Source organism: Symphalangus syndactylus, chromosome 13 (genome assembly GCF_028878055.3).
Source record: "Symphalangus syndactylus isolate Jambi chromosome 13, NHGRI_mSymSyn1-v2.1_pri, whole genome shotgun sequence".
NCBI classification, from domain to species: domain Eukaryota; kingdom Metazoa; phylum Chordata; class Mammalia; order Primates; family Hylobatidae; genus Symphalangus; species Symphalangus syndactylus.
This window is the reverse complement of record NC_072435.2, coordinates 58,436,300-58,720,642: the sequence shown is the minus strand read 5'-3', so window position 1 is coordinate 58,720,642 and position 284,343 is coordinate 58,436,300. Positions and strand designations below refer to the sequence as shown.

The 284,343-nt window shown below is 48.1% G+C and overlaps 6 protein-coding genes, 4 long non-coding RNA genes and 1 pseudogene across 24 annotated transcripts; 8 read left to right on the top strand and 3 right to left on the bottom strand.

Annotated features, from left to right (window-relative positions):
- Positions 1–20,705: 20,705 nt before the first annotated feature.
- LOC129460230 (uncharacterized) lies at positions 20,706–29,205 on the top strand. The gene is made up of 4 exons (XM_063614914.1): positions 20,706–20,954; positions 24,314–24,519; positions 28,310–28,454; positions 28,961–29,205. Exons 1-4 carry the CDS (start codon positions 20,706–20,708, stop codon positions 29,093–29,095), a joined length of 735 nt encoding a protein of 244 aa, XP_063470984.1. The 3' UTR covers positions 29,096–29,205.
- Positions 29,206–39,768: 10,563 nt separating this feature from the next.
- On the top strand, positions 39,769–40,265 carry LOC129460965 (period circadian protein homolog 1-like; annotated as a pseudogene).
- Positions 40,266–49,045: 8,780 nt separating this feature from the next.
- On the bottom strand, positions 49,046–74,836 carry HPN (hepsin). The gene is made up of 13 exons (XM_055239611.2): positions 73,658–74,836; positions 73,007–73,059; positions 66,259–66,360; positions 66,134–66,175; positions 55,821–55,950; positions 55,627–55,749; positions 55,454–55,494; positions 55,111–55,276; positions 54,807–54,997; positions 50,273–50,368; positions 49,937–50,079; positions 49,587–49,751; positions 49,046–49,370 (listed from the first exon to the last, which is right to left on the bottom strand). Exons 1-13 carry the CDS (start codon positions 73,864–73,866, stop codon positions 49,332–49,334), a joined length of 1,500 nt encoding a protein of 499 aa, XP_055095586.1. The 5' UTR covers positions 73,867–74,836; the 3' UTR covers positions 49,046–49,331.
- Positions 74,837–75,078: 242 nt separating this feature from the next.
- SCN1B (sodium voltage-gated channel beta subunit 1) lies at positions 75,079–85,018 on the bottom strand. Of its 4 annotated transcripts, none has more exons than XM_055239614.2 (6): positions 84,626–85,018; positions 82,795–82,961; positions 81,751–81,991; positions 76,272–76,413; positions 75,824–75,895; positions 75,079–75,733 (listed from the first exon to the last, which is right to left on the bottom strand). In XM_055239614.2, exons 1-5 carry the CDS (start codon positions 84,663–84,665, stop codon positions 75,829–75,831), a joined length of 657 nt encoding a protein of 218 aa, XP_055095589.1. In that variant the 5' UTR covers positions 84,666–85,018; the 3' UTR covers positions 75,079–75,733; positions 75,824–75,828. The 4 variants fall into 4 exon arrangements, with proteins under 4 accessions (XP_055095589.1, XP_055095591.1, XP_063470186.1 ...); XM_055239616.2 differs by lacking the exon at positions 84,626–85,018 and adding an exon at positions 83,708–84,091; XM_063614116.1 differs by lacking the exons at positions 75,079–75,733; positions 75,824–75,895; positions 76,272–76,413 and adding an exon at positions 76,420–79,449 and having other exon boundaries at positions 84,626–84,802.
- A 3,990-nt stretch (positions 85,019–89,008) lies between these two features.
- Positions 89,009–197,152, bottom strand: GRAMD1A (GRAM domain containing 1A). 10 transcript variants are annotated; one of them, XM_055239596.2, is made up of 23 exons: positions 196,770–197,087; positions 194,153–194,225; positions 192,128–192,260; positions 190,382–190,480; positions 119,005–119,302; positions 106,032–106,242; positions 105,904–105,924; positions 105,376–105,460; positions 105,152–105,255; positions 104,968–105,063; positions 103,799–103,879; positions 101,972–102,084; positions 101,649–101,799; positions 100,949–101,147; positions 99,370–99,513; positions 96,080–96,198; positions 95,856–95,998; positions 93,840–93,943; positions 93,581–93,754; positions 93,407–93,494; positions 92,102–92,209; positions 91,898–92,018; positions 89,009–89,430 (listed from the first exon to the last, which is right to left on the bottom strand). In XM_055239596.2, exons 2-23 carry the CDS (start codon positions 194,159–194,161, stop codon positions 89,338–89,340), a joined length of 2,694 nt encoding a protein of 897 aa, XP_055095571.1. In that variant the 5' UTR covers positions 194,162–194,225; positions 196,770–197,087; the 3' UTR covers positions 89,009–89,337. The 10 variants fall into 10 exon arrangements, with proteins under 10 accessions (XP_055095571.1, XP_063470127.1, XP_055095573.1 ...); XM_063614057.1 differs by having other exon boundaries at positions 196,751–197,056; XM_055239598.2 differs by having other exon boundaries at positions 190,382–190,477; positions 196,770–197,017.
- LOC129460968 (uncharacterized) lies at positions 131,133–145,874 on the top strand. The gene is made up of 6 exons (XR_008650337.2): positions 131,133–131,226; positions 142,152–142,239; positions 143,235–143,427; positions 143,728–143,872; positions 144,848–145,105; positions 145,660–145,874. It is a non-coding gene; the product is annotated as an uncharacterized lncRNA (long non-coding RNA).
- Positions 154,010–161,965, top strand: ZNF792 (zinc finger protein 792). Of its 2 annotated transcripts, none has more exons than XM_055239608.2 (4): positions 154,010–154,703; positions 157,330–157,456; positions 157,968–158,090; positions 158,754–161,965. In XM_055239608.2, the coding sequence occupies exons 1-4, from the start codon at positions 154,671–154,673 to the stop codon at positions 160,367–160,369; spliced, it is 1,899 nt and encodes a 632-aa protein (XP_055095583.1). In that variant the 5' UTR covers positions 154,010–154,670; the 3' UTR covers positions 160,370–161,965. The 2 variants fall into 2 exon arrangements, with proteins under 2 accessions (XP_055095583.1, XP_055095584.1); XM_055239609.2 differs by having other exon boundaries at positions 154,022–154,703; positions 157,372–157,456.
- Positions 197,153–198,279: 1,127 nt separating the features above from the next.
- LOC129460959 (uncharacterized) lies at positions 198,280–216,681 on the top strand. The gene is made up of 3 exons (XR_008650336.2): positions 198,280–200,501; positions 208,715–208,922; positions 216,612–216,681. It is a non-coding gene; the product is annotated as an uncharacterized lncRNA (long non-coding RNA).
- A 502-nt stretch (positions 216,682–217,183) lies between these two features.
- Positions 217,184–231,214, top strand: LOC129460528 (uncharacterized). 2 transcript variants are annotated; one of them, XR_008650248.2, is made up of 6 exons: positions 217,184–217,334; positions 217,634–217,727; positions 219,299–219,417; positions 223,372–223,546; positions 229,578–229,684; positions 230,713–231,214. It is a non-coding gene; the product is annotated as an uncharacterized lncRNA (long non-coding RNA). The 2 variants fall into 2 exon arrangements; XR_010115071.1 differs by lacking the exon at positions 217,184–217,334 and adding an exon at positions 217,340–217,426.
- A 17,165-nt stretch (positions 231,215–248,379) lies between these two features.
- On the top strand, positions 248,380–253,374 carry LOC134732148 (uncharacterized). Its single transcript, XR_010115032.1, has 3 exons — positions 248,380–248,476; positions 252,626–252,679; positions 253,234–253,374. It is a non-coding gene; the product is annotated as an uncharacterized lncRNA (long non-coding RNA).
- A 15,180-nt stretch (positions 253,375–268,554) lies between these two features.
- On the top strand, positions 268,555–284,106 carry ZNF599 (zinc finger protein 599). The gene is made up of 4 exons (XM_055236820.2): positions 268,555–268,691; positions 271,951–272,077; positions 274,769–274,864; positions 281,621–284,106. The coding sequence occupies exons 1-4, from the start codon at positions 268,674–268,676 to the stop codon at positions 283,144–283,146; spliced, it is 1,767 nt and encodes a 588-aa protein (XP_055092795.1). The 5' UTR covers positions 268,555–268,673; the 3' UTR covers positions 283,147–284,106.
- The last annotated feature ends 237 nt before the right edge of the window (positions 284,107–284,343 follow it).

Here is a 284,343-nt window from a genome sequence, read left to right as displayed (position 1 = left end):
GAGGACTCTGAGACCCCAGTGTGATGAGCACACTGAGACCCTTAGGAAGGGCTGTGAGGAGCAGAGTTTGTGCAGTCACTTGCACCCTATCGGGGATTAGGTCTCCTTTGGAGTGAGTCTTCCAGGCCGATTTGACTTCAGTTATATTTTAAATGCACATAGGTAATATGTTTTATTAATATATTGTATATAATATACATAACAAACATATTTGAAAAAGTTTCTCTCGTTTTGCTTTTGGAATCATTTGGGCCTAAAGAACCTGTTAAAGCTGTGAGTGGCTGTGATTTTTCCGTATCCTGGGAATTCTTGCAAAATTAAAAAAACCAAACCTACAGATAGTTTCTGACATCACAAGGTTTTCAGGAATGCTGAATTAAAGCACAGAATCAAAGCCAGAGCATGTTATACCATCCCTGATTCAAACTTTTATTGATTTTTGTTTCAATAATTTCATTGCTCTTTATTTAAGGCTGGGAGTGTTTCTGCAGGCTCCTGGCCCTAGAGAGGACAGCCTGGAGGCACCCCCAGCCATGAGAGGGGTGCTGGTTGGGTGGGGCCGTGCCTTTGCAGGTAGAGCCTGAGCAGCCAGGCTGACCGGCTGGGAGTATGGTCACAGCGATACGCCAAGGTCCCACATCTTGGGCAAGATGGGGCTAGAGAGGCCAGTGGGCAGGGTGATGTGGCTTCCTGGGGCTTTGTGGAACAGTGTTGTGGTCTCAGTACCTGTGGGAGAAGAGTGGGCACTGGCAGGCAGCCCTGTCCTGCCACCATGGGGATGGTGTGGCTGTGGACGTATCGCTGTCCGCCTGGCTTCCAGGAGCCACGTGAGGTGACACGGTGGCCAAGAGTCCACAGGCTCCCTGACACCTGCCTCTGCGCTGCTCTGACGTCATCACTTACCCACAGAAGCTAGAAATGGAGATTTTTATGATGAAATCTCCTGATTTTTTTTTTTTTTTTTTTTTTTGAGATGGAATTTTGCTCTTGTCGCCCAGGCTGGAGAGCAGTGGCATGATCTCAGCTCACTGCAACCTCCGCCTTCCAGGTTCAAGCAATTCTCGTGCCTCAGCCTCCCGAGTAGGTGGGATTACAGGTGTGTGCCACCACACCCGGCTAATTTTTGTACATTTAGTACAGACGGGGTTTCACCACGTTGGCCAGGCTGGTCTCCAACTCGTGACCTCAAGTGATCCACCTGCCTCAGCCTCCCAAAATGCTGGGATTACAGGCACGAGCCACTGAGCCCGGCCTTCCTGATTTTTTTTTTTTAAGAGGTGAGTTCTTGCTCTGTTGCCCAAGCTGGAGTATAGTGGTCCAATCATGGCTCACTGCAGCCTCCAACTCCTGGGCTTAAATGATCCTCCCACCTCAGCCTCCCCTGTAGATGGGAATACAAATGCACACCACCATACCTGGCTAATTTTTAAATTTTTTTAGAGACAGGGGTCTCGCTATGTTGCCCAACCTGGTCTTGAACTCCTGGTCTCAAGAGACACTCCCACCTTGGCTTCCCAAAGTGCAGGGATTACAGGTGCAAGCCATTGCACCTGGCCCTGATTTTTAAATGTTGGTAACTTCGTTTTCTTAACACTTTGTAGACAGAATGAAAAATATCCAGTGGTTGGATAAGGCCCTGGGGCCACCAGTTGGAGCCCCCCATCTTACAGACAAGGCAAACTCAGAGGAGGTTCAGGGCCCCCCCCCCCAACACCTGTTGTCACTCACTCTGCTCCGGCCACCTGGGCCTCCTTGCCGTTCCTGGATCACTCCAGGCATGTTTCTGGCCAAGAGCCGTTGCAATGCCTATTCCCTTGCCTGGCTCTCTTTTCTCCCACATCTGGACAGCTCAAAGCCATGAGGCTCAAGTGGCCTTCCCCAACCACCATCGAACCTACCCCCTGATCTCTCTATGACCTTGTGACTTAGCTCTCTTCAAAGCATATTCTAGGAAACTTCTGTTTGCTTTTTTTTTTTTGTGGTGCTATCTGACTCCCCTGCTAGCATGTCAGCTCCTCTCAGGGATTTTCATCTGAATTATAGAACAGGGCCTGGTGCATAGTGGGTGGTCACGAAGTATCTGTTAATTACCAGGCTGGGCACTGTGGCTCATGCCTGTAATCCCAGTACTTTGGGAGGCTGAGGCTGGAGGATCCTTTGAGTCCAGGAGTTCAAGACCAGCCTGGGCAACATAGAGAGATCTTGTCTCTAAAAAAATAAAAGTAAAAGTACGTTTAAAACAATTATAAAAGAAAGGCTTTCTCCGCCACCACACTCCATCCACGGAGGCCTTGCAGGAGCTGAGGTGGGGGTGCTGAGGGTGGAGCTGCTGATGGGGGCAGGGGGTGTGGAGGAATGAATTTCTTGGCCAGCTTCCCCATCATGTGGGGAGTGGGGGCGGTGTGATGGGGGTGGGGAGGGCTTGGGTGGATGGCTGGGGGTCCTGGGTGTGGGCAGGAACTACAGGGAAGCAGGAAAGGGCAGGGAACACATTTGGCACTAGACATCTGGGACAGGGACTTCTGGTTCAAGTGGGAGCCCTGCAGCCCCCTCCCAGCCTGACTCAGTCCCTAAGAGAAGGAATGCAAACTGACAGTCCCAGGGCGGAACCCAACTATTGTACCTTTCCTTTAGTTTACAAAGCACTGCAAAAATTCATAATTGCGAACATTTAAACAGCAGGACATTTCAACATAACAAGCTGTGTTTCCAGCATCTCTGGAAAGGTCTGGACTAAAAGGACCCCCATTCCCACCTGGAAGCCATTGCTGAGGTGGCAGGTCTGTCTCCCTGGGGTGACCCAGGCCCTAGCTCTGCCTGGTTTGACGGAGGGAGGGAGGGAGGGAGGGAGAGAAGGAGAGGGGGGCTTGCGGTTGCTCCGGCCCAGACCTGCTCCGGTCACCTCCCATGTCAGACCTGCCTTCCACCTTCAAGGCCATGATTACAGCACAGACTCTACAGATGCAGCTTCTAGGGTGCCTCGGGGCGTGGTTTACCCAGAACTGTCCTCCCCAGACCAGGAAGAGAGGGCACATCCACCTAAAGGATTCAGGAAGAGCTCTGTCCTGTTTTGTGATCTCCCTCCAGAAAAAGGCTAAATATTTATTTATTGGTCAACCAACAACAGAGAAGCCTGAGTCTTTGGAAAACGCCTGGATAAGTAAACAGGGACAGGAAAAGATTTCTGAGACACAGAAACTCAGAAGAAAATTACATAGATATATAGAGATAAAACGAATCAGGCAAAATATTAAGAATTGAGGAAGCTATATGAAGAGTATTTGAGTGGAGTGTACGGGTTACATGACTTTCCTATAGTCGAAAATCTCAAAAGTTGGGGAAAAAATCAATTAAACAATATATTTTTTCAAGACTGTGTCTTGCTCTGTCACCCAGGCTGGAGTGCAGTGGTGAGATCTTGGCTCACTGTGCAACCTCCGCCTCCCGGGTTCAAGTAGTTCTCCTGTCTCAGCATCTGAGTAGCTGGGATTACAGGTGCCCGCCACCACACCCGGCTAATTTTTGGTAATTTTTTAGTAGAGGTGGGGTTTCACCATATTGGCCAGGCTAGTCTCGAACTCCTGACCTCAAGTGATCCGTCCGCCTGGTCCTCCCAAAGTGCTAGGATTACAAGCGTGAGCCATCACGCCCGGCCCTTAAAAATATAATATTAAAGTTAACAGAAAATAATAAATCACAAGATAAAAAACAACACCGAAAAAGTGGAAGGAAAAGGAAATTTAGAACCTGGTAAACTAACAGTTAAGGAAACAGAATTTAAATGAACTGAAGAAACTATATATTTATGTATATTACTATAGATTATATATTAAATATTTTATCTCTATATCTTTTTCCTTTTACTGTCTATATATTTTTCCTTTGCTTGTGTTCTTGTTGGCCCTCCCACAATGTCTTCCTTCTCCTTCCTCCTGGATCACTTCACCGTCCACAGCCCCTTGGGGCCCAGCTCTGCCCTTTCCTGGCTGTGGATGACTTAACCTCTCCCGGCCACCCAGCCCTGGCCCCCCGAACGGTGGGAACCCCAAGGCTCTGAGGCTGGTGCTGGGGCTGGCAGGCTCCCTCCTGGCTGCAGAGGCAGGACCATGAGTCTGCAGTTCTAAGAGCCTGGCTGGCACCCTCGGCTGCGGGGAGGCACTGACCCAGCAGCCTGCTGGCAGCTGGGGCCCATCTCCACATCCCCTTCCCCCTGCACCCTGGTATCCAAGAAGGCAGTGCCGCACTCAGCCTGCGCCAGCGCCACACCCCAGCTCGGGCCTGAGTCATTTACCTACAATTGCTGACTGTCTCTCTCTATTCTCAACCAACAATCCTGGTGCTTGTGGCTGCAGGACTTAACTGCCTGCGGGGAGTTATTCTTCCACTTGGGGAAACTGCAGCACCTGGGCTTAGTTGCTTAGCGGAAAGTCACCCAGTTAATTAAGGGGCAGTCAGGATTCCACCCCACGTCTGGCTGCACACACACCCTGTGTGATTGCGGGGGGTGCAAGGAGTACTAAAAACAACAGGGGTGGCCGGGCGTGGTAGCTCACGCCTGTAATCCTAGCACTTTGGGAGACTGAGGCATGTGGATCACGAGGTCAGGAGTTCGAGACCAGTTGGACCAAAATGGTGAAACCCCGTCTCTACTAAAAATATAAAAATTAGCCAGGCATGGTGGCAGACACCTGTAATCCCAGCTACTCTGGAGGCTGAGGCAGGAGAACAGCTTGAACCCAGGAGGCAGAGGTTGCAGTGAGCTGAGATTGCGCCACTGCACTCCAGCCTGGGCGACAGAGCAAGACTCTGTCTCAAAACAAAAACGAAAACAAAAACAAAACCAGGGGCCCAAGTAACCTTGAGGGCCCCAAGAACAGTCAGCAGGGTTTGAAGAGGGGATAAGACCCCAGAGAATATTTCCAGAACCATCTACTTCTCCCCTCCCACTGCCCTTACCCTGGCCCAGCCTTTGTCCCCTCCAGCTTGGACGTCCCAGAGCCTCCTCCCTGGCCTCCCTGCTCTGGTCCCCACCCCACCGCAGTCTGTTCCCACTTGCAGCCAAAGGGAGCCTGGAACCACCTGAGTCCCGTTAGGGCCCACCTGGCTCAGAGCCCTGTCCTGGGCGCACCTCGCTCCAGGCAAAAGCAAAGTCCTCACTAGCCCCATAAGTCCCCCACCATCTGGTCCCTGTCACCTCTCTGACCTCATCGTCTCTTCTCCCCAGCCCCTCACTCAGCTCCAGCCACACCAGCCTCCCTGTGGCTCCTCCAACGCACCAGGCCTCATCCAGCCCTTGCAGGACTCACTCACCCCTGAGATGCGCACGAGTCCCTCTCTCCTCTTCTTTCTTGGGGTTCTGCTCAAATATCACCTTCTCAAGGAGGCTTTCCTTGGCTTCTCAATTTAAAACCATCTTTTCCATCTGGAAGCCACCACCGCCCCTCCCCATCCTGTTCTGTATGTTCTTCCCTCACACGAACACACACGGCCTCCTGACAAACTATATAATTCATACTGGTGAGGCCTATTGTCTGTCTCTCCTCTGGAATCTCAGCTCCACAACGACAGAGAGATCTTGACCATTCCACCCACTGCTGTTTCCCCAGCACTGAGCCCAGGGTCTGGCACATAGTAGGTGCTCAGGAACTTTTTAATGAGTGGATGAATGAATGCTCTTTTTTTTTTTTTTGAGATGGAATTTCGCTCTTGTTGCCCAGGCTGGAGTGCAATGGCGTTATCTCAGCTCACTGCAATCTCCGCCTCCCAGGTTCAAGCAATTCTCCTGCCTCAGCCTCCCGAGTAGCTGGGATTACAGGCATGCACTACCATGCCTGGTTAATTTTGTATTTTTAGTAGAGACGGGGTTTCTCCATGTTGGTCAGGCTGGTTTCAAACTCCCTACCTCAGGTGATCTGCCAGCCTCAGCCTCCTAAAGTGCAATTTTTTTGTATTTTTAGTAGAGATGGGGTTTCTCCATGTTGGCCAGACTGGTCTCGAACTCCTGACCTCAGGTGATCCACTTGCCTCGGCCTCCCAAAGTGCTGGAATTACAGGCGTGAGCCTCCATGCCCGGACTAATGAACACCATTGTTGAGAGTTACTATATATCCCAGGCCCCACCACAGATGAATCAGGCATGCCGCCTCCCTAATTTGACCACAGCTTTGGGAGCACACAGTAGGCCCACAGATAGAAAGGGAAGGGCTCAGAGCCTGAAAGTCTGGGTTCAAATCCTAGCACAGCCACTTTCTCCTTGTGTGACATTAGGCAAGGAAGTCTCCCTTCCCGGGCCTCAGTTTTCCCATCTGTACCACTGGGATAATATCAGCAGTCCATCTGCTGGGCTGCCCTTTGGAGTCAATGGACTCGTTGTGTGGGACGCTGACAGCATGACTAATTCTGAAAGCTGGTTCCCTTCCTGGAAGGGGGTGGAGTGGGAGGGGTGTGGCTTTGTGTTTTCCAATAGCCAACAATGGGACTGTTGTAGGCAGGGGCCCTCGGGCGTAGAAAACACATCCACCCCGTGGGTTCTAAACAAAAGTTTCAGGTCTCAGAGTGGAGGTTTACCAGGGCATTTACACTCTTTGAAGATTGTTAAGAAGAAATACTGGTTTGGGGCGACATAAGGACACTGGGGTGGATTCCCATTTTGCCCTCTCTCCCTGCAAGAAGTGGCTGCCAGAGGTGGGGGGTGGGGGCAGGATCTCTCCCACCTACAACTCCTGAGGAGAGGATTAGATAGGCTTAAGAAAACCTCTGGGCGGCAGTGATTGGCTCAGTGGGGTTTAATCAAAGTGAAGCATTGGAATTTTTGTTGAGTACTTGGGGCAAGAAAAGATTTGGGTTTTGGACAATGGGGAATACACATTTAATGACTGGAAAATTGGCAGTTATTTTGCCATCACAAGAAAAGCCAGCCTGAGGACAAAGCTAATGCTATAGAGAACCACAGACCAAGAGAAATGCTGAGAAACTGAGTTAGCACCCTGATCAAACCATGCCTGATCTCCCTCTGGAATTTTCAGTTATGTTATTAATCTAAAAATCATAAAACACAGTCTGTGACTGGTTTGAGTTACTTTTTATGAGGCTTTCTGTAATCAAAACAGCCAAAGTGGTATATAGAGAACTTCTGTGGACCCAGAATCTCTACACTTTCACTAGGCTATCACATGATTTTTACTTAGTTTGAGCCAATGTATTTCTTTTGGCTTCAATAGGTTCAAGAGTCTCCAGATGCCAATGAGTGCTTACCTCGTCAGGGCAAGGCTCTCTCTGCAGACAAACCTGGGTCCCATGAACCTACATCTTTGAAATGAACACAGCGGGGCTGCTGGACTTGTTTCTCCTTCCCAAGTTCCACCTTGAAAAAGGGCAGTGAGCTGGAGGAGCCACAGGACTTGGTAAAAACAGAAGCACAAGTGCCTGGAAACTCAACACTCTTCCAGTCAAAGGAGCTGACGTGTGAGTGCATGGTTGCTTGATAAATGCCAGGGGAGAGTGGGTGGCACCCAAAGATGCCCCTGAGGGTCCCACATCTCTGCCCCAGCCCATAGGAGGACAGGGAGCAGCACACGGCATGGGTGGAAGCCTGGCAGTGGCAGAATTGCTCACAGCGCTCCCCAGCCCAGAAGGCCTCCCCAGCCGGGTAGTACCTGCCCCCTATGGATCAGCGGCACTGGATGGGGGGCACACAGTCCACGCCACTGAGCACAAAGCCTGGATCACACTGGCAGCCATCCTGGCATGGTGTCAGGCAGCTGTCAGGCAGGGCAGGCTCGGCACAAGAGCTGGGACAGGAGGAGCCGCAGAGCTCGTAATTGCTGTGGGGAGGACAGGCCAGCTCTGGAAGAAAACAGGTAGGAGTTAAATAATTGAGCAAGCATTACTATTCTGGAGCATTTCCAACCAGAAGAGGACCAAGGGAGCAGAGAGAGGGTTGTGGGGGCCAAGGGTAAGTCATAAACGCAAAGGAGGGAAGGTGGAGGCATCATCAGGATGTAGCATAATGATGATGGTGTGACCATGGTGGTGATAATGGTGGCGGCATGATCACGGTGGTGATAATGGTGGCGGCATGATCATGGTGGTGATAATGGTGGCGGCGTGATCATGGTGGTGATAATGGTGGTGGTGTGATAATGGTGGCAGCGTGATCATGGTGGTGATAATGGTGGTGGTGTGATCATGGTGGTGATAATGGTGGCGGTGTGATCATGGTGGTGATAATGGTGGTGGTGTGATCATGGTGGTGATAATGGTGGCGGCATGATCATGGTGGTGATAATGGTGGCGGCGTGATCATGGTGGTGATAATGGTGGTGGTGTGATAATGGTGGCAGCGTGATCATGGTGGTGATAATGGTGGTGGTGTGATCATGGTGGTGATAATGGTGGCGGCGTGATCATGGTGGTGATAATGGTGGCAGCGTGATCATGGTGGTGATAATGGTGGTGGCGTGATCATGGTGGTGATAATGGTGGCAGCGTGATCATGGTGGTGATAATGGTGGCGGCGTGATCATGGTGGTGATAATGGTGGCAGCGTGATCATGGTGGTGATAATGGTGGCGGCGTGATCACGGTGGTGATAATGGTGGCGGTGTGATCATGGTGGTGATAATGGTGGTGGTGTGATAATGGTGGCGGCGTGATCATGGTGGTGATAATGGTGGCGGCGTGATCATGGTGGTGATAATGGTGGTGGTGTGATCATGGTGGTGATAATGGTGGCGGCGTGATCATGGTGGTGATAATGGTGGTGGTGTGATAATGGTGGCGGCGTGATCATGGTGGTGATAATGGTGGTGGTGTGATCATGGTGGTGATAATGGTGGCGGCGTGATCATGGTGGTGATAATGGTGGTGGTGTGATAATGGTGGCGGTGTGATCATGGTGGTGATAATGGTGGCGGTGTGATCATGGTGGTGATAATGGTGGTGGTGTGATCATGGTGGTGATAATGGTGGTGGTTGTGGTGGTGATAGTAATGATGATGATGGTGGTAGTGCTGGTGATGTTGTTGGTGATGTGATGGTGTTGATGGTGATGATAATGATAGTGGTGATGGTGACAGTGATAATAGTGATGGTGGCGGTGGTGATAGTAATGGTGATGATGGTGGTAGTGCTGGTGATGTTGTTGGTGATGTGATGGTGTTGATGGTGATGATAATGATAGTGGTGATGGTGACAGTGATAATAGTGATGGTGGTGGTGGTGATGACGATAGTTGTGGTTGTGGTAACAATGATGGTGGTGGTAGTGATAATGGTGATGGTGATTATAGTAGTGATGGTGATGGTGAAGCTGCTGGTGATGGTTATGATGGTGATGATGATGTTGATGGTGGTAATGGTGGTGGTGGTGTTGATGATGGTGGTGGTGATGATGATGGTGATGCTGGTGATGGTGATGATGGTAGTGGTGATGATGGTTGTGGTTGTGCTAACAATGATGGTGGTGATGGTGATGATGATGTTGATGGTGGTGATGGTAGCGGTGATGATGGTGTGGTTGTGGTAGCAATGATGATGATGGTGGTGATGATGGCAATGATAGTGATGTTGGTGATGTTGGTGGTGATGGTGATGATGGTAGTGATGTGATGGCTGTCACTGTGGTAATGATGATGGTGGTGATGGTAGTGGTGATGATGGCTGTGGCTGTGGTAACAATGATGATGGTGATGGTGGTGATGGTTGTGGTTGTGGTAACAATGATGGTGGTGGTGGTGATGATGGTAATGCTGGTGGTGATGGTGGTGGTGATGTGGTGATGATGGTTGTGGCAACAATGATGGTGGTGGTGGTGATGGTGATGCTGGTGGTGGTGGTGATGGTGATGGTAATGACGACAGTGACAGTGGTGATGACAAAGGTGATGAAGATAGTGATGGAGAAACAACCCTGGTCATGCTGGGTCATGCTCAGGTTAGTTTGTTACTTCAGCATAACCCAGACCATCCTGACTGATGCAATAGCATTCAGTGTCATCTGTCATTGTTACTGCAGAGTTTTAAGCAGGTAGGTTCTTTGGGGGGACAGTTAGCCAGCAAGGCATGCAGTGGCTCACTTTGGGTGGGGTTGACCTAGGAGGACATCCTGGAAGTGGTATTGGGCCAGCTGGGGAGATCAGTGAGAAAGACCCTCCCTGGGAATACCCACTCACTGCAGGCCATGAGGTGTCTCCAGGGCTGCATGGGAAGGCTGCGCTGCTGGCATTCCTGGGTGTAGCTCCCCAGTACGGCACACAGAGTCTCTCTTGAGCCCCCCGTGGCACCGAGGTCATAGATGCAGTTCTCCACATGGACCCAGGGATCCTCGTCATTACTGCAGGCCCTATAGGGCCCATCTTGGGTGCCCAGCAAGCCACAGAAGGCCTGGTATAGGGCTGCCTTGTCTGGTGGGCACAGAGGGGCTGGGCCCCCGTTAAGCTGTTGGCATCAGAGAGCCACATGCTATCAGAGCCGCTGAAGTCATCCTGGGTATCCATGCTGAAGTCCCCGCCCAGGCCACAGAGGGTGTTGGTGTAGGTCTCAGGCACTGCCACTCAGAGGGCATGGGATTCGTGAAAGGTCATGTAGAGGCCGGGTGCCACCTGGACTGTGATGGCCAAGGGCGTGGAGAAGGCCTGGAGTATGCCCCCCAGCCAGGGTCAGGGGCAGGCCAGCCTGGCAGCTGTTCATCTGGAACACAGACACCCAGGCTGCGTCGGGCAACCACGTCCAGACACCTGCCCCTCCTGGGCCCCTGCTCCTGCCACTGCTGAGATCCACTCTGTACCTAGCACCCAAGGAGCTCTTTGAAACCACACATTAGATCCTATCCCTCCCTTGCTCAAAACCTTTCCATAGCTCCCTAGTACACTTGGAGAAAACCCAAACTCGCCACCGTGGCCTGGGCAGTCCCACAAAATGAACCTCTGTCCCCTCTGTCCTCATCTTGTCTCACTCACCCCTTCACTCAACAGCTCACTCTGCGCCAGCTCCCCGGGTCTCCCCACCACTCCTCCAACACACCAGGCACCCTTCCAGCCTCTGCTCCTCTGCCTGGACACCCTCCCCATGTATCTACATGATTCCCAGTCTCTCCTTCCGATCTCTGCTCCACACTTCACTGTTTCCCATTTTTTTTTTTTTTTTTTGGAGACAGGATCTCTCGCCCTGTCACTCAAGCTACAGTGCAATGGCATGATCTCGGCTCACTGCAGCTTCAGCATCATGGGTTCAAGTGATACTCTCACCTCAGCCTCTCGACTTGTTGGGACTACAGACGCACCATCACACCTGGATAATGTACTTGATTTTTTGTAGAGAGGGAGTCTCACTATGTTGCCCAGGCTGGTCTTGAACTCCTGGGCTCAAGCAATCCTCCTGCCTCAGCCTCCCAACGTGCTGGGATTACAGGCACACATCACCACGCCCGGCTAATTTACATGATTTTTTGTAGAGACGGGGTCTCCCTATGTTGCCCAGGCTGGTCTTGAACTCCTGGGCTCAAGCGATCCTCCTGCCTTGGCTTCCTGAGTTCTGGGATTACAGCCATGAGCCACCGTGCCTGGCCTGTTTCCCTGTCTTAAAGGGCAACACCCTTACTGGCCCTTCACCCCTTTCCTGCTTTTTTCTTCTCCAGAACCAGCTGTCACCTTCTGACATATCAGAAATTTACTTCTGTATTTGTTTATTGTCTTTCTACCAGGGATTTTTGTCTATTTTTCAACAAAATTAAGTTCCTGCCTTTGAAGAATACTTATTCTGTCAAAAGGTAGATCATAAACAAAGAAATGATTGACAGAAAAGATGATTTAAGAGACTGACAGATACTTCAAAGGAAAGAAAACGAGTAGGGTTACAATAGAGAGAGGCTGTGAGTGGTGGCTTTTTTCATGTGTGTGGTCAGGGAGGGCTTCTCGGAGAAGGTGACATTTGTGCTGAGACTTGAAGGATGAGAATGATCAGTTATATGAGGACCTCCAGGAAGAGTGTTTCAGGCAGAGGGAACAGCCTGTGCAAAGGCCCTGAGGTGGGAGACTGCCTGGGGTACGGGAGGACACTAGGAGGTCACTGCGGCTGGAGCAGAGTAAGTGAGGGGCAGATGGGAGGGGACGAGAGCAGAGAGGTGACAGAAACCAGTTTTGTAGGGTCACATAGGCCACAAAGTGAGTGAGGTGGAGCCATGGGAGGGCGTTGAGACAGAAGGAATGTGACCTGAGTCCTTTTCTTGTTCTTTTCTTTTCTGTTTTTTTTTTTTTTTTTTTTTTTTTTGAGAACAGGTCTCACTCTGTAGCCCAGGCTGAAGTGCATGGTGCAGCCTCTGCCTCCTGGACTCAGCTGATCCTCCCACCTCAGCCTCAGCCTCAGCCTCCTGAGTAGCTGGGACTACAGGCATGCGCCACCATGCCCAGCTGATTTTTTATTTTTTTATTTTATTTTTTATTTTATTTTTGAGATGGAGTCTTGCTCTGTTGCCCAGGCTGGAGGGTAATGGCACAATCTTGGCTCACTGCAACCTCCGCCTCCCAGGTTCAAGCAATTCTCCTGCCTCAGCCTCCCAAGTAGCTGGGATTATAGGCACCCGCCACCACACCCAGCTAATTTTTTGTATTTTTGGTAGAGACGGGGTTGCGCCATGTTGGCCAGGCTGGTCTCCAACTCCTGACTTCAGATGATCCACCCGCCTTGGCTTCCCAAAGTCCTGGGATTACAGGCGTGAGTCACCTCGCCCGGCCTAATTTTTTTATTTTTGTAGAGTGAGGTCTCACTATGTTGCCCAGTCTAGTCTCAAACTCCTGGGCTCAAGCAATCTGCCTGCCTCGGCCTCCTAAAGTGCTGGGATTGCAGGCATGAACCACCATACCTGGCTCCTGAGTTCAGATTTTTTCTTTTTTTTTGAGACAGAGTTTTGCTCTTATTGCCCAGGCTGGAGTGCAATGGTGCTGCGATCTCGGCTCACTGCAACCTCTGCCTCCTGCGTTCAAGCAATTCTCCTGTCTCAGCCTCCCGAGTAGCTGGGATTATAGGTGCACGCCACTTCTCCCGGCTAATTTTTGTATTTTTAATAGAGATGGGTTTCATTATATTGGTCAGGCTGGTCTCGAACTCCTGACCTCAGGTGATCTGCCGGCCTCGGCCTCCCAAAGTGCTGGGATTACAGGCATGAGCCACCATGCCCAGCTTCAGATTTTTAAAGACTGCATCTTTACTCTGCCTTTTTTTTGTGGGGGTGGGGACACAGCACTAGTGGTACAAAGTTGGCTTGACTTTGCAGTTACATGTTTTATTTATTTACTATTATTTTTAAATTTTAAATGTAAATTTTAAATAGAGATAGGGCCTTGCTATGTTGCCTAGGCTGATCTTAAACTCCTAGGCTCAAGTGATCCTCCTGCCTCGGCCTCCCAATATGCTGGGATTAAAGGCATGAGCCACCACACCTCGCCTGTGTTATTTATTGATCAAATGCTTTTATGCCCTTACTAAATGCCTTCTCCTAGGCAATTCACACCTCTTAATCCTCACATACAGGTAGGTACCGTTCACTTCCCTTTTACAGATGGGAAACTGAGGCACAGAGATGTAAAGCCACTAGGTTCAGGTCCACAGCTAGCAAATGGCACAGTGGGATTCAGTCCTGGCCCCCTGGGCCCATCACCACAGGCTTCACCGTGTACCGTGCTGCCAGCTAAAGCATCCACCAAGCCCCAGGTGGACCCAACATGCATCAACCCTGAGGGGCCCAGACAAGAGTAGAAATGGAGGCACATACCTTACACATCTTCACGTTTAAGATTATAAACCAAGCTGCCACACTATTATATGGAATACGGTCTATCCTCCTGCCTTGATGCATAAACCTCCCTAGTGTCCTGGTGGTCAGGTGCAAAATCAGAATTTCCAACTTTTCCTGGACAGGATCTGGCATCCAAGGAGAGATTGCCCTGGGCCCGTCTCTTCTCTGTGCAGCCCCAGCTCTGGCCCTCACTGCAAGAGGCACTGCAGCCCCACACACCCAGCCTGTGCCGCTCTGCCCAGCTTGGTCCACACTGGCTTCCTGCAATGGTGCCTAGAATGTGTCATGGGGGCCGCATGGTCCACTCTTGTGAGGATGGACCTGGGGACGAGGCTGGCGTGGACCCTGGAAGCAGCTCTGAGCCTTTTAGGCAGGGAATTTCCATTCCTGGAGCATGGTCTAGAAGGGGAGGGCCATGCAGGCTCCAGGCTCTAGGGGTCAGGGGTGTTTCCCAGAGGACTCCAAAGCCCATGGAGTGGGACGCAGCCAGAAGAGGCCAAAGTGGGTGGATCCTCTGAAGCTCAGGGCTGGGGCCCTCTGCCCACTTCTAAAGGTGACAGAGTCCCAACAGCTCTTTCTCCAAAGGGAAGGCCCTTGGGCCATCACCATTTCTTCAGCCTGTTTGTTTTTGTTTTTGTTTTTCTTTGAGATGGGGTCTCTGTTGCCCAGGTTAGAGTGCAGTGGCGCGATCTCAGCTCACTGCAGCCTCGACTTCCTGGGCTGAAATGATCCTCCCACCTCAGCCTCCTGAGTAGCTGGGACTACAGGCACATGCCACCACTTGTGGCTAAATTTTTAAATTTTTTATAGAGACAAGGTTTCGCCATGTTGGCCAGGCTAGTCTTGAACCCATGGCCTCAAGCGATCCTCCTGCCTCAGCCTTCCAAAGTGCTGGGATCACAGGTGTGAGCTCCTGTGCCCGGCATTGCTGTGCTTCATGCTCATTACTCACTAGAGTTCCTGGAGGCCCAGGACCAGAGCTGGGTGACACGTACCTGGATGGCTCCAAACTGTCCTGCCAGCAGTGACAGCCACCATCCTGCCACATCCACGTCCACCTGCTGGGCCCACGTGGCATCCCACAGCTCCTGGCGCCTGATCACCCAGATGGCATAGGCGGTGTGGTGTGGCCAGCATGTTCTAGCCAATATCTCCCGGCCGGGCCCTGGAACCTGGTGGCAGGTCCCATTGAAAGTGCACAGGTGGGGGTCTCCGTAGAGCCACAGTGTCCCTGGGGTGGCAACCCCAAACACCCCTGTGCTGGCGGCACAGCTCACAGGGCCTGCAGGCATGAGGGTGGCACTTGAGCGGGCATCCAGGTCCATGGTACACGCACCTCTGGTCACAAGTGGCTGCAGGCAGCACCTCAGTACCCAGGCGGATATAGCGGCCCTGCAGGTGGCAGCCACAGCAAGCGTGGGGCATGCAGATGCCCGCCTCCAGGGCAAAGCCCTTGAGGCAGAAGCAGCCCACTGTCCACTGGCGGGTGCAGGGCACGGAGGAGTTGAGGCTGGCACAGTGGCTGGGCAGGGCAGCCCATAAAAGTCGTAGTAGCTGTTGGCTGGACACGCCACACCTCGGGGAGGGGAAAGATGGCCCAGAGGCCACAACCCTGAAACCCTTGCTTCCTCAATTAAAGGGAGAAAAAAATCAGGGTGGGTGCAGGGGAGGGACGGGCAGGAATGAACCACAGGGCGATTCCCAAACTGCCACTGTTCTTTTTTTTTTTTTTTTTTTCAGACAGAGTCTTGCTCTGTTGCCCAGGCCAAGTACAATGGCATGATCTCACCTCACTGCAGCGTCCCGATTGTTCTTGATGAAACTTTTAACCACGTGGTTTGTTATGCATGTCACGCCCACAGGCCACTTCAAACTTGCAGCACACGGTGAGTAACTTGGACAATTTAGGGTCCAGTGTTGGCAGGTGAGAGGTAGGATTAGGAAGGGCCCAAGGGGAGCCCTGGTCTGGCTTGAAGCTTGAGTTAACATCCTAGGCAGGGCTGGGGTCTCCCTGGGGATGAGGGCTTCCGATCCACCGGGGAAGGAGGCATCCCAGCTAGCCAAGTGGGGAGGCCCTCATTGGAGCTGGGGGCGGCGAAAGGGAAGGTGCACGTAACTGCATCCCAGACTGGCTCGCCACACGGGCGGGCGACACGGCACAGGGCGCAGAGCTGGACATAGACCTCCAGCACGGTGCACAGCATGCGGTTGCCCGTGCCATACTGGCAGAGATCAGAGATACATGCCTGTGGGTAGGACACGGGGCCCTCATACCAGTGGCACTTGGCCAAGGGCCCGGAGCGGTTTGTCAGAACGCTGCAGAGCTGCTCCACCCGGGGCCTGTCCTGGCAGGGCTCAGCGCCGCCAGGGTCCCGCCGGCAGCTGGGGGATCACAGGACTCAACACCACCACCTCCAAGCCTCCTCCTCCTCTTGCCTCCCGCTTGGCCACCCTTGGCCAGTCCTCCTCCTCTGCCCCTGCCAGGCTCTCCCTCCCAGCTGCTGACAGCTCCTGGTGCAGTTTTACACACGTTTAAAAACCTCAACCCCATAGTAACAAATGATTTTCATACAGTTACTCAACATGAGGAAGTCATTAATTTTTTTTTTTTTTGAGACAGAGTCTCGCTCTGTCACCCTGGCTGGAGTGCAGTGGCGCGATCTCAGCTCTTGGCAACCTCTGACTCCCGGGTTCAAGCGATTCTCCTGCCTCAGCCTCTCAAGTAGCTGGGATTACAAGTGCCCACGACCACAGCTGGCTAAGTTTTGCATTTTTAGTAGAGATGGGGTTTTGCCATGTTGGCCAGCCTGTTCTCGAACTCCTGACCTCCTTGACCTCCTGAACTCCTTGACCTCCCAAAGTGCTGGGATTACAGGTGTGAGTGACCATGCCTGGCCAGGATAGTTATTAGTTAGATCATGGATTCTGGAACCGACTTTGTTAGCTTCAGATCCCAGCTCTGCTACTTGGATGAATCCCCAAATCTGTGCCATCCAATACCGCAGTCACTAGCAACCAGAGGCTACTGAGTATTTGAAATGTAGGCAGTGTGACGGAAGATGTTTAGTTTAATTTACACATAAATTTAAATAGCACGTGTGGTTGGTACATTGGACTTTGCAGGACTAAGGTCTCAGTGAAGGGAGGCTGGCACGGTGACTCATGGCTGTAATCCCAACACTTTGGGAGGCTGAGGTGGGCAGACCACTTGAGGTCAGGAGTTCAAGACCAGCCTGGCCAACATGGTGAAACCTTGTCTCTACTAAAAATATAAATATTAGCCAGGCATGGTGGCGTGTGCCTGTAATCCCAGCTACTCGAGAGGCTAAGGCATGAGAATCACTTGAACCTAGGAAGCGGAAGTTGCAGTGAGCCGAGATTGTGCCACTGCACTCCAGCCTGGGCAACAGAGCAGGACTCAAAAATAAATAAATAAATAAATAAGGTCTCTGTGAGGAGTGCTTCCTGTTTCCCCTGTGAGAAGTGTTGGGGTGGAGTATTTAGGATCAGGGACCCTGAAGCCAGGATGCCTGGACTCAAATCCCTGTTCCACCTTTTTTTTTCCCCTCTTTTTGTGACAGGGTCTCGCTCTGTCACCCAGGATGGAGTGCAGTGGTGCCAGCATGGCTCATTGCAACCTCGAACTCCTGGACTCAAGAGATTCTCCTGCCTCAGCCTCCAGAGTAGCTGAGACTACAGGTGTGCGCCACCACCAGGCCTAGTTAATTTTTTTTTTTTTTTTTTTTTTAAGTAGAGATGAGATCTTGCTATGTTGCCCAGACTGGTCTCAAACTCCTTAGCGCAAGTGATCCTCCTGCCTTGGCCTCCCAAAATGCTGGGATGACAGACAAGAACCACCATGCCCGGCCCGTTCCGTCATTTCTTATTGTGGGAACTTGGGCAGATGCTTCCCCCTTCCATGCCTCAGTCTTCCCCATCCATAAATGGGCATAATCATTGTTCCTGATTCTACCTGAATCAGGAAATTCTACCTGAATCTCCTGAGAGTTGTGTGTGCAATTCATGCCCTCTTCTTCCACCTATCTGTTCTCGAAGCCTGCCTGTCTGCCCATTGTTTTCCCCGAGCCCTGTATTTCCCCCAACCCGGGCCCTTCCTGGTCCCAGGCAGCCAGCCACCCAGGCCAGCTGTCCTGGGTCTGCCAGGCGTTGCCAAAGATGGCATCACTGAGGGTGGGCACCCTGCTGGGGAGCACCTTGTCATCACTGGGGTCACCACTGAAGTTACCGCAGAGGCTGCAGAGGCCACATGGGTGGCCCCGGAACTCAGGACCCACGCGCACCAACAGCGTATTGTGGCTGTTGAACTGCACCTGGAGCCGGGTGCCCACCTGCAGGAGCACCAGGCCCTGCTCACCACCTGGCCGTCTACCTGCAGTGCAGGGGAAGAGCCCAGGATCCATCTTCCCCTACCACCTCCCACCCCCTAGTGCCATCCATACACTCCTCATGACCCCACAGCAGGTAAGGTGCATGAATCTCCAAGCCCAGCTGTCTGCTCCATGCCACCAAGGACCTCACACCTCACACTGCCAAGCTCAACTTAGCCCCATCCCCTTCATTTTTCCCTTCCCTTAGTTTTCTCATCCACTTGCCTGGCTTTAAACCCCAGCTGTATTCTGACAATTCCCAAATGTCTACCTCCAGCCCTCACCAGTCCTAGAACTCCAGGTGTCCGCATCCTGCCGTGTCCCAGCTCTGGGAGAAAAGAGGCACCTCGAACTCCCCACGTTCAAATCTGAACTCCTAGGCCGGGCGCGGTGGCTCACGCTTGTAATCCCAGCACTTTGGGAGGCCGAGGCGGGCAGATCACGAGGTCAGGAGATCGAGACCACGGTGAAACTCCGTCTCTACTAAAAATACAAAAAATTAGCCGGGCGTGGTGGCAGGCGCCTGTAGTCCCAGCTACTTGGAGAGGCTGAGGCAGGAGAATGGCGTGAACCCAGGAGGCAGAGCTTGCAGTGAGCCGAGATTGCGCCACTGCACTCCAGCCTGGGTGACAGAGCAAGACTCCGTCTCAAAAAAAAAAAAAAAAAAAAAAAAAAAAAAAAACAAAAAAAAAAACAAAAACAAATCTGAACTCCTAATTTTACCCCAAGCCTCCTCTCCCACCTTCTCCATCTCAGGCAGTGGCAGCTCTGTCCAGGACGCGGAGGCCAAAAACCAAATCATGTTGGAACCTGCCCTCTCTCTCATCCCACAGCTGATACTTTCAAAATATTTCCAGAATCTAACCATTTCTCACTCCCTCTACCGCCCTCTTCCTGATTCCAACCACTGCCACGTTCTGCCTGAACAATCGTGTCAGCCTCCTCTCCAGTCTACCTGTTCCCCCCAGGTCCTCGGCCATCTGTCCCCTGCATGAATGAAACCAGAGGGATCTGCTAACACCTGAGTCAGATCAGGGGCCTCCTGGGCTCAGAGCCCTCCCCGAAATCCCTGGAACTCCCAGCCCATTCTGAGTGAAAGCCAAAGTCCTCACAGTGACCCACAAGGCCCTACAGGATCTGTCCCCATTAACGCTCCAACCTCACCCCTTACTCTCCCTGGGTTACTCCACTCCAGATACACTGGCCTCCCTGTTCTTTCTTTCTTTCTTTTCTTTTCCTTCCTTCCTTCTTCCTTTCCTTTCCTTTCTCCTTCCTCCCTTCCTTCCTTCTCCTCCCTCCCTTCCTTCTCCTCCCTCCCTCCCTCCTCCTCCCTCCCTCCCTCCCACACTTCCTCCCTCCCTCCCTCCCTCCCTCCCTTCCTTCCTTCCTTCCTTCCTTCCTTCCTTCCTTCCTTCCTTCCTTCCTTCCTTCCTTCCTTCCTTCTTTGTCTTGCTCTATCACCCAGACTGGAGTGCAGTGGCGCGATCTCAGCTCACTGCAACCTCCACCTCCTGGGTTCAAGCTATTCTCCTGTCTCAGCCTCCCAAGTAGCTGGAACTACAGGCGTGTGCCACCACCCCCATCTAATTTTTGTATTTTTAGTAGAGACGGGGTTTCACCATGTTGGCCAGGATGGTCTCAATCTCTTGACCTCGTGATCTGCCCGCCTCAGCCTCCCAAAATGTTTGGATTACAGGCGTGAGCCACTGTGCCCAGCCTCTTTCTTTCTTTTTTAAAATTGTATTTTATTTTATTTTATTTTAGAGACAGAGCCTCACTCTGTCCCCCAGGCTGGAGTGCAGTGGTACTACCATGGCTCACTGTAGCCTCCAACTCCTGGGCTCAGGTGATCCTCCCACGTCAACCTCCCGAGTAGGTGGGACTACAAGCACTTGCCACCATGCCCAGCTAATTTTTTAATTTTTAATTTTTAGTAATGATGGGGGTCTCACCTATGTTGCCCAGGCTGACCTTGAACTTCTGGCCTCAAGTGATCCACTTTGGCCTCCTAAACTGCTAGAATTACCCTGTTCTTTTTTAATAAGGCTAAGGGCATTTCTGCGTCTGGACTTTCCACCTAAGGTTCCCTGTGCCTGGAGGGCTCTTCCCTCATTGCTCGTAAGGCTTCTCCTTCCCTCCAGCAAGTCTCTGCTCCAAAGTCACCTCCTCAGGCTTTTCCTGCTCACCCTGTTTAAAAATTATAACTCCCACCCCATACTCACAAGCACTCCTGATTCTCCTTTCTAGTTTTATTTTTCTAGGACTTATCACCATCTGAAATATTATGTATTTATTTTTTATTGTTTGTCTCTCACTATTATAATGTGCACTCTAGGAGAGAAGAGACCTGTATCTTTTGTTCTTTGCTGTGTCTCCAGAACCTAGAACAGGGCCTGCTACAAAGTAGATACTCAGAAAAATTTTGTGAATGGATGGAGGGAAGCATGGATGAGTGGATAGATGGATGGATGGATGGATGGATGGATAGATGGATGGATGGATGGATGGATGAGTGGATGGATGATAGATGGATGAATGGATGGATGGCATGGGCCAGGTGGTAGGTGCAGGTGCCCTGGAAGTGGGTTGCGGCCCCATCAAAGGTGAGGTAATGAGGATCTCCAGTGGCCACACAGGTGCCCAAGGGGCTCTGGCAGCCCAGCCGGCCACCCTGCCGACCACAGATCTCCCCAGTGGGGCAGCACGCCGGGCTTCAGCGGAAATGCCCCGTTCCGTCACAGCTGCAGCGGCGGGTGCATTGGTTCAGCCAGACCAGGTCCCCAACCTGGGGAGGGAGGCCAGATCAGCATGCCCTGCCCAGCCCAGCCCAGGTGGACCCAAACAGGGCCTGGTGGAGGCCCGAGGCTGGCCTGGCAGCTGACCCAGAAGAGCAGAGGCTCAGGGGCCGGCTCAGCATGGGATGGGCAGGAATGCCATGCCCAGATTCAACAGCTGGGGGTCTGACCGTCATGACAGGCTACTGCCTTACCCAGAGGGCAGCAAACTTGTGACACCTGTTTTCTCTCAGTGGAAAGCACAGCCTAGTGATTAGCAGCACAGTTTTGGGGTCAGAGAGACCTGGAGTCCAGACCTAGCTCTGTCCCTTGAGATCTCTGTGCATCCTGTAGCCTCAGTTTCCCCCTCTGCACATTGGGGGCAATCAAAGGGCTGTTTGAAGGTCAGTGAGGTCATACACATGAGGATCTCACCACCCAGCTGGCCTACAGTAACCAAGTTCTTGACATATATCTGATACCATTATTAATAACATGCTGGCCCAGTGCTCAAGGCATAATAAGCACTCAGAAAATATTACTTTTTATCCTGATGACAGGATTACACACGCAGCAAATGACCAAAATGTGTTCACAATGGTTATCACTATATATCATTAAATGGTTAGCACAGGAACACAGCAAATGCCTGGTACATACTAGCCATTATTATTGTTAATATCATCATTGTTTTAATATGCTTACACAAGGCACATTGTAAATGCCCAAACTCTTAATATATTAGCCATTATTATTATTATTACTATTCATAAAATGCTTAGCCCAGGCATGAACACGAAGTAAATACCCAATATATTTTATTTTATTCATTTAATTATTTTTTTGAGATGGAGTCTTGCTCTCTCACCCAGGCTGGAGTGCAGTGGTGTTATCTCAGCTCACTGCAACCTCTGCCTCCCGGGTTCAAGCAATTCTTGTGCCTCAGCCTCCCAAGTAGCTGGGACTACAGGCATGTGCCACCATGCCCGGCTTATTTTTGTATTTTTCAGTAGAGACTGGGTTTCGACATGTTGACTAGGCTGGTCTCCAACTCCTGACCTCAAGTGATCCGCCCACCTTGGCCTCCCACAGTGTTGGGATTACAGGTGTGAGCCACTGTGCCCAGCCCCCAGTACATTAAAAAATTTTTTTTTTGAGATGAAGTCTCACTCTTGTCCCCCAGGCTGGAGTGCAATGGCACAATCTCGGCTCACTGCAACCTCTGCCTCCTAGGTTCAAGCGATTCTCCTGCCTCAGCCCCTGAGTAGCTGGGATTATAGGCGCCTGCCACTAAGGGAGGAGACCACCCCTCATATTATCTTATGCCCAATTTCTGCCTCCAAAGAAAGAAGTAAAAACTAAAAGGCAGAAATGAAATCCACAGGCAGACAGCCCGGCACCACACCCTGGGCCTGGTAGTTAAAGATCGACCCCTGACCTAATCAGTTATGTTATCTATAGATTACAGACATTGTATAGAAAAGCACTGTGAAAATCCCTGTCCTGTTCTGTTCTGTTCTTACCGGTGCATGCAGCCCCCAGTCACATGCCCCCTGCTTGTTCAATAGATCACAACCTTCTCACACGGACCCCCTTAGACTTGTGAGTCCTTAAAAGGGACAGGAATTGCTCACTTGGGGAGCTCAGTTTTTTGAGACGTGAGTCTTGCCAATGCTCCTGGCCGAATAAGGCCCTTCCTTCTTTAACTCGGTGTCTGAGGGATTTTGTCTGCAGCTTGTCCTGCTACACTACCATGCCCAGCTGATTTTTTCATTTTTAGTAGAGACTGGGTTTTACCATGTTGGCCAGGCTGGTCTAGAACTCCTGACCTCAGGTGATCCACTCGCCTCAGCCTCCCAAAGTTCTGGGATTATAAGCATGAGCCACCGCGCCTGGCCACATTTTAATTATTATTATTAGCAGTATGAGACCTGATGTGTGATCACTACTCAGATGCTGGCCATCAAAATAATACAAACGGTTTGGGTGTGGTGGCTGATGCCTGTAATCCTAGTACTTTGTGAGGCTGAGGCAGAAGGATCCCTTGAGGCCAGGAGTTTGAGACGAGCCTGGGCAATATGGTCAGACCTCATCTCTACAAAAAATTAAAAAATTAGCCAGACATGGTGGCACACAACTGAAGTCCCAGCTACTCAGGTGGCTGAGGGGCAGGATCATTTGAGCCAGGGAGTTTGAAGCTGCAGTGAGCTAAGATGGTGCCCCTACACTCTGGCCCCAGCAACAAAGCAAGACCCTGTCTCAAAAAAATAAAAAATAAATAAATAAAATAAAAATAAATACAAATAAAAAATAAAAAGTAGCACTGACCACAATGCTAAAATATTTAGGACAGAGTCTTGTACCTATTAATGATAAATAAAATGAGCTGTTTTGATTATTATTGTTACTACTATTACATTGCCAAAGTGTGTAGTGGGGGCCATGCACTCAATAAATGATGGCTAATATTTTAAAAAGTCAATAGTGCTGACAGTAATAATAATAATAATACGTATGTTTTTTTTTTTTAATTTTTTTTTTTTTTTTTTTTTTTTGAGACGGAGTCTCGCTCTGTCACCCAGGCTGGAGTGCAGTGGCGTGATCTCTGCTCACTGCAAGCTCCACCTCCTGGGTTCACGCCATTCTCCTGACTCAGCCTCTCCGAGTAGCTGGGACTACAGGCGCCCGCCACCACGCCCGGCTAATTTTTTGTATTTTTAGTAGAGACGGGGTTTCACCGTGGTCTCGATCTCCTGACCTCGTGATCCGCCCGCCTCGGCCTCCCAAAGTGCTGGGATTACAAGCGTGAGCCACCGCGCCCGGCCAATAATACGTATGTTTTTTGAGACAGAGTCTCGCTCTGTTGCCCAGGCTGGAGTACAGTGGCGCCATCTCCACTCACTGCAGCTTCCTCCTTCCGGGCTCAAGCGATTCTCCTGCCTCAGCCTCCCAAGCAGCTGAGATTACAGGCGTGGACCACAACATCCAGCTAATTTTTGTATTTTTAGTAGAATGGGGTTTCGCCATGTTGCCCAGGCTGGTCTCAAACTCCTGACCTCAGATGATCCGCCGGCCTCGGCCTCCCAAAGTGCTCAGATTACAGGCGTGAGCCACCGCACCCAGCCAATAATATTAAGCACTTAGCACACAGGGAATGACCTTAGTAACAAGTAGCAGTATTGGAATCATCAATAATAAAGCAGGTCAACACATTGTGAACCCACAATGTGCCATCCGCACAATTGAATATAGGTGTCCCGGATTGGGCGCCCATCCCTGGCATGTTTTGGGGGCTCCCTGACTCCCATGATGGGCCGACCCCCTCACAACAGCAAGACCCTGCCCCCAGCTCACCTGGTAGGAGGGGCCGCCGTGCGAGGAGCCGCACTCCTTCGGTTGCCCGCACCTGGCCCCTGCCCACAGGTGCGCGTTGTCGCAGGCGCAGCCCTCGGAGCAGGCAGGGCCGCCGCGGGGACGCAGAGCTGCACTCGGCGCGGGTCCAAGCGTTGCTGGTAGCTGCTGTGCTTCGGCCACGTGGCGGCTGCGCAGGGAGGAGAAAAAGCGCGGGTAAGGAAACAGGATCTGCAGGCCACATTTGCCCAACTCCCTGATCGACTGCTTAAAATCCTGGCTCTGTCGTGGTGCTTAACCTCTCCAGGACTCCGTACCCATCTCTCCAAAAAGTGTACTGACCTCAAACTGACTTTGAGGGTTAAGCAAGTTAAAATAAATTCAGTGGTTGGGACAGCGCCTGGCACCCTGGGAACCTTGGATAAATGCGACCTATTGTTATTCCAGAAATAGCCCCTAGGTGGCCCACCTTTCTCACTCCATGAACACTGTCTTACCACCCCCCTCGCCCCCCCATTCCAAACCCTTTGAGGGTTCCCTATGGCCCAGGTGTCGGAGATTCACATCTGGATCTAACATAGGTGGGTTAGAACCTGGTTTTAGGGGTGTCCTGATCCCCAGGATGGTACCGGACAGGCTTTTGTTGCCTGTTGGTTGAGCAACAAAGCGGCACCTTCCACCCCCACTCCATAGAACATGACCTGCCCCGATTGCGCCCCTAATGTTGGAACCAGCTAGGAACCCTTAATGGGCAAGCATTAGGGGCCAGCAAAGCTTTGGTGCAAGGGAGGAAAGCCAGATGTTTTAGGAACAATCAGAAAAATCTGAAGATGGACTAGGCTTTTCATGATATCTGGGAATTATTGCTTATTTTGTTAGGTGTGAGCAAATCACAGCAGGTTTTTTTGTTTGTTTGTTTTGTCTTTGTTTTTTGAGACGGAGTTTTGCTCTTGTTGCCCAGGCTGGAGTGCAATGGCGCAATCTTAGCTCACTGCAACCTCTGCCTCCCAGGTTCAAGCGATCCTCCTGCCTCAGCCTCCTGAGTAGCTGGGATTACAGGCATGTACCACCACGCCTGGCTAATTTTGTATTTTTAGTAGAGACGGGTTTTCTCCACGTTGGTCAGGCTGGTCTCGAACTCCCGACCTCAGGTGATCCGCCTGCCTCGGCCTCCCAAAGTGCTGGGATTATAGGTGTGAGCATGAGCCACCATGCCTGGCCACAGCAGGTTTTTTTCTTTTTAAAAGTCCTAATCAATTAAAAAAATCATGCTGGAGTATTTAAAGGTTTACACGATGTCTGGGATTTACTTTACACAAAATAAATCAACAAGGGAGGGGTGGAGGTGGACACAGGTCGGCCACAACTTGGCTGTTGTTGAGGCTGCCTTCTGGGTACAGGGGCATTCAATAGGCTATTCTCTCTACTTTTATGTTCAAATTTTCCATAATAGTTAAATAAGAAAGAAAGAATTGGAGGATATGGCCATTAATAAAACTTCTTTTGTCTCTGGAGAAAGAAAGTCTTGGTTCAAGTCTCAACTCTGTCTGTTCTGATTAGCTGTGGACAAATGGCTTTACCTCTGTTTTCCCAAATGTAAAGTGGGAATAATAACAGTCATTGCCTCTCACTTGCAGGGTGTTTCTGAGACAGTGGCGGCAAGAGGTACACAGAGCCTTCGGCCCCATGCCTGGGACATCGTAGATGTTCAATAAGTATTAGCGGTTGTTGGGATTATTATTGTGGCATCTCAGGTCAGGCTTTCCGAGGGTGGAAAAGGACAGCCCCTTGACTGGGAGCCAGGGATCCAGTCAGCCCAGGCTGGTATTCAAAATACATAGAGGGCTGGGTGCCATGGCTCATGCCTGTAATCCCAGCACTTTGGGAGGCCGAGGTGGGCAGATCACCTGAGGTCAGGAGTTCGAGACCAGCCTGGCCAACATGGTGAAACCCTATCTCTACCAAAAATACAAAAAATTAGCTGGGCGTAGTGGCGGGCGCCTGTAATCCCAGCTACTCGGGAGGCTGAGGCAGAAGAATAGTTTGAACCCAGGAGGAGGAGGTTGCAGTGAGCTAAGAACAAGTCACTGTACTCCGGCCTGGGTGACAGAGTGAGACTCTGTCTCAAAACAAAAACAAAACCAAAAACAACAACAAAAAAAACAACAGTTGGTAGCATACAGGCCCCCTACCAATCCACATGCGTCCAGCTGGAGCCTAGGAGGAGAACCTGGAAGGCCTTCCTGTGCTGGAATTGGGAACATGGGAAGTGGCTGGGGCACTCAGGCAGCCCAGGAGTACAGAAGGATGTCAGTCTGTGTGTGGCCATACAGAGCACACGGATGAATTCCTGCCCTGCTCAACCATGACTCACCACAGAAGGGAGAATTCCTCCAGTGCCTGACGGTGATGTTGGCGCCCTGGCAGATGGCGGCATATGTCTGCAGGGCCAGGCAGAGGATGTGGTCATTGTCCCCCAGCAAGACACAAATCATCGACACAGCTGGAAACATATGGGTCTGGGTTGATCTCCCGGTGGCAGTGGCTGAAGGGTCCCTGGGGGTCTTGTAGGAGCCAGCACTGCCTCCTGGCTGACACAATCTGCCCCTGGGCATTGCAGACTGAGACTGGACAGGCAGCCCCACAGTTGTCCCTACAAGCCTTGCTCTGCTTCTCCAAGGTAATGTCAGCCTTAGCGTCCTCACTGGGGTCGCCGTTGAAGTTGCCACAGAGCCCACAGGTGTGACCCTTGTAGAGGTGGGGCAGGGTGAGGGTGAGGCTGTAGGTGAGATCTGTGCTGAGCCAGAGGCCAAAGTCCGACTGCAGCAGGGAGAAGAGGCCACTCCAATGGACGGCAAGGCTGCCCCCATTCAGGCTTACGGGGAAGGCTGTTGTCTCACCATTCACCTAAGGAGCAGACAGAATCAAAGGAAGGCTCAGGAGCATAGGACCACAGTTGGGTCAGTGTTGCTTGGCACATAGTAGGTGTTCAAATACGTGTAAAAATGTTGGTTTTTTTTGATATAGGGTCTCACTCTGTCCCCCAGGCTGGATGCAGTGGCACGATCATGGCTCACTGCAGCCTCGAACTCCTGGGTTCATGCGATCTTCCCACCTCAGCCTCCTAAGTAGCTGGGACTACAAGCGTGTGCCAACACACCCAGCTAATTCTTTTTTAGACACAGGGTCTCGCTATATTGCCTGCTTCAGACAGGCTGGTCTTGAACTCTTGGGCTCAAGGGATCCACCTGCCTTGGCCTCCCAAAGTGTTAGGATTACAGATGTGAGCCACTGCACCCAGTACATGTAAAACACATGTAAAACATTTTTAAATGAAGGAACAAAGACATAACTATAATAGTGACCATCTCTTGTTTTTATCCTGCTCTGCATTCATTTCTCCTTTCTCTGGAGAGAGAACTCACCCCACCAAAATCAATCCATGTGGTTCACAGAAAGTCAATCCTATCCTAACTTCCAGCACATGACCCAGGCCCAGCCAATCAGCTAGTCCACCAGGGATTCAGTGGTGGTCACATGACTCAAGCTGGGCCAGTGAGGGACACTTTTCCTCCAGTGACATTTGCTAACCTGGCAGCTGTCCCTGTCCCTACAAGGTGGGATGGGATGGCGTGTGTCTGAAAATGAAGGAAAGGAGAACCCAGAAATTGAGACAGATTTGAGACACATTGTTCAAGCACCTGGGTCCAGCTATGCCTGAATCCATACACCTGTAGATTTTTTTTTCAATTGTGTAAGTCAGTAATTCTTTTTTTTTCTTAAGCTGGTCTGAGAGTGTTTCTGTTATTTTAGCTGAATGCATCTGATGGATATAGTCAAAAATGGGCGTATAATCAGAAAATAGAGGTAAAATGTAGAAATAATGGAGACAGAATAAGTTTTTCCCTTGGGGCTATGGGTTTGGGCGAAGGGTTGGGGTTCCTAGAAATGACATGTCCCCAAAGCTGGTGCTTATCTGAGTCATGCCTGGGCTGTCCCTCCGCAGGTGGACCTGGGTCCCATTAACCTGGACAGACACCTCTGAGATGAGCGTAACGGGGCTGCTGGATCTGTTCTCCTTTCCCAGCTGTACCCTGAAGAACGGCAGTGAGCCAGAGGAGCCACAGGATTCAGCAAAGACGGACACACAGGTACCCAAGAACTCAACAGTTTTCCCATCAAAGGTGATGATATGTGAGTGCCCGGCTGCTTGGCAGGTGCCAGGGGAGAGCGGGTGGCACCCAAAGATGCCCCTGAGGGTCCCACATCTCTGCCCCCGGCCCACAGGAGGAGGGGGAGCAGCACACAGTGTGGGTGGAAGCCTCACAGTGGCAGAATTGCTCACAGTGCTCCCCAGCCCAGAATGCCTCCCTGGCCAGGTGGTACCTGCCCCCCATGGAGCAGCTGCACTGGATGGGGGGAGCGCAGTCTATGCCACTGAGCACAAATCCTGGGTCACACTGGCAGCCATCCTGGCATGGTGTCAGACAGCTGTCGGGCAGGGCAGGCTCGGTGCAGGAGCTGGGACAGGAGAAGCCACACAGCTCGTAGTGGCTGTCGGGAGGACAGGTCAGCTCTGGAGGAACACAAGTCATTCAATGCAAGGATGTCAACTCACTGCCCCACGTTCAAATTATGTTCCCTGCTGTCTCCCCAGAGCCCAGCTCACAGCAAACCTCAATGGATATTTGTTGGAAGAATTAATGAATGTGTTGAAGCCTTTTCTATAACACATATTTGTTCAACTTTGGCATCCACTACACGCCAGGAACATCCCAGGGCCCAGCAATGACCAAGACAGAGATCCCTGACCTCATGAAACAGATGTTCTAGTGCAGACGTTGACAAGCTTCACCCCTGGGCCCAAATCTGGCCCTCCACCTGTTTTGGTACAGCCTACAATCTAAATAGTCTTTACATGTTTAAGTGGTTAGAAAAAAAGAAACCAAAAGAGGAAATTTTGTGAGGTGTGAAAATCATGTAAAATTCAAATTCTAGTGTCTATAAATAATGTCTTCATGGAAGCCAGCTCGTCGTCGGTTCGTGTATTGTCTGTGACTGTTCTTGTGTTACAACAGAAGCTTTGAGTAGTTGTGGCAGAGTGTGGCCCTGAAAGCCTAAAATATTTATTATCTGGCCTTTTATCATAAAAGTGTGCTGACCTATTCTAGAGGGGGGAAATGGGCAACAAACTAGCAATAAATAAAAGATAATTTAGGATTGAGAAACTGGGTCAGATCTGTGTTACCCAGCTTTAGGTAGCGCAGAGTGGCGGAGCCCCTTGGGCTGATTTGAGGACAGTGGCTAGGGAGGCCTCTCTGCAGAGGGGACATTGGAGACGAGGCCTGAATAATGGAAGGAGCCAGCCGTGTGTACGTCTGGGAAAGAGCATTCCAGGCTGGGGGGACAGCAGATGCAAAGACCTAGGGGTGGGAAGGCATCTGGCATGGTCCAGGGACAGCAGAGAGGCCAGTGTGGCTTGGACCCTTGGTGTGGAGTGAGCTAGACAAAGCCAGTGTAGGAGGAGGCAGGGTGAGCAGAGAGAGGCTGCTGTGGGGGCCTCTTAGGAGGAGGCCTGGAAGTCAGCTTTCATCCCAGAGGCAAGGGGGACCCAGGGATGCTTTTAATCAGGAATCTGATGAGATCTGACCTATGCTTTTTCATTTTTTTAATTTTTTTGAGATGGCGTCTTGCTCTGTCACCCAGGCTGGAGTGCAGTGGCACCATTTTGGCTGACTGCAGCCTCCACCTCCACCTGGGTTCAAGCGATCCTCCCGCCTCAGCCGGCGCACACCACCACACCCAGCTAATTTTTTTTTTTTTTTTTTTGTATTTTCAGTAGAGACGAGGTTTCGCCATGTTGCTCAGGCTGGTCTTGAACTCCCGACCTCAAGTCATCCACCCACCTCGGCCTTCCAAAGTACTGGAATTATAGGTGTGAGCCACTGTGCCCGGCCCTGACCTATGCTTTTAAATGCCTCATGGTAGGTTCTGGTGACACACTGGTGACCAAGAGAGACCCCATCCCCAACCTTTGTCTTTGGGGGTTTCACAGATCAGGGGAAAAACATACTGGAGGAGAGATTGCTGAGAAGGGGTGTGTGTGTGTGTGCACGCGCGCACTGGCTGGGGGGTTGTCCCCCAGTCTCAGGATTAATAAAGAAAGTCAGAAAAGGAGAAATGTCCTGGGGTGGGACGTGGGAGATTTTCCAGCTCAAAGTTCATCTTGATTTGGGCACCCAGAGTCTAGGAGCTGGGGAGACGCCTGCACCCTTCCTGGATGGGTTTCCTGGATTCCCGCTGCCTGGAATGTCCCCGCAGCCAGCTCAGCTCGCTTTCCCACCCCCTTCAGTCTCCATTCCCAGGGCACCTCCCTGCACCCCAGGGAACCCTGACCCCCCAGTTTAATACTGCATGCCCCTTCTCCAGCACTCCCCAGCCCTGCCCCGCCTGACTTACTGTTTAATCACCTACTTACTGGCACTCTTTCTGTCTTCTCCACTGGAATGTCGCCTCCATGAGGGCAAGGTTTTGTCTGTTTGGGTCACTGCTGTGTCTGCAGTGTCTAGAATGCTGCCTGGCGCTTAGTAGGTATTCAGTGAACCTTAGTCAAAGTGTGTGATGCCCCTGGGGCTTGTCTCTGGCTTTGGGAGGAGGGGTGGGCCAGGCAGGCTAGAGGCCAGAGCACCCACCACCAGTCCCTTGTGTTGGCCTTCGGAGCTTGCAGTGGGCTGTTTCCTTTGGATAAAGAGAGGTTTTGTCTGCAGGATGCTGAACTTGCTTCCTGCTCTGACAGGAGTGAGGGACTAGGGGCAGAGAAAAGGAGTTGCGCCTCGGGGTCCTGGAAGTTAGAGGCCCAGTCCTTCAGGATAAAGTCCTCACTTCGTGCCTGCCATTCAAGGCCCCACAGACACAGCCCAGGACCACGTCTCTCTCCAGGCTCCCCCACCTCTGGCTCAACTCTACACAGCCTCTGGGCTTCTGAAAACCTTGTTCCTTCTCCCTAGAACATTTGGCTTCTCCTCGCTTACCTATTGGCTTTGACCTGTCATTCAGGCCTCAGCTCGCGTGGCCCTTCCTCTGGGAAACTTGGCCTGACTTTCCAGGCTGGGCCAGACCCTCCTCTGTGCTCCCATGTGGCCCTACGCTTCCCTCATCTGAGCCCTGATCACTCTGCCACCACAGACCCGGCCACTCTGGCAGCGTGTGAGCTGTACGAGGTCAGAGACCCAGCACTTCTCAGTCCTGCCCTGGCCCCTGCATCACCCAGGGCAAGATCAGGCCCAGGGGGACCCCTCCCTGCCACTCCCCAGCTGTGCGGCTCTGTGTCTGCTCTTCATCTGTGAAATGGTCCCATTGTCCCATTCACACCAAAGGGATAAAACGATGGCTCAGGACCCATCTCAGCTGCCTGCTGTACTGGAGAGGGTGTAGGCCGGGCTGATCTCAAGCCCTCCCCAGGACAGGCAGACCCAGACTCTGGGACAAGGCCTGCCAACAGCAGAGCCCTGTGGTTTTGATCTCGGGACAGAGTGATGTTAACACAGGTTAAAAATCAATTTCAGGCTGGGCACGGTGGCTCACCAGCACTTTGGGAGGCAGAGGCAGTTGGATCACTTGAGGTCAGGAGTTCAAGACCAGCCTGGCCAACACGGCAAAATCCCATCTCTACTGAAAATACAGAAATTAGCTGGGCATGGTGGCATGCTCCTGTACTCCCAGACATTTGGGAGTCTGAGGCATGAGAATTGCTTGAACTCGGGAGGTGAATTTTGCAGTGAGCCGAGATTACATCACTGTGCTCCAGTCTGGGTGACAGAGTGAGGTTCCATCTCAAAAAAAAAAAAAAAAAAAAAATCGATTTCATAATGACAGCTAATACTTGTAGAGCATTCACTATATTCACTATATTGCCAGCTACTTTGTTTGGCTCTCACAACAACACAACAAGAGAAGTGTTATTATCACCATTCTTTCTCTTGTTAAAGGGGAAACTGAGGCACGGAGCGGTTAAGTGACTTCCCCAAGAGCACACAGCTGAAAGTGGTGGTACTGGCATCCCAACCAAGGCAGCCTGACTTTGGGATCTGTGTTCTCTATCTCAATGCTATACAGATCAGTGGGAGCATTCCCTGCTCTGAAAAATGAAATAGAATAGAAAAGAATGTAATGTGTAATGCAAAGTATTGAGTGCATTTTCCTATTTGGTGACACTTTGTGCGCTGTGTATGCATATACTGGTGTGGTCAGCTGAAGAACAGCCCCTCAAAGATGTCCACAGTCTAATCGCTGTATCCTGTGTTACGTTACATGGCAAAATGGACTTTGCAGATGTGATTAAGGTTCTAGACCTTGGGAAGGGAGAGATTAACCTGGATTATCTGGCTGGGCCCAGTGTAATCACGTGGGCTCTTAAAAGTGGAAGACAGAGGCCAGAGAGTCCATCAGAAAGGGGCAGGGGATTTCGAAGCGTGATGGGTACTTGACCTGCTGTTAGTGGCCTTGAAAATGACGGAAGGGGCCATGAGCCAAGGAATGTGGGTGGCCTCTAGAAGCAGACACCAACCCTCAGGTTACAGCCAGCAGAGAGACAGGGCCCTCAGTCCTATAACCATCAGAAACTGAATTCGGCCAACAATTTAAATAATTAAGGAAACAGTTCTCCCTTAGGGCCTCCAGAAAGAAATGCACTCCTGCAGACACCTTGATTTTTAGGCCAGTGAGAGCTGTGTTGGAATTGTAAGAAAAAATTTGGCATAGCAAGACCCCATCTGTACAAAACATTTTCAAAAAATTAGCTGGAGTTGGGCCGGGCGGGGTGGCTTATGCCTGTAATCCTAGCACTTTGGGAGGCCAAGGTGGGCAGGTCATGAGGTCAGGAGATCGAGACCATCTGGCTAACATGGTGAAACCCCATCTCTACTGAAAATACAAAAAATTAGCCAGCTGTGGTGGCGGGTGCCTGCAGTCCCAGCTACTCAGGAGGCTGAGTCAGAAGAATTGCTTGAACCCAGGAGGTGGAGGTTGCAGTGAGCTGAAGTCGCGCCATTGCACTCCAGCCTGGGCAACTGAGTGAGACGCCATCTCAAAATAAATAAATGAATAAAAATTAGCTGGGTGCCGTGGCTCACACCTGTAATCCCAGCACCTTGGGAGGCTGAGCAGGAGGATTGCTTGACACTAGGAGTTTGAGAACTGCCTGGGCAACATAGGAAGACTGTCTCTACAAAAAAAGTTTTAAAAATAGCCAGGTGGTGGTGTGTGCCTGTAGTCCCAGCTACTCAGGAGGCTGAGGCAGAAAGAGCGCGTGAGCCAGGAGTTGGAGGCTGCAGTGAGCCATGATTGCACCACTGCACTGCAGCCGGGGTGACAGAGCAAGATCCTGTCTCAAAAAAAAAAAAAAGAAGTGTTATTTTAAGCTGCTGAGTTTGTTGCAATTTGTTACAGCAGCAAGAGATAGAAAACTAATAGAATTAGATCCTGAAATGAACTATATTTTGTATTGTGGGTCTCCAACAAAAACGTTTGAAAGACTGCTTAATGCTCTTGACAAAGATCGCTTGGCAGCAGGACAAGGATGAGAGGCAGCAGACATTTGTCCTTTGGGCACCAGCCAGTACTACTGCCCACTGCTAACCTCATCCCAACTTCTGCCTGGGCAGTCTCCCCAAGGGCAGAGCCCGAGGTCAGGCGGAAGTCAATCGAAGACTCACATTCCCCTGGCCAAAGTGAGAGGTACAAGAAGGAGTCAGTTGAAGCCACAGAGACTCAGTGCAAATCATGCTGGAGCTTCTGAGACCCACGGAGCTCTCTTTCCTGCTGGGCTGAGAAATCTGAGTGGCTGCAAGGTGTGGAGCCACTGTGATCAGGGTGAGCCTGTCCGGATGCAGAGGCAATCTGGTGGGAAGCATGAAACCAAGGCCAGTGATGTCGAGTGCCTCACTGGGCCAGGCCTGAAGTAGCTGCTCTGAGATCATTAATTATGCAACCCCACAAAATGGGCAGAACTGGTTTTCTGGACCTGGCCGGCAGAACATGCTGGCTGGCACGGAGAGGACGCCACTCACTGCAGTCTACCAGGTGTCTCCAGGGCTTCACTAGGAGGCCATGCCGCTGGCACTGCTGGGCATAGCTCCCCAGAGCCTCGCACAGGATCTGCCGCGAACCCCTTGTGGCACAGAGGTCATGGATACAGTTCTCCATGTGGACTTAGGCCTGGGCCAGCTCATCACAGGCCTGGAAGGGCCCGTCATGGGCACCCAGCAGCCCACAGAAAGCCAGTGACTGGTACCGGCCCTCTCGGTTGTGGGGGCACAGAGGGGTGGTGCCCACGATGGAGCAGCTGGCTGGGGAATCCAGGTCCTTCCAGCTGAGTGCAAATGCCTCCGGGTCAGGCAGGAGGGAGCCATCAGGGGCATGGAAGTCATCATGGGGGTCCCCGTTGAAGTCCCCAAACAGGCTGCAGAGGGTGCCAGCGTAGGTCTCAGGCACCATGATGGATACGTGGTGGCTCCAGTCGTAGGAGACCAAGAGGCCAGCGTCAGTCTCCAGCATGGCCCCAGAATCGCTGAAATAGAAGTGCACTTGGCCGCCAGCCAGGCGTAGGAGCAGGTGGGCCTGGATCCTGTTGACCTGGAGACACACCCAGGGCCATGTCCACATCAAACACCCCTAGGTGTGTCTGGGAATCCCTGAGAACCTTTGGGGTGAGGCCGTGTCCCCTCAAGTCTTCCTAGGATGTGACTGGGTCCTCCCTGGATTCCTGAGTCTAGGCCCGCCCTTCTGGGGCCTGATCCCAGCCCCTCCCCAAGCTCACCTGTACCCTCCCGGGGGTCTGAGCCTCCATCATCACCTTCACCCCGTGCACGTCCACCTCAATCCGCCGAGCCCCAGTCATGAGGGCCGTGGGGCTTAGGTACTCATTGTCCACCCACACTGTGAAAGCTGGTGCCCCCAGACCGGCCTGACAGGTGCAGCTCAGCACATAGTGACAGGCACCCTGGGCTGTGCAGGCTGCGCTGTTGAAGGTGCGGTAATGGGGGTCACCTGACACCCAGCTGCTACCTCTCCGGACCCCACAGTACCAGGCCCCAGTGAGCAGGAGGCAGGCCTCCCCGTCCACACACTCCTGGGGGCTGCAGTGGGGCAGCTGCCCAGCCTCCTTGCACTCACATAGCTCACGGCAGTTGGGGCTCAGCTCCTGCGGCCCTAGGTGCAGAATGTGGCCCTGCTGTGGGGTCGGGGCCTTGGCATGGGGTGAGTGTGATGGCGCAGGCTCCCAGCGAGAGGCATTCAGATAGAAATGCACTTGTCAGCAAGAAGGAGAAGATGCCATGAGGCTCCGAAATGTAGCTGGGACTACAGGTACAGGCCACCACACCTGGCTAATTTTAAAATTTTTGTAGAAATGGGTTCTCACTATGTTGCCCAAGCTGGTCTGGAACTCCTAGACTCAAGCGATCCTCCCACCTCAGCCTCCCAAAGCACTGGGATTACAGACATGAGCCACCGCACCCGGTCAGGTAAATTTCTTAAGAGGAAAAGTAGGAGCAGATTGGGGTGTTTCCAGCAGAAAGCCTGGGTGAATGCCCAGGAATGGGTGAAGGTGGGGAGGAGAGGAGGGCAGGCTGAGCCCTGGGCACTCCAGTGTTTAGCGTGTGGGCTGATGGGGAGGCACAGCTGGAGGAAAACCAGGAGAGTGTGGGGTCTTGGAAGTTGGGAAGAGTGTCTCATGGAGAAGGGAGGGACAGGGCTGTGTCAGACATAACTGGTGGTCAATCAGGATGTGGCCTGAAGATTGACCACTGTCCTGGGGGGACCCCATCAAGAGTGGTTTTGGCTGCATGAAGTTGAAGGCAGAAAAAGCCTGACTATAGAGGGTCCGAAAGAGAATGAAAAGAGAGGAACTGATAGCCAACCGTGGTGATGTGCGCCTGTGGTCCCAGCTACTCAGGAGGCTGAGGTGGGAGGATCAATTGAGCCTTGGAGGTCAAGGCTGCAGTGAGCCATGACTGCACTATTGCATTCCATCCTGGGCCATGGAGTAAGACCCTGTCTCTCAAAGAAAGAAAAGAGAGGAATTGGAGGCAGTGAGCCTGACAACTCTTCTGCATGCTTTTCTTGCACAGGGTATCTGAGAAACGAGGCAGTGGCTAGAGGCGGAGGAAGGATTGAGGAGAAAGGTTTTTGAAGATGGCACAAATTGTAGCCTGTTGGAATGCAGTAAGAAGGATCTGGTAGAAAAGGGCAAATTGGCCAGGCGCAGGGTCTCACGTCTGTAATCCCAACACTTTGGGAGGCCGAGGTGGGCAGATCACTTGAAGTCAGGAGTTCGAGACCAGCCTGGCCAACATGTTGAAACCCCATCTCTACTAAAAATACAAAAATTATCCAGGCATGGTGGCACACACCTGTAATCCCAGCTACTTGGGAGGCCGAAGCAGGAGAACCGCTTGAACCTGGGAGGCGGAGGTTGCCGCGAACTGAGATTGCACAACTGCACTTCAGCAGAGCGAGACTCTGTCTCAAAAAAAAAAAAAAAAAAAAAAAGAGCAAATTGATGGTGAAGCTCACTGGAGCTCAGCATGCATCAGAATCCCCGGAAGGGCTGGCAAAAACGGACTGCAGGCTGGGAGTGCTAGCGTGCGTTCCCTGTAATCCCATTACCCAGGGAAGCCAAGGCAGGCGGTTGCAGTGAGCCAAAATCGTGCCACTGCACTCCAGCCTGAGTGATGGAGACCCTGTCTCAAAAAAAAAAAAAAAAAAAATCCAGATTGCATGTCCCTACCCAGAGTGGTGGTCTGGGGTGGGACCCAATAATTTGCATTTCAAACACATTCCTAGGTGCTACTGATGCTACTGGCCTAATAGCTGCACTTTGAGAAGCACGGATATAGAGGAGAGGGAGAGGAAGCATTGCTGGGAGATGCAGGAACTGTCACAGAGGTGGCCCAGCCTGGAAGGAGCACAGACCACCCTCCATCATGGCAGCCTGGACTATAGGGGGAGGATTGGGGAGTGCCTGGCAGGTTCCAGCTGATGCTACCAGTGAAGTAGGAAGTGAGCTCATGGGCTGAGAATGAGCTCCAGGGAGGAGGTTTGGTCTAAAGGGAGAGGAGAAGGTGTGAACAGGTGGCCAGGGAGAGGAGGTGAGTGAGGGTGCCAGGGAGGTGGAAGGAAGGGCTCTTCAAGTTCACAGTCACAGGTGCAACACCAGCCCAGGTGTGCTCTGCTGCCTACATGCAGGGGTGAGTGCAAATGGAGAGGTGTGGTTCACCTGTGGGGTATTGGAGGAAGGGGCGCAGGAGGTATGAGTGTAGACAAGTAGGGATTCGAGAGGGAGCCTGATGTCCCAGAAGGTAAGAAGTGGGGAAGCACCGTAGGCTCAGTAGGCTCAGCAGATGGGGCGGCCAGTGAGGTCAACCAGTCAGGAAACCAGAGGGTGGGGGGCAGAAACTGGGTTGTGTAACACAGAAAGGTGGGGTCAGGGGGACAGGTGGCACTGAGGCCCCGGAGTGCTGCATCGGTGGGCGATGCGAGGTCCATGGCTAGGATGAGAGCCCGGGAGGCTCTGTCTGCCTGAGACCATCTGTCAGCCTCAGCGAGTCCACCAAGTTCTTCGCCATCTGCTAGCCACGTGTCCTTCTGTCCATCTAGCCCCCTTCTGCTGTCTGTCTCGCCACCTGCTCTGGTCATCCCAATGTCACTCTGTCTGTCTATCAACCTGTCCATCTGTCCAACCCTCCTGTCTTCCTGTCCATCGGCCAGCTGGTCTGTCTTCCTGTCCGTCTCTCTGCCTGTTATTCATTTTGTCTGTCTGTCTGCCTGCCCGTCCATCTAACATTTGACTCTGCCCGCCAGTCTCTGTGGCGGTCTTTGGGGCTGTGGGCACTTAGTGTGTCTGTGACTCCACGGCTGTCCGGGTTCCATCCTCCAGCCCAGCTCCCAGCCCCACTCACCAGCACGTGTTCTACTGGGCCATGCGATCTCACTACCACATTGCAGCCGTGGATGACCAGCCGCACCAGGGCCTCTGCCACCGGGCCTCCCCTCCTCAACTCCACCTCCACACGGATGCCAGGAAGCAGAGCCAGGATGAAGTGGCAGGGCTGGAGCCGCAGCTGCCATCTGGAGAGTGTATGCAGGTGGCCTGGGGGCCCAGGCGGCAGGAAGGGCCACGAGGGGCCCAGCAGTGTGGGAAGGGGTGTGCAGGCATACACTGCTGCCCCGCCTGGCAGCCCTCTGGCCAGCACCACACCCAGCCTTCCTGCCCACAGTGGCAATAGTGGCTGCAGGCACTGCTGTTCCAAAAAGTCACCGAGGGGCAGGAACTGGGCTGTGGAGACAGTGGGGCTGCGGTGGGGGTGTCTGGGGCTGAGGCTTGAACCTCAGGTCCTGAGGAAGGTGGGACTGGGGGTTCTAACTCCTGGATTTTTTTTTTTTTTTTTTTTTTTTTAATTTGAGACAGAGTTTCGCTCTTGTTGCCCAGGCTAGAGTGCAATGGCGTGATCTCGGCTCACCACAACCTCCGCCTCCTGGGTTGAAGCAATTCTCCTGCCTCAGTCTCCCAAGTAGCTGAGATTACAGGCATGTGCCACCATGCCTGGCTAATTTTGTATTTTTAACAGAGACAGGGTTTCTCCATGTTGGTCAAGCCTCTAACCCCCGACCTCAGGTGATCCGCCTGCCTCGGTCTCCCAAAGTGCTGGGATTACAGGCATGAGCCACCCCGCCCGGCCTCTGATTCCTGGATCTAAGGATGGAATGGACTGAGGGCTGCCTGGACTCCTGGGTCTTGGAGGAGGAGAAGGTGGGGCCTGGGCTCCTGGGCTCTGTGGCTGGGCCCTGGGAGCAGGCAGGTCTGGGGCACGTTCTCCACCCCTCACTATTGTAGGTGCAGCCACTGGGGACTGCAAAGCTGTTGATGTGGAAGGTCTAGTGCCTGGCGATGCCCACATTGCTGGTGTCTGCCACATTCAGGATGCCTGAGGTCCTGGAGCCAGGAAGGGTGAAGTAGTCCCTCTGCTAGCCGCTGTTGAAGCCCGCCTGGGGGTGTCATTCGGAACAGGGTCAGCCCAGCTGCGTCCTCACCCTCCCCGAGGATCCAGGGAGGCCCCTGTGGGTTCCCCACTCACCTGGGCCACAATGCCCCCCAGGCCGTCGTGGGGGCTCCCACCGCTGGCCACCCCCATGGTCCACTGGATGTCCTTGTAGTGAAACAGCACCCAGGAGGGGCCGCTGCCCAGGGCCAGCACCACCTGGAAGGTGTTCACCTGCAGGGCAAGCGCCAGGGGCCAGGGTGTTGTGGGCTGGTCCAGGGCACCCAGGGCCCCTCCTCACTGCCCAGTCCTCAACCGAGCTCCATCTGCACCACTAAGCTGGCTGCTTCCCGCTGTGCCACCTCCCGGGCCCCTGTCCACACCACATCCTGGGCCCCTGTCCACACCACCTCCCGGGCCCCTACCCATGCCACATCCCAGACCCCCATCCATGCCCCTTCCCAGGCCCCCGTCCACACCATGTCCACAGCTGCCTCTGTTGGCACCCGTGCCAGCCTCCCTTTCACATCCCCCAGTCCCGATTTTTCTGCTCTGCTCTCATCCCCTCTCTCTCTCCGTCTCTCTCTCCTTTTCCTGTTCTCTGTCTCTCCATCTGATCATCTCACTCCTCTCGCTTGCTGTCTTGCCTCCTCTCTCTTGCCATTTCTCTCCCTGTTCGTGTCTTCCCTCCTCTTTCTCACCTGTTTTCTCTCCCTCGCTGCATCTCCATGCTTCCCTCTGTCTCTCTCTTCTCTCCCCCTCTTTCTATCTCTCCCACATTCCCCTATCTCCGTCTCTCCTCTGTGGTGTCTCCTCCTTGCCCAGGAATCCAAGCCCTTCTTCCCAAGGGGCTGGGCCAAAAAGCCTCAGCCTGGGCCCTTCTCTGCCACCCGCTTCCTCACCTGGGGATCAAGTGCCCCGTAAAATGGAATTTGGTCCCACATGGCCACCAGCAGGGCGCAACGGGTGGGCGGGGCGTGGGGGAAGGCCAAGGCCAGGTCTCGGGCCACCTGCTGCAGCAGCTCTGGCTGGCAGCTCTGCCGGCACCACACCCGGCCCCTGCTCAGTGTGGACCCATCGGCCCAGAACGGGACTGCGAAGGCCTGGCCCATCTCCAGGGGAAACGCCTCCGGTGTGAACAGAGCCACAGGCTCCCCGAAGGACACCAGCCCGTTGGTGCAGAACTGGGGGAAGTGAGGAAGGACAAGACCCATAGGGGGGTGTTGGCAGGGCGGGGGGCAGAACAGGGACAGGGCCACCCCAGGAAGACAGAGGACGAAGCCAGAATGAGCCAGGAGCTATAGATATAGACAGGCTCCGAGTCAAGAGTGGGGTGGGGAGAAGAGAGAGAGCCCAGGGACCGCACGGTCAGGGCCAGGGCACTCACATAGGCCGTCCTCTGTGTGGCCTCGAAGAGCAGGAAGGGCTCCAGCAGCCGCAGCTTCTCCGAGAAGTCATCATCCTCTGCAGGGAGGGCCTGATCCCCATGCTCCAGCCCGTAGGGGTACAGGAGCGAGGCTGGGGACACAAGACCACTGAGGCTCCCCTCAGAGCCCCAGGGCAGGGCTGTGTCCCCTCAGTCCCCAAGAGAAAGCTCCAGGTCCCCTGAGGGACTCCAGGATGGGGCCATGTTTCCTCAGATCCCTAGAGCCCTCCCTGCCTGTCCCCATGGCCCTGTCCTCTCTCCAGGTTAGGGAGCACGTCCATTCTCACCTCTGATCTCCTCGCTCCAAGTCACTTGGTTCTGTAGGACTGAGGGGAAGGATGTCAGCTAAGGGCTGGGGCCCACGTGCCACAGTCAACCCCCTTCCGGAGCCCCCACTCCTACTCACCCACCAGCAGAAGCCACAGCATCCCCATGGTGGCTGCAGGTGCTGCGGGCCAGGCAGGCTTATACCAAGGCAGAGGTGGGGCCAGGGTGGGGACAGGGCGGCTGGAGCTCAGCTTCCATTGTTCGAGGGTCCAGGGGGCCTGGGAGTCTCCCAGGGATCCTGGTTCCCATCCGGTCTGCCCGAGGCTGGGCCAGTCCTGGGAGTGGTGGGCAGGGCAAGGGAGGAAAGAGGGGATGGAAATCTTCCAGGGCTGTCCCAGGGGGCCGGGTTGCCAGACCCTGGAGGAACCCCCCACCCATTAGCAGAGCTGGGCACAAGTCAAGCAATCCACAGTGGGGAAGCTGAGCCACTGCTTGGTGAGGGGCCGCTGCTGACAGACAGCTGAACAAGCAGGGAGCCTCTTCCCATGGGGCCTTGCTGGTTCTCTTGGAGCAGGTTAGAGATGAGCGCACAGCGTCCGGGAACGGAGTGCGTGTGCATCAAGTGGGGCCAAGATGTGCAGCTGGGGAGACTCATGGGCTGCAGGCCAGCCCCGGGGGCCCAGGGGTGGGCATCTGCAGGGCATGGCTGGGGCTGCCGTGGTGGATACTCAAGGTCAGGCATTTAGGAGTGTTATTGGACCCAGAGGGGGAGATTCGCCTGGAGAGTTGAACCGGGAGACGGGGAGGAGGAGCATACAGGCAAGGGGGCTCGGTACTGTGCACCTGTGAGATTCATGGGCCACCCTGGTGGAGGAGGCTCAGAGTTAGGCACTGGGGACTCCATCTTCAAAGCAGTGTCCCAAAGGGGTGCTCCAGACCCTCAAGCCCCAGACAGCCCTTCACCTGGTCAAACCAGGTAGAACAGAGGGTCACCTGTGTTCCTGGAACAAACTGAGGATTGGGCTGCTATTTCTCATGGCCCAGTAACAAGATGCAGATGAACTGGGAGGAAAGGGAGTTTTTTTTTGTTTTTGTTTTTGTTTTCTGAGACGGAGTCTCGCCCTATCGCCCAGGCTGGAGTGCAATGGCGCTGTCTTGGCTCACTGCAACCTCTGCCTCCCAGGTTCAAGCAATTCTCCTGCCTCAGCCTCCCAAGTAGTTGGGATTACCAGCACCCACCACCACACCTGGCTAATTTTTGTATTATTAGTAGAGACGGGGTTTCTCCATGTTGGCCAGGCTGATCTCAAACTCCTGACCTCAGGTGATCCGCCCACCTCGACCTCCCAAAGTGCTGGGATTACAGGCATGAGCCACCACACCCGGCGAAAAAGAAGTTTTTATTTCTGTAACTGGTTACAGGGCGAAAGCCTGGAAATTGTCCCCAGACCAACTCAAAATTACAAAATTTTCCAGAGCTTATATACCTTCTAAGCTATACATCTGCGTGTAAGTGTGCATTCATCTAAAGACATAAGTGATCAACTTCTTGTAATCTATTACTAAGATCTGAGTCCTGATGACCTTCCTCTGGAGCCTCAGTGCATTTACTTAATCTAAATAGGTCCAGGTGCTGGGGTGATTACCCTTATTTTGTTTCCTGCTAACTCACGGAGGTTTAGGGAGCTCCTTCAGACTCCCAATGAACTTGTTTGTGGAGGCCTGGGGAGTTTCTTCAGACCCCCAATTAAACTTGTTTAATCCTAAAAGGGTCCTGTTAAGAATTCCTTCTTTATCTTGTCATGCTTTAAAGCCCAGGAAAGGCCTGAGCAAAACTCTTGGTAGGCTTTTTTTACATTCCAGCTTTTGTATAGGGCACTGGCTCTATCAGCTTTTAATATTTAACTTAGCCACTCAGTCGGTGCTGAAACAGTTGTTAATGGAGGCCTGCGTTAGTGAGATCTGGCCTGCCACACCTGGGCCCAGTCCTGATTCAAAGGCTCCTTTTTGCACCACCAGTCCAAGGAGTGTCTGGGTTAAGGCATCCCATCTTTTCCCCCAGAACACCCCCAGCATCTGGAGACATGCACTTCCCTAGGGGCCCAGGGACCCCCCACCACCCCGCCAGAGAGAAAGTATCCGAACCTGCTCAGCAGAGAGAGGCTGGGAATGAGAGCTCAGTGCCATATCCAGAGCTGTTCCAGCCCCAGGCCCCAGCGCCAGCCCTGCCCCTCGGATGTGGACCTTGGATGGGCTATGCAGCCCCTCTGTAGGACAGCAAACCCCGCAGACCCTCCTTCCCAGCTTGCATGGGGATGAAACAAGTGTTTCCCGAAGGGCAGCACATGGGCTGCTGGCAGGAAACCCTGGGAGAGAACAGGATGGCAGTGAAGAAGGAATTGTTATTATTTATTATTTCACTAGTATTTGTTTATTTAATACATTTGTTTTGATTTATATTGAAAAACATATCTGCCACTGCCACATCAAACCCACAGTTTCTTTCTTTTTTTTTTGAGACAGAGTCTTGCTCTGTCGCCCAGGCCGGAGTACAGTGGCGTGAACTCGGCTCACTGCAAGCTCCACCTCCCAGCTTCACGCCATTCTCCTGTCTCAGCCTCCTGAGTAGCTGGGACTACAGGCACCCACCACCATGTCTGGCTAATTTTTTTGTATTTTTAGTAGAGACGGGGTTTCACGGTGTTAGCCAGGATGGTCTCTATCTCCTGACCTTGTGGTCCACCTGCCTCGGCCTCCCAAAGTGCTGGGATTACAGGCGTGAGCCACCGCACCCGGCCTCAAACCCACAGTTTCATAAACATTATTGTTAAAGTCAAGGCTGGCAGGGCACAGTGGCTCATGCCTGTAATCCTAGCACTTTGGGAGGCCAAGGCAGGTGGATCGCTTGAGCCCAGGAGTCTAAGACCAGCCTGGGCAGCATAGCGAGACCCCATCACTACCAAAAATACAAAAATTAGCCAGTCTCATAACCCAGTCTCAAAATAAATAAATCAATAAAAATAATACAAAAATGAAGTCAAGGCTAAGTTACAAAAAAAGACACACACGCAAAAAAGGAAAAGAGATAATTTGAATAAAATAATACAAGTAGCACCAGTGGTATTTGTTCATTGTCTGTTTGCCCCTAAGCTCCATAAGGGCAGGGATGTTGGTTTGTCCTGTCCCATATATTTCTCTAATTCCTAGAACAGTGTCTGGCACATAATAGGTGCTTAATAAATATTATTTGAATGAATGAATAGCAAAAGTTAAGACAGCCACTTTCAAATGTCTGAATTTGGGGAAATACTGAAGTAACATGTATAAAACTCTCAGTACAGTACCTGTCACATAGGAAGTGCTCAAAAATATGCATGGATATGTTTATTAATATAAATTATTATTATTATTTAGAAGTGAAACAGGCATTGTGGCCAAATGCTAATTAGTAAAGTGTTAAATTAAAGATTTGTCCAAAGCTGAATATCACCTTCTTAGAATGAACTTCTGTAATACAAGAACAAATGTGAAAATGTTTTAAAAAGTTATTACTATCATAATTTTATTATCCACAATTTTAGCAGGGAAATATTTCAGGTTGAACACCTTACTGAGGGATCATTTCTCTGCTCTGTCAGCTGTTAATTTGCTCCGATAGTCCATAAGCTCCTAGGGCAGTTTTAAGATGTGGCCCCAAAGTTTTTGACCTGCCTTCCACCACCAAAGAGTGGGGTCTCCATCTCCTCCTCTAGAGTCTGGACATGTTTGTGATTGCTTCAGCTGACAGAGTGGAGCAGAAATGAAGCTGGGGTATAAAGGGCAGTGTCTGCTGGAATGCTCACTCTGGAGCCATGAGCCACCACGTGAGAAGTTCAAATGTCCTTGGGTAGCCATATTGGAAGGAAGCCCAAGTTAGCCAGACAGACAATGAGTCCAGAGTACCAGCTGAGCCCAGCTTTTGAGTGATCCCAGCCCAGGTACTAGACTGGTGAGTAAAGAGCCTTCTTTTGGGAGATTGAGACAGGAGGGTCACTTGAGCCCAGGAGTTCAAGACCAGCCTGGGCAACCAGTCCCATCTCTCCAAAAAAAAAAAAAAAAAAAAAAAATTAGTTGGGTATGGTGGCACACACCCATAGTCCCAGTTACTTGGGAGGCTAAATTGGGAGGATCAATTGAGCCCAGGTGGTAGAGGTTTTAGTGAGCCATGATCACGCCACTGCACTCCAGCCTGGGCAACAGAGTGGGTCCCTGTTTCAAAACAAACAAACAAAAGAAGCCTCCCTATTCCACTCCCTGTTCCTTTAGGCTTTCTAGCTAAGGACCTGGTCAGCATGGAGCAGAGACAAGCTGTGCCTGCTGTTCCCTGTCCAACTTTCTGAGCCACAGAATCCATGAGCATTTACCGTACCCACTATCTTTGGGTGGTTTGTCCTGCTGCAAGAGCCAAAACAGCTCCTCACTTCATAACTGCGGGATTGAAACAGTGTTACCTTTTATGCAGAAACTAAAGTCCATCTCCCTACTTACGCTGCTATCTGAATGTTCACAATAATTATTTCTGAATATAAAATGAATAGCCTTCACCATCATTGCTAATCATGGCCGTGATTTTATGTATGAAATAACTGTTGTGGCAGAGTAGCTGTACATTTCTCCTTCAACCTGGCTGGGAGAATGCCAACTTATAACCACATATGGAGCTATCTGTTCCAAGTAACATCCAGAAAGCTTTTCTATATTTGAAAAGGACTATGTAGATATAAATGCTAAATAGGAATGCAAAACTTGGCTTGAGTTCCTGATGTAGTTGCACTAATTCTGTAAGATGGGTCAAATATTTCTGATTCTGAGCGGCACTGCAATGACATGGAAGTAATTTTCATATTCAGCTTTTCTGAAGACTGAGACCCTGGCAGGACCTGAAAGCAACCTTGTGACTGTTATTATTCTTTTTAAATATCTTCCTGGCTCCTTGGGGTGAATGGCAAGGTTGCTGGGAGCAGGAGGAGAAACTGAGGCTCACTGACCCCGGCATAAAGGGAAACTACTGAATGGCTATTGGGTGAATCACAATCTCCCCAGCCCCTCCACTCCTCCAACAAAGCAATAACGCAGACAGAACTCAGAATGGCTGTCAGAGGCGTTTGAACCAGGGCAACTCCATCTTGAATAGGACTTGGGTAAAGTAAGGCTGAGAGCTGCTGGGCCGCATTCCCAGTAAATTAAGGCATTCTAAGTCAGAGGATGAGATAGGAGGTGGGCACAAGATACAGGTCATAAAGACCTTTCTGATAAAACAGACTGTGGTAAAGAAGTCGGGAAGACCCACCAAAATCAAGATGGCCACGAAAGTGACCTCTGATTGCCCTCACTGCTACACCCCCACCAGCGCTATGACAATTTACAAATGCCATGGCAATGTTGGGAAGTTACCCTATATGGTCTAAAAAGGTGAGGCGTCAATAATCCACCTCTTGTTTAGCATAACTAAACAATAAATCAAGACTAAATTAAGAAATAACCATAACAATGGGCAACCAGCAACCCTCGGGGCTGCTCTGTCTATGGAGTAGCCATTCTTTTATTCCTTTACTTTCTTAATCAACTTGCTTTCACTTTACTCTGTGGACTTACCCTGAATTCTTTCTTGCACGAGATCCAAGAACCCTTGGGGTCTGGATTGGGACCCCTTTCCATTAACATGGCCACCTGGTTTTTATTTTTCCAGCAAGCTGCCTGTTGGCTTTTAATGACCAAATTTCCATCAGATCCCCTAGAATAAGGCCACATCGCCCCAGACTTCCCAGGGCAGGGCCATGCCTTCTTCAGTGCCCCTCACACCTGCCCTCCTCCTCACCAGGGCGAACTGTGTCCCTCCAGGACATCGTCACATTGGTTCAGAACCCCCAGGGTGGACCATGTTCTCTCAGAGTCCCCAAACTTCCTAAAACACAGGTACAGTACATTTCTCAGCTGGCAATTACAAAGGAAAATTCAGTCACTCCCTGTTGTAACTCAATATGTTTCTAACAAAGCAAGCCGTAGGTCAGGTCTCAAATTACATCCCACATCCCATACGTAGAACACCACAGCCAGAGGTAGACGTTTGGGGAAACTGCACTGAGGCTCTGCTAACAGAATGTGGGCCTGGGGGCTCCTGACCAACAAAGCAGTGGTGGGGCTCAACCTTGCCAGGGGTGTGGGGATCGGGGAGTGACGCTGGGATCATTTTCCAAATGCACGGTTTGTCAGTTTCTCAAAGGAGCTCTTGTAGATCGTCTACATTTTAGGAGGTTGGGCTGGGTGCAGTGGCTCACGCTTGTAATCCCAGCACTTTGGGAGACCACGGTGGGCAGATCACCTGAGGTCAGGAGTTCGAGACCAGTCTGCCAACATGGTGAAACCCCGTCTCTACTAAAAATACAAAAATTAGCCGGGTGTGGCGGCAGACATCTGTAAACCCAGTGTCAGGCCTCTGAGCCCAAGCCTGCACGTATACCTCCAGATGGCCTGAAGTAAATCACAAAAGAAGTGAAAATGGCTGGTTCCTGCCTTAACTGATGACATTACCTTGTGAAATTCCTTCTCCTGGCTCAGAAGCTCCCCCACTGAGCACCTTGTGACCCCCCCACCCCTGCCCGCCAGAGAACAACCCCCTTTGACTGTAATTTTCCACTACCTACCCAAATCCTATAAAACGGCCCCACCCCTATCTCCCTTCACTGACTCTCTTTTCAGACTCAGCCCGCCTGCACCCAGGTGATTAAAAAGCTTTATTGCTCACACAAAGCCCGTTTGGTGGTCTCTTCATATGGACGCTCGTGACACCCAGCACTTTGGGAGGGCGAGGTGGGCGGATCACCTGAGGTCAGGAGTTCGAGACCAGCCTGGCCAACATGGTGAAAGCCCGTCTCTACTAAAAATACAAAAATTAGCCGGGCGTGGTGGGGCACCGCCTGTAATCCCAGCTACTCGGGAGGCCGAGGCAGGAGAATCGCTCGAACCCAGGAGGCAGAGGTTGCAGTGAGCTAAGATCACGTCACTGCACTCCAACCTGGGCGACAGAGCTAGACTCCGTCTCAAAAAAAAAAAAAAAAAAAAAAGGAAATTGCTTGGGAGCGGTGGTCGATGGGTGATGTATTATAATTGTTATTATTTAAAGTCATGGTGAACAGGCCCCCCCGCTGAGCCTTTCTTTAGCAGAACAGCAGGTTTTCAGCAACACGTGGCCGACTTCAGGCAGGAAACCCCGTAATGTGTCACAATGTTGAGGCAGCAGTGCCCCCTGGTGGCCATCAGGGCTGCATGAGGCTCTGTAGAGGCTCTAAAGAAGGGGGTTCCCTCCCCAGAAACTGCCCAGAGGGAGAAAGGGGTGGGGGGAAGGGTCTCAGCCTGTGTTCCCAGCGTCTAGCGCCCCTGTCTCCACCCTACAGGGCCCCATTTTCCGTGTTGGTTCAAGGTAGATGTCTTTTTTGCTCACTGAGCATCTATTTCCACTTCTGGAACTAGCACCCTGTTTTCCTTTGGGACTCCCATACTCAGGTCACATCGTTCTTGAAGGCCTAGCTCCTCCCACTCCACCCTGCTCCACCCCTACCCCATACATCCGGTGCACAGTGATTTGCCAAGGGATGATCACGTGACCCAAATCTGTACAATGGGAGCTGGGCCTGGGGTTTTTTTTTTGTTGCCTGGGACTTTTTCTGCAGTGATTGGGAAAGAGTTTGTGTGGAAGGGACCATCTCTCTCTGGTTGTAGGAGAGGCTGCTTGGAAATGAAGCTAACACAGAGTAATGCAGATTTGAGAGAGCAGCTGGATCCAGCTGTACCTGAAGCCAATTTGCTCCAGGAAAATTCCAGTTAAGTGAACCAATTAAAATCTTAAATCTCAAATCAGTGGGAACTGAGGGACCCACACTCTCTGTCTGATTTGCGCCAGGTCCTAATTCTTCTCTTCCCTCCTGCCAAAATGTCCTCATTGCTGTGTACGTTTGTAAGCTCGGAGGCCGCATTAATCAAAACCATCTTTATTATTTAAAGAGCATCCTGTCATCAGGGGCACCTAGACAGGAGTCCCAGACAGCAGAACAATATTTACATGGGGGTCAGGAGGGTGAGGTTGGGTGGTCTCGGGGCTGAGTGGGCCCGCCACTGTGGAAGAGAGGACCCTGGAGGGAGGGTGTCCTTGGACCTGTGGACCAGGCCCAAGAAGAAAAACGTCCCATCCTAGGCCCGGCGTGGATCCCACCACCGAGATCACCTCGGGCCCTGGAGGCTGCGCAGCGAGAAGCCATCGGTCAGAGCTGGGTCACCATGCCGCTGGCTTCGGAGTGAGTCTGGGGAAAGACAGCTGGGGGCTCCCGAGGTCTGAGAGGCTTCCACATCCCACCACTGGCTTCCCCTCGCCAGGAACCCTTCAAAGTCCATCTGTTCCCAAGGGGGGCCCTCTTCTAGGCCTGAGCGTAGGTCTCCTAAAACAAATCTCTGCCTCCCTTACCCCATGAGACACCCAAACATCCCCACCCTGGCTCCCATCTGGGCCCAACTTTCACCTTTATGGCCTGGAAGATCCACTCCCGGAAGTCACTGACTTTGGTGTAGACGCCTGGCTTCTGGGCGAGGGCACAGCCAGTGCCCCAGCTCACAATGCCACACAGCCGCCAACGTGGCGTCCGAGAGATGCTGTCCTCACACACAAAGGGACCACCGCTGTCGCCCTGGGAGGGGAGAGGGAGGTCTGGCTGGAGGCCAAGGTGGTTGGACAGGAGGACCCCCCGGGATGACATGGGCTGTGGCCCCAGAATCCTCAAGCTTTTAGACAGGAAGCCCGACCACCCACTCCCCTGCGTCTCCATCCCTGGGGTGGCAGCAGCCAGGGGGCTGCCCCTACAGAGTCCCTCACCTGGCAGGCATCAATGCCACCCTCGGGGTAGCCAGCACAGAACATCTTGGGCTTGATCTGGTTTCCATAGAAGTCAGCGCCATTGCAGACATCATTGCTGATTATGGGGACTCGAGCCTCCTGGAGTACCCCGGCCTGTTGGCCTGGGGGTGTGCGGGCAAGGCTGGCCAGAGCTGGGGGGTGTACACACCTCCCTTCCCTCCTGGTGCGCACCCCATTCCCCTCAGCATCCCTAATCCTCATGGTCAAGACTCATCCAACCAGCCAGACTGCCCAACCCCAGCCCAGGTCAGAGTCTCCCAAACGGTGGCATCGGAGGCAGAGGACAGGACTCACCATAGTACTGTGTGTTGCCCCAGCCCGTCACGGTACAGATCTTGCCATCCACCAGGGCCTGGCCAGCAGCTGGGAGGCACACAGGCTGGATGTATTCTGTGAGAGAGACCATGCTGGTCCAGCCCCCGCTGGCCTGCCCCACCTGGTACAAACCTCTGTCCAGCAGCTACCATGACCCCTAACACACCCTGCCCTCTATTCTTTTAAAACAACCATAATAGGCCGGGCACAGTGGCTCATGCCTGTAATCCCAGCACTTTGGGAGACCGAGGCAGGAGGATCACTTGATGTCAGGAGTTTGAGACCGGCCTGGCCAACATGGCGAAACCTCATCTCTACTAAAAATACAAAAATTAGCCGGGCATGGTGGCACGCACCTGTAATCCCAGCTACTCGGGAGACTGAGGCAGGAGAATCACTTGAACCCAGGAGGTGGAGGTTGCAGTGAGCCGAGATCACGTCATTGCACTCCAGCCTGGGTGACAGAGCAAGACTCTGTCTCAAAAACAAACAAACAAACAAACAAACAAAAAAGCCACAACAGAAGTCGCCATGTACTGAGAGCTCATCACATACTAGGCGCCTTCCTGCACCATTTTCTTTAATGTTTCATCAGCCCAGAGATGTAGGGTCTGTATTATCTCATTTTACAGAGGGGGAAAATAAGGCCAAGTCATGTGTCCAAAGTTTCATAACAAATATGTTTTAACACAGCTTGTTTTCATTTCTAAGCCTGCAGTGTCACCAAGGCCAGAGTGCAATGGCAGGAACATGGCTCACTGCAGCCTCGACCTCCTGGGCTCAAGCAATCCTCCTGCCTCAGCCTCCCAAAGCACTGGTATTACAGGTGGCAGGTGCCTGTAATCCCAGCTACTCAGGAGGCTGAGGCAGGAGAATCGCTTGAACCTGGGAGGCAGAGGTTGCAGGGAGCCAAGATTGCACCATTGCACTCCAGCCTGGGTGATAGAGCAAGACTCTGTCTCAAAAAAAAGAAAGAGAGAGAGAAGAAAGAAAGAGAGAGAAAGAAAGAAAGAGAGAGAGACAGAGAGACACTCCTATCTTGAGACATTTGACTTCCACTTGGCAGAAAATCATAATAATAAATACACAGGTCTACAGAGAGAATGGTAACCCTGAGATGTGGTGTCCTTGTGCAGTGCACAACCTATGCAAGGGTTCCTGGCAGCCCTGCCTGTTGCCTGCTGCCTGCTGCCTGCTGCCTGCTGATGACACCACCTGCCTGAGTCTTAGAGCTCTCAGATGTAGAGTGGAAATAATAATCACTTATCCCCAGAAGTTGTAGTGAGAAATTGGTGAGTCATTGAGTTGCATGCTAGGCAAACAACAAGTGTTCATATAACTAGTACAAGTATTAAACAACAACAGTAGCAACTGCTGCTAACATTTACCAGTGTTCACTATGTGCTGACAGTTCTCTAAGCTCTTTACTCATATTAACCCTTTTAATTGTCTCAATAACCCTAGGAAGTCATTTTACAGATAAGGGAAACTGAGGCACGGTGCGGTGAAGCCATGTGTCCAAGATCACACAGTTGGCAAATACCTGAATCTGACCCCGAAGCCCATGCTGTGACACCCTCAGCCCTGTGTCTGAAACCCCAGCCGCTTCCACCTGTCTACCTGTGTTCTCAAAGACGCGTCCTTACTTCAATATTAACTCTCTCACTCTTTTCACTAAGGAGAAGGGTGTGGCAACGATCTGGGCTCACCGCAACCTCCACCTCCTGGGTTCAAGTGATTCTCCTGCCTCTGCCTCCAGAGTAGCTGAGACTACAAGTGCATGTCACTACACCTGGCTAATTTTTGTGTTTTTAGTAGAGATGGGGTTTCACCACGTTGGGCAGGCTGGTCTCCAACTCCTGACCTCAAGTGATCTGCCCGCCTCAGCCTCTCAAAGTGCTGGGATTACAGGCGTGAGCCACCGTGTCAGGACAGGGTTTGGTTTTAAAGAAAAGCATGTATCACTCCCTTCAATAGGAAACCAGTACCACAGATCATGAAAAAGAAAATAAACATAAAAATAAACATAATGCCAACCCCAACATGGCCCTGGATTCTCCGTCACCACAGCGTGGGGGCCACAGGCACAGATCCCAGTGCCAGTCCACCTGGGCACAAATCTTTGCCGTTCACCAGCTGTACGAATTTGGGGCATTGTTTGCCTTCTTTGGGTTGGGACCTTTTCCCGGGTGGAAGACAGGATCTTAAGAGAACCCCCCTTACCAGGGTGTGCTGGGGTTGCTGTGAGAACTAAGCGAGTCCATACACAGGACATATTTGGAATGGTGCCTGGCACACAGGAGGCTGCGTGCCAGCATTGGTGTTCACTGCTATGTTTACCAGATTATTTTACTGTGTTGTGCACACGCATCACGTACTCCCTTACTCCCTTTTACTACTTCACGATCATGAACTGGCTATACTCGAGTACTCGATCATGAACTCGAATACTACTCGCTATTACTACTTCATGATCGTCATTATCACCGTTATTATTATTATGTTTTGAGACAGGGTCTCGTTCTGTCACCCAGGCTAGAATGCGGTGGTGCGATCATGGCTCACTGCAGCCTTGATCTCCGGGGTGATCAGGTGATTCTCCTGCCTCCGCCTCCCAAGTAGCTGGGACCACAGGCGCGCACCACCACGGCCAGCTAATTTTTTTTATTGTTCGTAGAGATGGGGTTTTGCTATGTTGCCCAGGCGAGTCTTGAACTCCTGAGCTCAAGCGATACCCCCGCCTTGGCCTGGGATTACATGCCCAGCCTATTTTTATTATTATTACACTGCGGCCTGCTGAACTCTGAAGCCCAGGTCCTGCTTTTAATCCAAAAGGATGATGTACGTGTTGGAGAGGTGTTAAGGACACGTTGGCACCCAAGTGAGTCTCAGTAAGACCAAGGGAATACTCCAGGGAATTGCAGAGGGAATGACTCCTAACTTACTTTCTAAATCTGATTCATTCATTTTTTAACACATTTTCTTTTCATTTTATTAGTTTTTTGGTAACAGCTTGATGGAACTATTATTTACATATTACCCAATTCCTTTTAAAGGCAAAAGTCACTGGCTTTTTGTATAGTCACAGACAAGTGCAACCATCATCATGATCGACTTAGAATCTTTCATCACCCAGACAAGAAACCTTGTGTCCTTCACCGGTCACCTCCCAATCTCCCATCCCCACGTCCCACCCTGCCACCATCAATCAACTTTCTATCTCTACCGATGTGCCTATTCTAGACATTTCTTTTCTTCCTTTCCTTTCCCTTTCTTTCTCTTTTTCTTTCTTTCTTTCTTTCTTTCTTTTTTTCTCTCTCTCTCTCTTTCTTTCTTTTCTTTCTCTTTCTTTCTTTCTTCTTCTTTTTATAACAGACAAGGTTTTGCTCTGTTACCCAGGCTGGAGTGCAGTGGCACAATCCTAGCTCACTGCAGCCTCAAACTCCTGGGCTCAAGTGATCCTCCTGCCTTAGCCTCCTGAGTAACTGGAACTACAGGCATGCGCCACCACACCTAGCTCATTTTTTTAAGTGATGGGGTCTTGCTATGTTGCCCAAGCTGCTCTTAAACTCCTGAGCACAAACAATCCTCTCATCTCAGCTGCCCGAAGTGCCGGGATTACAGGCATGAGCCACCGTGCCCAGCCTTGGACATTTCATACAAGTGGCATCCTACAGCACGTGGCCTTTGTGGCTGGCTTGTCTCATTCAGCACTGTTCTCAAGGTTCATCCTTGTGGTAGCATGAATCAGTACCTCATTCATTTCTATGGTCCAATATTCTCCCTTTATATGGATACGCCACATTTTTTTTTGTTATTTATTTATTTATTTTCGAGATGGAGTCTCGCTCTGTCAGCCAGGCTGGAGTGCAGTGGTGCGATCTCAGCTCACTGCAATCTCCACCTCCCGGGTTCAAGTGATTCTCCTGCCTCAGCCTCCCGAGTTAGCTGGGATTACAGGCGTGTGCCACCACGCCAGGCCAATTTTTGTATTTTTAGTAGAGATGGAGTTTCACCATATTGGCCAGGCTGGTTTCAAACTCCTGACCTCGTGATCCACCCACCTCGGCCTCCCAAAGTGTTGGGATTACAGGCATGAGCCACTGCGCCCAGCCAATATACCACATTTTCTTTATGCATTTGTCCGGTGAAACACTCTTGGGCTGTTTCCATCTTTGGACTATTATGAATAATGCTGCTATGAACATTGATGTACGAGTTTTGGTGCAGACACAGTTTCCATTTGTCTTAGGTATATACCTCCTGTCCTAGGAGTGGAAGTGTTGGGTCCAATGGTAAGTTTATGTTTACTTCTTGGGGAAATGCTGGCAAGTTTTCCAAATTGGCTGCACTGATTGTTGATAGTTAAGGCCTACTTTGTGCTCCCTCGAGATCATTCCCCTTATCACCAGGGATGCCTGAACCATAAGTTGATTCCCCTGTGCCCCTGGTCCCCTCCTCTGTCCTCCTGGCCTCGGGTCCCCAAGCCCCAAGGCTCAGCCCTCAGACTTACCTGTGAGGGGCAGGGGACTGGAGAGGTGGACCAGGGCAATATCGTTGCTGTTCTCTTCGCTGTTGGGGTCCCGAAAGGGAAGATAGCCCCCGTGGTAGACCACAGCCTGCACCCCCAGCTGCAGGCCGTGGGGAGAGGCCTGGGCCACGGCACCGGCAAACACTCGCCATCGGGACAGGACCCGGTTCCGCCTACCAGGGAAAGGGGTGGAGGGTGGCCACCTGCCTGGGCACAATCCGTCCCCCTCCCCACCGTCTCTCCGATCCTCTGCCTCCCCCTCATCAGCGCCATGGGGGGCACTCACTCGGGGAAGCAGTGGGCGGCTGTCAGCACCCAGTCCCCGGAGAGCAGGGACCCCCCACAGAGGTGTGCTCCGTCATAGCGAAGGCTGACTTGCCACGGCCACCGGCCCAAGCTGGTGTCCCGGCCTCCCACGATGCGGTCCACGGGCAGCTTCCTGCGGCCACAGTCTGTGGGACAGGGGTCAGCCTGGGGCGGCGACAGGGGACTGGAGCCCAGGTCCCCAGAGCCCAGGCTTGGCCCTGCCCTAGGGGGTCTGAAAGTACACGGCCCCATCCTGGGGAGCTTGAGGGGACGTGGCCTCCCCAAGGGCCTAAAGGAGAGGGTTCTGAGTTTTAGGGTCTCACCTTGGCAGATGGTGGCCAAGAAACGGCCTCTGGGGCAATCACTGGGAGAGACGGGATTGGAGACACAGAAAGAAAGGAAATAGAGACCAGTTAAGACAGGTGGAAGGAAAACGGGGAGAGGGAGTGCCTTGGGGGTCCGAGGTGTTGCCCCATCTGCCCGCTGCCCTCCTCACCACACGGAGATGACCTCCAGCAGCCTCTGGGTGTGGGGCAGCCTCCCCTCGTCCACACAGAAGAAGCCTGACGTGCCGTTGGCGCCCGCCGTTCGCACATCCAGCTCGGAGTGGGTCAGTGCCCTGGGCGGGGCAGGGGTTAGGCCTGCTCCCCCACCCCTCCCGGCTCCCACCCCTCCGAGGGCCCCCAGTACCTGAGGAAGCCCATCTCCTCGCAGCTGAGTCCGGCTACCCTGGCATTGGAGCGCGAGGAGCACAGCAGCCGCCACGTCCCTTCTGTCTTGTCAAAGACCATGAGCCGAGCGTCCGCAGAGCTGACCTGCACTGCAGGGCGACAGGGCCCGGGGCCGCCTGGGTCCCACAGCCAGGCTCCCCATGCGCTTCCCCAGCCGGAGCCCCTCCTGGCCTGTGCTCCAGCCATGTGGTGTTGACGTGAACCCCAGCCCATCAAAGGGCTGCAGCCCCCACATCTGCGATTGCATCTGGAATCATGACTTGAGGACTTTTTTTTTTTTAAGACAGGGTCTCGCTCTGTTGCCCAGGCTGGAGCATAGTGGTGTGATCTTGGCTCACTGTAGCCTTGACCTCCCAGACTCAAGAAATCCTCCTACCTCAACTTCCTGAGTAGCTGGGACCACAGGCGTGCACCACCACATCTGGCTAATTTTTGTATTTTTTTTTTTTTTTTTTTTTTTCCTGTAGAGACAGGTCTTGCCATGTTGCCCAGGCTGGTCTCGAACTCCTGGGCTCAAGCAATCTTCCTGCCTCAGCCTCCTAAAATGCTGGGATTACAGGTGGGATTACAGAGCGCCATGGCACTCTGCCAGACTCAAGGACTCAGGTCGGACCAATGAACAGCAGCCTTGGGGCTGTGGCCGGCCCCTCGGCCAACCAGGGGAACTTCACTCTCCATTAGAAGTCCTAAATTGGCTGCTCAGGAGCTGCAGGTCTGGAAGGTAACTTGGACATTTGGGAAGAAAAAAAAACATTTAACCAAGTTCCCAAGAGAATCCAGCACATGAGGCTGGATCTGTTAAGGGTCATCTTCACTCTCTTGAGGGAAAAAGTAAGCTAACGTGGAGGAGAGCCAAGAGATTTCTGATAACATTTTATTATTGTATTTTTTGTGGAGAAACTGAAGCTGTTTATTAGTACGTTTGTCATTTGTCTTTTTACATTTGTCTTTGGCCACACTCTTAACTCATATAAAAAGACCTCTCACTTTATATATACACAGACAGCATATGGAAAATAGAAGAACAAATTTGTTGCCAGTCTGTAGATCATAGCCTGGTTTCTTCATATGAACTTTTCCATAGCTATATGGAGTATTATTATTATTATATCGAACAGATTAACTCTCCTTCCAGAGTGATTTCTATCTTTTAAAATATGTATTTATTTGGGAGGCCGAGATGGGTGGATCACAAGGTCAGGAGTTCAAGACCAGCCTGGCCAAGATGATGAAACCTCATCTCTACGAAAACTACAAAAATTAGCCAGGCGTGGTGGCAGGTGCCTGTAATCCCAGCTACTCGGGAGGCTGAGGCGGGAGAATTGCTTGAACCTGGGTGGCAGAGGTTGCAGTAAGCCGAGATCATGCCACTGCACTCCAGTTTGGGCGACAGAGTGAGACTCCATCTCAAAAAAATATATATATGTATTTATTTTATTTTTATTTATTTATTTTTTTGAGACAGAGTCTCACTCTGTTGTCCAGGCTGGTGTGCAATGGCGCAATCTCAGCTCACTGCAACCTCTGCCTCCCAGGTTCAAGCGATTCTTCTGCCTCAGCCTCCCGAGCAGCTGGGATTACAGACATGCACCACCATGCCCAGCTAATTTTTTTGTATTTTAAGTAGAGACGGGGTTTCACCATGTTGGCCAGGCTAGTCTCGAACTCCTGACCTGAGGTGATCTGCCTGCCTCGGCCTCCCAAAGTGCTGGGATTATAGGTGTGAGCCACTGCGCCCAGCCTTAAAATATATATTTATTTTAATTGACAAAAATTATATACATTGATGGTGTACAAGATGATGTGAAATATGTATACGTTGTGGAATGGCTAAATCAAGCTAATTAACACATGCACTACCCTTTGTGTGTGGTAAGAACCCTTAAAATATCTTTTAGCAATGTTCAAGTATATAATATATTGTTATTAACTATAATCGAGATGGGTGTTGTTCAATGTATCTCTTGAACTTATTTTTCCTGTCTAATGGAAATTTTGAATTCTTTGTCCAACAAGACATATGTTTAAATTAAATAATATTTAATAGTTTTGGTATAAATACTTCTCATTTCTTAAACTTACCCTTCTATGTTTTATGAAAAATAACTTTAATAATGTAGTAAAATAAACATCAATTTTTAATATCGGAATTCATTTCCCATCTGATAACTTTTTTTTTTTTTTTTTTTTGAGACAGAGTCTCGCTCTGTCACCCAGGCTGGAATGCACTGGTGCAATCTTGGGTCACTGTAACCTCCACCTCCCGGATTCAAGCCGTTCTCCTGCCTCAGCCTCCCGAGTAGCTGGGGCTACAGACACGTGCTACCACACCTGGCTAATTTTTTGTATTTTTAGTAGAGATGGGGTTTCACCACATTGGCCAGGCTGGTCTCGAACTTCTGACCTCAAGTGATCTGCCTGTCTTGGCCTCACAAAGTGCTGGGATGACAGGCGTGAGCCACCGCACCTGGCCCCCATCTGATAACATTTTAAAGCCCCTCGATGCAGCCAGGTTTGAAGAACCTCTGTGATTGTCGGTTAAGCGAGTTAATCATCTCCCCTTTTGTTTTTAGCCAGTTTATTTTTTCTTTTTGTCTTTTGTAGGCAGAAAACCTTTGACTAATATACCAGATTGCCAATCTTGACTATTGCCAGATTGATAATCAATATCCTACAGTCAGAAAGAAAGGAAGAAGGAAAGAAGGAAAGAAAGAGAGAAAGAAAACAATAATGATCTTTTATGCAGGACTTGTCAGAGCCTTGAATATGCTAAAGTGCATAATTCTCCAAGCAGAGGATGGAGTATTCATTCATTCACTCAGCAAGCGTTAACTGGACATGTACTCCATGCCCAGTGAGGGGTGATGCTGGAGACACAGATGGCCAAGACAGTCCTGGGCTTTGCTTTCGGCAAACCATATTATGGGGGATAGGGAGACAGATGGCCATAAAATGTCACCCAGCCAAACACATCATTAAAAATTGTGACATGAGGCAGGGCTGGGATATACGAGAAGGCTAGAGGGAGCTCCCGGGAGACTGTTCATGTCTGGGGCTGGTTGGGGGGCAATTTGTGGTGAGAACAGATGTCCCCTGAAACCCCTCAGTCTGCTCCCCACACACCTCAGAGGAATCTGTTAACACCTAAGTCAGGTCACAGACCCTGGGGTATTGATTTCTATTTACCAAACATTTTGTACCTGCCAGGCTCTATTTTAGGCAGTGAACAAATCACCACTGCCATGAACAAATCAGACAAAAATCTCGACCCCTGTGGAGCTCAAAGCCCAGTAGGTGAGACAAATCAAGAATGGGACAAATAAGTAGGATATATTATGTGTCACAAGATAGGAAGGGGCCACAGAGAAAAATAAAATGCCATCGAGGGAGGGGAGTGCTGGCATGGAGGGTGGGGTGAGGTTGCACTTTTCAATCGCTGCAAGGAGAGCGTCCCTGGGAAGGTGGTGCAGGAACAAAGACCTGCAGGAGGTGAGAAAGTGTCAGGAGGTGTGTGAGATCAGCACGGAGACAGAGGGACTTGCAGGTGCAAAGATACCAAGGCTGGTGTGGGGTACTTGGGGGAGTGCTCCAGGAACAGTGGGAGGCTGGAGCAGAGTGACCCAGAGAGGGGGAGATGAGGTGGGAGCTAGAAATAGAGCAACATCAGGGCTTTGCTGGTACCTGGTGTGAGGTGCAGCCAGGGGAGGGCCCTGACCTGACTCAGGTGGTCACCAGCTCCCTCTGGCTGCAAATGGGGAACCAGCATGAGCCACTGTACCCGGCCCCCATCCGATAACATTTTAAAGCCTCTTGAGGCAGCCAGGTTTTAAGACCCTCCAGAATTGCTGGTTAAGTGAGTGAGTCATATCCCCTTTGTGGGATATGATTGGGGGGCAGGGATGGGAGCAGGGAGGCCAGGAAGGAGGCTCTGGGATGTCCAGAAGGGAGGGGAAGGGGGCTGGAGCAGGGTGGGGGCAGTGGAGGGGGAGAAGAGTTCAGATTTTGGAGAGGTTCTGTAGGTGGAGCTGACAGGGTTTCCTGCAAGATCTGATTCATGGGTGACTGGAGGAACTGGGAGGGTAACCGAGGGGTTTGGCCTGAGCCTGAAAAGATGGGGCTGACAGAGATTGGGACGGAGGGAGCAGGTTCGGGGAGAGATCAGCTGTGAACCTCTTTGTCCTTTCCTTTCCTTCTCCCTGCCACCTTTTTTTTTTCTTTTTTGAGACACGGTCTCACTCCATTACCCAGGCTGGAGTGCAGTGGCACAATCATAGCTCATTGCAGCCTCAACCTCCTGGGCTCAAACGATCCTCCCGCCTCAACCTCCCAAGTAGCTAGTACCACAGGGGCATACCACCACACCCGGCTAATTTGTTTACCTTTTTATGTTAGGATAAAGCTGAGTGACAATAGCCAGGTTAGAACCCAGCAAAGCCTGAGCTAAAAACACCTTTTAAATTTATTTTTTTCTGTAGAGACAGGGTATTGCTATATTGTCCAGGCTGGTCTCAAACTCTTGGCCTCAAGCAATCCTCCCACCTTGGCCTCCCAAAGTGCTGGGATGGGATGGCAGGTATGAGCCACCATGCCCAACCTTTTTTTTTTTTTTTTTTTTTTTTGTATTTTTAGTAGAGATGGGGTTTCACCGTGGTCTCGATCTCCTGACCTCGTGATCCACCTGCCTCGGCCTCCCAAAGTGCTAGGATTACAAGTGTGAGCCACTGCGCCCGGCCTGTGCCCAACCTTTTTGTCCTTTTCTCAGGAGCCTCCTGCCTGGCCTGGGCTCTGAGAGTACATTCTGGGAAACTGAGTCAAATGAAAACTTGCTTTTGCATCCTCTTAGAAGGAACCTGGTGAGGCCACACACCAGCTGAGGTGTCTTCCCACAGCCCCGCAGGTCGGGACAAGGAGAAGCAGGACTTCCAAGTAGAACTCTCCCCAGCTGAGGACCTACTGTGTGCCCAGGGCTGGGCTACCTCTGCCTCACCATCAACCAAGGCCTCGTTGCACACCCCAGGAGCCACTAAGATCATCCCCAATTTCCAGACGGGGAAGCTGAAGCTCAGAGAGGTGAGGTGGCTTCCCCAACATCACCAAGTGCACGAGAAGCAGGGAGAGAGGATTGGAAATCAGGTCTGAGTGACTTCAAACCCCAAGCTTTTAACATTGCCCTGGACAGCCTCTCAAGAGACTTCCCCTCTGAAGGGTTAAACAACAGCACAGTAATAATAGCACTGGCTACGTTTACTGGGGGGTGTCAGTGGGCTGGCCCCATGCTATGCATCCTATCCAAGTGGCTCTCTGAATCCCACAACCATCCTCGGAGATAGTGACCACTTCTGTTTTTTTTGTTTGTTTGTTTGTTTTTGTTTTTTTGAGACATAATCTTGCTCTGTTGCTCAGGCTGGAGTGCAGTGGTGTGATCTCAGCTCACTGCAACCTCTGCCTCCCAGGTTCAAGCGATCCTCTTGCCTCAGCCTCCCGAGTAGCTGGGACTACAGGCGCGTGCTACCATGCCCGGCTAACTTTTGTGTTCTTAGTAGAAACAGGGTTTCACCATGTTGGCCAGGCTGGTTTCGAACTCCTGGCCTCAGGTGATCCACCTGCCTCGGCCTCCCAAAGTGTTGGGATTACAGGCGTGAGCCACCGTGCCCAGCCAATAGTGACCACTTCTATGCCCACCTTACAGATGGGAAAACTAAGCCTCAGAGGAATAAACTTGCCCAGGGGCACACGGCTAACCAGCAAAACTGGGACTTGAACCCAGACCTGCATGTTCCCTGTTCCTTCTGTGGGTCTCATATAAACCCTTGCCTGTCTCCCTGCCTAATATATTCAGCTACAGCCAGCACTGAAAAGCCACCTGGCTGGCCTGCCTTAATGATGGCCTCCTGCTCTGGGGTTGGGGCAGGGAATGCCTGGCACCTCTGGCTATGGGGTCCTCATCACCCCATGAATTCCAAGGCCGAGGCTCGGGGTTGAAACACCAACTGGGGTGGGGAGCGGGGTGGATTCTTATTTTATTTTATTCTATTTTAAGTTTGTTTTGAGATGGAGTCTTGCTCTGTCTCCCAGGCTAGAGTGCAGTGGCACGATCTCAGCTCATTGCAACCTCTGCCTCCTGAGTTCAAGCGATTCTCATGCCTCAGCCTCCCAAATAGCTGGGATTATAGGCACCAGCCGCCACACCTGGCTAATTTTTGTATTTTTAGTAGAGATGGGGTTTTGCCATGTTGGCCAGGCTGGTCTCCTGACCTCAAGTGATCTGCCCATTTGGGCCTCCCGAAGTGTTGGGATTACGGGCGTGAACCACCGCACCGGCCTGGCCTGCCTTAATTACAGTCTCCTGCTCTGGGGTTGGGGCAGGGAATGCCTGGCACCTCTAGCTGGGGGGTCCTCATCACCCCATGAAAGCCAAGGCTTGGAGTTTGAAACACCAGCTGGGGCGGGGAGAGGGGTGGATTCTTATTTTAAAATGACGGTTAACTGCTCTGGAAATGTGATTTCCAGAAAGTGTGAGGTTTTAGGGGGGAAAAAATCACTTTATAGATGTGTGTTGGGGGAGATGGGAGTGGGGAGAGAACATCAAATGTCCCCTCTGGCTATTTTTAAAGTCACACTCTCTGCTGCTGTTTCTCACTTTTAAATTCTTTATTCTTGTTCCTATCATTTCAGGCAACACAAAAAGGATGTTCTGGGTCACCCAGTGTGCCTGCCAAGTTGTTGGATATATTTAGAAGTGTGAAAATCCCAGAAAAAAAAAAAAAAACGAGGTGGGGATACAAGCTTGGGGTTGTTTTTGTTTGTTTGATTGTTTCATCATTTCCCTGAGTTGCTGAAAAACCCAAGTACCTCTGCAGGGCGGGGGTGTGGCGCTGGCCAGAGCCAGGTGTGAGTGGTGACCTCACTTCTTTCCAGCTGGAGGCCCATGGCTCTCTAGTTCATCTCAGTGTTTTGGCTTTGGGTGCATTCATAACTCAAGGATTTCCTGAGCACCTACTATGTGCCAGGCACTGTCTGACCATAAAAGGTCCCTGCCCTCCTGGAGTTCGCCAGGAGTAAATAATTCACAGTGAGTGAGGAGGGTTTTACTGGGGTGGCAGGGACACCACCATAGGGTGAGAGACCATAGAGTCTGGAAGTCCAGGAAGATCTTGCTCAAGAAATTTCAAGAAAGAATTTCAAGAGTGAGAAACAAAAGCCAATGTCCACTGTGCTGGCTAAGAGCCAAGCACTGCACAGCCTTTTTTTTTTTTTTTTTTTTTTTGAGACAGAGTCTTGCCCAGGCTGGAGTGCAGTGGTGTGATCTCAGTTCACTGCAACCTGCAACCTGCGCTTCCCGGGTTCAAACAGTTCTCCTGCCTCAGCCTCCTGAGTAGCTGGGATTACGGGCGCCCGCCATCACGCCCGGCCAATTTTTGTGTTTTTAGTAGAGATGAGGTTTCACCATGTTGGCCAGGCTGGTCTCGAACTCCTGACCTCAGGTAATCTGCCTGCCTCGGCCTCCCAAAGTGCTGGGATTACAGGGGTGAGCCACCGCACCCCGTCCAAGTACTGCACAGATTTTTATCTCCTCTTATTCTCACTGATTCTTCTTACCCCCATCTCACAGATGAGGAACTGAGGCTCGGAGAGGGTAGGGACTGGTGGGAGGCCCCACAGCTCAGAAGGAACTGTGCAGAACTGAAATTTGCCTCTAGGTGTGAGCTAGAAAGAAGTGGGTGAGTAGAGACTTCTGTGTGAGCAGGTCATTTGAGTGAGGGACTGGGCCCCGAGGGTGCTAGAAGCCAGTGTGAGGTGGGGGTGGAGAGGGGCCTCCACACTAGCAGCCTTGGAGCCTGTGATGGATTGGGATTTTATCTCAATGCTACGTGTTGTCACAGAGGGGCTTTTGGCAGGGGTGTGATCCCTTCGCTCTGTCTCTTATCTGAAGTGTGGTCTCGGGAAGTCAGTTTGCTTCACTGGGACTCAATTTCCCCCAAATGCAAAATGTTGGGATGTAACAGCCCTAACTTCATAGGCCTACTGGGTTAAGGCTGCCGCCAGGGCCTGGCATATGTTAGTCTTTACTATGGCAATGAATTCAGCTGTTCTTTTTATTTTTTTATTTTATTTTTTAACAAGCAATCAAGTGTAGACATCATATACAGTTCCTACGCAGGCTGCCTGGGTTCAAATCCCAGCCCTGACACTGACTAGCTCCATGACCTGGGGCAAGTCACTCAGCCTTTCTGTGCCTCAGCGTCCCCGTAGGAAAATGGGTTGTGGTGGTGCGCACCTGTAATCCCTGCACTTTGGGAAGCTGATCTGAGAGGACTGCTTTGAGCTCAGGAGTTCAAGATCAGACTGGGCAACATAGCAAGATCCCATCTCTACTAAAAATTTAAAAAATGAGGTTGGGTGCAGTGGCTCATGCCTGTAGTCCCAGCACTTTGGGAGGCCGAGACGGGTGGATCACCTGAGGTCAGGAGTTCGAGACCATCCTGGCCAACATGGTGAAACCACGTCTCTACTAAAAATACAAAAATTAGCTGGGCGTGGTGGCCCGTGCCTGTAGTCCCAGCTATTCAGGAGGCTGAGGCAGGAGAATTGCTTGAACCTGGGAGATGGAGATTGCAGTGAGCCGAGATCGCACCACAGCACTCCTGCCTGGGCGACACAGAAAGACTCCGGCTCAAAAAGATAAAAATAACAATAATTTTGTTATTGACAAAATAATTTTGTATAGGCATGGTGGCATTAGCCTATAGTCCCAGCTACTCAGAAGGCTGAGATGGGAAGATTGCCTGAGCCCGGGAGATGTAGGTTACAATGAGCTAAGATCGTGCCACTGCACTCCAGCCTGGGCAACAGAGCAAGACCCTATCTCAAAAAAAAAAAAAAAAAAAAAGATAGAAAAAAAAGAAAAGAAAAAAACAGGTTGTTGTGAAGACTTAATGAGTTGATACCATAAGGTCCCAAGGCCTTGCCTGGTGCATACAAATGCTAAGTGCTGGTAATGATGATTAATGTTGATGTTGGCTTCTCTTGTCTGGATTTTCATTTTTGATTTTAGTGTGAGCTGAATCCTTTATGGAGTTAGATGAGGCTCATAGACACGAAAAATACATCCCACCACCCAACTTCCCCTTTTTTCCTGCTGTCCTGCATCAGGGAATGGCAGCTTGAAGTTGGCATTTGGGAAGATTCATTCATTCATCCCACAGTTAGTTTCTTTATCTATTTATTTGTGTGGCCATTCATTCCACATGCCTGCAGACACACCTACAGTGGATAAGTCTAAGAGCTGTTCCTGGCCCCTCATTCCCCAGCTGCATGTCCTCTCTGGTCCTCATTTTGCACATCTGTAAAATGGAGCTAACACCAGGGACAGGCGCGGTGGCTCACGCCTGTAATCTCAGCACTTTGGGAGGCCGAAGCAGGTGGATCACAAGGTCAGGAGATCGAGACCGTCCTGGCCAACACGGTGAAACCCCATCTCTACTAAAAATACAAAAAATTAGCCGGGCATGGTGGCACATGCCTGTATTCCCAGGTACTTGGGAGGCTGAAGCAGGAGAATCGCTTGAACCTGGGAGGCAAAGGTTGCAGTGAGCTGAGACTGCACCATTGCACTCCAGCCTGGGTGACAGAGCAAGACTTTTTTTTTTTTAAACAAACAAATAAAAAAACTACCTCCTAAGAGAGTTAGAAGGGCCCACTGAATTTATACCATGCCTCCCCAACATGTTTTCACCATGCCCCGCAGTAAGAAACACATTTTTACATCCTGATGTAGCCCATAGCTCTGTGGTCTGGGGCAAACTACCTCATTGCTCAAAGCCTCAGTTTCCCCATCTGTAAAACAGGGAGAATAACAGTCCCACCCTCACAGTGTGGGGATGCAGTGGGATTATATGTATATGAGTGCAAAAAAAAAAAAACAAACAAAAATTAGCATAACCTTTACTTACTGAGAGATGCACTGTGATAGTCTGTAATCTAATCTATTTCATATTTAAAAAAAAAAAAAACATGGTTTTCCAACTCACTAATTTAATTTTATGAGGCACTCATGAGTGATACACTGGTGTCTGAAAGAGTCTGGGTTAGACATGTGGGGTGCTTAGAATAGTGCCTGGTACATAGCAGGCACTTGATACAAATGCACTATTATGATTAGCATTTCTACATGCATTTGTACATTTATTCAACAAATACGCTTGTTGAGCTCCCGCCAGATATACATGTCCTCCAGGGCTCCCCCAGAGGGTCCCAGCCTGCTCCACTCACCTGGGTACAGCGGCTCCTGGTCACTCCTGAGGAGAACAGCCACTGCAGAGAAGGGAGGGGTGAGGGCAGGCAGGCTGGAGGCTGCAGGGGCCAGGGGAGGTCAGAGGCACAGGAACCGCTCTCACCAATGGCCCAGGATGCCGCCCCGATGGCTGTCAGAAGTAGCAGGGTCCCCGCAGTGAGAGCTGCCACCTTGGGTCTGGAGCAGCATGGCACAGTCCGGCCACCTGCAACAGACACCATGCTGGGGCCACAGCCAGGCCTGTCCTCATTGCGGCAGGGTCTGGGCCCGAGGCCAGCTTTGCCCTGCCCCCAGGGCTAACTTATTATGCCCAAGCATGCCCTCCCCAGGCCCAGTTACCCGGGGCCGGCGGTTGACAGGGTTGTTCCTCCCCTGCCGTGTGAACAACCAGGTGCCCAGCTCCCCCAGGGTTCCAGCTGGGAGGGGGCATGGCCGGGCCACCTGCCACGGTCTCCGCCTCCACCCTGCACTTTCCTGGCACTTAGGGAATGTCTCCTCCCCAGTGACACTGTGCTTTTGTATTTCTGTCTTTGCTTTGGGCCATCTCTTCTTGGGACTGTGACCCCCAACCTTTGCCCTCTTGGTAGCTCTCTTCCTTGCCGCTGGCATTCCCTCACTGCCTCAGTTATTTCTGCTGTTCTAGATGCTTTGCCCCTAGATACCCCCTAAATCAGACCTCTCTCCTGGTACCCAGTTGCAAGATCAAATTTGCCCCTCCACTTGAAAATCTGCCAGCCTCATTTGATTTTATTTTATGTATTAATTTTTTTAGAGACGTGGTCTTGCTATGTTGCCCAGGCTGGTCTCAAACTCCTGGGCTGAAGTGATCTTCCTTCCTCAGCCTCCCAAAGTGCTGAGATTACAGGAGTGAGCCACTGCGCCTGGCCAGCCTCATTTAAAAATATTGACCCTACCCCTTCCTAGCTGGAACCTAAGGCAGGTGCCATCATATCTTTGAGCCTCAACTTTCTTATCTATTAAATGGGCATCCACTGAGCACCTACTTCTAAAAATAATAATTTAAAGTTATTTTCAAGAAGAAGAAGAATAGCCCAAATTGTATTGATGCCTCCTAGGTACTAAGCACCACTCTAAATACATCAGCTCATTTAGTCCTTATTTCAACCCTACAACTATGATTCCTGTTTTTCAGATAGCTCAGAGAAGTGGGGTCACGTGCCCACAGTGACAGCCTGGAAGAGGCAGAGCAGTGTCCAGAACCCTGGGCAGGTTTGATGCCAGGTCCCCTGTGTACAGCCACGAAGCCATCCTGGCTCTCACTGTGCGGAAGTGCCTGGCACATAGCAAGTTCTCTATAAATGCTTTATAAATCATTAGAGCTGTGTGGGCCTGAGCAACTCCCCTCCCCTCTCTGAGCCTCAGCCTCAGTTTTTTCTTTTCTTTTCTTTTCTTTTCTTTTCTTTTCTTTTCTTTTCTTTCTCTCTTTCTTTCTTTTTTTTTTTTTTTGAGACAGGGTCTCACTGTGCTGCCCAGGCTGTAGTGCAGTGGCGCGATCATGGCACACTGCAGTCTCAAGCTCTCAGGCTCAGGTAACTCTGAGCCTCCCGAGTAGCTGGGATTATAGGCGCACACCACCACACCTGGCTAATTTTTGTATTTTTGGTAGAGACAGGGTTTGCCACGTTGGCCAGGCTGGTTGTGAACTCCTAGACTCAAGCTATCTGCTTGCCTCAGCCTCCCAAATAAAGTGTTGGGTTTGCAGGCGTGATCCACTGCGCCTGACCCTCAGTCTTTTCATCAGCTTAATGGAGCTTTATTTGTTTACCATCCTACTGAACATCCACTGTGTGCCTGGCACCTTTCTAGGTTCCGGGAACATAACCCAAAGAAGACAGATAAGGTTACGGCTCTCAGGGGTTCACGTTCTCATGCGTGTAGGTGGGGAGTGGGAGACATTAACAAGGAAACAAGTAAATGAACCCGATAATTTCCAGATTGTGGCAGAGGCTGTGAAGAAAACCATGCAGGCTGGGGCAGCAGGTGGGCTTCTGCAGGGGGATCAGGGATCACAGGGCCTCCCCTAGAGGAGACTTCTGAGCTAAGCTCTGAAAGGTGAGGTGCCAGCCATGCACAGACCGCAAGGAAGGGCACTGTGGGCAGAGGGAACAGCACAGGCAAAGGCCTTGAGGCAAGAATAAGCAGGCTCTGTTACGTCAGAGGCTGGAGAGGCCATCGAGACGGCCAGATGGCCGGAGCTTGGGGAAGGTAGTGGGAACCAAGGCTGGGGCCAGCTGGGGAGGCCTGGTGGCACAGGAAAAGGGATTTTATTCCCAGGGCAAAGAGGTCCTGGAGATTAAAAGCCAACCCATAGCTGGGCTCGGTGGCTCAAGCCTGTAATCCCAGCACTTTGGGAGGCCGAGGAGGGCGGATCACAAGGTCAGGAGATTGAGACCATCCTGGCTAACACAGTGAAACCCCATCTCTACCAAGAATACAAAAAATTAGCCAGGCACAGTGGCAGGCACCTGTAGTCCCAGCTACTCGGGAGGCTGAGGCAGGAGAATGGCGTGAACCCGGGAGGCGGAGCTTGTAGTGAGCCGAGATCGCGCCATTGCACTTCAGCTTGGGCGACAGAGCGAGACTCCATCTCAAAAAATAAATAAATAAATACATAAATAAATAAAAGCCAACATCTTCACTAGGGATTATAAGAGGGCCAAAGAGCAAAGGCTGCTGAAAGCCTTCAGCTAGGCCTGGCTTGGGCTCAACTGCCCTTGGCAGCTGCAAAGCACCCCCAAGGCGGCAGGAGCTCCCAGCTCGCCCATCTGCACCCATGGTGGTGTGGCTGGTGAGCCCGGCACCAGGCCAGCACCCGGAACAGAGCAGGGAGTGGTCTAGGACCTTCCTGGGGTGGCCATTATCTGGGTGTCTTAAGAATTTGAGAGCTCAGGCTGGGCATGGTGGCTCATGCCTGTAATCCCGGCACTTTGGGAGGCTGAGGCCGGTGGATCACTTGAGGTCAGGAGCTCCAGACCAGCCTGGCCAACATGGTGAAACCCTGCCTCTACTAAAAATACAAAAATTAGCTGGGTGTGGTGGCGGGCACCTATAGTCCCAGCTACTTGGGAAGCTGAGGCAGGAGAATCGCTTGAACCCAGGAGGTGGAGGTTGCAGTGAACTAAGATTGCACCACTGTACTCTAGCCTGGGCAACAGAGCGAGACTGTCTAAAAAAAAAAAAAAAAAAAAAATTGAAAGCTCAGTAGCTCCCATCAAGGCATGAGGAAACACTCTCTTCCCCAAAAGAGGCCCCAGTGGGCCAGACCAGCCCAACAATTGCCGGCTGACCCCTGCCTGTCCTGCGAGGGGCTCTCAGGCCTGCCCCCCAACTCTGCCCAGGACCACTCTCCAGGTTCCAGCAGGAGGTCTTGGCTCCCAACAGCCACTGGGCGGGTCTTGCTTCCTTTGTTTTCAGCTGTGCCTGCCAGGGCTCTAGGCCACGCAGAATGCAGCCTAGAGGCCTTGGCACATCTGGTGGGACAGGAAGCAATGCCACTATGTATGTGTCTCCTAGGGTGAGAGGAAGAACCTCCTTCCATGCTGTGTGGTTCAGAGGACTTCAGCGCCTCCAGTGGGACAGGAAGCATCTGCATCCTGGGGTTCCCCCAGTATGAGAGGCATCCTCCCTGTGTGTCTCTATTGGGACAGGCAGCATCCTCATCTGGCCCAGGGTATGGGATGCATCTTCATCCTCCCTGCATGTCTACTGGGACAGGCGGCATGTCATCATCAATTCTTTGATCCCAGCAGCAGGGCCATGTCCCTTGGTAAGCCAGACCTCCCCCACCCCCACGTCTCCCTGAGACTCTCTGCCCCTGCTTCTCCAGGCCCCTCTGGATGCCTTGGGTCTTCTCATAGGTCAGTTCTTCCGCCTCCACCATTTGGCTGCAAAGACCCCCACACGTAACACCTTTGGCTCCCTGGCTCTGAAAATCCATTCAACTGGTGGCCCCGTGTCTCAGGCCTCCTCTTACATGACTGCAGCTTCCTGAATAAATGCTCTCCTCTTTGGACTTCTGGGACACCACGCGCACCTGATTTTCCTTCCCATCTCTGAGGCTGCTGTCTCCACCCACCCTCTATCTACTCCGTAAAATCCGGAGTTTGTAGGGCTGGCCGCAGCCTCCCCTACTCCTCCCTGCCCCTAAGTCTGTCTCACCCACCTCTGTGGACTCAGTTTCCCCTCTGTCCCTAGCCCTAGACCCTTTTCCAGGTCCCAGGTCAGGGCTCCTGCAGTCCTTTAAATACCTTTTAAATACCTTTCCCTGGGAACTCCTAGTCCCTTTGGCCCTACCAGGTCCCAGAATGGCCTCAATGTCTCCCCAAGTATGTTCTTCCTCCCAGGTCCTGTCTCAGAGGCCCTCACTCCTAGGACCATCCCCATCTGCATAACATTCCCCTCCCCCCACAGCCTGACAATCCTCCTGAGTGACTCTCCTTCCCCTGGTTCCTTCTTTCCGTCCATCTGCACCTTGCTCCGGCCCCATCCAACCACTGGGCTCAGTCTCCCTTCTAGCGCACCATCCACACGGAGGCTTGGGGAACCTACTGAGACACCAAATCCAACTTGTCCCCTCTTTACCTATAGAACCCTCTGTGACTCCCTAGTACCCCCCAGACAGCTTAAGTCCCTCAGCCTGGCATTTCCAGCCCCACTAGGGTATAAGCATGGCTTTTTAGAGATTTGGGAGTATGTTTCCCCCAATTCCCAGACAACCAAGTGGGTCATTAACAGGCACCAGAGAGAGCTTCCAAAAAGCAACCCAAAGAGTAGAACTTGTAAAATACAAGTTAGACAAAGAGAAGCAGGGACTAACCACTGGCGCCACCTTGTGGAGAGACCTGGCACTGCGAGGAATTAGCCGGCTCTTCCCCAAAACAGTCCCACCCCTGCCTGGTCCAGCTTGCACACCTCTTCTCCCACCCAGCTCCATTTCCAACTTCACCTCCAGAAATACCACAACTGGCTATGTGCACACCAGCGCTGTGTCACCTCCCAGCTTCCCAGAGAAGAGCAAGAGCCTTGCTCTTCCCTCTGCCTGGCATCCTTGGAATTGCAACTCCAGTATCACCTCCTCTAATTCCAAGTTCCCAGGCAGCACCAAGAAGCCAGCAGCAATAACAGTGACACCAACAACAGCAGCCGCTGCAGCCACAATGGCTCTCCAAATCACACACGGACGCACCGCCCTACCCTAACCCCGTCCAGTCCCGCACAGCATCCTTAAATCCTTGCAGCTGTTCACGAGGAAGGTGCCATTGCCATCACCCCCAGTTTACAGATGAGAAAAGGAGGCCCAAAGTCTGGCAGCCACCAAACCCGGGTCACCCGGCAAGTAAGTGCAGAATCGGAACCCTTCAGTATCTGTGTCCAGGTTTGACCCCCACACCCCCAGCCCTGACAGCAGGACTCCCCTCCGAGACCAGCCCGGAGCTGCCAGGGAGGCACCAGAGCCCACTTTGTGTCTGTTTCTCTGTGTACCCAGGCCATCTCTGTCCATCTGGGCATTTTCTGCTTTTCTTCCCTGGCTCATTCACCCATGGGCCCAAGCCCAGGTGCTGTCCTTCTGGCAGCTCCAGGAAAGAGATTGTCCCCAAGGAGCTGGACTCCGTCATCCGCCTGCTCAGCTGGGGTGCAATGCCATCTCCTGAGTAACTAGGAGCCTGAGTTTCCTCTGGACCACAGCTGAATGGTTTGGGGTCTGAATTGCCAGCTGTGCCGAGACCTGAGGAGGCCAGAGATCTGAACTAATCATTTCAGCCAACACACCCAGTGCTTCCTGCCCATCCTGGCATTTCAGGCCTCGTCCCACGCTGTTGGACATGCACTGTCACCCTCTCCATTTCACAGATGAGAGAATGGAGGCCCAGACAGAACACGCCATCTGCCCAGGGCCACACAGCTAGAAAGTGCTATTGCCCAGGACTGAGCCCGGCTAGCCTGGTTGCAGGAAGAAGAGAGGGAGTCAGCCCCAGCTAGGGGAAGGCAGAAAGAACAGGCCACCCCTCCATGCGCCCCTCCAGCTGGGTCCCATGTGTGAGAGGTAGAAAGGAAGCCAGGCTAGCCAGGGGCTGCCCGGAGCCTCCCAAGGGCCAGCAACTCCATGACGCAGTCTCTCTCTGTCATCCTTATGGTGGTTTCTCTGCCGTCTCTCCCCTCTCCATCCATCCAGGCCCAGTCCAAAGTCCTCCCTCTGCTCTTTTGCCCACAGAGCCAGGAGGTGAAGGAATGTCTAGAATCGGTGGGGGTCCTGGGTCTCTGGGACTCTGAGTCTGCCAACCTCTGTCACGACAGCTCTGGTTGATGGCATTCGTCTTATATGCAGAGCCCCAGGCCAGTGCCTGGTGTGTGTCATGCACTCAACAACCTCACAGAGGGAGGACTGGGATCCATGCTTGACCCAGAGGGAGACCAAAGCCCTGAGAATAATGTCACTTGCACAAGATCACACAGCAAGAGCAAATTCAAATGCAAGCCTGTGTGTTTGAACCCAAATCTGTGTCCTTAACCATGACAGCTACAGCCTCCCCGCCTCAGCCCCAGTAGAGGACAAGTCCAGAGTTAGCTGAGAAATCACTGGGGGATGAGGGGAAACTGAGGCAGCATGCCAGGAAGGTCATATAGGGTAGAAGGGAGGCTGGTGGTGGCACAGCTACACAGAAAATGTGGTTAATAGTTAATCAGGTGGAGGAGGACTAAGAGGGGGTGGGGATGCATCTGGGAGGGGTGTCTGGAGAGAGGGGGCTCCGAAAAGTAGAGGGTAGAGAAGAGAGCACAGAGGGCGGGGCACCAGGCAGAGCCAAAGCTGGGGCTCAGGGAAGGGGACTCACCCTCCTTCTGCGCCATGTCACCGCCTCTTGTTAATGATTCCCTGGCTGACCTCCTGGGCCAGGGTGGGACCTGTGAGGAGATGGACGGGGAGGCAGGGCCTGGGGGAGCCCAGCCCAGTCCTGGCGCCCCCAGTCCCAGGCGTCCATCCAGGCAGGCTGTAGGGACTGGGCCTTGGCCAGAGCACGCCGTGATCACGGACGCAGATTGGGCTGGGTTCAAGGATGGGGTCAGTGTCTGACCAGCAGTGGGGGGAAGCCTGGATTTGGATTTGCAGGGATGGGGACCCCCATGCCTGAGCCTGGTGGAGCAGGGGACTGAGGATCCGGGTTTGAGGGAGGAGACAGCTGAGGACCTGAAATCATAAGTCTTGGCAAAGGATGAATCTGGAGGCCAGGACTCCTTAGTATGAGAGAGGAGGGGCCTGAGGGCTGGAACTCCTGGGTCTGGGGAGGAAAGGCCTGGGGCCTAACCGCTGAGTCTGAAGGAAGAGCAGGCCTGAACACCTAGGTACTTGGGGGGACGTCACAGTGCCCCCTCTTCAGGTCCCCAGGAACCCCTCTATTAGGAGGTGGGCATTAGGCTGCGTGGAGGGATGAGGGAACCCCTGTCCTCAGGGCTGGAACCGTGAGTCTGGGGCCCCCTGTCCTTACCCTGGGGTCCAGCAGGTGGGGGCGGAGCCTCGAGGTGGTGCTGGGGTCGGGTCAGTCTCCAGGCCTGGGCAGGAGCATGGTGGCCCCGCAGCAGCAGGAGGCCTGGAGGCAGAGGCGGTGGCGTGGGGCCTGCTAGGCCAGGCTGCCTCACCTGAGGAGGAGGGGGCTGGGCGAGGGGCGGGCGAAGGGGCGGGGAGGGGCCGGACCATTCGATTGGCAGCGCTGGAGGCCACCTGGCTGATGGGGCCGGGCTTGCGGGGGCTGGACCAGGCGGGCCCCGCTACGGGGCTCGTCTTGGACCTCCAGGGGGACCCAGGTGTGCCCGTCTGCGGGGATGTGGGAACAGGGACAGGTCTGGCTGGAGGATGGGGGTTTAGGGAGAAAGTGCAGGCTGAAGGGTGGGGGTCTGACCAGAAGAGATCAGATGGAGGGCCCCAGTTGCCCTAAGCCCACTCCACCCTCGCCCAGCGACCCCTTCCCCCCGCCCTTTCTGCATCCTCCAGCCCCAGGTCCTGGCTGTGCCCGCCACTTGCTGCACCTCTGCTAATTCCCTGCCCAATTCCTGGGCCCCAACCCCAGCCCCAGCCTCTCCCGCCTGCCTTGCTCATCCTGCCCCAGCCCCTCCCCCGCTGGCTTCCTACAAGTCACGGGGCTGGTTTGCTTTGGCAGCCTCTGCCCGGCCGCGGTGACCTCTGGAGCCAGAAAGTCCTAGCACTAGATAGGGGGGATGGGGGGCTTGGCCCGGAAAACACAGCGCTAAGGGCAGAGGCCCAGGCCAAGTGGCCGGAAGCGTCCGCAGGCAGATAACACACTGTCCCGCCAGCAGCCAGGCGCGGTCCACGTCAGACCCAGGGCCAGGTAAACACCAGACGTGCAGGGTCACCGCCAGACACCTGCCCGTGCTCAACCACACGCCTGACACAGTCGGCCTCGGCTGCTTGCCCCAGATAGGCCTCCCGCACAACCGGCCCCACCCGCTTACCCCACGTGCCGGCTGTGCCCAGCCAAACCCACCTCCACCGCACCCATTTCCTCCACTCAGCCCAGGGCCCCTCACTGGGACACGCTGGTTTAGCCTGGCTTCCTCTCCCTTTCCATCCATACCCGTCTCTCCTTCCCTCTCCTTCTCTCCAGCGCCCACCTCTCCAGAGACCCACTCTGCTGGGCACACCGGACACCCCATGCCACCCCTGCACCCCAGCATCAGCCTCGATTCTCTTCCCTCCCCGGCACCCCCTCCCTTTCTGGCTCCGTTCCACTCTCCCTCACCCCTGAGCGAATGGCTCCCCCAACCCAGACACAGATCAGGCACTAAGTGGCTTCACCTGTGGGCCCTCAGGTAGGGTCCCTGGAAAGCTGGCTGTAAGATTGTCGGACGGGAATGGGGGGAAGGTGACGGGACTCACAATCGAAACTATGCATCAAGTCCAAGAGTCTTTATTTCATGAACAAAACTACTTCTGTAAAGAGAGACGAGGCTGAATGGGCCCCTTTCTAGGTGGCCACAGTTCAAGGCTGGTGAGAGAGGGCGAGGTTGGGCCGGGGCAGGAGTGCATTACAGGGACGGGGGACCCCAGGTCCAGCCGGAGGAAGCGGGAGGGGAAATGATGCCGGGGAGGGGGAGTCGGAGTGGGTCCCAGAACCCCCTGCCCCAAACTGCTCCAGCCCATCATCGCGACCCCTGCCGCCAGGCAGGGAGGAGGCGGGGAGGGGCTGGCCCCAGAAGTGCGTGTCTGAAGCGGCCAATGTGTGCAAATCAGCAAGGAGGAGGGGTGCGGGGCCGCTGCCCCCACCTCACCGCCCCCCTCCCCAAACAGGCAGCAGAAGCAGGGTGGGGGCAGCGGCAGTATTGCTTTACCCATCATGCATGGCGGTGCGCAGCCGGAGGGGCAGGAGCTGGAGGAGGCGAAAGTGGGGGTGCGAGCCAAGCCCCCTGCCCCCTCCCACCCCAGCGGCTCCGTCGGCAGGACTCTGAGGCTTTCTGGGGCCCAGGAGTGGCCACCCCCACACTGGGGGCAGGCGGTGCCTGGAGAGTCCCCATTAGGGCTGGCTCTTCGTTGAGGCGGGGCCCAGGGCCTGAAGGGGAGCAAGAGAGGGGGAATTAGGGACCTGGGGGACTTCGGCCCCTCCCAATCCCCTTCCCCTCTGCCTGCCCATCCACCTTACCAGGGCTATTCGGCCACCTGGACGCCCGTGCAGTTCTCTTTGCTTTCGGAGGTGATGGCCAGGTATTCCGAGCTGTGGGGGAAAGGCCAGGTATACAGTGACCCCATCATCAGACCGACCCAACCCCCAGGGGATGAGGGAAGGTAGCAGTCTCCACCCCAGGAACACAGGGCTCCTTAGTTAGAGAGAGAAGGAGTCTGTGGGTGGACTCCTCAGGGTCTTTGAGGAATCTGGCTGGGAGCCTGGGCTCCTGAGTTAGAGGGAGGAAGGGGCTCGGTCTGACAACCCCTATCCTGTGTCTGACAGGGAGCGCTCCCCTCTGGGTAGTACTAAGAGATGGCGCCCTGGGCCGCTCCGCTGCCTCCTCCCCGCCCGGGCTCCGGAGTTCCTCTCTGGTAAGTGTGATGGTGCCCTGGGTGCCCTCCCGCCTCCCAGCCACCCTACTCACGCGTTCTCTTGTGCGGCAGTCTCCGTGGCGGCAGCGATCTTCTTGTAGCAGTAAATCATCTCTGCCACGAGCCATATGGTCAACACCACAATGAGCACATACATCATGATCTCAGACACGATGGATGCCATGTCTCTGTTGGCTGCAGGGGCCAGGCAGGGTTAAGGGGGTAGCCCAGGCTGCATGACAGCCTGAGTGTGCTGTGAGCTTGGACAAGTGGCTCAACCTCCCTGGGCCTGGTGTATGCACTGTGATTATTAATACCCAGCCTTGGGTAGGCCTGGTGGGGGTCACCCTCAACCTACCTCCCTGTGTAACTCGAGGGCACATCTGTGTCATTCTGGAGGCCCTCAGCACAGTGCCTAAAAGCCTTAGCTCTGCAACCAGAAGGCTCAGGTTCAGAGCTGGCTCTGCCACTGGCCAGCTGTGTGACCTTGCGCAAGTGACTCAATGTCTCTAGGCCTCTGTTTCTTCAACTGTAAAATGAATACCTCCTTCATCAGAGTGCTGTGAGAATTAAATATGCTTTAAAATCCTTAGAATAGTGCTTGATCTATAACAGCACTCAATGAAGGTTCAGTTTTATTAGTATTATTATTATTGTTCTAACTGGAGCAGTAAAGCCTAATGGTTAACAGCCAGGGCTCTAGGGCCAGACCGCCAGGGTTCGAATCCCGGCTCTGCCTCTTACTAGCTGTGTGACCTCAGGCAAAGGACTGCACCTCTCTGAGCCTCTGTAAAATGGAGATGGGAACACTCAGACCCTCTCACAGGGTTGCTGGAGAGGAAATGAGTTAACATCCGTAACATGCTTGGAGGAGCACGCAGCCAGCACTGCTGAAGTGTTGGCTATTTTCCGGAAACCCTACATCCTCTCTACAGCACTGGCCCTGCCAATTGCCAGCTTCTTCTCCTTGAGCCTAAATTTAAACTGTAAAGGGAACGCGTTCAGCCAGGGGACCAGAGTCAAAAGCCACTCTGGTGTCCCCGGCTAGATTTCCTAGGTGTCCATCCCACATCTCTGGCCCCCTCCTAGATGGCTGAGATCCCATTTTCCCTGCTGTCCTCAAATGGCCTCCCTCTGCTGTGAGTGGGGCACTTTCTTTGGCTCCACCCTGTGCAGATGGCACCAGTGCTTTCTGGGCCAGAGTGAGGGAGGGAGCGGGGCTGGATGCTCCCCCTGCCTGCCCTGCCCCAGCTTCCCTTTGGGAGGAGCTGAGATAGGGTTTCCTTCTCATTCCTTCCTTCCTTCATTCATTCTTTTCAACAGACTTTATTTTTTTAAGAGACAGGGTCTTGCTCTATTGCCCAGACTGGAGTGCAGTGATGCAATCATAGCTCACTGCAGCCTGGAACTCCTGAGCTCAAGCAATCCTCCTGCCTCAGCCTCCTGAGTAGCAGAGACTACAAGTGTGCATCAGCAGGCCAGGTGAATTTTTTTCCTTTTTTTTTTTTGGTAGAGATGAGGTCTCACTGTGTTGCCCAGGCTGGTCTTGAACTCCTGGCCTCAAGAAATCTTCCCACCTCTGCCTCCCAAAGTGCTGGGGTGACAGGCATGAACCACTGCACCTGGCCTCCACAGACATTATTAATGTGTCTCATGTAGTGGGCGCCTGCTGTCTGTCAGTCAAGCTCTGTGCTAAATTCTTTATCCAACCATCTCCTTGATGCCTCGGAAAGCCTCAAGGACGAGCACATCCTGGCTGCCCATAGTGGCTGGTCTCAGGAACCACTCTGAGCTGGATGCACACCGGATAAAGCCCCGTCATCGGAATTCTTGCCCCCACTCCTGGAACTCAGTGCCCAAATGGATTTAGGTAACACGGCATCTCACAGGCAGCCCGCAGATCTGAAGGCCAGCCGCAACTCTGCAGGCCGGATTTCTCACCCGCCTCAGACGCTGCTGTGCCTCAAGACATTTTCCACTCATGTTGTGTGGATCCAAAATAGTATTACTGTCCCCATGCGTCCCTATCTGCCTGCTCCTACCACAAGTGGGCAGCCCCTAGCAGCTTCCCAGCATCTTCTTCACCTCTTCCAGGTCAGTGAAGTTCTCACCACCATGACCCGTCGCCTCCACCTATGGAAATGGCATGGCTCATTCCTCAGGGGTCTTTACCAGGAGGCAATATAGGTCGAAGGGCAATACTGAAACTGCAGCGAGATGGTGGATAAAAATAATAAAAAGGTCAGTGTGGTGGCTCATACATGTCATTCCAGCACTCTGGGAGGCCAAGGTGGGTGAATCACTGGAGGCCAGGAGTACGAGACCAGCCTGGTCTACAGAGCGAAACCCTGTCTCTACTAAAAATACAAAAGAATTAGCTGGGCATGGTGGCACTCGCCTGTAATCCCAGCTACTTCGGAGGCTGAGGCAGGAGAATCGCTTGAACCCGGGAGGTGGAGGCTGCAGTGAGCCAAGATCGTGCCACTGCACTCCAGCCTGGGCGACAGAGGAGACTCTAACTCAAAATAATAATAATAATAATAATAATAATACGCCAGGCATGGTAACTCACGCCTGTAATCACAGCACTTTGGGAGGCTGAGGTGGGAGGATCACCTGAGGTCAGGAGTTCAAGACCAGCCTGGCCAACATGGTAAAACCCCGTCTCTACTACAAGTACAAAAATTAGCTGGGCATGGTGGCATGCACCTGTAATCCCACCTACTTGGGAGGCTGAGGCAGAAGAATTGCTTGAGCCCGGGAGGTGCAGTGAGCCGACATTGTGCCACTGCACTCCAGCCTCTCTGGGTGACAGGGCGAGACTCCATTGCAAAAGTAATAACAATAAGGAATGGCAGGCAGTGCTAACAAATACAGTAATATTGTGGTATTGTGGGTAATGAAAAAATACAGTAGCACAGTGAGTCGTGTTAAAAATACTGTAGTATCGGGGTAATGATGAATATAGTATAGGATAGAATGGAATGTTTTTAAATGCTACAATAGGATTGATTTTTAAAATACTATAGCATAGCATCGTGGGTAATAAAAATACCCGCCATGGTGGGGAATGTTAAAAATACTCTAGTATGATGGATTATAATAAAAATACTGTAGGCCAGGCGTGGAGACTCACTCCTGTAATCTCAGCACTTACGGCAGCTAAGGAGGGAAGATTGTTTGAGGCCAGGAGTTTGAGGCCATCCTGGGCAACATAGCAAGATCCAGTCTCTACAAAAAAAAAAAAAAAAAATAGCCGGGTGTAGTAGCTCACACCTGTAGTCCCAGCTACTTGGGAGGCTCAAGCAGAAGGATCGCTGGATTCTGGGAGTTCGAGGCTGCAGTGGGGTCCCAGCCTGGGCAACAGAGCAAGACTTGGTCTCTCTTTAACAAAAAACAAAAAACTGTTGTGTTTGGCAATATTATGATAGCATAATATATTGTGTAATATAAAATATACTATAGTGGGTAATATAAAATACTATAATATAGTGGATAATGTTTAAAAGGCAATACTACATATGGTGGGTAAAAAACACTAGAACTGGGTGGATAGTGCAGAAAACACAAACTCTGCAGGGCCAACATAAGGAACTGCATACGATGGTAAATGCTGGTAAAAACACGGGCTCTGGGATGTAGTGTGATACAGTGGACAATCCTAAAACAGAGAGGCTCAGGCCAGGCGCAGTGGCTCACGCCTGTAATCCCAGCACCTTGGGAGGCCAAGGCAGGTGGATCATTACCTAAGGTCAGGAGTTCGAGACCAGCCTGGCCAATGTGGGGAAACCCCATATCTACTAAAAATACAAAAATTAGCTGGGCTTGGTGGCACATGCCTGTAATCCCAGCTACTTGGGAGGCTGAAGCAGGAGAATCACTTGAACCCGGGAGGCGGAAGTTGCAGTGGGCCGAGATCACGCCATTGCACTCCAGCCTGGGCAACAAGAGCAAAACTCCGTCTCAAAAAATAAAAATTTAAATTTAAAAAAAAAAAAAGAGTCTCTACTGGGTCATGGCGTACAGAGGACACAACACCCTGGCCAATTGCCAAACAACAAGATGGAAAGAACCTGGGTGGCTGAACAGTGCCCTGGAGCCTCCCACCCTCTCCCCATCTCACCTCTGCAGATTTGCAAGAGCAGTAACACAGGTTTTGTAAAGCCCCAGTACCGCGGGCATCTTTGTCACAGCAACTTCGCGGGTGGGGCTCCATCGTCCATGTCTGCGGGTGACCCCCACCCCCCAGCATCGTGACAAACACCAGAGTGGCTCAGACATGTCTGCTGAATTGCATTCTGCTACACTAATTTGACAATAAACGTAAAAATGCTAATTATAAAAAGAAACCCACAGGCTCTGGCTGATCACAGAGTACAGTGAATCATACCAAGAACAGAAACACAGTCACCCAAGCTCCTCTGGATTCAAGTCCAGCTCCCAATCACATGACCTTGGCCACATAACCTTCCCTCCCTGAGCCTTGGTTTTCTCATCTGTAAAATGGGGATAGGAAGAGCCCCTACCCCAGAGGGTGGGGAGAGGATTCACTAAGGGACTCCGTGTAAGGCACTGAGGCCAGGACCCGTCTCACGGAAAAGACGGGCAGCGCGTGTTGCCCATGAGGATGTGTGTGCCGTGGCCCTGAGAGACCTTCGTGCCACAGCTTGTAGCTGCTTCAAAGCCTGGGCTGTCTCCCCGACTCTAAGCCAGTGGCCACAGGGCCCTGGACAATTGCAATTGATGCTGAGCAGAAGATGGATCAGAGAAGGGGCAGACCTCCCTCAAAAAAGGGGTCCAGGGTGGCTGAGGCAAAATTATGAGACGTTCGAAAGCGCTGTAGACCCTTGCTGCTCAGAGGGTGGGCCCCACACCTGTGGCCCCTCACTGCCTCACCTGAGAGCTTTAGAAAGGACCCCTGGGCCCGCCCCAGAGGTGTTGAGTGAGACTCTGCAGGACAGCGCGGCTCCCCCGGGGCAGGAGCACAGAGGGGTGTGCGGAACTCTGCTCTAGGTGGCACGTTCTCTTGCCTCATCATGACAGAGGGCAGCAGGGCTGAGCTACTCAAACAGTAAGAACCGCCACCCTCACCACCACCTGCAAGGCTCTGCTGGAAGCCGGGCATGTGCCTGCAGCTGCTCAATCCTCATGATCCCCATGATGGAAGAATGGCTCAAACCACACCCCGAGAAACACATCGGATTATTATCCTGGGCGAGCCCAGGACAACCCTTTGGCTCAGAGACAGAAGGCACCTGCCAGAGGTCATACAGCACAGGTGACAGAGTTGGGTTCTATACCCGGAGTGTCTGTGGGGGAGAGGCATGCTTTGACCTCTCCGTGGGCTGGAGGGAAACAGAGGCCAGAGCTGGAGTGGGCGAGAGGGGCTGCTCCCCTCCCCCACAGCCTGCTGCTGTGGGCGGTTGGCTGACCAGGCACAGAGCCAGCCTGTCCTGTCCGCTACCTGCCATCTGTCCCTCCATCTGGCTCACCAGTGGGTGACAGTAAAGGGGCAGGCAGCGCCCGACTCACCTTTGTCCACTACCTCAATGTGGATCTTCTTGACGACGCTGGTGTTGTGCTCGTAGTTTTCGAAGAAGAGCAGGCGGTAGACGTGGCACTCGTAGTCGCCTGAGTGGTTGTAGGTGACGTTGGTGATGAAGATAGACAGATCCTGCAGGTCTTTGGTGCCCCGGCTGCCATTCCACACCACGCGGCCCTCGAAGCGCTCGTCCTCCTCAAGCTGCAACACCTCATTCTCATAGCGCAGGATCTAGGGGTAGCCAGGGAGGGGAAGGTGTCACTGCCTGGGCCTCTCTTCCCTCACCTGACCCTGATTCTGTCCCCTGCCCTGACACCCACAGACACAGATGGCACACAGATGGGCTCAGATGCCTTGACCTCAGGCAGGGAGGGCACAGGGGTGGGGGGCTAGGATCACGCCTGGAGTCATCCAGACCCCGCTTTTGCCTCTAGCCGAGATGCACACGCGCGCACACATGTTCCTCAGTCATCCTCCCAAGCCCCATCTGGCCTCTAGGCCATCATTCTCTGCAGTTCTTTCCCAGCCACCAGACACACTCCCCCAGCAGAGACAGGGCAGCCTGATTCCAGCAGCTGGAGACCCCAACTCTCCAGCACATCATAGAAGTTTATGGTTCCCTCACCGATATGTAATGCAAAATACACACATATTTTAAAGGAGGTTAAAAAAAAAGTTCTATCTTCCTTCCATAATGCCTATCAGAGACATTGTTTGCTGGTGCCAAATAAGTCCATTGACATTTATTTCATGCCAACCATGTGCCAGATGCGTCAATGCATTCAGTCCTCACACAAACCTATGGGCTAGAGACCACCGCCACCCCGTCTTTAACGAGGAGGAAACTGACTTTCAGAGAGGCTCACTGACTTGGCCAAGGTCACCAGCTGGCCACTGGTGGAGCCAGAATCTGAATCCAGGTCAGCAATCACAGCATATTATTAAACAAATAAGCCCCCTCCCTGAGATCCAGCCCCACCGCCTCCCACTCGTGGACCCCTGCCCTCCCATGCCCGTGCCCGGCACCCGCACACCTTGACAAACTCCTCAGTGCCCTTCTGGCGGAAGGTCCACTCGGTGAAGGTCTCAGCGTTGGTCTCGCTGCGGCGCTTGCAGGAGATGCAAAGAATTTTGAAGGTCATCCCATACACGGCCTCGGTCTCCGAGTCCACCTCCACGCAGCCCCCGCAGGCTGAGGACACTGTGGGGACAGCAGGCTCAGGTCAGGCAGAGGCACCCATTGCCCTACGCAATGCCAGACCCCTCAGAAACCATCTGTTCCCCGCTCAATGATTACCAGCAGACAGGACTGGATGCCAGGCTGAGCCCTGTCACTCACTGCGTGACCTCAGCAAGTCATTCATCTCTGAGTCTCAGTTTCCCTCTCTCTTGTTGAAAGAAATGGTCCTTTGCTTCCAGCAATGGCTGGGCCCATTTTCATACATTAGGTAGGGCCTTGTACATGGGAGACCCCATAAGTGGGACTGTCAACGTTGCCAGTAACTTAGACTTTTTGCTACCCGAGTGCCCCTTCCTCAGAAGTCCCTTGCTGGAGGAACCCAAGCATCTAGGTGGTAGAATGAGAATTCCAGCTAAGTTAGAAGTTTAAGGTGGCAGACATTTTCACCATTAAATTGCAAAACCAGCCAGTTCCAGGAGAAATGGGTTGGGAGAAAAGAAGGTCTGGGGGTGGGGGATTATGGGGAGGTGGGCACTGAAACCGGGGCTGACCCACACTCAGCCCCTCTCCCCAGCCCCACAAGCCCCTTTGTGAGCCATCCCCTCCCCATCCTCTCCTGCCTCCATCGTCCCCTCTTCCCCAGGCTCCTCGCCTCTAGAGCTCTTCCCACCCCAACCCCATCCACTACTCAAAGCTTTCCTGAGCTCTCTCCTGCCCCAGGGCTTTTGCACCCCACTGAATTCCAGTCTTAGAATTCCTTCTCTTACCTGGCACCTCCTTTCTGCCTCCCAGCACTCTGTAGCTAACGCTGTGTCTCTTCTGCTGCAGCCCCGTGCTGTCCTTGTCTCCCGATCCTCAGGACTTCTCATCCATCCGCCTCCCCTGCGGTACCTTTCAGACTCCCTGAGGGCCTCTGTCTCAGTTCCTCCTATCTTTGTCCCTCTCAGGGGTCTCTCTGAAGGTCCCTCCACTTTTTGTCCACTCTCTGGGCTCAGAAGGAGACCTCTCCTAATCTCTTCTCACCTTTCCATGTCTATCCCTTTTCAAACTCCATGCCAGATTCTCTCCCGGTGTTCACGGGCACCCCCATCTCCCTCTTCTCTCCATCTCCTTCCGCCTTTCTCAAGTTTCCCTTTCTCCATCGCGCTCAGTCTCTTAACTCTCTCTCTCTCTCTCTCCAATACCCTCCTCTCTGTCTCCGTCTCCCCCTTGACCCCCATGTTCCCAGCCTCCCAGCGGACCACTCCGGTGCGCTCCGAGTCCTTCTCTGTCTGTCGCCCCCTTCCTCCCGTCTTCATCTCTCCCTGTCCCTCCGTCTCTCCCGTCCCAGTCTCCGGGCGCCACCTTCCCCCCACCCCCCTCCCGCGGCTGTGGGTGTCACATTGCAGCCTGCGGGGCTCCGGGAGCAGCTGACTCCGCGTTTCCTCGCCCCCGGCTGGGCGCCTGCAGCCGCGAGGTTGTGCCAGCTCGGCCCCCCCGCCCCGCTGGAGCCCACCCTCACCTCCACTGCCCTCCCCAAGCCCGGCTCCCGCGCGCACAACTTCTGAAGCTGACTTGGCGGGGCCCGGGGATGGGCCGGGGGTGGCCCTAGCGCGGCTGCCCCGAGTCCCGAGCGCCACTCCTGCCGCCCCGCCAGTGCCCCCGCGGTGCCCCCGGCCGCTCGCCCCACCCCCCCGCGCACTCACCCAGTGCCGCGCCGACCACTAAGGCCAGCAGCCTCCCCATGGCTGCGCGGCGCGTGCTGCGCCCCCCTCTCGGGCCGCCGGTATTAATAGCGGGTCGAGAGGCGGCGGGACCCGGCGGCGGTTAGAATGTCCCCGGGAGCGCGCGGGCGCAGCAGCTGCGGCTCTGGGACCGGCGAGGGGGGGAGGAGGGGGGGCGCGGCCCCCCCGCTCCGGTTACCGCCAGGGGCCCAGCCCCGGGACCCGGCGTCCGGGCATCCCCGCCGCGCGGGCGGCGGCCGCTGCTCGGGCTGCTGCGCTGGCGCGCGCAGCCGGGCACATCCGCTAGGTGCACCGACCCCGGTCCCGCTCCGGCTCGGGCGCGCTCGGGCGCGGACCGCGGTCTCCTGCGCACTGCAGCGGCGGCGGCGGCGGCGGCGGCGGCCTAGGGAGGGAGGAGGGAGGAGAGGGAGGGGGCGGGATGAATCACCACGGGGGGAGGGCGCGGCCGCCCAGCCTTTGCCGCAGCGGCCCGGGAGGCGCCCGCTGCACCGGCCTCTCCGGGTGGCGCAGGGACCGCGACTTCTGGGAACGGGGAGGGTGGTCTGGGTGTCTCCGACCCCGCTGGGGCTCTGAGGACCACCCCACCACCTTCCCAGGGAGTCTGGAAAGGTCACCCCCAGAATCACAGGAGGACTTAGAGCGCAGTTTGGGGGCCGGGTTTCCGACTTCAAATGATGGAGGTCATCCTCAGGAGTTCGAGAGGGCGAACCTCCAAGTTATCTCCCCTGAGCCCTGATATACAGGCCTGGGGGTCAACGTGCAGGGACCCCAAGTAGGCATTAGAGCAGGGTAGGGGGCCGTCAGGCTAGGACTACAGCTACAATCCAGACCTCACCCAAGCAGGCAGGGCACCCTGGAGAGAAGCAGTCCCGGGAATATGGAGGTGCTGTTTCAGGAGGAGGACCCCTTCATGATCCCCTGCACCCCTTTATGTCCCTGATGTCACCTTCTACCCCTCTTTCCTCCCACTCCACTCTGGCTGTTCAGGTCCTCCTGCTGTTCCCAACACAGGGAACCCATTCCTGCCTCAGGGCCTTGGCCCCAGCTCTCCCCTCTGCCCCTGCTCTCCCCCCTTACCCCCCCTCCGGGCCTCTATGGCTCCAATGTCACCTTCGTCAGGTCTTCTGTGTCCCTTCAGGGTAAACTGCCTCCCCCGCTCCTAACTTGACCTCCTTTACTCTTGTTGAGTGTTTTCCACAGCAGCCTCATTACCTGACATTATGTTCTTCCTCTTTTTTTTTTTTTTTATTTTTTGAGACAGGGTCTGGCTCTGTCGCCCAGGCTGGAGTGCAGTGGCCAATCTCGTCTCACTGCAACCTCCGCCTCCCGGGTTCAAGCGATTCTCCTGCCGCAACCTCCCGAGTAGCTGGGAGTACAGGTGTGCACCATCATGCCTGGCTAATTTTTTTATTTTTTAGTAGAGACAGGGTTTCACCATGTTGACCATGCTGGGATTACAGGTGTGAGCCGCTCCCCCCGCCCCCGCCATCCCAGCACTTTGGGAAGCCAAGGCGGGGGGGCGGGCAGGTCACCTGAGGGCAGGAGTTCGAGACCAGCCTGACCAGCATGATGAAACCCCGTCTCTACTAAAAATACAAAAAAATTAGCCGGGAGTGGTGGTGGGCGCCTGTAATCCCAGTTACTTGGGAGGCTGAGGAAGAAGAATCGCTTGAGCCCGGGAGGCAGAGGTTTGCAGTAAGCCAAGATCACGTCACTGCACTCCAGCCTGGGCAACGAGCGAAACTCCATCTCAAAAAAAAGGCCGGGCGCAGTGGCTCACGCTTGTAATTCCAGCATTCTGGGAGGCCGAGGTGGGTGGATCACGAGGTCAAGAGATTGAGACCATCCTGGCCAACATAGTGAAACTCCATCTCTACTAAAAATACAAAAATTAGCTGGGCGTGGTTGCGCATGCCTGTAGTCCCAGCTACTTGGGAGGCTGAGGCAGGAGAATCGCTTGAACCTGGGAGGCAGAGGTGGCAGTGAGCCGAGATCACGCCACTGCACTCCAGCCTGGTGACAGAGTGAGACTCCATGTAAACAAAAAAACAAAAAACAAAAAAAATCTCCCAGGTGAGGATACTGTCTTGTGTACCACCACGTCTCTTGCACCTTGAACTGTTCCTGGCACACTGCAGGTACCCAATCAACACTTGTCAAACAAATAAATGAATGCCAATGTTCACTAAGTCCTTGGGATTTGCAGAACCCACTTCTACTGCCCCAAACCTTCAGCAAGTTCTATTATCTCCATTTTACAGATGAAGAAACCGAGGCTGGGAGAGGGCCGTGCCCTTGCCCAGAGTCATGTAGCTGGCCTAGGATGGATGTGAAATCCTGCCCCAGCAGTGGTGAGTGGCCTGTCCTACCAGTAGGTTCTGCCAAATGGAGAGAATGGAGGTGGGAGTTCTGGGCTGTCAGGACCAGGGTGGGAGTGAGACTCTCGGCTGAAGGGTCACTACCCAGATCCTAGACTCCAATTCCGGGTGGGGTAAGGTCTCAGAATCCCCCTGGCCCAGCCCTGCCAGGCAAGAGGAGCCAGGGTGTGGGGCAGGACCATGGCAGAGGGGCAGGGAGCCAGGGACATCTGACACCTCTGTGGTCTAGACTTTTACGCCAGCACCTCCTGAGCTGTGAAATTCCCCTGCAGAGAATAACCCTCTTGCTGTTCCCGGCCCTTCCACTGCTGGGGGATGGTAGGTGAAGGCACAGTGAGGACAGTCCTCAGCACTGGACAGGAGGTACCTCGCAGCCCTATAAGCTATGTTCAGTGAGCACCTATGATGTATGGGCTTGGTGCTGTTCTAAGCATTCTAAGCACTTTACTAACATTAGCTCATTTAATTCTTCCTATAAGTGATATTATTATTATACCCATGTTACAGATATAGAAGACTGAGGCTCAGCGTGGGTACCTTGCCATGATCACACAGCTAGAGCATAGGAGAGGCTGGCTTTGCCTCCTATGCCACTCCTGATCCACTCTCCAATCCCTCCTCCAGTCCCCTGCTCCAAGCCATCAGTTACGATGATTCTTATAGCCGGGGGTGTGACATGCCAAAGGTGTCTCCACCCCACACACTCCCTCTGGAACCAGGACAAGGTTTGCGTGAGGTGGACCTGGGTTCTTTCTGGACCAGGGACTTTGCCTCCAAGTTCATTTCCTCATCTGTAAAACAGGAATCCAACCAAAGTCAGCCTGAATGGGCTGTGGTGGGGTCCTGAGGGGGTTAGGACCTTGCATGTAAATGTGGAGACCCCAGGGGTCAGGCCTGGAGTCTGCCTCCCTGCTGGGTAGCCTCGGGCGTGTACATCTTTGTCTCCGCCTCATGGAATCACTGTGAGAATAAAATGAACATCAGATCTTGGCACAGAGCTGGGTACGTACGTACTTGGTACTCACTACATGAGTTACTTTTTTCCGTCTATTTTTATGCAATAAGTGTAACATTTATTGAATACTTACTCCATTCCATCTGTGCCAGGCCCTGTTATAAGTAGCCACATTTATGAACTCCTTGAACCTATAATAGTGGTTCTCAAAGTGTGGTCTGGGGCTGGGCATGGTGGCTCACACCTGAAATCCCAACACTTTGAGAAGCTGAGGCGGGAGGATCGCTGGAGGCCAGGAGTTCAAGACCGGCCTGGGCAACATAGTGAGATCCCATCTCCAAACAGAAATAAAAAATTAGCCGGGCATGGTGGCTTACACCTGTAGTCCCACCTACTCAGAAGGCTGAGGTGGGAGGACGGCTTGAGCACAGGAGGTCGAAGCTGCTGTGAGCCATGTTTGTGCCACTGCACTCCAGCCTGGGCAACAGAGACCCTAACTTAAAACAAACAAAAAAACAAAGTGTCGTCTGGGATGGCACCATGAGCATCTCCTGGGAACTCGTTATAAAGGCAGAATCCCAGCCCTGCCCCAGACCTACTGAACCAGAAATTTGGAGGGAGGGGCCTACAGTCTGTTTTTCATCAAGCCCTCCAGGAGATTCTAATGCAGCTCAAGTTTGAGAACCGCTCCCTTCTACCAATCCTGAGAGACAGGTACTGCCATTCTACCCATTGCACAGGAAAGGGTACTGGAGCTCCAGGGGGTTGACCTGCTGCAGTTACACCACTGCTAGGAAGCAGGATTTGAACTCCGGCTACCAGAGTCTGTCCTCGGAGTTCCTGTGTTGACCTCAGATGACGTAAAGCTTGTGTAAAATGCTGGGGGATTTCCAGATCGTTTCAGTGACTATGGCCCCAGAACACAGACAGACGTCCCCTCCCCACCGCAGCAGGATCTGAGTGCAACAGGAGGCTCCCACCCACTCCCAAGGCCCCACAGGCACAGCCACAGCCATTTCTGACCCTTTATTGGGGTACTGTTGGCCCCAAATAAATATAATACATTAAACCCAGAGCTGAGGGAAACGTGCACCCCAGGAGGCGCCCCCCACAACCTCAGCCGGGCAAATAAGTTAGTGGGGGGCCTGCCAGAGGCCGGGCCAGCTCCCTGGTCTAAAGTGCATCTCGGTTCCGTGGCCCCCACGTCTGCACAGCCCCTGGTTGGGCTGTCGGGAGGGGCGGGTGGGAGATGCCTGGCGCTCACACCGTGCCAGCAGTGGCCGCCGAGGCTCTGTGTGTCCATCTGTCCATGTGGGGGAACAGCTGCATGGCCAGGGTCCTCAGGAAAAGCTGTCATCAGGCCGGGGCTGGGTGTCAAAGGGAGGGTCTGAGACTGTGATGCCTTGGTGCAGCTTCTCCAGCGAGAATTTCATCTGCGGGGAGGAGGTGAGCAGGGTCGGGGGTGAACGCTGGAGGCTGGGGGGTGATGTCGCCCACCCCCATCCTGCCATTGAGAAACTGAGGACGGTCTAGAGGCCATACTGCCCCACCCCAGCGTCCCTTGGTGAAAAGAGCACAGCCACACTGCACCCAGTTTAACTTCTCAGAGGCAGCAGCGGAAGGGGCTTAGTGTGTGCCTGGTACCTCGATGGCCTGGGTTCAAATCCCGGCTCTGCTGCTTGTTACCTCAGTTAACCTCAGGCAAGTCCCGTAACCACCCTGAGCCAAAATCCCCTCATTTGAAATACGGGTCTATAACACATCTGCTCCATGGGATTATTTCAGGCTTCTGAGGAGCACTGAGAACCCGGTGTACACTAAGTGCTCAGCACATGTTAGCTGTCACCATTACCCACTCTGTGACCTCGGGCAAGCTCCCGAGCTCCTCGAACCTCTGGATGCCTCGTATCGCCTACCTATGTATAAAACCAGGATAATGGCCGGACACAGTGCCTCGTGCCTGTAATCTCAGCACTTTGGGAGGCTGAGACTGGTGGATCACTTAAGGTCAGGAGTTCAAGACTAGCCTGGCCAACATGGTGAAACCCCGTCTCTACTAAAAATACAAAAATTAGCCAGGCGTGGTGGCGGGTGCCTGTAATCCCAGCTACTTGGGAAGCTGAGGCATGAGAATCGCTTTAACCTGGAAGGCAGAGGTCGCACCACTGCATGCCAGCCTGGGTGACAGGTCGAGACTGTCTCAAAAAAACTGGGATAACAAGAGCATCTTCCTCAAAGGCTGGCTGTGGGGATAAAGCAGTCATGCTTAAAACTTAGAACAGCCCAGCTGCAGGTAAGTGCTCAGTCTACATCTACTGTGAGCACCAATCTGTGACGTCAACTCTGCATCCTTGGCAGTTTGAGAGAGAGGAAAATGATAAAAATTTAACTCAGGGCCAGGCATGGTGGATCACACCTGCAATCCCAGGACTTTGGGAGGCTGAGGCGGGAGGACTGCCTGAAGCCAGGAGTTTGAGACCAGCCTGGGCAACATGGTGAGACTCTGGTCTCTACAAAAAATTTTAAAATTGGCCAGGCGTGGTGGTGCATGCCTATAGTCCCAGCTACTCAGGAGGCTGAGGCAGGAGGATCACTTGAGCCAGGAGTTCGAGGCAGCGATGAGCCATGATTGTGCCACTGCACTCCAGCCTGGGCAACAGAATGAGATCCTGTCTCAAAAGAATAAAATAAAATAACGCAGGATGGGGGGCCCTGCCCACCCTCTCTATGACTGATGGGGCCTCAGCTTTCATCCCCTCCCCACCCCCTCCTGCCCCACCCTTTCCAGTGTGAGCCTCTCCCAAGCTTGATTTCGGGGGGGAATGAGACCCCTAAAGATGAGCCTTCTGATATGGAAGGGTCCGACGAGACATGATTTTCACCGTTACTCACAACTTCAGCTCTGATGGCCTTGGAAATGCAGGCAATGCCAGACTCTCTATTTCCCATCCGCTTTCCCCCTCAACACCTTCCCCAGTCCCTAACACTTGTTCTGACCCACCGCAACTGCTGGCCTGACACTTGCTCTGACGCACCGCAACTGCTGGCCTGAGTCTACTGGGGCCTGAGGGCATTGCCGTGTGATGACATCACATTTATTGGGCATCTGCTTTGTCCCTGGCACTAGGCTCACACTCAGGACAGCCAGCCCACATCCAGTGTTTCCTGCAGGCCTGGCACCACTCCCAATGTCAACTTGTCTCATCCTCACAACAGTCTTTGAGGTAGCATCAGTCATTATTCTGTGCACAGAGGAGGCCACGGCCACCATAGCAAAATCACTTGCATGAGGTCACACACCGGAATTGGAACCTGACTGTCTGAGTAGACATTGTCCCTGAACTACACTGGGTGTCTGGGTCCACTCCGTTTCGGAGATGAGACCTCAGGTCCTTTGGAGAGTCTCTCCCCTTCAGACCATGTGACCCCTTAGTTACCCCAGAGGGGGGTAGCGGGTAGAGGGACCACAACTGGCCTGCCCTGGCTGCTGTGATGTGTCAGGGGTGGGCCTGGGACCCCGGCAGCTAATGAGAGTAAGCTCTGTGGTCCCGTCGGGGGAAAAGGGTGGCCTCCAATGAAGCCAACCCTGGAGATGGGCACAGGGCAGAGTGGGCACGAGAGACTGACTCTTATTGCCATTGAGTGACCGAACCCGGCCGTGCCTAACGTGAGACGCCTCTGGACTTTTCTCCAGGACGTGAGCCAATCAGTTCTTTCTTCCATCCATGCTTCCATGCTTTCCCGGGCAATGCTGTGGGGTGGGGACTCTGAGTGGCCTCCTCATTTTACAGAGGAGGACACTGAGACCCGAAGAGGGGAAGTGCCTGCCGCATGGTGGGGTTTCAACACAGGACCCTGCAGCCCTGCAGCCCCCAGCCCTGCCCGAGTGGCGCCTCCTACCTCGTCCAGGAGCTCCACGGAGGCCCGCAGGATCTGCCTCCACTTGTGCACCTCCACGCTGTGGAATTGCTTCTGCAGCGCCAGGATCTCGGCCCACTCTGTGGCCGTCTGGGGGAACTTGCTGTGGGGATGCCAGGCCTGAGCAGGGCCTTGGCCTCCCCTGATGTGCCCAAGCCCCCCCATTTCCCCAGGCTACCCACTCACCCCTTGGCCAGGGCCAGGCTGTGCCAGGACTCAAAGGTGTGGGCTGTCCTTTCCAGGGACCAGAGACGGTAGAAGAGCAGGACGTTGAGGGCGATGAGGATGATAAGGCTGGGGACAGGGGTCAGAGGTCAGGATTCCTGGGATCTAGATGCTCTGAACCCCCCCATACAACTACACCTTGTAGGGACACCTCTATCCCCCATTGCAGAGGAGGAGAATGAGGCTCAGAGAGGGTGAGAGACATGCCTAGGGTTGCACAGTCTATAGCAGGAAAGTCAGGGTTCAAATCCAGGTCTGTCTGATGCCCATACCCTTGACTGCCATGCCAGGCCACCTCCTTGGGGGAGCTGGGGGTCGTGGGGTGGGGAGAAGAGGCTGCAGCAGGGGTGGGGTGCAGGGAGGGGAGGGCAGGGGGAGGACTCAGGACCCTACCTCACACAGATCCTGCAGCAGCAGCAGTGAGGGGAGACAGAGAGATGAGCATCGCCTGGCCTGGCCCCGCCACTCCCAGCCCTCCTCACCCTGGGCAGCTCTTGGCTGAGTGCACTACACCCCCTCACTGGATGAGAGCCGAGAGCTGAGGCTCAGAGGCTGAGCATGTAGCCGGCCTGACCCTCACCTCCCAGGGTCTGCTCAACCCTGGGATCCTGCTTCTGTTTCCTCCCAGCGTCCTGCCTGCCAACTCCTGCAGGCTTCTGGGCAGGAGTGTGGGTTCTCCCTGCCCAAGCCCTTAGCCTATGCGGTCTCCACTCTCTCAGGACACCCATCCTGACTGCCCCCTGTGGCCTGGGAGGAAGCCGCCGCTGGCCTCCCAGGGCTTCCCCACTCCCAGCCCTGACTCCTCTGCCCATACCTCCCCCATCCCAGCCTGGATCACTCTGGTCTGGTGTGAGGTCTATCTTTTCCTCAAGGTCACTGCTGTGTCCTCAGCATCACCCAGCTTAGGGGTGGGCACAGAGAACATAACGTGCATAAATGACCTCATTTGTTAGGCACACCTCTCCCTGTGCACCTAATTCCAGAATCCTTGTGTGCCTGCTCCTCCAGAAAGCCCCCCTTGATCCTTGGGTGAGGTCAGGCCCCTCTGATCTCCCATAGCCCCCCTGGGCTCTGCTGTTCTAGCAGGGAAGGCTTCTCCGTGACAAACCGGCACATCCCAAACATCGCCTCATCTAATCCTTGCTGTGAGCAAACCCACACTCCCACTTAAGCAGGGCGCTCAAAGAGGCCACACACTTGCCCAAGGTCACACAGCCAGGAGGCAGGTTCAGGCTTGTGTGGCAACTGCTCCTGTCTCTTACTCACACAATGCTGATGAGAACCAGGGCACTGGGGATGCCTGCCCCGGGGCCCTGGTCCACAGACGGTTCGGAGAAGCGGGAGCTGAGGGAGCCTGCAGGAGAGCAGCTTGGAGTCAGATGGCCCAGTCCAGGACCCCCGATCCTCCGCCTACCCCAACCCGGCCCCAACAGAACGCACCCGAGGTGTGCATGCCGGCCCGGGCACAGGGGTCAGGATCTGGGTGCTGGGGCCCATCCCCGTGAGCCCGCCAGCTCAGGGGCCGCTTCCGCCGCCGCAGGCCGGATAGCAAGCCCCGGGCATCCTTCCCGCCTTCCTCCAGAGACAGCTTCTCAGCCTTGGCGAGCTCTCGCTCTGCGTAAAAGAGAGGGGGCTCTGGATGTCCATACCTGGCCAGGCCATCCCCCAACCTGCGCCCCGGCTGGCCTTCTGTCCCTACCCAGATGGTGGAAATAGTCTTCAATGCCGCTCCACGAGTTCTTCTCAATGAGCGACTTCACCAGGCTCCACGGCTGCTTTCGGTAGCGGATCTCAGAGGACACTCTGGGGTTGTGAGATCAGGGGAAGGAGGTAAGGGTCTGACTCCAGCCCTGGCTGCCCCGTCCCCCAAGCTGAGTTCTTTCCTTCCCCTAATTCAGAGAGGGCACCTTGTCACTCACAGACAAAACAGGTTCCCTACCCCCCATGGCTTCCCTGGATACCCCATACACCACCCCGCCCAGCCCAAACGCCAGCCAACTCAGCCCTCGGTCCTTCTCCACCTATGCCCACTACCTGGGCAATGCTCCTGATGGCCTGAGCCCTGTCCACTCACAGACTGACGTCTTAGCCAGACCATGCCCCTGAACCTCTTCCATTCAGCTGCTGCACCCCAGCTCCACATGGGCTCAGCTCAACATAGACAGATCAGTCCCAAACTGACCTCCTGGTCTTTCCCCAAACCCATGCCTCCCTGCCGCCCCCATCTGGGTCAAGGGCAGCTCCAACGTTGTAGTGATTTGGGCCAAATGCCTCGGGGTATTCCTTGAGCTCTCTTTCCCTCACCGCCACATCCAATCTCTCAGCAAATCCTGTCAGCTAAACCTACAAAATCTCTCCAGAATCTAAACTCTTCCCCCTCCATTTCCCCACCCTGATTCAGCCTCCGTCCCCTCCAACCTGGATGTCCCAGCAGCCTCCTCCCTGGCCTCCCTGCTCCTGTACCTGTCTTTGCAGTCTGTTCCCACCAGAACAGAGGGAGCTAGAAGGAGCCTGGCACCACCTGAGTCAGGTCAGCGCCCTCCTGGCTCAGAGCCCTTGCCTGGTTGCACCTCACTCCAGGTAAAGTCAAGTCTTCACCATGAGCCACATCTGGTTCACCTTTTTCTTTTTTTTTTTTTTTTTTGAGACAGGGTCTTGCTCTGCCACCCAGGCTGAAGTGCAACGGTGTGATCATGGCTCACTGAAATCTCCACCATGTCTAGCTAATTTTTTAACTTGTTTTTTTGTTTGTTTGTTTTTTTGAGACAGAGTTTCACTCTGTCACCCAGGCTGAAGTGCAGTGGCCGGATCTCGGCTCACTGCAACCTTCACCTCCTAGGTTCAAGGGATTACAGACGTGCACCACCACCCCCGACTAATTTTTGTATTTTTAGTAGAGATGGGGTTTCACCATGTTGGCCAGGCTGGTCTCGAACTCCTGACCTCAAGTGATCCACCCGCCTCAGCCTCCCAAATTGCTGGGATTACAGGCGTAAGCCACTGCGCCTGGCCCCTGGCTAATTAAAAAAAAAATTTTTTTGTAGAGACAGGACCTCTGTACGTTACCCAGGCTACTCTTGATCTCTGGGCTCAAGTGATACTCCTGCCTCAGTCTCCCAAAGTGCTGGGATTACAGGTGTGAGCCACTGTGCTGGGCCCTGGTTCACCACTTTAATCTCAGCTCCTACTCACTCAATCTTACTCCACTCCAGCCAATGCCCACAACCCTGCCTCAGGGCCTTTGCACTTGCTGTCCCAAATGAGTTGCTCTCAGCTCCTTCAGGTTCTTGGTGAAACATTTCTTACCCAGCGGGCCCTTCCCTGAAGCCTCCACGCTCTGCTTCTTTAGCCTGCCATGTTTTCCTCATTTTTCTCCACAGGCCTAAATGCCAGTGAATGTTCTGCAGATTTTCCTGATTATTTCTCTACTGTCCAATTCCCCACTAGACTATGAGCTCCCTGAGAGAGGTGATATTGCCTGGCTTTGCTGTATCCTCCGAGTCTTGAGGCTCAAACACCCTCTGTAGACGGGGGGAGCCATCCCAGGGCCACTCTTCCTCTACCCTCCACTATTCGGAGGACAAGGGCCTCAGGAACCCCACGCTTCTGTTCCTCCACCAGGGTGGGAACCAAGGCTCTGCTGTTGACTTGAGGAGTGGACAGGAGGCCCTGGGGCCACCAGGGCATCGGGTGGAGGGGTCCAGCCACCGCTCACCGGAGCCGCGCCTTGTTCCGGGCCAGACCCAGGATGCAGTAGCGGTGGGCAGTGTAGAAGTAGTCCTGGTAGGGGATGCCCTGCGTCAGCACCTCGGAGTCCACCACACACCCGCCAGCCTGGGGGCCGCGCCGGAACAGCGTCTGCAGGGACAGAGCCGGAGGAGTCAGAGCCACCCCACACAGCCAGCTGCCCCACCCACCCGGCTGCCCCACCTGGCCCACCTGTGTCTCCACCACGGAGGCGCTCTTGGGGCCCAGTGGGTTGCTGATGGGGATGGTGTACGTCAGCACCCGGCGCTGGTGGCACTTGCTGTCCCCGCTCCAGGGGCTCAGGGTCACGTCTAGGGGAGGGAGGAGCAGCATGAGGAGGCCACACCCCAGTCATTTGCCCACAGGCCGCAGGAGACTCAGCCTTCTGGGAGGTCTCTCTGGGGACTTGTCCCAATCCCCACCACTCCTCTGTGTCCCCACCTTCCTTCCAGGAGCCTAAAACCTTAGCTGTTGGGGTAGGGCCATCTCATCCACTGCTGCAGCCTCAGTTTCCCCCTCTGCACCCATCCTGGCTTCTGCCCTGAGCATTGGACCTGCAATCTTTTGAACACCTTCCCCTGGAAGGTCCCTGGACCCCTTGAACCCACCGAGCTCCACACAGCCTCAGCACCTCCCCAAACCTGCTGCATCTCCCAGGCCCCCACTCAGGGGTGGCCCAGGGTCCCCCAGGCTCCCACTGGAGCGGTAGGCCTTGCCCTGGACACCCCCTAGTCAGACCCCTAGATGGTTACCTACACTGTGTGTTCACCAAATCTACTGAGCGTCACTCCTGGTTCAGCCCATCTTTGCCTGCCCAGTGCCCCTCCCAGCCTTCCCTTGAGTGTCTGGCCTCAGTCTCCCCATCTGGTCCAGGGGCATCTTGTTAAAGCCAAGCCTGACTCTATCCCTTCTCTGCCTAGAACACTCCATGGCTCCCCAGTACCCCTAGAACAGAGTCTGAGTTTGGTATAGTTTGGATATTTGTCCCCACCCAAATCTCATGTTGAATTGTAATCCCTAATGCTGGAGGTAGGGCCTGGTGAGAGGTGTTTGGATCATGGGGGTGGATCCCTCATGGTTTGCTGCTGTCTTCATGATAGTGAGTTCTTCCGAAATCTGGTCATTTAAGTGTGTCGCACCTCCCCTCCACTCTGTCTCACTTGCTCCCCCTTTGTCTTCCACCATGATCAAAAGCTCCCTGAGGCAGCCGGGCATGGTGGCTCAAGCCTGTAATCCCAGCACCTTGGGAAATTTGGGAGGCCGAGGCAGGAGGATCACCTGAGGTCAACAGCTTGAAACCAGCCTGGCCAACATGGTGAAACCCCGTCTCTACTAAAAATACAAAAATTAGCTGGGCATGGTGGTGGGTGCCTGTAATCCTGGCTATTCAGGAGCCTGAGGCAGGAGAATGGCTTGAACCCAGGAGGCAGAGGCTACAGTGACCCAAGATTGTGCTACTGCATTCCAGCTGGGGCAACAGCAAGACCCTGACTCAAAAATGAATAAATAAATAAATACGTGTTATAATGTCCACTCTGTCAGGCCTATGCAGGGCTTGGATGCCAGTGGGAGACCAGGATAGATGAACTCCTGCCCTTAGCACCCAGAATCTCTTGAGAACAACAGGAAATATCTATAAATAAAAACCACACACTACCGGCATGGTGTGAGTTAAGGGCAGAGGCTGTGAGTATCTGGGGGTATCTGGGATCTGAGGAAGGTAAGGGAAGGCTGCCAGGAGGATGTGAAATCAAAACCAAGGCCTGAAGGAGGAACTGAGGAAGGAAGGGGGTGGGGGCAGAGGAGCCCAGGAGGCCAGTGTGGTACCAGTAAAGGCCCTGAGGCTGGAGGCCAATATTGGGAGAAGTCCCCTGAGGCTGGGATGGGGCAGCCTGGTATGCAGAGGGGCAGCCACAGCGCTGGGTGAGGCTGAAGGGTTGACATGAGACCAGCCAAGGAACTTGGGAGGCTACGAAAGAGATTCAAGCAGGGGAGGAGCGTGTCAGATGGGAGTTTCTCTGTTTCTTTTTCTGTATTGATGAGACATGTAGTATCCCCTGCGGTCAGGAAGATGGTGCCTTGTGTTGGGGGGCTACAAGGCCCCCAAAACTATGCTTATGTCCTAAAAGGGCTGGCGTGTCAGGCTGAGGAGCTCTGTATGAGGCCGTTCTTACGTTACTATAAATACCTAAGGCTCAGTAACTTAAAAGAGGTTTAATGGGTTCACAGTTCCACAGGCTGTACAGGAAGCATGATGCCGGCATCTGCTCGGCTTCTGGGGAGGCCTCAGGAGCTTTTTTTTTTTTTTAATGGAGTCTCTCTCTGTCACCCAGGCTGAAGTGCAGTGGCATGATCTTGGCTCACTGCAACTTCCACCTCCTGGGTTCAAGCAATTCTCTCGCCTGAGCCTCCAGAGTAGCTGGAATTACAGGTGTGCAGCATCATGCTCAGCTAATTTTTTTTTTTATTTTTGTAAAGACTGAGTCTCATTATGTTGCCCAGGCTGGTCTCCAACTTCTGGGCTGATGTGATCTTCCCACCTTGGCCTTCCTCCCGCTTTTTTTTTTTTTTTTTGAGACAGAGTCTCGCTCTGTTGCCCAGGCTGGAGTGCAACGGCACGATCTTGGCTCACTGTAACCTCTGCCTCCCGAGTTCAAGTGATTCTCCTGCCTCAGCCTCCTGAGTAGCTGGGATTACAGGTGCCCGCCACCATGCCTGGCTAATTTTTTTGTATTTTTAGTGGAGATGGGGTTTTGCCATGTTGGCCAGACTGGTCTCAAACTCCTGACCTCAGGTGATCCACCTGCCTCGGCCTCCCAAAGTGCTGGGATTATAAGCGTGAGCCACTGCACCCAGCACCCCGCCCCCAGCCCCCGTTTTTTTGAGACAGAGTTTCGCTGTGTCGCCCAGGCTGGAGTGCAGTGTGATCTCAGCTCACTGCATCCTCCGCTTCTGAGGTTCAAGCAATTCTCCCACTTCAGCCTCCCAAGTAGCTGGGACTAAAGGTGTGCACCACCACACCTAGCTGATTTTTGTATTTTTAGTAGAGACAAGGTTTCACCACGTTGCTCTGGCTGGTCTCGCACTCCTGACCTCGAGTGATCTGCCCACCTCGGCCTCCCAAAGTGCTGGGATTACAGGTGTGAGCCACCGCACCCAGCCCCACCTCAGCCTCTTAACTTGTATTTATTAAACGCTTACTATATGATATTGCTCTAGGCACTTTTCTAGTATGAACTCACTTAGCTCTCATGATAACCAATAAGCCAGGTACTATTATCATACCCCCATTATACAGAAGGAGAAACTGAGGCACAGAGCGTCTCAGAACTCCGCCCAAGCCTACCCAGCTAGTAAGAGGCAGAACTGCTTATGGTCTGACAGACGTTGCTTTTCACCACCCCACCCTGCCCTGGGCTACCCTTCCTCACCCCTCCCCTGAACCTGGGTAACCTCAGCCTCTCCTTCATGCACCCGCTGACCTGTGAACTTGCACTGCTGTAGGAAGCCCTGAAGGAAGGGCGAGTCCGAGAAGAGCATCTGCTGGAGCCGCTCAGCGCCCACATGGAAGACAGAGTTGATGAGGAGGCGGCCGGAGAGGTCGGGAAGCAGGGCAGCCAAGTCCGCTGGAGACAGAGGAGAGCCGAAGATGATGACTGCCTCCACTCCTCCCTCCCTCTGCGGGCCACGCCTCCCCACTCCCAGGCCTTGTAGTGTGCATGGGCAGACCCAACCTCCTGGAGCAGAGCTAGACACTGACACAGAGCCCTCCTGTGACTCAGGGATGGGTTGAGGGTGGGCATGTGCTCCAGGCCCAGACAGTCAGCGCCACTGTGCTTGGTTCTGGGTGGAGAACACACCTAGGCCCTGAGATTTAAATTACAGGGATTCATTACCAGATAGCATGCGCTCCTGGGAGCATCAACCTAGGAGCACAGCAATTGGTTCGGGGGTGAGTGGGTGGCCCAGGTCTATCCGATCAACCACAGTGATTGGTTCAGGGGCAGGCACGCTCTCAAGTTGCTCCAGAGCTAACCCTAGGGTGTCCACTGTAGACACTGGGAAAAATAGGCTCCTCTCTCTCATTGGGCTGGTCTGGGGCAGGGCTGAGGCCATCTCTGCCCCATAAGAGACAAGAGTAGACGCTAGCTGAAAATTAGTGAAGAGAAAATGAATATAATAACGATAATGGAAATACTAATAGTCAACGCTTACTAACTGGCCCAAGTGCTTTAGATGTATGAAATCACTTAATTCTCTCCCTTTGTTCGTTTTAGAGACAGGGTCTCGCTCTGTTGCTCAGGCCAGAGTGCAGTGGTGCAATCATAGCTCACTGCAGCCTCCAACTCCTGGGCTCAAGCGATCCTCCTGCCTCAGCCTCCCCAGTAGCTGAGACTACACAGGGTGCATGACACCATGCCTGGCTGATTTTTAAATTTTTTGTAAAGACAGGGGTCTCACTGTGTTGCCCAGGCTTGTCTCAAACTCTTGGCCTCATGGGATCCTCTTGCCTTGGTCTGCCAAATAGCTGGGACTATAGGTATGCACCACCACACCTAGTTTTTTCCTTTTTTTTTTCTTTTTTGTACAAAACGGGGTCTTGCTTTGCTGCCCAGGCTGTTCTCCAACTCTTGGCCTCAAGCAATCCTTCCTACCTTGGCCTCCCAAAGTGCTGGGATTACAGATGTGAGCCATCACACCCGGTTTCATTTATAGTCTCTTAACAACAATCCTATGAAGTAGGTATTATCATTGTTAACCCCATTTTCAGAGGAGGAAAGCAAAGCTCAGAGAAGTTACATAATTTGCCCACGTGACATGGTCAGGAAGTGGTGCGACCAGGATGTGAACCCCGGCAAGCTGCCTTCAGTCTGTGCTCGTGTTCACCCTGCCATGCTGCCTTCAAAACAGAGTAAAGACAGATTTCTAGCAACAGCACCTGAACGCCATCTTGCCTGCCCCTGGATTCTCAGTGCCACGGGCAAATCCATCCCCTGTTGCTTAAGACTGAGCGAGGCTTGCAAGTACCGGAGGCGAATGAATTGGGCCCGGCTGCCTCACCTTCCTCCCCAGTGGATGAAGAGGAGTTACTTGTGTCTGTCAATAGCTCCTCGCTGGGCAGCAGATCCAAGGGGCCCAGGGTGGTGGGCCCGTCAGGCTGGGTGGGCTCTGTGCTCGGGGGTTCAGCCACCGGGGTCACTGTCTGGCTGGAGGAGGCATCTGGCTGGCTGTCTACCTGCTCCTCCTTGTCCTCCTCTGCCTGTGGAGAAAGGCCCGATGCAGCCTTGGCCATCTCCATCCCAGCCCCAGGGCTCCCAAGTCCACACTGGCCACAAGGATTCCAGAGCCTGTGCAGACCCTGGGTGGTGTGTGCACCGAGGGCTCACGGCTGAGCTGCGAGCAGCCTGGGGCCACCCAGATGAGGACCCCTCTCAGCCCCTGCCAGGCTTGCCTCAGATGCCTGAGCCATAAGCTTTCTTACCTGTCCTGTCCATCTGTCTGTCTGCTGCTTCATCTATCCACCCATCTCCCACCCCTTCTGTCTCTCATCCTTTCTGTCTGTGCCCTCTCTTCCCTGTCTCTCTTTCCCTATCTGTCGCATGTCCGTCTTCCCCTCCCCGTCCTGTTCCTCCATCCAGGCCTCCCCTGTCCCTCTATCCATTCCCCTCCAAATCTGTCAGGCTGTTCTTCTCCCACTGCACCCCCAGCCCTCCTCTCTCTTCCTATCAGTATCCCACCCCTCTTCCACCCCACCACTCACCCCATGGTCTGCGTCGCTGCTGGCTCGGGAAAGGTTGGGCGTGACGCGGCCACGGCGCGAACCCACTGGGCTTGGCTCCTGGCTGCGGTCGGCTGCCCCCGAGGAGGTGATGTCGCTCAGGGCGATCACATCTCCCACTTCCTTGGGGGTCCTATGCAGAAGGGGAAGAAGCAGGACTGCTGTGTCCTTGAGACCCCACACACCCTCCTGAATCCTCCAGACTTCATACAACCACCTCAGGCCCCCCAGCACTCCAGGAATTCTGCACGCCGACCGTCCTGTTCTCCCCCGAACCCTTCCACCTCCTTTGACCGCCAACTCACCCCAGACCGTTCAGCTGCAAGGGGCAGACATAGTCCTCATCCTCACTGGTGAGGCCCAGCTCTGAGCCGTAACACTGATGCACCAGGTGCCAGAGCTCGCGGGGACTCAGCGTCTGGGGAGGCGGGACCTGGGGTTGGCCTCCATCTCACCCCAGCCAGAGCCCGGCCCGCCAGATTCCCCACCAGCCCTCGGCCTCCGCAGTTCCCCTGGCTTCCACAAGGAGGCAGCCATGATCTCCCGCACCAGACCTGGCCCCAGCACGCAGGAAATCTGCTACAGCCCCTCCAAGGCCTGCGCCCAGGACTCAAACCTCCCGCCTCCCAAGTCCCCACAATACTCTGGCCAGAGAATGTTCCCATTATTTTTTATAACTTTTTTTGTTTGTTTGTTTGTTTGTTTTTTGGAGGTGGAGTCTGGCTCTGTCGCTCAGGCTGGTAAGATCAGTGGTGTGATCTCAGCTCACTGCAACCTCTCCCTCCTGGGTTCAAGCGATTCTCCTACCTCAGCTTCCCAAGGAGCTGGGATTACAGGTGCTTGCTACCACGCCCAGCTAATTTTTGCAATTTTAGTAGAGACGGGGTTTCACCACGTTGGCCAGGCTGGTCTTGATCTCCTGACCTCGTGGGCACCCCGATCCGCCCGTCTCGGCCTACCAAAGTGCTGGGATTACAGGCATGAGCCACCGTGCCCAGCCATGAATGTTCCCATCTTTACAGAGAATACAGAGGCCCAGGAAGGGGAAGTTATGTAGGGAAAGTCATGTGTTCAAGGTCACCAAGTGACTTGGTCAAGCCCTGCCAGACTCCAGGGCTGAGTCTCCCACGTCTATGCCATCGTGGCCCCCCGAATCTTTTCCCAGGTGTCCTCGGGAGCCTTGAGCTTTCAGCCACCCATGGTCAGAGTGGCTGAGTGACAGTGATGACAGATAACAGTAAGTGATGATAGCAGCAGACATTTGCCACCTTGTCAACTAGGTACATTCTTCTAACCACTTTACAGATGTGCTAACTCACTGTATCTTCAAAACCATCTGGAAAGGAGGTGCTAACCTCATCATCCTTTTAAGACAATGGTGCTGAGAAGTGCAAAGTGACATGCCAAGGTCCAGCCAGGAAGTAGCAGTGCTGAGATGTGACCCCCCAGGGGAGCTGGTCTACAGCCAGGGGGCAGAGGGGGTGGCGAGGGAGCTAACCACTGGCTACTCTGCTCATAAGAGCTGACATGACTGAGTACTTATTCTGGGCAAAATTCTGGGTGCTGAGAAGTGGTGATGGCCCCCATTTGACAGATGGGGTTCAATCACTTGCCCCAGGGGATGGGGCTGGAATCCCGGGGCTCTGCCCTGTCCTCCTTAGGGCCTGACTGTGCGCTGCCCCTCTCTCAGGATGCTGAACGGGACCCTCAGCACTCCTGCCTGCTCCAGGGACTTCAGAGCCTCTGAGAAGGCAGCGCGTGAGTGCCGCTGAGCCGAAGGATGGGGCTGGGGCTCTCTGAGGTGCTGTGGGCCAGCCATAGCCGGTATCCTGTGATGACCACCCAACCTCTATCCACGCTCCCCCACTGCCAGCGGAACCCGGATTTCCTTCAGGGTGAAAATCATTCCCAGCCCCAGGGAAGAATTACGATGGTTTACACCAATTCATGTCCCTTTGCCAGAGACTCAGCTTCAGGATCAGGTGGGGCCCAGGGAGGAGCTGCAGGGGCACTGGGCCTGGTGCCCATGGAGAAGAGCCAGGACTGCCTCCAGCTCCGCAAGTTCTGGGGTCCCTGGCTCCATGGTCCCCCTGGGAACACCCCATCCCCACCCAGGCCTCACCCAGGCCCACCTTTTCAAGCAGTGCATTCTGCCAGAGGCGGAAGATGAGGAGGAAGCAGCGGTCACGGGCCCCAAAGGAAGTGAAGAAATGCTGTCAGGGAGAGAGCGAGAGAGAGAGGTGTGAGCAGGTTGGGGAGCGACCAGGACAGAGGCGGGGAAGCGCCACCCTCATCTGCGCTGACGCCGCATCTTTGTCCCCATGAATCCACTAATTCACCCCTGCATTAGTTCCACAAAACATCTGTCCTGCGCTTGGCCCTGCACTGGATAATGCCAGAATCACTGGACTGGGGAGACGGCCCCTGGCCCTGTCCTTGGAGCTTCCAGTCCACTGAGGGGCAGATGCATCTCTAGGCAGGGTCAGCCCAGAGGGGCTGGGATGTGATGGGGGAAGCCCAGGGAACTTGCCCAGCCTCCTTTGCCACTAAGAATGGTCAGTTGATCCTTTTTTTTTTTGAGACAGGGTCTGGCTTTGTCACCCAGGCTGGAGTGCAGTGGCATGATCACAGCTCACTGCAGCCTCAACCTCCTGGGCTCAAGCCATCCTCCTGTCTCAGCCTCCTGAGTGAGTAGCTGGGACTATAGGTGCGTGCCACCACAACTGGTTCATTTTTTGCTTTTTAAGAGACAGGGTCTCCCTATGTTGCCCAGGCTAGCCTCGACCTCCTGGACTCAAGCAATCTTCCTGCCTCAGCCTCCCCAAAATGCTAGGGTTACAGGCATGAGCCACTGTACCTGGCCAGATCCACTTTTAACCAACAAAACACAAAGAGAAGTCTGCTGGGAAGTGTCCCCCACACCTGTCCCCCTTCTTGTTGGACCGTTGGTGAGAAAGCCATCTTGCAGCCAAAGGACATGAGGCCACAACGACAGGGACAGGACACAGCATCGGGGAGACTTACGAAGGGAGGGGCGGCTGAAGTGCCACATACATGGGAGAGTTTTACTATTTCTGCTGTTGCTGAGCAGCTGTGTGAGGTGGCAGGTTGCAGGGAAAGAGAGGAGAGGCTGGTGCGGGGATCAGGTCAGGGGTGATGGGCGCCTGGGCCGGGAGAACAGAAAGAAGGGGACAGCTCGGAGAGAACTCAGGGTACAGAACAAACGGGGCTTTGCATGGTTGCGGGAGGCGGCCTGCTGAGAGGGGGGACCGCCTGGTCCCGTCACCGGGTCCTCCGTCACCTTCTCGCTCTCCGTGCAGATCTGGATGGCATTGGGGATCAGCTTGGCCGTCTTTTCCTTCTTCAGACATGTCACTTCCTTCAGCTGGATGGAGATCTGAGGACAGCAGGAGGGTCAATAGGAACGGGGTGGGGCCTGGCCATGGGGGCCCTCGCCCCTGCACCCTGCCCCGCTGTGGGCTCACCGTGGTCTCCCAGCGGAAGATGTTGCTGTAGAAGCAGATCCAGTTCTCGGAGAGGTAGAGGCGGCCCTGGAGCAGTATCTCACGCTGCAGGGCGCAGGAGTAATCTGAGAGTGGCCAGGGAGAGATAGGAGGACACCCAAGTCACGAGGCTCAGCCGGCGCCTGCGGGCTGGCGGGGAGTCGCAGGGCTGGGCTAGGAGCTGGGACTGGTGGTCTGGGACTCACCCACAATGAGGCGTTCTGCTTCGGGGAGTTTGCTGAACAGTTTCCGGAAGTCCTCATTACGCTGCTTGTAAGTGGGGCTCAGCATCTGAGGAAGTTGGGGAGGTGAGAATCTGGACGGGGGTTCACACTCCCAATTCTGCCCCACAAAGCTCCTGGAACCTCCTCAGTCTCTTAAGTCCCTGACAGATTCCATGCACAAAACAAACCAGTAGCTGCAATGACAGCTGCCATTTACAGATTTCTTATGTAAGCCAGGCCCTGTACCAAGCACCCACCAGCATCACTGACTCATTCAATGTTCCCTTCAGCCTTGTAAGGTGGGGCTGTTTCTCAAGGACAGAGAGCGGCCCAGAGAGGTTAAGTAACTCACCCAAGGTCACACAGCACATAAATAATAGCATACAAGGTGACCCTAGGTCTGCACCCACCCCATCTCAGCATGCACTCCTTGACTGTTGCAGCCTGGGGCTCCTGGCCCAGCACCCTGTCCTCCCAGCCCTCCAGCAAGCCCCTTGCCCAGACACTTACACTGTACCAGCTCTGCATCTTCTGTAAAGAAAAGGAGAGGAGTCAGGATGAGCCCCTAGATCACCGGCCAGCACACCGGCCAGCACCCCCCCCAGCCCTCTCCCCACCCCACCTGGGCTTGCACCAACCTTGCTGTTGCGGATGAAGTTCCGGCTGCCTAGGCTCTGGGTGCTGGGGGTCCCAGGCACCCCACCCTTCTCTGAGGAGCTATCTGACCCCTTCTCCACCATGGTGCCTGGTTCTGGCTCGGGTGGGGGCCGGCTTGGGGGCAGGAGCTGCAGCCGTTTCCGGAGCGATGGGGAGCTGCTTGGCGTGCTCCGGCCAGAGTGGGGTGTGGTGCTGGGGACAGGAAGAGGAAGGGAAGTGTTAACTGGAAAAAACAGGCTAGGGTTCGGGGACAGGCCTATTTTCAGAGGCCCACTCATTGATCCCCGAATACACACCCATCCACCCAGCCATCCTGTTCCTCTTCCCAGCAGTGAGACTCAGAACATGCTCCTTAACGTCTCTGTGCTACAGTTACTTCATCAGTAACCCGGGGATGATAAATACATGTCCTCATCTGGTTGTTTTGGGGCTTAAACAAGTCAGGACATGTAAAGCACTTCCTTTATCTTACTTTATTTTATTTATTTTTTGCGACAGAGTCTTGCTGTGTTGCCGAGGCTGGAGTCAGTGGCATGATCTCGGCTCACTGCAACCTCTGCCGCCTGGGTTAAGCTGATTCTCCTGCCTCAGCCTCCCGAGTAGCTGGGACTACAGGTTCCTGCCACCATGAATGGCTAACTTTTATATTTTTAGTAGATGGGGTTTCACCATGTTGGCCGGGCTGGTCTCGAACTCTTGACCTCCTGATCTGCCCACCTTGGCCTCCCAAATGCTGGGATTACAGGTGAGAGCCACCATGCCCAGCCTACTTTAGTTTTTTCTGAGACAGGGTCCTCCTAAGTTGCCCAAGCTGGTCTCAAAATCCTGACCTCAAGCGATCCTCCGGCCTCAGCCTCCCAAAATGCTGGGATTACAGGCATGAGCCACCACGCCCAGCCCACGTAAAGTAATTCTAACAGAGCATGGCACATAGCAAGCTCTCAACGACACCTGCTATGTTTTATTTTATTTTATTTTGAGACAGAGTCTCTCGCTCGTCACCCAGGCTAGAGTGCAGTGGTGTGATCTCAGCTCAATGTAACCTTCGCCTCTTGGGTTCAAGAGATACTCCTGCCTCAACCTCCTGAGTAGCTGGGATTACAGGATCACACTACCATACCTGGCTAATTTTTGTATTTTTAGTAGAGATGGGGGTTCACTATGTTGGCCAGGCTGGTCTCGAACTCCTGACCTCAAGTGATCTGCCCAACTCAGCCTCCCAAAATGCTGGGATTACAGGCGTGAGTCACCATGCCTGGCCTATACCTGCTATTTTTTAAATTAACTTACTAATTCATACAACAAATATTTATTGAACAGTGACTTTCCACTCAGTTGTTGGAGCTAAAACCCTAAGCATCTTTCTTAATTTCTTTATTTTCTTCATCTCTCATTTCAAAATCTATTTCCATTATTTATTTTTATTTTTATTTTTATAGATAGGGGCTCGCTCTGTCACCCAGGCTGGAATGCAGTAACACAATCATGGCTCACTGCAGCCTCGAGCTCCCGGGCTCAAGTGATCCTCCTGCCTCAGCCTCCAAGGTAGCTGGGACTACAGGTACACGCCACTGCATCAGCTTTTTTATTTTTAAAAAACTTTTGTACAGATGGGGTCTAGCTATGTTGCCCAGGCTGTTCTCAAACTCCTGACCTCAAGTGATCCTCCCACCTCGGACACTACCAAAGTGCTGGTATTACAGGTGTGAGCCACTGCACCCAGCTCTATTTCAATTATTTTTATTTTTTTGAAATGGCGTCTCGCTCTGTCGCCCAGGCTGGAGTGCAATGGCACGATCTCGACTCACTGCAAACTCCACCTCCCGGGTTTAAGCGATTCTTCTGCCCCAGCTTCCCCTGTAGCTGGGATTACAGGCACCCGCCATCATGCCCAGCTAATTTTTGTATTTTTTGTAGAGACGGGATTTCACCATGTTGGCCAGGCTGGTCTTGAACTCCTGACCTCAGGTTATCTGCCCGCCTCGGCCTCCCAAAATTCTGGGATTACAGACGTAAGCCACCGCACCCGACATGCATTATTTTTATTATACCCATTTTTCCCTGCTCCAGCCTCCATCACGTCTAGCCTGGACACCCCAGCAGCCTCTTCCCTGGTGTCCTACAACCAGAGGGGGCCAGTGACCGTCTGAGTCAGGTCTGAGCCCTGCCCTGGATGCACCTCACTCCAGGTAAAAGCGCAAAGACCTCACCTTGGTGTGGTGATTTGGCCCTGGAACCTCGCTGACCTCACGTCCTCCCTCTCCCCGTCCTTCCTCCACCCTGGCCATCCCAGCCTGCTTTTGTCCCTAAGCTCTCCAACCTCATTCCCATGCCAAGGCCTCCACACTTGTAGTCCCTCCGCCTCAATGTCCTTCCATGGCCCCGGCATCACCAGCTCTGTCCCCTTCAGCTCAAATGCTCCCCTTCCCCGTCATCCAGCCTAAGGCAGGCACCTCTGTTGCCACATCCTGGGCTATCTGGAGTGTCCTGCTTGTTTACTGTTTGTTTACTGTCTACCCAGACTGTGACCTTCAGATCTTGGTTACCACGGGGTCCCTAGAGCCCAAAACTCTAGTAACATAGCGAATGCTCAATAACCACCAGAGGCTAAATGAATAATCTGCACACTGGCTGGAGCTGGCATCAGTAGAGCCCGCAGGACACGGCCCCTGCCCTTGGGGAATGAGCCTTCTGGTGGGGAGGCAGACACTGAACAAACAGGACACTCCCAACTTGACTGTGCAAACACGAACTGTGATAAGGACTGTGGGGATGGTGTCGGGAACTTTAAAAGGACATTCTTTGTTGACTCCTTATCAGGAACTATGTCAAGCTCTCCGTATGATTAACTGTATTATTTCTCAAGCCGGTGCCTTTGATACGATTAACCATCCCTGCTTTACAGAGGAGGAAACTAGCTCGAAGCGGCAAACCACTTGCCATAGGATACGGGCCTGGTTTATTTCTTTTTTCCTTCGTTTTTAGAGACAAAGAGTCGCGCTGTCGCCCAGGCTGGAGTGCAGTGGCACTATCTCAGCTCAATGCAACCTGCGCCTCCCAGGTTCAAGTGATTCTTCTGCCTCAGCCTCCCGAGTAGCTGGGATTACATGCACCCATCACTATGCCCAGCTAATTTTTTGTATTTTAGTAGAGACAGGGTTCCACCATGTTGCCCAGGCTGGTCTCGAACTCCTGAGCTCAGGCAATCCACCTGCCTCAGCCTCCCAAAGTGCTAGGAGATTACAGGTGTGAGCCACTGCACCTGGCCACAGGCTTGGTTTATTTCAAGGCAGGATTCCCATTTGGGGGCCTCGACGTATTCTGGGGTGCAGGTGGGATTCCCTCCACCACCTGGGGCAACTCAAAGTTGTCTCTCTTAACTCCAAAGCCTTAACATATGCCATTCTGTCTGTCCAGGTTGTAGTTCTTCTTTGCCTAGCAAATCCTTATTTGTCCTTTAGGACTTTGGCTCATGCGTGACCCCACAGTCCCCTGGGCAGCTCCCATCCTGGACTACTCTGGGCTGTCACTGTCTGATGACAGGTCCAAGTCCCTCACGGGTCTGTGGGTCACTGCTCTGTCCCCAGCACAATGCGGGACAGGACGCAGGGTAGGCATTCATGTAACACTTGTAAAATAAATTTGTGGAATAAAATACATGAATAAAATAATTAAACAGCCAGCGGCCCAGGCTACTGCTTTTCCCTTGGGCCATCCCAGCAGCCTCCTCCCTGGTCTCCCTGTTCCCGTCCCTGCCCACACCTGTAGTGGGAGGGAGCCTGGGATCACCTGAGTCCATCAGGGCCCTCCTGGCTGGTCCCTCTCTGCCGTCATCAGCCCTGCGCTCCCTCTCCCAGCTCCTGCCTTGGTCGGTGCCTCTGCTCAAAATGCCCTTCCTCCCAGACATCCACATCCACAGGCCCCCCCACCTCCCTCAGGTCTCTGCTCAGTGGACACCTTCCCTACCTCCCTATTTAACACCCCCTACCCCACCCTCCTGATCCCCCTTCCTGCTCTCTTTCTTCGAAGCACGTCTGCCTGCTGCCTCCCAGGACCTTCAGTATTTCCCCCTAGTTCTTATCCTTCTCTCCCCACCCCCACCCACGATGTGAGTGTCCCCATCACCTAGAGCAGGGCCTGGCGCACAGGAGGTGTTCCGTGAGCACATACTGTTGGGGATGGCCTGGGTGATCGGCCCTCCTCCCCCGCCCCTCATAGAACTTGGGTTCCAGCAGGTGCACGACTCCTTGGACCCCGCAGGTCTCCAGGGCAGCAGCCTGGAGTGTGGGCCCCACAGTCCAAGGAGCTTCCAGTCAAGTGCAGCAGCGTCCTTTCCATGTGACCCTGAGCCAGTGTCTGAACCATCCTGTGCCTCAGTTTCCTCTTGGGTATGATGGGAATTAGTGCCCACCTCCTAGGGTTGCACAGAGATGGAGGTGAGGTGAGATCCACAAAGCCCAGTACCTGGAGGGCACCTGGTTTAACTACGCTGCTTTCCCTCCGGCAGGGACTGGCGGACTAAAATGGAGTGGAGAGCCCAGCTGCCAGCCCAGTGCGCCACTGTCCATGACGCTCTGCTGATCCTGACAGGGACCTCACAAGCACTATGCCTGATGTTAGGAGCCTCCATGACTGACCCTCAACTCCAGCCTTTCACCTCTAAATACCCTGCACCCGCCACAAGGAAGTGAGCAAAGCCTATACAAGCCCCTGCCTGCAGCGACCTGACGCTGAAACAGGGAAACATAGACCGTCAGTAAGAAAACAAGTGAGCAGGGATGGCAACCTCAGACCCTGGTGAACGCCATAAAGCAGTGCTGCTCAGTATGGGCCCCAGAGAGCAGCAAGCAGGACTTGGAAAGTGTTCAAAAGGCAGAGTCCAGGACCCACTCCCAACCTTCTGAAACAGAACTGGGCTGGGGCCAGAGATTCTGACGCACATTCAAGTTTGAGGACCACAGAGATAAGGGATGGGAAAACTAGGGGGCAGAGATGCTTTTTAAATTTTTTTTAGAGACACGGTCACACTCTGTCACCCAGGCTGCGGTACAGTGGCAAAATCATGGTTAACTGCAGCTCTGAACTCCCGGGCTCAAGCAATTCTCAAGCCTCAGCCTCCCAGGTCACTCCAGGCCCGAACTCTTGCGCTCAAGTGATCCTCCAGCCTTAGCTTCCCTGGTAGCTGGGACTACAGTCTCACATCACCATGCCTAGCTGATTTTTAACTTTTTTTTTGTAGAGATGGGGTCTTGCTATGTTGCCCAGGCTGGTATCAAACTCCTGACCTCAAGTGATCCTCCCACCTTGGCATCCCAAAGTGCTGGGATTACAGGCATGAGCCACCGTGCCCAACCAATTTCTTTAGTAAGGGTCAGCAAAAGCCTTCCTGAACAAAGCCCACTTGTTCACCTGAGGAAAAAGAACAGATGTGGCAAAGGCTGGGAGAAGGCTGTTCCAGGTGGAGAACATCAAGCTCAGGGACAGGACTGAGCCTGGCAGGTCTGAGCGTGAGTGAGGTGGCCAGTGGGGCTTGGGGAGTAGCGGAGGTGCACAGGCCTGGTGACCCTAGTCAGGAGTTTGGCTTCACCCAGACGGCACTGGTGAGCAGGGAGGGACTCTTAAGTAGCAGGGACCACATCCTCGCCTGCCTGCTTTTCTCAGCCGTCTAGCCTGAAACACAGACCTGCCCTACTTTCCCGCAGCCACAGATCTAGGCGCAGGGCCTGGGGGCAGGAATCCTGAACAGAGGCTCAAGGCACACAGACAGGGCAAGGACCACGCCCCCAGTTTTTGCTCCAGGGCTGGGCAAAGAGGAAGTACTCAAGGGCGGGCCCTGTGGCTGCCCAACCAGGCTAGCTGAAGGCAGAGTGAAGGGAGGAGCCTGGGGGACTGTTATAGGGGTAAGGAGACTCGGAAGGGATGTTGTTTTGCTTCCGCAGACACCTGACCTCCAACTTCCTAGGCCCCAGTGGACCCAGAGCTGCCTCTGGTCAGAAAAGGGCGGATGCATCCACAGGTGTGCATAAAAGGGAAATTCAATGATTGCCACACAGTAGGTGTCAGGGGTAAACTGCATTTCCCTACAATTGCAAGGAGTCTCCTCTCTCTCTGTGTCATATGCACAGACACAGGCACAGAGCAACAGCATCACAGGTATGCTACAGAGAGCCACAGAGTAATTACACACACACACACACACACACCTAAAGCATTGCTAGTCTGCTAAAGTCACATGGCAATTTCCCAGAAAAGTTATCCAGACACATGCATGTGTGCACACAAAGAGCTGCAGAGGGTCACAGAAACATACAGCGACCCACAGAAAGTCCCGGATAAATTATATTCACACACACAGCCACGAGGAAGTCTCAGCAAAGAGCCAAAGACAGCCATACAGTGAAAGACTGGTCCCAAAAGACTCCGGGTGACACATACATAGTCCCAGGTAAATCAGGTCCCACGGTCAGCCAACACATCCCCACTGAGTTGTTCCTGTGCCTGCACTGGGTTCACTGTCTGGCAGGGAAGACTGAGCAAAGGCTACTTCTAAAGTGGCAAGGGGCTGGGTGGGCACAGTGGCTGACGCCTGTAATCCCAGCACTTTGGGAGGCCGAGGTGGGTGGATCACCTGAAGTCAGGAGTTTGAGACCAGCCTGGCCAACATGGTGAAACCCCATCTCTACTAAAAATACAAAAATTAGCCAGGTGTGGTGGCACGCACCTGTAATCCCAGCTACTCGGGAGGCTGAGGCAGAAGAATCGTTTGAACCCAGGAGGCGGAGGTTGCAGTGAGCCGAGATCGTGCCACTGCATTCCAGCCTGGGCTACAGAGCGAGACTGCGTCTAAAAAAAAGAGAAAAAGGAAAAGAAAAAAATAAAGTGGCAAGGGGTGGAGGTGTCAGTGGCTGTCGCTGGTGGAGAGCCCTGACGCTCACATAGTCAAGCAGGACTTGGGAATAATGCAGCCTAGCGGGGCGTGGATCTCGAGGACACAGTGGCCAGGTAGTGGAATAATGCGTGGCACAGGCTATACTAACTGTAACAGGTGGACAATGTCACTTATGATTATTGCCTCCAAAGTGCCCTGGATACTCCCAGGGTCTTAGAAGGGAGGGTTCCAAGCCTACAGAGGGCCACAAGGGGTCTCACACTGTTCACACACACACAAAACCATAGAGGGTCTCAGCTGTACACAGAGAGGCCTAGGCACCACTCAATACTGTTACAAAGGAATACACAAGGGAATGTTCACACAAAGATGGAATCAGATTAAGTTACAGCCACACTCACAGAGCCCCAGACACACAACAATGTCACAAATGTAACTTACACTGGCACACAGAGCTAAATGAGAGTTTCAAGCCAGGTGCGGTTGCTTAAGCCTGTAATCTCAGCATTTTGGGAGGCCGAGGCAGGTGGATCACCTGAGGTCAGGAGTTCGAGATCAGCCTGGCAAACATGGTGAAACCCCATCTCTACTAAAAATACGAAACTTAGCCAGGCGTGGTGGCGCACGCCTGTAATCCCAGCTACTCGGGAGGCTGAGGCAAGAGAATTGCTTGAACCCAGGAGGAGGAGGTTGAAGTGGGCCAAGATCGTGCCACTGCACTCTAGCCTGGGCGACAGAGCCAGACTCTATTTCAAAAAAAAGAAAAAAAAAAAAGAAAAGAGCGTTTCAGAGCTAAATTACAGGCATATGCAGGCACAGAGGGTCATGGTAGAACCCAGAGCCCCAGGCACTCTTGTACACACACCACTAAGTCACAATGGGATGCACACTGGTGACTTACAGCGACGCTTGGAGCTACAGATGGAATTAATGGTAAAACACACACAGCCCAAGAAGGATCAGAGCTGCTACACACAGTAACTCCAGACACACGTACACACACTCCAACGTCACACTCAGACACACAGGGGTAATTTATATTTGCACGGGGAGCTACAGATGGAATGAGACACAACACGCACACAACCACCTGCTCACAGCCACAGACTTGGAGCCCCAGACACACACAGGTAACAGTAACACACAGAGCCGCGGTCGGAATTAATGGTTAAGTTACACGCAGGAACCCTATCAGAGGCCCAAAGCTGCTGCAGGCTAGCAGCCCCAGACACACGTACACAAACTTGCAAGACAATTCACAGTTGGAAGCACATGCGCCCACCTGGACCGGAAGGGGAGTAAGAAGTCAATTCCGAGCACACAGGACCCCCCGCCCCCCATGATCTCAAGCACGCGGTCCTGGGGAGACGCAGGAAGCCCCCACGCCCGGCAGCCCCGAGACCCGCAACAGCCAAGGCCGGTGGGAGGGGGCCCAGCCAGGAAGGGGCTGGCTGCTCCGGGCGGGCCCAGGGCTCTGCGGCCTGTGGGCCTGGGCTGGTCCGGATCCTGTCTCCATCCCAGGCCGGAGCCCCAGTTCGGCCTCGCGCTCACCCCTCGCTTACCCGGCAGAGGGGTGCCAGGCCTGAGGGCCCTCCCCGCCAGATGAGCCCGCGGGCCCCCAGCCAAACCCCGCAACCCAGTGCGTCGCGGGCCGGCAGTGGCGACCCAGACCTCGGGCCCTGTCCTGCGTCCGCGCCCCACCCCCCAGCTGCACCCCTCGCCCGGGGGCCCCCTGCCCCGCCCCCACCCCGATCGCCCCGGCCAGGGCCACGTGCAGAGGCCCCCGACCTCTGCAGCTGCCGCGCCGCCCCCTCCCCAAGCCCGCGGCGCCCCCTCCCTCCGGTGGCCTCCCCCGCGCTCCCGGTCCCTGAGCTCTAGTCGCCTGGTCCTTACTCGAACATGGATGCGGCGCGGCGGGCGCGCCCCGGGCGCAGGGCAGGGCTGGGCTGCGCGGGGCTGGGCTGCGCTGGGCGTCCCCGCAGGGCACCGGCCTGGCCTTCCGCGGCCGCCGCCCCCACCCGACCCAGCCGCCCGCACAAAAGGCCAGAGCCGCCGGAGGCCGCCGCGGCGTCAGCGACACCCCCTTCCTTCCCCCGCCCCGCCGCGTCACGGCGCCGCCCCCCGCCCGGGAGGGAAGGCCGGGAGGGGCCGCAGAGGCCTAGAAGGAGGGAGAAGCTGGGGAGAGAGGGACTGGACAGAGAAGGGAAAACAGAGGGGCAGAGAGACAGAGAAGGAAACAAAGAGACTTTATTAAAACCAAACATCGTGGAGACAGCTGCCTGCCCGCAGGTTGGGGAGCCCCCTCCCCTAGTACCTAAAAAAGGGTCCCTAGCAACTACTATGCCCCTGGCCAGAAGCTCCTGGACCTCCCAGGGAGGAATCTGAGAGCCGGGGCGAAGGTCGGGGAGGACTGGAGATGCTGGGAAACCGAGGTGTGTGTATAGGGGAGGGGGCCCGAAGCTGGCGGGAAGGGGTGGGGCCGGTTGGCCGCCTCCTCCTTCCCTCTCCCAGTCTCTGAGCCCGGGTTCCTGGTCCCAGGAGGTCCCGTGCCTCCGTTTCTAGGGACTTCCCAGTCTTGGTCAGCCAGGCCAAGTACCAAGTCAGAATCCAGCCTCCCTGGCTCTTATCTGTGCTGAGACCTTGTGCTCATCACCCCGGTGCTGGGAGTCCCACTAACTCGGTGGTAAGGGCTTTTCCCGGGGACAGCGCAGGAACGGGCAAAATCAGTCCTTTTACGGAAGGAGAAGCCCGGCCTCTAAGATGGGAAGTGACTTGTTGGGGTCACCCGGTAGGTAGGCAGCAGAGTTGGATTCGATCCTGCTCTGACGCCATAACCTGCGTCCCCCCCGTCTGCAAGAGGTCAGAGTCAGGTGGTGTCCTGGACTCCTGGCCCAACCACACAGAAATGCGAGTCCCACCTCACAGCTCCGGGGCTGTGGCTCCCCAGCGCTCTCCAGGGTACGCTGTCCCGGCCTCTTTTGAAAAAACTCCCTTCCCATCCCTCTCCATCAACCCTTCCCCTCCTCCGGCAAAAGAACCCCACCTGACTTCTCCATTTTGATGAATGGCAGGCCCAGAACTTCAGTCTTTTCTGACCCTCTCTTTTCCTTCACACCACATCCAATCTGTCACAAACTCTGTGGGCTCCACCTATAAAATCAAATCGCTCCAGGTTCTAAACTCTTCTTCCTCCGCTGCCCACGCCCTGGCCCAGCCTCCATCCTCTCTTGCCTGGATATCCCAGCAGTTTCCTGCCTGATCTCCCTGCTCCCATCCCTGCCCCTACTGTCTGTTCTCACCTGCAGCCAGAGAGAGCCTGGGACCACCTGAGTCAGTTAACTACCCTCCTGTCTCAGAGCCCTGCCCCAGCTGTACCTCACTCCAGGTAAAAGCAAAGTCCTCACCTTGGCACCCAAGGCCTCTGTCAGCTCTCTGATTTCAGCTCCTCATCTCCCCCTGGCTCACACCCTCCATCCAACCTTCCCGCTGTTCTTCTAACTCACCAGGCATCTTCCTGCCTCCTACCCCAAGACCTTTGCACTGGCTATTCCCTTTGCACGGACAGCACCCCCACCTTGCCATGCCCTACCTCTCATGCTACCCCCCACCTCTAAAACCCCCCATCCCCCATCTGACATTTGCTGCCTCCCACCGGCCAATGTAAGAGAGGCCCTCCTCCCACCACCTTCTTCTGTCCAACTGATCTCTTTAGATTTCTCTTTGGTCTGTTTCTTCTAGTGTAATGCTTTTACTTTTTTAATTAAATAATATTTATTTCAGGTTGGGTACGTTGGCTCACGCCTGTAACCCCAGCACTTTGGGAGGCCAAGGAGGGTGGATCACCTATCAGGAGTTCAAGACCAGCCTGGCCAACATAGTGAAACCCTGTCTCTACTAAAAATACAAAAAAATTAGCCAGGTGTAGTGGCTTGCCCCTGTAATCCGAGGTACCCAGGAGGCTGAGGCAGGAGAATTGCTTGAACCTGGGAGGTGGAAGTTGCAGTGAGCCAGGATCGTACCACTGTGCTCCAGCCTGGACAACAGAGCAAGACTCCATCTCAAAAAAAAAAAAAAAAAAAAAGGAAAAAAATATAATGGTCCTCTATGTGCCCTGTACCTATATAGAACAGATGTGGACATTTTGCCATTTTGCTTCAGGTCCTTTTTTTAAAAGAAATAAATGATTACACTTACAACCAAAGGCCCGGCTCCCCATCCCTCCTTTCCCTTCCCCCAAGGAGCCTTCTGCCTGCCGTGCAGTTGGTGTGTTTCCTTCCTGTGTTTTTTTTTTTGTTTTGTTTTTTTGTTTGAGACAAGGTCTTGCTCTGTCGCTCAGGCTGCAGTGGTGCAGTGGCTCGATCTTGGCTCACTGCAGTCTCCACCTCCTGGGTTCAAGCGATTCTCTTGCCCCAGCTTCCTGAATAGCTGGGATTACAGGCATGCGCCACCATGCCTGGCTAATTTTTGTATTTTTAGTAGAGATGGGGTTTTACCGTGTTGGTCAGGCTAGTCTCGAGCTCCTGACCTCAGGTGATCTGCCTGCCTTGGCCTCCCAAAATGCTGGGATTACAGGCGTGAGCCAGCACGCCTGGCCCCTGTGCACTTTTCTGTCCTTTTTCTACATCAGGAGGCATCCACCAACACTATCGCCTATTATCCAGTGTCTTTTTTAAAAGATACACAATTAGGCTCCCTCTGTTTCATTTGCAACTTGCTGTCCCCCATCATCATTGTTTCTGCGATTTCTCCACATCCATGCACAAAGCTCTGCTTCATAAACTTTAACTCTTATCGAGTATCCCTTGTTGGAAGAAACCACAGTGGCTACTTCTTCTATTCAAGGTCAGTAGAGTTCTTTCCTCTTCCCCCTATGGCCCTGAACCTCCCATTTCCTGTCTCCTTGTATCGCAGGTTGTGTTTCTTTGCAGAAGTTTTGTTTAAACTTTCTTTTTTTCTTTGTTTTTCTTCTTCTTTTTTTTTGGCCTGTGATCTACAGCAGGAAATACCTTTCACATGGGCTTCCAGCACGTACTTAGAAATACGCGTAATGCCACAGAAGTTGTAAGAAACCACACGTACCCTCATTAAGCCTCATGCATAGTGTTATTCGCAATTCTATTTTCTGATTTGGATAAAGAAGTGCTGATTGCAGCCGGGCGCCACATCTCACAAACCCAGCACTTTGGGAGGCCGAGGAGGGTGCATCACCTGAGCTCAGGAGTTCAAAACCAGCCTGGGCAACATGGTCAGACCTCATCTCTACTAAAAATACAAAAAAATAGATGGGTGTGGTGGTGCACATCTGTGGTCCCAGCTACTGGGTGGAGGAGGGAATGATGGAAGTTGCAGTGAGCCAAGATCGTGCCACTGCACTTCAGCTTGGGTGACAGAGAGAGATGCTGTCTCAAAAAGAAAAAAAAAAAAAAAACACAAAAAACAAGGGCTGATTGCAATTCACTATATTAGTTTTGTGGCCCTTAAATGGTTCTTGACCTATAGTTTGAAAAACACTGGGTGGGGTCCCTCTCCACCCATCCACTCTTTTTTTTGAGACAGAATCTTGCCCTGTCACCCAGGCTAGAGCAGTGGCGCAATCTCGGCTCATTGCAACCTCCTCCTACCAGGTTCAAGCGAACCGCCTGCCCCAGCCTCCTGAATAGCTTGGATTATATGTAGGCACCCACCACCATTGCTGGCTAATTTTGTATTTTTAGTCGAGATGGGGTTTTAGCATGTTGGCCAGGCTGGTCTTGAACTGTCGACCTCAGGTGATCCACCAGCTTCGGCCTCCCAAAGTGCTGGGATTACAGGCATGAGCCACCGTGCCCAGCTTCCCCGCCACTCTTACTAGGCAGAGCGCAGCTGGGCTCACTAATAGCTGGTTGTCCCAGTGCACACCCTCAGTTTTTACCGTTTGTTTGTGCATCTGTTTCGTGGCTTTGAGTCAGCCCTCTGTGGGGCTACGGTTGCGCTGTGATCTGCAGCCACAAGGAACCCACCCTAGACAGAGAGAACCCTCCCTAGACAGAGAGACCCTCTTTCCTGTCCCACTGCCCAGGTCTGACCTGTCCTGGGACAGACTCTGCGGGTCTGGCATCCTCAGCTGCTCCCGGCGTCGGGGGATCGGGGTGCAGGCGGGGGATTCCCCATCACTGGATGGCGTTATGTGAATGATGGGCACCTCCAGGAGCTTCCAGGACTCAGAGGCCAGGCCCTGGGCCCTGTCACCCTGTGGCTGTTGCTTCCTCTGCCCAGCTGGGAGGTCAGGCGAGCCCTGGGGACTGCCCTGTGCCAATAGGGTCTCCCAAGGCATCAGGGGCAGGATCTCATCCATGGAGAGGGTCTGGAACAGCGGCGTGGTCTCTGGGAAAGAGAAAAGAGAGTTGGGGGTAGAGTTCCTGCTTAAGCCCCCTTACCACCTTCCTCCGTGGCTCCACTAAGAGAAATGAGCTATGATTAAGAGCACAGTTGGGGGCCAGGCGCGGTGGCTCATGCCCGTAATCCCAGCTCTCTGGGAGCCTGAGGCAGAAGGATCACTTGAAGCCAGGAGTTTGAGACCAGTCTGGGCAGCATAGCAAGACCCTATCTCTACAAAAAGTTAAAAATTAGCTAGATCTGGGTGGGATTACCACCCCTGCTAACCTCATTCCCTTATGTCCCCAAGCCTGTGTCCTCTTTTGGAAACTCGAGATCCTGATAGGACCCCGTAGGGTGGCCAGGCAGTATCTGGAGGGCTCTGACATGCAAGTCGCTAGGCCAGGGCCCCAACACAGTAAGTGCTCAGTTAATCCCATTTGCCTGTAGCTGGAACTGAGGTTTACAGAACCACATAGCTCCTATCTCATCTGTGGGGGGCCTGGGCTATTTTTTTTTTGGAAAGCCCTGGGTGTTCTCTGTACCCACTCCTGCCCTGTGTCCCTCCCACACAAAGGGCCAGGAAGGAGCCTGGCCTCAGTGGGTACCAGAGGCCCAGGCCTGGGTAATGGCTGGCCGGACAGACAGAGAGGCAGAATCGGGATTCCCCTTCCCTGTTTGCTTAGCAGTCGCCCCTCCCAAGACAAACAAAGGGAGGTGGCCAGCTGGGGCCTTCTGGGCCTGGGAGGAAGCCAGGCTTTTTCTGCGCTGCGACTGTGATGTTAGAGGCTGCCTGGGTCTCGGGAGGCCAGACCACAGTCTCTGTCCTCAAGACAGGGGCTTCTTGGCACCCACCTGTTCAGGGAATAGGGAAGGGAGGACCTTTGGGAACCAGAAAGGGTTTCCCCTGTTTTGGAAAAGACCTTGACCCCTACAGGCCAGGCCTGGATCTTCCCAGGCACCTGAGTACCCCAATACCCCTACCTTATGGGGTCCTCCTCCTTCTGTCCACACAGGGTTCAGACTTGCAGGGAAAGGGCGGTAGACCAGGCACTTCCTTTCCCCCAGGAGTCCTAGCTGGGCCAGAGAGTCATGACCTTGCAGGCTGGAATAGTCATGACCATGTCCGGCTGGAGTCATGTTACTCTCCGGCCAGCTGCTCCTGGGAGAAAGGACAGAGTGGGAATAGAGGTGGAAGTGCTCATACCAAGGAGGAGGCAGAAGGAACCCCTCTCATCCTTCCGTTCTTGGCTGCACAGGAAGGAAAGGCTACCTACCCCAGGCCTCTTGTGGTCCATTGCTCGTGTTGGTCTGTGGCCAGCCACAGTGTAGCACCTCCAACTACATCGGAGTGCAAGTCCCTAGACAGAGAGGCCCCCTTTCCCGTCCCACCGCCGAGGTCTGACCTGTCTCAGGACAGACTCTGCAGGTCTGGAGTCCTCAGCCGCTGCAAGCATCGTAGGGGCGTCCCCCAACTCCAACTCCCCAAGAATGTTCCTCCAAGTTCAGAAAACACCCCCAGGTGACCAAATCCAAATTCCAGTCCTCATCTTCCCCAGCTGCTCTTAGAAGCCCTGACCCTGGGAGAGGCTTCTTCCTCCTGGAAGGCTCCCTTGGCCACTGTGATGTCACAGTTTCCTCTTCTCTCACTTCATGCAGCTCCATCTCGTTTGGTGCACAACTCTTGCCCCTCTCCCTGGTCCGTAAAAGCTGGCATTCCCCAAGGCTGAGGTCTGGGAACTTTTACTTTTCCAGTTTCTTTTCTTTTTTTTTTTGGGAGGGGGATGGAGTCTCGCTCTGTTGCCCGGCTGGAGTGCAATGGCACAATCTCAGCTCACTGCAACTTCTACTGCCCAGGTTCAGGCAATTCTCGGCTTCAGCCTCCCAAGTAGCTGGGATTACAGGCATGCATCACCATGCCCGGCTAATTTTTTTTAGTAGAAACGGGGTTTCACCATGTTGGCCAGGCTGGTCCCGAACTCCTGACCTCAAGTGATCCTCCCACCTTGGCCTCCAAAAGTGGTGGGATTACAGGTATGAGCCACCATGCCAGTTTTATTATATGAGAATTGACATACCCATAGATGTGGGTTATAATGTATAACAATAAAATGTTATAAGATATGAGGTGTATAATAATAAAACGGCCCCCTAACTCCATCCACCAACTCAGTTTGAGAACCAGCACATCACTGGGAAGTACCCTGTGACTGCCTTGGGCCCCTCCCCATTCCACTTTTGTCTTCCTTTCAGAAGTATCCGTTACCCTTTGTTTGATGGTTATCATTCCCTTACATTTTTTTTAATTTAATTTTATTATTTATTTATTAGAGACAGGGTTTCACTCTCCCAGGCTGCCATCATACTCATTGAAGCCTCCAAGTCCTGGACTCAAGCAATCCTCCTGTCTGAGCCTCCTGAGTAGCTGGGACTACAGGTGTATATCACCACACTTGGCCAATTTTTAAATTTTTGGTAGAGATGAGGTCTCCCTATATTGCCCAGGCTGGTCTTCAACTCCTGGGCTCAAGTGATTCTCCTGCTTCAGCTTCCCCAAGTGATGAGATTACAGGCACACACCATCACATGTGGCTAATTTTTAAAATTTTTTGTAGAGGTGGGGTTTTGCCATGTTGGTGAGGCTGCTCTTGAACTCCTGGACTCAAGGGATTCTCCTACCTCAGCCTCCCAAAGTGCTAGGATTACAGGCATGCACCACCACACCTGGCTACTTTTTTTTTTTTTTTCTTTTTTTTGTAGAGATGGGGTTTTGCCATATTGCCCAGGCTCATCTTAAACTCCTGGGCTCAAGTGATCCTCCTGCCTCAGCCTCCCAAAGTACTGAGATTACAGGCGTGAGCCACCATGCCCAGCCCAGTCCCTTACTTTTTTAATAGTTATTATCATATTGGTATGCATCTCTAAACAATATGATTTTTAGTTTTCCTTGCTTTTGAACATTTATTTATTTATTTAAGACAGAGTTTCACTCTTGTTGCCCAGGCTGGAGTACAATGGTGTGATCTTGCCTCACTGAAACCTCCACCTCCCGGGTTCAAGTTATTCTCCTGCCTCAGCCTCCTGAGTAGCTGGGATTAAAGGCATGCACCACCACGCCCGGCTAATTTTGTATTTTTAGTAGAGACAGGGTTTCTCCATGTTGATTAGGCTGGTCTCAAACTCTTGACCTTAGGTGATCTGCCTGCCTTGACCTCTCAAAGTGCTGGGATTACACGCATGAGTCACTGCACCTAGCTGAGCTTTTAAAAATAAAATCATAACGTGTCATCTTCTGTGACTGGGTTTTCTCATTCACATTATTCCTAAGATTCATCCACATGGCTGCAGGTTAACTACACTTCATCAATTTTTGCTGATTGTATTAGTCCATTTTCACACTGTTATAAAGACATACCTGAGACTGGGTAATTTATTAGAAAAAAAAAAAAAAAGAGGTTTAATTAACTCACAGTTCCCCATGGCTGGGGAGACCTCAGGAAACTTACAGTCATGGTGGAAGTGGAAGTGGAAGGAGGCACATCTTATACGGCGGCAGGTGAGAGAGAGTGCATGTTAGCACAGAAAAAACTACCATTTTTAAAACCATCAGGTCTCAGGAGAATTCACTCACTATCACGGGAACAGCATAGAGGAAACTGCCTCCATAATCTAATCATTTCCCACCAGGTCTCTCCCTAAGCACCTGGGAATTACAATTCAACAGGAGATTTGGGTGGGGTCACAAAGCCTAACCATATCACTCGTGCATGATACTCCATTGTGGAAACACATCACAGTTCATTTATCCATTTTTCCTGCCTGTGGACACTGGGTTGTTTCTAGTTTTGTGCTATGATGAACGGAGCTGTCATGAATGCTCCTGGGTAAGCCAGGGGCCCACCAATAGTCCAGCCACCCCTTCCTTGTCTATGGGTCTATCTCTGAGTGCCCAGGTTGAGTCTGTGGATCTACTGTCTAGCCCTAACCCTATAAAGTGTTGCTTATAGCCAGGTGCGGTGGCTCACGCCTGTAAACCCGGCACTTTGGGAGGCCAAGGTAGGAGGATCACTTGAGGCCAGGAGTTCAAGAACAGCCTGGGCAACATGGAGAAACTCCATCTCTACAAAATTAAAAAAAATTAGCAGGGCATGGAGGCGAATGCCTGTGGTCCCAGCTACTTGGGAGGCTGAGGTGGGAGGATTGCTTGAGGCCAGGCTTGAGGCTGCAGTGAGCTGTGTTCCCACCACTGCACTCCAGCCTGGATGACAGAGCAAGACTGTCTCTAAAAAAAAAAACCGACATTGTTTCAATTACTTAGCTCTATAGTACCTCTTCATATTGGATAAAGTAAGTGTTCTTATGTTGTTCTTCTTACACAGAGTCAGCTAGTCGAGCTCCAAAGCCAGGAAAATCGACAGTGAGAATTTGATTGTTATACTATAACCAACAATTGATATCTTTACAATAAATACCGGGTTTTCCAAAGTGACTACGTGGCGTCACTCTCCAAATATTTAGGTATGTTTTAATGTCACTCTTTGTGTTCAGGTATTTTTTAAAATTGTGGGGCCAGGTGTGTTGGCTTACACCTGTAATCCCAGCACTTTCAAAAGCTGAGGTTGGAGGATGGCTTGAGGCCAGTTCAAGACCAGCCTGGACAACATAGCAAGACCCCATTTTAAAAAAATACAAACAATTAGCTGGGTATAGTGGCACGCACCTGCAGTCCCAGCTGCTCTAGAGGCTGAAGTGGGAGCATTAACTGAGCCTAGGAGGTAGAGGCTGCAGTGAGCTATGATCAGGCCACTGCACTCCAGCCTGCGTGACAGTGAGACACTGTCTCAAAAAACAAAACAAAACAAAAACACAAAAAAAAAACCTGTAGTAAAATACACACACGACAAAATTTACCATCGTAACCATTCTTAAATGTGCAGTTCAGTAGTACTTAGTACATTCACACTGTTGTGTAAACATTAGGGTTTTTTTTTGTTTTTTTTTTTTGAGACGGAGTCTTGCTCTGTCGCCCAGGCTGGAGTGCAGTGGCGTGATCTCGGCTCACTGCAAGCTCCACCTCCCGGGTTCATGCCATTTTCCTGCCTCAGCCTCCTGAGTAGCTGGGACTACAGGCGCCCGCCACCACGCCCGGCTAATTTTTTGTATTTTTAGTAGAGACGGGGTTTCACCGTGTTAGCCAGGATGGTCTCGATCTCCTGACCTCGTGATCTGCCTGCTTCAGCCTCCCAAAGTGCTGGGATGACAGGTGTGAGCCACTGCGCCCAGCCTCATTTAGGCATTTTTTAAAGTAAAGGGTTTTTTTTTTTTTTTTTTTTTTTTTTGGTGGGGGGTGCTGGTCATGGTGGTTCACACCTGTAATCCTAGGACTTTGGGAGGCTGAGGTCAGAGGACTGCTTGAGCCCAGGAATTTGAGACCAGCCTGGGCAAGATGGTGAGATCCCATCTCTTATTTCTTTTTTCAAGTTTTGCTTGTAAAGTTCTTTCATATCTTGTGTGAAGACACGTAAGTGTCCATCAGCAATTTTTTCTTTGTTGCTTCATGTTTTTTAAAACCTTTTTATGACAGATGATACACACAGAAAAGGCACTAAAATATCAATGCACAGCTTAATATGTAATTATAAAGTATACACCTTGCAACCGCCACTAAGATCAAGAAGAAGCATGTGGTCAGCACCCCTAGACAACACAAGTGTCTTCCCACCAAACACTCTTCCCCTTGAAGACAAGCACTGCCCTCTCCCCTTCCTTTGCTTTTTTGGGGGGGTGGATGGGCAGAGTCTAGCTCTGTCACCCAGGTTGGAGTGCAGTGGCACAATCTCGGCTCACTGCAACCTCCATCTCCCAGGTTCAAACGATTCTCCTGCCTCAGCCTCCTGAGTAGCTGAGATTACAGGTGCATGCCACTACGCCCGGCTAATTTTTGTATTTTTAGTAGAGACGGGGTTTCACCATGTTGGCCAGGCTGGTCTCGAACTCCTGGCCTCAAGGGATCCACCCGCCTTGGCCTCCCAAAGTGCTGAGATTACAGGCATCAGCCACTGCGCCCAGCCCCTTTGCTTTTCTTTAGAGTTTTACCACTTGAGTGCATATTCCCAAAAGCTCTAGTTTTGCCGGTTTCTGAACATCATACAAATAGAACAATACACTTAGAATTCTTTTGTTTAGGCTTCTTCTTCTCCTTTTTTTTGTTTTTTGAAACAGGGTTTTGCCCTGTTGCTCAGGCCGGAGTTCAGTGGCACAATCACAGCTCACTGCAGCCTCGAACTCCTGCACTCAAGCAATCCTCCGACCTAAGCCTCTGGTGTGCTTCTACACTTGCCTAATTTTTGTATTTTTTTAAAAGACAGAGTCTCGCTATGTTGCCCAGGCTGGTCTTGAACTCCTGGGCTCAAGCAATCCTCCCACCTCAGCCTCCCAAAAATTACTGGTGTGAGCCACTGTGCCCAGCCCAGCTGCTCTGATTTACCATTATGATTGTGAATCATCTACCATTTTGTGTATGGCTAAACTTTGTTCATTTTTACCATTGTGTAGCATTCCATCTATGAAATAAATTGTGAATAAATACCACTATTTACTTAATGATTTAACATTGATGGATATTTGAGGACTTCCCATTTTGGACTAGGTTCATTGTGGCATTATTCACCATAGCCAAGACATAGAAACACCTTAAGTGTCCATCAGTGATGAATAGATAAAGATACTTGGTATACAATACAAAAGAATACTATACAGCCTTCAAAAAGGAGGAGACCCTCCCATTTGGATAAATCTGGAGGATGTTACGCTAAGTGAACTAAGCCAGACACAGAAGGACAAATACTGCATGATCTCATTTATATGTGGAACCTGAAAAAAACTCAAATACATAGAAACAGAGAATAGAATGGTGGTTACCAGGCTCTGTGCTATGGCCCACGCCTGTCACAGTGGTGCAATCTCAGCTCACTGCAGCCTCTGCCTCGTGGGTTCAAGTGATTTTCCTGTCTCAGCCTCCCAAGTAGCTGGGATTACAGGTGTGCACCACCACACATAGCTAATTTTGGTATTTTGGGCAGAGACGGGGTTTCACCATGTTGGCCAGGCTACTCTGGAACTCCTGACCTCAAGTGATCCACCCGCGTCAGCCTCCCAAAGTGCCAGGATTACAGGCATGTGCCACTGCACCTGGCCAGAAATGAAATCTCAAGCAGACCAGGGCTACCTAACAACACCCCCATGTTTTCTCATCCAAAGAGCCCTGTGGATTGAAACCATCGCCCTCCTATTCTATTGTCTCTGCTTTTCTCATATTCAGAGGAATAACAGGGTCAGGGGACTGCCCACTGAATTCCAGCTGGGATGGGTTGGTGAGTTGGATGGTCCAGATCTTGTGCTGTTTCTATAGCATTTTTCCACAAGAAGAGCTGAGGCACAGATAAGTTGTGTGCAGGCCTGAACATCTCCCACTCCCACGCAGGTACTCAACACAGTGTGGGCTTGTGTATTTCTGACACACAATAAGGAATAACGTGATATTTGCACTCCCCAGATACATGAAGATTTGTTGACTGTATCTGTCTGTTTCCAATGAACTATGACTTCTGGTTTTCCCCTAAATATGCCACTTGGGTCTGGTAAGTTTTGACGTCTTACCAAATCTCACCCACATTCTCTGTAAGGCTTAATGTTTCTTCCCCACGTGTGACTGGTTTTGACCCAATCCCTTCCCATATTTTCCACTCTGGAAAGTCCCTAACCTTTGATGTCCTACCCTCAATCCTTTGATCACAGCCTGGGCATTCTCCCTTTGGGCTAGATGGAGCCCCGTTTCTGTAAAACTGATGTGCTCCTACGCACTAATGAGGTGTCCATGGCGCAAGCTGCACAGGTCCCTCCCGCCACCCCAAGTGACGCTGGGGCCTCTGTTTCTCATGAACTTCTGTTTGTCTTTCGGACATCTTGGATCAAAGTGCTGCTGTTCTCTCGGCAAAGACACCCAGTCCAAGGCCATTTCCTGCCCTTAAACTTGGGGCTATCCGGGGAGGAAGCTTGGTGTATCTTGAATTGTCCAAGGAGCTAGCATCTTGACAATAACAGGACAGGAGGGATGAGAATGGATTTTTTTTTTTTTTTTTTTTTTTGCATTTTATGAACCAGAGCATTAAAGTTTGGGCCTCCCAAGGGTTCGTTTCCTCTGCCCAGCTTCCTCCCTAGTACCTCTTCCCTGTTTTGACTTCTCATTTTATATACTTTATTCCCACCCTGAACACCCTGAGGGGCCCAGGATGTATTCTAAGAAAGGATGCCCGTTCTGCTTCTGAAAACCTAGAGCAACAAATATTTCTGACCATTTGAGTTCATTTTTGCAAGACGTTGTCAGACCAAATGTAACATTTTCTGTAGAAAATACCTGTTTTGGAAGGATCTTTAACATCCACTGGAAATCCCATCCCATATTTCTTCTTCTTATTATTATTATTATTTTTGAGACAGAGTCTCGCTCTGTTGCCCAGGATGGAATGCAGTGGCGCAGTCTCGGCTCACTGCAAGCTCCACCTCCTGGGTTCAAGAGATTCTCCTACGTCAGTCTCCCGAGTAGCTGGGATTACAGGCATGCGCCACCACACCTGGCTAATTTTTGTATTTTTAGTAGAGATGAGGTTTCACCATGTTGGTCAGGCTGGTCTCGGACTCCTGACCTAAAGTGATCCACCCACCTTGGCCTTCCAAAGTGCTGGGATAACAGGCGTGAGCCACTGCGCCTGGCCATCCATCCCATATTTCACCAAGACTGGGAACTCTTCAAGGAAACTCCAAGATAGTGGAGGCTCGGTTTCCGCAGTGATGGAGGGGGTGGGGGTGGCTGTGATAAACTGCAATGATTTTCTGGGCTCTCCCCTCTCCCACTGACATATACATAGTCAGCTGCTCTTCTAGAGAATGGGAATTAAGCCTCAGACACTTAGACATGGTGCCTCTAGTCAATGAGCGTACAGCCCTCATCTGGAAAGTGTGGAAAACCCCCACCTCAAGGAAATTCCCCACCTTCAAGGGTTTGGAGAGAATCTAACCAGATAAGTAATGGCCTGAGCTGGAGCACACACTCAGTGCCCACTCACTGTTTTAGCTATTGTTGAATGTTCCCAAGAGGGTCAGTTTGAACAACCACATCATACGAGATGCTGGAATGGCTCCTGCCTATCGTCTCTGCACTTTGGGAGGCGGAGGCAGGAGGATTGCTTGAGCCCACGAGTTTGAGACCAGCCTGGGCAACATAGCAAGACCTCATCTTCACCAAAAAATAGAAAAATTAGCCAAGCTGATGGCACATGCTTGTGGACCCATCTACTTGGGAGGCTGAGGCAGGCAGATTGCTGAAGCCCATGAGGGCAAGGCTGCAGTAAGCACTGATCACACCACTGCACTCCAACCTGTCTCCAGACTAAAAAAAAAAAAAAAGCTGGAAACCAGATTCTGGGGGAATACAGCTAAGAGAAATGTAAGAATTCTCAAATGCTTGTCACTTCCCCCTGTTGGTTTTGTTTAGCTCTGGGTGTTTTCCCACACCACTTATTAAGAAAGTTGTTAAAGGCTGGGCGTGGTGGCTCATGCCTGTAATCCCAGCACTTTTGGAGGCTAAGGCGGGTGGATCACTTGAGGCCAGGAGTTCAAGAGCAGCCTGGGCAACATGGTGAAACCCCCTCTCTACTAAAAATACAAAAAATTAGCTCAGTGTGGTGGCATGCACCTGTATTCCCAGCTACTCAGGAGGCTGAGGCAGGAAAATCGCTTGAACCCAGGAGATGGAGGTTGCAGTGAGCCGAGATCGCATCACTACACTCCAGCCTGGGTGACAGAGCAAGACTGTCTAAAAAAAAAGAAAAAGAAAAAGAAAAAAAGAAAGAGAGAGGGAGAAACAAAGAATGAAAGAAAGAAAGAAGAAAGAGAAAGAAAGAAAGTTGTTAAAATGAGAAGTTGGTGCATGCCTGTTTGCAAAGGGAGAAATTGGAACAATTCCATTTTGCTCTGCAGTCAGGTTTGTGAGAAGAACCCTCCTATCAGGGCAGGTTTAGTTTAGTAAGGTTAATTTTTTTTCCTGTGTGTGTTTTTTTTTTGTATTGGCATTATACATTTTTTTCTTAAAAAAAATCCTTGAAAATTCAAGTATAGTTAATATTAACAGAAAACAGCCAGTCTTGCACCTGTGAACCTGCAAAAAGGCAGGGCAGGAGGAGGGAAATTAGCTACACCCTAGCAGAGTACGCTCCGGCTGCATAAGGAACAGATGCTTCTGGCGGGGACACAGGGCTCTCAGAGTGCCCACACTGTGACAGGTAAGATTTGCAGACACACATCGACAAGGACATTGGGGTCACTCTCCACACTTCTGTACACCGCGCAAAACATCCGTTCCCAGAGAAGGAAGAAAAAGTTAGCCAGGCTTGGGAAAGTCTGTACTCCAAACAGTTTTAAAATTTCCATTGGAGTGTCGTGCACATCACAAACAAATATAAACGGGTATTAATAAAGTGAACTTTTATATTATTAATTTCCTTTGGCTGCTGTCACAAATGATCCCAAACTTTGTGGCTTAAAACAACAGAATATTATCTCAGTGTTCTAGAGACCAGAAGGCCAAAGTCAAGGTGTCAGCCGCGCCGTGCTCCCTCTGAAGGTGCTAATCCTTCCCTGCCTCTTCCAGCTTCTGTTGGCTCTAAACAGTCCTTAGCTTGGGGCTGCATAACCCTCATCTTCGCCTCTGTCTCCACATGGCCTTTTCCTACTCCCTGTGTCTCTTACAAGGACCCCTGTCATTACAGCCCACTCAGATAATACAAGCTGATCTTATCTTGGGATCCTTAATTTAATTACATGTACAAGCTGTGTGTGGTGGCTCACACCCACAATCCCAGCACTTTGGGAGGCCGAGGTGGGCAGATCACCTGAGGTCAGGAATTGGAGACTAGCCTAGCCAACATGGTGAAGGCTGGCCAACATGGTGAAATCCCATCTCTACAAAAAAAAAAAAAAAAATTAGCTGGGTGTGGTGGTGCATGCCTGTAATCCCAGCTACTTGGGAGGCTAAGGCAGGAGAATTGCTTGAACTCAGGAGGCAGAGGTTGCAGTGAGCCGAGATTGCACCACCACTCTGCAGCCTGGGCAACAGAGTGAGACTCCACCTTAAAAAAAAAAAAATTACATGTACAAAGACTCCTTTTCCAAGTAAAGTCACTGTCACAGGTTCCGAGGGTTGGGACGTGGACATATCTTTTGGGGGGCTATTATACTACTTACTACAACACTCAAGTAAAAAGACCACAGATGTCCATTAAAGGTCCTGAATAAGAATGATCATTCCAGCTTTATCCATAACAGCCAAAACCTTGAAACAACCCTAATGTCCATCAACAAGAGAATGAATAAATAAATTGTGATATATTCATACAGTGGAATACTATATGGCAACGAAAATGAGCAAACTATTGCCACAAGTATCAGCATGAATGCATCTCCATTAATATAAAGTTCAAGAACAGGCGAAACTAATCCATGGTGATGGAGGTCAGAATAGTGCTTACCCTCAGGGGATAATGACTAGGAGGGCACGAGGGATCTTCTGAAGTGTTGGAAGTATTCTATATATATTTTTTATTCTTTTAGAGACAGGGTCTTGCTCTGTAGCCCACGCTGGAGTGAAGTGACACAATCATAGCTCACTGTAACCCCAACCTCCCAGACTCAACTGATCCTCTCATTTCAGCTTCCCGAGTAGCTGGGACTACAGGTATGTGCCACCACATCTGGCTAATATTTTTACTTTTTATTTTTTGTAGAGATGGAGTCTCGCTATGTTGCCTAGGCTGGCCTCAAATACCTGACCATGCATGATCCTCCTGCTTTGGTCTCCCAAAATGCTGAGATTACAGGTATGAGCCATTTGCTTCCAGCCAGTATTCTATATTTTCATCTGAGTGGTAGTGGTAGTCATACAAAAAATTAATTATACTATGCATTTAAGATTTATGTACTTTACTGCATGTATGTTATAAAATTTAACTTGTCATTAAAATTTTATGTATTTTAAACTCAATTACATGTACAATTTCATGTGTAAAAACTCAATTAGTTTAAAATAAATAAAATGTTAATGACAAGTTGCAATATATCATCATTGTTAAAACTATTTTAACAGGCTTATTGAAGTATGACTGATATATGATACACTGCACATATTTAAATTATACAATTTTGATCTTTGATATTGACATTTGTATATATCCATGAAATCACCACCACAATCAAGCTAACCAACATCACCCACAAAAGTCTTCCTGCCCTTCTCCATATTCCTCATGCTCCCTACAACATTAAAATTATATTAAAATTTTCTAAAAAATAAAAATAAATAAATACCTGGTTGATCTTGCTAGTAGCAAAAAGAACCACAAGTAAAATTACTGCAGTATGCCTTCTTTCAGGAATTACACCAGACCAGCAAGGAGGATTCAGAAACATAAATGCATTCTGCACTTCTGGCATAACTAGGGGGTATCTGAAGGGTCAGAGGAGGAAGAGCTACCAACACAGGAAAAGTCAAGTGAGTCCAGGAGGAAGCCAAGGAGTGCCCATGGTTCTGATCTTAGACTAAGCCTACAAGGCACAAGAGGCTCATTGTGATGGGCAAACCAGCAGTCACCTGTTTGGAACACAAAGAGTGAGAGATACAGCCTGGCTGCTGGAACCTTCCTGGCACTTGCTGCCATTGATATCTGGGGCCAGGGAAGCAGTACTGGAGGAGGGATCAACACACAGTTGTCTGGACAGGATGCTGCCTGCTTGCCAGGAGGAGGTAGGGCTGAGCTGCTGCACTGTAAGTGGCTTTCCGGCTGCTGTTCTTGGCCAGCTGGGGCAAAGGAAGTTTAAGCAACTCACACATACACATATTCCTCTAAATTAGTAATGTTCCTGGAAACTGGAGATGCTTCCTGCTAGGCAGAATCGAAAGCCTCCCCCTACTCTGTGCGAATGTCTTCAATTACTTGGCACAGGAAGAGCTCCCCCCAAGTCAAAGGTAGCTAAAAGAGAAACGCGTAACCGGCAGATTTAGGGGTAGGAACCTGATGTCCGCAACTCACTTTAGACACATAAAAAAGTCATAAAGAGCAAGTACAGTGAAATGTTAAGGGCATAGGTGGTATGTATACAGATATTTGCTGTATAGTTCTTTTGACTTTTCTGTGTTTGGAAAGTTTCATTAAAAAGATAGAGAAGAAAGGGTATACAAAGAAACTGAACAAAGTTATCAAAGAAAAAGGATAAAAGCAGCATTAAAAAAAATTCAGGCCGGGCGCAGTGGCCCATGCCTGTAATCCCAGCACTTTGGGAGGCCGAGGAGAGTGGATCACAAGGTCAGGAGATCAAGTCCATCCTGGCTAACACGGTGAAACTCCGTCTCTAATAAAAAATGCAAAAAAATTAGCTGGGCATCGTGGCGGGCGCCTGTAGTCCCAGCTACTCGGGAGGCTGAGGCAGGAGAATGGCGTGAGCCTGGGAGGTGGAGCTTGCAGTGAGCCGAGATCGCGCCACTGCACTCCAGCCTGGGTGACAGAGCGAGACTCCGTCTCAAAAAAACAAAACAAAACAAAACAAAAAAAATTCAGAGGCCAGGCACAGTGGCTCACACCTGTAATCCCAGCACTTTGGGAGGCCAGGGTGGGTGGATCACTTGAGGTCCGGAGTTCGAGACTAGCCTGGCCAACATGGTGAAACCCCATCTCTACTAAAAATACAAAAATTAGCCAGTTGTGGTGGTGCATGCCTGTAATCCCAGCTACTCAGAAAGCTGAAGAACAAGAAGGGCTTGAACCCAGGAGGTGGAGGTTGCAGTCAGCCAAGGTCATGCCACTGTACTCCAGCCAGGGTGACAGAGCAAGACTCTGTCTCAGAAAAAAAAATCAGATGAAGAATATGCCACTGAAAAATGCTAGTAGTCTAGGAAGCCCAACAAATCCAAAGAATAAATAAATAGAATAAAATAGATAAAAAAGGAATTAAATGAAATTAAACATTAGTTCAATTCACTTTTTTTTTTTGAGACAGAGTCTCACTCTGTCTCACCCAGGCTGGAGTGCAGTGGCGTGATCTTGGCTCACTGCAGCCTCCGCCTCCTGGGTTCAGGCTATTCTTCTGTCTCAGCCTCCTGAGTAGCTGGGACTACAGGCATGTGCCACCACACCCGGCTAATTTTTGTATTTTTAGTAGAGACAGGGTTTCACCATGTTGGCCAGGCTGGTCTCAAACTTCTGACCTCAGGTGATCCACCTACCTTGGTCTCCCAAAGTGTTGGAATTGCAGGCATGAGTCACCGTGCCCGGCCTCAATTCACTTTTTAAAAGAATAATTTAAAAAGCATACCTAGAAACCACAGAATACCCAAGACAATGACATAATCTTAAAAGTGGCTGGAAATAAAGGATGGATTACATATATGAAAACAAAATTAGACTTTCCACTGATTTCTCAATAGCAAAAATGGGAACAAGAAGACAATGGAACAATACCTTTGATGTGCTGGGAGAAAACACATGTCCATCTAAAGCTGCAGGCCCAAGAATCATTCAAGGGTGAAGATGAACTAAATACACTTGCAGAGAAAAGCTGAAATAGTTTGTTACAAACATATCCCCCTAAAGGAAATTCTTAAAAAATTAGGTCAGAAGAAAGAAAAGCAATATCAGAGGGAAAATATGAGCTGTAAGATGGAATAACAAGCAATGAAAATGATGAATGTGTGGGTAAATCTAAATGGACAGTGATTGTTTTAGTCCATTTTTTGTTGGTATAACAGAATACTATAGACTGGGTAATTTATAGTGAACAGAAGTGTATTTAGCTCATGGTTCTGGAGGCTGGGAAGTCCAATACCAAGTGGGTGGCATCTGGTTGGCTTCAGAGGAGGGGCTAGTGCTGCATCATAACATGATGGAAAAGCAGAAGAGAAGCAGGTGTGTGTCAAAGGGGCAAAACGTAAGGGGAACCTTACTTTATAGCAGCCTGCCCTTGCAATAACCAATCCAGTCCCAAAAGAGTGAGAACTCACTGCCTCCAGAATTAACCCAGTCTCAAGAGAATGGCATCAGTCTCTCTTAATGACCAAATCACCTCTTAAAAGTCCCATCACCCAACACCACCACACTGGGGACCAAAGTGGGAGGATCTCTTAAGGCCAGGAGTTTGAGATCAGCCTGGGCAACATAGTGAAACCCTATCTCTATTAAAAAATTAACAGGGCATGGTGGTGCAAGCCTGCAGTCCTAGCTATCTGGGAGGCTGAGGCAGGAGGATTGCTTGAGCCCAGGAGTTTGAGGCTGCAGTGGGCTATGATAGTGCCACTGCACTCCAGCCTGAGTGACAGAGCGAGAATTTGTCTCTCTCTTTTTTTTTTTTTTTTGAGATGGAGTCTCGCTCTGTTGCCCAGGCTGGAGTACAGTGGCTCAATCTCTGCTCACTGCAAGCTCCGCCTCCCGGGTTCACGCCATCCTCCTGCCTCAGCCTTCTGAGTAGCTAGGACCACAGGTGCCCACCACCACGCCCAGCTAATTTTTTGTATTTTTAGTAGAGATGGGGTTTCACCACATTAGCCAGGATGGTCTCAATCTCCTGACCTTGTGATCCGCCCTCCTTGGCCTCCCAAAGTGCTGGGATTACAGGCATGAGCCACCGTGCCCAGCCGCTGAGAATTTGTCTCTAAAAAACGACAAACTAAAAGGAAAACTTCTGGAAAGTAGAATAAAAGACAAAAGTGGATAATAAGAGAAAATATAAGAAAATTAGAGGATAAATTCAGAAATTCCAAAAAAGAGAAAACAGAAACTCCAGTAGTGAAGAAAGTATTAAAGAAATGTCCCCACAACTGAAAGAAATTTGAGGTGCCTGCAGCGTGCTCCACAATTGTTAAAATATGGTAATAATATTTCAGAACATCAGTTCTAGAGGTTTCCAGAGAGGAAAAAAAAAAAGCCAAACAGATCACAGTCAAAGGATCATAGGTGGGAGGACATTGGACACTCTGGGGAAAAAACGCTATTTAACCTAGACTTTTATCAAATTATCAGTCCAGTGGAAACAGGGTTAGACATTTTCAGACAAACAACGTCTCAAAAAATTTCCTCCCAATCTTTCTCAGGAAGCTCCTGGAAGATATTTTCACCCTAAACAAGGGAGTAAACTAGGAAAGAGAAAATGGAGGACCAACATGACTAGATGGTGAAGTGAAGTCCCAGCGGGAGAATCATGCAGCTGGCTTAAAGAAAGTATAGATTGGAGCAGAAGGACAGAGATTGGAGTTTAAATTATTCAAAGCGGGGAAAAGGACAAATCTTAACTACAGTTGTAAAGAAAAGCAAAAAGTTTGCATGAGAAAGAAATGTAAGGCCAGCACACGACACAGCTCATCTCTAACATTTTCCTGATTACCATAACATAATCACTGAACTTAATAAAAATCATGACATGACAATTCTGGGAGGATGGAGGGAGGGGAAGGAAATATGTGCGTGGGAGAGGAGTGAAAAGAGCGAATTCATCATCTTCTAGTAAAAAGTAACTTGATAATATATAGCACTCAAATTCAAGACTGTGTAGAAACCCGCTATTTATAAACATGGAGCCGGGCACAGTGGCTCATGCCTGCAATTCCAGCACTTTGGGAGGCTGAGGTGGGCAGATCACTTGAGGTCAGGAGTTTGAGACAAGCCTGGCCAACATGGTGAAACCCTGTCTCTACTAAAAATACAAAAATTAGCCGGGTGTGGTGGTGCATGCCTGTAATCCCAGTTACTTGAGAGGCTGAGGCTGGAGAATTGCTTGAACCCGGGCGGCAGAGGTTGCAGTGAGCAGAGATGGCACCACTGCACTCCAGCCTGGGCAACAGAGCGAGACTCCAACTCAAAAAAAAAAAAAAAAAAAGGAGATGAAAATAGAACTATTCACTAAAAGAGAGAGTGGCTAATTCTGATTCTGAAGAGGGGGATGGAGCAGGAAGGCATGGGGTAGAGAAGAGAGCTGCTGGGTTTAGAAATCTCGTTGAATTCTTTGACTTTTTCTATTGTGCGTTTATATGACTGATTAGAATTAAAATTTTAAGTTTGCAACTGGTAGGACCAAGAATTTTTAGTCTAAGAATCCCAAACTGATGGAAATACTTTTAATACACACAAAAATTTTTGTTTACAGGTAGCCTAGGCAGTATAATTTGCAATGAGGACAAAGAAAAAAATGTGTTTTGTTTGATATTTACAGGATATTATTAACGGGACATTATAATTAATTGTTTTATTTTCCCTACTGCTGACATGCCTGTGCAAATATGCTAAGCTAGTGGTTTGATGACTTATTTGTAATGCACTTTTAGAGCATTGTAAACACCTAATAAACACATGTGGAATAAAGGTGTTTCAAAATGATAAGTAACAAAAAAGAGATGCATTTTATTGTATATAAACTATCCTTCAATAATACTGATTAAAGTGCAAAAGAGATATTAGAATATGCAAATTATTCAGCAACATAAAGCAATAATAGAAGAGCCAAAAGATGAAAATGATTAATTATGGGATGTAGATGTAAGGCAGAGGACAGTTATTTATTTATATGTCTTTTATTGTTTGTTTATTTATTTATTTGTTGTGACAGGGTCTTGCTCTGTCACCAGGCTGGAGTGCAGTGATGCCATCCCAGCTCACCGCAGCCTCAGTCTTCCACGCCCAAGCCATCCTCCCACCCCGGCCTCCTGAGTAGCTGGGACTACAGGCACATGCCACCATGCCTGGCTAATTTTTGTATTGTTTGTAAGCATGGAGTCTCACCGTCTTGCCCAGGCTGGTCTCAAAACCCTGGGTTCATTCCGTCTGCCTGCCAGTCTCCCAAAGTGCTGGAATTACAGATGGGAGCCACTGGACCCAGCCATGTCTTTTAATGCTGCATGATATTTAAATGTTAAATATGTATATTTTAACACTACTTCATATATACTCATTACATAAGGTAAGTACAGTTATAAAGTAAATAAAGTCTGGGCACGTTGGCTCATGCTGTAATCCTAGCACTTTGGGAGGCCGGTCAGGAGTTCAAGACCAGCCTGGCCAACATGGGGAAACCCCATCTCTACTAAAAATACAAAAATTAGCTGGCCTGGTGGTGCATGCCTGAAATCCTAGCTACTCGGGTGGCTGAGGCAGGAGAATCACTTGAACCTGGGAGGCGGAGCTTGCAATGAGCCGAGATGGTGCTACTGCACTCCAGCCTGGGCAACAGAGCGAGACTTAGTCTCAAAAAAAAGGAAATACAGCACATATATATGTTATGCATTATATATATATATATGTATGTATTTATGCTGGGTCTAGAATTTGAAAGGCACCTGAAAATATAATGCTTAATTTTTCACTTACTTTGTGATTAGAACGAAGACAATGCATAGTGGATTACATTATTGTCTTTCTATTCTATCACTATCTATGCACCATGTCCAAATGGTCATGAACTGCCGCTGGGTGAAGGCAGATCTCGGAGTCTGTTTGTTATATGCAGGGACTCAATGACACTCACTGGCTGCAGTACACCCGTGAGGTAGGAGGTGGGCTCAACTCCAGAGGTGAGGCTCAGACACCTGACCAAACTGAGAACTAGCTAAAATGGGAGGGAAGCAGTTTTCCATAAGACATGCCCACCAGTGCACCATGTCAGTTTACTATTGCCATGGCAACACCCGAGAGTCACCACCCCTTTCCATGGCAATGATATAACGACCCCAAAGCTACTACACCTTCCCTAGAAATGTCTGCATAAACTGCCCCTTAATCTACATGCAATTAAATGTGAGCATAAATCTGACTGCAGAACTGCTCTGAGCTGCTGCTGTCTGCCTACGGGACCAGGTAGTCCTGCTCTGCAGGAGCAGTCATGGAGCTGTAGCATGGCTTCCTCAATGAGCCTCTTTTCTTCTCCCCTACCACTGGCCCATACTGATTCACCCTTGAATTCTTTCTTGAGCAAAGCCAAGAACCCTCACATGCTAAGCCCCGGTTTGAGGGTCACCTCTCCTGAATCAAGTTGGGAGAACTTGAAGATTCCCCCAGAAAGAAATATGTAAACTGGACGGTGCTCTCCTCATCATGCTGAGAGCTCTCTCTCTCCTGGTGCTTGGCTCCTGGCCACCTCTGCCTCCAGACAGACTAGGTGCTCCCAGCCAGACCTGATCCTCAGCAATTTTGACCAAAGTTGACTCTTGGTACTGAAAGGCCACCAGGGTCTGCTCTTCCACACACCTAAAGTTGAGGCAGTGAGAGGGGAATGCAACTGGGAGTGAGGTCCCCTTGTCAGGGTCCTTTCCAACCTCCTTGTCTTGGCATCCAAGGGTTCCGTGTCGACCCTACCCTAGCTAAACACCCAGCCAAATATCCCCCTGCTCTTCAGGGTGCTACCTCAGCTCCACTCACTGTCTCTCACACACCACCAGAAGGTCCCCCTTAAAACCTGTGCGATCCACCTGCCTGCAATACTCTTCCTTCCTGTACAAATCCACCCGCTTTCCAAAGTCCAGTTTCAGGCCCTTGTCTTTCTTCCTGGAACAAAGTGCTCGTTTGAGGTTTTGAATAGCTGGAGCACTTCTGCTTTGTGCAGACCTTTTGGTGCACCTAGTGAACATCAACTGTGTTTTAACACCCAGTTTAACAGCAACTTCCATTGTAAATATGTCAGCAATAATTCTCTCCAAGAATTCTTTCTCTCCTTGGTTCCCAATGAGATAGGTTTTTTCCATTATAGTAATTAATGCTTTGAATCATAATAAAGTGTTTATCACCATTTGGAATCTCCTGTAGAATAAGAGTTCCCCAAGGAAAAGTACTTGGAATTAATCACATAGCATTGATGCCATAAAAGCTTGCTGAATTAAGACATTCCTGTGTATGGCTTGGCATTGTGGCTCACGCCTGTAATCCCAGCACTTTGGGAGGCTGAGACAGGAGGCTCACTTGAGGCCAGGAGTTCAAGGCCAGCCTGGGCAACATAGCAAGACCCTGTCTCTAGCAAAAAATAAAAGATAAAAAAATTAGCCAGGCATAGTGGTGTGCACCTGTGGTCCCAGCTACTGGGGAAGCTGAGGCGGGATGATTGCTTGAGCTCAACAGGTCGAGTTTATAGTGAGCTATGAGTGCCATTATATAGTGAGTGCTACTGCACTCCAGTCTGGGAAGCAGAGTGAGACCCTGTCTCAAAAAAACAACAACAATAACAACAACAAATGCTCCTGTATTTTTCTCTCACTCTCCTATTCATCCTTCAGCACCCAGTTTAACCACCACCTCCTCTAGAAAGCCTTTCTGATTGCCTAGAGCAAGGTGGGTTCTTCCATCATATCTGATGGCATCTGGCTTCTTTATATGGATTATGAAAATCACCATTTACCTGGGCAATTATTTGTTAAGCACCCATCTCTTTCCCTCCACTGTGCACACCATCAGGACAGGGGCAGGCCGTGACCTTGTCATAAGATTTCCAGTGCACCAGCCCAATGTTTGGCACAAGGCTGGTGCTCAGTGGATTGCTTGTGACATGGAAGAATTAAAGTGTGAATCTTACATACCCAATGACACTTTGCTTCCCAGAATTAAATGTATTGGCACAGAGTAAATTTAGTTTTTAATTTTATTATGAAAAATTTAAACATTCTCAAAAGTAGAGAGAAAAGCATAATGAGCTGCCATGTGTCCATCATCCGGCTTTGACAATTACCAATATTCTTGCCAATCTTCTGATGCAGTTTTTTTAAATCAACTTATTGAAGTATAATTTACACACACAAGGTACTCATTTTGAGTGTATACTTCAATGGCTTCTAGCAAATGTGTGCATCCATAGTCCCCAAAAGCTTCCCTGTGGCACAGAATTGGGTGATTTTTTGTTTTTTTGAGATAAGCTCTTGCTCTGTCACCCAGAGTGGAGTGCAGTGGTTCGATCATAACTCACTGCAGCCTCCACCTCCTGGGCTCAAGCGATCCTCCTGCCTTGGCCTCCCGAAGTGCTGGGATTACAGGTATGAGCCACTGCATCCAGCTTGCCACAAAGTTTTGTGAATACAAATTCTTTTTTTTTTTTTTTGAGACAGAGTTTTGCTCTTGTTGCCCAGGTTGGACTGCAATGGCATGATCTCGGCTCACTGCAACATCTGCCTCCCAGATTCAAGCAATTCTCTGCCTCAGCCTTCCAAGTTGCTGGGATTGCAGGTGCCCACCACCATGCCCGGCTAATTTTTTTGGATTTTTAGTACAGACGGGTTTTCGCCATGTTGGCCAGGCTGGTCTTGAACTCCTGACCTCAGGTGATCCACCAGCCTTGGCCTCCCAAACTGCTGGGATTACAGGCGTGAGCCACCGCGCCTGGCCGTGAATACAAATTCTTAATAAATGTTTGTTACTTCGTTCGATGTGATCCAAGATGACTTGAAGGAAGGGGCTTGGGCCTTGAATAAGTAGGAGAGTTTAAAGACTCTGGGGGCCACTTGAAGGGAAAGATTTGGGCTCTTACAGCCTCTTCATTTCCCTGAGACCCAACTCCAAATTGGCCCCAACTTATTCAGTCAGAATATTCTTTATCAACACCATCATGAAAGTTTCTTCCCTTGTAATCTGAGAATGGAAAAGCCAAGTTTCCATTTCCTTCATGGTGGGATGCAGTCCATGAAGCTCTCCAGCCTGTGACGCCTTTCTAAGCCTTTCCATTGCCAATCAACTGCCCACTAGGGGTAGCCTCTTCCTCTACCATCACCTGCCCCTCATAAGGTCCTAAGTATGGACCCAGAGCCCATACAGAAGGCCTACTCCACTGCGGACTGCAGACCCTGGTTCTCAGTCCAACGGGCAGAAGGGGCTGAGCTGGAACCATGCTCCTTGGCCACAGAGCCACCCTGGATAAGCCCTGCAGACCCTGGGAGCCAGCTCTCAGGGAAGAAAGTGGAGGAGGGTGGGAGGACGGCAATGGGGAGAAGGGCAGGGGGAGCGGGCCAGTGCAGGGTGGGCCTGGGGTATGGAGCTTCAGAGCATCCTGATGAAGCAGTGTTATAGGACCAACAGGCTCATATACCCACTGTACAGTGACAGACCATTCCCCTGAGACAGCAGGGTGGACAGCAGAGAGTTTCATGATCACAGGGCACCAAGTGAGGACACGAGAGGAAACCCTCAAATCCATCTCCCCAAGGAGTTCTGGGCTGGTGATTTTAAGGTGATCATGGAAGGAAGAGGAGCTGGAGAATTAGGGTTGTTGATTGTTTGGGGTTGGGGGATGAAATCAGGGTGTGAAAACTGCATTCTTTGGTGAGTCAGCAGCTCCAGTGGGTTCCTTCAGACCAACTGGCATCAGTGGTTTCATCAGTATACAGAACCTGAAAAAATATCTCAAATTGAAAACTTAACATTTCTTTTCTTTACTTTTTTTTTTACACGGAGTTTTGCTCTTGGTGCCCAGGCTGGAGTGCATTGGCACCATCTTGGCTCACTGCAACTTCTGCCTCCTGAGTTCAAGCGATTCTTCTGCCTCAGCCTCCTGAGTAGCTGGGATTACAGGCACCTGCCACCATGCCCGGCTAATTTTTGTATTTTTAGTAGAGACGGGGTTTCGCCATATTGGCCAGGCTTGTCTCAAACTCCTGACCAGGAGATCCATCCACCTCAGCCTCCCAAAGTGCTGGGATTACAGGGGTGAGCCACTGCACCCAGCCAAAACTTAACATTTCATAATGTTCAAGTTCTTATCTCTAGAGCGGTTAATGGGAACTATCATCTTGGAACAGGTCTGTGTGATTCTAGAACAACAGGCACCAAACCACTGTGAGGAAGGGCAGGTCGGAGAGCAGGATGACCTCACGATGAACGCTGAATGTGCGGCAAGCTTGGTTTATTTTCATTTCTCCCCCTCCCTTCTTCCCTGATTAATTTAATAAAGTGAATATGGTTTCGGCAGAAACACTGGTGGTGGAGGAAGGGCACGCCACTCCCATCCTTCCCACACCTCATTTGTCTAGGGGAGGAGCATTGTTTGGGGACCCCAGAAGGAGAAGGGTTTCTGACCCCAGAGGAGTAAGGACACTTTATAGAAAAAAATGGCAGGGAGCAGCGGAGGCCTTTACTGAAAGTCAGTATCCAAAGGCTCGCTGAATTCTTCAAAGAACGTTTCAGCCCTTCTGTTTTTTTGTTTTGTTTTGTTTTGTTTTGTTTTTGCGATGGAGTCTCACTCTGTCACCCAGGCTGGAGTGCAGTGGCACAATCTTGGCTCACTGCAACCTCCACCTCCTGGGTTCAAGCAATTCTCCTGCCTCAGCCTCCCAAGTAGCTAAGATTACAGGCCTGCACCACCATGCCTGGCTAATTTTTGTATTTTTAGTAGAGATAGGGTTTCCCCATGTTGGCCAGGCTGGTGTCAAACTCCTGACCTCAAGTGATCCATCCACCTCGGCCTCCCAAAGTGCTGGGATTACAGGCGTGAGCCACTGCGCCCAGCCACGTTTCAGCATTTCATTTGAGCAGGGAATACATCCTCAAGAGGAGCAGGAAAAGGGAAGAATATGCAGGAAAGTTGGCCATTATTTGAGAAGATACAACCCGCTCTCTGTGGTGCTGACAGTATTTTTGTGCACCATCGTTCACAGCTCTTGGTCTAGAGGTTACAACCACGCCTACCACACCACCTGCAGACTGGCTCCAGATTAATTTCCTGGGTCTGCTTCCTCCCTCACTCACATTTAACTTTGCAAATCCCCTTCATTCATTATTCATTCATTCCACAAATATTTGTCAAAGGTGCTAGAGATACAATGGGAAATAAGTTTCTTGCATTCAAGAAGATTATAATGTGATGAAATCATTGTCTTTGCTAGCATATATTAAGAATTTACACCTGGTGAATCTTCCTTCGAAAATGAGAAATCAAGTACATCAATGGACATTTGGTGGGAGATTAACAGAGAATTCCAGAATGACAAAACAAACCGACAATTTTGGGGAGGAGAACAAAAAGAAAGAATGAAGACAAAATCCCCCGGAAATGCTCTCAACAGTGAGGAAAGAGAGGTCAGAAGCTGAGTATTGCTACATCCTGGAAACAGCACATAGGAAATTAGGAAATTTAGGAAGGTGATTTCTTGTTCTACTTCTGCCTGACTCGTGCAAATTCCAGCATATCTGTTTACGCCTCTGTCACTCAGTTTTCCTCATCTGTACAGATAACCTACTCTAATCTAATGCAGATGGGTGTTATAAAAATGCAACAGTGCACCTAAGAGTGCATTGGGAACCGTGAAGTTCTATATAAATAGGAAAGAATACATTTGTTTAGAGTGCCTCCTAACATCGCTGATCTCTGTCTTCCAGGCACCTTCTTTCCTGGAGCACAACTCACCAATTCCACCATCAGCTGGTTTCTTCCGAGATCACAAAAGCAATTGCGAACGGGGCTCCATTGAGGGGGGACCCAACTCATTACTTCTCTCAGGGGGCCCACAATGGAGTTAGAAAGGTGAGACCAGCAAACACTTACAGGAAACTGCCGTGAACCCCATCACTGAGCATGGGTGAGGGTGGGTGAACTAGAATTTGCTATCTGAGCAGTTGGTGTTTGACTTGAGTCTTTGAAGCACCTGGAAAATAAGATCACATGTCCTTGGTGTTCCATGTTTGCCCTGACTGCACCATTATCTGAAGGCCCCTGAGGGCTGAGGTCTTGCATTCTAGGAGACCCTTGAGGGTCAGGGCTTTATGTGTTTCTCCTGTGCCTACACACACAGGTGGCGTGGAGTTGTTCCATAGCACAGTTCCATTCATACATAAGGTTCTTACAACGTGCAATGACCCAGGCTTGCAGCCCTTCTCAACCTTCACTCCACAGTAGAATCCCCAGGGAAGCTTTTAACAATCTGGGCAGCAGGCTGCACCCCAGACCAATGCAATCAAAATCTCTGGGGGTAGTCCCTTGCATCAGGGATTTTAAAAGTTCCTCTGGGCCAGGTGCGGTGGCTCACGCCTGTAATCCCAGCATTTTGGGAGGCCGAGCTGGGCGGATCACATGAGGTGAGGAATTCGAGACCAGCCTGGTCAACATGGTGAAACCCAGTCTCTACAAAAATACAAAAATTCACCAGGCATAATGGCGAGAGCCTGTAATCCCAGCTACTCTGGAGGCTGAGGCAGGAGAATCACTTGAACCCCGGAGGCGAAGGTTGCAGTGAACTGAGATCGCGCCATTGCACTACAGCCTGGATGACAGAGGGAGACTCCATCTCAAACACACACACACACACACACACACACACACACACACACACACACACGCTTCCTCTCGTGGTTCTAACATGCAGCCAAGGTGGAGAACCACTGAGTTACAGCCTGGCCCTCAAGGGTGTACACGAATTGCCTGGGTGGGGGGGTTGGCAAAATGCAGATTTTGATTCAGCAGGTGTGGTTTTAAGTCCTGAGGTTCTGCTTTTCAAACAAGTTCCCGGACGCTGCTGCCACTGGTGGCCGGACCGTGTTTTGACAGAAAGGGGCTGGAGCACAAGCAAAGTTCCCTGGGACCGGGATTGTGGTTCTAGTGCCCTCTGGTGGTCAGGACCTCCCTAGCAGCGCCCCGCAGAGAAGAACTGATGATAGAAGCCCTGGCTAACAGAATTTCTGGCGGACACCTGGATTTCAGCCTTGTAATAACTGGAGCAGAACCCAGCCAAGCCTGCTTGGACTCCTGACCTACAAAACTGTGAGATAATAAATGGGGTTGTTTGAAGCTGCTAAATTTATGGTAATTTGGTGTGCAGCAATAGACAAGAACAAGCTTCATGGTAACAGGCCAGCTGAGAAGCCCAAACCCACAGGCTCGGCCCAGTGACCTTGCACAACGTCTCTTCTCTAGTTCAGGCAGATGGATTCATTCCCAACCTCCTGCTCTCATGGGAGACGAGGTGGAAAGGATTGTACTTCTTGCTGCCTTATTTTTTCATGACTGCTGACTTCTTTTCATCCTACGATGCTTGTTGTCACTGACACCTGTGAAAGCTCGGGTGGGATGGTGGTGGGGTTGTTTGCTCTCTGTGGCTGATTGTATTTTCCAAAGGTGAATGCACAGATATATCCCATGCCATATGCCCTCCTTACAATGACCTTGATGACTTGATCTCCTTCATGGAGATATGCGATTTATGTTCCCATCCCTTCAATCTAGCAGGCCTGAGACTGTGGCAGGAGTGACCCCAGGTGACTTTGAAGGCTAAGTCATAAAAGGGGATAACTTCTGCCTGGCTCTCTCTTTCTCAGGGTGCTCATCCTCGGAACCCAGGCTCCATGCTTTGAGGAAGCCCAAGCAGATGCACAGAAAAGCCACCTGTAGGTATCCTGGTCACAGCCCCATCTGAGAGCCAGCATCAATTGCCAGACTTTTAAGTGAGAGAGCTTTCAGAAGGTTCCAGCCCCCTGTCTTCAAGTGGCCCGGCTGATGCTGAGTGAAGCAGGCATGAGCCCCAGTGAGTCCTATCCAAGTTGTAGATTTGTGAGCAGAATAAACATTGCTTTGATTCTGGAGCAGTGGCTCGTGCCTGCAAACCCAGCAGTTTGGGAGGCTGGGATGGGATGAATGTGTGGGACCAGGAGTTTGAGACCAGCCTGGACAACATGGCAAAACCCTGTCTCTACAAAAAATAAAAAAATTAACTGGGTGTGTTGGTGTGAGCCTGTGGTCTTAGCTACTAGGGAGGCTGAGGTGGGAGAATCGCTTGAACCCGGGAGGCCAAAGCTGCAGTGAGCAGTGATTGCACCACTGCACTCCAGCCTGGGTGATAGACCGAGACTGTGTCTCAAAAAACAAACAAAAAGCCCCAAACCAAAAACCTCCACATCACTCTAAGCTGCGAAACTTTGGGTTGATTGTGATGCAGCAAAAGAAAACTAGAACACTGTTAGGTTTTTCCCGAGGACAAAACACTGAATTTGACCCCGTGTAGGGGTTGGGGTGAGGAACCTTTGGTTCTGATAAATTACAGATGAATTACCTGTTTTCCATTAATTACTCTTTTTTGTTTTGTTTTGTTGAGATGGAGTCTCACTCTGTTGCCCAGGCTGGAGTGCAGTGGCACGATCGTGGCTTGCTGCAATCTCTGCCTCCTGAGTTCAAGTGATTCTGCTCCTGAGTTCAAGTGATTCAAGGGATTGAACTGAGTTCAAGTTCAAGTCCCAGCTACTCAGCCTCCTGAGTAGCTGGGAGTACAGGCGCCCACCACCATGCCTAGCTAATATTTCGGATTTTTAGTAGAGATGGGGTTTCACTATGTTGGCCAGGCTGGTCTGCAACTCCTGACCTCAGGTGATCCACCTGCCTCAGCCTCCCAAAGCGCTGGGATTACAGATGTGAGCCACCGCGCCCAGCCCATTAATTACTACTTTTAAAAGGCAGTCTCAGAAGAAACTAAGCACAGTGCTTACAAACATTAGGAACTCCCCAGAAAGTTTTTGGAATTTTAGCATTTTTATAACTTTTTTTTCTTTGCCACTTAATTCACTTAAAAGATTCTCTCTTTAAATAGTTCTCAAGGAGAGTCCAGACCCGGGGGAAGGGTAGTTTGAGATATTTTTCTCCCGGGACCTCCCCACTGGTGTTAGGCAGACTTCTAAGAGGGCCTCCAACAACCTCCACCTCCTGTTTGGGTGCCCTTGTGTCGTTTTCCTCCCTTGAGTGTGGGCCTGGCTTTATGACTTTGCTTCTAACCCAAAGAATATGGCAAAGGTGGTGGGAGGTGGCTTCCATGATGAGATTACAAAAGATTGTGACTTCTGTCTTATGGCAAACTCAACTGCCTTCTTGGTTTGTGTGCTCCAATGAAGCAAGCTCTCCGTTCTGCAAGGCCCAAGAGGGAAGGAATTGAATGCAGCTTCAGGCCAAAAGCTGGGGAAGAACCGAGGCCCTCAGTCCCACAGGTTGTATGAAATGAATGAACTTGGAAGTGACCCCTTTCCAATTGAGCCATGAGATGAGATATTTGTCCTGGCTGGCACCTTGATTGCATTCTTGGGAGAGACCATGAAACAGGGAACCCAGCAGAGCCATGCCTGGGGTCCAGACCCACAGAAACGAAGAGATAATAAAAGGGTGTTGTTTTAAGCCTCTGCGTTTTGGGATAATTTGTTGTGCAGCAGTAGGTTACTACCACACTGACCCTACTCTGGTGCCTGCAAATCATTTCTGTGTCTGAATCCCACGCTGCCACCATGCTCAGGCTGACCTGCACCCGCCCTCCCCACACACACCAGGCGTCTCAGCTGAGTGCATCTCCATGAAGCATGCATTTCAGTTACACCCAGCCTGGGTATCTGTACCTGCATTTGCTAAAACTGTGTCAGAACACTCAACCTCATTCCTCACCCCTTTGTGTTGGGAACAGGCCCCCCAAAATCTGGCCATAAACTGGCCCCAAAACTGGCCATAAACAAAATCTCTACAGCACTGTGACATGTTCATGATGGCCATGATGCCCACGCTGGAAGGTTGTGGGTTTACTGGAATGAGGACAAGGAACACCTGGCCCATCCAGGGCAGAAAACCACTCAAAGATGTTGTTACACCACAAACAATAGCATGAGCGATCTGTGCCTTAAGGACGTGCTCCTGCTGCAGATAACTAGCCAGACCCATCCCTTTATTTTGGCCCATCCCTTTGTTTCCCATAAGGAATACGTTTAGTTAATCTATAATCTATAGAAATAATGCTTATCACTGGCTTGCTGTTAATAAATACGTGGGTAAATCTCTGTTCGAGGCTCTCAGCTCTGAAGGCTGTGAGAATCCTGATTTCCCACTTCGCACCTCTATATTTCTGTGTGTCTCTCTTTAATTCCTCTAGCGCCGCTGGGTTAAGGTCTCCCTGACCGAGCTGGTCTCAGCACTTTTTATCTTCTCTCCTGGAGCCTGTGTCCAATTCCATCTGAAGCAGGGAAGCATCAGCCACACTGTCCACCTGATATAATATGGATATTTGTCCCCTCCAAATCTCAGGTTGAAAATTGATCCCCAGTGTTGGAGGTGGGGCCTGGTGGGAGGTGTTTTGCTCATGGGAGCAGATCCCTCATGAATGTGTTGGTGCTGACCCCACAGTAATAATAGTTCTCCCTTGCTTCCCGCCATGTGAACTCTACACACCAGGTCCCCTTCACCTGCCATCATGAGTGGAAGCTTCCTGAGGCCTCATCAGAAGCTGATGCTGACGTCATGTTTCCTGTACAGCCTGTAGAACCTTGAGCCAAATGAACTTCTTTTCTTTTCCAGATAAAAATAAATTAGTGGCTGGGCGCAGTGGCTCACTCCTGTAGTGCCGGCACTTTGGGAGGCTCAGGCAGGCAGATCACTTGAGGTCAGGAGTTAGAGACCAGCCTGGTCAACATGGTGAAACCCTGTCTCTACTAAAAACACAAAAAATAGCCAGGTATGGTGGCACGCATCTGTAGTCCCAGCTACTTGGGAGGCTGAGGCAGTAGAATTGCTTGAATCCAGGAGATGGAGATTGCAGTGAGCCAAGATTGTACCACTGCACTCCAGCCTGGGTAACAAAGCCAGACCTTGTCTCAAAAATAAATAAATAAATAAATAAGCTGGTTGTGGTGGCACGTTCCTGTGGTCCCACCTACTCAGGAGGCTGAGGCGGGAGGATCACTTGAGCCTGGGAGGTCAAAATGGCAGTGAGCTATGATCATGCCACTGCATTCCAGAGTGGGCTTTAGAGCAAGACCCTGTCCCAAAGAAATAAATCAATAAAAACAAAAATAAAATTACCATATGACCCAGGAATCCCACGACTGAGTATACATCCCAAGGAATTGAAATTGGTGTGTCAAAAAGATATCTGCACTGCCATATTCACTGCAGCACTATTCACAATAGTCAAGTGACTGAAGTGCCCATCAACAGATAAATGGATTCGTACAATGTGGTAGAGATACACAACTGAATACTATTCGGTCATAAAAGAGAAGAAAATCCTGTCAGTTGGGACAACAAGGTTGAACCGGAGGACATTATATTAAGTGAAATAAGTCAGGCACAGAGGACAAATACTACATAATCCCACTCATATATGGAACCTAAAAAAGTTGTCTCATAGCAATAGAGTGAAATGTTGGTTACCAGAGGCTGAGGCTGCCAGGTGGTGGGAGTGGGGCAATGTTGGTCAAAGGATATAAAATTTCAGGTAGCTAGGAGGAATAAGTTCAAGAGATCTATTGTACAACCTGGTGATTGTAGTTATGTTGTATTCTTGACAAATGCTTAAAGAGTACATTTTAAGTCTTCTAAACACAAAAAAGATAACTAAGGCTGGTGCCATGGCTTACACCAGTAATTGCAGCACTTTGGGAGACCAAGGCAAGGAGGAGTGCTTGAGCCCAGGAGTTCGAGATCAGCCTGGGCAACATGGTGAAACCCCATCTCTGCAGAAGATACAAAAAACTAGCTGGGTATTGTGGTGCACGTCTGTAGTCTCAACTACTTGGGAGGCTGAAGTGGGAGGATGGCTCAAGCCCAAGAGGTCAAGGCTTCTGTGAGCCGTGATAGTGCCACTGTACTCCAGCCTGGGTGAGAGAATGAGACCCTGTCTCAAAACAAAACAATGTGAAGTGATTCATATGTTAATGAGCTTGATTTAGTCATTCTGAAGCAGGATATTTCCCTGACTCCTTCTTGGATGGGAACTAGAGTGCATGGGTGCTGGCAGGGAGGAACTCCACTCACTTGTTGTTCCACCCCTCATGGGAGGGGGAGCGCAGGTGAGTGGGTGCAGGAGACAGGGTGAGTGCTTTTGGGTGCTGGCAAGAGTGAATTCCATACTGGCCCCATGGCAGCGTCTAGGGGAAGGTGCCTGTGACCCCTGAAGCCCCTGAGGAAGTGCTACAGTGCCCTTTTAGCTTTGCCATCCATGCATAGCTTAAGTGTTAACAGCTCAGTGGAGGGTCAGTGTGACAGCCTTCTGCACCCACACTCATGGCACCCAAGTTTTTGTCTGGCATCCAGGAGGAATGAGGTCACACAAACAAATTGAAGATGGTAAATGCAGGGGATTTTATTGCCAGTGAAAGTGGCTCTCAGCAGGAAGAGGAGCTGAAAAGGGGATGGAGCAGGAACGTAATCATCCACTGAAGTTTGGCCATCCCTGTCCATCCTCTCCAAAGCTATGCTGTCAAGCTGTCCCTTTGAAGTCAGGCTGCTTCTCTCAAACATCCCACCGTAGTCTCCAATGTCCAGCTGCTTTTCTTCTCTCTGCCAGCTGAGCCTGGGGTTTTTATGGGCATAGGATGGGAGGCAGGGTGAGCCATGGGTGGTTTTGGAAAAGGCAACATTTGAGTGGGAAAACAGGGATGTAAGTTCTCACTTTGGGCCATGGTATCAGGCTTTTCAGCTTGATGGGCCCGGCCTCTTCTGCCCAGAATTTCCCTGCCTCCTGTCCCTATCAATTCCACAATGTATCTATATTCCAAAACATCATGTTGCATACAATAATTAAATATGATTTTATCAATTTAGAAAAACAAAAAAATGCAGCTATAAAAAAATAATAAAATAAAATCAAGTAGGCAAATGTTACTATAGTGTGCTTTCATGTAAAAATCATAACTATACCCTCTGAGGCAGTACTTGCTGAGTTAGAGTCACTGTATATTTTGACAAATATCCAAAAGACTGCACAGAAGTGTCTCTTCTCTGCCACCCCACAGCAGTGTTTGTAAGATTCTTGTGATGATGATGTTGGTAATGACAATAGCTTTTATGCACCCAGCAGGAATTCTGTCCTGGGCCCTGTTATCTACCATTGTAACCACCCAATAGGTTCTTCTTATCTGCTACAAAAAGACCACAGCATTGCAGTAAACAGTGTTTAATTGGCACAGGGCCAGCCATGCCACGGGAGAAACAGAGTTATTACTCAACTTGATCTCCCTGAAAATTCAGTGATCAGAGGTTTTCAGGGATAATTTGGTGGGTGAGGGGGCCAGGTAGTGGGGAGTGCTGATGAGTTGGGTTAGAGATGAACTCACAGGGAGTCAAAGTTGTCTAACTGCACTGAGTACATTCCTGGGTGGGGACCACAGGACCAGATGACTCAGTTTATCAATCTGGGTGGCACTAGCTGATCCATTGAGTGCTGGGTCTGAAAAATGTCTTGAGCACCAATCTTAGGTTTTACAATAGTGATGTTATCCCCAGGAGCAATTGGGAAGGTTTAGAATCTTGTGACCCCTGGCCCCTGGCTGCATGACTCCTAAACCATGCTCTCTAATCTTGTGGCGTTTGTTAATCCAACAAAGGCAGTCTGGTCCCCAGACAAGAAGAGGGTTTGTTTCAGGAAAGGGCTGTTTTTTGTTTATTTGTTTGTTTTTGTTTTTGAGATGGAGTCTTGCTCTGTCACCCGGGCTGGAGGCGATCTTGGCTCACTGCAAGCTCCACCTCCCATGGTTCATGCCATTCTCCTGCCTCAGCCTCCTGAGTAGCTGTGACTATAGGCGCCCACCACCACGCCTGGCTAATTTTTTGTATTTTTAGTAGAGACGGGGTTTCACCACGTTAGCCAGAACGGTCTCTATCTCCTGACCTCGTGATCCGCCCTCCTCGGCCTGCCAAAGTGCTGGGATTACAGGCGTGAACCACCACGCCCAGCCTAGAGGGAAAGGGCTGTTATCTTTGTTTCAAAGTTAAACTATAAACTAAGTTTCTCCTGAAGTTAGTTAGGCCTATGCTCAGGAATGAACAAGGACAGCTTGGAGGTTAGAAGCAAGATGGAGTTGGTTAGGTCAGATCTCTCACTGTCATAATTTTCTCAGTTATAATTTTTACAAAGGCGGTTTCACCATGTGACATGTAGTATCGGGGGAACCCACCCCCGATAATTCAACGTGGGTTCTTTTCTATTTTCCCTAAGTGTCGGCCAGTCTGAGAAATAAAGGGAAAGAGTACAAAAGAGAGAAATTTTAAAGCTGGGTGTCTGGGGGAGACATCACATGTCAGCAGGTTCTGTGATGCCCCCTGAGCTGTAAAACCAGCAAGTTTTTATTAGCAATTTTCAAAGGGGAGGGAGTGTAAGAATAGGGTGTGGGTCACAGAGATCACATGCTTTAAGGGCAACAAAAGATCACAAGGCAGAAGGTCAGGGCAAGATCACAAGGTCAGGGCAAAACTAGAATCACTAATGAGCTTCCATGTCCCGCTGTGCACGCATTGTCATTGATAAACATCTTAACAGGGTTCGAGAGCAGAGAACTAGTCTGACCAGAATTTGCCAGGTTGGAATTTCCTAATCCTAGCAAGCCTGGGGGCGCTGCAGGAGACTAGGGCATGTTTTATCCCTATCTACATCTGCATAAGGCAGACACTCCCAGGGCAGCCATTTTAGATGCCCTGCCCTGGGAATGCATTATTTTCCCAGGGCTGTTAATTATTAATATTCCTTACTGGGGAAATAATTCAGTGATATTTCTCTTACCCATTTTCGGTAATAAGAGAAATATGGCTCTGTCCTGCCCCACCCACAGGCAGCCAGACTTTAAGGTTATCTCCCTTGTTCCCTGAAATCGCCGTTATCCTGTTCTTAAGGTGCCCAGATTTCATATTGTTCAAACACACATGCCCTACAAACAATTTGTGCAGTTAACGCAATCATCATAGGGTCCTGAGGTGACATACATCCTCAGCTTATGAAGATGACAGGATTAAGAGATTAAAGTAAAGACAGGCATAGGAAATCACAAGAGTATTGACTGGGGAAGCGATAAATGTCCACGAAATCTTCACGATTTATGTTCAGAGATTGCAGTAAAGACAGGTGTAAGAAATCATAAAAGTATTAATTTGGGGAACTAATAAATGTCCATGAAATCTTCACAATTTATGTTCTTCTGTCACAGCTTCAGCAGGTCCCTCCGTTTGGGGTCCCTGACTTCCTGCAACAATGTGGTGTTATTTTTCCCATTTTATTTACTGGATTTCAATGAGAGTCCCTGCTCTAAAGTTGGAGCCAGCATTGGAGTCCCCAGAGGGCTTGTTAAAACAGAGAAGGAGGCCTGGCACCGTGGCTCACGCCTGCAATTCCCAACATGAGAGGATCGCTTGAGCTCAGGAGTTTGAGACCAGCCTAGGCAACACAGGGAGATCCAGTCTCTACAAAAAAAATTAAAATTAGCTGTGTATGATGGTGCACGCCTGCATCCCATCTACCTGGTAGGCTGAGGCAGGAGGATAGCTTGAGCCCGAGATGGAGGCTGCAGTGAGCTATGATCAGGCCACTGCACTCCAGCCTGGACAACAGAACGAGACCCACCCCCCCCTCCCCCTCCCCTAAAAGTAGAGAAGGCTGAATCCCATCCCCAAAATTTCTGAATCCTTAGATTTAAGTTGTTGCCCCAGAACTTGCATTTTCAGCCAGTCCCCAGGTGATGCTGTTGCTGCTAGTTTAAGAAGCCCTGAATCAGAGCGACATCTAATATTACAACGCAAAGACCCCGCCCATTGGGTACTATCCCCATTTTCCAGTGTGAATTTAGGTCCCTTGGGGTGAAGCGGCTGGCCGATGCCCACACGCGCAGGAAGAGCACTGGGCCTCTCCTCCTGGACCTCCGAGGGTGGGCGGGGTTTAGCGCGGGCTGACGCAGGCTCGGGAGCGGCCCCTTTAAGGGGAAGGCCCGAGGGCGCAGGCTGCGGCGGTGGAGACCCGATGAGATCTGCTCTCCTTCCCGTCCTGGACCCCCAGCCTGACAAGAGGCTGGGCAGAAACTCGCGATCCCCAGGCCCTGCCTGTGCACCAGCGGCTGGCGCCAGGCCAATGACAGTACGGGAGAAGGCGACTCTCCCGGCCGCCTCGGTGGGGGCCGGAACTTCCTGCACTGCAGCCTCGCAGGTCATTTCCCAGCGGGGAGGCTGAATCCTCAGGAGCTGGGGACCCCGGGTTGGGGGCGGGGCGGGTGGGGCTGCGCCCGTGAAGCTGCCGCGCCGGCTTTCCCGGACCGCGCGGGGGACAGTGAGGCCGGGACCCCCTCCGCGCCTTTGCACCAGCCGTGACCCCTTGCAACGGGGGTACCCGGCGGAGCTGCGCGCTCTCGGCGCCCCCAGAGCCTGCGCCCCGGGCCCCGTGCGCATTTTGCACCGGGGAGACTGAGGCTAGGAGTGCGACCCTCCGCCAGGAGGGGTCACACCTCGCCTGGGGCACGGCCAGGTGGGTGGCAGCCTCAGCCTGCGAGACCCCCTGCCCCCGCCCCTTTGTCGCCCGCACCGTGGGGCCCTGCTCTGACCACAGACTCCGATGGCGGCGGCGGCGCTGCGGGACCCCTCGCAGGTGAGTGCTTGGACGTTAGGCCCTTCGCTGTCGGCCCCCCACGCTTCTGTTCCGGGTGTTGAGACGCAAAAGATGGCTTTGTTCTAGGACTTTTCGCCTTTCCCATTTCCTTGCTTTTGAGTCAGGGGACCTTAGAAGGGAGTCGCTCCCAGCTAGGATCCTGAATCAGGACAGGGTTTATATAGAGTGGCTTCCGTTACTGAAACGTAATGGGATGAAGGGAGAAAGGGCTTTGTAGGCACAGGAACCAGCATGCGCCAAAGCTTGGGGGGTGGGGTGGGGCACGGTGTGGAGACTGAGTTTGGAGTGTTCAAGGAACCCCACCCAGGTCACTGTTATTATGTCTGCGGGAACCAGAGAGCAGGTGGGCTGAAGACAGCCCAGAACGGCAGGCTGGAGAGCTGGGCCTCTGTTCTGAGGGTGTTGGGAGCCATGGAAGGTTTAGGGCAGAGGAGGAAGATGCTGTGACTCAGGTCTTAACAGGCCCCCTGTGGATGCACAGTGGAGAACTGAATGTGGAGTAAGCCGCAAGCAGGGATGCCAAGGAGTAGCCTAATGGAATAGCCCAGGCCAGTGCTGCTGCTGGCCGGACCAGAGTGGGGACTGGAGGTAGAGGAAGTGATTGGGAACTTGATGTCTTTTAAGTCAAGCTGACCAAATTTTCCGATGTGGAGGGTGAGAAGGAGGAGGGAAGAATCCATGGTTTTTGGTTTGATGAATCCACCTTTATGAACTGAGAAGTTGGTTGTAGGAGGAATTTTCCATGGAAGCAGTAGAAGTTAGGCTTTGGCCAGGTTGAGCCTGTGATGTCCCAGAGACCCCCAAATGGAGTGGAAGGTGGGGAGCTAAACACACAGGGTGTTCTGAGGGAGTTGTTAAGGTTATGAGAGACTGGATATTCATTCAAACAATGGCCAGATCATGTATACAAATAGAACCCTGCCCCAGAACCTGCCCAGGAAACCAACCCCCTTATCTACAATAAACAACCCATACAGCAGGAAGCCAGCCTGCTGTCTGTCAGACCCACAGGAAGCCAGATTGCTATCTGGACTGACAATCCAGGAAGTTAAAACAATAACTTCTGTAATGAGCAGTCCCAAATGGCCAGAGTTTGATTAATAACAGACAGCTTTCCTAATTTTTGCTCCTGCTTCTAAGAACAACCAGAGAAAGGCAGATATGCACCCTAACCAATCACATAGGATGCCCACTTCTAGTTCACCCACCTACGAACGGGAGCCTCCAACCAGGGCATGCCTGAAGCCTTCCTTTTCTTTTGCTATAAAACTCTCCCACTCCCGGCTTGCATTGAGTCCCTCTTGCTATAGTGAGCTTTGAGTAAGTAGCCTTGGCTTTTCTCATTTCATTGGTCTTTGTTTATTTCAACAGTTAGAAACATCCAAAATGTGACAACTGGTGTATGGACGGGAGCGTAGCTGTGTGTCAGATGTAGGAGGTGAAACTTCAGGTCATGGTGACAATGATGTTAAAAAAAAAGAGGAAGGTGGGGCTGGAAAACTGAGAGCAGGGTTCCTGCTTGGGGACTGTGGCTTGTTTGGCATCATAAAGACAGGTGGGGAACAGTAGTGGTCATGGTGGTGATGGGGGGGCTATGTGGGTGTATCAGAGGATCTGGCAGGTGGCCAGATCATCCCAAAGAGTGTAGACATGAATGAGATGGATGCTGAGGCTTAGCAGTAGAGGAGGTAATATTGCAGTGAGGCCTGGGCTGGTGCTTACACACTCACCTATGTTCTCACCAGGCTTCTGTGGTGACCCTTGATGGGGTTTGTCCTCAGGCTGGGGAATTAGCTTGGGGCAAGAGGAGTCAGTTGGCAGAGTTGCTGGGCTTAGGTGGGTGGGGTAGGATGGCCAGAGAGGTTGGCTTTTTTTTTTTTTTTAAATGTGTGTGAGTGATGACAGGGTCAGAATGTGCAACAAAGAAGGCCAAGCGTATGTGACATCCATGTGTGCCGTGGGTGGCTTCCGTTGAAGCCAGGCCAGGGGAGCTAGGGGGCTCCAAGGCAAGGGTGGAGTGCTCCCTCTCCCCCTTACCTGGGTGTTGCCCTTGGCAGTGGAGGCCATCAAAGGTCTGGAGCAGGCTGGGATGGTGCTTGTGTTTGCCAGGCACTCTCTGGATGCCATGTGCAGAGTGACACGTGGGAGCCCATGGAGATGGCTAGGATAGGGGCTAGGATGGGGAGAAGGTAGCAGTGGCAATGGGAGGCTGTGGTGAAGGTCTGGAGCTGTGAAGATGGTGCAGTCCAAAGAGTGAAATGCACGTGGGAGGGAGTGTGAGCTGTTCACCCCAGGGCTCTGGACTGGTGTTTAAGGGAGAAGCCCACATTTGTATCTGAGAAGCGTGACATTGGTGACACTAGGGGAAGAGGCTGGCAGAAGAGGGAGCTGGGCCCTGGACTTCAGGCCCAGACCTTAGAGGGTGCCTCTCTGCGCCCTGCCTGTTGCTGCTGTGGGCTGACATAGTGGTCACATGAAGCGCCCACAGAACCAGGGCCTGCTACCTCCTGGAGCTGTAGAGCTGGGGAGGAGAGTGAGCAGGGGATGGATAGGGAGTCCCAAGGACAGAGACTGATCATGGAACGAACTGTCCCCATCATGGCAGAGCTGCGTGACCTTTGAGGACGTGACCATTTACTTTTCCCAGGAGGAGTGGGTGCTCCTCGATGAGGCTCAGAGACTCCTGTACTGCGATGTGATGCTGGAAAACTTTGCACTTATAGCCTCGCTGGGTAAGGCTGTCACCCCTACCCCGGTGTCCCGAGTTCCTCTCTGCCTGTCCCCTTTGCCCAAGAAACAGCTGTTTCCTTCCCACAGCCAGACCACTGGCACTGCTTCCATCCCCACTTTCCTGGTATGTGTGTTGTGGCTTCTGGGGCTGAGCTATGTGCATTGTTCCCTCCTCTCCCTAAGCGGCCCCCACACCTGCTGCCTGAAGCCTTGCAGGGAAGCTCCAGGCATGAGGGGGTCTTGCGGTTAGCCACATGACTCCCTCTGACTCGGCCATTCCCTCCTGGGTGACTATCCACATCTGACAGTTCTGTGGTTTAGATTCTGTGCCTTTCCTCTTGCTAATATTTCCTAAGCCTGAGTGTGCCAGGAGTTCCAATCACTGATGTGGTTACTGCTTGCCGTGACCACCCAATGTCCCTGTGTCATACAGAGTTTCCTGTCCTGTAGTCTGTCATGGGGTAGTTCAACTGGGCACGTGCTGGCCACTGACCCACTGTGTCTTTCCCTTAGGCCTTATATCTTTCAGGTCCCACATCGTTTCCCAGTTGGAGATGGGGAAAGAGCCCTGGGTGCCTGATAGTGTGGATATGACTTCAGCCATGGCCAGAGGGGCTTATGGCAGGCCTGGCTCTGGTAAGCAGCGATGGGAGCTGGGGGAGGATGTGACGTCACCACTGTGTTTACATCATACCAGCATCTTCTCTCCTATTCATCATCATTTGATACGAACGCCAGTAGCCAGACCACGTCTCTGCTTTTCCTTACCTGTGCTTGACACATTGTCTACTTGTCATTACTATTCTGAGTTGGGCCCCTTGGCTGTGCCCCACCTTTCTGGCCTCCGTTTCTCTCTTTCAGCTTCCTCTGTGGCACTTTCCAATACCGGCCTACACTTAATATGTTGTGAGATACGTGCTTTTCCTTGACGTGCTTGAACACCAGCTACTCAGTTGCAGGTTTTGCTGGGTCTAGATGCTCTCACTGCATAGCCCTCACAGGTTACCAGCAGCCCAGGCCCTGCCAAAAGGCCTTTAAAGAGAAGTGAGTGGGAGACCCTGCCTCTCTGCCCAATACTGTCCCCCATCCTTGTGTCCCTGGTCCTGATAAGGCCTCCTGTATTTTGTGACCTGGCCAGGCACAGTATGGCAGAGCAGATTATTCCTTACCCTGACCTGAGCCTTCTTGTGTTGCCAACAATCCCATGGACTCATTCTTGGGTCAGCCAAGCATAGGTGATGGGGCTCTTTCCTTCTATTAAAGTTTATACGAACTTCACCAGCATTTCTCTGCTTTCAGATTTTTGCTGTGGAATAGAGGACAAGGACTTACCTTCTGAGCATAATGTTTCTGTAGAAGGAGTGGCACAGGACAAGAGTCCTGAGGCAACTCTGTGCCCCCAGAAGACCTGCCTCTGTGACATATGTGGCCTACGTTTGAAAGACATTTTGCGTTTGGCTGAACACCAGACAACACATCCCAGGCAGAAACCATTTGTGTGTGAGGCATATGTGAAAGGCTCTGAGTTCAGTGCAGACCTTCCCCAGAAACAGGTGCAGCAGAACGTACACAACCCTATCAGAAGGGAGGAGGGCCAGGCTTCCCCTGTAAAGACCTGCAGAGGCCACACATCAGATCAGCTTTCCACCTGCCGGGAGGGTGGGAAGGACTTGGTGGCCACAGCAGGGTTTCTGCAGTGTGAGGTCACTCCCAGCGATGGGGAGCCACACAAGGCCACCGAAGGTGTGGTGGATTTTCACATTGCACTAAGGCATAACAAGTGCTGTGAATCTGGGGATGCCTTCAATGACAAATCCACTCTTGTTCAGCACCAGAGAATCCACAGCAGAGAAAGGCCTTATGAATGCAGCAAATGTGGAATCTTCTTCACTTATGCCGCTGACCTCACTCAACACCAGAAAGTTCACAATAGAGGAAAACCATATGAGTGCTGTGAATGTGGGAAATTCTTCAGCCAGCACTCCAGCCTTGTTAAACATCGCAGGGTTCACACCGGTGAAAGCCCTCACGTGTGTGGTGACTGTGGGAAATTCTTCAGCCGAAGCTCCAACCTCATTCAGCATAAGAGGGTTCACACTGGTGAAAAGCCATATGAGTGCAGCGACTGTGGGAAGTTCTTCAGCCAACGTTCCAACCTTATTCATCATAAGAGAGTTCATACGGGCAGAAGTGCCCATGAGTGCAGTGAATGTGGGAAATCTTTCAACTGCAACTCCAGCCTAATTAAACATTGGAGAGTTCACACTGGAGAAAGACCTTACAAGTGTAACGAATGTGGGAAATTCTTCAGCCACATCGCCAGCCTCATTCAACATCAGATAGTTCACACTGGCGAGCGGCCTCATGGGTGCGGCGAGTGTGGGAAAGCCTTCAGCCGTAGCTCTGACCTCATGAAACATCAGCGAGTTCACACTGGTGAGCGGCCTTATGAATGCAATGAATGTGGGAAGTTATTTAGCCAGAGCTCCAGCCTCAATAGCCATCGGAGACTTCACACTGGCGAACGGCCTTACCAGTGCAGTGAATGTGGGAAATTCTTTAACCAAAGCTCCAGCCTCAATAACCACCGGAGACTTCACACCGGTGAGCGGCCTTATGAGTGCAGCGAATGTGGGAAAACCTTCAGGCAGAGGTCCAATCTGAGGCAGCACCTGAAAGTTCACAAACCAGATAGGCCTTATGAATGCAGCGAATGTGGGAAAGCCTTCAACCAAAGGCCTACCCTCATTCGGCATCAGAAGATTCACACCAGAGAAAGGAGCATGGAGAATGTGCTCCTTCCCTCTTCACAGCACACACCAGAGATAAGCTCTGAGAACAGACCTTATGAGGGTGCTGTCAACTACAAGTTGAAACTTGTTCATCCAAGTACCCACCCTGGGGAGGTTCCCTAGGAATGCTAGCTATGTTGGAAGCTTTCTGGAGACAAGTTACATTCTCTTACTGTGGATTTTATCAGCGTTTTTTCACTGCTGGGGTTGTGATAGAAGCCATGTCAGCACCACACACTGCAGCTCTCCAAAGAGTGTGTCCACCACTCCACTGTGCTCAGGGAAGGCAGACCTCTCCTCTCTCTTTCCAATCCCTAAAGGGAATTAGGAGTAATCTGAAGCCATGGGAAGATGTCATTCCCACCCTGTATGGCTGGTTTAGCCATGGACATGACCAGCTTTTGGCTGTGAAGACCTGAGCAGGGTTTTGCCAACAGCTTGTTCTAGAGATTTCCCTTTTTCTGGGACATTATTGGTCTCTTGTTATGCCTGTGAAGGATTTGTCCAGCCTTCATGTTACTCAGCACAACAACTTATCTCCTGTGCATTGCCCTGGTTCATGCAATGATAACGGCCTTATGATAAAACCTTTAATCCTCCATGTTCTGATCACTGTGTGGGGTGGTTCAAGAACAGAGTTAAGATCTACCAAACTGAAGGGGTCTCCAGATTATCTTGGAGGGGACAGGAGGATGGCATAGAACAACTGTTAATCCAGACTTGACCTCATTTGCATTGCCACCAAGGCCTCCTAGGAAAAATTGTAGGAATTTATGGGTATAATATTGTGGTCTGAATGGCATGAATTTTTACCCCGAGGAGGGGGCAGTTGTGACAACCTCCAGTGCATGTGGGAACAGCATGAATTGGGTCCCTTATTCCCAGGGGGTGCCCCATATTCCCCAACACTGTAAAGCAGATGCTGTTTAGCACCTGCCAAGGAGCCATATGCCCTGAAGTTCAGCATTAGGCAGCTATCTCTTAACTGTAAGACATACCAGGCCCAGCTGGGACCATAATTTGTACAGAAACACTGCATGTGATTAATAGGGAGTAGGTGAGATTATAGCAAACCAGCAGAAATGGACCTGTTGTAAAGGTGCATCCATGAGTGCTCCCTTGAATGTGGCTGTGCAGGATTCAGGGTTTGCAGAAATTCTCAGGACCTCTAGACCTCTGTCCTATGACTAATGTTACTGGCAGAGCAAATAATCTAAAGGTTTTGGTTTTGTGGATTACCATCTCTGTGCTGTGCATCTCAAGGCCAGTGCTGTGCTAGCAGGAAAATAGGGACTGAGAAAAAGCAGATCCTATACTATAGGGACTGTAGTATCTATGACGTAGCCAGCCATTTTTTGCTCCCAAGGCAAGAAGAAAGAGATGGCAGAGTCAATATAGGGTTGCCAAATCGGATTTTCTAAAATGAGTAGGAGGTTGGATTTTTATGTGAAACAGTTTCTTTTAATGCTTTGTTGATATGTAATTGTCATGCAATAATTATACATATTTGGTAAGTTTTGTACATATATTATGTACACTCAGGGAACCAATACCATAATCATGATAATGAACGTATCCATCACCTGCAAAGCTACCTCATGCCCCTTTACAGTCCCTCCTTGCCTTCCCTAGGAAACCGTTGATTTACATTTTTTACCTTAGATTTGTTTGCCTTTTCTAGAATTAACGCAATTGGAATCATAAAATATTTTTACTCTCTTTTGGTCTGGTTTCTTTCATGCAGCATAATTATCTTGAGAATCATCCATGCTGTGTGTATATATAGTTCATTCCTTTTACTACTGAGTAGTGCTGTACTGGGTGAGTGCAACATAGTTTTTTACAGTTTATTTAAAAATGTTTAAAAAATCTGATGAAATATACTTAACATGAAATTCACTATCCTAACCATTTTTAGTGTATATTTCAATGGTATTAAGTAGATTCGTATTGTTATGCAACCATCACCACCATTCGTCTCCAGAACTCTTCAATCTTGCAAAACTGAAATTCTGTACCCGTCAAGCAATAACTTCCCATTTTCCCTTCCCCAGCCCCTCAAAACCATCATTCTACTTTCTGTCTGTATGAATTTGACCACTCTAGGTACCTCATATAAGTAGAATAATAAGTATTTGTCTTTTTGTAGCTAGCTTATTTCACACTTAGCATAATATCCTCAAGGTTCATCAATGTTGGAGCATATGTCAGAATTTCCTTTTTAGGGCTGATTAGTATTTCCTTGTATGTGTTGCATTTTGCTTATCTATCACATGTCAATGGATGCTTGGGTTGCCTCCACCTTTTGCCTATTGTGAATAATGCTGCTCTGAACATGAGTGCACAACAAATATCTCTTCAAGACCCTACTTTCAACTCTTTTGGGTATATGCTCAGAAGTAGAATTACTAGATGATATGTAAATCCATTTTTAGTTTTTTGAGGACCTGACATACACTGTTTTCCACAGAGCTGCACCCTTTCACATTCTTACCAACAATAAACAAAGTTTTAAATTTTTCAGGGCCAGGTGCGGTGGCTCATGCCTGTAATCCCAGCACTTTGGGAGGCTGAGGCCGGCGGGTCATGAGGTCAGGAGATCGAGACCATCCTGGCTAACACAGTGAAACCCCGTCTCTACTAAAAATACAACAAATTAGCTGGGCATGGTGGCGGGTGCCTGTAGTCCCAGCTGCTTGGGAGGCTGAGGCAGAAGAATGGCATGAACCCGGGAGGTGGAGCTTGCAGTGAGCCAAGATCGTGCCACTGCACTCCAGCCTGGGCAGCAGAGCGAGACTCCCTCTCAAAAAAAAAAAAAAAAAAAAAATTGTTTTCCTACATCGTCACCAGCACTTGTTTTTGTTTTTTTTTGGTGGTAGCCATTCTAATGGGTGTGAAGTAGTATCTCATTTGATATGCTTTCCCTAATGATTTGTGACTTTAAGTATCATTTCATGTGCTTACTGGCCATTTGTATATCTTTGGAGAAATTTCTATTCAAGTATTTTCTCCATTTTTTTTTTTCACTCACTCCTCCTTATCTCCATTTTTTTTTTTTCTGAGACAGAGTCTCGCTCTGTCACCCAGGCTGGAGTGCAGTGGCACAATCTCGGCTCACTGCAAGCTCCGCCTCCCGGGTTCACACCATTCTCCTGCCTCAGCCTCCCGAGTAGCTGGGACTACAGGCGCCTGCCACCACGCCCAGCTAATTTTTTGTATTAGTAGAGATGGGGTTTCACCATGTTAGTGAGGATGGTCTCGATCTCCTGACCTCGCGATCCACCCGCCTTGGCCTCCCAAAGTGCTGGGATTATAGGCGTGAGCCACTGTGCCCGGCTTCTTATCTCCATTTTTGAATTGAGTTGTTTTGTTGTTGAGTTTTACAACTTTTCTGTATATGCCGGGTACCAATCCCTTATCAGATATTTTCTCCCATTCTGTGGACCTTTTTACTCTGTTCATAGTGTCCTTTGATCAGAAAATTTTAAATTTTCATGAGGTTCAATTTGTCTGTGTTTTCTTTTGGCGTCTTTGCCTTTGGTGTCATATCTAAGGAACCATTGCCACCTATGTCTCTAAGAGTTTTTATAGCTTTAGCTCCTACATGTAGGTCTTTGATTCATTTTGAGTCACTTTTTGGAGTTAATTTTTGTATATGGTGTTAGGTAAGGGTCCAGCTTCATTGTTTTGCATGTGGATATCCCATTTCCTAACACCATTTGTTCAAAAGACTGTCTTTTCCCCATTGGTTGGTCTTGGCATCCCTGTCAAAAATCATTTGAGCATATATGTGAGGGTTTACTTCTGAGCTCCATTGTATTCTACTGGTGTGTATGTCTGTCCTTACACCAGTTTCATGCTGTTTTGATTACTGTAGCTTTGTAGTAAGTTTTAAAATTAGGAAGTGTGAGACCTTCAACTTTGTTCTTTTTCAATATTCTTTTGGCTATTCAGGATCCCTTGAGATTCCATATTAATTTTAGAATGGATCTTTATATTTCTGCATAAGACATTATTGGGATTTTAGTAGGGATTCCACTAAATCTATAGATCACTTTGGGTGGTATCGACATCTTAATAATATTAAGTTACCTAGCCTGTGAATATGGAATTTCATTCCATTTATTTATGTCTTTGTTTTCTTTCAGGAGTGTTTTGTAGTTTTCATTCTACAAGTTTTCACCTCCTTGGTTAATTCCTAAGCATTCTGTTATTTTTGATGCTAATGTAAATGGAACTGTTTTCATGATTTCCTTTTCAGATTGTTCACTGTTAGTGTGTGGAAATGTAAGTCATTTTTCTGTGTTTATTTTTTTTATCCTGCTAGTTTGCTGAATTCATTTATTAATTTTAACAGTCTTTGTGTGTGTGTGTGTGTGTGTGAAAACTTTAGGATTATCTACATATAATATCACCTGTGATCAGAAATAATTTTACTTCTTCCTTTCCAATTTGGCTGCCTTTTACTTCTTTTCTTCCATAATTACTCTGGCTAGGACTTCCAGTACCATGTTGAACAGAAACAGAGAAAGAGGACATCTTTGCCTTGTTCCTGATCAGAAAGCTTTTGGTTTTTCACCATTGAGAATGATGTTAGCTATGGGTTTTTTATATATGGCTTTCATTATGTTGACATAGTTTCCTTTTATTTCATTTTTTGAGTTTTTTTTTTTTACATGAAATGGTATTGAATTTTTGTCAAATGCTTTTTCTGCATCAAAAGAGATGATTGGTTTTTTTCCTTTATTCTGTTAATATGGAATAGTATATTGATTGTTTTTCATGCATTGAACCATCCTTGCATTCTAGGAATAAATCCCACTTGGACATGGTGTATAATCCTTTTAACATGCTGCTTAATTTGGCTTGCTAATATTTGATTGAGGATTTTGGCATCAGTGTTCATAAGGGATATTGGTCTGTACTTTTCTTATGTTTGTCTGGCTTTGGCATCAGGGCAATTCTGGCTTCATAAAATGAGTTAGGAAGTGTTCTCTCCTTCAGTTTTTTGGAAAAGTTTAAGAAGGATTGGTGTTAGTTCTTTAAGTGTATAGTAGTATTCATCAGATAAGCTGTCAGGTCAGGGCTTTTGTGTTGTTCTTGTTGAGAGGTTTTTGATTCTCTATCTTTACTGTTGATAGGCCTATTCAAATTTTTCTTTTCTTTTTCTTCTTCCTCTTCTTATTCTTCTTCCTCTTCCTCTCCTTCCTCTTCCTCGTCTTCTTCATCATCGAGAGTGAGAAAGAGAGAGAAAGAGTCTCACTTTGTCACCCAGGCTGGAATGCAGTGGCATGATCATGGCTCACTGCAGCCTCAACCTGCTGGGCTCAGCAATCCTCCCACTTCAGCTTCCTGAGTAGCTGGGACTACAGGCATGCACCATCATATCTGGCTAATTTTTATTTTTATAGAGACAGGGTCTCTCTATGTTGCCCAGGCCAGTCTCAAACTCCTAGGCTTAAGCATACTCCTGCCTTGGTCTCCCAAAGTGCTAGGATCACTGGCATGAGCCATGGTACTCAGCCTTTTAGTTTTTCATGATTCAGTCTTGGTAGATTTTGTGTTTCACAGAATATATCCATTCTAGGTCAACCAATTTGTTGGCATACAATTGTTCATAGCTCTCTTGTAATTTTTTTTATTTATATAGACTCTATCATAGTGTCTTTATTTTAATTTCTAATTTTATTAATTTGAATCTTCTGTCTTTTTTTCTTAGTCATTTCTAACTAAAATTTTTGTCAATTTTGTTAATCCTTTCTAACAACCAACTTTTGGTTTTGTTGATTTTCTCTGTTGCTTTTATATTCTCTAGTTATCTCTGCTCTAATCTTTATTATTTCCTTCCTCCTGCTAACTTTTTGGCTTAGTGTTTTTTGTGGTTTTTTTTTTTTTTTTGAGACTGAGCCTTGCTCTGTTGCCAGGCTGGAGTGCAGTGGCACAATCTTAGCTCACTGCAACCTCCACCTGCCAGGTTCAAGCGATTCTCCTGCCTCAGCCTCCTGAGTAGCTGGGATTACAGGTGCACGCCACCATGCCCGGCTAATTTTTGTATTTTCAGTAGAGACAGGGTTTCACCATGTTGGTCAGGCTGGTCTCGAACTCCTGACCTCATGATCTGCCCACCTTGGCCTTCCAAAGTGCTGGGATTACAGGCATGAGCCACTGCGCCTGGCCGGTTGTTCTTAAGTTTCTTAAGTTATAAAGTTTTTCTTAAGTTTTTTTAAGTTGTAAAGTTAGATTTTTGATTTGAGATCTTTCTTCTCTTTTAATATAATCTTTATAGCTATAAATTTCCTACTTAGGCACTGCTTTTGTTGTATCCTACAAGTTTTTGTATATTGTTTTCATTTTCTTTCATCTCTATTTTATAATTTCCTTTGTGATTTCTTTGATATAATCATTATTTAAGAGTGTCATTTACTTTCTACAAATTTGTGAATTTTCAAGTTTTCCTAACTTTATCCTGTTGTGATCAGGGAAGATATTTTATATGATATATATCTTTTTAAATTTATTGATCCTTAATTTATGGCCTAACATGGTCTATTTTGGAGAATATCCCATGTGCAAGTGTATTCTATTGTTATCATGTATTCTGTATATTTTCTGTTAGATCTAATTGGCTTATTGTATTGTTCAAGCCCTCTATTTCCTTATTGGTCTTCTGATTGTTTTATTTATTATTGAGAATCGGTTATTGAAGTCTCTATTGTTGTAGAACTGTCTATTTCTTCTGTTAATTCTGTCCATTTTTGCTTTGTATATTTTGATGGTCTGTTATTAGGTATATAAATGCTTATAATTGTTATATGTCCTTGCTGTCTTGAATCTTTTAATATGTAATGTCTCTCTTTGTCTCATGGAACCTCGTTTTGATTTAAGGTCTATTTTGTTTGATACCAGTATGTCCATCCCTGCTTTCTTTTGGTTACTATTTGCATGGAATATCTTTTTCCATTCTTTTACTTTCAATCTATTTCTGTCTTTGGATCTAAAGTTAAACTTTGTAGACAGCATATAGTTGGATCATGGGTGTTTTTTTTTTGTTGTTTGTTTTTTAACTCAGTTTGCCAGTTTCTGTGTTTTGCTCTGAGGATTTAATCCAGTTATATTTAAAGTAATTACTGATAAGGAGGGACTTCTGTCATTCTGCTATTTATTTTCTATGTGATTTTAGCTTTTTTGTCCCTTATTTCCTATATTACTCTCTTTTTGTGTGTTTGACTTTTCAAATGTGAAACATTTTAATTTCATTCTCATTTCATTTTGTGTATATTCCATAACTATTTTCTTTGTGGTTACCATGGAGATTACATTTCACATCCTAGATTTGTGATACTCTGATTTGAACTTTTACCAGCTTACCATTAATAACACAGAAAAACTCTGATCTGATACAGCTCCATCCCCAACACTTTTAGATAGTAATGTCACAAGATTACCTCTTTATACAGTGTGTGTCCAAAAACATAGATTAATAATTTTTTTAATGCATTCATCTCTTAAATCACGCAAAAAAACAAAAAGTGGAGTACAAAGTTACAATAATATGAACTTTAAAATTTTCCCAGGTATTTGTCTTTACTAGAGATCCTTATTTCTTCTCATGGCACTGAGTTACTGTCCAGTGTCCTTTCATTTCAACTGGAAGGACTCCCTTTAGCATTTCTTGCAGAGCAGTTCTCTTAGTAACACATTCCCTCAACTGGGAATGTCTTCATTTCTCCCTCAGTTTTGGTGGATAGTTTTGCCAGATTTAGGAGTCTTGGTTGTCAGTTCTTTTAGCACTTTGAACATGTCAGCCCACTGCCTTCTGCCTTCTGCCCTCTAAGGTTTCTGATGAGAAATCTGATAATCTTAGTGAGTATCCCTTGAATGATGAGTCACTTCTTTTTTGCTGCTTTCAGTATTCTCTTTATGTCTCTGTCTTTTGACAGTTTGATTATAATGTGCCTCAGCGTGAGTCTCTTTGAATTCATCCTTCTTGGAGCTCATTGAGCTTCTTGGGTGTTTATATTTATGTCTTTTTACATCTGTGTAGTGCATTAAAATAAAAAAAAAGTCTTTCATCAAATTTGGGTAGTTTTGGCCATTTCTTAAAAATAGTCCCTCTTCCTTCTTGTTTCTCTCTTTCCTCTGGAACTCCCACCTTTTCTTCTATTAGCTGCATGTTGGTTTTTGTCCATTACAAATTGAGCTACTGTAACCATTAGTGTGTAGGTCTTTGTGTGGGAATATTCTTTCTCTTCTCTTGTGTTATTGTCTAAAAGTGCACTGCCTTTGTTGCAGGGTAGGTGAATATTTTACATTTTAAGAAACTGCCAAATTGTGTTCTAAAGTTATTATACCATTTTACATCCCCTGCATCCCCGATTGTGAGCAAGAGTTCCAGTTTCGTCACATAATCACCAACAATTGCTATGATCTGTGTTTTTAATGTTCATAATGCTACTAGGGATGGGGTAATAGTATCTTATTGTAGTTTTAACTTGCATTTCTCTAAGGCTTCATGATTTTGAGCATATTTTAAATCATGTTTTTATTTGCCACCCATATAACTTCTATGGTAAAATGTCTACTCATATCTCTTGCCTATTTTAAAAGTAAATATTAGTTGATATTGAAATAGTAAAGAAATTTTTTGGAACTGCAGTCATTTATCAATAATGCCAGTGACTTGTTTTATAGGGTAATTTTGAGTATTGGAATGATATTTCCTCAAAATTTTGTGCTGTTCACCATGGGAAACTAGAGACATGAAACACTTTTAAGTTTAATCTGAATTATTAACATATTCTCTACTTTCTTAAGTCTATCTGGCCAATAAAACAACAGATCAAGTTCTGGTTTATAGTGTTTACCAATTACCTAGGTGTAAATATTTCTATCTTGGCCAATTTCAAGCTACAACACGATGTCCATGAATATGGAGTTGGGAAGATATGTGCAATAGCACACCATTGTATTCTGTTTCCACTGAATAGATGCAATAAATGTAAATAACCTCTAAAGCATAGATAATAGTAAAATAATTAGGAAATGAGGATTTTTTAAGTTTTTTTTTTTTTTAGGAAAACAGCTTTATTGAAGTCTAAACTACACATATTTAACATGTACAAGTTTTGGTACATGTTTATAGCCATGAAATTAAAGGTTTTCTTGGGCTTTTTGTAATCTCTTCCTCCTTACCCACCTACCCGTCTTTAGGAAACCACTGATCTGCTGTCACTCTACATTTGTTTACATATTTTAGAATATTACATTAATCTGGGAGCAGCTTAGGTAGGTCAAGGTTGAGAATCCCCCATGAAATTGCAGGTAAGCTGTCTCTGGAGCTACAATCTCAGGAGACTTGCCGGAGGCTGGAAGATTCAATTCTAACCTCTTTTCCATGGCAGTTGACAGGAAGCTTTAGTTCCTTGCCACATGGATCTCTCCATAGGGATGCTCGTCACATGGATTCTTTCAAACAGAGAAAGTGATCCAAGAGCAGGAGAGTCTACCCAAGAAGGAGACCAGTGTCTTCGATAACCTAAAATTGGAAGTTACATGTCCTCACGTTTTCTGTTTTATACGGGCTTTACAGATCAACCCTTGTAAAATGTGTGAGGGGTACCCAAGGGTAAGAATTCCAGGAAGTAGAGATTTGGGGGTCTTTTTAGAGTTTACCTGCTACAATCACATTTTACCTTGTTTTAAAGTCTTTTTTTTTTTGAGACGGAGTTTCAGTCTTGTTGCCCAGGCTGGAGTGCAATGGTGCGGTCTTGGCTCACTGCAACCTCCACCTCCCAGGTTTAAGCAATTCTCCTGCCTCAGCCTCCTGAGTAGCTGGGATTACAGGCATGCACCACCACACCCAGCTAATTTTGTATTTTTAGTAGAGACGGGGTTTCTCCATGTTAGTCAGGCTGGTCTCAAACTCCCAACCTCAAGTGATCTGCTTGCTTCAGCCTCCCAAAGTGCTGGGATTACAGGCGTGAGCCACCGCACCTGGCCTTAAAGTCTTTTAATGGTAAATTGCATTGATTTTCAAATATCAAGTGAACTTTAATATTTTGAGGGTAAATCTACATTTTCTTGATGTGTTATCCTTTTTTTGTATTGTTGGGTTTGATTTGCCAAAATTTTGTTGAAGTTTCTATATCTATGTTCATGAAGGATATTGATCTGCGGTTTTCTTGTAATGCCTTTGTGTGGTTTTGGTATCACGATAATAGTTTCACCAATTAAGTTGGAAAGCATTCCTTATGCTTCCACTTTTTTGGAAGAGTTTCTGCATTCTAAGGTTTTCTTCCCTGAATGTTTGGTAGACTATACCACTGAAGCCATTTAAGCCACAGTTTGCTTTGTAGGAAGGTTTCTAATTACAAATCTGATTTTAAAAATAAATATAGGGATATACACTTTTATTTATTTTTCTTAAGTGAACTTTAGTGGTTTGTGTCTTCAAAGAGAGTTTGTTCATTTTATTTACCAGATTTATTGGCATAAATGGGTTCATGATTTTCCTTTCAATATCTGTAGAATCTGTCATGTCTCTTATTCCCAATCTGGGTAATTTATGTGCTTCTTTGTAACTTGATAATCCTTGGCTAGAGGTTTATCAGTTGTATTGTTCTTAAGGCTTTTGGTTTCACTGATTTTCTTTACAGTTCATTCTGTTTATTTCATTGACTTCCATTTTAATCTTTATTATATAATCTCTTCTGCTCATTTTGCATTTCTCTTCCTTTGTTAGTTTTTTAATGTGGAAACTGATACTCTTATTTTTGGATATTTTTTCTTTTGTTTAATGGGTTTACCTAACCCATTAAACCTAGGGTAAACCTAGCATTCAGTTCTGACAATTTTCTCCTGTATTTTCTTCTGAACATTTTGTACTTTTATATTTTATATTTTAATCTGTGATCCATTTTGAGTGAATTTGTGTTTAAAGTATGGGATTAAGTTGATGTTCACTTCTTTTGCCTATGGATGTTCAATTGCTCCAGCATTATTTGTTGAAAAGCCTTATCTGCCTTCATTTATTTGCTTTTACTGGTTTGTCAAAAATCAGTTGGTTATATTTCTTTGCACGTTTCTGGGTTATCTATTCTGTTATTTAGACCTACGTTGTTTATCCCTCCCCAGTACCACAGTCTCTTGTATCCTTAGCTATATAATAACCCATAACATCAGACAGGGTGATTCCCCCCAGCAAAGTCTTTAAAATCTGTCCACATTGACATCAACAGACACATTTGTTAGTGCCCTAAGAGATCCCTTCACTGTCAAGGCTTTGGTAACCTCTTCTTATGTGTCCTTGAGTCTCTAGACCACCTCTGATGGCCAGAAGTTTCCCAAGGGCTTCTGATACAAGAAACTGCCCTTCTCAAACTCATGCTATGCCTCCATTAAAACAAACTGACTAGCTACATACTACATAGAGACTTTCACAGACCTAATACTTAGCTGCCCATTTGTTTTGAGTCAAGAAACAGCAACCTACAAACTTGGCATGGCTACTGAGGCCTCCTTAATACAGGATAGAGCCAAATCTGGGCCTTCTGGCGTATTCCATCTACAGGAGAGGTGGTCTCCTTTGTCCTCAGTCTCTTGCCACATGCCATGGTACTGGAGGAAGTCACCCCCTCTCCTAGACCAGTTGGCTACCTGGGGAGACCCTTGGGATTAACCAAGTAAACAGCAATAGCAGTTTGCAGACCATATGAACGACACTGCCAACCATCATAAATATTGATTTTTTGTGTGTTGTTTTTTAAATTAGTGGAATCTTGCTACTTTTGCTGTGGGCGGCAAGCCACCCAGGTGCCAAGGCAAGAGACCGAGGACACGAGCTGTTCCAGTATAATAAAATATAAAACAAGAATAGTCATACCAGATATAGATTTTAGATATGATTACATATGAATATCATTAATCATTAGTTGGTAGTAATTACTCTTTAGCCCAATATTATAATAATCCCCGCTCTATAATCATAACCTAGGAAAAACCAGGCCATACAGAGATAGGAGCTAAGGGGACATAGTGAGGAGTGACTAGAAGACAAGAGTGCGAGCCTTCTGTTATGCCTAGACAGGGCCACCAGAGGGCTCCTTGGTCTAGCGGTGACGCCAGCATCTGAGAAGATGCCCGTTGCTAGGCGGACCGTGGTCTAGCGGTAGCAAAAGGTGTCAAGGAACAACACCCGCTACTTAGCAGACTGGGAAAGAGAGTCTCCTTTTCCCCGGGGGAGTTTAGAGAAGATTCTGCTCCTCCACCTCTTGTGGAGGGCCTGACACCAGTCAGGCTTTCCCACAGTTATCCGGAGGCCTAACCGTCTCCCTGTGATGCTGTGCTTCAGTGGTCATGCTCCTAGTCCACCTTCATGTTCCATCCTGTATGCCTGGCTCTGCTTCTAGATAGCAGTAGTAAATTAGTGAAAATACTGATAGTCTCTGATATGTAGAAATAATGACATAAGCTGTCTTTCTCTTTGTCTTCTCTCTCTGCCTCGGCTGCCAGGCAGGGAAGGGCCCCCTGTCCAGTGGACATGTGACCCACGTGACCTTACCTATCATTGGAAAAGACTCACATTCTTTACCCTGCCCCTTTTGCTTTGTATCCAATAAAAGCGCAGCCAGACATTCGGGGCCACTACCGGTCTCCGTGCATTGGTGGTAGTGGTCCCCCGGGCCCAGCTGCCTTTTCTTTTATCTCTTTGTCTTGTGTCTTTATTTCTACATTCTCTCGTCGCCGCACACAGGGAGAGACCCACTGACCCTGTGGGGCTGGTCCCTACACTTTGCATCTTAGACAGGATGTCCCCAACAGTCAGCACAACTGGCCAAACTTCAGGCAGTCATCTTAGCACTGGATGACCTGGTCAACAAATGGCCTCATCCTCACATTTATTGCAAACTATCGGGCCATTGCCTAAGACTTGTGCACTTCAGAGTAAAAACTCTAGGAATCTCCTACCTTACAGATACCTAAAATATAAATGTAAATCACACATGTCTCTAGATACACTGTGGCCACAATACAAGGCCAAATAACTCATTTCCTTCAGTGTTACATATTACTGATAATAACAAAGGCACACATTTCACTTCCCAGAATATACAATTCTGGGTTCTTGGTAAAGCTATCCAATGGAACTCTCATGTCCCTGATAGGTGCCAGATAGCCAATTTATTCTATTTTATTTTAATTTGTTATTTTTTTTGTGGAGACAGGGTCTCTTTACATTGCCCAGGCTGATCTCGAGCTCCTGGGCTCAAGTGAACCCCCCACCTCAGCCTCCAGACTTCCCATTTGAACTGTGCCCAGCTCAGATGCCCAGTTTGAGGTCTCAATTTTTCTTTCTTCTTTTTCTTTTTTTTTGAGACAGAGTCTAGCTCTGTCGCCAGGCTGGAGTGCAGTGGCATGATCTTGGCTCACTGCAAGCTCCGCCTCCCAGGTTCATGCCTTTCTCCTGTCTCAGCCTCCTGAGTAGTTGGGACTACAGGCGCCCGCCACCATGCCCAGCTATTTTTTTTTTTTTTTTTTTTTTTGAGACAGAGTCTTGCTCTGTCGCCCAGGCTGGAGTGCAGTGGCGCGATCTCGGCTCACTGCAAGCTCCACCTCCCGGGTTCACGCCATTCTCCTGCCTCAGCCTCCCGAGCAGCTGGGACTACAGGCGCCCACCACAATGCCCAGCTAATTTGTTGTATTTTTAGTAGAGACGGGGTTTCACCGTGTTAGCCAGCATGGTCTTCATCTCCTGATCTCGTGATCTGCCCGCCTCAGCCTCCCAAAGTGCTGGGATTACAGGCGTGAGCCACCAAGCCTGGCATTTTTTTTTTTTTTTTAAATAAGAATGTAGGTTCTATTATCACCATTTTAAAACAATGCTGTCAGGTGATAAGTGTAGTGCCTAACATCTAACTGGCTGCAAGGCAGTGGAATAACAATGATGACAGTTAACGTGAGTGCCATGGCTAAAGGCTTTCATTACATTGTTAACTGGTTTTAAAAAATAATGATGAATTATTTGAAGTTCAACAGTGGTTTAGGAGGTACAAGGTTTTTTATTCACTTGTTCATACAATCACATTAGAATAAATACATCATATAAAATCTCATGCTGTCAATGCTGTAACCATTAAGTAATAATGTTTCCCACTTTTTCTGAACGGTCCACCAGTATAAATATTGGTATTACAAACCTAGAAATGACAAACGAAGATTCTTATGTTTTCTGAATTATATTATGAATTATCTTATAAGAAAGATGAGAATAGACCTGCCAATATTCTTCACATTTGAAAGTTTCCTACCAGCATAAATTCCCTGATGTTCAACAACGTTTGAGCCATACACGAAGCACTTCCCACATTCCTCAGACTCTTAGGGTATAACACTCATATGCTTTCTCAGATGCACTTTAAGGGCTGAACTGTATCTAAAGGTCTTCCCACATTTTTTACATTTAAACGGTTTCTCACCAGTGTGTACCCGCTGATGTTCAGTAAGGAATGAATTAAGTCTAAAGGCCTTCCCACATTCCTTACATTCAAAAGGTTTCTCACCAGTGTGAACACTCTGATGTCCAATAAGTTGTCCATAAACAGTAAAGGCTTTCCCACATTTGTTACATTCATAGGGTTTCTCCCCAGTATGAATTCTTTGATGCTGAACAAGGTATGAGCCAGAACTGAAGGCCTTGCCACACCCCTTACACTCATAGGGCTTCTTACCAGTATGGATTCTGCCATGTTGTACAAGGTACGAGGCTCGACTAAAATTCTTTCCACATTCCTTACATTCATAGGGCTTTACATCAGTATGAATTTTCCGATGCTGTGTGAGATGTACGTGCACTCTGAAGGCCTTGCCACATTCCTTACACTCGTAGGGTTTCTCTCCAGTATGAACCCTTTGATGTACGGTAAGCTGATGGCGACTAATAAAGGCTTTGCCACATTCCTTACATTCATAGGGTTTCTCCCCAGTATGGATCCTCTGATGCTGAACAAGGTATGAGCCAGTACTAAAGGCCTTGCCACACTCCTTACATTCATAGGGCTTCTCGCCAGTGTGAAGTCTTCCATGTTGAACAAGATATGAGGCACGACTGAAGGTTTTCCCACATTCCTTGCATCCGTAGGGCTTTATCCCTGCGTGAATTTGCTGATGTGCATGAAGGAAGGAACTAAGTCTAAAGGCCTTTCCACATTCCTTACATTCAAAAGGTTTCTCACCAGTATGAATACTCTGATGTCGAGTAAGCTGTCCATACACAGTGAAGGCCTTCCCACACTCCTTACATTCATAGGGTTTCTCGCCAGTATGAATTCTCTGATGCTTAGCAAGGGGTGAGCTAGTGCTAAAGGCCTTCCCACATTCTTTGCATTCATAGGGTTTTTCACCAGTATGAATTCGCTGATGTTGAACCAGGTACGAAAAGGTACTGAAGGCCTTCCCACACTCCTCACACCCAAAGGGTTTTTCACCAGTGTGAGTACTCTGATGCCGGGTAAGCTTTCCATATACTAGAAAAGCTTTCCCACATTCCCCGCACTCATATGGTTTCTTCCCAGTATGAATACTCTTATGCACTGTAAGTTGATAGCTACTGCTAATAGTCTTTCCACATTGCTTACATTTGAGTGGCTTCTCACCAGTGTGAATTCTCCCATGCTTAACAAAGGCTGAGCCACTGATAAAGGCCTTACCACATTTCTCACATTTATAGGGTTTCTCACCAACATGCAATCTCTGATGTATGGTGAGTTGATGTCCATTACTAAAGTTCTTCCCACATTCTTTACATCTGTTGGGTTTTTCACTACTATGTATTCTTTCATGTTGAACAGGCTTTGAGTCTTGAAAAAGAGTCTTTCCATATTCCCGACATTCACATGGTTTCTGTCTACTTATTTTCTGATGTAGAGCAAAAGATAGACAGTTTTCAGAGGTGGGCATTTCTTTACGGCCAATTGTATCATCTTCCAACTGCAAATCTGAAAGAAAATTTAAAAAATATCTTATTTTTCTTTTTTTTTTTTTTTGAATGTACAATAATTTATTTATTTATTTTTTCTTTTTTTTTATTAATTTTTTGTGCATACAAAAACAATAAACATTTTCTAAAAATACATACAAACAAAAAGATGTGTATCAAACATATTAGGAAGGTTGCACATGGGAAGTCGGGGAATAGAAATGGGGGTGGGAGTTAAAATAAATGAGAGAGGGACTTTATATGGATCAGTCATAATAACTCAATCCTCTATTTGACAAAGAAGAGGGAGAAGGAAGAGGAAGAAAAAGAAAGTGGGATAAAGGATCAGAAAGGGAGGAAAATAGAAAAAATTAGAGTATGACTCCAGGGTAGACCTGTTTTGTTGTCATTGAGTTGGTTGGTTGGTTTGTCTGTTGTATTCTTCATGTTTCGCCAAGTTGGCCAGACTGGTCTCGAACTCCTAGCCCGAAGTGATCAACCCGCCTCGCCTCCCAGAGTGCCGGGACCACAGGCGTCAGCCACCACGTCCAGCCCCCACATTGCTTCTGGCCTCCGTGGTAGACCTCCCAGACGGAGCGGCCAGGCAGAGGAGCTCCTCACTTCTACCCAGACACGGGGCGGCCGGGCAGAGGGGCTCCTCACTTCCCAGACGGGGCGGCCAGGTAGAGACGCTCCTCACTTCTTCCCAGACGATAGGTGGCCGGGCAGAGGCGCTCCTCACTTCCCAGACGATGGGCGGCCGGGCAGAGGCACTCCTCACCTCCCAGACGATGGGTGGCCGGGCAGAGGCACTCCTCACTTCCCAGATGGGGCAGCCGGGCAGAGGCGCTCCTCACTTTCCAGACGGGTGGCCGGGCAGAGGGGCTCCTCACCTCCCAGACGATGGGTGGCCGGGCAGAGGCGCTCCTCACCTCCCAGACGATGGGTGGCTGGGCAGAGGCGCTCCTCACCTCCCAGACGAGGCGGCCGGGCAGAGGCGCTCCTCACTTCTTCCCGGACGGGGCGGCCGGGCAGAGGCGCTCCTCACTTCTTCCCGGACGGGGCGGCCGGGCAGAGGCGCTCCTCACTTCTTCCCGGACGGGGCGGCCGGGCAGAGGCGCTCCTCACTTCCTCCCGGACGGGGCGGCCGGGCAGAGGCACGCCTCACTTCCTCCCGGACGGGGCGGCCGGGCAGAGGCGCTCCTCACTTCCCAGACGATGGGTGGCCGGGCAGAGGCGCTCCTCATTTCCCAGACGGGGTGGCCGGGCAGAGGCGCTCCTCACTTCCAGACGATGGGTGGCCGGGCAGAGGCGCTCCTCACTTCCCAGACGATGGGTGGCCGGGCAGAGGCGCTCCTCACTTCTTCCCGGATGGGGCGCCCGGGCAGAGGCGCTCCTCATTTCTTCCCGGACGGGGCGGCCGGGCAGAGGCGCTCCTCACTTCCCAGATGGGGCGGCCGGGCAGAGGCGCTCCTCACTTCTTCCCGGACGGGGCGGCCAGGCAGAGGCGCTCCTCACTTCTTCCCGGACGGGGCGCCCGGGCAGAGGCGCTCCTCATTTCTTCCCAGACGGGGCGGCCGGGCAGAGGTGCTCCTCACTTCCCAGACGGGGCGGCCGGGCAGAGGCGCTCCTCACTTCTTCCCGGACGGGGTGGCCGGGCAGAGGCGCTGCTCACTTCCCAGACGGGGCGGCCGGGCAGAGGCACTCCTCACTTCCCAGACGGGGCGGCCGGGCAGAGGCACTCCTCACTTCCCAGACGGGGCAGCCGGGCAGAGGCGCTCCTCACTTCCCAGACGGTGGGTGGCCGGGCAGAGGCGCTCCTCACTTCCCAGACGGGGCGGCCGGGCAGAGGCGCTCCTCACTTCTTCCCGGACGGGGCGGCCGGGCAGAGGCGCTCCTCACTTCCCAGACGGGGCGCCCGGGCAGAGGCGCTCCTCACTTCCCAGACGGGGCGGCCGGGCAGAGGCGCTCCTCACTTCTTCCCGGACGGGGTGGCCGGGCAGAGGTGCTGCTCACTTCCCAGACGGGGCGGCCGGGCAGAGGCACTCCTCACTTCCCAGACGGGGCGGCCGGGCAGAGGCGCTCCTCACTTCCCAGACGGGGCGGCCGGGCAGAGGCGCTCCTCACTTCCCAGACAGTGGGTGGCCAGGCAGAGGCGCTCCCCACTTCTTCCTGGATGGGGCGCCCGGGCAGAGGCGCTCCTCACTTCTTCCCGGATGAGGCGCCCGGGCAGAGGCGCTCCTCATTTCTTCCCGGACGGGGTGGCCGGGCAGAGGCGCTCCTCACTTCCCAGACGGGGCGGTCGGGCAGAGGCGCTCCTCACTTCTTCCCGGACGGGGCGGCCGGGCAGAGGCGCTCCTCACTTCCCAGACGGGGCGCCCGGGCAGAGGCGCTCCTCACTTCTTCCCGGACAGGGCGGCCGGGCAGAGGCGCTCCTCACTTCCCAGACGGGGCGGCCGGGCAGAGGCGCTCCTCACTTCCCAGACAGGGTGGCCGGGCAGAGGCGCTCCTCACTTCCCAGACGGGGCGGCCGGGCAGAGGCGCTCCTCACTTCCCAGACGGTGGGTGGCCGGGCAGAGGCGCTCCTCACTTCCCAGACGGTGGGTGGCCGGGCAGAGACGCTCCTCACTTCCCAGACGGTGGGTGGCCGGGCAGAGGCGCTCCTCACTTCCCAGACGGTGGGTTGCCGGGCAGAGACGCTCCTCACTTCCCAGATGGGGCGGCCGGGCAGAGGCGCTCCTCACTTCCCAGACGGTGAGTGGCCGGGCAGAGGCGCTCCTCACTTCCCAGACGGTGGGTGGCCGGGCAGAGGCGCTCCTCACTTCCCAGACGGTGGGTGGCCGGGCAGAGGCGCTCCTCACTTCCCAGACGGGGCGGCCGGGCAGAGGTGCTCCTCACCTCCCAGACGGGGCGGCCGGGCAGAGGCGCTCCCCACCTTCCAGATGGGGCGGCGGCCGGGCAGGGGCTGCAATCCCAGCACCCTGGCAGGCCAAGGCAGGCGGCTGGGGGGTAGAGGCTGCCGCGAGGCCAGACCACGCCACCGCACTCCAGCCCGGGCAACACCGAGCACTGGGTGAGCGAGACTCCGTCTGTAGTCCCAGTACCTCAGGAGGCTGAGGGGGGCAGAGCACTCGGCGTCAGGAGCTGGCGACCAGCGTGGCCAAGATGGTGAACGCGTGCCTGCATCCAAAGGAGAAAAGGCAGGCAGCGGTGGCGCGCGCCGGCAGTCCCAGGCAGTCGGCGGCGCGGGCAGCAGCAAGCCGAGTAGATTGTAGCCTGCGCCAGAGAGGGAAAGAAAGAAAGAAAGAAAAGAAAGAAAGAAAGAAGGAAGGAAGGAAGGAAGGAAGGAAGGAAGGAAGGAAGGAAGGAAGGAAGGAAGGAAGGAAGGAAGGAAGGCAGGCAGGCAGGCAGGCAGGCAGGCAGGCAGGCAGGCAGGCAATTTTTTACATTTTTGTAGAGACAGGGACTCGCTATCATCTTATTTTTCTATATGAAAAAAAACTCTAGGGAAGAAAAGAGAAAAACTGAAAATAACACCAACTAGAAATAAATAGCTCAGTAATATTAAAACACCATTATGAAATTCAAAAAAAAAGGAATGCAGAGATTAACAAGTATTTATGTAAAATAGAAAGGTTGGTGATTAGTGAAACAGTTTTCATTTAGGTGTGGATAAAAATCTTTGAAGAGCCTGTTAAAAAATGGATGTTCAAGCAGCATCCAGGCCCTCTGAATCAGATATAGGGGAAGTTCCTGGGCATCAATACTGTCAACCTTTCCAACAAATGTTTCTGATGCAGAAGAAATTTTTATAATCCATATTTTATTGTTCCTTCTAGGGGTTTCTTGTGGTGCTTACATTAAAATCCATGTATCTTTCCACAAATAATATGGTCCCTGCTCACCTCTCAGACCTCATATCAAGACACAACTCCCTCTGTCCCACACTGACCTAATTTCCCCTTTTAGCACCTTGACGTTCTTACAGATTTTCTCACCTTTTGGTTCCATGTGCAGGTGGCATCATCGCCTAAAAATCTTCTGGCATGTTTTATTTGTAGACTGGAGCTTTCTTATCCTATCCATGTTTAAAATAAAATGTCACTTTATCAGGAATACGGTAAACTGCTAACTTTGTCTAAGGACGTCCATGTCTTTATTTTCTAGCATAGCACTTCATTCTTTTTTTTTTTTTTCTTTTATTATACTTTAGGTTTTAGGGTACATGTGCACAATGTGCAGGTTTGTTACAGAAGTATACATGTGCCACATTGGTGTGCTGCACCCATTAATTCGTCATTTAGCATTAGGTATATCTCCTAATGCTGTCCCTCCCCCTTCCCCCCACCCCACAACAGTCCCTGGAGTGTGATGTTCCCCCTTCCTGTGTCCATGAGTTCTCATTGTTCAATTCCCACCTATGAGTGAGAACATGCGGTGTTTGGTTTCTTGTCCTTGCGATAGTTTACTGAGAATGATGGTTTCCAGTTTCATCCATGTCCCTACAAAGGACATGAACTCATCATTTTTTATGGCTGCATAGTATTCCATGGTGTATATGTGCCACATTTTCTTAATCCAGTCTATCGTTGTTGGACATTTGGGTTGGTTCCAAGTCTTTGCTATTGTGAATAGTGCCGCAATAAACATACGTGTGCATCTGTCTTTATAGCAGCATGATTTATAGTCTTTTGGGTATATACCCAGTAATGGGATGGCTGGGTCAAATGGTATTTCTAGTTCTAGATCCCTGAGGAATCGCCACACTGACTTCCACAATGGTTGAACTAGTTTACAGTCCCACCAACAGTGTAAAAGTGTTCCTGTTTCTCCACATCCTCTCCAGCACCTGTTGTTTCCTGACTTTTTAATGATGGCCATTCTAACTGGTGTGAGGTGGTATCTCATTGTGGTTTTGATTTGCATTTCTCTGATGGCCAGTGATGATGAGCATTTCTTCATGTGTTTTTTGGCCGCATAAATGTCTTCTTTTGAGAAGTGTCTGTTCATGTCCTTTGCCCACTTTTTGATGGGGTTGTTTGTTTTTTCTTGTAAATTTGAGTTCATTGTAGATTCTGGATATTAGCCCTTTGTCAGATGAGTAGGTTGCAAAAATTTTCTCCATTTTGTAGGTTGCCTGTTCACTCTGATGGTAGTTTCTTTTGCTGTGCAGAAGCTCTTTAGTTTAATTAGATCCCATTTGTCAATTTTAGCTTTTGTTGCCATTGCTTTTGGTGTTTTAGACATGAAGTCCTTGCCCAAGCACTTCATTCTTTGGTTTCCTACTGGTTTTCTTTTTCTTTTTTTCTTTGAGATAGGATCTCACTCTTGCCCAGGCTGGAGTGCAGTGGCACAACCACAGCACAATGCAGCCTCAGCCTCCCAGGCTCAGGTGATTCCCTCCCACCTCAGCCTGCTGGGTAGCTGGGACTACAGCTGTGTGCCACCATGCCTAGCTAATTTTTTTGTAATTTTTATAGAGATGGGGTCTTGCCACATTGCCCAGACTGGTCTCCAATTCCTAGGCTCAAGTCATCCTCCCACTTCACCCTCCCAAAGTGCTGGGATTACAGGTGTGAGCCAATGAGTCCAGCCTCCTATACAAAAGAAATAATAGTAATAAAATATCTCCATACAAAGAATGATATTTTATAATTCCAATGAGAATTATCATTTGTTGTTAAAACCATGACAAGATATACTGCTAAACTGGAGAAATGTATACTCCTTGAGAATAAACTAAGATCACACAGATTATTGTTTAGTCACAAGGAGAAACATAATAATGTGGGGTTGGACCATTATCCCTGTAATCTAGTAGACTGTCTTTGAATGAGGAGCACAGCCAGACATTAGATGTCTCCTGATAAGATACACATTGCCTCCTTTGATATATTGAGACAAAACTGTTTACCACCTTTTAAAATATTACCATATTATTTGATAAGCCCATAGGATGAGATCACTGGGGTGGCCACTAAAGCACTGGGTTTGTACATAAAAACCAACTGCAGGCCGGGCGCGGTGGCTCATGCTTGTAATCCCAGCACTTTGGGAGGCCGAGGCAGGCGGATCACGAGGTCAGGAGATCGAGACCACGGTGAAACCCCGTCTCTACTAAAAATACAAAAAATTAGCCGGGCGTGGTGGCGGGTGCCTGTAGTCCCAGCTACTTGGAGAGGCTGAGGCGGGAGAATGGCGAGAACCCGGGAGGCGGAGCTTGCAGTGAGCCGGGATCGCGCCACTGCACTCCAGCCTGGGCGACAGAGCAACACTCCGTCTCAAAAAAAAAAAAAAAAAAAACCAACTGCAAAACTGGATTAGATATGTTATCTCACTGAACTCAATATCTGCCTTTAGGATGGTTCCTGTTATCTCCCAGGATCATTGTGGCCCATTCATCCCCCTTGTCAGAAAAAAGAGACCTTTAGATAACTTAATTCAAAGAGGAGAGAAACTGGACCTTAGTTTGTGGCAAAAAACTTCAGTCAGGCTGGGTGCAGTGGCTCACACCTGTAATCCCAGCACTTTGGGAAACTGGTGGGCAGATCATGAGGTCAGGAGTTCAAGACCAGTCTGGCCAACATGGCAAAACCCTGTCTCTACTAAAAATACAAAAATTAGCTGGGCATGGTGGCGGGCACTTGTAATTCCAGCTACTCGGGAGGCTGAGGCAGGAGAATCACTTGAACCTGGGAGGTGGAGGCCGCAGTAAGCCAAGATTGCACCATTGCACTCCAGCCTGGGCAACAGAGTGAGACTCCATCTCAAAAACAAAACAAAACAAAACAAAACAAAACTTCAGTCACCACTGAAAGAGAACTTTGGACTGTTTTCTTCTACCTCCGAGCCTTTTAATGTCATGCTACACAAGAGGACCCTCAAAATGGGGAGAACCATATTAGCACTGTAATCCAGATAACAGGTCTGGACAATGTCACAAAGACACAAATTCATGTTCATGAAACTGGATAGGCAACTGGTTCAAAATCCATTGTTTAGAAAAAGTACCATGCCTTCCAGGCAAGAAACATTCTCATGAGAAGAATGTTGTACTCACATCTTTAAAGACCTCTGAAATCTTTAAAAACTCTAAAATGATTCAAGAAAGACACAAGAAATCAGGAAATTAGATAATTGGGATAATTCTTCTATATCTGGTTCTGTGGGCTCTTTGGATTAGGGATGGGATCTGTTCATGTGGTTGCATTTGGGTACAAGTCTTTGATCCTGGCCTAGAAGTGAACTATAAATTCTGATTATAACCATTCTCTTAGGATTTGTCTATACTCTAGGGTTCAATGCCTAGAGTCATAAATGCTATTGTGCAACCATTTTCTTGTCAAACAATCCAAATAATATTCTATTTTTTTTTTTTTTTTTTGAGACGGAGTCTCACTCTGTTGCCCAGGCAGGAGTGCAGTGGTGCCATCTCAGCTCACTGTAACCTCTGCCTCTTGGGTTCAAGTGATTCTCCTGCCTCAGCCTCCCAAGTAGCTGGGATTACAGATGTGCACTACCACACCCAGCTAATTTTTGTATTTTTAATAAAGACGGGGTTTCACTATGTTGGCCAGGCTGGTGTCGAACTCCTAACCTCAGGTGATCTGCCAGTCTCGACCTCCCAAAGTGCTGGGATTACAGGTGTGTGCCACTGTGCCCAGCTCCAAATGATATTCGAAATAAAAGAATAGAAAAAAAACTTTGGGAGGTTGAAATGCCATAGTTGTGTACATTTGGATAATCATGGTCCCAAGAAGATAATGGCCTATCTTCAGATAATGCTGAAGCATGACCAAAAAAGAGACAGGGGACACTGAGAACAGAAATCAATGAAATCCCGTATCTCTGTGTTAAAGAAAACTGAGACCAGCATACTTCCCCAAACCTGTCTTAACCTTCAGTATTCTATCAGGGCCCATTTTTAGTTTTTGAGTTTCTTTTTCGAGCAATTCTAACTATTTGTAAGAATTAGTATTGCATGACTTTTAGTCTTTCTTAAAGGCCTTCAAGAGAACAAAGAGAAAACTTACTTATTTTCAAAATATACTAAATTTCATTCAATTTTACAATTAGGGCTCTACTACACCTTTTTATAAAACTACAATCTACTACGAGACAGTAATCTTATTTTTTCCAGTAAGAATCATGTGTAAGAATAAGTTTCCTGGGAACATTGTTCTGTCTCATCATCCTAAGAGTTATTTCATCATTATTTATCAATTATGCCCAAGCACGTGAAAAGAGAAAGACTAAATAAGAAAGTGGATGAACGATGGCACTGCCTAGAAAGATGATGCAGTAGTGAAATAAATCAATGCCATGCCATCCTTCCGTATCCTTACTGTGTTGCTCGAAAACCTGCACACCTTTGAAAGCTTGAAAAAAGTCTGGACACATCACCTGCATGTCTTTTTTAAAAAAAATTAGCTTTTAGGCTGGGCATGGTGGCTTATGCCTGTAATCCCAGCCCTTTGGGAAGCCAAGGAGGGTGGATCAGTTGAGGTCAGGAATTTGAGACCAGCCTGGCCAACATGGTGAAACCCCGTCTCTACTGAAAATACAAAATTATCCAGTGTAGTGGTGCATGCCTGTAATCCCAGCTACTCCGGAGGCTAGTGCAGGAGAATTGCTTGAACCTGGGAGGCGGAGGTTGCAGCGAGCTGAGATTGCGCCACGGCACTCCAGCCTGGGCGACAGAGCAAGACTCCATCTGAAAGAAAAGAGTAGAGAGAGGGGAGGGGAGGGGAAGGGAGGGGAGGGGAGACGAGACGAGACACTGATAGGTAAGTTGCATGTGGACTGAGTGGAACTCTTAAGTCCCTGATGGGAACTCCATACTCTGAGCTTCCCTAAATGTAGAATCTCTTTTAAATGGCACGTCTTCTGTGGGGACCTGGAAACCATGCCCGTGGAATTGCTATGGGTACTGAGTTCTGTGAAGTGCTTGTATCTTCTTTAAGTCGTGGCAGCTCGCCAACTCACCTGGTGTGTGTCTCGTCTTTCTGCACCTTACTTTTGGAGGGCTATGCAAGTGTATCCTGCGTGAACCACTGTAAGGATGCAGCCTGACAGAACAGGTGAGGCTGCCCTGCTGGCAAGCTGGGGTTCCTGCTATGGCATTTCCTAAACAGAGCCAAGACAACCACAGGCAGTCTTAGTCTGAATGCGCAGTTGAGCCTAAGATGAACCTCCGGTGGGCACTGCAGGTGAAATGGGTTTTTGTGTGTTGGACTATCAAGAATCATATCCTTAATTCTTAGTATCTTCTGGAGTATTTAGGAATAAAGTCTTGCAATTGCACAACTTAAATGGTACAGCAAAAAATTTTTATATATACAGATATAGAGCAAAGTGGTAAATTATTAAGAACTAGTGAATCTAGGTGAAGATTATTATGGAGTTTTTAACTCAGTTGGCAAAATGCAAAAAAAGTTCCCAAATTCAGACTTTTAAGAATGGTATAATACTTCTAGATATTAAGAGATATTATAAAAAAAAAAAAGAAAATCCTCAAAGTAATATAAGGAGACTGATAGGATACAAGGTGTATTGGTTTGAACAGTATCCCCCAAACTCCTCTCCACCCAGTACTTCAGAATGTGACCTTATTTTTATTTTTATTTTTTATTATTATTTTTTAAAATCTCTTCAGAACCAAATGCCTCAAGAGGACTGCTGTGCTCATTCTTGGCACTGCCTTGCCTCCCATTCTGTTTTTACCAGACCAGTCAGGCTTTCACCCCTAGATGCCCCTGAAAATTTCCTCCTTTAGCAAGGCTAAATATTGTGGTCAGACTGGGCGCCATGGCTCACACTTGTAATCCCAGCACTTTGGGAGGCCGAGGTGGGCAGATCACCTGAAGTCAGAAGTTTGAGACCAGCCTGGCCAACATGATGAAACTCCACCTCTACGAAAAATACAAAAATTAGCCAGGCATGGTGGCAGGTGCCTGTAGTCCCAGCTACTCAAGAGGCTGAGGCAGGAGAATCACTTGAACTTTGGAGGCAGAGGTTGCAGTGAGCCAAGATTGCACCAGAGTGGGCGATAGAGTGGGACTCCGTCTTGAAAAAAAATATATATATATATTGTGGTCAATTCTTATCACTGCTTAGCTTAGTTCACTTTTCAGGTGATCGTTCTTCTATTTTTTTTTTTCTTTTTAAGAGATGGGGTCTTGCTCTGTCACCCAGGCTGGAGGGCAGTGATGTGATCATAGCTCACTGCAGCCTCGAACTCCTACGCTCAAGCAGTTTTCCTGCATCAGCCTCATGAGTAGCTAGGACTACAGGGGCATGACTCCATGCCTGGCTAATTTTTAAACTTTTTGTAGAGATGGGGGGGTCTTGCTATGTTGCCCAGGCTGGTCTCGAACTCCTGGCTTGAAGTGATTCCTCCTGCCTTGGCCTCCCAAAGTGTTGGGATTATAGGAATAAGCCACTGTGTCTCGCCTACTCTTCTATCTTGAAACACTTTCTTCATTTGTCTTTGGTGGCACCACTTTCTGGTTTTAATTCTACCTTAAAAGAGGCAGTCTCTTTTGCAGCCTCCTCTAGAAGACCTCTAAATGTTAAGAGTAGTCACTACCGGCCGGGTGCAGTAGCTCACACCTGTAATCCCTGCACTTTGGGAGGCCGAGACAGGTGGATCACCTAAGGTCAGGAGTTCGAAACCAGCCTGGCCAACATGATGAAACCCCCATCTCTACTAAAAACATAAAAAATTAGTCAGGCATCGTGGCAGGTGCCTATAATCCCAGCTACTCAGGAGGCTGACGCAGGAGAATCACTTTAACCAGGGAGGCAGAGGTTGCAGTGAGCTGACATCATGCCACTGCACTCCAGCCTGGGCAACAAGAGTGAAACTCCATCTCAAACAAAAACAGAAACAAAAACAAAAAAATAGTCACTACCTGCATTGACTGTCTAAGGGACCTCAGCCAGTGCCATGGCTTTAAATAGCAGCCAAATGCCAATGAATCCCAGTTTTTTTTTTTTTTTTTTTTTTTGAGACAGGGTTTTTCTCTGTTGCCTAGTCTAGAGTGCAGTGGTGTGATCATAGCTCACTGCAGCCTTGACTTCTTGGGCTCAAGCCATCCTCCTGCCTCAGCATCCCAAGTAGCTGGGACTACAGGTATGTACCACCATGCATGGCTAATTTTTACATTTTATATAGAGATGGGATATCCCTATGTTGCCCAGGCTGGTCTCAAACTCCTGGGCTCAAGTGATCCTCCCAACTTGGCCTCCCTAAGTGTTGGTATTCTAGGCATGAGCCACCAAGCACAGCTGCATCCCAAGTTATCACGTGTAAGCCTAAACTCTCCCTGAGCTCCAGACTTGCATATTCCACAGCCCACTTGGAATCTTTGCTTGGATGAGTAGTAGTCATCTCCAACTTAACATATGGAAAGCAGACACCTTTAGATCTGCCCTGCAACTTGCCCTTCCCTCTTTACCATCTCATGTGACTGTACCTCCATTCAGCTGCTCAAGTCCAAACCTGTTGATCCTTCTTGATTTCCCTCTTTGCCTCCATATCCATTTACAATCCACCAACATGTTGTGGGTTTTACATTAAAATGTATGATGAACACTCCGCCTTCTCACCACTGTCCACCACTAACATCCTAATCAAAACCACTCAGACCCCCAGCTTGCACTGCTCTTGCCCCCATTCAGACTACCCACTACAAACACCTGGAGTAATTATCTAAAAACATAAACTAGGATGATGGCTGATAGGGTTTGGTTGTGTCCCCACCCAAATCCCATCTTGAATTGTAGCTCCCATAATTCCCACGTGTTGTGGGAGGGACTTGGTGGGAGATAATTGAATCATGGGGGCGGTTTCCTCCATACTGTTCTCATGGTAGTGAATAAGTCTCATGAGATCTGTATGCTTTCTAAGGGAAATCCCTGTCACTTGGTCCTCATTCTCTCTTGACTGCTGCCATGTAAGACACGCCTTTTGCCTTCCGCCATGATTGTGAGGCCTCCTCAGCCACATGGAACTGTGAGTCCATTAAACCTCTTTTTCCTTATAAATTACCCAGTCTTGGGTATGTTTTATCAGCAGCATGAAAACGGACTACCACAGTGGTGGACGTGGTAGCATTGTTTTTGAATTTAAACAAATACTCCCATAAAAACAAACAGGATAGCAAAACTGTAAAAAAAAAAAAAACTACAGACAACATATACAACAAAACTACATGAAGAGGTACCCTCAAAATGGCAAAATTCTAGCAGACAAAGACAAAATACTACAGCTAAGACTTGTGTGGTCTAGGCATCTGTGCAGGAAAAGGCAGAGGGGAACAATGTGGGGTGTCTGACAGACCTGAGAACCTCAAAATAACCAGGTGTCCATAAGCATAGCAGGCTGATTTGAGAGGAGCAGGTAAGACTGGGAGTGAGAATATGGGATGCCTGGCAAAGTTTAAAGTGGCTAGAGGTGATTAATCAGGGAGGGAGAAAGGTAACTGTGATTAGGTAAAGGGCATGAAAACCTTAAGGGAAGGTAGAAGAGTTTTCTCTCTTCATTTGGAGAATCTGGGTTGAAGGGTATATGAAAATTCTTAGTACAACTTTCCAGCTTTTCTGTAAGCCTGATGTTATTTTATAAAAATTGTTTCAAAAATTTTTTTTTTTTTTAGACGGAGTCTTGCTCTGTTGCCCAGGCTGGAGTGCAGTGGCACAATCTTGGCTCACTGCAAGCTCTGCCTCCCGGGTTAATGCCATTCTCCTGCCTCAGCCTCCCGAGTAGCTGGGACCACAGGTGCCCGCCACCATGCCCGGCCAATTTTTTGTATTTTTTTAGTAGAGACAGGGTTTCACCATGTTAGCCAGGACGGTCTCGATTTCCTGACCTCCTGATCCACCCACCTCGGCCTCCCAAAGTGCTGGGATTACAGATGTGAGCCACCGCGCCCAGCCTGTTTTTTGAATTTTTTATTTTACTTTAAGTTCTGGGATATGTGTGTAGAACGTGCAGGTCTGTTACATAGGTATACATGTGTCACGGTTGTTTGCTGCACCCATCAATCCGTCATCTAGGTTTTAAGCCCTGCGTGCATTATGTCTTTGTCCGAATGCTCTCCCTCTCGTTGTCCCCCAGCCCCCGTAAAAATGTTTTATCTTTTGACCAGAGTGATGGTTACAAAGGTATCTGCCTCATAATAACTCATCAAGCTGTACATTTTAATATGATGTTTCTGGTATCTGTTTCCTATTTATTAGAATTTTCCAAAATTCAAAAATTGGAAAAATGTAAATTAGGTCATAGTTTCTAGTTACATTAGAAAATAATCCAAATTCCTGGCCAGGCACAATGGCTCATGCCTGTAATCTCAGTACTTTGGGAGGCCAAGGCAAGAGGATCACTTGAGCCCAGGAGTTCGAGACCAGCCTGAGCCACATAGTGAGACATTGTCTGTACTGAAGATTTAAAAAATTAGCCAGGTGCGGTGGTGTGCGCCGGTAGTCCCAGCTACTCAGGAGGCTGAGGCAGGAAAATGGCTTGAGCCCAGGAGTTCGAGGCTGCAGTGAGCTATGATTGCACCACTGTATGCCAGCCTAGGTGACAAAAGAAGACTGTCTCATTCAAAAACAAAACAAAACAAATAAATTCAAATTCCTGCTAACACTCTAGCTTTTTTCTTCTTACTCCTCCCATTAATTCTGCCTGAGCCTACTTACTGCTCCTGAAGCACACAAAACTCATTCCCACCCAAAGCATCCACATCTGCTATTCCCTCTGCTTGGCATGTCTTACATAATTACACGGCCTGAACCCTCACTTCTTGTTCCTGTCTCTGTTCAACTATTACTGTCTAAGAATATATGAATGAATCCAAATGTAAATGAGGAGGTGAAAGCAGTGAAATTCAAAACACAGATGGAATAATGCACTGGGAAAGTGACGAAGTCCGTAATAAAATGAGAGGGAAACAAGAGGTGAGTGGGTGTTAAAATGAGTAAAGATGAAGTTCCTTTGGAGAGGCTGGTGAGATATTTCTTACCCAAGTCTCAGCCTTTTTCTACCCAGGCCCTAGGGCTTTGAAGGGAAACTTCTAAACATGGCAGAGATGCACCTCCTCCCTGACAGCTGGGCTGTTTCCAGCAACGATGGCCTCCCTACCTGCTATGCTCTTACTCACCTGTGCACCATCTTCTTCCATCTTTCCTCACTGTCACTTCAGGCTCTTTCCATTGTTCCAATAAGGCGATCACATGTGGTTTAGAAAGGGAATGTCCTGCTTATGAGATAAGAATGTAGAAAAGAAATAAAATATGAGTTCAAAAATACTTTCAGCTTTGGTTAAATTTGCCATAAATGAAAGGTCAAACGATATTGGCCTTTATATCTCAGAGACGAGAAGGGCAAGGGGATTCATAATTCCAGACAGGTAGAGAAAGGTTTTATTTATGTAGAGACAGAGTCTCACTCTGTCACCAGGCTGCAGTGCAGTGTGCGATCTCAGCTCACTGCAACCTCCGCCTCCTGGGTTCAAGCAATTCTCCTGCCTCAGCCTCCCGAGTAGCTGGGACTATAGGCATGTGCCACCATGCCCAGCTAATTTTTGTATTTTTAGTAGAGACGGATTTCACCATGTTGGCCAGGATGGTCTCGATCTCTTGACCTCGTGATCTGCCCACCTTGGCCTCCCAAAGTGCTGGGATTACAGGCATGAACCACCACGCCCAGCTGAAAGGTTTTATTTTAAATGAAATCTATCACCTATCTATCTATCTATCATCTATCTATTATAAATATAGATAAGTGTATACTCATTTAAATATTTTTTGTGTCTTGATAAAAAACCAGGCCCGGTGGCTCATGCTTGTAATCCCAGCACTTTGGGAGGACAGGTGGGCAGATCACTTGAGGTCAGGAGTTCGAGACCAGCCTGGTCAACATGGTGAAACCCTGTTTCTACCAAAAATATAAAAATTAGCTGGGTGCGGTGGTGTACGCTTGTAATCCCAGCTACTAGGGAGGCTGAGGCAGGGGAATCGCTTGAACCTGGGAGGTGGAGGTTGTGCTGAGCTGAGATCATTACACTGCACCCCAGCTTGGGCAACAGAGTGAGACTATGTCTCAAAAAAAAAAAAAAAAAAAGAAAGTATGACATTGTGATTGAGAACACGGATTGTGGAACCTAAGTGCCTGGGTTCAAGTTTCTGCTACCGTCACCTATGGGCTGTGTGACCTTGCGTAACTCACTTAAACACACTGTGCTTTAGCATTCTCACCTAAAATGGTTAGCACCTATAAAGTGCTTGTAAGGACAAAAATCTGTTAATACAAATGTATATTAATATAAAGAGCAGAGAACAGTGAACCAGCACACAGTAAGCACACTGTGTGTTAATAACATTATTATTATTATTTTGCTAAGATAAAAACAAAGTCTCCTTAGACATCTATATCTATAGGATACAGATTTAATTTGCATTTACTCTTAAATGCAAAGTTCAGAGATGATGAATTTTAACCACAAAATCAGATTATTTTATATGAAATAAAATGAGGTAACTTCAGTTTTAAATGATTTGCTTATCCAATCCGCCGGCATATAAGTTGTATAGGTCTTCAGATAGAACAAATCAAGACCCTTTGTCTAGCTGTTTTGCCTGCAAGGTTGGTCAGATTTTCACAGAGCATTTAGAGCAATTTAGAGCAAAAACATAACAGAAAACCTGGCCTCTTTTGTCAGTGTTTTGCAATAAACAATCTAGAATTCTAATCCTGCCACTGGATCATTTCCCACCTAACAAAGCTCAAATCATTTCTCTGGCAACAAGAAGAAATTGTGTTCAGTTCTTAAGATAGCCCTAAAATCTGCAATGGAGAAAGTATAACAGGGAGCAGATTCTCAATTATTTGAGAGAAGTACACTTACCCATTGACACCAAGTTCCTGTAGTTCTCCAACATGACATCTCTGTACAAGCCCCTCTGGGAAGAGTCCAGACTCTCCCACTCCTGCTGGGAGAAGGCTATGGCCACATCCTCAAATGTCACTGATCCCTGAAACTGCAAACCCACATATTTCTGGTAAAATCAAAGAAAATGCTTTCAAGGTGAAAGGAGAGGGAATAAAACGTTTCAATGTAGTAAGGGAGCAATAACATAACAATCACATAGGCTGGAAGCTTATGATGTGGCAAGTGGATGAGCATGGTATCTGCATGTTCTGGAAGAATCCTGCTGCTATGGACAAAATGTCCTATATGTTGTAGGATATCACAATACTCCATATTTGTGGTGAAATGGATAAAATAATCCTAGTTTCCCTGTTAAGTAAAAGAGTATATACAAAGATATTGCCTGCTAGGTATCCAATGAAACAAATTCTCAAAAATGATTAGTCTCTATATTACTTTCCCTTTAAGAAGAAAATAGCTATGATTTCTTTCTCCAACTGTAGAATAAAATCTGTCTTAGAAAACAGCCATGACACAAATTTGTTGAATAACTCCTCAAGCTTCAAGTTCATTATGTCAGATCGTAAGTGTTTTTCCTTATATTAATAAACACTTTTTTCCAAAGTGACATAAAAGTTATCTTGTGGATCTGTATTAAAGGTAAGTAACTTTGCAAGGCTGAGGTGGGTGGATCACATGAGGTCAAGAGTTCGAGACCAGCCTGGCCTATGTGGTAAAACTCATCTCTACTAAAAATACAAAAATTAGCTGGGTGTTGTGGCATGTGCCTGTAATTCTAGCTATTTGGGAAGCTGAGGCAGGAGAATCACTTGAATCCAGGAGATGGAGGTTGCAGTGAGTCAAAATTGTGCCACTGTACTCTAGCCTGGGTGACAGAGTGAGACTCAGTCTCAAAAAAAAAAAAAAAAGAAAGAAAAAAAAAAGTAATGATTTTATACTTATAAATGAAGACTGGACCAAATGCCTCAGTTTTCCCCAGTTCTGGTCATCTGTTCATCTACTACTGATAACAATATGCTGATAGTGTCATACAAGATCCTTAATACTTTGGCTGTTGTTTTTTTAAATTTTTTTTTTTGAGACAGAGTCTCACTGTGTTGCCCAGTCTGTAGTGCAGTGCTATGACCATAGCTCACTGCAACTTTGAACTCCTGGGCTCAAAGTGTCCTTCTGTCTGAGGGCCCCAAGTAGTTAGGACTACAGGCATGTGCCCCCATGCCTGGCTAATTAAAAAAATTTTTTTTGGTAGAGACAGGGTCTTGCTATGCTGCCCAGGCTGGTCTTGAACTCCTGGGCTCAAGTGATCCTCCCACCTGGGGCTCCCAAGGTCCTGGGTTTACAGGTGTGAGCCATTGCACCTGGCCATGTGGCTGTTCTTGAGTTAGTGGATTAGGGTGAAAAATGACTCAGAACCAAATGCATGTTGTCCAAGTCTGGCAGGTCCCATTCCATAACAAAATTGACCTTAGTATCACTCTCAGGCATCCCAAGAAGAACCATGATATCAATGTTTCACATCATAATCACATCCCCAATCCATCTTAAAAGCTTCATTGAGCATGTTATCTCATCATATTGAGACCAATCAATACAAAATTCCATCTTATCAGCTCTGTGGAAAACTACAAATCTTCTGATGTGTGGCCAAATGAAGCCAACAGATCGAACTCATCAAACCACAGGTGGATGTAGGAAGCTCAAATACTTCTGCCACAGGACTTCAATCTTTCACTGCTTTATCACAGCCTTTCAGCTAAGACTTACTATTTACCTGCTTAGTAATTTGCTCAATGAATTCATGAACACCGATCAGAAATGAGGACCTCGTAAGGAGGAAACGATACTTTGACATCATTCTGCCAAACGGAATCAAGTAGGCAATTAGATGGTACAATCTGATGAAGGATGCTTCAGGTCAATTAAGGAAAATAGCCACGTAATGTAAAAATCCCAATATTTCAAGAAGAAACACCAACTTACGTGCGCCATGCTTTGAGAACTGTAAGAACTGATCAGTCTTCACTGGGGTTCCTCTATCTGAGAAGTTCAAACACTAGAAAATCCAGAGAGAGGAAAAGAAGGCTTTAGTGTTCTCAATGACATACATTAATAAACCTTCCTGTCCTTTCATTTCAGCTTCCAAACTGTGCTACAAACACCCTCAAACAAAATTTGGAGAAGAACAGCAGAATTCAAACCCCAGTGAACTAAGCTGTACAGTTGATTGCAGAGGTGTGGCACTTCTTAAGGGAGGCAGAATCAGACACAGGCTTTCCCACCAGGCTCCCATTTTGGGAATGTTGATCTAGGTCTCAAATTGGATTGCACAGTCTTCTCTTGAACAGATTCTCTTCACTCCATTCCCACGTTCTAAGCCTAAAAAAGAGTCCACATCACCCAATCCAGAGCTTCTTTAATGGTGGCAGTATAAATCTGAGGTTGGTCAAGACATGGGAGGTAGAGAACATAGGAGAAAATGATCAGGCAGCTACTAATATGGCTGTTTTCTCATCACTAAAATAGTAATAGGAATATCAGCTCCAACATGTGGTTGTCCTGAAGAATAAGAAAACCCACCCCAAAACTTAATAGAATACTTGCTTAACATGAGTTAGCTCTTTTGTTTTGTTTTGTTTTGTTTTTTTGAGACGGAGTCTCACCCTGTCACCCAGGCTGGAGTGAGTGCAGGGGTGCCATCTTGGCTTACTGCAACCTCCGCCACCCAGATTCAAGTGATTCTCCTGCCTCTGCCTCCCTCCCGAGTAGCCAGGACTACAGGCGCATGGTCACACCCAGCTAAGTTTTGTATTTTTAGTAGAGACAGAATTTCACCATGTTGGCCAGGATGGTCTCCATCTCCTGACTTCGTGATCCGCCCGCCTCAGCCTCCCAAAGTGTTGGGATTACAGGCGTGAGCCACCGTGTGCAACCGAGTTAGCTCTTATTATGGTAGTTCCCTCTTATCCACAGGGGGGAGATACACTCAAAGATCCTCAGTAGATGTCTGACCTAACCCCATATATACTATGTTTTTTCTTATACACACCTATGATTAAGTTTAATTTATAAATTAGGCACCATAAGAGACTTTTATTTTTCTGTTTGTTTGAGACAGGGTCTCACTCTGTTGCCCAGGCTGGAGGGCAGTCATGTGATCTTGGCTCACTGCAACCTCCACCTCCTGGGAGCTTCCCTAGTAGCTGGGATTACAGGTGCCCACCACCACGCCTGGCTAATTTTTGTATTTTTACTAGAGACAGGGTTTCACCATGTTGGCCAGGCTGGTCTCGAACTCCTGACCTCAAGTGATCCACCCACCTCAGTCTTCCAAAGTGTTGGGATTACAGGCGTGAGCCATGGCACCCGGCCACCATAATTGAGTAACAGCAATAACTAATAATAAAATAGAACAATTATAACAACATACTGTAATAAAAGTTATGTGAACAAGCTCTCTCTCTCTCAAACTATCTTATTGTACCAAAATCACCTATTTTCAGATCATGGTTGACTGAGCGTAACTAAAACTGAAGAAAGTGAAACTGCCGATTAAGGGGGCACTACTGCATTGGAGTTACTACATAAACATTAAACATCCTTTATTTCATTTTAATTAAAGAAACACTTTGTTTCCCCTTAATTAATTTATGTATCTATTTTTTTTTTTAGAGACAGGATCTCACTCTGTCGCCCAGGCTGGATTGCGGTGGTGCCATCTCCACTCACTGCAACCTCCACCACCTCCCAGCTTCAAGCACTTCTCCCACCTCCGCCTCTCAAGTAGCTGCGACTACAAGCGCACGCCACCACGCCTGGCTAATTTTTATATTTTTAGTAGAGACAGGGTTTCAGCATGTTGCCATGTTGCTGGTCTCGAACTCCTGAGCTCAGGCAATGTACCCGCCTCAGCTTCCCAAAGTGCTGGGATTACAGGCATGAGCCATGGCGCCCGACCTGTTTCCACTTTTTACTTAAAACATAAGTTTCTCTGGCATGCTTTCTTTTAATTCTAACTAAAAAATTAAGAGCAACTCTTCTTTAAAAACAAACAAAAAACCAACAGAAAAGATTCTCTGACATTTCAATTTCCTCTGTCCCCTAGCAGCTAGAGAGAGAGAGCTGCTGCCGTGGGATAATGCAAAATTGAAGAACCTTAAGAAAAGGCTGGGTCCTATTTCTGTGCAATGTGGAAATTGACGGAAATGTTTACAGCTGTCATCTTGCTCTCCTTTCTTACATAATTGTGTCATTAGGAAAGTAATCTGCACAACAGATCCTTTGAAGTCCTTTTCCCCGCACTGATAATTTTCAGATGACATTGCTCTCATCTTTAAAAGGTGTAAATATACAGTTTTTTCCAAACAAGAAGAGGCTTCCTGGCAATCCCATTTCTTCCCGCTGCATGCACAAGGTATCATATCTATCGTTTCCTTTTTAAACTGAGAGTTAAAGAGTCTTTTGCTCCTTTTCATAAATCAATTACAGTGATTTTATCCAAAATAGCTCAGGTTCGCATGGAGGCCATGCACCCAGTCTTCGAGGGTGCACACCGGCCCCGTCCCACGCACCCTCCCTGACCTGCCGCTCCAGCACTCACGGGCCCAGGATCCTCGCCCGGTCCACCCAACGCTCACGCATGTCTCAGTCCGGGTTCCGCGCCCACCCGAGTCTGCAGAGTTCCCGGTGCTGTGTTCGTTTGCAGAAATTCAAGTTGCCCGGCGGGGCTGCTCCAACCTCGGAGCCGGGCGCTGACTTCTCCCTCGCTGAACTCCAAAGCTCGCTGCTGGGTCAACGACCACAATGAACTGGCGAGGTGGCAGAGGTTGAGGTCGTTCCAGCGGCCGCTGAGAAATGTAGTCTCAGGCTACATTGGCCGGATAGCAGCGGCCCGTGGGAAATGTAGTCCGGAGCCGTCACACCGCCGAGTATGCGCGGCGCAGTCCACAAGGCCGCCCACCCGCGCCCGGAGACTTCTGGGCCCTGCGGTTGGGCTGAGAGTGCGCACGCGCAGGCGGTCGCCGAGCTGGGCGCTGTAGAACTCCAAGCTGGGTGATTTTGGGAAGTCGGGGGGCGTCTGACACCTGAGGCCCGAAGTAGGTGGCCAACTTCTTGGAGGGCCAACCCAGGGCACTAACACACCAGGTCAGAAAAAGCAAAAGCAAAACAAACAAAAAATGATAATCTATACCAAAATATGTTATTACTTTAACACAAAAATATGAAAACTAGGTGTTTGAAATTATCTTTCGGTACTGTTTGCTTTTCGCTACAGAAATGCTATTATTTAACAGAACATTAATAGGATTTATAGTGGCAATTAGACTAATCGCGTGTGAGAAAAATATATTTCTGTCCTCTGATACAGGAATTTTAAGTTTCTATTAAATATTTAAATTTTATGGGTTCTATCTAAGATGCTAAATGTAAGACTTTTTAAAAGGAGAATGTAAATAAGACCAATCAAACCGATATTAACTATATGTAAAAGGCATTTATCTTTCTGTCCTATCGTACGTTTAGGAGATATTTACCCTTTCTGGTTCCTTTTCCAGTAATACTTCTCTGTATTATCTGCCTGTAGCCTTTATGGCATTCTTCTTTTGGTTTATGTAATGCTAAAACTGAATACAGGCAAACGTGAAATTCACCTTGACTGTCAGCTCCGCTTTTTGTTTGTTTTGTTTTGAGACAGGGGCTCCCTCTGTCGCTCAGACTGGAATGCAGTGGCGCGATCTCGGCTCACTGTAACCTCTGCCTCCCAGGTTTAAGTGATTCTCCCACTTCGGCCTCCAGAGTAGCTGGGACTACAGGCGCGCGCCATTACACCTGGCTAATATTTGTATATTTTTTGTAGAGATGGGGTTTCGCCATCTTGCCCAGGCTAGTCTCGAACTCCTGGGCTCAAGCTATCCACCTGCCTCAGCCTCACAAAGTGCTGGGATAACAGGGTGAGTCACCGCGGCCAGCCGAGCTCTGTTCTTATTAAGCCCACATTACAGTGATTCCTGGAGTCAGTCCAGGGTGATGACATTGATAAGGAGGTGGGGAAGGGGAGTGCTGGGGAGGGAAGGGCGGGGTTCCTTTAAATGATATGGAAGGGGGGAAGGGAAGTGCTGCGTACGGGAGGGTGTGGTCCCTGGCTAGGGCTCCACCCCGGCCCTGTGCTCACTGACCTAGGTGAGGGCAGGCATGTTTGTTTTCCTGCCCAAATGTTGCATTTCCCAAGACCACCCTGGCCTGCCACGCCCCCATCCTGTTCCCGCCCCCATCCTGTCCCTATAAATACTCTGAGACCCTAGCAAGCAGACACACAAGCCGCTGGACATCCGGAGGAGCATGTTGGCGGAAGAAGACATGACAGACGCTGACACGCGGGCAGGCCACCCACCAGAAGGATGCGGAGTTTGGCTGGGGCAGTCCAAGGAGAGCCGGTGCTGCGGAGCAGCCCGACTCCAGGGGAAAACCATCTCCCTTCTGGCTCCCCCAACTGTTGAGAGCTACTTTCACTCAAAACCCTGCAGTCATCCTCCAAGGCCATGTGTGATCTGATTCTTCTGGTACACCAAGACAGGAACCCCGGGATACAGAAAGCCCTCTGTCCTTGTGATAAGGCAGGGATCTAATTGAATTGACTAACATAAGCCGCCTGCGGATGGCTAAACTAAAACAGCACTCTGTAACATGCCCACTGGGGCTTCAGCTGTAAACATTCACCCCTAGACACTGCCATGGGGTCGGAGCCCCACAGCCCGCCCCTCTGTGTACTCCCCTGGAGGTTTGAGCAGCGGGACACTGAAGAAGCGAGCCACACCCCCATCGCACGCCCTGCCAGTGGGACAAGGGAACGTTTCCCTTATCAACATCAACCTAAATAGCCTCGCATCAAAAGTATTTGACTGTCAATAGTTAGGATTTTCCCTACCAGCAGTAGCAAGTTTTTAGCTTTATTGGAATTAGTTTCCAGCTCTGCAAAAATGTTCATCCGCTTTGTAACTCCAGGCTTTTTTGGTAGAGCAGCTGTTAGTTGACCAGTCACTTCGCCTCTGTAAGTTCACCATATAGGCTATTCATGTCTAAAGTGTTCATTTTCAAACCCTCTGAAACTCATTGGATATCTATCATAATGTCTGAAGACAAATATTTCATTAACAAATAAGAAGGTGATAGACCTGGAGTGAGAATCCACCCAATTCATGTCAATCAGAGACAAATTTGCAAGATCCTGTGATTCCTGAACCAGCTGTGGTCACTGATCACTTCTGTCCTGGAGGAACTAGAGACATTCAAGACAAATAAGGACTCATCTATTCCCCTGATTAAAGGACTTTTCACAGAGGCTCCATTGGGGCCAAATTATGTACAATGTGCTCTCTGAGATGGGGATGTGTAAATAGCTGTCAAAATGTCATCTGGGCAGAAATTTGTTTGTGAGGATAAATTTATGTTCGGGGTGAGGGGTGAATACAACAGAAATTTGTATTTTGCAGAGGGAAATGTGGGTTCCATGGTGGGTAGAAATACAATAGATTAGTAGAATACTTAGAATCTCAAAGAAATTTTTAAATCACAGAGTTGTTTTTTTTTTGAGAAAATTTTTGAAATGATTTTGAAATGATTTACTCAAAAAGTGCCCCTCAAACACCAAGTGATCCCTCTATAGATGACAGCTAAAGATCACAATCTTACTGCTATGCCCTTGTGTTTTCAGTGAAGACTTGTGTGACTATAGTGAGGTTCTAGATGTTTAATCGTCGGGGGTAAATTGGAGATTTCAGATGAGGCTGTCTCATGGAAGAGGGAGGAAGGATACTCACAAACCCTACAGCCGGAATCTGAGCATCCAGTGGAAAATGACAGTCCCTGATCCCTCAGGAAACTTTCTCTGGCCTCTGTCAGTGATGTTCTAATCCAGGAGAGCAGAACTTTCCCCCCCATAATGTTTCTCACTGCATTTCCTGAAATATATTTCATCTAAGTTCCATATGTTTATCTGAAAAGAATAGCCACTTACCAAATTGTGTTTCCAACTAGGGTAGTGGCCGCAGTTGTATTATCTTGTGCATTTGTCAAGAGAGGTCATCCGAACGCTGAGATAAAGGCTTGGGATTCTATTGTCTCATCTCTTTCTGGGAGTGATTTTCCTCTCATCTGGAAGTGCAGAGACAGAGTCTTCATGGGGAACTGAGATTACCTCCAAAAAACATTTGTGAAGTGAGCGATTCCCAGAAGGCTGTTAATGTTGATTAATGAAATTATACAAAAAGAATCATAAGATAGCTGGAGAAGAAAATTATCTGTGATGCCTGGAAAAGATACGTCCCAGTGGGAGGTAAGTACAGAATACTGAGTTCTGAGATGTGAGGAAATTTAGTTGAAGTAATGGTTCTACTAGAATTGTGGCTACCATTCAATTTTTGTTTCTTCAAATTATGATTTATTTCTCTTCCTGATAACATTGAACAATCATAAATGTGGAAGGAAAGGAATCGTTGAGGGTAGATTTAGAGAGAGTAAGCAGGTGCAAAGCCATGGTTCCTGTGTGTTTTAGCAAATACTGAGCACGCGCCCTGTTGCAGATGCATTTCTAGATGTGTGAACAAAGAAATTTATCTACCTTAATTTGAATTGAGAGAAGCAGACAATAAATAATAAAGGAAATGTTATAAGTTACATAGTGACTTATAAGGTGTTATAAGTTATGTAACCTATGTTACATATATGTAACTTATGTTATAAGTTATAAGTTGTGTTATATACAAGTATATATTATATACAATATAACATAACAAGTTAGTTATGTTATATATGTTATGTTATAACTTATGTTATAAGTTACATAGTGACTTATAAGGTGAAAAGTGCAATAGGAAAGGAAAAAGGAGGAGCAGAATCCAGTGATGAGAAGCCTGTGGAGTAGGAGGGACTCCAGTAGGGAATGGAGGGGGTAGGGTTGATCTCATAGGGAAAATGATGCTTGAGCAAATATTTAAAGGAGGTGAGGGAATAAGTGGTTTGTATTGGGGGAAATTCAGCCCCCGATATTTCACATAGGTTCTTTTCTATTTTCCCTAAGTGTCGGCCGGTCTGAGAAATAAAGGGAAAGAGTACAAAAGAGAGAAATTTTAAAGCTGGGCGTGGGTGTTTCTCATCGGGTGGGACAAGAGACTGAGAAAAGAAAGAGACACAGAGACAAAGTATAGAGAAAGAAAAGTGGGCCCAGGGGACTGGCGCTCAGCATAGGGAGGACCCGTGCCGGCACCGGTCTCTGAGTTCCCTCAGTATTTATTGATCATTATCTCTACCATCTCGGAGAGGGGGATGTGGCAGGACAATAAGATAATAGTGGGGAGAGTGTCAGCAGGAAAACGTGAACAAAAATGTCTCTGTGTCATAAACAAGGTTAGAAAAGGTGCTGTGCTTTGATGTGCACATACATAAACATCTCTGGTGCATTAAAGAGCAGTATTGCCGCCAGCATGTCTCACCTCCAGCCTTAAGATGGTTTTCTCCTATCTCAGTAGATGGAACATGCAATCAGGTTTTACACTGAGACATTCCATTGCCCAGGGATGAGCAGGAGACAAATGCCTTCCTCTTACCTCAACTGCAAAGAGGCCTTCCTCTTTTACTAATCCTCCTCAGCACAGACCCTTTACGGGTGTCGGACTGGGGGATGGTCAGGTCTTTCCCTTCCCACAAGGCCATATCTCAGACTATCGCATGGGGAGAAACCTTGGACAATACCTGGGCTTTCCTAGGCAGAGGTCCCTGTGGTCTTCTGCAGTGTATTGTGCCCCTGGGTACTTGAGATTAGAGAGTGGTGATGACTTTTAACAAGCATACTGCCTTCAGGCACTTGTTTAACAAAGCACATCCTGCATAGCCCTGAATCCTTTAAACCTTGAGTCAACACAGCAGGTGTCTCTGCAAGCACAGGGTTGGGGCTAGGGTTACAGATTAACAGCATCTCAAGGCAGAAGGATTTTTCTTAGTACAAAACAAAATGGAGTCTCTTATGTCTACTTCTTTCTACAGAGACACAGTAACAGTCTGATCTCTCTTTCTTTTTCCCACAATTTGGAGACACAGGAAGATGTTCCATGAAGAAGTGGTCAGAACAATGCCCTTTTGGCAGGAGGATGCCCACATTCATTGACTAGTTAATGTAAGAGCATAAAACCTAGCATTCCTTCCCAACTTGGGACCACACTGAAGGTCTTTTACAGATCCAGAGCTTCCTATGGGATTGGCTGAGGCCTTTGTTGTGAATGCATAACATGTCTACTCTCTCTGCCCAATCCTGTTTACTTCCTCCACCTTCCCCACATACTGAGGCCAAGAGCCATTCCAAGTAATTGTCCTGTGTGATAATCTCCATCTCAATGTCTGCTTGCCTGCAAACCCAACCTGTGATAGAGTTAAATTAATTTGATGTTATCAAATATTCAGTTGAATTGTTAAAGCAAGCAATCTATATATGCTAGTAAAGAAAGTATCAATATAGGAAGAGGCTATCAGAAATAGAGATAACAGAACATCTTTTGTACTGCAGATTCAGAGGAAGATCAAGAAGCTATATTTTGAAGCATTGATCTAACAGCTTGGGTGACAGAACGAGACCCTATCTCAAGAAAAAAATATAATAAAAGGGTCAATTTAGACTAGGAGAATTCTGAGATCTCCTGGGCTTTTTCAGATGGTGGACTGAGGGTTGCAATTGGAGTCGGGTGGCCCATGTAACTGCATATTTCCATATGCAACTTCTATTTGGTGGAAATCAGAAGAGTTTAAAAAGCTAATAGGGGAATACAAGGACACAAGGGGTTTATCCATGAAAACATTTTAGATCTGTAAAGCCACTTTCTAAAACCACTAGCCTGGCATTGGTGCCGTTCACAGTTTCCAAGTGGAAGTGGACAAGCATTTTAAAGGTATAGGGAAGGACTTTTCTCCAGCTCATATGGTGATAGCAAATTATGTGTAAGCATGACAACTAGAAATCATATTTTGTCCCAAACCAACATATAACATGTTCTGTCAGTGCAGGTGTGCCCTGAAGAGAAGATACAACAATAGGATTAAACTTACAAGGGAATTGTTGGGGCAAAGCACCTTTAAAGGATAAAGGGAAGCTAGAAGTGCAGAGAGAGAGCTTTCAGAACCCTGGCTGGGTGCGGTGGCTCATGCCTGTAATCCCAGCATTTTGGGAGGCTGAGACAGGCAGATCACCTGAGGTCAGGAGTTCAAGACCAGCCTGGCCAACATGGTGAAACCCCATCCCTACTAAAAATACAAAATTAGCCAGGCATGGTGGCACATGCCTGTAATCCGAGCTATTTGGGAGGCTGAGGCAGGAGAATTGCTTGAACCCGGGAGGTGGAGGTTGCAGTGAGCCGAGATCACACCACTGCACTCCAGCCTGGACAACAAGAGTGAAACTCTGTCTCAAAAAAAATAAAAGAACTCAGTACCTGTGGGATTCCTGTTGTGTTATTTTATATATCTATATATCTATATCTATATATAGATATTGACCTGATATATATATATCTATCTCTCTCTCTCTCTATATATATATATATTGACCTAATCAGTTCTTCCTGCCCACTGCACAGAATCAATCCACTGAGACCATGGCTTTGCAGTAAAGAAAAAGTTTGATGAGAGGCTGGCCATGCCACGAGGGAGATGGAGTTATTACTCATCAATCTCCCTGAAATTTGGAGGCTGGGGTTTTTCAAAGATATTTTGGTGGGCAGGGGACTAGGGAATGGGTGCTGCCGATTGGTTGGGGAATGCAATTGTAGGGATGAGGAAAATGGTCCTTGTGCACTGAGTCTGCTTCTGGGTGGGGGCAACAGGACTGCTTGAGTCACAGGTTGGGTGGGGCCATCTGATTGTCAGAAATGCAAAAGCCTGAAAAGATATCTCAAAAGACCTGTCTTAGATTCCACAATAGTGATGTTAATTACCATTAACATAGTAATTAACATAGGAGGAGCTGGGGAAGTTGCAGATCTTGGGACCTCTGGAATAATGGCTGGTAATTGTTTAACTACACTTACATTTTAGTAGAATTCAGGCCCCTCTGATTTTCCTAACGTGGTAGCCTTTCATTAGTTTTACAAGGGTGGTTTAGTTTTTGGGAAGAGCTATTGTCTCCCAAAGTTAGTCTGACTTATGCCCAGGAATGACCAAGGGCAGTTTGGAGGTTAAAGGCAGGATGGAGTTGGTCAGAATTTTCTCTTACAATTTTTGCAAAGGCAGTTTTATATATATTGGTTTTCATCCACGGCTCCTGGCTCATAACTCTCGTAGCTCTTGTTACAGTCTTTTGTTACAATGTTGGGTGTGTTGGGCCCCAAGGGCAGGCCTCAGGAAACAGAATCCCTCTCCTGCCCTCATTTCACCTGCCTCAGGGCATGACTGTAATCTTCCTGTGAAAAGTAAAGTAGAGGTTTCTCTTCAAAGACTTTCTTCCCTATGTAATTAGGAATAAATAGTAACTTCTCTTAGAAGCAAAATTTATTCAAAGACCTGTGCTAACATTCTTAAATATCTGCTAACCATAATAAAGAAATCAATGTACTTTATGTTCTTAGCTTCCACAATTTAGCCTAAATATTTGCCCTGGCATGCTTATGCTGGTCCAAGCAAGCATTAGGTCATAGCCTGTTCCTCTTCCTTATTTGAAGGTGTTTTTACCTTTCTCAGCATTCCACAAGTTACTTCCTCCTTCCTTTGTTCTCATCTGCCTTTGCCTCTTTTAAAAACTTCTAAGTTGCTAGCCAGTCAGGACAAATACAGAATGTGAAGTCCCATTCCAGCCAATGGAAACTGGACACAGCAGTAGGGTGGACACATCAGGTTATAAATGACCCTGTCTCTTTGTTTGGTGTACTCTCATGGCAAAACTTCTGGTGAGTATACCCTTTCTGCAGAAAGCATAAAAATGACCTTGCTGAGAAAATTAAATTTATGTTCAAGTGCTATTTCCTTATGGCACCAGGAAACAAGCATTTCAAACATTCCCCTGCCTTTCTGATTGTGGGTCTGAAGACCCTCCCTTGAGAAGTTCCTGCCTCATACGCTGGGGGAAGGAATGCTTCAATAAGAACCCAAGAGGATTGGCTTTGGAGAGCTTTCAGATAGCTGAACACATGGGGGTTCCTGGAGGATGGTGTGCATGGGGAGGGCATGGAAGCTCTGTGCTCCTTCCCCCGTACTGCCTCTTCATCTGTGTCCTTTGTAATGCCATTTATAATAAAGTATAATAGTAAATGTAAATAAGTGCTTCCCTGAGTTCTGTGAGCTGCTCCAGCAAATTAATCAAACCCAAAGAGGGGGCTGTGGGAACTGTAACTTGAAGTCTGTTGGTCAGAAATTTTGGAAGACCGGACTTGTGATTGGTGTCTAAGGGTATGGAGGGGGCAGTCTTGGGAACTGAGCCCACCACCTGTGGGATATGGAGCTATCTGCAGGTAGGTAGTGTTGGAATTGAATTGGAAGACACCCAACTGGTGTCCACTTCCTGGTGTGTGGGGAAAGCCCCCACATTTCGTCACAGAAGGCTTATTCTGTGTTGATGATTGTGGTGGTGGTGTGAGTGCAGAGGAAAAACATGGTTGGAGAGAGTTTTTCCTCCACCTGTGAAAGCAGTGAAAGAAGGAAGGACTAGATAGCAAATGAGTCACATCTCCGCACACTTCTGATAAGTTTTTGACCAGGCCAGTGGGGAGTCCTGGAGCCACACAAACCCTGTAGAGGATTATCCCATTGGGCAGGAAAGGCCAGATTCTTGTACCTTTGTTGTATATGGTCATTAGATGGAAGGAGCCTAGGGGAAGGGAGGCCTGGAATAAACACTGTGGTGGATCTAAAGCACAGCTCCTGGAAGCTGTCCATCAGCTGTGCCTGTGCCCCAACAGGTCTCATGAAGGGAGTTCCAAGGGAGCACTTCCATGGCCACCACAGTCTACCCCTGGTGCTGCACAGAGCCACTTTCCTGGGCACGTTCATGGAGCAGCTCTTCCAAAGTCCCCAGGGGGAGCAGCCATGACTGCTAGCTAGTTCAAAAGGATCCTGCTGTGTCCCAGTCAACAGTGGCCTCTTTTGGAATTAGGACCACTAACCCAGCAGATCCTAAAGGTATGGGTACTCCAAGCAAATGTCTCATTTCTAGCATCTGGGCTTCTATGACATGATATTAGAAGTAGTCTATTTGTAGTTTGCTTCAGAAAGTGAAAATATTTCTCAATATTTTAGAGGAAGTTTCTGATCATGGCAGGGTGTCGGTAAATATTCTTCTCCTTACCTCCAAGGACAGTCCTTTTGGTGAGTCCTGCTAAAATGGCAGGGCACATGGCCAGTCCTTGAAGTAGTCTTTGGGAACAACCAGTGGAGCTCTCATAGCACCTTTCAGCTGCAAAGATACAAACTTGGAGTCAGCCTGTTCTGTTTCCTGAAGACCCTCGCAGGCACCCGTGCTCACTAGGCTTCTTAGAGACTGCTCTGGCCAGCTCTTCCCCACACAACTAGTCAGGCTGGAGGTTCTGCTGCTTTCTATGAAGGTCAGCCACTTGTTCTTTCCCCTCTGGAACGTGTTAGCACTACCTTCACAATGCTCTCTTTCCCTGTTCTGAAGAACACACTTCAAAGGGTCCCCAGAGAGCATGGTGGGATATGTCTCCATATCTAAGGACAGGATCCGGGTCCCCAGAATCACCCCAAGAGGTGCTGAAGTAGCCCAGAACACAGTGTGGAGTGGCACTTCCCCTGCACGCCTCTGCAGAGTGGCCAGTTCTCTACAGGGATGCCATTTCCTTTTTTTCTCCATCCCTTTCCTCTTCTCAAAATAACACATTTCTCCTCCCTCCCTCCCTCTCTCTTTTTCTTTCTTTCCCTTCCTTCCTTCTTTCCTTCCTTCCTTCTTTCCTTCCTTCCTTCCTTTCCCTTCCTTCCTTCCTTCTTTTCTTTTTTCTTTTCTTCTCTTTTCTTTCATCCTGCTCTATTGCCCAGGCTGCAGTGCAGTGGTGTGATCTCAGCTAACTGCAACCTCAGCCTCCCAGGTTCAAGTGATTCTCCTGCCTCAGCCTCCTGTGTAGCTGGGACTGCAGGTGCCCGTCACCACATGTGGCTATTTTTTTTTATTTTTAGTAGATATGGGGTTTTGCCATGTTGGCCAGGCTGGTCTTGAGCTCCTGACCTCAAGTGATCCGCCCACCTCAGCCTTCCAAAGTGCTGGGATTACAGGCGTGAGCCACCACACTCAGCTTCATCTTTGTGTCTTGGCCTTCTGTCTTTTCATTTTTCTGTCTACATTATCTGTGATTTCAGTTTTGTTTTTATTTTTAGAAGTTGATCAGTAGATATGAATAAGGAGAGGGAGTGTTTGCAATTGACGTATACTTTCTGAAATGTAGGATGAATGTATTTTCCCAAACTGAGTGTTGATATACATATAGGAAAAATCTCACAAAACAGGATGCAAATGAAATCAAATGATGGATCGAAAAACAGTACCACAGAGGCCATGCAGGATTTCCATGTCCTTAAATGATGCTCAACTTATTGATAAATCTTTTATTTTAATTTTATTATTATTGTTATCATCATCATTATTTTTTTTTTGAGATAGAGTTTCGCTCTTGTTGCCCAGGCTGGAGTCCAGTGGTGGGATTACAGTTCACACTCAAACTCCTGGGCTCGAATGATCCTCCCACCTCTGCCTTCCAATTAGCTGGGACTATAGGCGTGTGCCACCATGCCCGGCTAGACTTTTAATATTTTTATACTTATAAGATTGTTTATTTATTTAGAGATGGGGTCTCACTCTGTTGCCTAGGCTGGAGTGCAGTAGTGCGATCACAGCTCACTGCAGCCTCTATCTCTTGGGCTCAAGCGATCCTCCCGCCTCAGCCTCCTGAGTAGCTAATACCACAGGTATGTACCACCACACCTGGCTAATTTTTAAATTTTTTTTGTAGAGACAGGGTCTCACTGTATTGCCCAGGCTGGTTTCGAACTCCTGGGGCTCAAGCAGTCTGCCTACCTCAGCCTCCCAAAGTGCTGGGATTACAGGCATGAATGCCTGGCCTTATAAGATTATTTAAACAATCAATCTAAATTTTATATTTTCTTTAATAATAAAACATTGCTTTATTATTAAATGTTTAAAAATATTAACTATAAAATGCTTAATGTTTTTTCTACTTTAAAAATGTTATGCAACCCCTTGTTCTGTCAAGGCTAATTCATTATTCTTCAAGGTTGTTGTGACCTTCCTGCTCCTACCTGACTATCGTGTGCAATCCAGGGAGCAGATTCATTCTTCCTATTCTTGGTTTCTTTCATCCATATCTGAAACTCTTTAGTGTACTCAAATTCTTAGTATATCTTTTGTTTGTTACTGACACAGAAAGGGAAGAATACACATTTCTATGTAAAAAATGGTCATATAAAAAAACCGAGGATATATATACACATAGGATATATGTCGTGTGTGTGTGTGTGTGTGTGTGTGTGTGTATGTTTTTCTCCTAGATGAAATGGACAAGTCTTGGAAACACACAAGCTACCAAAACTCAAGAAGAAATAGAAGATCTGAATAAACTTTAAGAGACTGAGTCAGTTTTCAGAAACCCCACACAAAGAAAAGCCCGGACTGGATGGCTTCTCTGATGAACTCTAAGCACAGCAACATGAACCTAGTGGGAGCAGCAGATGGAAAGGAAATAGAAACAGGCCAGAGGTAACATTCCATCACTATTGCCAAATCTGAGCCATCACTGTCCCTCACCCTGACCACAGCCTTAGCCTCTTGGTGTTCTCCTAGCTTCCATGCTCCTGCCCAGCTACAGAACAATGCTGTCAGAATGGCTGTTATTAAAAAGTCAACAGATCCTAGCGGGGTTGCAGAGAAACAGGAATATTTTACACGGTTTGTGGGCATGTAAATTAGTTCAACCATTGTGGAAGATGGTGTGGCGATTCTTCAAAGATCTAGAACCAGAAATACCATTTGTCCCAGCAATTATATATGCAAAAGAATATAAATCATCCTGTTACAAAGATACACACACGTGTATGTTCACTGAAGCACTATTCACATTAGCAAAGACATGGAATCAACCCAAATGCCCATCAGTGGTAGACTGGATAAAGAAAATGTGGTACATATATACCATGGAATACTATGCAGCCATAAAAAGGAATGAGAACATGTCCTTTCCAGGGACATGGATGGAGCTGGAAGCCATTATCCCCAGCAAACTAACTCAGGAACACCACATGTTCTCACTTATAAGTGGGAGCTGAACAATGAGAACACATGGATACATGGAGGGGAACAACACACACTGGGGCTTGTTGGGAAGTGGGGTAGGGGGAGGGAGAGCATTAGGAAACATAGGTAATGCATGATGGGCTTAATATCTAGTTGGTGGGTTGACAGGTGCAGCAAACCACCATGGCACATGTTTACCTATGTAACAAACCTGTACATGTACATGGAACTTAGAATAAAAATTAAAATAAAATAAAAAAAAAACCTAAGTCGGCCAGGCCATCCTCCAATCATTCCCATCTCTAAGTTAAAGGCCCCTTTCTGATGACTTCTAACAAGGCCTTCATAGACTGTGCCCTGTCCTCTGCGCTCTCCTCTTGCTCTCATGCTTGACTCCATTCTATCTCCATTGTCTTTAATATCTACTCCCTGGGACCCCGGGCAGCCTTCCTCTGGACCTTTGCAGTGGCTATTCCCACTCTCTGGGTTGTTCTTCCCTCAGATATCTGCATGGTTCCCTCAACTGCCTGCTTCTTGATTTTGCTGAAATTTCACCTTCCTAGCGGGGCCCATCCTGTCCATCCTGTGTAAACACAGAAACCCATGATTCTCCCTACTGCCAAATTTAGTTTCCCACAAACTGCTTTATCCTCTATAGCACTCGTTAACTAGCTAATCTACAAAATAATGCACATATTTTTTATGTGTGTTGTTCATGTTCTCCCCCCGTCCCCCATTAAGATAGAGGCACCAATAAGGCAGGAATTTACCTTTTTTGCAATTGATGCTACTTGAAATTGTCCCGAGTACATCCTTGATACTCAATAAGTATGTTAAATTGATAAATGAACGAATGGCCTTCTGAGTAGTACCTGGACTCCACAACTAAAAACCGAACTCACTATATGTTTGTCCAAATGAGTCATGTCCATTTGTCCAAGCCAGATGGCTAGAATAGCCCTGGCCTTCCTGTCACCTACTCCACTTTCTCTTCTGTTGCCTCCTCGCCATCCCCACTGTCAGGTCCTCACCTTTGCTTTAGTCACAGCTTTAACCATTGTCTCACTTTGCTTTAGTCACAGCAAGGAGTCCCTTAGCCCCCCACCCCTGGAGTGACACCCATCTAATCTCCCTTTCAGGTAGCCATAGTGTATTTCTCAAGCATACATAGAATTGTGCCACTTTTTTTTTGTTCCCAATCCTTTGGTGACTCCCTATATGCTCAGGATAATGAATAAATGTCCCATCATTGTATATATATTTGTCAAAATGTGTCCTTGCCAAATGCCGCAGCCACATCTCCCACTTTGGTTTCAGTTTCTATGCATACCTGACTATCTTCCTGGTGTCCCACTGGCTCTCTTTCTTCCCTGCCTCTTCACATGCTATTTTCTTGACCTTGGAAATAGCCCTTCTCCACCTAGTTGGCTGTTCTTCCTTCTTTAAGGCACAATTCATGTTTTATCTCCCCCAGACTTAGTTTTATGTCCTCCTTCCTTTCCTGCTCCCTATCCCTATCACCATTCCTTCCAGTTGCAATTTCTGATTATTTATTTATCTCCCACACTGCATTGTAAATTCTGCCGGGCTGAAAGATGTCTTCTTCTTTTTTTTTTTATTTTATTTGAGATGGGGTTTGACTCTGTCACCCAAATTGGAGTGCATTGGTGCAATCACAGCTCACTGCAGCCTTGACCTTCTGGTCTCAAGTGATCCTGCTGCTCTAGCCTCTCAAGTGTCAGGGACTACAGGTGCATGCCACCAAGCCCAGTTTTTTTTTTAATTTTGTAGAGATGGGGTCTTACTATGTTTCCCAGGCTAGTCTCCAGCTCCTGGCATCAAGTGATCCTCCTGCCTCAGCCTCCCAAAGTGCTGGGGTTATAGGTATGAGTCACTGTGCCCAGCTAAGAGATGTCTTTCAACTCAATATGAGTAAGGCCTGAGAAAGACTCTCATGTAGAATCATAACTGTTTTATAAACTAATATGTAAGGAGCTGAGGAAATGCTTGCATGAGTTCACTAGCTTCTGATGGTTCTCCTGGCCTATGAAAATATGTTACTTCAGCACATAAGTCTAGCAGAGATGAGAACTGCTCTACCATCAGCCAGATCTGAATGAAATTGTAGCACTTGTGGGGTAATATTTTAGGGGTTTAGAGTACAGCCAGACTAGTTGGTTTTCCAAATAGGTCTCATCCGGGCATTTCCTTAATTTTTTTTTTTTTTTTTTTTTTTTTTTTTTTTTTTGAGTTGGGAGTCTTGCTTTGTCACCAGGCTGGAGTGCAGTGACATGATCTCGGCTCACTGCAACCTCCGCCTCCTGGATTCAAGAGATTCTTCTGCCTCAGCCTCCCAAGTAGCTAGGACTACAGGCATGTGCCACCATGCCAGGCTAATTTTTGTATTTTTAGTAGAGACAGGGTTTCACCATGTTGGCCAGTATGGTCTCAATCTCCTGACCTCATGATCTGACCACCTCAGCCTCCCAAAGTGCTGGGATTGCAGGCATGAGCCACCATGCCCAGCCAAATAACTTTATTTTTTTTTTAAAGCAGTATGCTAACAGCTTCTAAAAACAGGATATTTGTGCATATCTGTCATATATATGTGTATATACATATTCTCCTAGATGAAATGAAAAAATATGCTCACCTAGGCTTAACATTTTCAGTAATTACAGAGTAGGTACGAGCTTTTAGTTCCTTTGTTTCTACAGGCCCAAGAGCCTGGATACCAAATCCACTCTCTCTGGTTGAAGTATGAATGTTTGGGATGATTGACCTAGGTCAAAGTGAAAGAGACACTTCAGATGTTTAAGCATTTTTAGTTTTTTTGAGACAGAGTCTCGTTCTGTCACCCAGTCTGGAGTGCAGTGGTGCAATCTCGGCTCACTGCAACCTCCACCTCTTGGGTTCAAGTGATTCTCCTACCTCAGCCTCCTGAATAGCTGGGACTACAGGCATGCACCACCTCTCCTGGCTAATTTTTTAATTTTTAGCAGAGATGGGGTTTTACCATGTTGGCCGGGCTGGTCTTGAACTCCTGACCTCAGGTGATCCACCCACCTTGGCCTCCGAAAGTGCTGGGATTACAGGTTTGAGCCACTACCCGCCGGCCAGTTAAGCATTTTGAAAGGATAAAATTGTCAAATGTCATCTAACACATGTCCAGGATATCTGGCCTACATTGAGGTCAGATGGTTGGGGGAGAAGCACAGAGGGAGGAGGAAAGGACAAGTCATCCCATCTTTTATATAATCTAGGAAAGAAAGGTGAGGGCCCACCAAGGCAAATGGGTGATGGGAAATGAGACAGCTGCAGGTAGCACTGAGCATCCTTCTAGTTTCATGACAGGAAAATTGGGCCGGGGGTTAGGTCTGGCAGGCTGACAGTCAAAGCCAGGGATGCATGGTGATGATACCTAAATAGTTTTCTCTACTCCTCACAGTGGAACTGCTTGATACCACTGTGTTGACTTCTGACTGGTCTCATCTGCCTCACAATGTGTGGGCTTCCACCTTGTTTAGCAGGACAGAGAGCAGGTTTGGTTTGTTTGACATCTCTAGGTGGGACTGAGCCTCTGTCCCAAAGTGTAAGGTCTATTCATGACTGATAGTGGCCTCTCTTTGCTTCTAGAGGAAGCTTTTGCTCCATAGTTGATGAGATCCTCATTCTTTCACCAAATAAAATAAATTGATTGGTCACCCCAAATCTCTTGTCTCCAGTGAGCCCTGAGCATGCAAAAAAAGTGCCCCCAAAGCAAGACTGTTGCTTGCCATGTCCACATCAGAAAGGAAATTGCTCTGACCAAAGCTAGGAACACAAATGCTTCCAAGCACATGTATTTTCTCGATGGTTCTGAAAGGGGGCTGAGCACAGTGGCTCACGTCTGTAATCCCAGCACTTTGGGAGGCTGAGGTGAGGTCGGGAGTTCAAGACCAGCCTGGCCAACATGGTGAAACCTTGTTTGTACTAAAAATACAAAAATTAGCCAGGTATGGTGGTGGGCGCCTGTAATACCAGCTACTCAGGAAGCTGAGGCAGGGAGAATTGCTTGAACCTGGGAGGTGGAGGTTGCAGTGAGCCAAGATCATGCCACTGCACTCCAGCCTGGGAAACAGAGCAAGACTCCATCTCAAAAAAAAAAAAAAAGTCAAAGGTGCTACTCTGAATGGATGGACTCTGGGTGTTCTGACTGAAGGCAAGATTAGGAGTGGCTCCCTAATATTATATGCTGTTATACCCTCTGATTACAACAAATATGGTCTGGTCAGGACTATCTCAATCATTGTAGAAAGAGACATATATACAAACACAGGTATGGTGTGGTCTCCACCCATTATAGCCCTGTGCTTTGTCCAGGTGAGCCCTTACTGCTCTGATTGGGAGACAGGAATACAGGGACTTTTAAACACACATTTGCACCTGCAACAGATGTGCTACACCCAGTTGAACCCCAGGTACTCTGACTGAGGTCATAAGCTTTGTACTGAAGTCATCTGTCTCCAACCAGAGGTATGGCACTATCCTCTCTGATAGCAATTCAAGAGCACAGTGCTGGCATCTGGTGAAGGCCTTCTTGCTGTGTCATTACATGGTGGAACACATCACATGGCAAGAGCAAGATCCTGTCAGTTCAGGTGTCTCTTCCTCTTACCAGTCCCATCATAGGGGTCCACCCTGATGACTTTATCTAATCCTCGTTACCTCCCAAAGGCCCCCACCTTCAAACATATTTACATATGAATTTGGGGATTGAGTTTTTAATACACAAAATTTGGTTGACACATTCAAACCATAGCAGATGCCAAAGGTGGACACGGGGGAGTCAAATTCCCAAAAGCTGGCTGACTGGTGCTGTCATTGGGTTCCAGGGCTGCAGTAGAGGTTAAGTAGGAAGGATTTTTGGGGGCTGCCAGGTTCTTCAAAGGGAAACAGCTGTTAACATTGCAGGGAGAGACAGGAAGATAACAGACAGGGAAATGGGCATGGTATCCATGTTGATTTCCTCAGAGTCAAAGGCAGGCTTGGATGCCAAGTCTGAAGAGGGTCTGCTTACTATAGTGGAGGTGACTGCAGAAGCAGTGGTAGGTGGGCCAGAAAAGACAGGGCATTGAAGAGAGTGGTTTCCTGTTGAGGCCTGTCAGGAACCCTAGATTTCAGCTGACAGATGTTTCCTGGGTCAAAAGGCAATGTTGGAAATTCAGGTAGGGCTGTTGACCATAAAAGCAGGTGGGCTGGTGGAGACTGCATTCTTTACAAGGGATATCTGCTCCATACTGGGATGGAACTGGTCAAATGGGAGGATACTCATCCTGGATCCTAGGGGAGACCAGGAGATGAAAACCTGTGAAAAGGGATTGGTATCCATGTAGTTTATACCAAAGTACAAAGTAGGCTTGAGGTTGAGTCTGCAGATTACTGGCTGTGATAGTGAAAATGCCTGAGGCACCAGTGATGGGCCGGTCTGTGAAGATGGGCATACAGGTGGAAGAGTCTGTAAGAAAAAGGGAGAAAAATCCACAATGACTCAATTCTGATTAGATGACTAGATAGATTCTGATTAGATTGCTAGACTGATAGATGACTCAATTCTGCAGGAGGTAGACTTGAAGCAAAGGCCAAGGGGTTAGGAGATGTGATGAGGTTAAAAGTAGAGATCTAGGCCAGGCGTGGTTGCTCACACCTGTAATCTCAGCACTTTGGGAGGCCGAGGCAGGCAGATCACGAGGTCAGGAGATAGAGACCATCCTGGCCAACATGGTGAAGGCTTATCTCTACTAAAAATACAAAAAATTAGCTGGGCATGGTGGCACATGCCTGTAGTCCCAGCTGCTCTGGAGGCTGAGGCAGGAGAATCACTTGAACCTGGGAGGGAGAGGTTGCAGTGAGCCAAGTTCACACCACTGCACTCCAGCCTGGTGACAGTGCGAGACTCCGTCTTAAAAAAAAAAAAAAAAAAAAAAGTAGAGATCTGGGCTGGGTATGGTGGCTCACATTTGTAATCCCAGCACTTTTGAGAGGCTGATGCAGAAGGATCACTTGAAAGCAGGAGTTCCAGACCAGCCTGGGCAACATAGCAAGACTCCATCTCTAGAAGAAAAAAATGCCTGTAGTCCTAGCTGCTCTGGAGGCCGAGGTGGGAGGATTGCTTGAGCCCAGGAGTTTTAGGCTGCAGTGAGCCATGATTGCACCACTACATTCCAACCTGGGTGACAGAGCAGGACCCTGCCCCACCACCCCCCAAAAAAATCTGCAGATGAGGGACTGAAATAGAAATGGCTTTTATTCCCATAAAGGGGAACTTCCAAAATGATATTGAACCTAAGGGGAGAAACAAAAAGAACAGGAAAAAAAAAAAAAAAAAAGGAGAGTTAGGATATGGGCATTTCATTTAATGATCTGTATATGGGGTGAGGACTGGTACAGGGGCAGAAGGGACTGGGGGCCTGGAAGACAGGACAGCCAAGTCAGTGGCTGATAAACATGGTAGTATCAGCAAACTACAAGGTGAAAATGGCCAAGGGTGGGGTGCCTGCCATCCCTGAAACAAGCAGGAAGAAAGAAGGGGCAGGCTGAGAGGCACTGCACTGCTATCTGAAGGGGCCTTGGCTTTATCATCTAAGAACATGTGGTTAGACTGGGGCTCTGCTTTCTTCTTCAAGCCTCGATCTTCTCCAATGACTATACAAAAAAGCTTAGGAGAGTTTGGGGAGCTCACCTTGACCTCAAAAAATAGCGGCAGTGGCAGCAGCAGGTGCGTTGGAACTTTGTTTACAGAGTCTACAACTGGCAGAGGTGGGTTGAGAGTTCCTGTTTGAAACCCTTCCTCCCGGCATCGTCTCTGTCTTCAGAGAGAAATGGACCTCCAGAGAGGTAGGAATCCCCTAGCAGCACTGCCTGAGCTGGTGATGGCATGGCCTTTGATGAATGAGCTCATACAATACCTCTTCACTTTCTCATCTAAGGCGTCTTCTGGGGGTTGGAGTGGAGGTTTCCCTTCAATGGCCCGGGTAGGATTTCTTTGTCTTGGGGGTAGATTTGATGACTCACTCCCACTGCGACTGGTGGGGGTAAGGGAGCTTCTCTGATCGCGCTGGGGTCACTATTTATACTCATCCTCCACCTTCACTATCCCTGGCTGCTGTCTCCTAGGGTCCTCATCTCAGTCTTCCTGGGCAGCGATCTAGGCAGTATGGATGGGACCGACCTCACAGAGGAGACTGCCTACTCAGACAGCAATGGAGGAGAGTCGATTTGCGGCCTGGATGACAGATCGTAACTGTCTTGAGTGGCTGGACATCTTAGAGTGAACAGCAGACAGCACCGGCTTCATGTGAGAGTCCTGCCTGGACATTGAGGATGGATCCGAGAGAGAAGTGCAGAGCCTGACGGATCAGACACCACCACCCCTTAGCGGCGCCGAAACCGCTAAGGATCGCGGGAAGCACTTGTCTAGCTAGGCCAAGGAGAGAGGCGCGGGGAGAGCGAGGTGATCCAGACCAGACAGGGAACCCTGTGGGGCGTGGCGGGGCCGGGGGTGAAGCTTGCAGAGGTAGTTGCCCGTGAAGAGCAGCTTGTGCGCTGTTGGATCCTTGGAGTGGAGTGGGAACTCCGAGGCGAAGCGCAGCCTGTTCAGCCCGATGCCGGTGAGCGGCCGTTGGAACGCGTGGCAGAGAAAGCTTGCGCGAGCTCAGGGCGCCAAGAAATACAACAAAGGGCCAACGGGGAGGTCCAACGGTCCGACCCCAGCCGGACTCGAGCTCACTCGGTTGCAGGCGTTAGGCTCCCAGCGGCTCTCCGCCGTTAAGTGGAGATTGTTCAGGACTGTGGAGGCTCGCTCGGCACCTGGCCTGAAGGCGGGAGATTTGGCAACCAGTGCGCGTGGGTGCGCCGGCCCTTGCCGTTGGGGACTCTGGAGGCAGACTTTGCCCAAAGCCAGAGGCGGGAACTCCCCAGATCCTCCCAGGGTAGGGAGCTGGCTCACAGGGAAGGTGCCTGGGGAGGGGCCGGGCGGTCTGTCTCCTGACTCCGCCCAGGCAGCCCCGCCGCTGCAGCCGGCCTGGGCTAAGGTGGGGAGAAGACACCAGCACAGGCAGGGAGCAAGAGCCCCCAGCTGCTTCCTTTCAGGCAGCCGCCACAGAGGACCCAGTTTCCCTTCTCTCTTCTCTATGCAGGTAGCATGGGAGGATGCTGCGTCCTCCAGGAAGCTCTCTAGCGCTTTTCCGAGTCCTGGAGCCAGGCGGGACTTCTCTGTGGTCGCCTAGAAGGGTATGAACTTAGGGCATCCGCATCTGGGCTGTGAAGGTTTCTGACTTGGGGACCAGGTGCTCAGACCTTCCTGGATGCTGCTTTCCACAATATCTCTACCTGGCAGGCAGGTTCTCTTCATTTTGCAAATTTGGTGAAACAGCATTTGTAAAACTTTAGAACCTTCCTTGGCTCACACGGGTGGTAGTGGCCCTGTCAGGATTTGACCCAGACTCTCGGATTCCAGAGTTCCTGAATTTAACCACTTGTACTGTGATGCCTCCTTATCATGTGTGCACCGTGCATTACTATTTTTTATAGCCTGTAGGGTAGTTAGCACCATGCACACCTACAGTGATCACAGGCACTGCCTACTGGAAGGTCTTCTTTGGCTGGGTTCCAGTTTCCTCAGACGATGTAGGGCAGGGAGTTCCACTTGTCAGCATATCCCACAGGGCTTTTCTCTTCAAATGGACCCCAGCAGCCAACCACACAGCTGTCTCAGCAAGCGTAGGAGATGGCACATCAAGTAGATGCAAGATTCAACCTGGCTTAAAATCCTTGTGCCCCAAGAGACCAGGATCTCCTGCAATAATTCCACAAAACAGATTTCGGAGTTTGGCCAAAATGGAAAACTTAGCAATACTAACTTTTCCAATCCATCTCATGGGATATATCTCTATATATTATAAACTTTTACATTTTTTTCTCAGCAATGTTTTATACCAAGGGTCAGCAAATTTCAGCCCATGGGCCAAATGTGGCCTATAGTCTGTTTTAGTTTTATTTTTGAGAGGAAGTCTCGCTCTGTCACCCAGGCTGGAGTGCAGTGGCACGATCTTGGCTCACTGCAACCTCCACCCACCCCCGGGTTCAAGCGATTCTCCTGCTTCAGCTTCCTGAGTAGCTGAGATTACAGGCGCCCACCACCACGCCCGGCCAATTTTTGCATAAAGCAGAGATGGGTTTCACCTTGTTAGTCAGGCTGGTCTCGAACTCCTGACCTCAAATGATCCGCCTGCTTTGGCCTCCCAAAGTGCTGGGATTACGAGTGTGAGCCACCATGCCCCACTCATAGCCTGTTTTTGTAAGTCCAGTTAGCTAAGAATGATGTTAACGTCTTTAAGAGGTCTTTAAAAACAACAGAAAATTCCAGAGAATATGTGACAGAGATCATATGTGACCTATAAAACCTATATTATTTACTCCCTGGCCCTTTACAGAGAAAGTTTGCAGCTACTCTTTTGTAGTTTTCTGTGTATAGGTCTTACTTGGCTTTTGCTAATTTATCCCTAAGTATGTTATGGGATTTGCAAATGTTATTTTCAAATAGTTCATTGGTAGAACACAGAAAATGCATTAAATATATATGTATATATATAGTACTTGTATACACACATACATATATACACACACACCTTATATTATTGGGATCTTGCTAAATTCACTGTTTATTTTTGATAGATTTTTTTGCAGATTCCTTTGGGTTTTCTACATATATTTTCCATGCATCATGTATGAATAAAGTCAGTTTTACTTCTGTTTCCACCTGCATGCCTTTTATTTCTCTTTCTTACCTTCTACATTTGCAGAGACCAACAATTGTCAGCACAGCAAAACTGGGCATTTCTTTTCTTGCCGAGCTTTGCAGCTACCTACACAGTTGTGTGTGGCATCTCCTCCTGGGGGCAAGGACATGAGATGACATCAGGTGGGTGCAGGATCTATCCTGGCTTAAAAGCCTTATGCCCCATGGACACCAATATCTCTGGTAATAATTTCATAGACAACTTTCAGAGTCCTGGTTGAAATGGATGACTTACCTTTCTTAAATGTCATCTTAAGTGGATGACTTAACTTTTTCCAGTCCACTATCATGGTAAGCATTTTGTGTGTATGTGTGTGTGTACATATAGATGGACATTTATATATACATATATATATGCATGTACTCATATATGTGTATATATACATGCACATATATATCTATGTCTATCTATCTATTGGTATGTAGTAGGATACAGCAAAAATGATTGCTTTTTTATATGGCACCTCAGTAAATTCTTTTCTTATCTCTTGTAGTTTCTTTGTATATTGGGTAGTGTTTTCTACATATACAATTATGTTTTCTATGCAAATTCTTTTTAATCTGTATGATTTTATTTTTCTTACCTTTTACAGTTACTGTGATCTCCAGTAAAATGTTTAATACAAGTGGAGACAATAGATAACCTTTTCCAACTCCTGATCGGGAGGGGGAAGTGCTCAGTGTGCTATTAACTTAAGGCTTTTATAGATGTGCTTTATCATGTAAAGGCTGTTCCCTCCAATTCTTTCTATACTGAGAAATTTTTTCAAAGAGGTGTTACGTTTTTTCAACCCATGTCACAAATCTGCATATGTACTCCCCTAAACCTAAAATAAAAGTTGGAAAAAAAACTAAAACTATTACTTGAAACCCATGTTGCCATAGAAAAGATGTTTTTATAAATTAAGTAATGATTGCTTGTGAACTATTGTGTCTGGAGTCAAAGGTGTATTAAAATTAATCTCAGAACTCTTGCCATAACTACAAAAACAAATGTGCCAGGCCACAAAAAAATACATCTTAAAAAGTTTTGTGCATCAAAAGACACTATCTAACAGAGTGAAAAGACAACCCAGGCAATTGGAAAAAATACTTGTAAATCATATATTTGAGAAGGGATGGATATCCAGAATTAGAATTTTTTTCAATTACTTTGTCCAAAGCTATTGAGATAATCATATGACTTTTTGTTTGTTCTCTTAATGTGGTGAATTACATTTTAAATTTTGAGTGTTAGACTAACCTTACATATCTGGGACAAACCCTACTTGATCGTGCTAGGTCATTCTTTTCTATTTGGTTGAATTTAATTCCCAAAGATGTTGTGAAAGAATTTTATGTCAGCCGGGCGCAGTGGCTCATGCCTGTAATCCCAGCACTTTGGGAGGCTGAGGTGGGTGGATCACCTGAGGTCAGGAGTTTGAGACCAGCCTGACCAATGTGGTGAAACCCTGTCTCTACTAAAAATACAAAAATTAACCGGGAGTGGTGGTGCATGCCTGTAGTTCCAGCTGCTCGGGACGCTGAAACAGGAGAATTGCTTGAACCTCCCAGGCAGAGGTTGCAGTGAGCACTTGTGCCACTGCACTCCAGCCTGGGTGACAGAAAGAGAAGAAAAAAAAAAAGAATTTTATGTCTATGTTCATGAGGTTTATTAATCTATTGTATCCCTTTCTTGCTAGGTTTTTATATTAGGGTAATGTCAGTTACACAGAAGGAGTTAGGAAAAATTGCTTTCTTTATTCTCTGAAAGAGTATGTTTAATACTGGTAAAACATCTTTCTTATATATTTGATAGAATTCACCATTAAAATCATTTGGACCTGCAGTTTTCTTTTTGGAAAGATATTTTTAGTTCCTTTTTGTACTTTTAATAATCTTTCAGATCTGCATTCATGCCCCGTTTTTATTCATGATATTGGTAATTTTTGTTTTGTTTTTACACTTTATTGAGCTATAGTTCACATAGCCATATAACTTATTCATTCAAAGTGTATAATTCAGTGTTTTGTAGTATATTTATAGATACGTACAACCATTACTAGAGTCCATTTTAGAACCTTTTATCATCTCAAGACAACCCTCTACTTTTCAGCTACGAGCCTATATCCTTCAACCCTTGGAAGCCACTGATCTGCTTTCTGTTTCTATGGATCCCCTGTTCTGGACATTTCATATAAATGGAACTGTATGATATATGGTCTTTTGTGTCTGGCTTTTTTCGCTTGGCATAATGTTTTCAAGATTCATCCATGTTGTAGCATGGGTGGCTAAATAATATGTGTTTTTATGACCAAATAACATTCTATTATCTGGATTTACTACTTTCGTTTACCCGTTAATCACCTGGACATTTGGATTGTTTCTACCTTTTAGCCATTATGAATAATGCTGCAAACACTCATATACAAGTTTTTGTGTGGGCTTGGGTTGCTTTCATTTATCTTGGGTACATGCTTTGAAGTAGAATTACTGGGTAATACAGTGACTCTTTTTGATAGTTTGAGAAACTGATAGATCGTTTTCCAAAGTGGCTACACCGTTCAACATTCCCACCAACAGTGTTCGAGGTTCCAGGTTCTAATTTCCCCAGGTTTTTGCCAACACTTTTTGTTATCTGACTTTTTGATTCTAGCCATCCTAGTGGGTATGAAATGGCACATCATTGTGGTTTTGATTTGCATTTCTCTAATGACTAATGTTGCTAACCATCTTTTTGTTTGCAAATGGACCATTTGTGTGTCTTCTTTGGAGAAATGTCTATTTGTATCCTTTGCTTATTTTTAAACAGGTTTTTATCTTTTATTATTGAGTTGTAAGAGTTATACATTATGAGTATAAGCCTCTTACCAAGTATATGATTTGCAAATATTTTTCCCCATTCTATGGGAAAGTAAAATCCTATGGGTTTACTTTCAATTTCTTGATGCTATCTTTTGAAGCACAAAAGTTATTCATTTTAATGTAGCAAAAAATTTATCTAGTTTATCTTTTGCTTGTTATTTGCTGTCACATCTAAGAAACCATTCCCAAAATCAATGTCATGAAGCTTTTTCTATATGTTTTCTTCTAAGAGTTTTATAGTTTTAACTCTTAATTTATGTAGTCAATTCACCTTGAGTTAATTTTTGTATATGGTGCAAGGCAATGGTCCAACTTTATTCTTTTGCATGTGACTATCCAGTTGCCCCAGCACTATTTGTTGAAAGATTACTTTTCCCCCATTGAATGGTCTCAGCACCTTTATTAAAAAATCAGTTGACCAAAGATATATGGGTTTTATACTGGTACTAGGTCCAAAATGGTAGAGTAGAAGCAAGCTGGCTTCACTCTCACCACAGAAAATAGAAACAAATATCCAGCACAAAGATAATCACCAGCAATATCCCAGAACTCAAATAAGAGGGTCTCCTGGGCAGAAACCCCTAGTCAGCCTTCCCACCCTGCCAGGGTAGCCCCTTTGGGACCTCCCTCATTCAGGATGGGCAAAGCTCAAAATGTTCACTAGAGCAAAGACACACCTGGGCTTAAGGTGCCACGTAGCACCATAAAGGAGAGAGTGACCTAGTGAAGAAGATACTCAACAGATAAACTGCAAAGAATCTCTAAGCAAACATATCTAAGAAAAACAAAAACAAACCAGACAGAGAAAGCTGGAATAACTAACACATTCTTCAATGCAAAGACATAGATGTAGATCCATAAGAAACAACAGCAGACAGGGAACCATGACCTCCCCAAACGGACAAAGTAAGGAGCCAGTGACCAACCCTAGCAAGATGACAATAGGCAAGCTCTATGATCAGGAATTCAGAACAGCAGTTTTAAGGCAACACAGTGATTTCCAAGATAATACCGAAAAGCAATTCAGAAATTTATCAGAGAAATGTAACAAAATGATTGAAATAATTAAAAAATCGAACAGAAGATTTATGGGTTTATTTCATGCAATTGTAGACAATTCTATTTTATTGATCTATGTGTCTATCCTTGTGCCAATACCACACAGTCTTGATTACTATTGCATTGCAATAACTCTTGTTTTCTTTTGTTTTGTTTTTGTTGTTTTTGAGACAGGGCCTTGCTGTGTCATCCAGGCTGGAGTGCAGTGATAGGAGCATGGCTTACTGCAGCCTCAACCTCCCAGCTTCAAGCAATGCTCCCACCTTGGCCTCCCAAAGTGCTGGGATTACAGGCATGAGCCACCATGCTTGGCCCATTGCCATTGCAGTAAGATTTGAAATCAATAAGTGTGAGTTCTCCTACTTTGTTTTTCTTTTTCTGTCTTTCTTCTTCTTCTTCTTTTTCTTTCTTTTGTTTTTTTGAGATGGAGTCTCACTCTGTCACCAGGCTGGTGTGCAGTGGCGTGATCTCGGCTCACTGCAACCTCTGACTCCCTGGTTCAGGCAATTCTCCTGCCTCATCCTCTCGAGTAGCTGGAATTATAGGCACGTGCCACCACGCCTGCCTAATTTTTATATTTTTAATAGAGACGGGGTTTTACCATGTTGGCCAGGATGGTCTTGATCTCTTGATCTTGTGATCCGCCCACCTTGGCCTCCCAAAGTGCTGGGATTACAGGCATGAGCCACCATACCTGGCCTAGTTTTTATATTTTTAGTAGAGACGGAATTTCACCATGTTGGTCAGGCTGGTCTCGAATTCCTTACCTCAGGTGATCTGCCCACCTTGGCCTCCCAAAGTCCTAGAATCACAGGCGTGAGCCACCACACCTGGCTGTTTTTCTTTTTCAAAATGTTTGGCTACTTAGGATTCCTTGCAATTCCATAAGAATTTTACAATCACCTTATCACTTTCTACAAAGTGGTCAGCTGGGATTCTGCTAGAGACTGCATTGAATCTGTAGATCAGTTTGGGGAATATTGTCATCTTAAACAATATCAAGCCTTCTTATTCGTGAATGTGCATTCTTTTTCCTATTCTGTAGATATTTTTGACTCTCTTTAAACAATGTTTTGTAGTTTTCAGAGTATATGTTGAAAATGTTTTTGTTAAATTTATTCCTAAATGTTTTACTCTTTATGATGTTATTGTAAATGAAGTTGTTTACTTAATTTTGGTTTTGGATGATTCATTGCAAGTGTATAGAAATACAATTGATTTTTGTATATCAATTTATATCTTATAATACTGCTGAACTAGTTTATTAGTTCTAATAGATTTTTTGTTGGATTCTTTTGGACATTCCCCACAAAATAACTCTAATCTGCAAATTTCCCTAGCTAGAGACTCAAGTACAATAATAAATAAAAGTGATGAGAGTAGACATTATAATCTTGTTTTTTTGTTTTGTTTTGTTTGTTTGTTTTTTTGAGACAGAGTCTCACTTTGTCACCCAGGCTGGAATGCAGTGGCACGATTACAGCTTACCACAGCCTTGACCTGCTGGGCTCAGGTGATCCTCCCACCTCAGCCTCCCAAGTAGTTGGGACTACAGGTGCCCACCACCATGCCTGGCTAATTTTTTTGTGATTTTTGTAGAGACAGGGTTTCGCCATGTTACCTAGGCTGGTCTTGAACTCCTGGGCTCAAGCAATCTGCCTGCCTCAACCTCCCAAAGTGGTAGGATTACAGACATGAGCCACTATGCCCAGCCTATAATCTTGTTTGTAAACTTAGAGGGAAAGCATCCAACTTTAATCATTATGATGTTTGCCGTGGGTTTTTTGTACTTGCTCTTATCAGGTTGAGGAAGTTCATTTTTATACTACTTTGTTGAGTTTTAAAAAAATTATTATTATGGCCAGGCATGGTGGCTCACACCTGCAATCCTAGCACTTTGGAAGGCCAAGGCCAGCAGATTGCTTGAGCTCAGCAGTTTGAGAACAGCCTGGGCAACATGACAAAACTCCACCTCTATATTAAAAAATAAAAATAATTAAAAAAATTATTATTATGAAAAGATGTTGAATTTTGTCATATGCTTCTTCTGCATGTGTTGAAATGACCATATGATTTGTTTTTTGTTCTACTGATATTATGTATTACAATAGTTTATTTTTGGATGTTAAACCAACCTTGCATTGCTGGCATACATTCTTTTTACATATTGCTGGGCTTTGTTTACTAGTATTCTGTTGAGAGTTTTGCATCCATATTCTCATATCCATAAGAATCATATTGGCCTGTACTTTACTCTTCTTATGATGTCTTTGTCTTGTTTTGGTATCAAAGTAATACTGGCTTCATAAAATGAGTTAACTGTCCATAAAATGAACAGTTCACAAAGAATTGGTATTAATTCTTTGTTAAATGTTTAGCAAAATTCAGCAGTAGAGCCATCTGGACCTGGAATTTTTTTTTTTTTTTTTTTTTAGATGGAGTCTTGCTCTCTGTTGCCCAGGCCGGAGTGCAGTGCAGTGGAGTGATATTGGATCACTGCAGCCTCCGCATCCTGGGTTCAAGTGATTCTCCTGTCTCAGCCTCCTGAGTAGCTGGGACTACAGGCATGCACCACCACACCTGGCTAATTTTTTTGTGTGTGTGTATTTTTAGTAGAGATGGGTTTCATCATGCTGGCCAGGTTGGTCTTCAACTCCTGACCTCAAGTGATCTGCGTGGCTTGGCCTCCCACAGTGCTGGGATTACAGGAGTGAGCCACTCCTCCTGGCCTGGACCTGGAATTTTTTGTGGGTGGTTTTTTGATTATGAATTAATTACCCCTCACTTGTTGTATGCCTATTTAGATTATCCTATTTCTTCTCAAGTTAGCTTTCATAGTTTCTATGATTCTAGGGATTTGTTCATTTCACCTAAATTATATAATTTCTAGGTATAAAATTGTTCATAGTATTCCTTTATAGTTCTTTTAATTTCTTTTTTTAATTATTTTTATTTTTTTCAATGATAATAACTCAATCCTCTATTTGACAAAGAAGAAGGAGAAGGAAGAGGAAGAAAAAGAAAGTGGGATAAAGGATCAGAAAGGGAGGAAAATAGAAAAAATTAGATTATGACTCCAGGGTAGACCTGTTTTGTTGTCACTGGGTTGGTTGGTTGGTTTGTCTGTTGTATTTTTCATATGTTTCACCATGTTGGCCAGGCTGGTCTCAGACTCCTAGCCTGAAGTGATCAACCTGCCTCGGCCTCCCAGAGTGCTGGGACTACAGGTGTGAGCCACCATGTCCAGCCCCCACATTGCTTCTGGCCTCCGTGGTAGACCTCCCAGACGGGGCGGTCGGGCAGAGGCACTCCCCACATCCCAGACAGGGCGGCTGGGCAGAGGCACTCCTCACTTCCCAGACGGGGCAGCCGGGCAGAGACGCTCCTCACTTCTTCCCAGACGGGGCGGCCGGGCAGAGGCGCTCCTCACTTCTTCCCAGACGGGGCAGCCGGGCAGAAGCGCTCCTCACTTCTTCCCAAACGGGGCGGCCGGGCAGAGGCGCTCCTCACTTCCCAGACGATGGGTGGCCGGGCAGAGGCGCTCCTCACTTCCCAGACGATGGGTGGCCGGGCAGAGGCGCTCCTCACTTCCCAGACGATGGGTGGCCGGGCAGAGGCGCTCCTCACTTCCCAGACGATGGGTGGCCGGGCAGAGGTGCTCCTCACTTCCCAGACGGGGCGGCCGGGCAGAGGCGCTCCTCTATAGTTCTTTTAATTTCTATAATGTTGGTAGTAAAGTTTCCTCTTTCATTTCTGATTTTGGTAATTTGAATCTTTTCTCCTTTTATCTTGGTCAATATAGCTAAATGTTTGCCAATTTTTTGTTGAATGGACTGATATTTTATTATTGAGTTGTAGCAGTCCTTTGTTAGACACATATTTTGCAAATATTTTTTCTTATTATGGTTTACCTTTTCATTTTTTGAATTCTGCCTTTTTCGAGCAGTATTTTTTTTTTTTTTTTTTTTTTTTGAGATGAAGTCTCACTCTATCGCCCAGGCTGGACTGCAGTGGCACGATCTCCACTCACTGCAACCTCCCCCTCCTAGGTTCAAGCGATTCTCCTGCCTCAGCCTCCCGAGTAGCTGGGAGTACAGGCACACACCACCATGCCCAGCTAATTTTTTTGTACTTTTAGTAGAGACAGGGTTTCACCATGTTGGCCAGGATGGTCTCGATCTTTTGACCTCGTGATCCGCCTGCCTCGGCCTCCCAAAGTGCTGGGATTACAGGTGTAAGCCGTGCCCAGCCTGTTTTGTTTTGAGACAGAGTCTCGCCCTGTCTCCCAGGCTGGAGCGCAATGGAACAATCTCAGCTTACTGCAACCTCTGCCTCCTCCCGGGTTCAAACGATTCTCCTGCCTCAGTCTCCCAAGTAGCTGGGATTACAGGCGCCCGCCACCACACCCAGCTAATTTTTGTATTTTTAGTAGAGATGGAGTTTCACCATGTTGGCCAGGATCGTCTCAAACTCCTGACCCCATGGTCTGCCCACCTCGGCCTTCCAAAGTGCTGGAATTACAGGCGTGAGCTACCGCGCCCAGGCTGAGTTCTCAGGTTTCTTATGGATTCTTTAGAATTCTCTATATGTACGATCATGTCATCTGCAAACATGAACAATTTTACATCTTTCTTTCTAATTTGGATGCCTTTTATTTGTTTTACTTGCTTAATTGCTCTGTCCAGGACTTCCAGTAGTAAGTTAAATAGAAGTAGTAAGAGCAGGAATCCTTGCCTTGTTCTTAATTTTAGAGGAAAAGCTTTCAGTTTTTCACTGTTGACTGTATGTTAGCTATGGCCTTTTCCTATTGGCCTTTACAGTGTTGAGATACATTCCATGTAACCTAATTTGTTGAGATATTTTTCCTCATGAAAGGGTGTCAAATTTCATCAAATGCCTTTTCTGCATATTCCAATTTCCAAAAGCTGAGTTGTGCTGCCACTGGGTTTCAGAGCCACATAAAATGATTTTTAACCTTTATTATGTTAATGCAGTAAATCACATTAATTGATTTTCATATATTGATCCATCCTTGCATCTCAGGGATAAATCCCACTTGATTATGGTGCCTGATTATTTTAATGTGCTGTTAAATTCAATTTGCTAATATTTTGCTAAGGATTTTCGCATCTACGTTCATCAGGGATATTGGCCAAGAGTTTTTTGTTGTGCTTTCTTTGGCATTGGTGTCAGGGTAATGTTGGCCTCATAAAATGAGTTTGGAAGTGTACTCTCCTCTTCAATGTTCAATTTCCACATATATGTGAATTTTCCAGTTTTCCTTCTGGTGTTAATTTCTAGTTTCATTCCACTTGGCTCAGAAAAGATACTTGATATGATCTTGTTATTTGATCTTTTTCCTTAGCTTCAGCTGGCTCTCCTAAACTGTGAATTATCTTAGAAAAGACTGTATTTTCAGGAATTAAGTCTAGTGCAGACATAGCAGGACTCTATAGCCAGCCAGATCTGGATAAAATTACAATTGATCTATACCCGAGAATATTTTATGTGGGCTTGAGAATAATGTGTATTCTGTTGCTATTGGGTGAGATGTTCTGTATATGCCTGTTAGGCCTATTTGGTCTTCAGTGTTGTTTAAGTCTTGATTTTACTAATTGATCTTCTGTCTGCATGTTCTATCCATACAGAAAGTTAGGAATTTAAGTCTCCTATTATTATTATAAAGTGTCTATTTCTCCCTTTACTCCTACCAATGTTTGCTTTATATATTTAGGTGTTCTTATGTTTGGTTCATATTGTTATATTTTCCTGATGAATTAACCCATGTATCATTATATAATGTCCTTCTCTTTCTCTTATGGTAGTTTTTGACTTAAAGTCTATTTTGTCTAATATAAGTGTAGCCACCTGACTCACTTCTGGTTACTATTTGCATGGAATATCTTTTTCCATTCATTCACTTTCAAACAATGTATGTCCTTAAATCTAAAGTGAGTTTCCTGTAAACAGAATATAGTTGGGTAATTCTTTTTATCCATCCAGCTACTCTGTGTCTTTTGATTGAGAAATTTAATCTATTTATATTTAAAGTAATTATCGATAGGGAAGGATTTACTATTTTTTTTGTTCATTGTTGTTAGTCTAGTTCTGTTAGTTTCTGAAGAAATTATATTCTTAGTTTTTTGTTCCTACTGCTCCCATATCCCTACTAGTAACCCCTCCAATTTTACTTTTGATATATTCACCCATCACTCCTACTATATTGTAAATTCCTTTGAGGCAATAGATGCCTTTCAGCTATATGTCACTAGGCTCAAGCACAATGTCTAGTGTAGAATCAACTCTGAATAAGTATTTAGTAAAATAATATGTCTAAGCTAAGGGAAATGCTTACATTTTTCTTTTTCCCCCAGCTTCAGCTCGTTCTCCTGAACGGTGAATTATCTTAGGAAAGATTGTATTTTCAGGAATTAAGTCTACTGGAGACACAGCAGGACTCCACAGCCAGCTAGATTCGGATAAAATGGTAAGGACTGTAATTTGCTATTTTAGGGTTTTATACTAGAGCCAGACCAATTACTTTTCCAAATAGACCTTATCTAGGTATTTTCTTGAAAAAATGATCTTTTCTGAATTTTCATGGAGCATGAAAACACTTCTATATAATACGTGACATCCTAGTCTTAAAATTTCCAATAATCACAAAGGAGCCATGAGCTTTTTCTTCCTTTTTTTCTTCTAGACACAAGGGCCTCTATGCCATACCCATCCTCTCTGGTCTAGGTGTGAATATGTGGAGATGATTTTCTTAAGTCTAAATGAAAGAGAAAGACACAAATGAGACATTTAATTATTTTCAACCAAATTTGTTAATTTCGTTTCCCTAACACACATCGGGGGTGGTCTGGCCTACAACCAAATCAGAGTGATGGAAGAGAAGCACAGAGGGAAAAGGCAAGGGAGGGTCACCCATCCCTTCCTCCTTTGAGCTTCCCTTCCTCATGGCTGCTATCCCTTACATCAAAACACAGAGATGTAAGATGTCGGCCTGTGCAGTTGTAAAGTGTGGCTATGCCACATCCTATTTGCTGAGCCATAGAACTTTGAAAAGTTACATCTGCCTCAACACAGCACCACTTACAGAAAGAAGTCAATTCTTCTTCCACGGTTGAGTAAAAGAGAAAAGATATGTGAGCAGAGAGGATCAATGAACAAAAGCAAGGCATTCTCTCTGTCTCTCTCTCTCTATATATATACACACATGCGCGATGTATATATGTATATACATATACACACACATAATGTATATGTGTGTGTGTATATATATGTGTGTGTGTGTGTGTGTGTGTGTGTGTGTTTATCAATCTAGGAAAGAAAGAAAAGGGCCCATTGAGGCAAATGGGCCAGACAAAAGGAGGCAGCTACAGGCAGCAGGGAGTCCTGCCAGTGTAAGACGGGAGGAAAACTGGCCCATAGCTTGGTTCTACCAGACTGAGAAGTTGAAACTGGGTATGGTGTGGTGGATACTTACTGATCTTTTTCTTCTTTCCACAGTAGACCGCCTCAAGGCCAGTGTGTTGACTTCTGACCAGTCTCATCTGAACCCACAGCCTTTAACATATATACAAAACACCCTGAAGGGTTGGGCTGCCAGCTTTCTTTAGGATGATAGAGGGCAGGTTAAGTTTGTTTGACATAACCGGAAGAGGCAGAGCCTCTTCCTAATGGAGCAGGGTCCATTTATGGCAAATTGTGGTTCCCCACCACTCTCAGCTACTTCTGGGTAGCTTTTGCTTAGAGTTGATGAGATATTGTTTCTTTCACTAGAAGAAAGTGAATGAGTTGGTGATCTCAAACTTTGGTTTCCAAAGGAAGCCTGGGCAGGTGACAAAGGTGTCCTAAGCGAGACTGCTGCTTCCATGCTCATGCTGGAGGTACATTTGCTCTGAAAGACGGAGCAAAAGTGCTGAAGCTTAGCACAGAGGATTAATGAACAAGAACAAGGCTATATTATATTATATTATATTATGTTATGTTATGTTATGTTATGTTATATTATATTATATTATATTATATTATATTATATATTTGTATAGCAATCTGGGAAAGAAAGAACGGGACTTGTTAAGGCAAATGGGCAAGAGAAAACGGGATATCTATAGGCAGCAAGGGGTCCTGCCAGTCTAAGACTAATGGAAAACTGGCCCATAGCCAGGTATTTTCTCAGTGGTGTTCATTACACCAAGTCAAAGGGCTACTTTGTCTAGATAGAGCCCAGGTATTCTGAGTGAGTGCAGGAATAGAAGTGTCTCCCTAAAAGTGTATGTATGGTGTTCTCCTGTGAGACTGTAACAGATGTGCCCTGAGCAAGACCACGCCAGCAGCTGTGAATGATGGTGAGCATACAAATACCCTGGAGCACAGAAATGGGGCTGCCTCCGCCCAGTGTATCGCCTGTGCTCCAGACTGTGTACCCCAGGTGCTCTGCCAGCAGCATCTCTAATCACAGGTGAAATGCCAGCCCTTCAAACAGCACAGGTGGGCCCTAGGTGTCTGATGGAAGGAATGAATGGGTATATCATGTGGCATGCATTTCTTCTCAGTGGTGCAGGTATCTCCAGCAGGTTTGCTCTGGCCAGGTGGGCCCCAGTACTTAGACCATATGCAGGAAGAGAAGACTCTCCAAAAATAGTTATGATGTTGGCCCCTTCCATTGCAACACATGTGCCCTGGACAGGTGGGATTCAGGTGTTCTGGCTATAGGTAGGAATGTAAAGGCATCCAAGCATAGATGCAGTGCTGGTCCCTTATATTGCAACAGGTGTACTTTAGTTAGGTGTGCCCCAGATGGCTTGACTGGGGCAGGAAGAGAAGGATCTCGGCACAGGTATGGTGCTGGTCCCTTCCACTGGAACACAAGCGCTCTGGCCAAACAGGTCCTAGGTGATCTGAACAAAAGGGGGAGCAACCATGTCTTCTGAAACACTCCTTCTCAGTGATCACAGATCTTCCAGTAGTGGTAGGAGTGTTTTGGCTGGGCTGGCACCAGGTGCTCTAACTACAGGTGGGAAGGAAAGTGTTTCCCAGGACAGATTTGATTTGCTCTCAGCAGTGCGGGCTTCTCCAATTGCAGCAGGGGTACATCAGGGCTGACAGGACCCTGGTGCTCAGGTCTAAGCCTCCCCCATCATGAGCTATGGTACTGGCTGTCCCCCAGCCATTTTGCTCCAAAGCTAAGTGATCTAGATGTGGTGGTAGACTGGGTGGTAGACCCAATGACCCCAAAGCTTTTGCTATCCATAAGGGCTTCAGATCCCACAAATACAAATTGGTTTGGATTGGCATCAGCAAGAAATGAGCAATAGTCATCAGTGTTGTGCTTTCTGGTAGCCTTTCATGGCAAGAGTAAGAGTGGCCACACCAATGGGTAAAACACCCGAGGCACCACCATGGGCTGGCTGAATGCTGACACTGATGCCAAGGTGGATACGGGAGTGTCTAGTTCCCAAAAGCCAACTGAGTTGTGCTGCCATTGGGTTCTAGGGCTGCAGTAGAGGTTAAGTATGAAGGGTTTTCAGGGGCTGGCAGGTTTCTCAAAGGGAAACAGCTGTTAACATTGCAGGCAGAGATAGGATGATAATAGATGGGGAAATGGGCATGGTACCTATGTTGATTTCCTTAGAGGCAAAGTCAGGCGGAGACACCGAGTCTGAAGACGGGTTGTATACTGGAGTGAAGGTGACTGCAGAATCAGTGGTAGGTGGGCCAGAAAAGACAGGCATTGGGGAGAGTGGTTCCCTGGCAAGGCCCTGAATCAGGACCCCCAGATTTCAGCTGATAAGTGTTTCCTGAATCGAAAGCAAGCTTAGAAGTTCAAGCAGGGCTGCAGACCATAAAACCAGATGGGCTGGTGGGGATGGTGGCCTTTGCAGGGGATATCTGCTCCACACTGGGATGGATCTGGTCCAGTGGGAGAAAGTTCACCCCGGATCTTGGGGGAGACCTGAAGAAGAAAGCTTGGAAGGAAGAGTACTATCCACATCAATTATAACACAGTCCAAGCAGGCTGGGAAGTCCAGTCTGCAGACAGGCTGCCTGGCATGCTAGAAGTGACTGCAGAAGCAGTGATGGGTTGGCTGGTAAAGACAGGGATACTGGTGCAAGCAACTTGAGGAGGGGTCTGTAAGAAAAGAGGAGGAGAATCCACATGCACAGGTGTATATGACTCCATTCTGCAGAAGTCAAGCTTTAAGCAGAGGGAGAAAGTTCTAGGACGTGTGGGTTAGGCAGAAGTAGAGGATCCTGCAACTATGACTGAGGGATTGGAATGCAGAGGGCCCCTGTTCTCATTATTAAGTGGAATAGCAAATATAGGTTGGAATCCAAAGCGAGAAATAGCAGGAAGAGCAAAAGGAGAGTCAGGAACTGTGCATCTAATTTCATGATCAGTATCTGATGTGTGTGTAGGTACAGGGGCAGAGAGTATGGGTGGCCTAACAGGCCAGCCAAGTCAGTGACTGCTAATTTGGTAGTTTCTGGAATCTGCAAGGAAAAGGTGACCAATGGCAAAGGATCTGTGGCCTCCACAGCAGATAGGGAGAACAGGCAGGCTGAGCTGCTGTGCTGTCTGAAGGGGCCTCCGAATTTTTCTCCCACCTTGAGGTTCCCTTCGTGTTGAGGGTTCTCCAAGCTTAGGTCTCTGCAGTAACTATGCAGGGAAGGTAGGAAATGGGGACAGCTCTCCTCACTCTCACAACAGTGGCAATGGGGGCAGCAATGACAGCAGCAGGGGCATTGACAATTTCTGTTTACAGAGCCTACAACTGGCAGATGTGAGTGGAGAATTTCTCATTGACTGAGTATCTGAAAGCTTTTCTCTGTGAGTTGTTGTCTTTGACTTCAATGTGGCTGGAGAGCTGAGTTGATAATGGCCTTCATCAAGCTCTTCCTTTCTCTGGCAGCAGGAAGGAGAATGTGGCTGGCCATACAGTGCTGCTGCACCTCCTTCACTGCCATGAAGAGGCAGGAAGCCTCCAGCAGGCAGGACTATCTGGGCTGGTGATGGCATGATTTTTTGTGAAGGAACTCATAGAAGACATCTGTAAAATCTAACATCAGCTGTCTTCTGAGTGATTGGAATAGAGGCTTATCTTCAAGGGTCCAGGACTGCTCCCAAATATGTGATGCTTCTGTTGGTTGCTAGGGACCTAAATGCTGATGGTACTCTCCCACTGCTATAGGGGCCCCTTTTCTCTAACTCTGTCTTCTCCACACTGAGGATCTTCCTCCTTCAGTATCCGTTTCCTTCATGCCCCTGGTATCTTCATCTCGGTCTCCTTTGAGCAAGGATCTGGGGGGAGGTGTGAGTGGCTGTCCCAGGCCTTAGAGGTGACTGCCTGATCAGGTGACGAGGGAGGAGAGTCCATTTGTGCCTTGGAGGAGGGATCTTTGTCATTCTGGAGTGGCCACTTTGTGGTACAAGCAGACAGCAATGTCATTTTCAGAGAGTCCCCTTAGGATCATCAGAGAGTAACACTGAGACTTCCTGATGGGACACTGTCCTTTAGGGGTATATGACACCAGGATCCCAGTAGGACCACCAGGGAAAAAGCCAAAGTGGAGTGATCCCAGCCAGAAGGGGGAGCACGCTGGGTCAGGTTGAACGAGTGCATGATAGCATGGCCAGGCATGCGAGCAGGAGTGGGGCAAAGCTTGCTAAGCAAGTTGCCTATGAAGGATAGTTTGTGCGCTGCTGGGTCCTGGGAGGATAGACATTTGGAGAGGTCTCCTAACTACCTGCTACCTCCGTGGCAAACCAGGTACTGTTCAGCTTGATGCATGTGACACATGGGACATGCGACAGAGAAAAAGTGCCCCAGCTAAGGGCATATTGCCAGCAAAATGCATGAGGAAAAGCATCGAAGGGCAAGAGGTCCAGAGGCTAAACCCCAGCAGGACTCTCTAGTACTTCTTGGCATTCCTACCATGGGTTGCAGGTGTTTGGCACCAGACAGTCTCGGTGGCAAGGCGGGACTGTCCAAGACTGAACTCCAGGAGCCTACATAACTGTCACTTCCATGTCTGCAGGCACCTCAGTGCCACAGGGCGAATTTACCTCAGCCTGTTCCTTTCAGACAACTGCTGCAGATGACACCAGTTCACCCTCACCACCTATCCCCACTCCTCCAGGCTGGTAGGTCAAGGCTCCAACACCAGCTCCTCCAGGGGCCTCCCTAGCTCTTCTTCAGTTCCAGGAGCTGGGTGCACCTTTTCTGTGGCCACCCAGGACAGGCGAGTATCCCAAGCATCTCCGGGGAGCTGCTAGGCTTTCTGAGGTGGCAACGAGGATACCACAACACATTCTTTCCTGGCAGGCAGTTTATCTTCACTTATTTTTACAAATTTAGTAAGACCGCATTTAAGCCATAAAACCTTCCTTGTGTCACATGTGTACTAGTGGCTCACATTCCACACTGGGTGGAATTTGAACCCTGGTTGTCTGATTCCAGAGCTCATACATTTAACCACCAGACTATGGTGACTTCCCATCATGTAGACATCACATATTACCAGTTTTGACAGTTTGTAGGGTACTTAGTACAATTACACCTCCATAATGAACACAGGCACTGCCTATGGCTTTTCTCCTTTATTCTCTTAATATGGTGAATTACATTTATTTTTTAAATGTTAAACCAACCTTGCATTCTGGGAAAAACCCCACCCCAAAGTGGTCATGTTAGATCATACATATTTATAATTGTTATATCTTCTTGATAAGCTGACCTTTTTATCAGTATATAATGTCTATCCTTTTAATAGTCTTTTTTTTTTTTTGCTTTGAGACAGTCTCACTCTGTTGCCAGGCCGGAGTGCAACGGTGTGATCTCGGTTCACTGCAACCTCTGACTCCCTGGTTCAAGTGATTCTCCTGCCTCAGCCTCCCGAGTAGCTGGGATTACAGGCACACGCCACCACGCCCAGCTAATTTTTGTATTTTTGGTAGAAACAGGGTTTCACCGTGTTGGCCAAGGTGGTCTGTAACTCCTGACCTCATGATCCACCCACCTCGGCCTCCCAAAGTGCTGGGATTACAGGTGTGAGCCGTCACGCCTGGCCCTTTTAATAGTTTTTAACTTTAAGTCCAATATTAGTATAGCCACTTCAGCTCTTGTTTGGTCATTATTTTTATTGGATAACATTTGCCATCCTTTCACTTTCAACCTATATGTGTCTTTGGATCTAAGCAAGTCTTGTTTAGACAGCATATCATTGGTTCTTGGTTTTCATCTATTATGCCAATATCCACATGTTTATTGGAGAGTTTAATTCATTTACATTTTAAGTAATTACTGATAAGGTAGAACTTCCACCATTTTATTTGTTTTCTGTATATCTTATGCCTTTTTTATTCTTTTCCTCCATTACTGCCTTTTTTGTGTTTAACTGATATTTCATAATAAATGTTTTTGATCCCCTCTTTATGACCTTATGTATATTTTTAAAGATACTTCCTTGTGGTTTCCATGGGAATTATATTTAACATCCTATAACAATGTAGTTTGAAATTATTGCAAGTTAACTTAAGTGGCATATAAAGTATCTACTCCTATACAGCTCCTCCCCCTTTATCTTGTCAAAGATTACCTCCTTATGTAATGTGTGTCCAGTAATATACACTTATAATTTTTCTTTACTCGTCTCTTAAATTATGTAAGAAAAAGTGGATTTTCAAGCCAAAAGCACAGCAACACTGGCTGCTATATTTGCTTGTGTAGTTATCATTACCAGACATCTTTGTTTCTTCCTATGGCCTTGTGTTACTGTCTAATGCTCTTTCTCTTCAATTTGAAAGGCTCATTTTAGAGTCTCCTGTAGAAAACAAACTCCTTCAGATTTTGTTTACCTGGAAATATCTTAATTTCTGCCTCATTTTTGAAGGACTGTTTTGCTAGATATAGAATTCTTGGTTGACAGTTCATCTTTTTCTTTTAGCAACCTAATACCTCTGGCTTTTATGGTTTCCAATGATAAACTGGTTGTTGGGTGGGCATGGTGGCCCATGCCTGTAATCCCAGCACTTTGAGAGGCAGAGCCAGGAGGATTCTTGAGTCCAGGAATTCAAGACCAGCCTGGGCAGCATAGTGAAACTCATCTCTGCAGAAACAATAATAATAATAAGAAGAAGAAGAAGAAGAAGAATTTAAAAATTAGCCAGGCATGGTGGCATGCACCTGTAGTCCTAGCTACTTAGGAGGCTGAGGTTGAAGCCCAGAAGGTCGAGGATACAGTGAGTCATGATCATGCCACTGCACTCCAGCCTGGGCAAAAGTGAGACTGAGTATCCTTTGTACATGATAAGCTGCTTCCCTCTTGTTGCTTTTAAGAGAATTTGTGCTTGTCTTTCAACAGTTTGATTGTAATGTATTTCAATGTGTATCTCAGTTTATTCTGTGTGGAGTTTGTTGATTGGTATGTCCCCACCCAAATCTCATCTTGAGTTGTAATTCCTGCAATCCCCATGTGTCATGGGAGGAACCCAGTGGGAGGTAATTGAATTATGGGGGCGATTACCCCTATGCTGCTGTTCTTAAAATAGTGAGTGAGTTTTCACCAGATCTGATGGTTTTATAATGGACTTTTTCCCCTTTGCTTGACACTTCTCTCTCCTGCTGCCTTGTGAAGAAGTATGTGTTTGCTTCCCCTTCCACCATGATTATAAGTTTCCTGAGGCCTTCCCAGCCATGCAGAACTGTGAGTCAATTAAACCTCCATCCTTTATAAATTACTCAGTGTTGGGTATTTCTTCATAGCAGCATTAGAATGGACTAATACATTGATCATAGATTCAAGCATTTCATCAAATTTGGGAAGCTTTCAGGCATTCTTTCTTCAAATGTTATTTCTTCCTCTTTTTCTCTCTTTGCTTCTGGGAATCCCTTACTGCATATGTTAACATGCCTAATGGTGTCCTGCAGGTCTTATGTTTTTTTTCACTTCATATTTTTTTCTTGCTCCTCAGACTAGATGCTTTTCATTGTTTTGTGTTCATGTTCACTGAATCTGTCTTCTGCCTGCTCAAATCTACTGTTGAACCCCAAGAGTGAGTTTTTCACTGTAATTATTGTACTTTTCAGCTTCAGAATTTTTTTGTTCCTTTTTGTAATTTCTATCTCTTTATTTATATTCACAACTTATTCAAACATCATTTTTCTGATTTCCTTAATTCTTTGTCCATGTTTTTCTTTCACTCTTTGACCATATTTAAAATGGTTGTTTCAAAGTCTTCGTCTTGTAAGTCCAATATCTGAGCTTCCTGAGGAATAGTTTCTGTCAATTTATTTTTTCCCTTTGAATGGGCCATTTGAAAGTGACAGTATGATAATTCTGGAAATCATATTTTCACCTTACTCAGGGTTTGCTGATTTATTTTAATCATTGGAAGCTATAGTAGTTCGATTGTTTACTGACTTTTCCCAACTACTTTTGCATAGACTGTTTTTCTTGTTATGTGTCACAACTGATGTCTCTCTTCCGTAGCTTGTGTTCAGCTACTGTTTTGACCAAGTATTACTTGAATACCAGGGGCAAAAAAGAGAGAAAGATAAAGTGTATTAGGATTCTCCAGGGAGACAGAATAAATAGGATATATTGATAGAGATACAGACATATGAGAGGGGATTTATTAGGGGGATTGGCTTTATGTAATTATAGAAGCTGAGAAGTCCTGAGACAGGGCATCTGCAAGCTGGAGACCTGAGGATGCTTGTAGCATGGCCCAGTCCAAGTCTAAAGGTCTCAGAACCAGGGAAGCTGATGGTGTAACTCTCAGTTTGAGGCCAAAGGCCTGAGAACCCAGGAATCACTGGTCTAAGTCCTGGAGTCCAAAGGCTGGAGAGCCTAGAGTTGTTGTCTAGGGACAGCAGAGGAAGAGTGTATCCCAGTTCCCCCAGATAGATTGACACATTCACCTTTTCTCTGGTTTTGTTCTCTCCAGACCCCAAGCAGATTGGATGGTGCCCACCCACATTGAGGATGAATCTTCCCCACCTAGTCCATTCAGACTCACATGGTAATCTCCTGTGAAAACATCCTCACAGACACACACAAAAAAATGCTTTACCCAACTTCTAGGCATTCCTCAATCCAGCCAGACTGACAGCTGAAATTAACTATCAGAGAGAAAGGCATTGGGGCAGGGCAATAAACAAACAAACAAAGAAACAAAAAACAGATAAGGAAGAAGAAGCTATCTCTCCCAGTATTTTCAGACTAGCTCTGTGCTATGGCCCTCATCAACACTTAGCAAGGCTTTTATTGAGTCTAGGGACCAGCCCAAGGTGAAAGCTAAGGGTCTGTCTTTTCAGGTCTTTCTGAACATGTGTCTTGCCTTGAACATGCATGGAATTTTCTAAATTAAGCCATATTTAAGGGTGCTTTTAATGCCCTAATTTCCCAGAGCAACTCTCTTCCTACTCTTCCTCTCTGGCTTAGGTGGTCTATTGTTTCTTTCAACCATAACTTTTGCCCTACACGACTTCAGGTTGTTTGCATTACAATATTTTCAAGCAATGTCTGTCACTTTTCCAGCCCGTGTGACTTGAAGTTAGATTAATTGGAAATGAACACTTTGCATTGGTCCTTCATGTGTCCCCTAAGCAGGCTAGCACAGCAATACACGATAATTTGTGAGTAAGGTCTGCTCTGCTCCCTCTGGAACCAGGGAACAGGATCCTATGTTGGGAATGAGAACTGAAGTCTTCAGAACTGCCACTGAGCTGAAAAGTGTGGCAAAGGCCAGTAAGAATGCACAAAGCTTTCCTACCACTTCAACTTGGCTTTTTCTTGATTCAGCATCTTCTTGGTTGGTGTAAACCTTTGACGGTTTTCCAGAGTTCTAGCAAAGTTGTTCCTAACAATTTCTGCTGGTTTTTGTTTGTCTGTTTGTAGAGATGGGGGCCTGCTATGTCGCCCAGGCTGATCTCAAACGCTTGGCCTCAAGCAATCCTCCCAGCTCAGCCTCCCAAAGTGCTGGGATTACAAGCATGAGCCACCATGCCTGGCCCTGCTTTTTATTTATGTTTCCGTGGGAAGATGAAAGTTTGTAGCTGCCTACTCCACTATTTTGCTGATGTCACTGTTAATTACATTTCATTTTCCTATTTTAGCTTGTTATTTTTAATAGAACAGATGATGTGCAAAACCGCAATTATAACATATTTACTGATTTTGTTAAAATGAAGGCAAGAAAAATAAATTTTGTAGAGTATAGACTAATAAAATAAATTTTTTGTAATGTCAACCCAAATGAGGGACTGAGACAGAGATCACAATCTAATGAGGTTTACTAATCTGGAGCTTGAGAGTGCACATCAGGGAAGCCAGGATTACAGCAGTCTGTAACTGAGTTCCAAAGTCAATTGCATAAAGCACAGTATTAACATGTATTTTTTTAATGGGGGATACTGTGGTACAGAGGGTGGGCAGTGAAGTAACCATTACATTCCTGTGATTTTGATCGGTGTTTAGAGAGGTTATACATAAAGTAAAGCAAATGTGTTGTTGAGTGGGTAGGAGATGGAGGCATCTTAGGGCCTGGTAGAAGGATAATTGATTTTATCTTGCCTTGTTTTACATCTGATAAACAAGTTTACAACCAGTACCCATCAGTGAAATATTTAACAGACTCTAGGTACACAGGAAGTGGTCAACTTTAGTTTATAGGCCTTGGGATTGAAGCTGACACGTGTCTATCTATGGGAGGTTGCAACACATATCTTTGACTAGCATAGCTGCTCTTGCACATACACACATTCCTGAGCTAGTGTTAGTTTACGATAGGCCTGTGTTAGTTTCCCTTTTACTTATTTTCACAATAATGAACCCAAACTTCACCAGCCTATCAAGAGAACACATAGGCATGCATAATAACAATAATGAAATTTCCTCATCTTTGATATTTTTTGGACAACTTCTAGTCCTATAAAATCCATGGATTTTCAAATTTGTTTCTATTTTGTCATTATGAAAAAATATTTATCAAGGTAGGAGGATAAGACATATTTCATTGAACTGTGTTTTTGTTCAACTTATTACTTTTACAACTTAGACCCAGGAATACAGTTCTCCAGTGTACTTTTACCCTCCAGTGAACTTTTACACACAGGAACAGGCATGGCTAGGTCCCTGGCAATTGGAAAACCAGTTATTTTCTGAAAGATTAAGGATCATGGTCTCACAGTTTAAAAAATTACAAAACACATGAGGAAATAAATTATCATGATGGAAATACAACAGAAAACACGCATGCACAGACACACAAAATATACAATCTGACCAGCAGGACTGAACATGCTTGAATTATTGAATGTAATACAAAATATACTTCTCTAATAGGGTTAGAGTTTGGAAGTAAGGTATTAAGTTTATGAGATCAGAGGGTAGGTCAAGAAGTTCAATATGCATCTATCAGACTTCTAGCAGGAGCTAACCTAAAGATGAGGGAATAATATATTCATGTATGGGAATCTGACACATGACTGAGGAGGCAACACAGATTAGCTGAGAAAAGATGGCACAATCAATAAAGCATGCTTGAATAATTGATTGGCTATGATACTGTAAAAATGAAAACAAATCCCTAACTTCAGATTATATTACAAATTCAATTAGAATCACTTGAGGCCAGGAGTTCAAGACCAGCCTGGTCAACATGGTAAAACCCTGTCTCTACTAAAAATATAAAAATTAGCTGGGCGTGGTGACGCACACCTGTAACCCCAGCTACTCAGGAGGCTGAGGCAGTAGAATTGCTTGAACTTGGGAGGCGGAGGTTGCAGTGAGCTAAGATCGCATCACTGCACTCCAGCCTGGGTGGCACAGTGAGACTTTGTCTCAAAAAAAGGAAAAGAAAAATTCAATTAAAAGAAAATATAGGAAAATAGTTTGATTTCAAGGTAAAGAAGAATGTTTAAAGACAATGCAATAAGCATAAGCCCCAAAGGAAAACACAACTAAATTCAAGGACTTTGTTAATCAAAGATGTCACAAAGAGCATGAAAACATATACCCCAACTGGAAGAAGATATCTGCATCATATATAACTGAAAAGGACTCATGTAAAGAACACTAATGATTCAATAAGGAAATTAAACATAGGCCAATAGAAATGTGGGGAAATACATGCTATTAGGCATTTCACAGCAAGGAAAACTCAAGTAGCCATTGTATTAGTCCATTTTCATACTGCTATGAAGAAATACTAGAGACTGGATAATTTATAAAGAAAAAGAAGTTTAATGGACTCACAGTTCCAACATGGCTGGGGAGGCCTCACAATCATGGCAGAAGTTGAAGGAGGAGCAAAGTCACGTCTTTACATGGCAGCAGACAAGAGAGCACGTGCAGGAGAACTGCCCTTTGTAAAACCATGAGATCTCATGAGATTTATTCACTATCACAAGAAAAACATGGGAATGATTCACTTACCTCCCACTAGGTCCCTCCCATGATATGTGGGGATTATGGGAGCTACAATTCAAGATGAGATTTGGGTGGGGCACAGCCAAACTACACCAGCCATTAAATATAAAAAGATGTCTAACTTTATTATTTAATGCAAGTCAAGTAAATTAAAACCAGAATGAGCTGTTAGTTCATATCCACTAGGTGGCAGAAATTTAAAAGCTGGATAATTCAGTCATTTAGCATTACCTAATAAAGTTGAATATGTACATATTGTACAATGAGAAAATTTAACTTCTACAATTCTAAACCCTGGATAAACTGGGTGTCTCCACAATGAGATGCCATCTCACACCAGTCAAAATGGCTATTATTAAAAAGTCAAAAACTAACAGATGCTAGTGAGGTTGTAGAGAAAAAGGAACACTTATACATTGTTGGTGAGAGTGTAAATTAGTTCAACCATTTTGGAAGGTGGTGTGGAGATTCCTCAAAGACCTAAAGACAGAAATACCATTTGACCCAGCAGTCCCATTACTGGGTATATACCCAAAGGAATGTAAGTTATCCTACTATAAAGAAAGACGCATGTGTATGTTCATTGCATCACTATTCACAATAGCAAAGACATGGAATCAACCCAAACGCCCATCAATGATAGACTGGATAAAGAAAATGTGGTACATATATACCATGGAATACTATGCAGCTATAAAAAGGAACAAGATCAAGTCCTTTGAAGGGACATAGATGGAGCTGGAGGCCATATCTTTAGCAAACTAATGCAGAAACAGAAAACAAAATACTGCATGTTCTCACCTGTAAGTGGGAGCTAAATGATGGAACACATGGACACATAGAGTAGAACAACACACAGTGGGGCCTATTGGAGCTTGCAGGGTGGGTGGAGGGAAAGGACCAGGAAAAATAACTATTGAGTATCACTTAATACCTGGGTGATAAAATAATCTCTACAACAAACCCCAAACCTGTACATCCTGTACATGTATCCCTGGACTTAAAAGTTAAAACATTTTTTAAACAAAATATATTAAAAGTTTTTAAAAATTGGGTGTGTCCAGCAAACAGATCTGTTTATAAGATCAAGAACTTGGGAACAGTACAATGAATAAATAAATTGTAAATACAAAAAAATACTACACAGACATTAAAATGAATAAACTCCAAGTTGAAAAATTGATGCATAATGCTGAGCAAAAGAAAAGGTTCCAGGTGAATATATACAGTATGATTCTGCTTATCTTTTTTTTTTTTTGAGACAGAGTCTCGCTCTGTTGCCCAGGCTGGAGTGCAGTGGCATGATCTCAGCTCACTGTAAACTCCACCTCCCAGGTTCAAGTGGTTCTCATGCTTCAGACTCCTGAGTAGCTGGGATTACAGGCGCCCACCACCACGCCTGGCTATTTTTTTTGTATTTTTAGTAGAGAGGGGGTTTCACCGTGTTAGCCAGGATGGTCTCGATCTCCTGACTTCACCAAGAGCTACGCTGTGAACCACAAGAAGACTTAAAGCTATTGTTTTGAAAATTCACAGATTGCCAGGTGGGGTGGCTCACGCCTGTAATACCAGCACTTTGGGAGGCTGAGGTGGGTGGATCACCTGAAGTCGGGAGTTCGAGACCAGCCTGACCAACATGGAGAAACCCCGTCTCTACTAAAAATACAAAATTAGCTGGACGTGGTGGCACATGCTTGTAATCCCAGCTACTTGGGAGGCTGAGACAGGAGAATCGCTTGAACCTGGGAGGCGGAGGTTGCGGTGAGCTGAGACTGTGCCATTGCACTCCAGCCTGGGCAACAAGAGCAAAGCTCCATCTCAAAAAAAAAAAAGAAAAAGAAAAAGAAAAGAAAATGCACAGATAAGTACACAAACCCTTGAAACACAGGCAGCGAGTATAGGAAAAGCCATAAGTGGACTCCAGGCCTCCCTGTACTCCCTAGCCAATGTTGCCTTAGACAACAGATTGGCTCTAGACTATCTTCTGGCTGAACAATGAGGAGTATGTGAAGTAGTAAGTTACTCCTGTTGTTCTTATGTTAACAATTCAGGGATAATTGAACTGCAAGTTCAAAATATCTGCCAAGGCCAAGCATGGTGGCTCACACTTGTAATCCCAGCACTTTGGGAGGCCAAGGTAGGAAGATCACCTGAGCCCAGGGATTTGAGACCAGCCTGAGCAATACAGTGAGACTGTGTCTCTATGAAAAATAAATTTAAAAAAATAGCTGGGCACGGCAGTGTGCGCCCATGGTCCCAGCTACTTGGAAGGCTGAGGTGGGAGGGTTGCTTGAGCCTGAGAGAGTGAGGCAGCAGTGAGCATGATCATGCCATTGCACTCCAGCTTGGGTCACAGATTGAGACCTTGTCTCAAAAAAAAAAAAAAAAGGATTTACCAGCAGGCCACCTGGCTACATAATTTTACTAACCCCACCAGTCAAACCATCTGAGACTCAATCAAAGGATACCTACCAAATATGACATGGTTTTTACTCTTACTAGGGCCTTTAATAGCTCAATTACCACTGATCTTTGGCCCTTGCTTGTTTAATCTCTTAGTATAGTTTGTGTCTTCTAGATTACATAAATTCCATGTGAAGATGTCACAAGGCTTCCAACCCATCCCATCTTCTGACCCAGAAAATAAAGACATCCTGCCTTTGGGCCCCTTATATCAGGCATTCAGAGATGTTTACTCCTCCAAAGCTAGGCAGGACCTATGCCTGTAAGATCAGCAAGAAGCAGTTGCAGAAGATGGACCTCTACCCTTCTACAACCCCTTAAGATTAAGAAGGAGGGCCAGGCATGGTGACTGACCCTTTTAATCCTAGCACTTTGGGAGGCTGAGGCCAGTGGCTCACTTAAGGTCAGGAATTCGAGACCAACCTGGCCAACATGGTGAAACCCTGTCTCTACTAAAAATAGAAAAATTAGCCAAGCATGGTGATGCATGCTTGTAATCCTAGCTACTTGGAAGGCTGAGGTGGGAGGATTGCTTCAACCTGGGAGGTGGAGGTTGCAGTGAGCCAAGATTGCACCACTGCAGTCCAGCCTGGGTGACAGAGCAAGACTTTGTCTCAAAAAAAAAAAAAAAGAAAGAAAGATTAAGGAGGAGTGTATAATCTCTGAGGGGGGAATGAGGTCGAAGATCAGTTTGACTTGTTTTCTGAGCACCAGCCACAAGGCCCCGCTGATCAAAACAGGATCTGAGCAAAACAGGATGTAGCAAAGAAACTGGCCAAAACCAGCTAAAACCAAGATGTTGCCCTTGTTGCTCATTATACATTAATTATAACTCATTAACATGCTAAAAGAAACTCCCACCAGTGCCGTGACAGTTTACAAATGCCATGCAACTCCCAGAAGCCACCTTATACGGTGATATGGTTTGGCTCTGTGTCCCCACCCAAATCTCATCTTGTAGCTCCTATAATTCCCATATGTTGTGGGATGAACCCAGTAGGAGATGATTGAATCATGGGGCGGCAGGGAGGGGTCTTTCCCTTGCTGTCCTTGTGATACTGAATGGGTCTCACGAGATCTGATGGTTTTAAAAACAGGAGTCTCTCAGCACAAGCTCTCTTTTTGCCTGCTGCCATCCACATAAGATGTGACTTTCCCCTCCTTGCCTTCTGCCATGATTGTGAGGCCTCCCTATACATGTGGGACTGTAAGTCCAATAAGCCTCCTTCTTTGGTAAATTGCCCAGTCTTGGAGATGTCTTTATCTGCAGCGTGAAAACTGACTAATATATATGATTTTAAAAAGGGAGGACCCCTCAGTTACTGGAACCTCCACCCCTTTTTCAGAAAACTCATGAATAACCCACCTCTCATTTAGCATATAATGCAGGAATAGCCATAAATACAGCTAGCCAGCAATCCACGAGGGCTCCTGCTACTACTCTGCTACGGAGCAGCCATTTTCCTGACCTCTGTGGCTCTAATAAACTTGCTTTCACTTTGCTCTGTCAGCTTGCTCTTGAATTCTTTCCAGTGCAAAACCAAGAACCCTCCTGGGCTGAGCCCCAATTCTGGGGTTCACCTACATCAGAAGCACAGGGTAGGCCACATAAGCTTACCAGAACTTACAGCATTATTTTTATTTCATTGTTGTATTTTGATGGAAACTGATTTGTGAAAAGTGAAACTAGTTTTCCCATTTATAAGCAATGCAAGATTCCCTTTATGGAGAAACCAATTTAAGTAAACAAAATGTGTGTCAATTTAAAGAATAGCAGTTTATACTAATGGTCACAGCCAACGTCCCCTGAGCACTGACCCTATGCCAGGCCCTGTTCCAGTCACTCTCCCTGCTCCACTGATTAGCCCTCCCTGGTGAAGTGTGGGCTTTTCCCCAAAGCTGCTGACTCTGGACACAATTGGCTTCCCTCTAGGAAGCTGCTGCCCAAAGAGAACAATAACATTTTTGAGCATGACTTATTTTTTTAATATGCTTGTTAATTTGAGGTATACCATAAGGCATACCTCAGCAAAATGTTCAGTCCTAAGTGTTCATTTCAATTCATATTTAATCTGTATCCCCACTTACAGTAACTTCTACTAGATCGAGCTACGAGGCATTCTGAATCCCCAGTAGGCTCCCCCTGCATCTCCCAGTCAGTTCCCCCGAAAGGCATCACTGTGCTGACTTCCATCCCCATACATTGGATTGGCTTCTTCTTGAAGGTTATATGTATGGATTCACATGGTGTGCATGGCTTTTTGTCCAGGGTCTTTCGCTTGGTATCCTGTTTGTGAGATTCATAGCATGAGGATTAATTTCTTTTTTTTTTTTTTCCAAGACAGAATCTTGCTCTGTTGCACAGGCTGGAGTGCAGTGGTGCGATCTCTGCTCACTATAAGCTCCGCCTCCTGGGTTCATGCCATTCTCCTGCCTCAGCCTCCCGAGTAGCTGGGACTACAGGCGCACCACCACGCCCAGCTAATTTTTTGTATTTTTAGTAGAGACGGGTATTCACTGTGTTAGCCAGGATGGTCTCGATCTCCTGACCTCGTGATCCACCCGCTTTGGCCTCCCAAAGTGCTGGGATTACAGGCGTGAGCCACTGCGCCTGGCCCCTCACAAGGATTAATTTCTGTCTTGAGATTGTTGATGCAGTTGTTCCTTGGCTTATACGGATTCCCTTTACCTCACTTGCACCCTCAAAAATCATAGCTCCAAAATAGCAGAACACCCAACATTTTCCAAAAACACAGAAACAGAGCAGAAAGTCAGGCATCAGTCAATTTAGACCCACACTTTTCAATCCTCCCTGAGCACCTGGAGAACTTTTAAAGCTGCTCATGTCCATGCTTCATCCTGGGATTTTGTTCCATTTGGCCCATAGTCAAGGCATCCCCAGGTGGTTCTTTTCTTCAGGGAAGTTGAGACCCACTGACTTAAGTTAATTAGAAAATAAGTATGAAATATCACTTTCCCAGGGTCCCTTGGCTGTATTTAAAGGGGGAAGGGCTTGCCCATGAACAGTGTTGGAATCTGTAGGATGGAGATTGAGGGGGATGAATGTTCCATCGATGGTGATCATGACCCTCTATAGACTCTTGGCTCAAGGATGGTTTTTGTGCTCTTGGTTTCCAGGTTACAGGTCAACATTTTCTTTGCATGGATGGGAGCAGCCTCGTTCTGGGCTCCTGCTCTTGTCTGGAACATCATACTGAATACAGAGTGTCATTTTTATCTTTACCCAAATATTGCTGTCCTATTTCTCCATGATCAGGGTTTCTTCTTCCCAAATCGGAACTGAGCTACCTGATGGAAAATGAGCAAGATTATTGTGTGGTGAAGAGAGACCTCTCGTAAAGTTCCTGTCCAGGTAGGTGACCAAGAGCTGGGCAGGTCGGAGTCCCTGAACTCCATAGATCAGTTGGGGACCTCTTTTTGGGAAGGGGGAAGCCTCTTGTTGTGACCTCCCTGGGGACTTGGGATCCTTACAGTCCTTTGACCATCCTCTTACCCCCTTATACACTTCCTTGCTACTGGGGGAGGAGTAGGTTGTATTAGGTTAAAATCAAGCTCTAAGCTCCGTGTCTTTGGGCTTAATACTTGACATTGCCCCTCTCTAGCCTTGTGAGATGTTGCGTGATTTCATCAGTGTAAAAGCTGGCTAAGTTAATGCTGGCTATTGTAACACAGAAACACTTCACAATGTCAGCAGCCCAGCACAAGGAGAGTTTTTGGCTTTTGTCTTTTTCTTTTCCTCATTCAAGATCCACACAGGTCCACACAGGTTAGTAAGGAGCTCTGCACCACACAGTTATTCAGGGAACAAGAAACAGTCTATTGTCAACATGTGGCTCAATTTAAAGCTTTCTTGGCATTATCTGTCAGCAGAGGAAAAATGAGAAAGAGAAGTCATGCCCACTTGCACCCATACATTGCTGTTGCCACTCTGTTGACAAAAACTGGGCATTTGGCTGCACCTGGATTCTCAGAGCCAGGAAGTGGTTTAGCTATGTACCCAAAGAGGAGAGAAAATGGGTTTGGTCGACATCTATCTCATTCTGTACACCTAGCCTACATTTAACAAATGGTGGTAATAAGACTTTTCAATACTTTTCATCTCATTGGATTGTCTGAGGGTGTAGTTAAATAATATATGGAACTGTATATGGTAATGCCTGAAACACAGTGGCTCTAAAAGACAGCTATTTGTATTGGTATTGTGCATGCAATAACATTAATTGCAAGGAATAATAATAACACATTTCTTTTTTATCTCCAATTTCTTTATTTTTAATTTTATTTTTAATTGACAAATAATATGAATTTATGGGGGTACAGCATGATATTTTGATACATATTTACAATGTGGATGGATTACATCAAGCTAATTAAATCTATCACCTCATATATAATATAAATTTTTGTAGTAAATTTAAAATCTACCATTTTAGCAATTTTAAGATATACAGTACATTGTTATAGTCACAGTTCTGTCCAATAGATTATTAAAATGTATTCCTCCTGTCTAACTGAAATTTTGTACCCTTGATCAACATCTTTCCCTAATCTTCCTCTCCCACTCCCTGCAGGCCTTCTACTCTCTACTTGTATGAGTTCAACTTTTTTCTATTCCACTTATAAATGAGATCACACAGTGTTTGTCTTTCTGTTCTTGACTTATTTCAATTGGTGTAATATTCTCCAGGGTCATCTGTGCTGTTTCAAATGACAGAATTTCCCTCTTTTTTTTTTTAAGGCTGATTAATATTTCATTGTCTTTCTGTATTCATTTCACTTTGTATTCATTTTTTCCTGTATTCATTCATCCTTTGTACTTTCTGTATTCATTCATCCATTGACAGGCACTTAGGTTGATGCTTGTGAATAATGCTACAATGATCATGACAGTGTGGGTACATCATAGGACACTGGAGGAAAGTCCTTTGAATGTAAAGCATGTCGGAAAGCCTTTTGTGACAAGCTATCATTAATTGAATAGAGAGCTCAGAGATAAACTCCACACGTGTAGAGCCAACTGATTTTTAACAAAGGCACTGAGAACACACCATGGGAAAAGGACAGTCTCTTCAATAAACGGTGTTGGAAAACATGGCTATCCACATGCAGAAGGATGACCCTTATCTCACACCATATACAAAAATAAACTTAAGATGAACTAAAGACTTAAATATAAGACCCAAAAACTGTGAAACTACTAGAAGAAAATGTAGAGGAAATGCTCCATGACTTTGATCTGAGCCACGACCACCAAAGTACAAGCAACAAAAGCAAAAATAGTCAAATGGGACCACATCAAACTAAAAAGGTTTTGCACAGCATAGGAAACAGTCAACAGAGTGAAGAGACAACCTACAGATTGAGAGAGAATATTTTCAAGCTATACATTTGATAAGGAGTTAATATCCAAAATATATAATGAACTGAAACAATAGCAAGAAAACAAATAACTCAATTAAAAATGTGGGAAGGACCTGAATAGACATTTAGCATCTAAAGAAGACATACAAATGACCAACAACTATATGAAAAAATGCTCAATACCACTAATAATTAGGGAAATGCAGATAAAAATTACAATGAGACATCACCTCACCTCTGTTAGAATGGCTGTTATCAAAAAGAGAAAAGAGCACGTGTTGGTGAGGAGGTGGATAAGAGGGAACACTTCCATACTGTTGGTGGTAATGTAAATTAGTAAAGCCATTATGGAAAACAGTATGGAAGTTTCTCAAAAAAGTAAACATAGAATTACCATGAGATCCAATAGTCCCTCTTCTGGACATAGACTCAAAGGAAATTAAATTAACCCATTAAACATAGCTGCAGTCTAATGTTCATTGCAACATTATTCAGGAAAGTTAAGCTATGGAAACAACCTAACTGTTCATTGACAGTTGATTGGGTAAAGAAAATGTGGCACATATTGATGAGCCTAGAGGACACTGCGTTAAGTGAAATAAGCCAGGCACAGAAAGACAAATTTTACCTGATCTCATATACAGAATCTAAAAAAGTCATAGGAGTAAAGGGTAGAATGGTCACTAGGGGATGGGAGCTTTGGGGAAAAGTTGGTCAAAGGATACAAAATTCCAGTTAGCAGGAATACTTTCAAGAAATCTATTGTACAACATGGTGAATATAGTTAATAATATATAGCCTTCTTAAAAAATCCTAAGAGGAGGCCGGGTGCGGTGGCCCACGCTTGTAATCCCAGCACTTTGGGAGGCCGAGGCGGGCGGATCACGAGGTCAGGAGATCGAGACCACGGTGAAACCCCGTCTCTACTAAAAATACAAAAAAATTAGCCGGGCGTGGTGGCGGGCACCTGTAGTCCCAGCTACTCAGGTGGCTGAGGCAGGAGAATGGCATGAACCCGGGAGGCGGAGCTTGCAGTGAGCCGAGATCGCGCCACTGCACTCCAGCCTGGGCAACAGAGCGAGACTCCATCTCAAAAAAAAAAAAAAAAATCCTAAGAGGGTGAGTGTAGTTTGTAGTTCTCACTACAAAATGATAACTGTGTGAGGTAGGAATATGTTAATTACCTAGATTAGTCATTCTAATGTCTATACACATTAAAACATCATGTTGCACATGGCAAATATATACAATTTTATCTGTTAATATTTTTAAAAAGTCTTAGAATATTAATCATTTTATCCCATCTCAGTATATATGTTATCGAGGCTATACATGATAATTCCATCTTTTTAACTTCACAGTGGAGTATTTGTCACGTTTTCTACAGATAATGAGTATTTTTTAATCCACAGATGTGCCTTCTCTCTGGATCCACATTTCTTCTCTCATCACAGATCTTTCACCTGGTATCACTTTTTGTCATCCTTAAATAGAATTTTCTTTAAGAATTTTACTTTATATAGGTTAATTTTCCATTAAATTTCTTATTTTTGCTCTGAAGTCATTTTATTTTATGCTGTTTCTTCAAAGACACTTTTGCTATGTGTAGAAATTTTGGTTAGCCGTTACTTCTTCAGCAGTTTGAACTGGTCCCTTTCACTGTGTCCCTGAGTCACAATTATATTTTGGGAGTGAGTGGTGACAAATAACTTACCATTTTGTTCATAGCCTTCAGATCTTAGGTTAGGATATGAACCGAAATTCTAACATTGAGATGGAGACAGTGACTGGATGGGATTGTCACATAAAAGAGGAGGTGAGAGTATTGAGTGTGGAGGAGAAATCATACACAGTTGCCCTTTGGGATCCATGGGGCATTGGTTCCAGGATCCTGCACAGATACCGCACCCACAGATGCTCAAGTCCTTAATATGAAATGCCATAGAATTTGCATATAGCCTACACATAGATTCCTCCCGTATATTTTAACTCATCTCTAGATTACTTATAATACCCAATACAATGTAAGTGCTGTGTAAATAGTTGTGATGCTGTATTGTTCAGGGAATAATAAGAAAAAAAGGCGTATACTTATTCAGTACAAAGGCAACCATTTTTTCCAAATATTTTTAATCCACAGTTGGTTGAATCCATGGATGCGGAACCTGTGGATACCGAGGGCCGACTGTAATGAGTATGTATCTGGTGACCAAATTGATGGGTTGTGCTAGAAACTGGGTAGGTGCTTAGGAATCCCCTTTCTCTTCCTGGATACATGGCTTTCCTAAGACTTAATTAATTCGGTACTCACTTGAGGACTGCAGGTTCAAGTAATGGGCTGATGAAATCTTGATGAGGGCAGTACCTGATAATTCTGTCAGTGAACATCAGGCTGTGCCATTTCATGGTCAAATATTTGCACCTAGAGGCTGGAGGGAGGTGAATTCCCTGAGTATTAGAGATTAACAATGACTTGTCATCTGCCATCACGTATTTGAAATTGTGTCAACTCCACTCTTCACTTTGGCCTGAGGGCAGTTAGCTGTGATGTTCTCAAGTGTTGAATCACGTGGCCTATAAGAGTTCATCCTACAGTTTATGAAACCCTCCTGCACGATCTATTTTTAAAAATAAATTCTTTTAAAGGAGCCAAATAGTGTTATTCAAAGGTGTACTATCATGTAAAACTTTCAATGATTACCTCTGAGGCTGCTTGATGCATTTGAGTGATGTTTTATATTTCAACAGATACCCAAATGACCCAGCAAGAGGGACATTTCACTTGCCCCCTCACAGCCATTGTATATGAGTGTCTTGTGATGATGAGGATGATGATGATGATAATGATGATGATGATGATGATATGATAAAAATAGCTGTAATGCATTTCATGAGTACTGACTTTGTGCCAGGTCCTGTGCAAAGCTTTACTACTTCCCATGAGGTATGTGGTGTTATTTTACCTATTTTATTCACTGGATTTTAATGAGCATTCCCTTTCTCAAACTGCAGCCAGGATCAAAATTCCCTGGAGGGCTTATGGAAGCATAGATCTCTGGGCCCCAGCCCCACAGTTTCTGATTCACTAGGTTTTGGTGGGGCCAGGGAGCATGCATTTTTAACAAATTATCAGGTGGTCCTAATGTTAAAGGTTTGGGAACTACTGGATTAGAACAGTCTTTAATGTTAGTACACAAAAACCCTAAAAGCATGGTATTTTCTTCGTTTTTCATTTTGACTGTAGGTTCTTGAGTATCTAGAACTGAAGAAATTCACCTAGGGCCTCACAGGCAGGAAGGTCAAGGAATGACTCTCCTATTAGCAACGTCTGAGGGTGGAACGTTAGCTTGGGTGGCCACAGAAATCTAGATGTGGCTCCTTTAGGAGGAAGAAAAGCCCTGCCTTGTCAGTAAAACATTGGAACAATATTTCCCAGGGCCAACTGGAATGCTGTTTGGCCATTGTCATGGAAAAACAGATACAGGTCACAACTATATTACCCAGACAGTCTCTGTGCCTCCACCCAGGAAAGGGGCATTTCCTGTACCCAACATAGGCGCTGTGGGCTTTGTGAGACACCATTGTGAATGTTTAGTTGGTGGTGCTGGATCACTCCACAGGGGCCAAGTCAATTCCCAGGTGTTAAAAAATCATGACACTTGTTAAAGAATAATAAGGCAGACTTGATTCAGCGGGACTCTTGCAAGAGACGTAGGGACCACTGCAGTGGGGTGTTCCAGGGTGGGAGAGAGATTAGGCTCAACTCCAACAGCAAGAACGAGTGGGGATTCATACCCAAGGAATGGGGTGGAGGGGTCAATGAATGGAAAAGCACTAAGAGGAAATGTCAGAGTTAAGGGGGGATTCTGGTAAGCTGACTTAGCAGGATTCTTGCTAAAAATGGACAATGTAGAGACAACATGGAAATCCAAATCAGGGCCTAGGTGAGGAGAGAGTTCAAATGAGCCTGACTAGAGTTTGATTGAGAAGATCTTTGTCAGCACTGAGCAGGGAAGGACTGTGCAGAGGTTAGGACCTACCTCCACTCCTTTGCATTAGCTATGATCCCCCTAAAATGGGGATTCTGCCAGGATCCTCCAGAGTCACTGCACCCTCGCTCCATCCCACGATATCTTGGGCCTTATGTGTATTTTATACTGGTGGAGTCTGAGGCTTGGAGCACCCAAGGGCACACCCCCTACAGCACAGACCAAAGTGAAGAGCAGGTTGAGCCCGTGAGACCTGCCCCAGTCTCCCACTTCTCATGTTCCCACTCTGTTCGTGTTGCTCACTGGATATGGTGGCATTGATGGACCCAGTGCAGGTAAGTGGAAGGGCCTTTAGGTCCTCAGCTGCTCAGACCTCCACTCTCAAGTTCTTGGCACTACGATACAAAGGACAATATTTCCCTGGGACTTTTCCCCTTTCCATCATCACTGGGGAGTCACTGATGTTATCAGAGAGCAGGGGGCAGAAGGCAGCCTGGAATGCCTGAGTGAGGAGTGGGTCTCTATTCTGAATGTCCTGGGAGCCCTGAAGGTTGGGAACAGAGCAGAGAGGTGATCTTACTGAGATCCTAACAGGGCCCCTCTGGCTGCAGAGAGGAGAGCAGGCTGTAGGGGCATATGGTGGAAGCAGAGTGACCAAGTAATAGGCTACTGCAATAGTCCAGGTAAGTGGTGTTCGCTAGAACAAAATGGATATGGAAGCAGTGATTAGATTCTAGATCCATTTTTTAAGTCAAGCAGACCAGATTTTGTAACATGAAGGGTAAGAAAGACAAGGAGGTTAGGTGACCCCAGGTTTTTGGCTTAGCAGCTGGAAAGGATAGATGTGCCACCAACTGAGATGGAATAGTTGGTTGTAGGGGAGATTTTAAGTGGCAGTATCAGAAGTTAGGTTTTGGCCATGTTGAGTCTGATGGTCCAGAGGCCCCTGAGTGGAGGTTCTGAGCAGGCAACTAGACACCCAGTTGTGGTGTGCTGGAAAGGGATTCGGGTTATGAGACTCCAAATTGTGGCATCTAGTTTGTGGATGGCTATGGAGTTGTGTGGAGATTTAGGAGAGGGGATTTTCTGGTCATGGTGCAATGCCAATATGTTGAAAGAAAGGAAAGAGTGGAGCCTGAGGACTGGTTATCTTGCTTTGGCAAATCACTGGCCATGAGGATTGCATATGGGGAAGATCAGGATCTGGTAAGTGTCCACATTTTCCAAGGGGGTATCGATTTGAGATGGATGCTGAAGCTTAGCAAGAATGGAGGTGAAATTACAGTAAGATCTGGGATGGAGTTTATTCACCTGTCTCTGGACATGCTAGGCTTTTGTGGTGACCTATGGTGATGAAGGAACAGAATGTGCAACACAGAAGAGAAAGAGGACCTATAAATAAGTGTCAAACATCTGTGTGTGGTTAATGACTGAAGTTGAAGCCAGGATCACCACCATGTTGGAAGGCCTTCAAATCAGAACTGGGTGCTGCCCTTGCCAGTGGGAGCCATCAAAGGTATTTTGAGTTGTATTCCCCCCAGAATATATGTTGATGTCTTAATACTCAGTACCTTAAAATGCGATCTTATTTGGAAATAGAGTCTTTATAGAGGTAATCGTGTTAAAACGAGATCCCGAGGGTGCGTCTTAATCCAATATGACTGGTATACTTATAAAAAGGGGAACTGTGGACCCTGAGACAGATACACACAGAGAGAAGACGACATAAACACACCCAGGGAGAAGACGGCCATGTGACCGGAGGGGTGTATCCACAAGCCAAGGAATGCCAGAGATTGCCAGCAACCACCAGAAGCTGGAAGAAGCAAGGCAGGATTCTCCCCTGGAACTACTGAAGGGAGCATGGCCCTGCCAATGTCTTCATTTCAGACTTCTAGCTCCAGACTGGGAGACAATCAATTTCTTTTGTTTGAAACCACCCAGTTCAGCAACCCTGGGAGATGAATACAGAGGGTCTTGGGCAAGATGAGCTCCTGGTTGCATTTGCCAAGCACTCTTTGCATGCCATGTACAGAGTGAATTGTGGGAAGCCCATGAACATGGCCATGATGTGGGCCAGGGGTTGGGTAACAGTGGCAATTGGGGCTTCACAGGTGGGGCCTAGAGTTACGAGGCAGGAGCAGTCTGAAGAGTGCTACCCCTGTGGGGAGGAAGTTAATGATTGGTCCATGGTACTGGGGGGTTAAGGAAAAAGATTGAGCTCACTTTTGTTTGTATCTGATAAGTATGATCTTGCTGACACTAGGAGATGGGGTTGGATCCCTTGTATTTATCACGTTTTTTAAAAAAAAATCTTCTGTATTTTCTGATGCTTTGACATATTATGGGCTTGCTCATCCTGGTGAGACCACCCCTCCCAGGGCCAGCTAATTCCTAGAAAATAAACAGCTTGCCTGTGGGTAAGTCATTCATATATAACCAACCAGTCTGAGTTCCTACTCCTACCTGCCTGCTTTTATCAGGTTCCTGCAGCCCAGGACACTGTCCCCCTTCCCTAAATCACTCCAGGGCCAGGTACTGGACAACTAAGGAGCACCCATATAACCCAGAGCTTACTAAAATTATTCAGATTACTCGATCCTTAGCCTGCTCAGTTTAACTACCCTGCCTTGCCTCTTCCTTTCTGTGAAACCACAGTAAAGCCTCCTGCCCCTGCTTCCCTCTTTGCTCTTCCTGCCTCCTCTCTGACCCTGGTCCTTCCCTGTGTAGCCCTGCATGGTGTGGCATGGCCCCTCTTCTTGGAATCTTGGGAACTGTAAGTTAAGAAAGTCTCCTTTCAACGGCAGTTGTCTGTACATCATCTCACTACACCTAATTAAAACAAATCCCAGATGCATTTTAAAAGACCCCACATGCCAGGCCCAGAGTTCAGTTGGTGTCTATCTGCCTGCCTGCTTGTCGTCAATGTGGGCTGACACAGTGATCAACAGGGTACAAATTGGGAGTGGACACCAGTGTCACCAGTGCCTGGTATCTCCTCTGAATTGGGAAGTTGGGGAGGAGAGTGGGTTTGGGATGTATGTATGAGAAGATGGACTGAGGTCCTCAGGAGAGAAGACAGTCATGGAGTCAGTAGCCTCCATCATGGCAGGGCTATGTGATCTTTGAGGATATGGCCATTGAGTTTTCCCTGAGGCAGGTGGGGGCTGTTTGATGAGGCTCAGAGACTCCTGTACCATAATGTGATGCTGGACAGCTTTGCATTTATAGCCTTGCTGGGTAAGGTCTTCACATCTACCCTAGTGACCTGAGCTGGTTTCTTCCTGTCCCCTTGCCCCAGAGGCGGCTCTGTCCTCACAGCTGGAGCATGGGCCCTTCTCACTTCTCTGCTGTCCTGGCACATGTGCTGTGGGTGCTGAACTTCTGTGCACTTCTCTGAGCACTACTACCCTCCCCAAGGAGCCCCAGCAACTGCCACCCCAACGCCTTGCAGGGAAGTTTTGAGGCCAGCCCAGTGGATCCCATCCAGCTTAGTTGCTTCTTTCCCAAATGATTGTCCAGTTCCAGGGAAATTCTGGATGCAGATTCTGCCCCCTTTTTTGGCTGGCATTTCCTGGGGCCTGGCTGTACCAGGAATTACAGGCACTAAGAAGATCACTATTTGGCTGGGACTGCTGGCTTCTTTCTGCAAGACATTCCTCCTAGGCTTTTTGTTTCATTTTGTTTTCCATTTTCTTTCCTGTAGTCTGTGGTGGAGTGGTTCCTCTGGATAAATGCTGGCCACTCACCTGCCAAGGTGCTTCCCTTAGTGCTTAGCAACCATTTGGTGCCCAACTGGAGATGAAGGAATAGGCCTGGGTGCCTGAACAGAGCAGATACCATGACAACCATGACAAGAGGTGGTTAGAGGGGCCTTGGCCTTGGGAAGTAGGAAGAGGAGAGTGTGACATCAGGACTAGGTTCACATATCAGTGACCTGTCCCTGTTCACCATTGTTTGGGTTCCAAAGCTAATGGCCATACCTCATTCATATCACTCTTTCCCCATTCTTGAAACTTTATCCATTTGTCATTTCTATTCTGACACTGGGCCCCAGGCTGCCCCCAACATCCTGGTCTCCATGTCTTACCCTCTCCACTGGTCACTCTGGAGTGCTCTCCAACATTGGCCTACAATTCATGGGTTGTGAGATGTGCATTTCCATTAATAGTCCCTGAACACCAGCAACTCAGGTGCAATTGCATTTTTCTTGGGCCTGGACACACCCATAGGGCTCATGTTTTACCAGCAGCCAAAGTCCTGCTGGAGGGTGCTTATGGAGAAGTGAGCTGGAGACCTTGCCTCTATCATTTCTGCACCACATCCTGGTATTCTTGACTCTGGCAAGATCACGGCACTGTTAAAGCCACCTATATTCTGTCACCTTGAGAGTCTTACTACTGCACAGCAGTTGCTTCCTGCCACTTCCTCAGCACCTTTGTCTTACTAACAATTCCGCAGGCTCATTCCTGGGTCAGACATTTGTGATGGGGCTGTTCTCTCCCACTAAAGCTAACAAGAATTTTACCAGCATTTCATTGCTTTCAGTCTTTTGGCATGGATTGGAAGGTAAGGGAGGGCTCTCTCTGTGAACATAATGTTGAGAAAATGTCACGTGTCAGGAATCCCAGGCAGGTCCTTCCACCCAGAACCTACAGCTGCCATGTGTGTGGTTTTTTCTCTTTCTTTCTCTCTTTCTTTCTTTCTCTTTCTTTCTTTCTTTCTTTCTCTCTCTTTCTTTCTTTCTTTCTTTCCTTCCTTTTCTTTCTTCTTTCATTTCCTTCCTTCTGCTCTCTCCTTCCTTCCTTCCTTTCTCTCTCTCCTTCCTTCCTTTCTTTCTCTCCCTTCCTTCTTTCCCCTTCCTTCCTTCCTTCCTTTCTTTCTTTCTTTTTTTCTTTCTTTCTTTCTTTCTTTCTTTCTTTCTTTCTTTCTTTCTTTCTTTCTTTCTGGCTTTCTTTCTTTCTGGCTTTCTTTCTCTTTTTCTTTCTTTCTTCTTTCTCTTTCTTGCTTTCTCTCTCTCTTCCTTCCTTCCACCCCCTTCCTTCCTTCCCTCCCTCCCTGTCTTTCTTTCTCTTTCTTTCTTTCTTTCTTTTTCTTTTTCTTTCTTTTCCTTTCCTTTCCTTTCTCTCTCTCCCTTCCTTCCTTCCCCTTCCTTCCTCCCTCCTGCCTCTCTCTTTCTTTCTTTGTCTCTCTCTTTCCTTCCTTCCTTCCTTAATTTCTTCTCTGCTCTTCTCTTTCTTGCACAGGGTGTTGCTCTGTCACCAAGGCTGGAGTGCAGTGGTACAGCTGCAGCCTCAATCTCTTGGGCTCAAGCAATCCTCCCACCTCAGCCTCCCAAGTAGCTGGGACTACAGGTGCACACCACCACACCCAGCTTATTTTTAAATTTTTTGGTAGAGACAGGGTCTCACCGTGTTGCCCAGACTAGTCTCAAACTCCTGGCCTGAAGTAATTCTCCCACCTCAGCCTCCCAAAGTGCTGGGATTACAGGCATAAGCCACTTCACCTGGCCATGTGGTCTACTCTTGAAACACACTTTGCACCTGGCTGGATACCAAGTAACACACCCAGAGCAGAAATCATCATACACATGTGGTATGTGGAGAAGATTCTGAGTGAGTGTAAACCTTCCCCAGCAATAGGTGCAGAGAATATAGAGAAGTCCATCAGAAAGGAACAGGGGAGGACCTTGCTGGTGAAGACTTGAAGCAACCACACGTCAGAAGAGCCTTTCCAATGCAGGGAGGATGGGGACTTTCTAGCCACAGCAGGCTTTCTCCAGCATTAGGTCACTCCTAGCATGGGGGAGCCACACAAGAGCATACCATGTGCAGTGGCCTTTCTCATCGTGCAAAGGCATTACCAATTCAGTCAACTTGGAAATGCCTTCAGCCACAATTTCACAGTTGTTTAGCAACAGAGTCCACACTGGGCAAAGGCCTTGTGGGTGCAGAGAATATGGGGAATTGTTTAGACAGGCCTCCACTCTCAATATGCATCTGAGTTCACACTAAAGAAAAGTCTGTGCAGCAAATTAAACCCTTTCAACAGCAAGTGAGATTTACTCAGCATCAGCAAATCCTCATTGGAGAAAGGCCTTATGACTGCATCTCCTAAGAGAAGTGAGTTGGAGACCCTGCCTTTCCATCTGGAGGAGTGGTTAAATTTGACAGCTACTACTCTGATCTCTTTCAACACCAAAGAGTTCACACCAGAGAAAAACCTTATGAGTACAGCAAATGTGAGAAATTATCCAAAGCCCCAGCCTCAGTAAACATCAGAGAGTTCACTCTGATGAAAGTTCTCATGAGTGTAGCGAATATGGAAAAAGATCTGGGCTGGGCATGGTGGCTCACACCTGTAATCCCAGCAGTTAGGGAGGCCAAGGAAGGAGGATCGCTTCAGGCTGGAAGTTCGAGACTAGCCTGGACAACACAACGAGATCCTCATCTCCTCAAAAACTTAAAAAAAAAAATAGCTGGGCATAGTGGCACACACCTGTAGTCCCAGCTAGCTACTCAGGAGGCTGAGGTGGGAAGATTACTTGAGTTCAGGAGATTGAGTATAGGATTGTGCCACTGCACTCCAACCTGGGAGACAGAGTAAGACCACTGAAAAAAAGTAAGTGGTTGTGCCATTTTTTGTTCTCACCAGCAGTGTTGGTGAGTTCCAGTTTCTCCACATCCTCACCAACAATTGGTGTTGTCAGTGTTTTTAATTTTTGCCATTCCAATAGGAGGTGCCAAGTAGTATCTTACATTTCTGTAATGACTCATGATTTGGGACATTATTTTGTATGTTTATTTGCCACCCATATATCTACTTTCGTGAGATATCCATTCATATTTTTTGCTTTTTTAAAATGAATGTTGGTTGGGTAAATATTTCTGTTTTCACTAACAAGAGTACAATGAAACAACAAAGAAATTTGTTAGTACTTCGGTCATTCATGAATGGTGTTAGTGACTTGTTTGCTAAGTTGAGAAATTTTTTTGAACACTAGAAGAATATTTTCTCAAATTTTGTGCTGTTCACAATGTAAAGCTATAGACACGACAGACTTTTAAATTTAATCTGCATTATTAACATATTCTCCATTACCTTCTTCAGGCTGTACAGTCAACAAAATTCTGATTTGTAGTGTTTGCCAATTTCCCTGGTGCCAATATTCCCACTATGGCAATGTCATGCAATAAAATGTCTCTAAACCTAGAGACATCTATTTCCTGATAAAACTTTGCTAGAGGTTTATCAGTTTCATTGATCTCAAGCTTCTAGTTTCATTGATTTTCTCTAAGTTTTTTCTGCTTATTTCATCGATTTCCATTTTGATCTTTAGTATATCCTTTTTCTGAATCATTTTGTTTCTTTTCTTTTTCTGATTTCTTAATGTGGAAACTAAGACCAATGATTTGAGACCCTTAATTTTTTCTCTTAGGTGTTTAATGTTATAGATTTCCCTTCAAATTGTCTTTCAGCTGTGTCCCGGAGATTTTTTAACAGCTATATTGAGGTGTCATTAATATAAAAAAAATCCTGCACATATTTAGTGCACACAACTTGGTTGGTTAGAACATATGTGTATACCTGTGAAACCATCACTATAATCAAGGTAATAAACACATCCATCATCTCCAAAGGTTTCCTCCTACCTCTCCCCTCCCCACCTCTTTTTGTAGTAAGAACACTTAACTTGACATCTGCTCTCTTAACAAATTTGTAAGTATACAATACAATATTGTTAACTACAGGCACTGTGTTGTTCAGCAGCTCTCTAGAACATATTCACTTTGCATACCGAAACTGTGTACCTGTTCAATATCTCCCCACTTATCCTCCTCCCAGACCTGGTGCCCACCATTTTGCTCTCTGCCTCTATGAGTTTGACTTTTTTTGATACCTCATATAAGTGGGATCATACAATATTTGTTCTTCTGTGACTGGCTCATTTAACTTAGCATAATGCTCTCTGGGTTCATCCATATGTTGCACATGGCAGGATTTCCTCATTTTTTAAAGGCTGAATAATATTTCATTTTATATGTATCCAGTATGTATATCCAATGTATATATATTTTATATATATCCATTTTATATATATCCAGAGCAAATATTTTTTAAATTGATCATGTTTTGTCCCCTTTGTGTCCCTTTTGGTATCATATCTAAGAATTCTTCACCTCACCCTTGGGCCTGACAATTTCCCCATAATGCTCTTATAATTTTAAGATAGGAGGCAAGACTCAACTCCAGAGGCATGGTCAGACATTGGACCAAATTGAGGACTACCTAAAACAGGGATGAAGTGAAAGTAACTTTCCATAAGACACACCCACTAGTATGCCATGTCAGTTTACCATTGCCATGGCAACACCTGGGTGTTACTACCCCTTTCCATGGCAGTGACCCCATGACCCAAAAGTTACTACCCCTTCCATAGAAATTTCTGCATAAACCACCCCTTAATCTGCATGTAATTAAAAGTGGGTATAAATATGACTGCAAAACTGCCCTAAGCTGCTACTCTCTGCCTATGGGGTAGCACTACTCTGCAGAGGCAGTCACAGAGCTGTAACACTGCCTCTTCAAAAAAGCTGTTTTCTTCTACCACCAGCTTGCCCTTGAATCCTTTCCTGGGTGAAGCCAAGAACCCTCACAGGCTGAGCCCCACTTTGTGGCTCACCTGCCCTGCATCAGTTTTATATTTTATACTTTGGTCTGTGATCCACTTTGAGTTAACTTTTGTAAAAGATATTAGGTCTGGGTGGGGGTTGTTTTGTTTGGTAGAATAGGATGAATGTGTAAATATGATAATTACAAACAGCTATAAATTATCCTACTAATAATCTGAGGAATTTGGTTAGTTGTAATTTCCTATTTTTGCAATCGTTTATTAGAATCACAGGAATAGCAGTGAATTATTCAATAGAAACAGCCTCTGCCTTGCTAATTGGGTTATAAAACTCCAGAACATTTTTGTTTGATTCAAGAGCTGAAGAATATCAAGCTCATGTTTAAAATTCTGGGAATATCCCTGAGGTGTATATACATAGGGTTGTTATTTAATGTGGGAAAATAATAATCAAACCCGTTAACTTAAATTTAGCCCTAGTCTTGTGTGAAGTGAATATGTGTAAATAAAATATATGAATTCTGTATGAACTATGAGTTAGGATTGCATAATTGCCTAAAGCCCATCTCACACAACTTGTCTGCCCAAATATTTTAAGAGTCACAATTTACATAAAAACAATTTACATTAAAGTTACATTTACATTTTGTACATTGTACAAAGCGGTTTTGAAATAAATCAAAGTAGTAGCAAGAGAGCACTTACCTATTTTGTTGATTGAAAGTAAATGCAACAAAGAAATTCTACTACTTAGAATACAAAATGATAAATTTATTCTACTTTGGACGTTTACCTTTCAAATATATATTTAATCTATTTTTTTAATTCTTTGGTCATTTTAATTAATTTTTTTTGCATACGAAACAATAAACATTTTCTAAAAATACATACAAACAAAAAGATGCATATCAAACATATTAGGAAGGTTGCACATGGGAAGATGGGGAATAGAAATGGGGGGTGGGAATTAAAGAAAATAAATGAGAGAGGGACTTTGTATGGATCAATGATAATAACTCAATCCTCTATTTGACAAGGAAGAAGGAGAAGGAAGAGGAAGAAAAAGAAAGTGGGATAAAGGATCAGAAAGGGAGGAAAATAGAAAAAATTAGAGTATGACTCCAGGGTAGACCTGTTTTGTTGTCGCTGGGTTGATTGGTTGGTTTGTCTGCTGTATTTTTCATATGTTTCGCCATGTTGGCCAGGCTGGTCTGGAACTCCTAGCCTCAAGTGATCAACCCACCTCGGCCTCCCAGAGTACTGGGACTACAGGCGTGAGCCACCACGTCCAGCCCCCACATTGCTTCTGGCCTCCGTGGTAGACCTCCCAGACGGGGCGGCCGGGCAGAGGCGCTCCCCACATCCCAGACGCGGCGGCCAGGCAGAGGTGCTCCTCACTTCCTAGACGATGGGCGGCCGGGCAGAGACGCTCGTCACTTCCTAGATGGGGTGGCGGCCGGGCAGAGGAGCTCCTCACTTCCCGGACGGGGCGGCCGGGCAGAGGCGCTCCTCACCTCCCGGACGGGGCGGCCGGGCAGAGGCGCTCCTCACCTCCCGGACGGGGCGGCCGGGCAGAGGCGCTCCTCACCTCCCGGACGGGGCGGCCGGGCAGAGGCGCTCCTCACCTCCCGGACGGGGCGGCCGGGCAGAGGCGCTCCTCACCTCCCGGACGGGGCTGCCGGGCAGAGGGGCTCCTCACAACCCGGACGATCGGCGGCCAGGCCGAGACGCTCCCCATCTCCCAGATGGGGCGGCTGCTGGGCAGAGGCTGCAATCCCAGCACCCTGGGAGGCCAAGGCAGGCGGCTGGGAGGCGGAGGCTGCAGCGAGCCAAGACCACGCCACCGCACTTCAGCCCGGGCAACACGGAGCACCGAGTGAGCGAGACTCCTCCGTCTGCAGTCCCAGCACCTGGGGAGGCCGAGGCGGGCAGACCACTCGAGGTCAGGAGCTGGAGAGCAGCCTGGCCGACATGGCGAAACCGCGCCTCCAGCGTAAGGAGAATAACCAGGGAGGGGTGGTGGCGCGCGCCGGCAATCCCAGGCAGCCCGCAGGCCGGGGCAGGAGAATCACCGGAGCCGGAGGCAGGGAGTCTGCAGCGAGCCGACTATACTCCAGCCTGGGCCACAGAGGGAAGGAAGGGAAAGGAAAAAGGAAAGGTAAGGAAGAAAGGAAAGAAAGAAAGAGAGAGAGAGCGAGAGAGAGAAAGAAGAAAGAAAGAAAGAAAGAAAGAAAGAAAGAAAGAAAGAAAGAAAGAAAGAAAGAAGAGAGAGAGAAAGGAAAGAAAGAAAGAAAGAAAAGAAAGGAAAGAAAAGAAAGAAAGAAAGAAAAAGAAAGAAAGAAAGAAAGAAAGAAAAAGAAGGAAGGAAGGAAGCCAAATATATATTTAATCTAATTTCATTGACATAAGTCTTCTATAATCACTGAGAAGGAATGTATAACATTTTAACTCAATATTGAGCAACTACTAATTTCCTTGATATGTTTCATAACTTCCCTTGACTCTAAATAAAATTCTTTTAAAGAAATTTTCCTATTTCCAGGTTTTATATTTTCACAGTAATAGGTCTAATATTTTGTTCCTATAAATTTACTAATATGTTTTGTTGACACACCTCAGCAATGAAGTGAGTATCCTCATAAATAAAGCTTAGATTTTAGACTATAAAATTTAACCAATATTACATAGCAGGATTTGACACAAACTTTGGTTTGGTCTAAGTTACAGCAGTGTTGTTTAAAAAGGCTTCATGAGCTATAATTCACTTACCATATAAATCACACATTTAAAATATACAATTCGATGGTTTTAACATATTTAAATATATGTGCAACCATTCCCCCACAGTTATTTTTAAAACATTTCATCACTTCACAAAGAAACTCCATATCCTTAGATATCAATCTGCTGTCCCACCACCACCCACCATCCCTAAGCAACCACTAATCTACCTTCAACCTCTATAGAGTTGCCTATCCTGCACACTTCATATACAAGGAATTATATACTATGTGATTTTTTTGTAGCTGATTTTTTCACTTAACATGTTTTCAGTGTTCCTCCATGCTGTATCATATATCAGCACTGCAGTCCTTTCTTATGGCTGAATAATCTGTTATAAGGATGTATCACATTTTGTTTATCCGTTCATAAGTTGGTAAATGTGTTAGGTTGTCCTTGCTTTGCTGTAAAGGAAAACCTGAGACTGGGTAATTTACGAGGGAATACCTGAGACTGGGTAATTTACAAAGAAAAGAGGTTTACTCAGCTCACAGTTCTGCAGGCTGTACAGGAAGCATAACGCTAGCATCTGCTCAATTTCTGGTGAGGCCTCAGGAAGCTTCCAATCATGGTGCAAGGCAAAGGGGGAGCCAGTACATCACATGGTGAGAGCAGGAGCAAGAGAGAGTGAGGGGAAGATGCCACACACTTTTAAACAGTCAGATCTTGAGAAAATTCATTATCTCAAAAATAGCACCAAGGGGATGGCACCAAATTATTCATGAGAAATCTACCCTCATGATCCAGTCACCTCCCAGCAGGCCCCATAATATGATATGGTTTGGCTGTGTCCCCACCCAAAATCTGGACTAGATGCATAACATATCAGCCTGAGATCTTAACATTTAGATGAGGTCAGAGACTGGATGGAGATTTTGGCTTCTCACATTAAGAAGCATGTGAGAGTGTAGAATGTATAGGATAAATAATAGAATGGAAATCTGATGACTAAATTAACGGATTTTACTAGAAAATGGCCAAGGGCTTATCAGTCCCATTATCTCTTTCTGGATGCTCTGGAGGACAGCACATCCTGGCGTCTCTTACATGTGGAGCTATTTGAGTGGGTTGTAGGCCATGGAATATGGGCAGAAGTGATTGCAAAATTGTGTCTTCATTATGTTTTTCTCATTTCTGCTCCATCCTGGGGATGCCTCTTTGGACGCAATGCTTTCACTTTTCACAGTGTCCAGGATTATTGCCCTCCTCATGTGGGCTACAGGTTTGGGTGGTGGGCTGAAAGTGTCTTGATGAGACAAGATCTGGTGACCCTGAGTTGCTGGGCATAAGCTGGGCTGTCTGGTTTGTGCCTGGTTTTGGCTTCCCTGGGGGTTGGAGGGGCAGAAGGAGAGGGGTCAGATCCTAGTTGCTGTGAATTAGAGATGAACAGTGACACGCCATCTTATATCACAAACTAGAAACCATGTGAACTCCACTCTTCCCTTAGGGCTGCAGGTAGTTAGTCTTAGTGATCCTAAGTTTTGAATCATGTAAGAAAGTATCCCTTGGGCAATAGGTCTACCTGTATATTAGGAAACCCTCCTGCATATACCGTTTTAAAAAGATGCATACGCCAAATGGTGCAAAATATTATTACGTAAAAATTTAAACAGTATTCATGAGGCTCCTGTTGAATCAGTCAACGTATTATATGTTTTGACAAATATCAGAGTCTGCAAAGAAGTATCTCAGACCCTCCCCTAGCAGTATATTGTGATGATGTTGCCAATAATACAGAATATTAATAATGACAGCAATAGCTCTTATGTTCTTATCGGTGTGTTCCAGGCCCAGTGCTAAGCAATTAGTTACTTCCCACCAAACAGGTGGCTTTGTCTCATTTATTTACTGGAATTTAAAGAGTCTGGTTCTCAAATGTTTTGGAGCATCCACTTTTCCTGGACAAGTTAAGCAGAGGGCTGGGTCCCACCCCCCAGAGTACCTGATTCAGTGGATGGGGACTGAGAACTTGCATTTGTAACAAATTCCCAGGTAATACTGATGTCATCTGAAAATTATGATAGGGGAAATTTTAATATTACCATATTAAATAATTATCTTCACTTTCCTTAGGAATCTCCATCTCAAGGCTCAGAAAGATGAAGTGCTGGCGCAGGGATACACAGGGAGGAAAGTCAAGGCGTGAGTCACCTGGTAGAGACATTTGAGAGTGGGTCATTGCCTCAGATAATTTCCACGGAAATCTGTGTGCCTCTGCTTTAAGGAAAGGTGAAGCCAATCCCTTTCTTGGGAACCTTGAGAAGCCGCGTCACGGAGAACAGAAAGTGCGCTCCAGGTACCACCCGTATTCCATCAAACTACATTACCCAGAAGGCAGTGCTACAAGGGACGGAAGTCGGCCCCAAGCCGTAGACGGAAGGCGCGGAGGGGCGTTTATCGTAGCGGTGTGGCCGGGACTTCCGGCGTCCAGTCTTCGGCCGCGGTTGGGGGTGGTGTCCTTACTGATACACTGGCTGGAACGCCAGACAGGGGCCACTTTTCGAGACCAAGCAGAGACGGACAGTGAGGAGGACAGGACTCACTTACACGCTTTTATGTCAGCCGCGATCCCACCCCCACAAACGTCTGCAAAACGCTTCCTGGGGCCTTGGCGACAGCCCTGTGTCCCCGTGGCGCGCAGAGGCGGCGCCGCGAACCTTGTGCGCATTTTACACGACGGCGGGGACTGAAGTCCCTCGCAGCCCAGAGCCGGAGCCCGGGTCGGCCGAGCCCGCAGGACCGGCTTCCTCGCCGACTCTCACGGCCTCACCCCGCCCCCTGGGCCCATGGCGGCGCCGGCCTTGGTGAGTGGAGGGTTCCGCAGTCCGCGCGAGCTCGGGTCACCGCCCGCACGCACCATCCGTTGTAATAAGGGAGATGCCGGGACTCTGCGCTTATCCCTTTTGATGCCCTAGGATGTGGAGATCCCGGGAGAGGTTGAGGTGAGAGGGCAAGGGTAATCTCTTCCTACCCAGGGTCCTGAATCCAGGACAGGAGTTGTGAGAAGAGGTCCCTGTTTCTGGCTCTAACCTTGAACTGTCGCCGCGCTGCCCTCGGCCTCCATTCCCTCGGGTCCAAAATGCGAGTCTGAATAATTTTCTCTGTGGAGGGAACTGGAGCGGGTACGCTTGTGACGTGGGTCCTATCTTTCATTGCTTGGAGAGCATTAGGTGCCGTGTTTGAAGAAGGACTCCCCAGGCCCTGCTATTGTTTTAGGGGATCATTCCAGCGGAAGTCTGGCCCTACCAAAAGCTAGGAGAGGGAATGAGAGCCTCGAGGGCAAGAGGTGAGGCGGGAGCAGCATTTTTGGCAGGAGGCTAGAAGACAAGAAGCTCATTGGATTTATCTTTGCAGATGCCGTCTGTTTATTACAAATGAATCTGGCTTGCCGCCTGACAGCAGTGAATCCGTGCCCTGTTTAACACATGGTCTTGTATTTGAAAAGCAAATCCAGTATAATATTCATTAATGACAGTGTACATGAATGTATGTCTTTTGGAATGTGAGCACATAACAGGCCCCAAGTTACTCTCCAGCATGTCACACTGTTTACTCCTCATAGCTCTGATCACCTTCAGGAGTTGTCTATTCATTTTTCCTCACCCGGCCTGCTCTAACTTCAATCTAACTTTGTTCCAGGGTCTCTTCAGAGAGGGCTTCCCTGGTTGCATCATGTAAAATCTCTCTCAGTCTTTGTGGTCTTCTCACTGTTGTGTTGTTTTCTAGAGTTTTCTGACTTTATCTTGATTGTTTATTGCTGAGGATCTGTCCCCCAACCCCGGAATGTGAGCTTCTGTTCTGTTTTCCATCCCCAGGCCCAAAACTGTTCTGTTCTGGGCCTGTACCACTTAGTCGATAAGTGATTAATGAGTGAGATTCTATCCTCTGGGGCTCCCATCCTACTTAGATTTAATCTAACCCAACCCCACCCCATACCCCACCATGGCTGCAAAGTCACTGCCCAATCCACCAGGACACTCCCCTCCCATCTCTCTTGCACATGCCAAGCTCATTGGACACTTTTCTCTGTCACATTGTCCCCAGATCTCTGCAAGGCTGCTCCTGGATGTGTGCTGCATTGAGCTCTCCTAGGGTGCTACAGGAGCAAATAGGAAAAATACTAACAGCAACAAATAGTAGCTGGTCTTCACTGAGCACATTGATAATGTGCTGAGAGGCAGTTTCTGTGTATTACCTTATTTAATGCCCTTCTTCTCAGAGTATTCTTTCATTTTCCTTTCTTTACAGAAGAGGAAGCGGAGACTCAGATCTAACTACCTAAGGTTGCGTAGCTCATAAGTAACAGAAACAATCCAGTATGTTGAGCATAAAAGCCTACATTATTTATTTATTTATTTATTTTGAAAGAGGGTCTAGCTCTGTTGCTCAGGCTGGAGTGCAGTGGCCCCATCACAGCTCACTAGCAATCCTCCCCACTGAGCCTCCCGAGTAGCTAGGATTACCGGTGTGTGCCACCACACCCAGCTAATTTTTTTATTTTTTGTAGAGACGGGCTCACTGTGTTGCCCAGGCTGGCCTCAAACTCCTGAACTCAAACAGTCCTCCCACTTTGGCCTCTCAAAGCACTTACTGGCATGAGCCAATGTGCCCAGCCAAAAGCTTACATTTTTAACCAATATTGCACCCACAGTGGATTGGAGATCCCTGGGGGCAACAGCTAAAGTACACTTTGCAAGGGGAAGGTGCAGGTCTCTCTCTAGCAGGTGGGCATTAGAATGAAGGAGTCTTTGGGGAACCTTCCCGGCAAAGGGAACTGCATGGACAAAGGCAGAGGCATGAGGAGTCGTAGAGTGACACCAAGGCCTGTCATCTGCTGACATGTATCTTGTGTGATCGTCTGATGATCATGCCGACATCCCATTCTCACCCAGGACAGACATGGTGCTTAAGGCAGCTGCCCAGGTTCTTAGAATCACAGCCTGCATTGTCCTTGGCCACTTGTGTTACCTGATACCTAAGGGAAATGTGTTAACCGTGGCTCAGGAAGAAAAAGAACAGATTGGTGCTCACTGTGGGATATTCCAGGGAATCTGCAAGTCCCAGCTGCCTGAGGGTAGGGAAACCTTGTTTGAGCTCTCCCAAGCCCTAGGCAGTTGGCACCTCTTCAGGTGCCTCTTCTATGAGGCAAAGGAAGGCTCTGCTCTTCCTTCCATATCTATGGAAATATTTTCAGGAGTGGCTGAATTGTTTTAACTAAAAATTACAGGAAATATTTTTAGCCCTTGTCACTGTGGATTCACTGTGGTGTTGGAGGAGTACAGGGGTTATACCCATAGATCCTGGACCCGAGGGATGTGGGTTCAAATCCTGCTTCTGCTCATTAGACATACAACTCTGAGTGACTTGACTCTGAGCCTCAATTTGCTGATTGTGAAATGGAGATGATGATGGTATTTATATCATCAGCTATAGGATGATTATTGAGATTCACAAACACACATTGTAACACATGCTGGGCACTGCAGTGTTTGCTTTATGAACATTTTCTCATTAATTTTCACAACAGTCTGGTGAAGTGGGAACTATTAATGTATTGATGTGGAAATTGGGGCTCCAAGAAATTAAGAGACTTCTCCAAGGTCACACATCTGGCATGGGTTGGTTCAAGAGGCTGGATTTAAACTTCAGGAGCCTGATTCCAGACCTGGAGACTTTTAGTTGCTTGAACACAGCATGTAAAGCCCTCAGGTGCAGGCAAACAGTGCAGACCAGTGAGGCTCAGCTGCTGCTGCTGTGATTATTGTTTGAATTCTTATTTTTCCCCATTCTTCTAATGTCCTAGGACATTACTGTCTTCTCCTCACAGTCATATGGGATTATCATTGTCTTGTATAATTTTCCAGTGGTTTCCAACATAGGAGGCTTTTCTCTCTCACATCTTTGTATTCTGTCAGCAGCACCATCTGCCTCCACAGAGCTCATTGGTTCTCAGGAGATCTTAGTGGTTCAGGGTCTCTGGACCCTTTGCCAGTAACCAAGAAATGGGCTGTAATTTCACCTAATAGCTCCACAGCCACCTGTCACCTCTGTTTGACTTCCCAGGCATTAGTATCATTTGAAGACGTGGTTGTGACCTTCACTGGAGAGGAATGGGGGCACCTGGACCTGGCCCAGAGGACCCTGTACCAGGAGGTGATGCTGGAGACCTGCAGGCTCCTGGTCTCACTGGGTAAGACCTCATTACCCTCCCATGTAGCCTCAAACTCCTAGCCTCAAAGAGTAGCCTCAAAGAAAGAGTAGCCTCAAACTCTTAGCCTCAAGCAGGCAGCAGGAACTTGCTGGGACCTGTTATCATTTTGATTTTGCCTTTTTATAGTAACCTGTCACAGCAAGTTAACTAATATCTGTAAAGTGCTTAGAATAGAGCTGGAAACATAGCAAGTGTTCTGCATGTGTTTGTTACATTTAACAAATTAATAAATACCAAATGCTCTCCCACCTAAACCTTTAATGGCCAGTTTGCCCAGAAGTTGGTCTGAGTAGAAATGAATGGAGGTCCAAGGTCTCACTTCTTCCAGATGTTCAAATGGTTACTGTTGACAGGACTCTCCCAGCCCTGCATCCCCACAAGGGATGAGTCATGTAGGGGACCCACAGCCTCTTTGAATCCATCTTTTCTAGGCATGGCTGGTCCAGGAGCCTCAGGACCCAACCTTCCCTGATCCTGCAGCCTCAGCACGTTGTGGTCTGACCTCCTCTTCCTGGGTTTCCCTGTGTCTCAATCAAAGATTGTTATGTAAGGAACATAGTCCTCCTCAACACTTTTATCCCACTGTCTAGCACAGCTGGCCTCAGTCTGACATCCTTATCCCAGACTGCCACAAGAGGTAATTGGCCCAGCTTGGTTGAGTCAAATGTCCTCACAACCCAGTTAGCAGGACCTGTGGATAAGGGGAGGTTCTACAAGCAGCGGGTGATTGACACAGACACTAAGAAGGTGTTTGTTATCAGTGCTGCTGGTATCTTTCTCAGCAACACAGTCTCAGCTGAAAGGTCTCTTTGGCCCCTGGCACCTGCACAGTTAACCCTTATTTCCTAAGGCCTGTGCCTTGCTCAGGCCTAAGTTTATCAGATAAGTATATGTTCACTATACCCATAGGCTCTTCTCCTTGGGCATAAAAAAGCTAAACCACATTTCCCAGCCTGATACAACATGTAGCCTAATACCCAGTTCTTGTGAATGAAATGTGAATGGAAGTGATGTGTGTGTGCAGGTGGAAGTGACTACTGCCTTTCTCTCCCATTCCTCTTGGCCGGGGCAACCTTAAAGCTGCATATTGACAACAGAATGCATGTGATCCACAAATAAATACAGGGTACACAGCTTTCCTGCTGACCCACATTGGGCTGCTACAGGAGATGATTATGGAAAGGTGGCATAGACACATTCTCAAATGGCATGGATGTATGCTATCTGAGAAAGCTGTTCTTTTTTTCTTTTCTCTTTCCTGTCTCTTGAATGTTGAGTGTTGGTTGGCTTAGGGCTGAATCTTTAACACTCCCGTAGCTGTTGGTGAATTTCCTCCTCAGTAGAAAGAGTAGCCTCAAACTCCCAGCCTCGAGCAGGCAGCAGGAACTTGCTGGGACCTGGTATCATTTTGATTTTGCCATTTTTATAGTAACCTGTCACAGCAAGTTAACTAATATCTGTGAAGTGCTTAGAATAGAGCTGGAAACATAGCAAGTGTTCTGCATGTGTTTGTTACATTTAACAAATTAATAAATACCAAATGCTCTCCCACCTAAACCTTTAATGGCCAGTTTGCCCAGAAGTTGGTCTGAGTAGAAATGAATGGAGGTCCAAGGTCTCACTTCTTCCAGATGTTCAAATGGTTACTGTCATCAGGGCTCTCCCAGCCCTGTGTCCCCACAAGGGATGAGTCATTGATGAAGTAAACGTGGTATTATTTTCTGATAACTGTGATTAGCTGTCAAAAGGAGATGTATGGGGAACAGCATTCCAGGAGGAGGGACCAACATGAGCAGCATCCTTGTGGGAGAAGGGTGCTTGATTCCTTAAGAGAGATGAAGGTAGGCCTCATTCCCCTTTAATGCTGCTCATCACCCAGCTCAGTGCCAGGCATATGGCAGAACGTTGGCTGAGTGTGCATGTGGCATGTAAGTGTGTGTAATCCTATGGTGAACATTTGCTAAGTGACAGCTGGATGCATGCCAGGACAAGATTTTCCGGTTGATGCTTCTGGGTCCTGGTGCCTCAGTCATTGACTTCTCTCCAGAGTCTTCTGTCTTAGCCTTCACAGTTGGCAAAATGTGTGTGGCTGCATGTGGAAGAAGACCACCTCCTGCCAGTTTTACCCTGAAAATAATTTCTTACTTCACCTAATGAGAAGCCCTGAGGTGCTACTGACTCCTGGCTTGGTCGATGCCAATCCATGCTAACCCAGTTCTCCGTCTGCTTTCTCTCCTTGGTCTAGGGCCCTGGCCAGTACCCTTGCGGGGCAGTAGGCCTCCATGTTCAGCTTCAGTCACTGGCCTGCCTCACACAACTGACTATCAATAGATGCCATTCATCAGGTGATTTAGTCCTGTGTTTTTCAAACATCATGGGCACCAGAATCACCTGGGGAGCTTTAAAAACTACCAGCACTCAGTCCTTCTGCTCAGAGATTTGGTTTAATTTGTTCTGTTTTTGGAACTGAGTGTTGCTAGGTAGTTTTGATGCACAGGGTGGTTGAATCCTACTGACTTAGGTTAATTAGGGAATACTTTTGGTGAGGCAGGGGAGGGCCCTTTCTGGGGTTTCATTGCAGTATGTTAAATGTATATATTCCTTTACACCTCAGACTCTTCTTTTTGTCTTTACCTATATACCATACTCCATTTGTTTCTCCATGCACAGGGCATCCTGTTCCCAAACCAGAGCTGATCTATCTACTGGAACATGGACAGGAACTGTGGACAGTGAAGAGAGGCCTCTCCCAAAGCACCTGCGCAGGTTGGTGACTGAGAGTCTGGCAGCGGGTATCAGGGCAGCCTGCAGACCACCCAGGCATCACTGTGTCTGAAATGCCATGGGCAGCTATTTTGTGGTCTTGAGCAGTCATGGAGCCCTTGACCCCATGGTCCCCCGTCTTCCCACTCCTGTCACACACTCTTTGCCTTTATTCAGGTTGGAATATGTTAGTTAGGAGACAGATTCTAGGCTTTAATGATTTGCCACTCACTAGCCTCATGACTCTGGAGAAGTTGTGTGATGTCACTGTGCCTTTGGTATGTAAGTTAGGCTGAGTTAATTACCTTCTCTGAAAAATAAACTCCAAAATCATGGTGACTTAACAGATTAAGTTTTGTTTTGTTTTGTTTTGTTTTTTTCATCCATGCCATAGCCCAATGTGGGTCAGCAGGAAAGCTGTGTACCCTGTATTTATTTGTGGATCACATGCATTCTGTTGTCAATATGCAGCTTTAAGGTTGCCCCGGCCAAGAGGAATGGGAGAGAAAGGCAGTAGTCACTTCCACCTGCACACACACATCACTTCCATTCACATTTCATTCACAAGAACTGGGTATTAGGCTACATGTTGTATCAGGCTGGGAAATGTGGTTTAGCTTTTTTATGCCCAAGGAGAAGAGCCTATGGGTATAGTGAACATATACTTATCTGATAAACTTAGCCTACATTTGAAAGATAGTGATAATAGTTTCTGTATGACTGGGTTGTTTGGGAATGTGATTGCATAACAGCAAACTGCCTAGCACACTGCCTGACCCAGAGTGGCTCAACAGAAGTTACCTATTAGTAATATTCATGTAGTGTTAGTCATAAGGAATAGTGATAGCTCAGATGTTCTTCTGCATTCAGAAGACAGTCCTTTCTTTTCCTGCAGATTACTATTTCAAACTACACTCTGCATCCCACCATTTTTCACCTTCTCCAGCCCGTCATTTATTGATCCATCCATCCATCCTTTCATTTGTGTATCAGATACACAGAAGCACTCCCTAGCCCTGTTGTTTTCTGGCCCTCCTGTCTTCTAAAACCTCAAGGTGACGATTGCCTTTGTCAGTCTCCACATCTCGGCTGCCAGAGGAAGCTAGAGCCATCAAGCAGGTGGATTTGTGACACTGCAGATTCACCATGTCAACCCTGTAGTGTCCTTCTTGCCTGCTCAGCCAGCCTTCACCCCTCTCCCCCATTCCACATCTTCACTTGAATGTCTCAGAGGCACCTCACACTCATCATGCCTCAAAAGGACCTCATGATCACCCCATTTTCAGCTAATGCCCCTTTCAATGAGTGGAGAAGGCTAAAAACAAATGTGGACAACCCCTCAACACCTCCATCTCCCTCATACCCAATATCCAGCCATCCCCGAATCTTGGCCATTTTACATCACTCATGTCTCCTGAATCCTCACCTTCACCAGTTTCCATCAGCTCCAGCATTAGTACTCTAGGCCAAGTGATTATCTCTTGCCCGCATAATGCTACCAGATTCCTCACTGTTTTCCCCACATGTGCTCTGTGCGTCTGGTCAGCCCTGTGTGTTATATCTGCATCCACTCACATGTTCCATGTATCACCGCCTCCCTTGCCACTGATGTCAGAGCATCTGACCTACTTTATGAATAAAGCCTACACACTTGATTTTCTTGCTTTTTGACACTTACTGATTCACGTTCATCTGACTTATCCTGCAGCTTCCTTCTCACTTCTGTGGAAGAGTTATCATCCTGGCCATGGCTAATTTCTCCAGCAGAATCTAGATTACACTTTCTGCCTTCTCAGGTGTATTAGCCATCTACTATTAATATGTAACAATGTTACCACAAACCCTGCAGCTGAAAACATCACTCATTTATTATCTCCCACCTATGGTTTAGGAGTCCAGGCACAGCTTAGCTGGGTCCTCTCAGGCCTGTCATAGGCAGCTCATAGCTCATCATCACCGTCAGCTCACTTCTTCAAATCAAGCCACTGTGTGAGACTCCAGCAAGACGGATGTTCCAGTCTTATAAAATTACATATATTTTATCATGTACATTCCATCATCTTTGCCATATTCTATACTTAAGAAGCAAATTGAGGTCCTGCCAACATTTTAACAGGGGGACTACAAAAGAGTGTGAACACTATGACTTGGGGATCATGAGAAGCCATACATGAATCTCTTTGCTGTGTCAGGGAACATGCTTCTTCACTTATTTCCTACCTCTTCTATATTTTCATTCCCTCTCTACTCAACGTTAAAAAAAATGATGATGTTTCTGATACCTGGGGGAAACTTTTTTTTTTTAGTGCTCTTACGTACGTCTCCAGCAGCATCTAAATATTGTTGACTGTATTTCACCTGAACAGCCAAGCTTCTTGGAGAAGTCTTCTCATTCTTTGAAGAGACATCTACACAAGACCTTCCTTTATTTATTTTTTCCCTTATTTTTGTACTAAGGTGCAATTTATACATAATAAGTGTACAAATCACAAAGTTTCATTTCTATAAAATTTTATATATGTACGAGTCAGAGAAACCACTTCACAGTTCAAGAAATACAGTGTTTTCAGCACTTAACAGGCTCCTTGTGCTCATTCTTTGTCAATATCCCCTTCTATAAAAGTAGCCAGTGTTTACACTCTATATCACCATACATTAGTTTTGAAGGCATATAAATAGAACCCCCCAGTACATACTCTGTCCTGACTTATTTTGTTAATCTTTATGACTCAGATTGATTGATGTGGTTGCATATAGTTGGAGTTAGTTCATTACCATCATTGAATGAATAGACTACATATACCCATTTTCCTATTGATAGACATTTGACTTGGTCTCCATTTTTGGAATATTATGAAGACTACTCTTATGAATATTCTTGATTGCATTTTTTGTTGGATGTAAACCCATATTTCTGTTGGGAATATACATACAAGTGGACTGGCCAGATCAAGTGTGGGCATATGATTAGCTTTAATTGAAACCACCAGTTTCAGAGTAACTGCACCATTTCACATTTCCACCAGCCACGTATGAGAGTCTTCATTGTTCCACGTACGCCTGAGCAGTTGGTGTCTTTCCCTTTACTCTTTGACGCCTGGTAGTGGTGTTTCTCAGCACCACAGCACTTAAAGTGTTCTTGCCCCAGTCACTGTTGCCATCCTGATTGCTAAATTCAACTATAATGATAATAGACAGTGGTCTACAGTTTACCGAACATTTACCCTTTGTCACACAAATGAACTTTTGTTTGCTTTTGTTTTTTTTTTTGAGACAGGATCTCACTCTGTTGCCTAGGCTAGTGTGCAGTGGCACAATCTCGGCTCACTGCAGCCTCTGCCTCCTTGGGTTCAAGTGATTCTCGTGCCTCAGCCTCCTGAGTAACTGGGATTACAGGCATGCACCACCACACCTGGCTGATTGGTTTGTATTTTTAGTAGAGATAGGGTTTTGCTGTGTTGGCCAGGCTGGTAACTCCTGGCCTCAAGTGATCTTCCTGCCTCAGCCTCCCAAAGTGCTGGGATAACAGGTGAGCCCCCACACCCAGCCACAAATCAACATTTTATATGCTTTTTCTCTTAACAACTTGTAGGCAGGAACTGAGAGTATCCCAGTTTTTCAGATGAGGAAAGTGAATCTTAGTCTGCTCCGGCTGCTGTGATAAAATACTGTAGACTGCGTGGCTTATATAGCAGAAATGTATTTTCTCTCAGGTCTAGAAGCCGCAAGTCTAAGGGCAGGGTACCAGCATTGTTGAGTTCTGATAAGGGCTGTCTTCTCAGCTTGCAGACAGCTGCCTTCTCACTTTGTGCTCACATGGCCTGCCCTCAGTGCCTTCACTTCTTACAAGAGGTTTACCACGTTGGCCAGGTTGGTCTTGAACTCCCGACCTTCAGTGATCCGCCTGTCTTGGCCTTCCAAAGTGCTGGGATTACAGGCATGAGCCACCATGCCTGGCTCCCCTCTGACTTTCATAATTGGCCCTGAGTGTGCAGAATTAGAAAAATTATAAATAATGATTTATGACACATTGTCATCATTAGTCAATGCATGTCCTGGTTTTTTGTTTTATTTTCTTTCATTGTATTTTATTAATATATTTATTCATCTTCCTTTAAAAAGATTGTAATGAACACCTACAAACCTTTTGCCAAGTACAAGAACATTACCTGCTTCCTGCATCTGTTGTTGTGTTTCTTTCCTTTCCCATTCCTATGCTGCCTTCCTTGCATACATGGCCACTTTAAGATTTGTTATTCCATTGCTTATTCTGTAGGAAGATTCAGGTTTTTTTCATAAATATAGGCTATTCAGATACTCTGTTTTTGCTTGTCTGTTTTGGTAATTTGAGTAATTTAAAATATTTGCCCACTTTGTCTTCCCATTACTTTTTAAGATTGTTTCATCTCAAAATGGTAAATTTTATATTTTATCACAATAAAAACTCAGAAAAATAAATTTAACATATCTACATATCTTTTTATAATGCCATTTAAAACTGATAAACCTTCTCAAAAAAATAAAAGGTTGTTACATTGTATTCTTGTGTGTGTGTATTTTGCTTTTTTTGAACATTATAAAAAGTGTATTGTGGTTTATATTGTCTTCTGGCATTTTCACTCTTTAGTCAACAGTAAGTTACTAACATTCATGATGCATATAGCTGTAGTTCACTCATTTTTTTCCTGCTATAGTCAATTGCATGAATATAACACAATGTATTTATCCATTTTCAGGGAGAGCTTGAAAATGTTTGCTTATTGTTTTTTGTTATCACAAACAATGCTGCCATAATTCATATATATGTGTCCTCAGGCACATCTATAGGAATTTCTCTTAGTAAAGTTCCTTGGACTGGCATTTCTGGATTATAAGATAAGCAAAAGGAGAATTTTACTAGATAATGCTCTGTTGTTTCCTAAAATGGTTATACCCATTTCACTTCCCTTGCCTTATCTGAACGATTTCATAGAACAACATCCTCTTCAATAGTTGATGTTGTCTAGTCCTTTAGTTTTTTCAACCTAGTGAGTATAAAATGGGGCATCTCATTGTGGTCCTAATTTGTTTGTCCCTTATTACCAAGAAAGGTGAACACTTCTTATGTTGATTAGTTAATGTATGTCTTCTGTGAAATATCAGTGCATAATATGTTCATTTTTCATTTTGGGGTAGAGTGAAGTTCCCAACCATTATTGTGAGTTTATTTCTCCTTTCAACTCAGTTTTTGGTTCATGTATTTTGAGGCTCCAGTGTTTGGCGCATACAGATTTAAGATAATTTTGTCTTCCTGGTGCCATGGTCTTCTCTTCATCTTGTGAAGCCCCTCTTTGTCTCATTTTCTTAGGTCTATAGTTTGCTATCTGATTGTTTGCTTTTTTGTTTATTATATTTACTCTAGTCAAATTGACTACTCTTTTCATTTATGATTAATGCTTTTATATCTTGTTCTGGAAATCTTTCTCAAAAGATACTCATTTTTATTATATACGAAATGTGTTTAATATTTAGCTTCTGATAGTTGAAACTTAATCACTGTGGAGGTAATTCTGTATGTGGTATGAGGTAGGAATATTATTTCATTTTTCTTCATGTGGCAAATAATTTTTCTGGATCCATTTATTGAATGGTTCCTCCTTTTCCCAGTGGCCTTCTCTGCTGCTTCTATCATATATCAAAGTTACATGTATACATTTCTGAGTTCTCTATTTCATTTTTCGCTTTCACCATTTGTCTTATATTTATGCCTAATCACACTGCCTGAATGCATATAGTTTCATCATAATACTAATTCCTCATAGGGTAAGGCCCCTGCTTTATTCTTCAGAGTTATCCTGGTCTGTATATCAGCTGACTGGTCTCTATCCACAATCAGCTTGTCAATATCTATGAAAAACCCTATTGAGATTTTATCTGATGTTGTATTGAATTTAGAATTGAATTTAGGGAGAACTGACAACTTTATATTGATTAATCTCTTTTCATATAGATCTTCTTTAGTGTGTTAAGTTTTATAATTTTCTTCATGTAGATCTTACCTATTTTGTGTATGTTCACTTAGTGTTTATTCAGACATTGTGGACTCATTATGATCATCTAGCGGCTTCTCACCCTCCTCACTTTTACACAGGCGAGAATCCTGAGAATCTGTTTCTTCTCTGTCTCTGCCTGCCTTTCCATCCTCATCTCCATCATCTCATCCCATTTACATTACTCAGCAATCAGCATTCTCTCAAGACTTTCAGCCCTTGTACATTCTATTTTCATCTGCTGAAGTTTCTCTCCTAATTCCTCTGTCTGGGATCTCCTACTCTCCTTTTTAAAGAAAGCCCACATAGCTCACCTTTTCTTGGTGCTGTGATCCGAGACATCCTCTGATCCCTCTCTGTCATCTGGGCCATGTTAAGTGTACCTTCCCTACATTGTCATAGTGTCATGAGACTGCCTCTGTCAGAGCACATTCATCACACACATTGTAACTATTAGTCTGCCCACTCCCCCTCATTTGGGAGAGTGAGGAGCAGTCTCCATTCCAGATTCTCTGTCCCCTGCCCTTGCTTTTCCTTCTGGGTTTCCTTTTAAAGATCTCAAGAGTCCAAGAATTAGGAAAGAAATTGCAAGCCTGGTTTTGAGAGATGTAAAAATGCAGTAGGCATCAAAGACACTGTTTTCACCTTCATTCTTCTGCTAAAGTGGTGATTGTGTTTGTTCTGTTGACATCACTAATGTTCAGTTTTTTTTATATTGGATTTCCTTCAGATGAAAAAGCAAAACCCAAGACTACAGAGCCTACTGCTTCTCAGCTGGCCTTCTCTGAGGAATCCTCTTTCCAGGAACTTCTGGCACAGAGATCCTCAAGAGATTACAGGTTGGGGCAAGCTAGAGATGAAGAAAAGCTAATAGAAATTCAGGAAGGGAACTTGAGGCCAGGAACAAACCCCCACAAAGAGATATGTCCTGGGAAGGTGAGCTATAAACATGATGATTTGGAGCCAGATGATAGTCTGGGCTTAAGGGTTTTACAGGAACGAGTCACTCCACAAGATGCTCTGCATGAACGTGACTCTCAAGGACCAGGAAAAGACCCCATGACTGATGCAAGGAATAACCCTTACACATGCACGGAATGTGGGAAAATGTTTAGCAAGAAGTGGGCCCTTGTTCGGCATCAACAGATTCATGCTGGAGTGAAGCCCTATGAGTGCAATGAGTGTGGGAAAGCCTGTCGTTATATGGCTGATGTCATTCGACATATGAGGCTTCATACTGGGGAAAAACCATATAAGTGTATTGAGTGTGGGAAAGCCTTCAAACGCAGGTTTCACCTCACGGAGCACCAGCGTATTCACACCGGAGATAAGCCCTATGAGTGCAAAGAATGTGGCAAAGCATTCACCCACCGCTCTTCTTTTATCCAGCATAATATGACTCACACTCGAGAAAAACCCTTTTTATGCAAAGAATGTGGGAAAGCTTTTTACTACAGCTCCTCATTTGCTCAACACATGAGGATTCATACTGGAAAGAAACTCTATGAGTGCAGTGAATGTGGAAAGGCCTTCACACACCGCTCCACATTTATCCAGCACAATATGACCCACACGGGAGAAAAACCATTTTTATGTAAAGAATGTGGAAAAGCCTTTTGCCTCAACTCATCCTTCACTCAGCACATGAGGATTCACACTGGAGAGAAACCCTATGAGTGCAGTGAATGTGGAAAGGCCTTTACTCATCGCTCCACTTTCATCCGACATAAGAGGACCCATACCGGAGAGAAGCCCTTTGAGTGCAAAGAATGTGGGAAGGCCTTTTGTGACAGCTCTTCCTTAATTCAACACATGAGGATTCACACTGGTGAGAAGCCTTATGAGTGCAGTGAATGTGGAAAGGCCTTTACACACCACTCTGTTTTTATTCGACATAATAGGACCCACAGTGGACAAAAACTCTTGGAGTGCAAAGAATGTGCAAAAGCCTTTTACTATAGCTCTTCCTTCACTCGACACATGAGGATTCACACTGGAGAGAAGCCCTATGTTTGTAGAGAATGTGGAAAGGCTTTTACCCAACCTGCAAATTTTGTCCGGCATAATAGGATCCACACTGGAGAAAAACCCTTTGAATGCAAAGAATGTGAGAAAGCCTTCTGTGACAACTTTGCTTTAACTCAGCACATGAGAACTCACACTGGAGAGAAACCCTTTGAATGCAATGAATGTGGAAAGACCTTCAGCCACAGTTCATCATTCACTCACCATCGAAAGATTCATACCAGAGTTTAAAAGATACAGGAAGGCGTTTTACAAGTGTGTTTGTCTTTAGTGAACTCATAGTGGTGACATACCTTTCCTTTTGAATATAACTATTGAGGGAAATATTTTGGCCAGAGAAATGTCTTAGTATCTGATAATTTATACTAACTAGAAACATAATTGTCCTTGTGAAATCTTTTTATGGCAGGTAATCACTTGTCATCCAAAGAATTATATTAAACATTGACCCAGTTTAGAGCCTTACACTGTACCTGAGAATAATCAAGGGGAGAGAGCTGGTGGTTAACATGCATTTAGGTAAAATGTCAGGAACAACTTTCCTCTTATTAATACTATAAATCCATCTCAAGCATATTTTAAAATAATGAGAGATGGAGGAAACAATCTAGAAGATAAAAGAAAAAGATGTGCATAACTTGTTTTCAGTTTCACTGTTTATGACAGTTTGTCATTTGGCGGGTTGGGGGATGGAGCAGGGAATAAGACACTGAAAAAGTCTCATCCCCTTTGTGTGTTTTACATATATATATCTCTAAGTCCAGAGCCAGGAGAGTTGGACCACTGAGGGCAGCTCTGCCAACATTTATTAGAAGTATTCATTGTTCCAAAACTGTCATCTCTACCCTTGAGGGAGTGTGTCTTTGTGAGAAATATAAAGGCTTGAGTCATGAAATACTTAACATATGTGCACATGTACACACGTACATTTATATATGCAGTGAATTGTTACTCGTGGTAGTTAGGTTCTGTGAATTTTCTGTGCACACTGAATTAGTGAATGCTGAATGATTGTTGCTAGGGGAAATACAGGGTTAGCTTCTGTGAGCCTCTGATCCAAACATTTTTATCAACCAATCAACACATAACCTTCTTCTATGGGTATTTGTTTGTTTATTTGTTTAAAGATACCTTATCAGTGTTTCTTGAATAATTATAATTATTCTTTATAATAAAAATATTTTAATTATAGCATGTTTGTGTAATGTACTCAGTATATTATTGTACTGCTTTAACTCTTAATTATGTACACACAGTACACATATACAGTATTCATGTACAATAAACACAGTAAACTGTACAGTACTCATACAGTAAATGGTACTGTGAACACGTATACTATACAGTATAGTCATGCCAATAAAGATAGTCCTGGGGGAAAAACATTAAAGATTAAAAAAAGATTAAAATTGTACTTTTGATGGAGCT

Excerpts from the sequence above, each read along its gene's own strand:
- ZNF599 (XM_055236820.2), top strand. Across the intron at positions 272,078-274,768 it reads CAGGCTCCTGGTCTCACTGG|GGCATCCTGTTCCCAAACCA; the intron begins GTAAGACCTCAT and ends CTCCATGCACAG. Across the intron at positions 274,865-281,620 it reads CTCCCAAAGCACCTGCGCAG|ATGAAAAAGCAAAACCCAAG; the intron begins GTTGGTGACTGA and ends GATTTCCTTCAG.
- ZNF792 (XM_055239608.2), top strand. The coding sequence starts at position 154,671 with ATGGCGGCGGCGGCGCTGCGGGACCCCTCGCAG. Across the intron at positions 157,457-157,967 it reads TGCACTTATAGCCTCGCTGG|GCCTTATATCTTTCAGGTCC; the intron begins GTAAGGCTGTCA and ends TCTTTCCCTTAG. Across the intron at positions 158,091-158,753 it reads TTATGGCAGGCCTGGCTCTG|ATTTTTGCTGTGGAATAGAG; the intron begins GTAAGCAGCGAT and ends CTCTGCTTTCAG.
- LOC129460230 (XM_063614914.1), top strand. The coding sequence starts at position 20,706 with ATGGATGAATGGATGGATGGCATGGGCCAGGTGGTAGGTGCAGGTGCC. Across the intron at positions 20,955-24,313 it reads CATTGGTTCAGCCAGACCAG|GAGGGGCCGCCGTGCGAGGA; the intron begins GTCCCCAACCTG and ends CTCACCTGGTAG. Across the intron at positions 28,455-28,960 it reads CAGCAAAGACGGACACACAG|AGCCCAGCTCACAGCAAACC; the intron begins GTACCCAAGAAC and ends CTGTCTCCCCAG.
- SCN1B (XM_055239614.2), bottom strand. The coding sequence starts at position 84,665 with ATGGGGAGGCTGCTGGCCTTAGTGGTCGGCGCGGCACTGG. Across the intron at positions 81,992-82,794 it reads GCACTGAGGAGTTTGTCAAG|ATCCTGCGCTATGAGAATGA; the intron begins GTGTGCGGGTGC and ends GGCTACCCCTAG. Across the intron at positions 75,896-76,271 it reads ACTGCCGCACAAGAGAACGC|CTCGGAATACCTGGCCATCA; the intron begins GTGAGTAGGGTG and ends TTTCCCCCACAG.
- GRAMD1A (XM_055239596.2), bottom strand. Across the intron at positions 102,085-103,798 it reads AGAATGCACTGCTTGAAAAG|ACGCTGAGTCCCCGCGAGCT; the intron begins GTGGGCCTGGGT and ends CCGCCTCCCCAG. Across the intron at positions 92,210-93,406 it reads CTGGTTCTCATCAGCATTGT|CCTTATCATCCTCATCGCCC; the intron begins GTGAGTAAGAGA and ends CCCTGTCCCCAG.
- HPN (XM_055239611.2), bottom strand. The coding sequence starts at position 73,866 with ATGGTCCGGCCCCTCCCCGCCCCTTCGCCCGCCCCTCGCCCAGCCCCC. Across the intron at positions 50,369-54,806 it reads CAGTCCCCTGCCCCTCACAG|AATACATCCAGCCTGTGTGC; the intron begins GTAAGTCTGAGG and ends TCTCTCTCACAG. Across the intron at positions 49,371-49,586 it reads GGATCTTCCAGGCCATAAAG|ACTCACTCCGAAGCCAGCGG; the intron begins GTGAAAGTTGGG and ends GTCTTTCCCCAG.